General features: G+C 44.4%; 1 protein-coding gene across 1 annotated transcript; it reads right to left on the reverse strand.

Moving 5' to 3' along the window:
- Positions 1 to 26,598: 26,598 nt before the first annotated feature.
- On the reverse strand, positions 26,599 to 238,679 carry CFAP20DC (CFAP20 domain containing). The gene is made up of 15 exons (XM_056864469.1): positions 238,612 to 238,679; positions 236,439 to 236,528; positions 234,132 to 234,225; positions 218,869 to 218,941; positions 182,488 to 182,602; positions 167,334 to 167,490; positions 158,908 to 159,048; positions 142,287 to 142,426; positions 140,537 to 140,717; positions 123,698 to 124,020; positions 112,562 to 112,957; positions 99,795 to 99,998; positions 84,040 to 84,101; positions 49,869 to 49,960; positions 26,599 to 26,708 (listed from the first exon to the last, which is right to left on the reverse strand). Exons 1-15 carry the CDS (start codon positions 238,630 to 238,632, stop codon positions 26,599 to 26,601), a joined length of 2,199 nt encoding a protein of 732 aa, XP_056720447.1. The 5' UTR covers positions 238,633 to 238,679.
- Between the last annotated feature and the right edge of the window lie 49,679 nt (positions 238,680 to 288,358).

Raw genomic sequence — 288,358 nt, forward strand, 5'->3', positions numbered from 1 at the left:
TGTTTTTGCACCTGCTATTGTCTAAAGGAAGGCCCCAAATACTCGATTGACCCCCAGTGGAACAATGATAATTCTCCACCACCTTCTCTTACCTGAATCCCCACATCCTTGACTCCCCCTCCCGACCTTTTAATGCCTTTTCTTTCTCCCTTTTGACTAATCAAAATAATTCATCCAGTTTGTTTTGTTCGTGACAGGTCTTTCATTATTTATACCACCAGCCAGTTATTGATATCAGTAATTTTATCATGGCCGCAAACAAATGGGCATGGCAGGCGTTGCAGAAGGTCACCAACCCATGACTTAACTCCAGGCAAAGAAATGAGTCAATTAACTAGGACTTGTGTTTTGTTTTGGAGAGGGTGCTGATCAGAGGTCATTTCTATGGTCATCATGAGGTTTGGGAGGCTGATATCTCGATGCCCTTTTCAGCGGCCACAGTCACCTCCCTGAATCACCACCTTTATCTCCGGCAACAAAGATCACCTATGAAGTATGTGGAAGCTTGTAAATATTTTATTCTTTTGCGACTAATAAATATCACAAAGTTTGCAATGTTGTTATAAGTTTGTACTTGGCATCGGGAAGTGAACGAAAGGCCGTGAAGTTCAAGTTTTCTCACTGGTAGGAAATAGGCTGTACCGATATAACTTTCCAAGGTTCTTTTCAGATTACAGGGGTGGGGAAGAGGCTTTGGAGAACCGTTGATGTGTAGAGGAAATGGCATGAGGCTAGATAACTAGAGGTAGGGTTGCCAACCTCCAGGCGATAGCTGGAGATCTCCTGGTATTATAACTGATCTCCAGGCGACAGAGATCAGTTTGCCTGGAGAAAATGGCCGCTTTGGAAGGTGGACTCTATGGCATTATACTCCATTGATGTCCCTCCCCTCCCTAAACCCTGCCCTTTTCAGGCTCCACCCCCAAAATCTTTAGGTATTTCTCAACCCAGAGCAGGCACCCCTACTAGGAGACCTGATTCCAATGTATAGTGCTTTTTTGCTCTTTAGGCTGGAGGAAGGCTTCCAACATTGGCAGTGGCATGGTAGCATACAGGCCAATATTCACTCACTCACTCACTCACTCACTAACCCACTCTCAGGGGGTATGAATGGCCAGTCCATTGGTGGTGGAAAGTGCTGTTAAATTGCAGCTGGCTGACGGCGACCCTGTAAAGTTTTCAAGGTAGGAGAAAAACAGAGGTGGTTGGGCATTGCCTGCTTTTGTATAGCAACCCTGGAATTCTTTGTTGGTCTCTCGTCCAAGTCCTAACCAGGGCTGACCCTGTTTAGCTTCCAAGATCTGCTGAGAGAAGATATGCCTGAGCCATTCAGGTCAAGGCAGCCAGTCTGTTACGCTGTACATGTTTGTCGTGGTAGAACCATCTGTTCTTCAGTTACTTTCCCCCTCTTTCCTATTAGCTCTTAGCAGTCTAATTTCCTTTCTGACAGGAACATCGCACTGAATTGATGTTTTCTACAAAATACCCACAGGAGCCTCTGGCTAATTTAGAGACCAACATCCTGTACCTATAAGAAGCATTATTTGCTTTTGTTGTCGTTTGCGCTGATCTACACTGCATTTTCAGCTGTCCACTTCCCCACTTCTGGCCTTCTGAACCGCTGCTCAGTCTACATTGTATGGAATCAGAAAATTTTGCTACTGTGCTATGTAACTCATTTGGAAACAGTTATGTGAAGAGAGCCAGCGTGGTGTAGTAGTTAAGAGCAGTGGTTTGAAGTGGAGGAGTCTGATCTGGAGAACCGGGTTTGATTCCCCGCTCCTCCACATGAGCAGCAGAGGCTAATCTGGTGAACTGGATTGGTTTCCCCACTCCTCCACATGAAGCCAGCTGGGTGACCTTGGGTTAGTCACAGCTCTCTTAGAGCTCCTCTCAGCCCCACCTACCTCACAGGGTGTCGGTTGTGGGGAGGGGAAGGTGATTGTAAGCCAGTTTGAGTCTCCCGTAAGTGGTAGAGAAAGTCAACATATAAAAAACAACTACTACTCCTCCTTCCTTCTTCTCCTTCTTCTTCTTGTGGTGGCTGGTGGTCTCCTGCTATTGCAACTGATCTCCAGGTGACAGAGATCAATTCACCTGGAGAAAATGGCTGCTTTGGAAGACAGACTCTATGGTATTATGTCCCATTCAAGACCCTCCCTTCACCAAACCCCGCCCTCCTCAGGCTCCACCTTCAAAATCTGCAGGTATTTCCCAACCTGGAGTTGGCAACCCTAACTTCTCAACTCCTGTGCTCTTGTAATGTAGGACTGCTAGCATGAAGAATGGCTTGAAACAACTTCAGTATGGAAACCAACTAAAAACCTTGTACAGCAATCTCTAAGCCTGGTTTCAGAACTAAGTAAGGTCATGGAAGGAGAATTTCACAAAGTACCAAATCCTTATAACTCTAAAATGTAAGGGAACATCTCTTCATTGTAAATTCTATCACTACTCTCCTTGGTGTCCCAACTATGGATCCATCTTGACCCTCAAGCTAAGCAGCTTGGCTGGGCTTCCCTATTTGAGGTTGGCTTCATCAGGTATCTGCTGTTGTCCATGCCCCATCTTGAGGCTAGGCTAATGATTTGCCTGCTCATGGCAGGCAAACACCTGCCTCCACCCTCCAGTGGTTGCACTCAAGCAGTGAAGCAGTGGGAGGAAAAAAAAGTGTGTCTGTGGGTGGGGGGAACAATGGTGCAGATGCTGTGGTATCACTTCTGGGTCATCACCTGGAAGTGAAGTTACAGTTTCTACGATGCTCTAGGATTTCCCTCAATCTCTGTGAACTTTACCATAAGCAATGGAGGAATTTTGAGAGTGTTGTTGGGGGGGGCTGTGACATCACTTCTGGTGATTATCTAGAAGATATATCACTGCATCACTTTGGCAATTGGCTGCTTTGGTAATTGGACTTTCTGGCATTGAAGTCCCTCCCCTTTCCAAACCCCGCCCTCCTCAGGCTCCACCCCTAAAATCTCCAGGTATTTCCCAACCCAGAGCTGGCAATCCTATTGCCAACCCATGCATAGGGTTTCCAACCTCCAGGTACTAGCTGGAGATCTCCTGCTATTAGAACTGATCTCCAGCCAATAGAAATCAGCTCACCTGGAGAAAATGGCCGCCTTGGCAATTGGACTCTATGGTATTGAAGTCTCTCCCCTCCCCAAACCCTGCCCTCCTCAGGCTCTGCCCAAAAAAACCTCCCGCCGGTGGCAAAGAGGGACATGGAAACCCTTCCCATGCATGACCTGTCCTGGCTATTTTTTTCCCTTAATGGTTTCTGATGTCTCTCATTGAGCAAAAGTAGTAATGAGAAGGAGCAGCAGTTGCTGTTCATTCCCCTCTGTATCTGGTTGCAAAGGAAGGAACAAATGAGGTGGAAGAGGCGGGCCCATTGATGAAGCGAGTCCTAGTGAGGGCTTCTAGCCCAAGGGCCTTGCCAAGCCAGCACTGGAAGACTCCCCCAGACAGTAATGTCTATCCTGCTGCCTGATCCCCAAGGTTGATACTGGGGCCCCTAAAGCACGCTATTGCCTTTGAAATAAAGGGGTTTATGCACTGGAAAGTTCAGTCTAAATGGTTTCCCAGCTGTAATGGACTGAGACTGTGGGGTTCCTAGTATGGGACTGAGCCCAGGAGATTTGGTGTTTACATTACGAAGCTTTCTTGATGTATGTTGTGCTCTGCTCGAATAACACAATGTGCCCCAATTAAGCTGAAATGTAACAGTGGAAACATTTTCACACTGTTAAAGTTAACGGCCCGTTGCTTAAGTAGAAGAAGCCCATTTACGGTCGATTTTAGCATTTTATTTCCTTTTCAGAGCTATAGTGAAGGAGCCTCCAAAGCTGGGCTCGAGATGCCCCAAAGTGATATCTTTGAAAAGGTGGTTCTGGGACAGAAGGTCAGGAGGGCCCTACAGTCCTGTTAATTCTAAAACTGTGGCACTCCATGGCCGGGGGGGGGGGTGGTGAGATGCTCAAGGGCTCCTCGGGGGGTCCAGAAAAAATTCCATGGCAGTTTTCCCTTCTCGCCATGCCTGCAGTTCCTCAGAGGCAGACACAGATGTGTATGGCCAAAGCTACTGGCCTGGGCAAAGGCTAGGGTTGCCAACCTCCAGGTGGTGGCTGGAGATCTCCTGCTATTACAACTGATCTTCAGGTGAGAGAGATCGGTTCCCCTGGAGAAAATGGCTGCTTTGGAGGGTGGGTTTTATGGCAGTATAACCCACTGAAGTCCTTCCCGCCTTCCTGAGGCTCCCCCCTCCCCCCAAATCTCCAGGTATTTATCAACCCTGAGCTGGCAACCTTAGCAAAGGCTCATGATGGCACCCTGAAGTTCACAAAGAGCAGAACACCAATGGATAACAATGCCAGGTAGGTAACTGAGTTATTCCGTAGCAGCAAAATCACACAGGAGCTCGGTAGATTCTTAAAGACTCTATGCCCTCTTTGTTGTCTTTCTAGGGCAAATGGCTGTTTGCTTTGTGAAACAGGATGTTGGATTAGAAGGATCATTGGCCTCATTCAGTGGGGAACCTCTTATGTTCCTAGAATTATGGAGCAGAGATCCAGCAATGGCTACAAACAAGATGATGATAGTGAACATGCACACCCATAGGCAATGACATGTATCCTAACATAGAATGGAAGAAGCTCCGCCATCTCCAGCCTAAGTAGCCTTCCTCCAATTTAAGAGGTTTGTCTTCTGACAGAAGACACACTTAAGAGTCAGGAAGTCTCATTAGTCTTAAGGAAGGCTTAAGAGTGGAACAGAGTGGAGTGGTAGGGTAAAGGTAAAGGTCCCCTGTGCAAGCACCGGGTCATTCCTGGCCCATGCGGTGACGTCACATCCCAACGTTTCCTAGGCAGACTTTGTTTATGGGGTGGTTTGCCACTGCCTTCCCCAGTCGTCTTCCCTTTACCCCCAGCAAGCTGGGTACTCATTTGACCGACCTCGGAAGGATGGAAGGCTGAGTCAACCTTGAACCGGCTACCTGAAACCAACTTCCATTGGGATCGAACTCAGGTCGTGAGCAGAGCTTGGACTGCAGTACTGCAACTTACCACTCTGCGCCACCGGGCTCTTAGTGGTAGGGTACATGCTTGCAAATATCTGAATACCAGGAGGCAACTTTAGCAGGAGGCCTTGGTCTCTATGTCCTGTCTGTCTCCTCCCAGCTGCAGAGATTCCTGGCAAGAACATTTAGGGGTAGCTGGACAGCTACACTTTTTGTTCTGTCCTTGTCACCTATATGTCTAGTTTGTTGTAACTGTGTCACTGTTGGCTATTTGTATTTTGTACACAATATATGTTACACCTTTGCATAATTCTTGTGAGCCGAGTACTATTATTTGATACAGCTTGTCTATTTAGTATTGTTGCTTATCTTTTTGCTAAAACTCCAGGTACTAGCTGGAGATCTCCTGCTATTACAACTGACCTCCAGCCGATAGAGATCAGTTCACTTGGAGAAAATGGCTGCGTTGGCAATTGGACTCTATGGCATTGAAGTCCCTCCCCAAACCCCATCCTCCTCAGGCTCTGCCCCAAAAACCTCCCGCCAGTGGCGAAGAGGGACCTGGCAACCTTACCACCACCAGGAGGTTTTTGGGGTGGAGCCTGAGGAGATCGGGGTTTGGGGATAGAAGGGACTTCAATGCCATAGAGTCTAATCGCCAAAGTGGCCATTTTCTCCAGGTGAACTGATCTCTACCGGCTGGAGATCAGTTGTAATAGCAGGAGATCTCCAGCTCTAGAACCCTAATTGTAGCAATGACCCACAAGCTGAATCCTGGTCTCACAAACTAACCATAGCTACCGTAACCCATGGCTCTATTGGAATATACAATGTAAGAGGTGCCAAAGAAGAAACTCCTGAGGGGGCAGCAAAAGTGAAATCCACTCAGACAGGCATTTGGGTGCTACCCTTCTTAATTCCACTAAATACATTTCTTGTTTGGCCCCAGATTGCAACTCCCAGGCTTGCTTCCTGATTCTTCTCTCTCTCTTACTTCCTGACAACAATGTAGCCAGAACATTTAACCTTCTCTCTGTCAAGTAGTGTAACTTCCCTAAAATAAAAGTTTCTTATGTTCTCTTTAACCAGCTCCAGTACATCCCTTTATGAACAAAAATCTCATCTCTGCCAATAGGTTCTGTTATGTCAGAACTAAACCCATTTGGTTTGCCATGGCTTAAATGTGTCAATTTGACCTATCTTCCTTGAGTTTGCCTAATCCACAAAAGCAATTTCACCATATGCTGTGGTTTTGAATTCCAACGGTTAATTCCGTATCGCATGAAGCAGGCCTTCATTTGTTTTTCTGTCCCGAATCCGGTCAACTCCATTAAGAAAAAAAAAAAAACCCCAACCCAAACAAGCTACTGCAGTGACAGCATTAAGGAGCTTAAAAAACAACAAAACCAGTAGCGGGAATAACTGCATTTATATAGGCAGCTAATTGGTTTTGTACTGGCCAAAGGCCCTAGCAAATAAAATAGTACAAATGTACAGAGTCTGGATTTTGAAAGCAAACTGCATATCTGTGCAGAAACAGGATTGTGATGGATGAAACATCAACAGGAAATTAGCTACAGCCAGTCTGCTGTCCAATGTATGTATTGGATTCATTTCCCCTGCTTTCTCTCATTTGTACCTTCCGGTCCTTCCTGAACAGTTCGGTATTCTCTTCTCTGCAGGTCCTCCACCTGCTCATATTTACCACAATATGCTATTTTGGCATCCCTTCCCTAGTAAACACGGCCCCACGTTCTACCCTCTGGGCAGGCCTTGGTAACATTTCTAGCATGGTCCTTCTTCAGACTTTCGCTCCCTCCCCAGTTTCGAGAGGTTAATGGTGCCATCTTAAGCAGTTGCACCCTTCTAAGCCCATGGGCTATTGTTATTCTTAGGTAGGGTTGCCAACCTCCAGGTACTGCTGAAGAAAACAGCACTATGACCTTAATGAAAGATACACCTGTAGGATATAAGAATGACTCAAAGGTGCTGAATGCTAAACATTTACTTATAAAGACAAAAATGAGCACATAAGCAACCTATCTATCTACCTAACAACGTGTCACGAATATAAAAATATACAAAACATACATACTTTTTCACTGAATGAGTAATTAAATTTTGGATGAAGTGATGGTCACTAGCAGATGTGACTGTCGTTAGCCTAGATGGCTTTTAAAGGGGATAAGCTAGTTTCCTGGAGGAGAGGTCCATCAACGGCTACTAACCATGGGGAATAAAGGGAACCGCCATATAAAGAGGCAAACCTCTGAATATCAATGCTAGGAAGCAACATCAGGTGAAGGTCTTGGCATCTTTGGTCTGTATGTAGGCTCCCCAGAACAAGTGGTTGGCCACTGTGGAAAACAGGATGCTGGACTATATGAACTACTGGTCTGATCCAGCAGGGCTTCTCTTATGTTCCTGTGATGCTTAGTTTAGAAGAAGAGTTGGTTTTCATACGTTGCTTTTTCTTGACCATTAAGGAGTCTCAAAGTGTCTTATAATCACAATCCCTTCCTCTCCCCACAATAGGGTTGCCAACCTCCAAGTACTAGCTGGAGAACTCCTGCTATTACAACAGATCTCCAGCCGATAGAGATCGGTGCACCTGGAGAAAATGGCCGCTTTGGCAGTAGGACTCTATGGCATTAAAGTCCCTCCCCTTCCCAAACCCCGCCCTCAAAATCTCCCGCCGGTGGCAAAGAGAGACCTGGCAACTGTACCCCACAACAGGAACCTGGTGAGGTAGGTGCAGCTGAGAGAATTCTGAGAGAACTGTGACTAGCCCAAGGTCACCCAGCAGGCTGCATGTGGAGGAGTGGGGAATCAAACCCAGTTCTCCTGATAAGAATCCGCCACTCTTAACCACTTCACCACACTGGTTTAGGGGGTGCTTCTTTCCTCCTTTGCCTCTGCTCTTCCCTCTTTGTCCAAAGTATTTATAAAAGTACGTGCGCACTTATATTCTTCCTGGTAAGTACTTTCTGCACACATTCTATGTGGTCTCAATGAAATCCTCACGTGACAAAGGCTAAGTGCCTTGAGTAGCTCTGCATGTTGCAGGGCATCTTCTCCTCCACACAAGGGTTACAGACTATCACGTAAATCCTTCATTCGTGCTTTATGGACCGTCCTGCTTCAGTATAAATATTTAGTACCCATTGGTCTTGTGTGGGCACTGAGCCATCTACTACAAACTCTTTCTATAAACATTTCATAAGTCTGTTATTTCTACATTAGAGTGCGAGGAAAAAGAAAACAGCAGCTTCTTCTGTGGTAGTACCCAGCTGATTTGATTTAATGGGTTGTTTTTAAAAGAAATGTATATACCACCTTTCTGCCTCAGTAGGCATTAAAGGCAGCTTACGATGTATAAAACTGAAATGATATAAGCACAACTTTAATAACAGCAATAAAAAACTACACTTTGTGAAAACAACAGCACCAGATCAACCAACCAGCGTGAGATCCAGCATGGTGTAGTGGTTAAGAGCGGTGGACCGAGTTTGGAGAACCAAGTTTGATTCCCCACTCCTCCACATGAGCGGTGGACTCTAATCTGGTGAACCGGTTTGGTTTCCCCACTCCTACACACGAAGCCTGCTGGGTGACCTTGGGCTAGTCACAGTTCTCTCTGAACTCTCTCAGCCTCACCTACCTCACAAAGTGCCTGTTGTGGGGAGAGGAAGGGAAGGAGATTGTAAGCCGGTTTGAGTCTCCCTTAAGTGGTAGAGAAAGTCGGCATATAAAAACCAACTCTTATCATTATTATTATTTCTTTATTCGTGTGTATCCTGCTTTACTCCCCATGGGAACCCAAAGTGGCTTAGAATATAATAAAAAACAAGAAAAATACAAGAAAAGCAAAAAGACAAAAAAAAGGCATCAAAAACGGAGCAGGTTATCTTGTTTTTCTCTTCCTCTTCTGGCAGACTATTCTCTCCACTCTCGGCTGACAGCCTAAGGGGAAGAGCTCTTTGCCTCAGACCCTGGGCATGCCCAGGTTTTTAGTGCCTGGAGCAGGGAAGAATCAAATTCAGCTAGATGTTCTTCAGATGTTCATCCATCCATCCATCCATCTGTGTGTGTGTGTGTGTGTGTGTGTGTGTGTGTGTGTGTGTTAAGCGCCATCAAGTAGCTTCCGACTCATGGTGACCCTATAAATCAATGTCCTCCAGAACGTCCTATCTTTAACAGCCTTGCTCAGGTCTTGTAAATTGAGGGCTGTGGCTTCCTTTATTGAGTCAATCCGTCTCTTGTTGGGTCTTCCTCTTTTCCTGCTGCCTTCAACTTTTCCTAGCATGATTATCTTTTCCAGTGACTCTTGTCTTCTCATAATGTGACCAAAATACAATAGCCTCAGTTCAGTCATTTTAGCTTCTAGGGTCAGTTCCGGCTTGATTTGTTGTTGTTTTGGCAGTCCATGGTATCCATAACACTCTCTTCCAACACCACATTTCAAAGGAATCTACTTTCTTCCTATCAGCTTTCTTCATTGTCCAGCTTTCACACCCATACATACACACACACACACACATACCTTTTAACCATCCAAGGTGCAATAAACAAGACTGACTTCATGGTGCTTGAAAGATGACAAATACGTTGTCTGGTGAATATCCTTTGGAAGGGAATTCCATGAATCAGGCACAGTCACAATGTGGTTGTATTAGAACAATGGCCTCAAAATGGCTTTAAGCAAATGCTTTCCATGTTGACTTGTCTACGGTGGAAAGACTGCCCTGTGTGCTGCGCATGATTCTAGGGCATATTCTAGGGCACATAGTTCACAGGAGAACTGTTGAGTCTATCATTCTCCATAATTCAGGCAGCAGGAGCTGCAGAGCACTTGTTTGCAGTGGCACATTGTATGAGAGAACTGCCTGTGGCATCTTTGAGGGATGCTTGCCTGCCATTATTGTTATTGTCATTGAGGAAGCCCGAGGAGCTTCTGAGGAGCCCCAGGGTTCCCTTCCTTTTGTTGGAGGAAGAGCCCCTGAAGTTGGAGGAAGGATCCTTAGGATGAAGGAAGCTTTGTTTGGTGGCATGGCAGGATACTGGCCAGTGGGTTTACAGACCTGCACAATTGACTATATCCCAAATCATAAGGAGTTACCTAGTCTCCTGGTTCTGAAACATGTTACATATTTCTGTGTATATTAGGAGGCCGGCTCTAGCAAATGTAAGAAAATTGTGGGTTGAAAATATTGCAGGGAAACAAAATATTGCCATTACAGGCATGTTTGTTTGTTAAGTGAACTAGGCAAATCTATTTATGTATGTCTACCTGGGGTGGAGCTCCCATTTATAAACATGTAGAATTTTTCCATTGCACAGAGAACATGAAGTCATTGCTCCAGTGTTTCCCAGGGTTTTGACACTGGAGGCAGTTTTCCAGCTTGGTGTAGTGGATAAGAGTGGTGGTTTGGAGCGGTGGACTCTGATCTGGAGAACCGGGTTTGATTCCCCACTCCTCCACATGAAGCCAGCTGGGTGACCTTGGGCTAGTCACACTCTCTCAGCCCCACCTACCTCGCAGGGTGCCTGTCGTGGGGAGGGGGAGGGAGGGTGACTGTAAGACAGCTTGATTCTCCTTAAAAGGTAGAGAAAGTCGTCATATAAAAACCAACTCTTCTTCTTCTTCCTCCCCTCTGCTCCCCAATGGTTCGAGGAGGACATAGAGCCATGAGCATCCAACAGTGTGGCCTCATCTGTCACAGCATGCTTCAGCTCTTCTCGTGGAACTTTCAGGGGTCCCTGAAGCAGAGACTGAGAATGTTGGCGTTTGGTTTCTTATTACAGGGGGATGCAAATGCTCTTTCCCTGGGTTAATCCAGCCACTACAAACAGATCATATTTCCCATCCCCAGGCTTTAAACCATAATTTGTTGTAGCTCAGGAAATGCAGTTGCCCCTCCCACCCCCCTGAATTAGCATCATGGAGGATTAGTTTGTGTTTTATACGGAAGTAGGACAGAAGCCCACACCACAGGGGCTGGTGGCTGTATCATATCGCTTTCGACTCCGCGGAAAAAAAGTCTCCCCAGGCTCCGAGCCGTGATTACTCGCTGCCAGCATAAATGCACAAAACGCTTTGCTTTTTTCCTCCTTGTTTTTGTCTTGCACATTGGGTGGTATAACTGTAGCCATGAATAAATGACCCGTAGTAAGGATTTTGCCTCTAATGCCATGGAAGCAGATTGCTTAATAAATATACTAGGTTTGTAAAAGCTACTTCTGCTTTCAAAAACAGACAGGTTTTTCTTTTGCTCACTCTCGCTCTCATTCATGCTAACTGCAAAATGTGAACCTCCTTGTTTGCTTGTGTTTGCATGGGCACAATAGTTGGAGTTGTGAATGGAATTGTGGCCCTAATTTTGTAGTATTTCCCAAGAGGCAGAGTCTGTGCAAGGTGATTCTACCATGACTGTTGTACATGGAGTATATTGCACAGTATGAATGCAATTTTATATTAGCAATGAATGAAAGCATGTGTTACATAGGGTTGCCAACCTCCAGGTACTACTGGAAAATCTCAGGCACTTATGGCAAAAAGCAAACGCAATCGTGCGTATATCCAAACTGTATGCTATGCACAAGCATAAGCACAAACAGTAAAGTAAACAAGCATTAAGTCAATTATACAGTCACAAATATCAAAAATGAACTTCGTATGGTCCTATAATAGTTTGCAACTATAGTCCATGAGACTCAAGGTCCTTGAAGCAAGATGAAGAAAGCCAAAAGACTCAACAGGTCCTTGCAGCTGGATGGTGAAAGCCAAAATAGGTCTCCGGTAAGCCCCTATTTCGCATTCGCTTTGTCATCATTGGCATTCCACTTTATAATCCTTCAGAACATATGTTCCGTAAAAACGTAAGTGCTCATGAGTGTCTAGAGAAAATTCCACGGAGTTACAAAGCACAAAATAAACAGTATCATAAAGCAATATCATAAGGCAAAGTTACATACCCCAAACGTAGGCATATAGCCTTCCTTAGCAGGCGGATGGCGAGATTGCGTCGTCTAAACATACTAACCACCACCCCTATTTTAAAGGGAACCTGCAGAATTATTCACAGCTGAATCCGTCTGCTAATTAACAATGGGTGCAGAGGAGAATTATTTTTAAAGTGTACATGCACATGACAAAAAGAGTTGTTCTACATTCAAGGAGAATAATTACATTACAACTCCATGAAAAATTACATTACAGCTCCATGATATTATAAGAAAAAGTCTATACTAATAAAATTACAGAGAATTACAGAAAACTGGATAAATCAAAGCTTGTATTTAATCCATTTGGGGTTAATGTGTTAAGTAAATAAATCTACTTTCTTGCTGAGATAACAATTTATCAATATTTTGCTGGTGATAAGGTTTGCCCTGGTATTGCCAGACCAACTCTTTTTGTCATATGTATGTACACTTTAAAAATAATTCTCCTCTGCACCCATCCAGCTGCAAGGACCTGTTGAGTCTTTTGGCTTTCTTCATCTTGCTTCAAGGACCTTGAGTCTCATGGACTATCGTTGCAAACTATTATAGGACTGTACGAGGTTCATTTTTGATACTTGTGACTGTATAATTGACTTAATGCTTGTTTACTTTACTGTTTGTGCTTATGCTTGTGCATAGAGTACGGTTTGGATATACGCACGATTGCGTTTGCTTTTTGCCATAAGTGCCTGAGATTTTCCAGTAGCTACGTTTTGGGCACTCGTTGCTGTTTTGATTGCCGAAACCTCCAGGTACTAGCTGGAGATCTTCTGCTATTACAACTATCTCCAGCCGAAATAGATCAATTCACCTGGAGAAAATGGCCACTTTGGCCATTGGACTCTATGGCATTGAAGTCCCGCCCCTCCCCAAACCCTGCCCTCCTCAGGCTCCACCTCCTGCTGGTGGTGAAGAGGGACCTGGCAATCCTAGTGTTACAGCATGATTTACCAGATCAGGACCAAATGCTGTTCCCTCCAGTCCAGATGTAGATCCTTCATTTCCGCTGGTTTCCCCATAAGTCCACACTGCTGCCGGGGACAGGAGATGACAGCAACACAGCCTGTACATTGACATGACTTGCTTCTCAGAGGGTCCCAGAAGCAGAGGTACAAATGTACCCAGCTGACTTACACCAAGTCATGTCTTTGATTCCCCACTCCTCCACATGAGAGGTGGACTCTAATCTGGTGAACTGGCTTGGTTTCCCCACTTCTACACATAAAGCCAGCTGGGTAACCTTGGGCCAGTCACAGCTCTCTTAGAGCTCTCAGCCTCACCTAGAAGAAGAGTTGTTTTTTATATGCTGACTTTCTCTACCACTTAAGGAACAATCAAACCGGTATCTAATCACCTTCTCTTCCCCTTCCCCTTGTCTAGGAGTGGGGAAATAAATCCAGTTCACCAGATTAGCATCTGCTGCTCATGTGAAGGAGTGGGAAATCAAACCCGGTTCTCCAGATCAGACTCCACTGCTCCAAACCACTGCTCTTAACCACTACAGCATGCTCACAAGGTGTCTGCTGTGGGGAAAGGAAGGGAAGGAGATTATAAACTGGTTTGATTCTCCTTAAAAGATAGAGAAAACCTTCTTCTTCTTCTTCTTCTTCTTCTTCCATTGAACCACAGCTGGACATCTACCATGCCATTCTCCCAGTTTTGTGTTGCATCCGGATGCAACTGTAAATGCATTCGATAACCGTCCATCGATTCCTTGAATGCCTCCAGAGAAGAGCCTTCTACAGACTGTTTCAACGATTTGGTGGATTAAAAAAATAAAAAATAAAAAATAATAATAAGGGTATTATGATATCGAGATTCTGGGATGCGATGGCAGCCCAAGCTCCTGTTCTCTTAAAATCTACTCAGCTTTCACAGAAAAAAAAACCAGACCGGGCAGGGGGGCTCAGAGGGGGTTTATGCCACTTCCAAAGCCTTTGCTACATTTGATATGTTTAGACCTGTTAGAGAGCCAGAAGCAGGGAGCCCAAAACACCTTGGCTTCTGCTATTCACACAGCTAACAAGCAGGTTAAACTGGCAACGAGACACCACAGGCACCTTAGCACTTTCGCTCGCTGGGTTGTTGAAATGCAAAAAGCATCGATACTGTGGGGGGTACTGATTTGAAATAGCTTTTTTAGCACTACCAAAAAAGTGACTCTGGAAGATGCTGCTTCTGTGAAATACCAAGGGGAAGTGGAAATTAGCAGCAATGGCCTGTTGCCAAAAGAAAGACCCTTGAACACATAAAGTCCTGTTGTTGTTTTTAAAAAGACAACACAGACGCCTGCGATGCAATATGACAGCAAGAGAAAAGGTGTTCTTTTTGCGTTTTGTGTGGCCACTGGTGTTTTTCTGGGACTGTGAAGATCTCAGTTCAGCAGATGCTTGTAAACATTATGGCAACAGTTATATGCTAAAGGTTCAGAAAAGAACAGGGATGAAAAGAATCATAGAATCATAGAGTTGGAAAGGGCCATAAAATCCATGTAGTCCAACCCCCTGCTCAATGCAGGATCAGCCTAAAGCATCCCTGACAAGTGTTTGTCCAGCCACTGCCTGAAGACTGCCAGTGAAGGGGAGTTCACCACCACCCTAGGCCAGGGGTCGGCAAACTCATTAGTCAAAAGAGCCAAATATCAACAGTACAACGATTGAGATTTCTTTTGAGAGCCAAATTTCTTAAACTATATAGGTAGGTACACTGTTTATTAACTTAATAAACTGTAATTAAAGTTTTAAGTCTTAATTAAACTATAGGTACACTGAATAAAACTTGATATCATACTTAATAGTGATCTTATTTATTGATAAAAATTAAATTGTAAGTCCCTGACATTTCCCCCTCCTCGTCTGGAGTCCTCATCTGGAGGCCTGGTCTACCGCCATAAAAGCCTATTGGTAGACCTGGCCTCCGGCTGAGTCCCATTGGGAGGCCAGGTCTACCCATTGGCTTTCTTGGCAGTAGACCTGGCCTCCGGAGGCCCATAGAAGCCAATTGGTAGACCTGGCCTCTGAAGGGGGACTTTTTCCCCATCCTCAGAGTCCAGGTCTACCGCCAAGAAAGCCAGTGGGTAGACATGGCCTCCCAATGGGACTCAGCCGGAGGCCAGGTCTACCAAAGGAAGCCTGCCCCGCCCAACAGCTGATAGGCAGGGGGGCAGGAACCACCAAGCCACCCGCCCAGCAATCGCGTGGCTAGAGGGGAGGGGAGGCTTTAGCCTCCCAACCATTGAGGGCAAGGGAAAGGGGGACCCGGCCATTCTCCATGGTGGTGGGGGGGGAGAGACAGCGCACCCGCTCGCCCGCTCTCTCTCTCTCCCTCAGGCGCGCTGGCTCCGCAGCCCGGCTGCCGGCGCAAACGGGCGCAAGAGCAGGGGCTCCAAACCAAGTTCAGAGAGCCGCACTCAACGGGCCAAAGAGCGGCATGCGGCTCTGGAGCCGCAGTTTTGAGACCCCTGCCCTAGGCAGTCAATTCCACTGTTGAACTACTCCCACTATACAAAATTTCCCCCTAATATACAGATGGTACCTTTCTGCCTGTTATACCCATTATTGTGAGTCCTATCCTCTACTGCTAACAGGAACAGCTCTCTGCCCTCCTCTGTGACAGCCCTTCCAATACTTAAAGAGAGCAATCATGTCCCCCCTCGACCTCCTCTTCCGCAGACTAAACATTCCCAAGTTTAGAACTTGGCATGTTATGATGAAAAATCTTGCTGCCCTAATGTAATATTTTGGCAATCAAAGATCTCGGAATTTTAACATTTCATGCTAGAAGTTCTGCTTGTTGCTAGAAATTGAAAGACTACCCTCATAGAAGGGAACATGTTCTAATGTCTGGCAATTTAGTAATGGGAATACGACGGGGACCTCAAGTTGGATTTGAGTCCTGACTGCATCCCTGAGTATCCAGAGTTCTAGTCCTCAATTTGCTAAGACCACTCACTAGCTACTTTCTTGGAGCAGGGAGCATTCAATAATTCTAAGTTTGCCCCCAAATGTCCATCAAAGCCCTATATATTTTTCTAACATTTGTTTGCAGACCTCATCTGTAGCAGTAACCAAGTTTCTTCTTGTTCTGATGTTGACCTTCCAGTGTTTCTTTTGTTCTGTATCAGAAAGATATTGCAAGCAGAGTTGTTAAGAGAAATTCTCTTAATTCCTCTCTAGCCAATTTCCCCCTGAAACAATTTGTTTCTTTTCCTCTTTTTAGGAAACTGAGTTCAGTTTCTAATCAATTCTGTTTTGATGAAAGAAAAATTCAAAGAGAGGAGGGGCAGAGGAAGGGACATAGTAGAGAAAACACTTGAAATAGTTGGACAGAGCAGCACAAAAGAATAAAACAGCTTAAAATGGCATGAACCTGACAGCAGTAAAACTATAACTGGACTAAACAGGACCATCCTTATCACAGTAACATCTTTGTAAGGCAGTTTGCTTCAGTGGTTTTAGAACAGGGGTGGGGAACCTTTTTTCTGCCAAGGGCCATTTGGATATTTATACCATCATTCGTGGGCCATAAAAAAATTATCAACTTAAAAATTAGCTGACCAATACGTTTCTCCATGGCCCAGGTGGGAAAGGGTTTACAGTTTCTTGGCAGCTCCATAGCAGTTTCCTAGAACAGTTTCCTAGCAGCTCCAAAGCTAACGACGCTTCTGCAAGGAGGGGAAAAGGTTCCTTTTCTCGGCAAAACAAACTCACATCCGCCTTGAATAGAGGCTATTCCTGTCTGCGGGAGGGGGGACGGATCGTCAGTCTTAGATCCTTCTGAGTTAGAGATCTGCCAGGACCCACAAAGGGTCAGACCACATGATTTTGCAGGCCTTAAATGCCCCCCGGGCCTGACGTTCCCTACCCCTGATTTAGAAGGTTATAACTAGGGTTGCCAACCTCCAGGTAATAGCAGAAGATCTGCTATTACAACTGATCTCCAGCCGATAGAGATCAGTCCCCCTGGAGAAAATGGCCGCTTTGGCAATGGAACACTATGGCATTTAAGTCCCTCCCCTCCCCAACCCCGCCCTCCTCAGGCTCCGCCTCAAAAATCTCCCGCCAATAGCAAAGAGGGACCTGGCAAACCTAGTTATAACTCTGCTTAGGATGGTGGCGCTGTGAAGCAGCCAAATAATACATGTAGACAGCTCTAAAAGTCTAGAGACCAGCCCCCAAACCATCAATCAACAAAAGCCCGAGGACATTTTTAAAAAGCTTTAATCTGGTGCTGAACAGGTATCCTACTTGGTTTCACTACCAGATGTCAGTTTATTTGTTGTGAATTCTAATTATTCAAAGATAGTTGCTCTCGATGTGCTCTTATTAGTAGACATCTTCCACTGGAGAGCTCGTCCACGTTGTTTTATAGGAATTCATTAAGTCTTCATTTCTGACTCCATCTCGTATTGGATTTGAATGTTTTGATAATGGAGAAATTGCTTTGTTTGAACTGAGGCAGGAGTTTTAGGTGCTGATTGTCAGGCATTGCCTACTTCCCAGAATTAAGGGGCTTTGGAAATAGTTTGATGTCGTTCAGAGAGGAAAATCACACCCCCCCTTGTTACTTGCTGCACACTCCAATTGACAAACAGGAGCTCTTGCAACAACAAATTTGAATTTGAAGATTCCCAGTCGTCGTTGAGCATTAAAATGTTTTGAGACTTTCTCACTTCCAGTCAGTGGGCCGTGCTGGTACGGTTTGCAGATTCTCACAGCCACTGGTGAAACTCCCAGTATCACAAGAACTATATCCTTCTCCATTAGAAGGTGTTGAGAAATTTTCATGTGTTGTAACAGCGTGACACATAATCCTCTTAACTCCACATGAGACTGCTGAGCGAAGAGATGAAACAAGAAACGAGAGCAAATTAGTCCAAAGTCTAGTTTGTGTAGAAGTTTAAGAAGGAGGCAAGGGAGAAGTTTAAGAAGGAGGCAAGGGGGAGGAGTTGGTGTTTATATGCCAACTTTCTCTACCGTTTAAGGAGAATCAAACTGGCTTACAATCTCCTTCCCTTCCTTTCCCCATAACTGACACCTTGTGAGGTAGGTGGGGCTGAGAGAGTTCGGAGAGAGCTGTGACTGGCCCAAGGTCACCCAGCAGGCTTCATGTTTAGGAGTGGGGGAACCAACCCTGTTCACCAGATTAGAGTCCACTGCTCTTAACCACTACACCACACCGGCTCTCCTATAATTGCCCCCCCCCCAAGAAAACTGATTGGCCTTCTCTCAGTCATGGATAATGGCTCTTGGAGTGGCAGGAATGTGGTTATCACTATCAATTGATAACTTCAGTCATTACCTGAATGAACCCGCTTAGACACACTTCTTCCTTGGGGAAACTGCCTCTTGCCCAGCAACCATACATTAAGCTTGCATCAGGAGATCTGACTCTTGGAGAGGTTCACGGATGACAGTATTTGAGGACCCTGCCTTGAGGTAAATAGATTTATGCACAATGTTGCAGAGAAGTCAGGACGAGTGGCACAAGCATTTGGGGAATGAGTGGAGGATTGTTTCAATTAGGCAAACCACCTGCATCAGTGTTCAGGCAGGGAAGGAGAGCAGACAAATGCACAGCTCTGCAATGGGACTGAATCGAAGTCCTTCTGACTATGGGGTGGGGCAGGAACGAAGCTGTTTGGATGCCTGCTGGTTGCAGGGAGGTTTGCCGACTCGTGCCGTTTGAAACGTTTCGCCGAGCCTATCATTCCTGACATACGAGGAATATGCAAAATGAACCCAAAGCCTTGATTGATGACCTTCTGTCGAGATCTGCTGACTTCAGGCAGCACTTTCCCGAGCTCGTTCGAATTCCTGCTGCTCCGCAGCACATCCGCGGTGCATTAATGAGGCCTTATGAAAATGGATTGCATTTCAAAACTCCAGTGTGATTACGGGCCTGGCTTTCTGGAAGCCCAGCCAGGGCCTTTTCACAGTTCCATTGTGGTGAACAGAATACTAATAGTTGGTTCTTGTAGGTTATCCGGGCTGTGTAACCGTGGTCTTGGAATTTTCTTTCCTGACGTTTCGCCAGCAACTGTGGCAGGCATCTTCAGAGTAGTAACACTGAATACTAATAGTGCTTAATATTTATGTAGTGCCATGCCTCAAGTCCTTAGCAGCAACTAGACCTCTTTAGAAGGCCATTTTGAGCATGTGGTCAAAGGTGGGGACCCAAGACTTCTGTATTCCCAGAGTGGCCGCCTGCCAGGTTAGGGTTGCCAGGTCTCTCTTCGCCACTGGAGTCCAATTGCCAAAGAGGCCATTTTCTACCAAGGATGCTGTTTACACTACATGTCAGTATCTTTATAAGGCTACACACTATATTACCTATAGTATATTACAGATAGACCACGATGGGTAGCTGTGTCAGTCTGTCGCAACAGAAAAGAGCACGAGTCCAGTAACACCTTAAAGGTTAACAAAATATCTGGCATGGTATGAGTCACAACTCACTACTTCAGATACAGCTAGAATGTGAGCCCATCTATCCTACTACCCCTTTGCATATCATTCCTAATCCAATCACGCCTGCTAATGTCATTTACTTGCTTTTGACATTTACATTACCATTGTGTGTCCTGATTCACTCTTCTGTACTTTAGGATAGATGGACTCACATTCTAGCTATGTCTGAAGAAGTGAGCTGTGGCTCACGAAAGCTGATACTCTGCCAGAAATTTTGTTAAGTCTTTAAGGTTCTACTGGACTTGTGCACTTTTATATGACAGATGGCAATGATGATAGTCTGAACACATGAAGAAGCCTTCTGTAGTCAGACCATTGGTCTACTGAGGTCAGCACTGTCTACTCACACTGGCAGCAGTCCTCCAGGGACTCAGGTAGAGCTCTTTCACACCACCTGCTACCTTTTATTTAGAGGTGCTGGGGATTGACCCTGGGGCCTTCTGCGTGCAAAGCAGATGCTCTACCACTCAACTATAGCCCCTCACCAAAGATTGTGTGTGTTAAGTGCCGTCAACTCGCTTCCGACTCATGGAGACCCTATGAATCACTGTCCTCCAAAAGGTCCTGTCTTTAACAGCCTTTTTCAGGTCTTGCAAATTGAGGGCCCTGACTTCCTTTTTTTTTTTTGGTATTTTTATTGATTTTTAGAATTATCTGGGGATACAGGAAAGGAAAAAGGGTAAGGGAGGTGTAAAGAAAATACGTTTGTTAACCCCTAACATAGTTTGCTTAGTCATCATTTTTTAACATATTGTATTTAATCACCAAAATCATTTTCATAACATTTAAAAGAATCTATTACTGTTTTCTAATCTTAATAAATTCCTTAAAAAAAGAAAGAAAAAAAAAGATTGATTGTTTATCTTTATTCAAGTTTTGGATATGTGGTTGAAGTACTTCTGTTAGATATTCTCGGTTTTTTGATAGGTTATATATAATCATAAGCTTTATTTTCATAATAAAGGATTTTTTAATTATTTTTTAGTTTTAATATATTCATAGAAAATTTGCCATTTGTCTTTGTTTGATTTTTGAGTGTCTGACTGTAGTAGCTCTGTTAGATGTGCCATTGTTATAAATTCATATGCTTTGTCGATCCAAAGTTTGATTTTCGGTATTTTTTTTACTTCCTTTATTGAGTCAATCCATCTCTTGTTGGGTCTTTCTCTTTTCCTGCTGTCTTCAACTTTTCCTAGCATGACCGTCTTTTCAAGTGACTCTTGTCTTCTCATAATGTGACCAAAGTACGACAGCCTCAGTTTAGTCATTTTAGCTTCTAGGGTCAGTTCCGGCTTGTTTTGATCTAGAGCCCACTGATTTGTCTTTTTGGCAGTCCACGGAATCCGTAACACTCTCCTCCAACACCAACACCAAAGATTATGGCTTGCTTATTGCCACCAGGGGAATTCATGGCTGCTCTCTGAATTGTGATCTCATCGTTCACCTTCTTAACCACTCCTGACAGTGTAAAAAACAAAACAAGCCCTTTATTTTCTCCTTCCTAGGATCAAAATGGTATAAATACCCTCCCCCCAAAATTGCTAGCCAAAAGATTGTAACTCGCTGGTCCAGGAATTAAGTTGCACATTTCTGGAGCACTTGCTCTTTTCAGCATAAAATGCTGACACTGATACATTGGCGAGAGAAAAGAATCAATATCCTGCTTCACCTTGGTAATGCTTTACACTTCGAGACTCACTGAGTGACGATGATGAAGAAGAATGCTGACAAGGGACGGCAGGCTGCATCGTGGGGTCTTGTTTGCTGGTTTGCTCTCTCTTGGGAGAACAGCAGTAAAGAGGAGAGCAGGAAAACATGGCATGGGTCGACTCACAAGTTGTGTTTTCCCAAGGCCAGCGTGGTGTAGTGGTTAAGAGCAGTGGACTCTGATCTGGAGAACCGGGTTTGATTCCCTACTCCTCCACATAAGCAACAGATGTTAATCTGGCGAACCAGGTCGGTTTCCCCACTCCCTCACATGAAGCCAGCTGGATGACCTTGGGCTAGTCACAATTCTCTTAGAGCTCTCTCAGCCTCACCTACCTCACAGGGAGGGGAAGGGAATGGAAGGTGATTGTAAGCCGGTCTGATTCTTCCTTAAGTGGTAGAGAAAGTCGGCATATAAAAATTGACTCTTCTTCAAGGCATGACATGCGATCCCAGACTTCATCCCTTTCCTCCAGAACTTTATCTTGGCCCCTCAACACAGATGGGAACTCTGGTTCTTTGCTCTGGTATGATCCAGACATGGTAGGCAGGTAAGGGGCTACTTAATAATGCCAAGCTGGGGGCCCTAGAGAAATTGCAAGAAGGGGAGACAACACCCTGCAGAATCTCTCCCTCCAGAATTATTCTAAACTTAAAGTGGCAGTTTACCTCGCCTCATTTCTTTGTCTGACACTCAGCTGCTCTGGAGTACCCATGGTCCCAGAGCATATTCTAATCAGGCTGTTTTTTTTGGGTTACCTCTTTTCCTCCTTGTTTACAAGGCTATCTTTTTTGCATACTTGGGAAGCCCCCTGAGAATGCAGAGACTCTGATCTTCTGTGGGTGGTGCTACTGTGCAGTTTTTGTTATTTACACTATTGCCAGCCTGTTCAGTGATAATAAGAATTCTATACTAAATCAGGGATTGAGGAGTCACCCTGCTCTGGACAGGGTTAAAGCATAAGAACATAATAAAAGCCATGCTGCATCAGACCAAGGCCCATCAAGTCCAGCAGTCTGTTCACACAGTGGCCAACCAGGTGCCTCTAGGAAGCCCACAAACAAGACAACTGCAGTAGCATCCTGCCTGTGTTCCACAGCATCTAGTATAATAGGCGTGCTCCTCTAAGACTGGAGATAATAGGTATTCATCATGACTAGTATCCATTTTGACTAGTAGCCATGGATAGCCCTCTTCTCCATGAACATGTCCACTCCCCTCTTAAAGCCTTCCAAGTTGGCAGCCATCACCACCTGGGAGTTCCACAACTTAACTATGTTGTACCCTTTTGAAGAAGCAGCTCACATTTTGGGGGATACTATGGATAGTAACCTACCTGCTTTTCCACTTGCCCTATTTCCCCTCCTCACTACAGTTCTGTCACATGGATTTTTGTCCATGTGAGCCCCTTGATCCCTAGCATACCATCTTTGAGAGTCAAGTGGCCGCCCCTCCTCCCTCTTGTACTTTTGGAAATGCTGGTAGGATTCAACCCTATTGGACCTGCATTCACAACTGGAGGCTCAGATTTATGCTGAGCCACATCACACCTCGGGCCAGCTATGGGTGGTTAGGCAGCTGTGGCCTTTCCTTGAGAAAGGTGATTTGGTCACAGTTATCCATGCTCTAATCACAATCAAGCTAGGGATGAGTAGGGAGATGGAGCATGGTCCTCTCACCAGGAGACAATTCGTTCAGGCTGGCGTTTCTAAGGCCTGATGGTGGGGGTTCTTTAGGCCAGCTGACCGTGTGCTCACGAGGCAGGTCTGGGACTGCATCCTAGGCGGCACCTTTGAACACCATGGTTCAGTCCACAAGACTTATGGCACAAACCTGCTCACTGGCTCTAGAGAACTCTGGTTCAAGATCTATGCCAACCTACAGGACCTTTGGTTTGATGCAATGGGGCTTTTCTGAGGATCACCTGAACATGCTGAGAGGACCCTCAAAAGACTGGTTGGGCAGGAAGACCTGGATACACAATCTGCATGTGGAATGAATTTTCCGTCCATGCACAGCAACTTACAGCACCCACACAACGGCAGATCTTTTGTTCAGTGTCAGTCTAAATGTATGGCTAGTACTTGACAATGTGTCTGAGATTGTATTTCAAATGAATCATATTTGTTATTTTCTTGAAATGATTATTTAAAAAGTGTCAAACATCCTCTGGAGCAAAATGCTGTAATTTTTCAAAAGCCTGATTAGTTAAAAACAAAGCCATTAAAAAAAAAAGCCGAACAAATTTAAATTGAGAGACAAAGTATATAGTTTACCTTCTCAATGACCCATTCTAATACTTCTATTAATAGTTCTCCTCTGCCCGTAATCCAACATACAACTCAGTTTTTTTTCAGGTAAATAATTTCTATGAAAAATCTATAATCCTCTGTTTTGAAAACCACAAGTTGGAATCGCCAAATATTTATGTACATCAGAGTTTGTGGTTACCACTTTAGTATCAAACATTGCTTGACAAAATAAATTGTTCATCTAAACCAGTGGTTCCCAAACTTTTCGGGCCACCGCCCCCTTGGTTCCACAAACTCAACCCCAGCGCCCCCCACCTTATCCAACAACATAGTTGAAGGGGCCCACCTCTACCACCCCCTGCTGCCCCTTGCCTCTTAGTGCCCCCCAGGTAATCCCACTGCCCCTCAGGGGGTGGTATTGCCCACTTTGGGAACCACTGATCTAAACAAAAGCCCACCATCACTATTGGCATTCTAATTCCTTCAAGGTATTCTTACATAGCCCTGACCTGGTTGGCCCAGGCTAGCCTGATCTCATCAGATCTCAGAAGCTAAGCAGGGTCAGCCCTGGTTAGTATTTGGATGGGAGACCTCCAAGGAAGTCCAGGGTTGCTTTGCAGAGGAAGGCACTGGCAAACCACCTCTGTTAGTCTCTTGCCATGAAAACCCCAAAAGGGGTCGCCATAAGTCGGCTGCTACTTGACGGCACTTTACACACACACATTCTTACATAGGGACTTCATTACAATTCTGTTTTCTCTTGTCTCCAAAACACATTATTGACTCCTCCAGGTATATCTGCGTATGACTTTTATTAATTCCCTTTTTTTCTTCTCGTCCCTTTTTATTGTCTGTGACCTTGTGTTTTCTATGACAAAACTGTCAGGTGACCCGCTTGCATTTCTGCTTCCGAGAAGTATCCTCAAAGTGGAGGAAGCAGGCAGAGCAAAATCTCAAGGATATTGTCACAAACCACCAGTTCCAGGATGTTTGTGCCCGCAAAGGCTGTGTCAGAATCCCCCTTGTCATTTTTCATATGCCACATGCTAACTGAGCCATGGAGCACAGTGACCAAACACAGCTGGCGTGACATCCTGTAAGTGACACTGTCACTGCGTTTGACGCTTTGTCAGATGAGATCTCCTGTTCGGCAACAGCGTCGGCCCTTGCCGCATTTGGAAAATTGGCAGTAGGTAAGTCTCTATGTGTTGTGACAGATGCAGTCTGTTCACATATTGTAGCCAAAAGAAGCTTTGAGCACAAAGGTCCCATTTGTGGAAAATCTGGCATGTTGAATGTCAGCTCAGCGGAGTACAGGCTCTCAGAATTTGGAAATGCCCAAACTCAGACCTTAACCTTACCCTCTTTAGTTACTAGATGAGTTACCTTTTATATTCCAAGCCTCAAGACGCACACAAGTTTGAAGTTATCTTTTGACTCCTCCGTATTTTTCTCTAACATCCAAATAACTGCCAAATTGTTCCTTGGTGGATTCTCCAAGATCTGATTCTTCCTCCTTCTGCCACCTGTTAAAATCCTTGCCATGCTCAAGTTCCTTCTAGCAATCTCCTGGCTGCATTTTTCCTTTCACATATGAAGCTGAGTTATACTGAATCACATCATGGGTCCATCTAACCCAGTGTTGTCTATTCTGACTGGCAACTTCTCTCTAGGGCATCAAGCAGAGAAAGGGTCTTTCCCAACAACCCTAACTGAGATCCTTTAATCAGAGATTCCAGGGGTAGTCTTTTAGCATGTTGTTACAGAAGGGCCAAACCCGATGTGATGCTGGGAGATTGTGAATTGAATTTCTAGAATCTTTCCTCCTTTAAACACCATGAGTGCAGGGCACAGATTTGGACTGAGACCAGTGCAGAGAGGGAGGTTTGTCCCCCCTCTGTACATTTCTCTGCAGAGCTTGTATTTGCCTTATTGGGGCAAACAGGGACATGCCTGTATCATTATTTGTATGGGTCCTCAATGGGGCAAACAAGAGCGCTGTGTGGGGATTTCAGGCCAGAGAACAGCAAAAAACACATCACCATTCTAATCTAAACTGGCCACCACCTGCTTACTATTTAAAATGAGGGGAATCTGCTGGAATTTCCATTCAATGAATTCCCAGCATCGCATCTGGTTTGGCCTATGACATTTATATGTGACTCTGGCTAGTGGGAACCCATGCTCTTTCTGGCAGAGCTACAGTACAAATGTGGATATTACCCACATTTATTCAGAGCCAGCGTGGTGAAGTGGTTTAAGAGTGGTGGTTTGGAGCGGTGGACTCTGATCTGGAGAACCGGGTTTGATTCCCCACTCCTCCTCCACATGAGCGACGGAGGCTAATCTGGTAGACTGGATTTGTTTCCCCACTCCTACATATGAAGCCAGCTGGGTGACCTTGCGCTAGTCACACTCTCTCAGTCTCACCTACCTTTCAGAGTGTCTGTTGTGGGGGGGGGGAAGGGAAGGTGATTGTAAGCCCATTTGATCCTTCTTTAAGTGGTAGAGAAAGTCAGCATATAAAAACCAACTCTTCTTCTTCTGTTACATGTGTGATGTGGTGCAAATGCACATCAGAAATATGCATTAGCCAGGAGATGTCTAAATGACTTTAGAATAAAAGGGCCATGTATGCCTACTATTGAGGATTGTGGGAGGTTGTTGTTTTTTAAAAAAAAGAAAAGAATGGCACTACTATTTGAGATCTAAAAAAAAGAAAAGGAAACATTTTATCCAATAACAAAGAGACAAAAGATAGTTCAAGAACACTTTCCTTTAAAAATCACATTGTATTTTCCAAAGCGCAAAGATGCAATACATCTACTTAAATTACCCAAGATGAAAGAACGAAGAAATGGGAAAAAAATTCATCATACCATCATTCAGAAATTAACCTCACAAGATGTTTCTGTATTTTATATCATGTCGGCTGGCCAACCAAAGTTTCTTAAGCAATTCTATTCAAATAGCACAAATCTATGGAAACAAGATTCTCTATTACTTACAAACGTTTTGTATTGTCTGATGGTAGTAAATGACATAGAGTTCTGGACTGCAGAATAGAAAAGAAAATGTGACAAAGCCTGAGAGTTGGAACAGAACCGATCCGGGGTTGATGTTCCATAGCCTGGGCAACGACTATGCCAATTCATAGTATTTCCCAGTTTCAGGATCAAAATAGCAGTTTAAGCATGGGTCATACAAAAGAGTCAGAAGTTCATCTTCCTCAGCCACCAAATCGTCTTCACCTAAGAGGAAATGAAGTGTCCATTAATTTTCATTTGTATTTGACAGAGTAGATGACATTAATTTATTTTTTAAATGCAAGACCTTCCACGTTTCACTTTCATTTGGTAGCCTGTCAAGAATATCCATTCCAGGAGGAGAAGGAGGGGAGGGGAATAAAGTTTATGGATTCATACTGGTTAATTCGCAATGATCTCCTTCACAGTTTGTTGAAAAATCATGCTTCTGGAATACTCCAAACGAGGAGAGCTGCCTTGTGGTATTAAACTCAAATTCCATCTAGCCTAGGGTTGCTGACCTCCAGGTGGAGCCTGGAGTTCTCCTGGAATCACAACTGATTTCCAGACTACGTACATTGGTTCCCTTGGGGGGAAAGACAGATTTGGAGGTTGGACTCTATGGTATCACAGCCCTGCTGAGATCTTCCCCTCATCAAACTCCACCCTCCCCAGACACCGCCCCCAAATCGCCAGGATTTTCCCAAGGTGGAGTTGGCAACCCTAATCTAGCCTAGTATCTTGTCTCCAATAGCGGTCAGTAGATGTTTCTGGGAAGCCCACAAGCAGGGAAGAGAGCAGCCCTTCCCTGGGTTTGTCTCCCATGTTCAGAGGTATATAGCATCTCCACATAAGATCCCATTCTTAGCTATCGTAGCTAAGAGGTAACATGTCATCCATCACTTAATAAGTCAAAAATACACTGTATATGATGACTATCAACTTTATTATCTCTGAAGAACCAGTGATATATCAAATCAATCTTTATTGGTTATAATCACAGATCAGTCAAGATTGACACCCAGCGAGAGACACTACCACATCTACACCTGTGCGATCTGAGACACCTGAGTTCAGCTCCCCACCCCCTCCATGAAACTTGCTGGGGGACCTTGGGCCGGTCTATCCTAACCTATCTCTCAGGATCGCTGACAGTGGATGGGAGAACAAAGCTGTGCTGTCCTGAGCAACTTGGAGGAAGAGCAGGACAAAAATGTACTATATAGATTTCCTGTGGGCAAGACTTTGGTAATAATCTCATTAACAAAAGCTATGTATATGGTCTGCCTAACTACATCCATCACATTGTGTGTTTGTGTGTGTGTGTGTGCAGTCAACACATTTACACACACAGAACTCCAACAGTACACATACATAAACACATGAAGCTGCCTTATGCTGAATCAGACCCTTGGTCCATCACAGTCAGTACTGTCTATTCAGGCTGGCAGTGGCTCTCCAGGGTCTCAGGCGGAGGTCCATATACACATCCATAAGGCAGCTCCAGTTAAAGGGACTTGCCTAGTCCCTTTAACTGGAGATGCCTTGGATTGAACCTGGGATTTTCTGCATGCCAAGCAGATGCTCTACAAACTGAGCCACAGCCCCTCCCCAGTAGCTTGTGATGAAGAATGTTTGCCTAAAAAGGAGAAAAACAGTCCACTGAAAAAGTCGTATCTGGATTATGTCAATAGATCCAGTAGTTTGGAAGTCACCTGACTGCTCTCTGGCTACTAAAATGGCATCAGTTTGGACATCTAAGCATGGTCTCAAGACAGTAGGGTGTTGCTAGCGCCCATCTGTCAATGGCAGGACAGTTTTTGGCTCTCCTGCTGTACTGCAGTGCTGAGTGAATGTTCACTCACAACAACCTGAAATTTAACAAATCCCTTTTTGAAAACCATGTGATAATCAATACGACCCAGCAGTTCTCTAGTCTAAGCATATCAGCTATGTTTCTGCTTTTGTAGTGAGGGTTTTTCATGTTCTAATGCTTATTTAATTTCTTGGATTTTTAAAAATCCTTTCCTAACTTGAATGCTCAGGTTGATTTAACAACAGTTTAAGAGCCAATTGTATAAAAATAAATTCTCCAGAACAAGGCCCTGGAACTATTGTGATAAGTATCCTTTAAAACCCCACAAACTAAAAAGTACCTATGTGTGTGTGTTAAGTGCCATCAAGTCGCTTCTGACTCATGAATCAATGTCCTCCAAAATCAATGTCCTCCAAAAAGTCCTGTCTTTGACAGCCTTGCTCAGGTCTTGCAAATTAAGGGCTGTGGTTTCCTTTATTGAGTCCATCCATCTCCATCTCTTGTTGGGTCTTCCTCTTTTCCTGCTGCCATCAACTTTTCCTAGCATGACTGTCTTTTCTGATGACTCTTGTCTTCTCCCAATGTGACCAAAGTACAACAGCATCAGTTTAGTCATTTTAGCTTCTAAGGTCAGTTCAGGCTTGATTTGATCTAGAACCCACTGATTTTGTTTCTTTGGCAGTCCAGGGTATCCATAACACTGCTCCAACACCACATTTCAAAGGAATCTTTCTTCCTGTCTGTTTTCTTTATTGTCCAGCTTTCACACCCATGATGGCATGAATTAACTTGATCTAGGTTGCATGTTTACCCCCAGCCAAATTCACCTCCCTGTTTACCTGATCTTGCCTATAGCTCCCCCAAATTTTGATTAGAATATAATCAGGAAAAATATAACAATATGGAACCTGCTAACAAAACAACTAAACAAACTGATTGTTGGTTAATATATTGGAGGCAACATAGCAGTCTGTGAAACCACTAAATTATGAAATAAATGTTCAAGAAATGTAATTGAAAATTACTTCCACGTATGCAATTATTTTCATGTAATTCTTTTTTCCCCTCTTGACATCACAGTGGTAATTGCTGAAAAACATTACCATAGTTTAACAGACCAATTATAAAGCCAACATAATGCAAACAGAGAGTGCTGCTGGGTGGGCCAGCAACATTCCCCTGATTTGATACCTGAGGGCTGTTATCTATCCCTCGCCTGCTCTCCTTGATATCCACTGGAAGCTCACAAACTGGTTCTGGTCACCGTAGCCGGTATCCAGAGACTTCAAAGAACTTCTGTATGCAATCTAGGGCCTACCATCTTTCCCCCTGATTGCACGTCAGCAGAGGTTTGGGAGTAGTTTGTAAGGTCTCATGGGTAGCTTATGCAGGGGAGTTTTAGCTGAGGTTTGTTGCTTGCTGGCCCCACACTTTCCTGTTGGAAATCTATGCACCAGCAGTCTCTAAGCTCCAATCAAGTCCCCGCCCCTTTCAATGCTGCTTTGTAATTGGCTTACTTGTAGTGTTCACTGTAGGAGAAAACTCCCCTCCCCCAAAACCAAGTGCCACATAAAAAAGCATTTTAAGAACAAGAACAACAACAACCCAGAGCAGTCTGAAGGGGGAGGGGAGAGAAATCCAAGCCTCTGTTTTAAAAAGCCTTTCTTCGGCTCAGAGGAAGCAGGAAGAGCTCAGAGGAAGCAGGAAGTATTTGAATCCCCGCCTTTGGACTTGCTGCTTTGTAATTGGCTGTGAGCAAAACTAAGCTTACATGTTCCGAACTTTGCCTTATGCATGGAGATTTCACCTGGGCTGAGTAGGGTTGCCAGGTCCCTCTTTGCCACTGGCGGGAGGTTTTTGGGTGGAGCCTGAGGAGGGCTGGATTTGGGAAGGGACTTCAATGCCATAGAGTTCAATTGCTAAAGCGGACATTTCTCCAGGTGAACTGATCTCTATCGGCTGGAGATCAGTTATAACAGCAGGAGATCTCCAGCTAGTTCCTAGAGGTTGGCTACCGTAAGCATTGGTCACTGGAAATGACAGGGAAGGGGAATGGAAGGGAGATTAGTTAGTTTGGTGGAACAGATGGAGAGGCTTTGGTGGCCCATAAACAAAGATCCCAATAATTACTCACAAGATGAGATAAAGGTTTACCTCCTCATCCACTGTGCTGCCAACAACAGCCAACCAAATGGCAACTACAAGCAGGGCACGAAGAGTTCTTACCTTGCTGTTTACCTCCAGCACCTGATTTTCAGAAGGGCGTTGAAGAATTCATTTAGGTACCATGGCTCAGAAACACTGATCAGACCTATCCCCCATGACATTGTCAAATCTACTTTAAAAGTTGCCTAATTAATGGCCAAGAGAGCTTGTGGCAGAGAATTCCTCTACTCTGTGTAGATGCACCTTTGCCTGTTCAGTTGTGTATTCTGAATCTGCACCTAGAGCAGGCCTGCAAAATGGAGACCCACCAAGCCAAATGGTGACCCATCAAGCCAGGGGCTCAGTGAATTTGCTCCTTGCTTGATTAAGGTCTAAAACACATGGTCACTTAGCCCAGTTCCAGCCCCGTTCCAGCCCCGTTCCCTCCCAGTTTCACCCAGGATCAAATCTTCACAAACGGACGGTACCTTATTTACTCTTCTTTCAGCCCTGTATCGAAGCGAAATGAACCCGCCTTTTCCCATTCCTCTTCTGGGAGAAACAGAAACAGGGGGAAACACAGATGATTTGCATCTCTCACAGCCAATCACGAAGCAGTGTTTGAAGCGGCAGGGATTCAACTGTTTCCTGCCTGCTGCTACTTCTGAGCTTTTTCTGAGAAAAAAAAGTCTTTTTTAAAACGAGGCTTGGATCCCCCCCTTCTTTCAGGTAGCTCAGTTTTTTGTTTTTTAGTTTTTAGCTTTTAAAATTACAAGGGGGGGGGGAAAGCCTCCATTAGTCAATTCGAAAGGACCAATCACCAGAAGCTGCGGTAGGAGGGAGAGGGCTTACTCAGCTGGAACCCGCATTTTCTGTTTACATGGATCCATTTGCACACAGTTTAGTCCCTGCTCATTCCAGGTAATGCGGGTTCATTTGATCCTGGGTGGAACGGGGCTGGAACTGGGCTGGAACTGGGCTAAGTGACCATGCGTTTTAGGCCTTCGACTACAAAAGCAGAGGTGTTAGCACCCTTTGTCACCACCTTAAATGGTTGAAGGTTACATTTAGTTTGATGGATCACAAGTTGCACACACTTGATCTATGGGGTTGCATGTATTACTGAGGAACGGGAAACCAGGGAAATATTCTGCAACAAAGTGAATCAAAATGATTATGGAAACAGGTGATGGTCACATTAACTATTCTCCTTGCATCAATCAAAGATTATGCAGGGAGAGGAAACACACGAGCGGCTATAAATTACTCTTCCTTCAGTTGAGGATGGCACAGCACCCCACATCTTATGGCCCATTAACCCTCTGTCAATTTTACATAGAATCATAGAGTTGGAAGGGCCGTCTAGTTCAACCTACAGGCCAGTGCTGGAAGCCCAAAGCTAGAGCATCCCTCACAGGCTGCTGTCTAGCTTTCCATTTGAAGACTCTGTGGTGGATGGACCATTCCTTATCAATCACGGTGCAAAATGAGTCATCTAATGAAGCAGAAAACCATCTATTTCTTAGAGAGATGGAAAATTTTTGGCGGCAGCTGGTGCCTTGGTGCTTTATACTAGTAAGGTAATTGACAAGATCTCTATGACACGGGGATCACAGCTCTAGTGGCAGATAGAGAGCAGTAACATATGGAGTAGAAAAGAGTAGGAGTCCAGTAGCACCTTAAAGACTTAACAAAATTTCTGGCAAGGTATGAGCTTTTGTGAGCCACAGCTCACTCAGATACAACGAGAATGTGATCCCATCTATGCTTAAGGAGAGAAGAGTGAACCAGACACACAATGGCAAAGTAAATGTCAAAAGCAAGTAAATGACATTAGCAGGCATGATTAGATTAGGTGTGATATGCAGAGGGGTAGTAGGCATGGAGAAATCAGCATTGGTAATGAGACAGGAATCCCAGATCTCTATTAAATCCTGGAGAATGCACAGTCTTGAGCTTCATTATTAGTTGTAATTCAGCAGTCTCTCTTTCTAATCTCTCTTTGAAATACCTTTGTAAGAGAACTGCTACTCTTAAATCAGCAACTGAATGTCCTGGAAGGTTAAAATGTCCCCCCACTGGTTTCTGAACTTTGTGGTTTCTGATGTCAGTAACAAATGGAGATGGTCAATGGTAATACGGCCACTAAAAGTTGTAAAACACACTAGGCAGAACTCACTCAAATTCGGAAATAGGTTAAATACCCTTTCCCCCAACTTCCTGCCGCTGCAGGAAGGCCCAGGGGATTGGTGAGCCTCTGGCTACATAAGTCATAAATATAGGAATGAAGCTGGCATGATTTGTGTTATTCCCTCTCGTTTGTATTCAACCATCTTGTACGTTTGCACATCTGATGTTTTATGATTCATGACTACTTCCTGGCTAGGTTCCTTCCCCCACTCCCTTGGCTGAAGTAGAGAGGACTCCCAAGGAGATGCTATCTGCCTGCTTTGGTTGCTGACATGTTTGTGAACTCTTCTAAAAAAAAGAAGAAAGAAACCCAGCTCTAAGTTTAACAGTGTGAAACTATGCACATGTTGCTAATTGACCACCCTCCTTCTCTCTTTTCTGGTAACGGTCCCAAGATACACATAGACGAGGGACTGAGAAGCAGTTGGCGAGAATCTTGATCCTCTTCTAGCAACGTTCAGCATTTCTTGAGCCCATCTCATTTAAAAAATAAAGGCAGAGAGCTATGAGCCTATTTCTCAAGAAATCCTTTTTTAAGAACTAAAAGTAAGGTACATGATGGATAATAACCTGATGGCAAATAATAATTCACAGTTGAATGCAGGCCGTATTCCACATTTCATCTGAAGTGCTTCCCTCTTTCTCGGAGTGACAGTACAAAGTAACTACTCTGTATGCTCTGCTGGCTCAAAATAATGGCCTGTTATGCCAACAGCAGCAGCTTCACAATGTTAAGGATCTATTTACAGCACGCAAGAAAATTCACTAACTGGAAGGCATGGATTGCGCACAAATACTCCTGATCCCGCACTCTAGTGTGACTTTTCCTTTCAGAAAAGAATTTCATGCTTTGCTCCCCAGCTAGGTTCTTTTTTTTAACATTCAGAAAAAGCAACAAAAACCTCTCCCAACTAACTTCAAGGTGGCAACGGCTGGATTGTTGAATGACACGATTTGACCTAAAAGTCCAAAAACTGAACAGCCAGAGCCCATGCTTGGATCTAGCAAAATCAGTCTGCACTGCAGGTGTGTGTGTACATGGGTGTGTGCATTCTTTCATTTTTGCTTGGTTTGATATATTATAAAAAGTCAAATAAGAGATAAACAAATAAGGCATTTCCTGGAGTGTTACCTATTCAGACTGCAAGTGGTAGCTGAATGTTTAACAATCCCTCCCCCAATAAAAAACTCCATGCATACAGAAAAGGAGTCTGTTAAGCACGAAGGGTTCAACCCAGCCTTCTCCCCAATATGCGGTTGTCCTGAATGCCGAGAATATTTATATTTTTGTTTTGTGGGGAGCATGAAACGTGTTGCCCCTCTTACCTACACCCTGAAACGGTAGCAGCCAGGAAAGTTTTACCACTTGATTCTGCTGAATGCATAAGCAGGGCCCTGGACTCATTAGGTGGCCCTTGGCAATTCATTGCTGTTCAGATTCACTTCAACATCAGTCACAAGGAAACAAAGACAAGTTGTGAGTAGAGCTGTTGAAAAACAAATTCGGTATAATTCGGATTCGGGTTTAAATGGCCTCCCCGCCCCCCCAACAAGAAATCCTGAATTCCCTTATACCGGTATAGGTAGGAATTCAGCTTTAAATCCGGGATTCCCAAAAAAATCCCAAAAAATTCTGCCATTTAAAGCCATTAAAGCACTTTCGCATGGAGCCGGCTCCTATTCATTCTTATGCCATAACTTTGGCACCCCTAACCCAATCTTCACCAAACTTGGGGGTTCTTGCAAGGAGAGTCCCTTCTAGCTACCCTGAAATTTTGGAACCTCTACCTGCAAAAATGCCCTGCAGGAGCCACGGAAAGATGTTGCTAAAAAAGCCAAATATTCAGGAATGGCAAATTTGGCTTTGCCAACCTCCTGGATTTTGCTGATTCGGTAAACCCAAACCAGAAATTTACTGAATTTGCATTTATTCGGTATTTTTCCACTTCGGTTTTTACCAAATCAACAGCCCTAGTTGTGAGGCAGTTGTAGAGATGAGAACTGTACAGCATTCTGCACTTCTTTAAAAAACTGCTATATATGGGGAAAGATTAGTGGGTATGTTGATTCTGGAAGGACATGGTGACCAGCGTGGTGTAGAATCCAGTGTGGTGTAGTGGCTAAGAGGGGTAGTTTGGAGCAGTGGACTCTGATCTGGAGAACCGGGTTTGATTCCCCACTCCTCCACATGAGCGGCGGACGCTAATCTGGTGAACAGGATTTGTTTCTCTATTACTACACACGAAGCCAGCTAGTGTCCTTGGGCAAGTTACAGCTCTGTTAGAGCTCTCTCAGCGCCACCTACCTCACAGGGGGTCTGATGTGGGGAGGGAAGGTGATTGTAAGCCAGTTTGAGTCTCCCTTAAGTGGTACAGAAAGTCAGCGTATAAAAACTAACTCTTCTTCTTCTTCTTTGATGTCTGTTTTTTTTTTTACAACAGCTGTAAGGTCCTTTAGAAGCAAGGCTACATGGGGTTTTGTAAGCAAATCTGAGTTATTGACTGGTACTGTTGCTTAGTATAGGCTTAGCCCTTTGTCACATAATCTGTGCTTAATGACAGCAATTTTGAGTTTCTGGACGCTATTCTGCTTAGCCAACCTGAACTCAGTCTTGTAAGCGTGATATTTTAAAAATAAGCATGATGGACACTGTGGAACTATGGCTTGTGACGTGGAAACCTTTCCTTGTTTAGGGAAGCAGTTCCCACTTATCTGTCCTTGATGTGCAACTTGGGGTGAATTCATGTTTATTACTGCAACTCCGACAAGGAAAACAGAACACCACCAGAATATCACGGAAAAATAAGTCTCTGCCATCAGCTTTCTAACCTTCACCAGCCAACCTAACTTTGAATTATCTCTTTGATTCTCCAAAGGGTCTGCTCGGTCAGTATTATAGCTCACCGCCTATAATTCTAAGCACTGAGACTGGAATCTGTACCAGAATGTTGCTTTCAGGACAAATAACAGCCCCTAACCTGGATAAACCAGGCTAGCCTAATCTCATCAGATCCCGGAAGCTAAGCAGGGTCGGTCCTGGTTAGTACTAGGATGGGAGACCACCCAGAAAGTCCAGGGTTGCTACTCAGACACAGGTAACGGCGAACCACCTCTGTTCGACTCTTCCCTTGAAAACTCTAGGGGGTCTCTATAAGTCATCTGCAACTTGACAGTGGAAAAAAAGGCCATTTGTCATGAGTCAGCCTGCTGAGGCTTCCTTGGAGGAAGAGGACCTGGAAGCAGCAGACAGTGGAAGAGAGGAACCACAGTAGGTAGAACGGGCACGGATGGATGAATGTTCCCCATGCCTACAAGCATCCAGGGCAGGGGACTCACCTGCATCTGACAGCAGCCCTCCACAGCCTCTAGATTGGGGGAGGAGGCATGGGGATGCTTAACCCCTCCCCCTGTGCCACAGTCCCCATCTGCTTTGGGCTCCTGCGAGTCCCAGTTTTAGAAGAAAAAAAATGCCGGGAGCTCTGCTCACAGATGTATCAGTATCTTGTCTATTCAAGCCTTTTCCTCACATGTCAGAAACTTGATAATCGTGCATTTAGAACAGCCTTTCCGTTTTTCACACCAATCGTGTGTGAAAGGCTGAAAGGTGCTTTATGAGGTTTCATAACCTGCCATTCCTCATACTAAAAGCCAAAGGTGGCTGAAAACTCAGTCTGAGTTGGGAAGACAAAAGGCGCCCGTGGCACGGCAACCGGAGTACAAATACGACTAGTGGTGGTGCTGGGCCTACAAGATCACACCACGTTCCTGCCCAAAAGGTGACTACACTGCCTCTTCTACTGGAAGTTCTAAATGGAACCACCTGAGGCGGAGTGTGTACCTGAATGACACATGCCCGGGAAGAACAGCAGGGGTTGCCCATTAGCTTTATACCCCATTGGCTAGAGCCCAGCATCACTTGACTGACCAACAGAATTCTGGACTCAATGCAAGGCATTTCTTCTCGAGCGGGCTTGTCCAAACTGCAGTCCCCGGGCCACATGCGGTCCAGGACAGCTATGAATGTGGCCCCCAACACAAAATCGTAAACTTACTTAAAACATTATGAATTAGCTATCATTAGTGTTAGTGTATTTTATATGTGGCCCAAGACAATTCTTTTTCCAATGTAGCCCAGGGAAGCCAAAAGATTGGACACCCCTGTTCTAGAGGAAAGGAAATAGGACAAACACGACAATCTCGATGAACATTTTTTTTAAAAAAAGGAAGATATACTCAGTTTTGTCTGACTGTGCCATCCCTGAAAACCCACGGATCCACTGGTTAAGTAAAGATATATTCTTGTGGGAGCAAACGCTTAAGAAAAAAACAGGGACCTATAAAATGGAGGGAGGAAAAAGCACCCCTACATGCATTAGCTATGAGTTATGCCTGAAATAAAGGATAGCATAGATATCTTTTATTAGGATGAACAACAAAATTGATTTCTCTTTGTTTTAGGATATCATTAGAGATGCATATAAAACTTGACAAGGGTACTCTGCACCAGTAGTAAATAACCACAGGTTTTCTTGGCTGATAACTTGATTTTTGTTATCTTCAAGCTTTTGTGTCAGTGATTTAGGAGGCAGCAATCTCCCGTGGCTGACAACTGCTTTTTGTATTGTAGTTTCCACTCTGACTGTAATCCACAAAACAAGGATGCTAGAGATCTTCGGCTGGCAGTGCCACAAGGCATGAGCCTACAGGATGCTTCATTGAGGAGTAAATGACACTTGGGGGATAACCTGACCCCAATCCCACAAACTGACACAAGAGGAGCAGGCAGTCACATTTAGCAGTGAAAGAATACTAGAAGGAACACTTTCTTGACACAGAGATGATTTATCTCTAGGGAATGTATAACCTGGCTTTCACCTAGCTTAAAATCCAAGGAACACATGTGAACATACATGAAGCTGCCTTCTACTGAATCAGACCTTTGGTCCATCAAAGTCCAAGGATGCATTTTGAAGGGGGGGTGAAGCTGTTGTAGTATTGTTCTGTATGATTAGTTGCATAGTCTTTGTCTAACCTGTAACTTGTGGTGGCAGGAATGGGAAGGAAGATGGATATCCTGAAGACATGTTGGGTTTTTTTTTTTGAAAGGGTAAGCAGGAAAATCAAATAGGGGGGGTATATGTGGAAGACTTGGGGAGAGGCCATGGCTCAGTGGTAGAGCATCTTCTTGGCATGCAGAAGGTCCCAGGTTCAATCCCCGGCATCTCCAGTTAAAGGGAACAGGCAAGAAGGTGATGAGAAAGACCTCTACCTGAGACCCTGAAGAGCCACTGCCAGTCTGAGTAGACAATACTGACTTTGATGGACCAAGGGTCTGATTCAGGATAAGGCGGCTTCATGTGTTCGAAGTCAGTATCATCTACTTAGACCAGCAACGGCTCTCCAGGGTCTCAGGCAGAGGTCTTTCACATCACCTACCTGGTCCCTTTAATTGGAGATGCCAGGGATTGAACCTGGGACCTTCTGCATGCCAAGCAGATGCTCTACCACTGAGCCACGCCCCCTCCCCAAACTGCACAATAAGTTCTGCATGCTCAGGAGGGCTCATGTTCCTTAAGCAGAAACCTCCCAGGTCAGATCCTAGACTGCTTTAGGGGTCGAGTGACATTTTAGGAGCATACCAGAATTTGTTGTGGAAGGGGGGTTCCAATGGTCAAAGGAGCAAAGTCAACAATCTCATTGAGTATTTTGGATGCTGGCTTTGGAAATTTGCCTGAACAGACTTGTGGATCAGGATGGCCATTAAAATAAAACACTGGCTCAGTTCCACCGGAGCACTTCCGCAGACAGAAGGATTTCTGAACGTTAAGTGTGACTTCCTTGCCTCTTACAGAAGCCCAAGCTGTCCCCTGAAGCCCTGCCGATTTTGACCACGAAGCACGACTCACTGCAATCCTATGCAGAGTTGATCTAAATGCATTGCAATCAGCAGACTGAGCCTGATATAACTCCACAGAGGATTGCACTGCCCATCTTCTCGGGCAAATAAACAGAAGCACTCCTCTCTTTCATTAATATTTCTAGCCAAGCTTTACACCCCACTGTCTTACTGGCAACCCCCATATCAAGTGGCTATGGGTTTCCCAATACATTTATGTGTTGCTTGTTCCCTCATTTCAAACTAGATGCTCCATACTGCAAACATCTTACAGTGAAAATCTTTTTTTTAAGTACATATAATTAACCCATTCAAAGTTTCCAAATCAGTCTGAAATGCCTTATTATTCTGAAGGCAGGTGCTTTGAATAGTGTTTTGTAGGTCGATTACTTTCTAAAGTCCAACACCTTGCCAGCATGGTGTAGTAGTTAAGAGTGTAGGGGCTGTGGCTCAGTGGTAGAGCCTCTGCTTGGTCCCAGGTTCAATCCACGGCATCTCCAGTTAAAGGGACTAGGCAAGTAGGTGATGCGAAAGATCTCTGCCTGAGACCCAGGAGAGCCGCTGCCAGTCTGAATAGACAATACTGACTTTGATGGACCAAGGGTCTGATTCAGTATAAGGTAGCTTCATGTGTTCATATGTGTATGTGAGTGGTGGTTTGGAGCAATGGACTCTAATCTGGGGTTTGATTCCCCACTCCTCCACATGAGTGGCGGATGCTAATCTGGTGAACCAGGTTGGTTTTCCCACTCCTCCACATGAAGCCAGCTGGGTGACCTTGGGCTAGTCACAGCTCTCTTGGAGCTTTCTCAGCCTCACCTACCTCACAGGGTGTCTGTTGTGGGGAGTGGGAAGGGAAGGTGATTGTAAGCCAGTCTGATTCTTCCCTAAGTGGTAGAGAAAGTCGGCATATAAAAACCTACTCTTCTTCTTTGCTTCATGGGAATTGTAGCAGGGCTACAGCAACTACTAGGTTTTCTATATTAACAATTTTCTCAGGTCCCAACCAGAAATATATATCTAACGTGGCTTTTCACTTGAAGATTACAATCCCATTCTCTTTGGAGTGTTTAGGGCCCTTAACATAAAGTATTGTCAGATTCTTCAAAGCAAGGTCCTGTCCTGACAGCCAGATTCTATTCCCCTGTCATACGCAATTACAAATTTACACGCCCATGAAACGATTCCCAATTTGAGGGGCACTGTCTGCATTAAACAATAAATCACTGCGATGGCTTCATTCCGGAGGGTAGCTAAAGTACAAAGCCGAGATATATGATATCACGCTGAATCCTCCGCAAGTGGAGGAAAAAGGTAAGAGCCCCTTGTAATCCAGACGCGCAGCAGAAAGCAAGACCAGGGAGCTTGGAGAAAGTGTACTAGGATTGTTCATCTGAATATTGTTGGCTCACCCCGATATTCCTATCATGATTGCTTGCTTAAACGACAAGATTTTTCTCCCAATATTAGCAGCCCGGTCCTACGGGTGCCTTGCTGCACCTTTGGCTCCAGCGCAAGCTGGCCACCATTTTATTCTTTGGCTGGTTTAAGTTTTTTTTTAAATATATATTTTTATTGCATTGGAGGTCATTTTACATCTCCATACCTTTATAATTACAATTTACACTTTCCTTCTTCCAATACAAATTTCCCCCTTCCCCCCCCTTTTCCTCCCCCCACGGACCAATCCATAATATCATATTTTCATATTTTCAGCCATGAGCATAGCCTTTTTAGTTTTACTAAAGTCTCTTCGTTGGCTTCTCCTTTTTTCACCCAATTAATGTATGGGTTCCACTTAGTCTTCAATTCCATTTCTTCTGTTTCTCCCGTTGTCTGTTGTTTTAAGTATCCCAATACATCTGTTTGCACATATTTGAACACATAATTATTCCACCTGTCCATAGTCCACTTTGTTTTATCTTTCCATCCAAAAGCTATAACTGCGTGAGCAGCTAATATCATCGCTTTAAACATCTCTTGTTCACTCTTTTCTACCTTCTCACACCCCATTATTCCCATAAACATCAGGTCTACAGTTACTTGAAGTCTAATCTTAAACAATTCTCTAATTTTACTAAGTATTTTGTTCCAAAATTCTATTACCCTTGGGCACTCCCACCACAAATGTGAGAACCACCCCTCTTTTGCGTTACAATGCCAACAGTTCGGTCTCATTCCTTTGATCATATGTGCTATTTGGGCCGGTGTTCTGTACCATTTCAGCATTATTTTCCTTTCCAACTCTTTATATCTATCTATCTTCAACATTTTAATACCCTTCATCATTTTATTCACCATTTGTGTTGATATTGTAGTTTCTTTTGCCATTTTGCCTGTATTATTCTAATCATGAATTCTTTATCTCTTATCATTTCTGTATATTTTCCCTGCTAATCCTTTTCTAATATATGCTTCACTCTTTATTAACTCTTCCAATTCATTGTCCTCTCTTTTCATACATTCTCCCCATCTTCCTTGTTTTACTGCTTCATATACTGTATATACTCGGATATAAGCCGACCCGAGTATAAGCCGACCCCCCAAATTTGAGGCCAGAAAAGGGAATTTCTTATTGACCCGCGTATAAGCCGAGGGTCAATAAGAAATTCCCTTTACAGGCTATGCTGCGCTCTAAAATGGCGGCCGCCATTTTAGAGCGCAGGGCCCCTGCCCCAGGTCGCCCTCCCGCCGGCCTCCCGGGCCCTCCCGACCCACCCCAACCCACCCCGACCCCAGTGCCATCCAAGGGGGGGAGGGGGAAGAGCCCCTGAACCCCCTACTTACTGGGAGACGCGGCAAATCGGCGGCGGCGGCGGTGCGGCCTTCCTGGGCCGGCAGGAGGCCCCTCCAGGCCCCTGCCGGCCGGAGGAAGGCGCCTGGGCGCATGGGTGGCGGCGGCGCGGCCGGCAGGGATCTCCTGCCGGCCCCTCCAGGCCCCTGCCGGCAGGAGGAAGGCGCCCGGGCTCCTGAGAGCCGGCGGAGCGGCCCGCAGGGACCTTCTGCTGGCCCAGGAAGGTCCCTGCCAGCTAAAAGAACGCGCCCGGGCGCTTGGGCGGCGGCGGCGCGGGCGGCAGGGGCCTCCTGCTGGCCCCTCCAGGCCCCTGCCGGCCAGAGGAAGGCTCCCGGGCGCGGCGGCGATGGCGGTAAGTTCCCTCCTCCCTCCCTCCTTCCCCCTCCCCTCCCCTACCGTATTGACCCTCGTATAAGCCGAGTTCGGCTTTTTCAGCCCTTTTTTTGGGCTGAAAAACTCGGCTTATACGCGAGTATATACGGTAGTCCCCTCAGTCCCAGCCAATGTCTTTGGCTCACTTCATCTAATACTCTCTGAAAAGATTTCAAATTTCCTTGGTGATCTAATATGTCCTTCACTCTATAATAACCCTTATTTTTCATTTTTATCCCTAAGTTACCATCTATGACCCTTTCTTTCACGCAGACTATTGGGGTCCATCTTGATTGTTTGTTCATCCACTTCATTTTCCATTTCTTCCAGACACTCAATACTTCCCGTCTTGGGCCCTTGGTTAATTGTAAAGCTTTATTTATATTTTCTGTAAATATCCCATATTTCCCCATATCTTGATTTAATTCATTCTCTACTCTTATCCATTTCATATTTTCAGCTTCCTCAATCTCCATCAATGCTTTTAAATGAAATGCTTCATAATACTGATGTAATTGTGGGAGACCCCATCCCAATTCCTCCTGAGGCGCATAAATAATTTTCTTCATTACTCTTGCCTTCATTCCTTCATATACCCATTTCCTGATAGCTTCATCCCACGCACCCACTTGCCGTGAAGCTAGTTCCACCGGGAGAGTCTGAAACAAGTACATCATTTTTGATATTATAAACGTTTTGGCTGCCCTAATTTTATTTAATATACTCAAGCTTTTATTCTTCCATTCCTCCATCTTCTTACTCATCTTTTTCCATATCTCCTTATAATTAATATTTACCATTCTTTCTATATTCTTTGGTAATTGTACTCCCATGTATTTAATCTTTTTAACGCCTGTTTTCATTCCTGTATATTTCCTGGCCCCCTCTTTTTCCTTTTTCGTTCCATTGAACCACATAATTTCTGTTTTTTTATGTTTACTCCCAGCCCTGAAATATTCTTGAAATCTTGCAAAATAATTATTAGCTCTTTAAGACCTGCCAATGGTTGTTCCATTATCAATAATACATCATCTGCGAACAGATTAATTTTCACCTCCTCTTTTCCAATCTTATATCCCTGTATTCTTACACTGTTACGAATTCTATCAGCCAAAGGTTCCATTGCCAATGCAAACAGCATAGGTGACAATGGTCACCCTTGTTTGACCCCTCTTTGTATAGGGATCTCTTCCGAGTGCCCCTCATTTACCCTAATTATTGCTTTCCCTCCTCTATAGATTTCTTATATTGCTCTGAAAAAAGGACCTCTGAATCCCATCTTTCCCATTACCTGTATTAAATAATCATGGTTTAATGTATCGAATGCTTTGTAAATATCCAATTTTACTATTGCAAAGTTCCTCCTGTCCGTATGAGTCAGTATATTAATTACATTTCTAATAGTGTGCCCTATATACCTTCCTTTGACAAATCCATACTGGTCTTCTTTAATCAAATTTGGCAAAATCTTTTCCAAGCGGTTCACTAATACTTTTGCAAATATTTTGTAGTCCTGATTCATTAAACTAATTGGCCGATAAGAGCCTAACTCTAATGGTCTTTCAGGTCTTTTAGTATAGTGACTATCTCTGTGCTTTTCCAAGATTCAGGGGTATTTCCCCCTTTCCATATATTATTACATAAATTGCATCGCTCAGGAGCAATTAGTTCTTTCATTTCTTTATAAAATTCAGCTGTGTATCCGTCAAGTCCTGGCGATTTTCCATTCTTCAAACCTATTACATCTAATATTTCCTGTGTTGTAATTTCTTCATTTAACCCTTCATTCTCTTCCTCCTTCAATCTTTTGTTTACTATTTCCCCAAATTCTGCTCCCTCCTCTGCTTTATATAAATTTTGATAAAATTTAGCAAAAGCCTCTCTTATTTTTTTATTTACATATACCTGTTTCTTTCCCTCTCCTATAATACTTCCCACATTATGCCTTTCTTTTCTTTTCTTCAGATAGTTTGCTAATCTTTTCATTGTGTTTACATTGTTTCTATGAAACTCATTTTTAATTAGGGTATCCCTCTTCCATAAAAATAGTTCATCCTGTTCATCCATCCTTTTCTGCATCTCTCTAATTTTTTCCTGGATGCTACTATCATATCTCTTTTGTAACTCCTGTTGCAATTCATTAATTTCTTTCAAACTTTGGTTCCTATTTTTGTTTATCGCCTTTCTACGTCTAATTTCTTTAGATATACAAATGCCACTCATAGTTGCTTTGAAAGCATCCCAAACAACTTGCTCCTTAGCCGTATTTTTGTTCTCCTTAAAATTTTTTTATATCTTTCTTCATATCCATTCTATCTATCTCCTTCCTTAATATATTATTTTAAATCTCCACATTTTTCTTTTCTGCTCTTCCCCTATTTTAACCTCCATTGTAATTGGTGCATGGTCAGACACCCAAATTATTCCCGTTTCTGCCTTTATTACTTCTAGCTCGCCCATGTCCTTAACCAGAACATAATCTATTTGGGTTAATTTTTTATGCCTTTTAGAGAAGTACCGTATTTTTCGCACTATAAGACGCACTTTTTCCTCCTCAAAAGTGAGGGGAAATGTCAGTGCGTCTTATGGTGCGAATGCAGCGCCGCCCGCCCCGGGAGCCGGCTGGGACGACGCCAGCTGCAGCTGGAAGGCCCTTCCCAGCCACCCAGCACAGGGCAGAGAAGTTTAACCTCCCCCCCCGCTTCCCGGTCCCGAGGCTCAGCTGCTGGGCGGATCCTCGGAACGGGAAGCGCGGGGGGGGTGTGTGTGTGTCTTTAAACTGCTCTGTGCTGCCTGCCCAAGCAGCGCAGAGCAGTTTAACCTCCCCTGCTTCCTGGTCCGAGGCTCAGCTGAGCCTTGGGACCGGGAAGTGGGGGGGGGGGTGCGGAGGAGCAGTTTAAAGACCCACCGCCCCTCCTGATCGGGCTTGCCTGACTGGTCCCGATCGGGCTTGCAGCCTGGAAAGGGAGGCTGGAGCCTTCGCCCAAGCCCCGCTGTGCGCACGCTCTGATCTCTCAGCGCGTGCACACAGTGGGGCTTTGAAGGCTTCAGCCTCCCTTTCCAGGCTGCAAACCTGACTGGTCCCAATCCGGCTTGCAGTCTGGAAAGGGAGACTGGAGACTTCCCCCAAACCCTGCTGTGCGCACGCTCTGATCTCTCAGCGCATGCACACAGTGGGGCTTTGAAGGCTTCAGCCTCCCTTTCCAGGCTGCAAGCCTGACTGGTCCCAATCCGGCTTGCAGTCTGGAAAGGGAGACTGGAGACTTCCCCCAAGCCCCGCTGTGCGCACGCTCTGATCTCTCAGCGCGTGCTCACAGTGGGGCTTTGAAGGCTTCAGCCTCCCTTTCCAGGCTGCAAGCCTGACTGGTCCCAATCCGGCTTGCAGTCTGGAAAGGGAGGCTGGAGCCTTCCCCCAAGCCCTGCTGTGCGCAAGCTCTGATCTCTCAGAGCATGCACACAGTGGGGCTTTGAAGGCTTCAGCCTCCCTTTCCAGGCTGCAAGCCGGATTGGGACCAGTCAGGCTTGCAGCCTGGAAAGGGAGGCTGGAGCCTTCCCCCAAGCCCCGCTGTGCGCATGCTCTGATCTCTCAGCGCGTGCACACAGTGGGGCTTTGAAGGCTTCAGCCTCCCTTTCCACGCTGCAAGCCTGACTGGTCCCAATCGGGCTTACAGCCTGGAAAGGGAGGCTGGAGCCTTCCTCCTAGCCCTGCTGTGCGCACGCTCCACAGAGCAGGACTAGGAAACTGGAAGTGGAGTGCAGTAATCCCTCCACCCAGCCCTGGCCATAATAACCTCTAAGCTGTTGGTCGGGAAGCGCGGTGTGTGTGTGTGCGGACGTTAAACTGCTCTGCGCTGCCTGGGCAGGCAGCGCAGAGCAGTTTAAACCACCACCGCCCCCCTTCCCGGGACTCCCGGGAAGGGGGGCGGTGGGGAAAGAGAAGGAAAAAGGATGAAAAAGAAGATAAATATATTTTCTTAAAGACGCAGCGGGTCTTTAAAAAATATATATTTTTCTTCTTTTTCCTCCTTTAAAAACTAGGTGCGTCTTATGGTCAGGTGCGTCTTATAGAGCGAAAAATACGGTATGTGGGCTGACAGTCCCCCCCCCCCCAACCACTTTGAAAACATCCTGTATTTTCCAATTATTTAAATTTATTTTATTACATTGATGTAGGTCCAGATTAAAGTCTCCTGCTAAGATTAAGTGTCCTTCTTGGAATTTCTGTAGTTTTCTAAAAATTCCTTCAATAAATTTTCTCTGTCCTTTATTTGGTGCATATATATTTACTATTGTAAACTTTTCTCTATTCATTTTAAATTTTAAGAATACATATCTACCTTCCCTATCAATTATCTGCTCCATTATCTCTATACTCATACTATCATGAGTTAGTATTGTCACTCCTCCGGATTTCCTTGTCCCCCTTGCCTCCACTGTGATCTGCCATCTGGGTATATTTAACAAAGGTTTTGCATCCTTTTTATCTTTATGTGTTTCCTGGATACATAATATGTTTATCCCTTGTTTCTGTAGTATATTTTTCAATCTATACCTTTTTACATTTGAAGTCAAGCCATTTACATTCAAAGAAAGTAACTTAATCGACTCTACCATTCCTTATTAGTTTTAAAATTAAGGTATGCCCATGGCCCCTCCCTCCTTTGTTGGTCCTCCCCCTTCCCCTCTCCCTCCCTCCCTCCTGCCCCTTCCCCCCTCCCCACCCCCCTTCCCTCAGAAGATGTTGAAAATACCAGGGTTTTTCACCCCTTCCCATCTTCTTTCTCAATGGAGATCTGCGTTCCCCCCTTATGCCCCCCCTTAACAACATTTTACCATTCTTGTTAAGCCCCGTGTAATTGCCTGTCAAAAGGTCAACAATTAGTTTCACTTAAACAGTTTAATATCTTCCTTATTCTTCTTCTTTATTCTTCTTCGGCTTATCTCTGTTTGCACTCCATAGTTCCAATTTATTTATTTGGCTCTTTTTTCCAAACATACTTGTACTTCAAGCCGTTGTTTTGCCTTGTCTTGGTCTCTTGGCTCTGCTTTGAGTCTGTCTGGGTGCTGGTTCCTCCTCCTTCTCCTCTTCTTCATCTTCTTCCTCCTCACTCTGTAGTTCCATCAATTCCCTGGACTCCTGTTCCAAGTTGCCTGCATTTATGCCAAACTTCTCCAGCATTTTTAAAGCCTCTGTTGGGTTCTTTGCTCGGTGCAGGACTCCATCTTTATACACCAGAATCACTGCTGGATAGGCCCAGGACAGCATTATTCCGTTATCAAACAGCTTTTGGGCATATGGTTTCATTACTGCTCTCAGCTGCAATGTCTCCATTGAAAAGTCCTGTCGAACTACAATTTTATTCTCTTTGAATTTCAGGTCTTTGATTTTTCTCAAGGCTTTATACACATACTCCTGCATTTTTTCCCTGGCAAAGGCAACTATTACTTCATGCGGGTTTGCTCCCACTGGGGGGCGTGGTCTCAATGCCCTGTGAATTCTTTCCAAATCGTTAGGCTGAATTTGCACCCCCAGACCCTGGAGCCAAGTTATGAACGTTTCTTCCAATTCCTTTGCATTCACATTTTCAGTAAAGCCCTGAAAACGAAGATTTCTTTGTTTCTGTCTGTCGTTTAAAGCAGCCAGCCTACTTGTTAGTTCCGCTATTTTCTTCTTGTTGGTCTTTGATCTTCTCTCATTCGCTTTGACTGTCTCTTTAAACTTTAGCAGTTCAGTGTTTGTTTTTTTAACTTCAGCGTATAAATCATTATAATCCTTTTTTAAGTTTTTCTCCAGGCCCGCAATAGTTGACATTATATCTTTAATGTCCTTTTTGGTGGCCATTTTTCTTACTCCTCCTCCCCCTCTTCTGCTGATAAGCCGAAAAAAACCACTCACAGTCCAAGCAACAGGTCACTCACCATAAATTTTCTTCCCAGTGATGTTGAGCTTTTCTTACAACAATTAGTTGTCTTTCCAATCAAACTTTCACCATTTAAGGGCTATTTATTTGCTTTCTCCTCGGAGGGGGTAGAGAAGGGCTGCTAAATTCCTTCCCGCATGCGCAGTTCTCCCTGGCTGGTTTAAGCTACTTCTTCATTTTCTGGAGGCAACATGGCATTTATACAAAGTATGCAAGTGTGTCATAGGTAGGTCAACCTCCAGGTGGTGGTTGAAGCTCTCCCGCTATTACAACTGATTTCCAGTTGATAGAGATCAGTTTACCAGGAGAAAATGGCCGTTGTGGCCATTGGATTCTACGCCATTGAAGTCCCTCCCCTCTCCAAACACCACCCTCTTCTAGCTCCGCCCCCAAAATCTCCAGGCATTTCCCAACCCGAAGCTAGCAACCCTAGTCGTAGGCAGGGATCTGGGTTGCCAGTTTGAAAGCATCGATAGCTTTAAAAGAGCACCTGCCAAATATGTGGTGGATATAGATGTACTCCTGGTATCTGTTATCTCAGATAGCTGAATGGAAGCTTCCTGTTCAGAAGCAGTATACCCTTGAATACCTGGGAACAAATCACAGAGGAATCCTGTTTCCTTAACGCCTTGCTTGTGAGTTTCTGTGGGCATGTGGTTGGTCACTGTTTAAAAAAGCATGATGAAACAGATGGCTCTGTGGTTCCATCTAGCAAAGGAATGCTGATTTTAGGGCTTCAGGTGGCCACGCTGCCTCTGTAATTCATATCTATCTTGTGCAGGGCCTTGTTCACACCATCTTGTCAACACTCAGCACAGCTGTCTTTCCCTGAGTTACTGTACCATACCAACATTCTTGGTGTTCTGCAGCAGCATAACTCCCAAGATTGGTCTTGTTCCTGATCCTGTCCACTGCTGGCCTACCAGATTGTATGGTCAGGCTGCTGGGCCATGTTCAGACACATGCAAATGTTTCCCTCTCCCCTGTGAAGCACTGGTTCTGTTGGGTGTATTGGAACTATTGGTGGATTCTCCAGGGGCATCTGAAATCGGTCAGCTTTGACACTGTATTGCAGTGAAGATCATTCTGGTCCCAACCGGTAGGTTACACAGCTGGCAATCCCTGTAAGCATGGGGGTGGAGGCACAGTTGCCTTAGAAATCACTTCCGGTTTTGAAACCATAGAGATTTTTGAAATTCCTAGGAAGTCATGATGTCACTTCCTGTTCTGATTTCCAGGTGCTGTACCCCCCATTTCCCCCTCTGCTACTCCACTGATTGAGGGTGGGGGCCAGCGAGCATCACTGGGAGGTCTGCTGCCATTACCAAGTAAATGGTAATCCTACTAAGAGGCTACATTCTTGCTGGGACAATGGAACATCACTAATCTTGGCATGACTTCAGCACTGCAGGAATTAATTTGAGCCAGGGACCACTAGGGCTTGGCCCCTGTTTGCTCTGATCCTGAACCTATATTCTTGTCAGTGGAAACATCATACATTTCAGTTGCCTGTTTTGGGTTGTAAAGACAGTGTTCTGTAGAGGTTAGAGGGTCGGACAAGGATCTGGGAGACCCAGTTTTGAATCCCCACACTGCTATGGAAGCTTGCTAGGTGACCTTGGGCCAGTCATATCCTCTTGGCCTAACACACATCACAACGTCGTTGTTGTGAGGATAAAATGGAGGACAGAAGAATGACGTAAGCCTCTTTGGGTCCCCATGGGGGAGAAAGGGTGGGGCATAAATTAAGTAAAGGCATACATTAATAAACCTACCTCATCAATAAGGCGTCCACAGTTGTGAGGGGTTGTTTCACAACCCAGAAAGACATGGTAACAGGAGCACCAACAATGACAAGGAAGAGAGGCGAGTGGCGGGGAGCCAAAGCCCAAACAGCTGGGGGCGGGGGGAATGGTCCGGGAGCCAATATGGGAGTGAAGGCAGGACAAAAAATGCATGGGGGGTGGACTAGCAGGAACGGGGGGGGGGGGGAATGCTTTGGAAAGACAGAAATTGCGAGAAAGAGGAAGGGCCTGGGAGTTTCTGTCCCCTGAATACTTGTGATGTTACAGTCATGAAATGACTGAAGAGAAGTGCCAATCCCTGGACAGTGAATATGCAGGCCATCCAAAACAAATAGATACAGGTTTCAGGAACAGCCCCTTTCGTTTATTTATTGATTTGTTTAAAACCTCTGTATCCCACTGTTCTACCCAACTAGGACTGTGATTTCCACACATGCTGTTCTTACCTTGAGGGGTCAAATTCGCAGTCATGTCAGCATGTCCCTCCAGTTGTTGGCTTGGAGGAATTATAGGAGGGCTGAACACGTTTAGCCAGTCCCTGAGGGAAAAAAAGACACAATTTAAGTAATCGAAGTTCTGGAAAAAAATGTGGCTTTTGAAACAGAAAATACAGTTTGGTCTCACAAGTGGCTGCTAAACATCCAACAACAATGGCATCTTTCTCATTGACTCCAGGTTCAAATCTGGCAGGGGGGAAACAAGATGTGTGTGTGTGTGTGAAGTGCCTTCAAGTCGCAGCCGACTTATGGCGACCCCTTTTGGGGTTTTCATGGCGAGAGACTAATAGAGGTGGTTTGCCAGGGCCTTCCTCTGCACAGCAACCCTGGTCTTCCTTGGTGGTCTCCCATCCAAATACTAACCAGGGCTGACCCTGCTTAGCTTCTGAGATCTGACGAGATCAGGCTAGCCTGGGCCATCCAGGTAAGGGAGAAACAAGATAGACTGACAAAACTGAGCGTGAGAGAGAGACAGAGACACACTGAGAGAACAGACGTATGAGAGAAAAGCAGACAAATACGGGGAGACATTCTTGCAAAATGGCTTCAGTGGTCTCAAAGCACTCCATAACATCCCACTTTCTGTCTGCTTCACTTTCACAATTGGCCGAGGACAGCGCCTTTTATAGTCACCGCTTTTTACCCAATGTGACTAGGAAGCTGAAGTCTTGTCGAGTGAGGCGCTTTAACCATCAGTGGGATCTGTCAGACACAAGTCCTTGAGTACTTGTTCAGCATTTTTATTCTGTCTAGTATCAGAGGAGCATGCCTATTATTTTGGGTGCGGTGGAACACAGGCAGGATAATGGTGCTGCAGTCGTCTTGTTTGTGGGCTTCATAGAGGCACCTGGTTGGCCGCTGTGTGAACAGACTGCTGGACTTGATGGGCCTTGGTCTGATCCAGCAGGGCCTTTCTTAGGTTCTTATGTTCTTATTTAGGAGGATGACAGCTATCCCAAGGTGAGACACACAAGCACACATTTACAGGTGATTTCCGGACCATGACAATACAATGCACGACCTCCTCTTCAAATGGGACTACAATGTGACAACTTGTTTATATCGTAACAGTGAACCAACAGGGGAGAGAGAGGAATGTAATTCATGCCATATCGGTGGGTACCAAGCAGAAGCTCTTTTGAGATGGATCAGAAACTCTACATTTCTAAGCCCCAGAAAAAGCCTAGATTTGAAGCTGTAGATTAGAGGCTGCCATTCTGTTTAAAAGTTTTTCTTCACAGCAATGAGGACTAGAAACTCATTTTTTAAAAGAATACAATCAGACTTGTCTCTGGAAAGCAAAGTACAATTCACCGCAAAAACAGGATGACGTAGAAAACTAGCACCCCTGCCTGAGGATCACCCTTTCAGTAAAACCGCCTGACAAGAAAAACTCACATTCTAAAGCAACGTCTGGCCCAGTCCATCTAGAAATGCAATTCTGAGAAAATGCTTCTTTGACAAAATGCTCGCCTCTGAAAATAATTTAATACTGACATTGCTGCAATACAGTCTGGTGCAACACTATTTAGAGCTGATCCTGCAAAGTTTAGGGGCCAGAGAGTTTCAGAATTTAATCATGGAACATCAGTAAAGAACCAGATCTTTAATTAACAACAACAACAATACCAATATTTTAAAAACCCACTAATGGTCCTTGTGAGCTGATTCCTTTTGTTGGCATGAAAAAGTGACAGGAAACTCCCCCTCCCCACAAATCTAACCTCCAGAACTGGATTGTTTTAAATATATGAACTACGTTACACGGCTAGAGCAGGCAATTCTTATTTCAGAGAAACAAAAGTAGTATGAAAGAGGCGTCATTGTCTGGGGGGGGTGTCCATTGGAAGCGCCTTTGTCTCTAGTGAAATGCTTTTTGGGTTTTGTGCTCCTTCAAAAAGACACAAAAACCTTTCTGACTCAATGTGATAGTGGATTAAAGAAATACTATCTTCAGTCCTGTTTAAAACTGTCTTCAGCTAAAAACTGTGAATGAAAGAAGAGCAAGCGCATGAGTTTGCATGCCCCCCATATAGCAAACAGGCAATTTAGATTGATGATACAGTCCCTGGATCCACTTCTGCATTAGACAAGGAGAGCTGCCAAACGCTTAAGTGCTTGCTACACGTTTATTGACAGTCATCTGGGTGTTTTTTTTAAAATCCTTATTTATTTATCCACACTTCTCTAGTAGTCAGGCAGCCCGATCCTAAAACCTGTGATCTCAGAACATCACTAAAGCCCACAGGATGCCAGAGGAGCAAGTTGGTATCCCATGCCCCCTAGTTCAGAGAAAAGATATTTTAAGAAAGAGCCAACCCCAAGAAACTGAGAGGATTGCACAGGTCTCCGTATGGTTACTGCTGTAACCATACTGCCGACACCCACCAGTCACAGACAAGCATACAGACAATACCATGTCAAAATATTGTCGAAGGCTTTCACGGTCAGAGTTCATTGGTTCTTGTAGGTTATCCAGGCTGTGTAACCGTGGTCTTGGAATTTTCTTTCCTGACGTTTAGCCAGCAGCTGTGGCAGGCATCTTCAGAGTAGTAACACTGAAGGACAGTGTCTCTCAGTGTCAAGTGTGTGGCACACTTGACACTGAGAGACACTGTCCTTCAGTGTTACTACTCTGAAGATGCCTGCCACAGCTGCTGGCTAAACGTCAGGAAAGAAAATTCCAAGACCACGGTTACACAGCCCGGATAACCTACAAGAACCAATACCATGTCAATTGCATATGGAAACAGCCACTCAAAACACATTAATGTCACCACATTGTTCTCCATCAGTCTGTGTATCTATCACACTTTTCTCCCCACTGGTGACCCAAAGCAGCTTAACTGACCCCCCCTCCACCAAATAAAATCAAACGGAAAAATAAGCAACAAAAATAAAACTCGGTACGACTCCTTCCTACCCTCCTTGAACTATCTCATGGACTGGCCATCCCACCTGGGAATGATATACTGAGAACAAGAGAAGAATGCAAATGCTTTAGGGAATGGGAATTGGGGTTGAGTTGCAAGAAGTGAAAATTCACCTCCTGGTGACATCTATATGTTCTTGTAATAGCATTGTTTTCAAAGAAAGAATCACAAAACATCCTCTTCCAGGAAAAGGCTGCAGAGGCAGTGTTTTACTCAAGTAAATCACAAGGTCTGGGGATAAGTCCTATAATTAAGAAGGGGTTTGGGTTGGATAATCCATGTACGTTTTACTTTTCTCCTTGCTTGACTGGATCTACTTTTTTGGAATCTATTCTGCAGGATTTAAAGAAATGTTCATACACAGCATATCACACTGCTTTATGCTCATGGTCTATCTAGTCCAGTGATGATCATTCTGACTGGTAGCATCTCTCACAGCTCCAAACAGACAGAGGCTCTCTCAGCCCTACAATAACCATCAAGTATACTTGGAGATAACAGGGTTAGAATTTTAGATCTTCTGCATGCAAAGCATGAGCTCCACCATCTAGCTATGGCTCCTTCTTCTTAACCAGCTTGATGTAGTGGTTAAGGACGGTGGTTTGAAGTGGTGGACTCTGATCTGGAGAACCGGGTTTGATTCCCCACTCCTCCACATGAGCGGCAGAGGCTATTCTGGTGAACTGGATTTGTTTCCCCACTCTTACACATGAAGCCAGCTCTCCCAGCCCCACCTACCTCACAGGGGGTCTGTTGTAGGGAGGGGAGGGGAAGGTGATTGTAAGCCGGTTTGATTCTTCTTTAAGTGGTAGAGAAAGTCAGCATATAAAAATCAACTCTTCTCCTTCTCCTTATGGCAAAAGATGTGTCACATTCTCCGTTAGGTAGATTTCCCAGGGCTCCCTGGCCTGGAAAGTTCATTGGCCCTATATCCTTTACAGGGCCTGCAAGATACAGAACTTATTCTGGTGCTGGGAAAGCTATGCTGTTTCCAGATAAGATCAGTTCCCCAAAGAAAATCTTGGCAGGCATCGAGGAATGTTGTGACAGATAAAACCTGCCTTTGGCTTTCCATCTCTCCGTTAGCTCTTCTGCTGCTGGTGCACACGATGCCGCTTCCATATCATCTGCTGCTGGTGTGTACACACAATCTGGGGTGAATCGAGGGACAAACACCTGCTCCTTCTCAGCCAAGACAAAGGGAAAACAAACCCTCTAATTTTCTGCCTTGTCAAACAGAACTGCCGATGCAGAAATCCCACACAGTTCCACGGTGGATTTGGGGAGAGATGTTTATTGGATTTTCCATAATTTGAATGTGGACTAAAATAAATACGAACATGCTTTTTCTCCACTACTACACCCAGACCCACAGCTAAACTGACAATCAACTGTGAAGATTAGAACTAGCTGTACGCATGCAGAGGCAATTTCTGCCGTAAAACGACAGTGTACAGATAAGTGACCAACTGCTTAGAAAAACACTGCAGGATGATTGGGTCCCTACAATTAGGGATAATGTAAGAAAATAAAAATGAGTTTTTACAAATGTCTCCTGGAATCTATGACCGCCTGCTAGATCCCACATTTTGTGCTTCAGCAGCAGCGCTTCAGTTCTTCTTTAACTGTGGGTCTCCAATCCCTGCTTGTTGATGTACTGGCTCCATTCACACACTGCAAAGTTCTTTAATTTGGGGCACTGTTTGAAGGAATGGAGTTCCGACACAATTGGGTGACAGTATCTGTCCTATGGTTTGACTTTAGTGAGGGGTCAGATCTGTGTCTGAGGACTAGGCTTTTCAGGCTTAAGGAAGTCTGAAGAAAAGATGGTTACAATGGGAAATGGCACCTGCAGCAGAATGTCAGAGATCTAACATACTTGAACATGCCCCCTCAATCCCTCCCAAGTGGTGAAAGACTAAAAGGTAGGGCTGCTAGGTCCCCTCTCTCCTCCGGCGGGAGGCTACGGGGCTGCGGTCTTGATTGCGGCCCTTTATCACTCAAATTAAGAGGAAAAGGCCCCTTGCAAGGCGGCACGTCTGGTTGTAAACCAGAAGTGCAGTGCGCGTGGTGTGTGTGCGCGTGCACGTTTGCCCGCCAAACCTCAGGTGGTCGGCGGGCAGAGGGGCAAAATGCCGGGGGTTTGCCCACCACCACTGGGCACCTGGCAAACCTACTAAAAGGACAATCCTAAGCAGAGTTATACCCTTCTAAGCACACTGGCCTCAACAGACTTAGAAGGGTATAACTCTCTTATTACACTTTACACTTTAAGACAATACATGCTGGTGACCAGCACAGACCACAAAAGTCATTTATGCATGGGTACTTTCTCTCACGTTTACCCCCGGTCTGTCTTGATTGTTCCTTGGAGTTATGCATGAGTTTTCCGGCCATTAGAGGTGACCTTGCTGCCAGCCCTCACAAATCCCAGGACTTCCCGTCCCTCTGTTAACCCGATTCTTCCTTCTCTCCTGAGCTCAACCTAGGTGAAATCCCCATGCATAAGGCAAAGCGTGCAAGCTTGGTTTTTCTCATAGCCAATTACAACGCAGCGTGTAAAGAGGTGGGGATTCAAATGCTTCCTGGAAACTCTTTCTGAGCAGAAGAAAATATTTTTAAACCTGAGGATTTGATTCCCCCCCTTTCAGATTGCTCCGTTTTTTGTTTTTTTGTTCATAAAATGCTTTTTTATGCAGCAATTGGGTTTTGGGGGAGGGATTTTCTCTCACAGTAAGCCAGTTACAAAGTAGCATTTAAAGGGGCGGGGACTTGATTGGAGCTTGGAGGCTACTGGTGCAGATTCCCAACAGGAAAGTGTGGGTCCAGCGAACAACGAACCTCAGGTAAAACTCCCATACATAAATGACCAAAAATAAAGGAGACTGCCGGAACAGACAGGTGGACATTGGAGGGATTGCACATCTGACTCTCTTTGAAAGGCTCACAGTATGAACTACCTACTAGGGGCAGGAGGGTTGTTTGAGGAGCAAGTTTTAAAATTTATCACAGAAAAATAAATATCCCTCCTCCTCTCCAAATCCTTGTCTACCATCCAAACAGTAAAAGCCTGGCAGTACCAGGAGGTTTGAGGACAGAGCAGGTTCTGGGTCTTCTCCCGGAAACAGTGTTGCTGTGACGCCATTTTTCTTTCCACTGCCTCACTGAGTGGTGATGGACAGGAGGGGGAGAGGTGTTTCTACCATAGTGGGCAACCTAGCCACCCTATACACAAAGGAGACCCCGTTCCCCTACCTGCATTTGATTGAAAAATTCCCCTTATTTCATTCATCTCTCCCATTAATATTTTTTTTAAGTCTCATACTTTTTGTATGCAGACAGGCCTTCTTGTTTTAAATTTAGTTTTAGTACAGCACAGTACGATTTTAAACCAGATTTTAAACCGTATTTTTAACTAGATCTTGATGATACCAGCTGGGGCCATTCCTTGCCCATAAAAAACAAAAGCAAAACACTAGCAAAACAAAACAAAAAACTAGCAAAATCGTAACAATTTTTTAATGTATCAAATCCACATTTTTTAAAATCTAGAGAAGGTGATGCTGGCCAATTCTAAACTATTGTTCTTTTCTTTTTAAAAGAATATCATAGATCAGGGGTGCCAAATACAAGACTCGTGAGCCCAATCCAGCCCTTTGAGAGCTCTTATCTGGCCCACAAACCAGACAAGGCAGCCACCCCCCCCAACTCTTGATCTGGGCTGACAAGGCATGGCCAGGCCTGACCAAGTGACATTTTCATCATTTCCCTCATAACAATTGAGTTCAACACCCCTGTCTTAGATAAATGGTATGGCATTGGCCAAAGGCTGCCAACAAAGCAAGATGCAACTTGAAAACCTTTTTATCGGAAGTGCAAGAACACAAACTTTTATTATAAAAAAAGGTACCTATTTATTTTAAACCTTTTAAAATGCTGCAAAGGCAGTACACAATAAAAAGTGAATATTAAAAACAATCAACTAAATCAACAATATTAAAAACAATAAAAACTGTGCATACAGCATTAAAACGGGATAGCACACTAAAACAATCCAGAAGGCGAGGACATAAAAAACAGCAACAAAAAACATAGCTTTCATTAAAGGCCTGGGAAAAGAAAAAACTTCTTCAAATGGCACTTGAAAGTCAAAAAAGTAGGGGCCACACACAAGGAGGAAGTTCCACAAATGGACGCACAGATTTTTTTAAAAAGAGCTAACAGATACACATTTGACAGCCTTCTCACTAGGAAGCGAGAAGGTTAGAAACCAGAAACAAGCAGTCCAGTTTCTGGATGCAATTTTACTTCTCATGGCCTTCAATTCGATCAAGGTTTTTAAATGGCTGGCTCATACACGTGACACTTGAGAGTAAGAAATTCTAAATAATAGTGTGGTCGAATAAACAAAATGTATCATCATGCATAGTTTGGCATCTACCATATTTGTGGAAAGGAAATCCTATTATCTCACTTACAAGTATGTAAAGATATGTCCTAAGATAAGGGGTGAAAACGCATGGTCGCGTTATCCTCCTTTATTCCCTGTTTCAGCCAGGATTCAGCCAGGATTGAACGCACATTCATACGGCGAAACACATGCGTTCGATCCTGGCTGAATCCTGGCTGAAACAGGGAATAAAGGAGGCTAAAGCGCCCTTGCCTTTTCGCCCAAGGTCATTCAACAGATGACAGATTTCTGATGTAGTCCTCAAGTGATGTACCTGCTACGTACCCCTACTTCAAAGGCTTATGGCAGAACTCACCAAGAATTTTTCCTGAAAGAAACCCCACTGAAACTAATGGGATGCGCACAAAACAATGCACATGATGGCACTGTGCACAGTGCATCTTTCAATATCCCATCAGGAAGGACACATTTCAAGACTGGAGTGCCAATGTGGCGTAGTGGTTAAGAGCGTTGGGCTAGTATCTGGGCAACCTCGATTCGAATCCTCGCTTGTGCCATGAAAGCTTAATGGGCTAGTTACACTCTTTCAGCCTAACCTACCTCACAGGGTTGTTATGGGGATAAAATGGAGGGGAGGAGAAAGATGTAAGCCACTTTTGGGGTCCCCGCTGGGGAAAAAGGCAGGGTACAAATGAATAAAGTAAATGAGTAAAAACAAACCAATCCCACACAAAATGCATCTTCAAACACACAACTTCCACCCAATACGCTTTTAAAAGAAAGGACTAAAGAAGCCTCTCTCTCCAAAGCTGGTTAACAAAACCACATCTGTGCTGAGATCCTGTCTGCCGAGTTTCGGCCAAGATTTACAGGCAACAGGCAAACCTTTTAAAAAGTCAGTTTATAATGGAAACACTGACAGATGCTATTTTCTAGCAGCCAAGGCGAGCGTTAGGCACAGTTAGGCATGCTGCCTCTCAGGTTGCAACAGCTTTGCAGCAACTGCTTCAGGAAGTGTGAGATAGCGAAAAGGAGGGGTGCACATATCTTTTAAAAATGTATGATCTTTTTTTTTTTTTTTCTAGAATCACCCCGTCTCGGTGGAAATTAAAGAACTCAGCACAGCGGTACCTGAGACATCAGACTACAGCGCGATGTGGAGTGTGATCTATCTTATTTAATTCCTCGGCCAGCATCAAATGTAACAAAATTCCTATGTGGAAAGTACTTTCACATACGAACCAGCATACAGCCTATGGGAGCAGAGTCACCGCCTGGGAGACTCTACAGGTGGGTTGCGCTGGACCATTGAAAATACTTTGCTCAGGCAGACATCTTTAAACAGGAGATAAAACTATCTCGTCAAAACAGCAGGGGGGGAAAAACTAATCAAGGATTTTGCTTAATTAGACATACTCTCATTAGGTTATCAGAGCCTCAAGCTGAATCAATACAATCAACATGCAAGGAGCTATCTATGGGGTTCCTGATAACAAAAAACTTAAATTCGGTGTCTATTTGACATTGGGATTGACATTGCCTAAAGAGCAGGGAGAGCAGTTTTACATGGAGTAAATGTCATGAGCACCGAAGGCTACCTTGACTGTTAGTCAACCTCAAGTGGAGGAACACAGGGCTCAAAGCCAAATGTAGGTTCTTCCTACATGATCCTTTTCTGGACAGCAGTGCAGACCGTTGATACAATGTCGGAAACATCTGTGCATGTCAGACAGACTCACTGTGTTTATTTATTTTAGGATCTATATTCCACTGTATCCTGGCCGAAAACAGGCTCAGAGCAGCTGGGAGATTCCAAGATCCCATAGCCCTACCAGTAGAGTCCATAGGTGCTGGTTCACTTAGGGCTATCTATTATCAAAATACAGTTTCAAGCAGATTTTGAAAACATATATTTTGAGTGGGTGGGGGCAAGTGCCGCCCCCCGGTCCTGGTTTCAATGGGCTTTGGCCAACTTTCCATTCTCTCGGTTCCAACGGTATAAAATACACTTTGAAGTAGTTTACAAAATAACAACATAATAATTACAAAATGAAGTTAAAATGCTAGGTCACGTATCATGAAAACATCCCCCCTTGCCTATGACTGTCACCTTCCCTCACTTGAGATCCTGTTCCCTTTCTCCTCTGCCTTTAGTAAGCTACACTCCACCTTTAGAGGGTTTCCAGTCATCATGAAAAATGGTACAGATAGAGAGAAAAGTACAAGACTATTAACAGTTCATATCATGAAAGATGCTCAAACCTTAACATTCAACAGACTTTTGGTATCTCCCACCCCCACCCCCACACAACAGTTCCAAGAGAGAAATTGTGTGTCTGGACGGAAACTCTTTGGAAATTAAATCAAAAGAGTTTCTGTCTAGACATTAGGAAGGATTTTCTAACAGTTCGAGCGGTTCCTTGGTGGAACAGGCTTCCTCTGGAGGTGGTAAGCTCTCCTTCCCTGGAGGTTTTTAAGAAGAGGTTAGATGGCCATCTGTCAGCAATGCTGATTCTATGACCTTAAGCAGATCATGAGAGGGAGGGCATCTTGGTCATCTTCTGGGCATGGAGTAGGGGTCACTGGGGGTGTGGGGGGGGAGATAGTTGTGAATTTTCTGCATTGTGCAGGGGGTTGGACTAGATGACCCTGGTGGTCAATTCCAACTCTATGATTCTATTATTCTATTCTGTGTGTGTGTGTGTGTGTGTGTTTTACTAAGTCACAGGATATAGGTCTTCCAAACAGCTTGACGATAGGCAGACTTATGGGCATGGGAGATCAGATACACAGTGATTGCATTCCACAGTCACCAGAACATTAATTGATTCTGGAGCAACCTATCATACAAGGTTAATATACATAATAGAATCTGTAGTGTCAAGTTCAACATTTATATGCAACTGTTAAGACATGATAAAGAACTATGAAGCTGTGCACCTGCTTGTATATTCTAATTACAGTACATTAACATTGATCAACTTGCTACCGTATATAAATCAATACAAGGTGACCTCACTGTTAAAAACAGCGTTTTAAAGGGAGCTTTGGGGCATATGAAAAATGAACATTTAAAGTTGTCTCTCTCTTTAAAAAACAAACAAAAACCAAGCAACCGTCTTTGCTTTGGTAACAGCCTTCATAAGGTGTAATATGTTTATGGGACTGTGTTTCACCTTCTTTTTTGTGAGCACAGGAAGAGTGTTAAAATCAGCTACTTAGGGTACAATCCATTTCCTATTGGATTCAGTGGAAATCTTATTGATCTTAAAAATCATTCTGTCTGTCTGTCTGTCCGTCCAACTGACTGACAGTCCTTGGATTAATTATTAAGTTGAGTTTTCTTCTACAATATTCTCTTACATCAAATATGACATAAAACAAAGGCAAACTGAATAGTGCTTTATAATAAGTTCCTAATTCAGGTAGCCATGTAATTGCACTTGGCCCCAGGTCAAAACAAACAGAAAGGAGCTCTATCCTGGCTAATAAATAGTCAACTAGGAAATTGAAAATATTAAAAATGCATTGCCTACCTGCATGAAAATTAGTACATTTCACACAAACAAATCCGGGAAAGAGGGGCAACGAAACAACTTGAATATATTTTGCAGCGCTTTTAAAATGCAGTGGAAGTTCATACTTTTTGTTGTTTAAAAAGACACAAAAATATTTTAAGGTCAAAACAGGCAACGTGTTGATGATTTAAAAATGTAAGGCGAGAGCGGCATTATATTACTCTTCTAGAGTGTTATTGTAGTGTTAAAATATCATTAAATCAGCACAAACCAACACTTATCATTTCCTGCACATTTTTCACAGTAAGCTGCATTCTGACTATGAGTAATCTGTTAATCTGTTCTTTGCCTCACAATCCGTCAAAGTGACAGATTCATTCCATCCCTAATACATAATATCTTCATTTACTGTTTGTGTGCCTTACTGGAAACTTTTCTCTTTTTGCTAGTGCTGAGATTTAGAAAATCACAAGCAAATACACACAGTGCCATGGTCCTTTCTCATGCCTCTTTCCACACGTCTTCAGGAAGCCCAGCCAACTGAATTTCAAGAGCTCTTAATTTAAACAAAGACTTCCTAACAACGCTGAGTGTATTTAATTGCTTGAAACCACAATCATCCACCCACTTAGCTCTTAAATCCTTTTGATTTCAGAAGGGCTGCTCTGTAGTTTTGAAGGGGTTTGATGAATACAATATGAATGACTAAAGAGGCCACACAATATTTTGTATAGAAAAATTTAAGGGTGGACATATATAACATTCCTGATTGTGACCTAATGATCATGAACACTGAGTGATGAGCTGCGCATGAGAAACAGCCATCACAGATGACGATTTCATATTAGCCAACTACAATGCTTAACTCAATTAGGGGCAAAGGCTTTAAATCATTTTAATTGGCAGATTAATCAAATAAGTCTTTTATTGTTTAATCAGTGGGAAGCCATTTTTGTAGGGCTGCACGCAAAGGGAGGACTTCTTGAAATTTCCAGGTCTTTTTTTGATTCTGGCATGTTTGAATAACAGAGAGTAACCAACGGGTTGAAATTAAATCAAGAGTTTCTGTCTAGACATTAGGAAGGATTTTCTGACAGAGCGGTTCCTCAGTGGAACAGGCTTCCTCGGGAGGTGGTAAGCTCTCCTTCCCTGGAGGTTTTTAAGAAGAGGTTAGATGGCCATCTGTCAGCAATGCTGATTCTGTGACCTTAGGCAGCTCATGAGAGGGAGGGCATCTTGACCACCTTCTGGGCATGGAGTAGGGGTCACTGGGGGAGTGGGGGGGAGGTAGTTGTGAATTTCCTGCATTGTTCAGGGGGTTGGACTAGATGACCCTGGTGGTCCCTTCCAACTCAATGATTCTATAAAACTGAAAATGTTGAGGTTGGGAAGGCTGCCTAGGCAAGAGGAATATCTTAATCTTGGGAAAGTGTTTCCAGTACTCTCCTCCCTGGGGTGGGGGAAGGTGATGAATCATACTGTGGTCCTTAGAGCTCAATGGTCAGCCCTCAAAAACACATTGCTACTTGGAAACAGCAAAGTGAAATGCAGGTTGCAGATCTCTAATGTCAATGGTGCAATCCTAAACATAGTTACACCCATCTAAATCCACTGACATCAAAGGATTTAGAAGGGAGTAACTTGGCTTAGGTCCGCACTGTGGATGCTCGACGAACTCTGCACTCTGGGTTATTTGGAGCCTCTACTTCAGGCAACAGGAGCAAACATTGCAATCCAAAATGGAAGAGCTATTTCACAAGCCTGTGGATAATAAGCCCTGCCCATGGTGATGTAATGCCGTCAGTGTGGTATGGACATATGAAGCTGTCTTGAACCAGGTCAGAGCATTGTCCTGACTTGTGTGTGTGTGTAAAGTGCCGTCAAGTCGCAGCCGACTTATGGCGACCCCTTTTGGGGGTTTTCATGGCAAGAGACTAACAGAGGTGGTTTGCCAGTGCCTTCCTCTGCACAGCAACCCTGGTATTCCCTTGGTGGTCTCCCATCCAAATACTAACCAGGGCTGACCCTGCTTAGCTTCTGAGATCTGACGAGATCAGGTTACCCTGGGCCATCCTGTCTTACTCCGTATTATATACTAGCTCTGCCTCTCCCAGCAAACTGTGCTCTTTCACGACATTTGGTGCCTGAGATTCTCTAAGTGGAGATGCCAGGGACTGAACCTGAGATATTCTCTATGAAAAGCACCAAGTCCCCATAAGCAGAAGAAGACCTTTTCTGCATGCTGGAGTTACTCTTGATTTTCTTGGGGGGGGGGGTCAATCCAAAAGCACTGGAATCAGTTTGGGCAGGGTTCTTCCGCATGCCTGCCCTCCCTGTGCATTTTTACAGTTGCGGAGTCAGTTTATTGTCTTCTGTACATGACTTAAATAATGAGGATTTTCAAGAGAGGGTGCTGTTGTCATTGGTGTTATTAGCGGTATTTTAGGGCTGTTTTTAAAAACCGACACAACGCTGTAGTGTCCTCTAAGTGGAGATGCTAGAGATTTGGAAGGCGTGTGAGCTACCACTGAGCCAGAGGTTCTCTCCAACTTTATAAACCCAAATGTGGGCTTATTAGGATGCTGTCTCAATATAACTCTCTGCCTTGCCATCCCCTTTTGATAAGAGAGGAACAGTGGAATGCTAAGGAGAGTTGCACCCTTCTAAGTCCATTGAAGTCAGTGGGTTTAGAAAGGTGTAACAGCCCTTAGGATCACACAGGAAGCGTAGCTTATTTTTTTTTCAAGGGTTGAATGCTTTTTTTTAAACTGGGTTATTAAAAATAGACATATATCCCTTTTCACTTTTCCAGTGGTTTGGCATGGCAAGACAGAGAAAGAGTGAGAATGAATGAGTATATTGCTATTTGGCTACGTAAGAAAGAATTCCTTCTCTGCATGAATGCAAAATTCTCATTGTGCTGTGCTCAGTAGTTACTAGGGACATACCTACACTATTGGTTCAGAGGACACTGGGGGGTGGGGGGTGGCAAGGGCCTAACAGCCGAAGAAGAGTTGGTTTTTATAAGCCGACTTTCTCTACCACTTAAAGAAAAATCAAACCGGCTTACAATCCCCTTCCCTTCCCCTCCCCACAACAGGCACCCTGTGAGGTAGGTGGGGCTGAGAGAGCTGTGACTAGCCCAAGGCCACCCATATGGCTTTGTGTGTAGGAGTGGGGAAACCAACCCGGTTCACCAGATTAGCCTCCGCCGCTCATGTGGAGGAGTGGGGAATCAAACCCGGTTCTCCAGATTAGAATCCACCGCTCCAAACCACAGCTCTTAACCACTACACCATAGCATCCTCAGCATGCTACAATTCCCAGGACTTTTTCGGGGTGGGGTGGGGGAGGGAGCATGATAAAAGTGATACAAGTGCACCCTAGGTCTCCAACTCAGCAAGAACTGCACAAGTGACTCTTCTGCACTGCCTGTTACAAAAGAAGGCACCCTCTTGCCTCCTAGAGCACTGTCTGCCTCAACACACCACACTCATTTAGCAGGCTTTGGACTGTGGCCTATAAATGTAATATAACATAGTTCCCCAATCTCTGCTTTACGACAACAGTACTGCGGCACTAGTTTAGCGACATTATAAATGGTGCCAGTGAAGGAAAAAGCAACCCAATGTTTTATTACCTAATTTAACTACAACACAAACCCCTCCATCCTGTCCTTTTTTTCCTGCTAACTTTGATTCATGTGTTTATCAGCCTATTAGCTATATAAAAATTGCATTAAGGAACTTACACGAGGGAAAGCAGATACTCGGCAGGATCCCTGCATATCCTCGTTTCATCTCAGTCAAACAGGCGATAATGAAGCATATCTGTTATGAGCTGTCAGGGCTTGGATTTGCTTGTCTGCTGCTTGGAATGCCCACGCATTTAACAAAGTGTCAATTAGCTGTTTTCTCTTTTTTTTAAAAAAAATGAAAAGCCAAAAAAAGTGATGCGCAAGTAAACCATTCATTTCAGGAATTATGTTTTAATGCTTCACCAATTCATAAAACACCTGAAGCTGACTTCTAATAACCAGCCACCTCAGGTTTAATAACGCATGCTTTGTCTCGTGTGGCTCACACCCAAAAGCCTTCTGCCGTCCTGTGACTATAGATCGGCACCTGTTTGTTCTTAATGGATGACTAGAGAATGAGGGGCTTTAGAAAACAAAACAAAAAATTAATGGACAATGGAGTCAATAGAACAATATCTTAAATGTTAGCATAATCAGATCAGCGGAAGGACATACCGTTAGCCTGAGAAAGGTTTCCCTCTTCGGTACAGCTATGGTCATTTTTTAAACCACCCACGGAAGAAGTTGAGGAATCGTTTTAATTATGCAGCATGGATACTGTTTTGATAACGGTACATCACACGAAGAAGCTCGCTGGTATTACATTATGATAGATGAGCGGTTTTCAGACTGTATTCCAGGGAATACTCAATGAGAGTATCAGTAATGGAGAACAAAGTTTACATAAGCTAAGACTTAGTACAAGACTCCCCTACGGTAAGACTTTACAGGGGAAGACTGGCAATTTCAGGGTAACCTGACTATCGTTACAGATCTTGTCACTAAATTATCCAGAATAAGCTTCTAATGACCTCTGGGCTCCCTGGAACACTGTCTAACACCATTTACGGGAAGGGGTCAGTCGGGATAGAGCCTTCTTCCTCAAGAAATTCATCTCAGTACTTCTCCTCTGAGTCCAGATTCCCTTTCACTTAAATCTCTCTCTCTCTCCGTATATAGATATATTAGGTGTTCTTTGGAGAGCTGGTGCTAGTTCCCTTTTTAGCGTGTAATTCTCATTTTCATACACAAAATCTATTTTCACTGGAATCTAGCACAATTTTCTTTTATTTTAAAACATGGCATGAGCAACATGGGGTTGCTGGCTGAGAGTCCAGTGGCTGGTAATGTTACAGAAGAGGGCAGGGGAAACCATTTCATCTTGGGAAGGGTGGACGTTTGTGGAGATGAACCGCAGTTAAGAACATAAGAAAAGCCCTGATGGATCAGACCAAGGCCCATCAAGTCCAGCAGTCTGTTCACACAGTGGCCAACCAGGTGCCTCTAGGAAGCCCACAAACAAGACGACTGCCGCAGCATTGTCCTGACTGTGTTCCACGGCACTTAATATGTTCGGCATGCTCCTCTGATCCTGGAGAGAATAGGTATGCATCATGACTAGTATCCATTTTGACTAGTAAATAGTATAACCCTCTCCTCCATGAACATGCCCACTCCCCTCTTAAAGCCTTCCAAGTTGGCAGCTGTCACCACATCCTGGGGCAGGGAGTCCCACAATTTAACTATGTGTTGTGTGAAGAAATACTCCCTTTTATCAGTTTTGAACCTCTCACCCTCCAGCTTCAGAGCTGATTAAGAAAGCTCCACTGGGAAAATCCCACTACTCCCAGATCAACATGTTTTCACATCCTGTGGGGAAAATAACAAATCCCTCTGGTGTAACACCTGAATTCTGGCTGATGCATTCTGTTTGTCTCCAGCAACCAGGACTTCAAACCTAGATGGGCCAGGACCTTCAACGCTCTTGGAGAGGGGATTGAAAAGGAGCTGTTTTCCCTTTGTGTATGTCTGTGTAGGCCAACTAAAAAGTATTATCTGTGCGTACACCCATTTGCCAGGTAACTGTAGTTTTCCAAGTCAGGTTAGAAATCTTTGTTTTTCTTTCATAGAGCCTGCACCCTCATTTCTGTGGCCTGTATACTTTCTGGAGATGTTGATAGTGGAATAAAGACATAAAGGTAAAAAAAAGGGTAAAGGTAGTCCGCTGTGCAAGCACCAGGTCATTACTGACCCATGGGGTGATGTTACATCCCAATGTTTACTAGGAATACTATGATTACGGGGTGGTTTGCCGTTGCCTTCCCCACTCATCTACACTTTACCCCAGAAAGCCAGGTATTCATTTTACCAACCTTGGAAAGATGGAAGGCTGAGTCAACCTTGAGCCGCCTACCTGAAACCGACTTCTGTTGAGTTTGAACTCAGGTCGTGAGCAGAACTTTTGACTGCAATTCTGCAGCTTACCACTCTGCGCCATGGGCTCCTAAGACATAAAGAGGCTGCCTCAATTCATACCTGTGAGCCCTGCGGTGCCCACATTACCTATCAGCTCTGTTTGATGGCCCACCTAGCAAAATGGTGAGAGAGGGGTGAGTTTCCAGGAGCTGGTGCTGGCTACCAAAGAGGAGCCCCCTAAAATTCTGAAGCGAGTTGAGAGCAGTGAGGGATCTCCCCAGGGAAGGCCAGATCTCCCCAGGACGAAACAAACCCTCCCTTGGGGCAGGGTTGTACCTCACTCACATGCTTGCTGGCTGGTTTTACAAGCCAGAAAAAAGACTAACCTGCCAGGTGTCAGGGTAGGAAATATCGCAACAACTCCACAGTGTACATGGAACGGCTGTCAAATATTCCATGAAATGGAATCTTTGTATATTAGCTCTTCCCCCTCCCTTCATTTTATATCAGATCATGTTGAATTTGAACCACAGAAAGTACACATTCAAAATCTGTTTTCATAAGTGAGGCTAAAGCGTCTTTGTGTCTAACTCCTTTAAACTTGTAAATTAATAATATGGCATGCAACACGGGAAATACCAATTCTTAAAAATCAGGCTGGCTTTGTGATTCAAATGACCTGAGTGGTGAATAGGACAAATGTACAGTAATCAGCTGATGATGGGTTTTTTTGTGTTTTTTTGGCATAAAATAACAGTATTTGTGTTGCTGTCCACAGGACATGGTCTCTCCCACACTAGAATATGACAAGCAAAAGGCATGAAAACGTTAATATTTGAAAATACATAAATGTTGGAGATGGAGAGGAAAATGTGAAAACTTTTTTAAATGGCCCTTGAAGAAGGAGCTTACATAAGAACATAAGAAAGGCCATGCTGGATCAGGCCCAAGTCCATCAACCAGGTGCCTCGAGGAAGCCCACAAACAAGATGACTGCAGCAGCATTATACTACCTGTGTCCCACAGCACCTAATATATTTGGCATACTCCTCTGATCCTGGAGAGAATAGGTATGCATCATAACCAGTATGCATTTTTACTAGTAGCCATGAATAGCCCTCTTCTCCATGAACATGCCCACTCCCCTCTTAAAGTCTTCCAAGTTGGCAGCCATCACCACATCCTGGGGCAGGAAGTTCCACAATTTAACTATTTAAGCTTAGGGTGTAGTAAAGCTGCATGATGCAGCTGGCAAAAGCTGAATGAGCCACCTAACACTGGAGGGACCAACAAGAAGTCCTTGTACCCTGGGTAGGTTCACCATGAATACTTTCAATTAGATGTATGCTGGGAGTTCTGTGATTGGAACTCAATTCCTAGGCATGCTCTGTGAGCAGAGAGCCACAGTGACAAAGAGTCCATAAAGAGAAGCTGCCTAGCAAGTTAAGCATCTGGGTGAGGTGCAGGTAAGTGTCAGTTTTTATATTTAATATAATATGGTTTAAGTTAAAGGCTGTGCAATCTAAAAGGCAAAGGGTGAGAAAAGAGGAGACGACTGAGAGGGGATATGATAACCATGTTCAAGTACTTGAAGGGCTGTCATATAGAGGAGGGTGCCGAGTTGTTTTCTGTTGCTCAAGAAGGTCGGACCAGAACCAACGGGTTGAAATTAAATCAAAAGAGTTTCCGTCTAGACATTAGGAAGAATTTTCTAACAGTTAGAGCGGTTCCTCAGTGGAACAGGCTTCCTCGGGAGGAGATAAGCTCTCCTTCCCTGGAGGTTTTTAAGAAGAGGTTAGATGGCCATCTGTCAGCAGTGCTGATTCTGGGATCTTAGGCAGATGATGAGAGGAAGGGCATCTTGGCCATCTTCTGGTCACTAGGGGTGTGGAGGGGGAAGGTAGTTGTGAATTTCCCGCATTGTGCAGGGGGTTGGACTTGATGGCCCTGGTGGTCCCTTCCAACTCTATGATTCTATGATTCTAAAAATCCTGTAACAACTTACATCTTATTAGCATTGCTGCAGTTATTATGGCAACATAAAGCTGGGTTTTAAGGGTTGTAAATGGTTGTAAATCAACAGGGTTATTAGAGGTTAGGGCAGAGTAGATCACTGTGCCCTTCAGGCATGCTCTCCACCCACCCACCTGAAATTAATATCCATTGTTCAGGTTGGTGAATAGGTGACTCACAAGCTCTGCTTTAATAGGTAGGCCCCATCAAGTTGATTGGCTAAAGTAGAACAGAGAAGTGAAAATGGGGGAGTTAGAGTGCTTGGTTTTATGGGAAATCATAGATATAGGGAGCATTACAGAAACCTGGGAGAAAGGTCATCCCTGGATACAGGGAATGGCGTATTGGAGGAGGCATTGCTATGTACATGAAGGAGGCCATAGGATCTAATAAACTAGAAACCATAAAAAGGGCAGAGTTGTCCACAGAATCCTTGTGGGTGATAATACCGGGCCCCAAAGGTAATTTAGTACTGGGGATGTTCTATCGGCCCCCTGACCAAAAGGCTCATGGTGATCTAGAGAAGGAGAATGAAATCAGGGAATTATCCAAAGGTGACAAAGTTGTAATAATGGGAGACTTTAACTACCCTCATATTGAGTGAATAAATGCATGCTCCAGTCAAGCCAAGGAAATGTACAGGCATCTTCAATGACTGTGCCCTTGAATAGATGGTCATGGACTCAACCAGAGGGGAGGTGACCCTGGATTTAATACTCAGCAGTGCTGCCAGAGACTTACTGTGGGATGTGGATGTGGTTGAACCAAGTGGCAACAGTGACCACAATGGCATCAAATTTAATTTATATGTATGTGGGGAAATGCCTGGGAAATCTCATACAAATGAGAAACCTGCTAAAAAGGACGTTGAAAGGAACAGGTAGGAGGGTTAAATCTCTGGGAAAGGCTTGTGGAGTTACTTCCTCAATACTAAAGGCTCAGCTAGATTGTATACCACAGCACAGGACAGGAAAGGTAGAATAAACAGAGATCATTGACATGACTAACAGGGAAGGTGAAGGAAGCTATTAGAGAGGAAAAGGCTTCCTCCAGAAACTGGAAGGCTTGTCCAAATGAGGCAAACAAAAGCAAACACAAACTTGCACAAAGGAAATGCAAGCAAACAGAGATGCAAAAAAAAAAAGGGATTTTGAAGGACATATCATTAAACACATCAAGACCAACAATAAGAAATTCTTTAAGTACATTAGGAGCAGGAAACCAGCTAGGGAAGCAGTTGGACCATTGGATGACAATGGGAGAAAAGGAACACTAAGGGAGGATAAAGCGCTTGCTGAGAAGCTAAATGAATTGTTTTCATCTGTCTTCATTGTTGAAGCTATAGGGTAGATACCTGACCCTGAACAGATGTTCTGTGGAGGGGAAAATGAGGAGCTAGGGCAAATAGTGGTAACAAGGCAGGAAGTTTTAGAACATACAGACAAACTAACAAGTCACCAGGACCAGATGGTATTCATCCTGGAGTTCTTCAAGAACTCAAATGGGAAATTGTTGAACTTCTAACAATGATATAACATGTCCCTAAGATCAGTCTCCATACCAGAGGACTGGAGAATGGATAATGTAACACCAATTTATAACAAGGGTTCCGTGGGGACCCATAAAATTACAGGCCAGTTAGTTTAAGTCTGCTTCAGGTAAATTAATGGAAAGCATTATTAAAGATAGAACTGTCAAGCATATAGAAGGACAAGCCCTGCTGAGCAAAAAGCAACATGGCTTCTGCCAAGGTAGGTTCTGTCTCACTAACCTTTTAGAGTTTTTTGAAAGTGTTCATAAGCATGTGGACAGGAATGAGCCTGTGGACACTGTGTATTTGGATTTCCAAAAGGCTTTTGACAAAGTCCTCCACCAAAGACTGCTAAGCAAACTTCATAGTCATGGGATAAGAGGACAAGTCCTCTTGTGGATTGAGAGCTGGCTGAAAAATAGGAAGCAGAGAGTAGGAATCAATGGTCAGTTCTCACAATAGAGGGATGTGAGCAGGGGGGTCCCTCGGGGAATCTGTGTTGGGACCGGTGCTTTTCAAACTGTTATACAAATCTATGGTGAGACCACACTTGGAATACCGTGTACAGTTCTTGTTACCTCTCTCATAATTCTAGAATGCTGCTGAAAGTGAAGGGTGAGAGATTCAAAACAGTTAAAAGGAATTATTTCTTCACACAATACCTAGTTAAATTGTGGTACTCCCTGCCCCGGGATGTTGTGATGGCTCCCAAACGGGAAGGATTTAAGAGGGGAGTGGACATGTTAGGGCTATCCATAGCTACTAGTTCCGAGTATGAAACTTGCAGCATGCATCCAAGCAAAATCCTCACAGTGGACCCAGACAGCACACAATGACTTGGTAACATGCTATTAAGGTGCTTCATCATAACATCAAGTTATGAGAGACTGAGGCACAATTTACCCGACCAATCTATACTCTTTTTACACTACTTTAACTGTTATGACTTCTCCCATGGAATCCAGGGAATTATCGTTGCTCTGTTAGAGGTACACGTTGCCCTCACAGTATAATCCCCAAGGCTTCCTGGGAGAAAGAAATTATTGTTCAAGCAGTTTTAAGATGGTAGTGTGGACATGGTTTGTGGATGTGCAGTCTCTCAGATGCAGGTTCTCAATTTTTTAAAGCGGGATCCACTTCTCAACTGACTGCACTGTTTTGGACACATTTGCAAAGCAAATTCTTGTTATTTTCCGCCTCCCCGACATAAAATCTAGGAATGAGCATTGGGCTGAATTTTATAGCCATTTTGCACATTTGGCAAACCCAAATCTGTCATCAGTCCTCCCAGACCTTCCTTTCCCACCTCACCTTGTCCCTTCTCACCCTCCAACCTGGCCTCACGACACACCTTTGAGAGAAATGTGACTCGCTTTTGGGTCCCGGGTCACAGTTTGAGAACCACTACTTGAAGGCATCATCTTTCCCCCTTGCCATACAAATTGCTGAGAAGATGAAGTATCCAAACCTTTAGACAGTTTGATCCACTATCTTCTTTATTCTCTTATTTCCTTTGATGCATTAGCCGGGCTGACAAATATGGTGGAATAGAACTAATTCAGATTAACGACTACGAAGGGCCATTGCAAATTACTGGATTCTGTGAATTAGCGAACAAGCCCAATATAAAAGCAGAGTACATTTTGTGATACATTATCACTGCTCACTTATTTTGGCATTTGCAGGATAGTTCTATGATACTTCATAACGTTGCGCGGTCTGTTGTGTATGATTAATGAAGTTGTATGACCTCACTCATTTAATGAATCATAAGAATTAATATGCCTTTTTGGTATAGTTGAATTCAATTTTTTAAAATGTGCACTTTCAACCTTGAGCTATTTCGCTATTAAATCTTCACAGCAAAGATTTAAACCTTTGCAGCTTTTTTGCGTGGTTAATTTCTAATTTCAGTATGCAGGTAAGGATTGGAGGGACTACAAATAAAGACATATATGGATAGGAATAATAAAATCAATTTTTTACAGCATTTTACAGTAAGGAAATCTATTTATTTTATTTTTATGCTTGGCATGCAGAAGGTCCCAAGTTCAATCCCCGGCATCTCCAGTTAAAGGGACTAGGCAAGTAGGTAATATGAAAGACCTCTGCCTGAGAACCTGGAGAACCGCTGCCGGTCTGAGTAGATACTGACTTTGATGGAGTCTGATTCAGTACAAGGCAGCTTCATGGGTTCATGTGAGAAGAAGAAGAGTTGGTTTTTATATGCCGACTTTCTCTACCACTTAAGGGAGACTCAAACCGGCTTACAAGCACCTTCCCTTCCCTTCCCCTCAATAGACACCCTGTGAGGTAGGTGAGGCTGAGAGAGTGTGACTTGCCCAAGGTCACCCAGCTGGCTTCATGTGTAGGAGTGGGGAAACAAATCCAGTTCACTAGATTAGTGTTGACCGCTCATGTGTAGGACTGGGGAATCAAACCTGGTTCTCCAGATCAGAGTCCACAATATCTCAGTGGACCTCAGTTTGGAGGCATCTCTCAATAACAAAGTGAGTGTCCACAAGGGACTGGCCTATTTGGTCTTCTGGACATGACAGAAATAAGTACTTGAAAAGAGAGACAGTCCATGTAACATTTAACAGAATGTAGGGCAGACATGGGGCCAAGGAGGATCACGTGTGGTGGTGTTGCACCTGGGAAGTACAGACATCTGCTACAAATTTCAAACAGTGTGATTAGTGCAAATACTGAACGCACGTATGATGAGGTTTTCAAACATCCTTCCCATACCTTGTAGTGTTTAACATGCTTTGCCCCTGGGCTCTCATAATCATTCTTGATATTAATATAGCAGGCACTCTGAGACTAACGTTTTTACAGTGTAATCCTATGCAGAATTATTCCCACTGATTCTCCTATTGGATTAAAAGATGTAGGTAAAACCAAATGGCCCAGCATCCTTTCTTTCTTCCAGAGTGGTCAGCCACAAAGCCCTGCTGTCACCTCCCCACCCCCTCAGCAAATGGTATTCAGCTCCATGTTGCTTCTAAACATGGAAGTTTCATTTAGACATCATGGCTAGCAGCCATTGGTAGACTTACCCTCCATGGATTTTTCTAATCTTTCAAAAAACCCAGCTAAACTAGAGGCTGTCATTACTTTAAAAAAGGTAAAGGTAGTCCCCTGTGCAAGCACTGGGTCATTCCTGACCCATGGGGTGACGTCACATCCCGACGTTTACTAGGCAGACTATATTTACGGGGTGGTTTGCCAGTGCCCTCCTCAGTCATCTACACTTTACCCCCAGCAAGCTGGGTACTCATTACATTGGTTAGCAGTAAATTCGTTTAATTAATTAATGTGTGAACATGGATCTCCTTTAGCTCACCCAGGTTCCATTTTGGAAGGCGTCTACTGTGCATTGTGGGTACTGCAAATTAAGATGTCGGTGACCAGAAGGCTAGAGGATGCCAACATCCTTGACCCTGATGTACTCAGGTGTCAAAACAGACTTAAGGAGAATGTCATCCATCCCTTGAACTAACATCCAGAACATTTTCTGCCTGCTTGCTGGATATTGGCTTGTTTACCGCATTTACACCCTGCCTTTCTTCAATGGAACGCAAAGCAGCAAATTGTACTCAGTGAGGTCTAGTCAATACCTGTAAGGAAATCAACCAGGAGCCACCTGTGTTTGCTGCCCTGAGTACCAATGAAGAAAGGAGAAGTACAAATAAAAACAGTGGCGGTCTGAAACTGTCTTCACCATGGCTCAATTAAAACAAGCCCACGTTCGGGTGACAGCCATTCATGCCACAGTCAAGGGTCTCGGGCATGCTACTCTTAATTGAAGCCAGAAAAAGGAATTTGCAGACATGCTTGCCCTGACAGGCCCTAGGGAGATTTGGGCATCCCTATTAACTGTAATGGAGTCAACCGACCAGGGCTAGACTTATTTTACCTCATACTACTTGGTTTTGCCCATTGGCACATAAGTGATAAATTCTGCAACCAGGGAAACAATTAAAATAATTGCCTGCGTAATTGGCTATTGATGCCGGTTGCGAGAAGCTTCTACTCAGATTTCGTATTGAATTACACTTCAGCACAAAAGGAAGGCGTGCTTGTACATTGCACGTCCACCCCCTTTCTTCCCAATTATAACTGGTCTCTTTTCTCCCAACAGCCGGAATCTAAACCTAGTCTCCTAGGTGGGTTGGTGCGTCACCTCTCCCATTAGCTTATCTGTAAGGAGTGGGTGGGAAAATTATATGAAGGCAGCATAAGACTGTCAATGTAAGGTTGGACTGATTTACTGTACTGTGGGCAAAGCAAGTATTCCTCAAGGCCAGAATGTGCCTATTAACTAATTCATATCATCTGTTCACATTGCACATCAAAAGACAATGGACGCAGCCAAATCTCGACACCAGTACATTGAGCGACATTGCTGGAAACAATTTCATCCGTTTTCAAAAAAAGCTAAGAGAAGCCGGTTTGGATTAATGTGCTGAAAAGCAGTCCTTCACAATCACATTTTGGATATCAGTCTAATTCCATCCCTTAATGCCTAAAACTGTTCACATGAATGCCTGCTTGTCAAGGGTTTTGTGCTCGGATGTTTTATGTACTCTGCCCCAGCTATGCACTGACAGGTCCCAGTCTTTTTCGAAACAGCAAGGTATGTCTTTATTATCCCTATTTTACCTCAGAAGAAATGTAAGCAAGCAAATAAATGGGACTATGGAAAGACAGACAAATTAGAATTTGGATGAAAATATCCAGCACTACAAACTTGAATTAGAAATTTATTTACTGACTTTATACTCCACTTTTGTGTTCCTATCAGGTCTCACCAGGAGGCTTACAATCACTACAACATCAGAGCCCCAGTGTAAGTTGTGAGCAAGTTGATAGCATACCCACAAGCGACGAAGTAGCAGCGTAAGCCTAGTTTTCTGGTTATTGCGTTCCTTAAGCCATGCAACACTCTTGGTATTTTTCCAGAGATCAGGGAGTTGGATGCTTACGTTGGGATGAAATATAAAGGGAGAAAAAGGAGGAGCTGAGCAGATGAAAATGAACTCTGGAAGGTTTTATTTACGTTAGTTATAGTCCACCTGTCTGGTACATAAATAAGAGGGCAGGGAGAGAAATAGCTATTCATTTTGTACCTAAAAGGTGCCATGTGGGATGGTTTCAGGATTGGGAACAAGTTCCTTGGCTGTGTTGCCTGCAGTTCTTCAGCAGAAAACCTGGAGGGAGAACCTGGAGGCTTAACCCCATTTTGGTTATAACTATCTTTTGTCAAGGTCTTTGAAATCAACAGGTTACTTAAAATTTTTTACTTTGGTTTGTAATTCAGGAGTCCCTTTGACATTGATAAGCAAAGGAGAGATGCAGAACTAATGGAGCCTGAACAGACAAAGGTCACACTATCTCGAATTATGACACAGAGGTAACAGCCCTTTCCAACAGAAAGAATTCAAACTGCAGTGCCAGCTGAGCACTTATCAAATACCTTCCATTCCTATTTAGGTATGTCATCATATAGATTTTTCCCTTTTAAGTTCTGCTGGGTTTTAGTGCTTTGCTTGTATCTGGTCTTTTTCATTTGTTTGAACCAATTATGCACCTTGCCAGATAAGAACATTTACCAACTTTCTAGAGACTACAGCCAACATAACAGTATTTCCCTCCACTCCTTGGACTGGTAGTTTCTCTTTGTGTGTGTGTGTGTGTGCTGTCATGTTACAGCTGACTAACGCAACCCCATAGGGTTTTCAAGGCAAGAGACTTCGGAGGTGGTTTGCCATTGCCTGCTTCTGCATGGACTGAGAGAGTTCTGAGAGAACTGTGACTGGCCCAAGGTCGCCCTGCAGGCTTCATGTGGAGGAGTGGGGAATCGAACCCGGTTCTCCAGATTAGAGTCATAAGAACATAAGAAAGGCCATGCTGGATCAGACCAAGGCCCATCAAGCCCAGCAGTCTGTTCACACAATGGTCAACCAGGTGCCTCTAGGAAGCCCACAAACAAGACGACTGCAGCAGCATTATCCTGCCTGTGTTCCACAGCACATCATATAATAGGCATGCTCCTCTCATCCTGGAGATAATAGTTATGCATCATGACTAGTATCCATTTTTACTAGTAGCCCTCTCTGCCATTCTTAATCATTACACCATGCTGGCTGTCAAACCATGTGGAGAGATTCCCCCCCCCCCCCAAGTTTAAAATTCCACTTGTTTCTTCTTTTACCTACTGATTACTACTTCAGGGGTTGGTGGGACCAACGCTTACTCCCTGATCCAGAATATTCTTATCCATAATGTACTCAAAAACCCAGCCTCAAATAAAAATTCAAGTAGGCATTTAACTATTAACATCTGTTCCCACAAATAATCAAGTATTTCTGCATATGACTGTATACAGATTTATAGGCCCCATTTGACTAAAAATGTGATAATTTACTTTACGTGGGCAATTATTGAGGTAAGATGATTATCCTTTGACAGAAAGCCCAAAAATGAAATATTGATGTCTCGTCTTAACTTCTTTTATGTAGTTACTTTAAAAAAAAAAAACACACACACACACAGCTATTTGATTTTTGGATGCCTGAACTTCAGCTGGTGACTTAGGAAGCGCCTGGAATGACACTGACTCAATTTTGGGACATCTGGCGGGAAGTAGGCAGAGCCAAGGTTTATAAAAATGCTTTCCTAAATAGAAAGTGACAGAACATTTACTTTGTTTTCATAAACACTTTCTGAAAATGCTGAATTTACTTCTCTTCCCAAATGTTAACCATGTCTTAAAATTTCAAGGAAGGGCACTGGCCCAAACATCCAGGACCAACCATGGTCTCAGCCTGGTGTGTATTTATGACTACCCAAGTGACTTCTAGGAGCCCCGTGGCGCAAAGGGGTAAGCTGCAGTACTGCAGTCAAAAGCTCTGCTCATGACCTGAGTTCGATCCCGACAGAAGTAAGTTTCAGGTAGCCGGCTCCAGGTTGACTCAGCCTTCCATCCTTCCGAGGTCGGTAAAATGAGTACCCAGCTTGCTGGGGAAGGCACTGGCAAACCACCCCGCAAACAAAGTCTGCCTAGTAAATGTCGGGATGTGATGTCACCCCATGGGTCAGGAATGAACTGGTGCTTGCACAGGAAACTTTACCTTTTAGTGACTTCTACCAGTCATAACTGAGCCTGGAAGGGGGGCGGTGGGTCTTTAAACGGCTCCGCGCCGCGCCAGGGCTGGCAGCACGGAGCAGTTTAAGCATCCCTCCCCCCCTTCCAGGGACTCCCTGGAAGGGGGGCGGTGGGTCTTTAAACTGCTCCGCGCCGCCCAGGCTGGCAGTGCGGAGAAGTTTAAGCATCCCTCCCCCCCTTCCAGGGACTCCCTGGAAGCAGGGCGGGGGGGGGTCTTTAAACTGCTCCGCGCTACATGGGTTGGCAGCGCGGAGCAGTTTAAGCATTCCTCCCCCCCTTCCAGGGACTCCCTGGAAGCTGGGCGGGGGAGGGTCTTTAAACTGCTCTGCACTGCCCAGGCTGGCAGCGTGGAGCAGTTTAAGCATCCCTCCCCCCTTCCAGGGAGTCCCTGGAAGCAGGGCGGGGGGGGGGGGTCTTTAAATTGCTCCGCACCGCCCGGGCTGGCAGTGCGGAGCAGTTTAAGCACCCCTCCCAGGGACTCCCTGGAAGGGGGGCGGTGGGTCTTTAAAGTGCTCCGCGCTGCCTGCCCAGGCAGAACGGAGCACTTTAAACTGCTCCGCCGGCTGGGTCCCGAAGCTCAGCTGTTGGGCGGGACCCCGCCCCCGCCCAACAGCTGAGCATCAGAACCAGGCAGTGGAGCAGTTTAACCCCCCCCCAAGTGCTCCACACTGAGCACTTTAAACTTCTCCGCTGCCTGGTCCCAACGCTCAGTTGTTGGGTGAGACCCCGCCCAACAGCTGAGTGTCGGGACCCAGGCAGCGGAACAGTTTAAATCCCCCCCACACCGCCCAGCTTCCCAGGAGTCCCGGGAAGCCGGGCGGGTGTGTGTGTTAAGCATCCCTCCCCCCTTCCAGGGACTCCTGGGAAGGGGGTGGGGGGGGTTAAACTGCTCCCCCCAGGCGGTGTGGGTTTAAACAAACGGGCGGTGTGGGTTTAAACTGCTCCCTCCTTTAAAGACCCCCCTGCCCAGTTTTCCGGCAAACCGGGCGGGGGGTCTTTACACCAAATTTGTTCGGGAATGCCGAATTTACCGCCGCATTCGGCATTCCCGAACAAGGGGGGGGTTGGAATTCAGCCGAACCAGTCCCAAGTCGGGCCAGGTTCGGCCGAATCCGAACCGGCCCAAATTTTTTTTTTCAACAGCCCTAGTCTAGATCAAGGGAAGTAATACTACCACTGTATTCTGCACTGGTCAGACCTCACTTGGAATACTGTGTCCAGTTTTGGGCTCCACAATTTAAGAAGGATGTTGACAAGCTCCGTGTCCAGAGGAGAACAACAAGAATGGTCAAAGGTCTGGAATCCATGCCCTATGAGGAGAGACTTAAGGAGCTGGGTTTGTTTAGTCTGGAGAAGAGAAGGTTAAGGGGTGACATGATAGCCATGTTTAAATATTTGAAGGGATGCCATGTTAATGAGGGAATTAGCTTGTTCTCTGTTGCTTCAGAGACTAGGACACAGAGTAATGGATTTAAACTAAGAGAAAAACGATTCCACCTAAACATTAGGAAGAACTTTCTGACAGTGAGGGTGGTTCGACGGTGGAATGCCCTGCCTCGGGGTGTGTGTGGAGTCCCCATATTTGGAGGTCTTTAAGCAGAGGTTGGATGGCCATCTGTCGGGAGCGCTTTGATTGTGGGATCCTGCATGGCAGGGGGTTGAACTGGATGGCCCTTGAGGTCTCTTCCAACCTTGTGTGATGTTGTGATTTTTATGAACCCCCCCCCACGGAAATATGAAATGGTTTACCTAAACAAACCTTTTTTTGTATGTTTCACTATAATGGAATTATCGTAATACATCCTGCTGATCCATACAAATCACAATCATTTTCTAAATATAATCTTACCCTGTTTTTCTGTATGAGGTTTTGTTTCTAGGGTTTATTTCCCAAACGTTCAGAATCAGATTTCAATCTCTTCTTTACAGGAATAAATCTGGTAAATGGATTTGAAAGACTACTTCTGGATCACAGACTTGAAGAACAAACATTTCCTCTCGCATTCTCTTGCACACCAACATGCCTCCAAGAGCAGCAGCTCAGAGCTCTATTTTAAAGAGACTAACAATGTGGAACAAGCCATTTCAGGCTCTATATTACCTCTTTACTATATACATCTCCAGTTTTTATATCATGATGTAATCTGACCTCATAATTGTGTCAGACTCTATATTTACAGCCCAGTAACACCATTCAAGCCGTTCACAAGGGCCACTGAATTTATGGTGGAAGGAGCATGTCAGGTACTTTACAGACTGGCTGTGCATCCCAGAAATAATAATAATAATAATAAAAATCAATACTATAAAGTAGGGTGGAACACAATGTTTGCTTTTTTACAGTCTCCCTCCCTTCATTTTTTTGGGTATGAACATACATGTGAGCCTTCAAAATAGTTATAAATCGAGTGTTTTGGAGTATCGCCAATTTGGTCCAGTGACTTCAAGGGGAATAAATGAACTTCACTCCACAAACTGGGATGAAGATTGTGCCCTAGGTAGTGGAATAAATAAAATAGTTATGATATGATGGATAAAGGGCCTGGGAGGTAGAGACTTTTTGGGCTCTATTCAACCCCCGCCCACACACACACCCTGATACTGTTGCTCTTTGGCAGATCATTAACTTTAGCCACCTTGAAGCCCCTCTTTGGATCAAAAGAAGGGATATAAATTTTGTAAATAAAACAAATAGATTTAAGGATTGTTTCCCTTCTGCAAAATGCAGATGGTTGACCAATGTCAGCAAGAGTGAGGAGTATTCAAGACCAACCCCATACACTGGCCAGAGGACGAATGAGGGCTGGGAGCTCCTTCCCCTTCCCTCCCTGCAATAATTCTATCAGAGTTGACTGTTGTCTTGTGGAAGGGCGACAGAGAGGAATACTTGTGACCCGCTATAACTACCATTAGATAGGGATTGTAGAACTAACTATGCCTTTAATTGGTTTACTTAACATTAGGGTTGCCAACCTCCAGTTACTAGTTGGCAATCTCCTGCTAATACAACTGATCTCCAGCCGATAAAGATTGGTTCGCCTGGAGAAAATGGTTGCTTTGGCAATTGGACTCTATGGCATTGAAGTCCCTCCCCAAACCCTGCCTTCCTCAGGCTCCACCCCTAAAACATCCCGCTGGTTGCCAAGATGGACCTGGCAACCCTACTTACCGCCACTTCCAGTTTCCTAGTCCAGCCATTTTTCCAGGGCAGGAATAAGCAGCAGTGTTAGTATCCGCAAACAGTGTGGGTGGAGCTGGGCTCTAGTCATCTAGAGTCACCTATGTTCCTGCCTGGGTTTAGTCTTATACACAACTCTAAGCACAACAATTTTAATTAACATGTTTTTTAAAATCATAATCTACAATTGCTATGCCTTGGGTAAACACATGCACAGATTATCTTGTATATTCTAAAGTTCAGCAGATTTGAGCAAAAATGGATCAATGGATGGGATCAATTCCAGGCCTTATCAGTGAGACAAAGGATACTGTCTAAAACCAACCTAAGTAAATGCCAGGGAATGAGTGATCTATCCTAAAAGATAAAGATCGATGGAAAATATAACGGAAAGCCATCAAAAGACAAGTAAGAGCAAGAGAGTTACTCGAAAAAAGTCATTAAGAAGCACATAACCATCCCTACCAAAAGATGGATCTGGGCCAATATTAATATCCCCGGAATTATCACTAGGAATGAGTATGCTTATCTGAGACCTAAAATCTTACCCAGCCCCTTAAAGTTTATAACAAAAAGAATGCACAGACACACAAAGCCCAGTGGTAGAGCACATGCTTTGCACGCAGAAGGTCCCAGGTTCCATTCCCAGCACCTCCAGTTAAAAGGATTAGTTTGTAAATGACCTGAAAGGCATTGCCAGGTAGAGTAGATAACACTGATTTGATAGACCAATGCCTCACTCAAAATAAAGCATGTTTCATGTGACCAATACAGCACATCACTGCTCTCCCATTTACCGAATACAGTTATTGTGCCAGCGATTACACATCTCCAGGAAGGACAGAGAGGAGAAAAGGGCATTTTCATAAATGACTCTTAAGTTGATTTTATGTCCTCTGTGTGTGCGTGAAGTGCCATCAAGTCACTTCCGACTCATGGTGACCCTATGAATCAACAGCCTCCAAAACGTCCTATCGTTAACAGCCTTGCTCAGGTCTTGCAAACTGAGGGCCGTAGCTTCCATTACAGTCGATTCCTTTATAAAGTCAATTCCTAGCATGATAGCCTTTTTCGAGTGACTCTTGTCTTCTCATAATGTGGCCAAAGTACGATAGCCTCAGTTTAGTCATTTTAAATTGAGGCTATCGTACTTTGGCCACGTTATGAGAAGACAAGAGTCACTCAAAAAGGATATCATGCAAGGGAAAGTTGAAGGCAGCAGGAAAGGCAGAGGAAGACTCAACAAGAGATTGATCGACTCTATTGCAGTTCAACTGTCTAGAGTGAAAATTAAATTTAAAAACGTCTTTCTCCCATTTTCTGTCCCTTATTATCACTGTTCACACAAACAGAGAGCGGCGTCAATGTCATTCTTGTCTTGCAGATGGTCCTACCTATCCCTGGGACCTCTGCTAATGTTTCAATGTCTTCTGCACCTGTCACCTATTCTAGTCTGACCTGTTACATCCACACCAGCACATTCTGCTGCGGTAGGCTGCGCTCCATGGCAATCTGACACTCTGTCTCCATGTTCTTTTCCCTCAGGATATCCCTGCATTCACTGTGGGAAGGCAGCCGTGTACTTCCGGTCTGGCATGTGCGCTGGCAGGAGGGGTTGAAGTGCCCTCCCCATGTATACTGTAGTACACCGGTTCCCAAACTGTGCTCTACAGAGCACTTGGTGGTCCACGAAACCTCTAGTGCTCCGTGAAGAGACTGGAAAGAAAAAATACTACTGTCGTTCGGTTTGGAATATAGGTGCTAGGTGAAAATCAGTGCTCCGTGACAAATTTCTCTCCTGGAAAGTGTTCCATGACTCAAAAAGTTTGGGAACCGCTGCTGTAGTAGATTTCATGTGTCGAGACCTTCTGCATTCTGTTTGAGTGGAGATGCTCCTTCCTTTCCACCACATTTGCAAACTCTCAGCATGCTTCCTTGATCTCCCCCCCCCCCCGCCCGCCCCAGGCTCAGTGCATTTCAAATTGCTACAGGGAAGCCCTTGAAAACCTCTCTTGAGTCCTACAATGAGAAGATCAGTATGAGGGGGACAAACTTCCCTGAAAGACAGTTTGTTCCCTATTACTGATTTGTCTCAGTAATGGGTACTTGCAGGAGTCTGGGTTATGTTTTAGGTGTACTCTCAGTTCAGACAGGCAATAAGGTGGGCCAATATTGTGCATGAACTCACTGTGCCTCTGGAACACCCTCCAGAGTGTTGTTCAAACACTGTTCCCTGTGGCAATGCCCCTTGAAGGTAAAAAAGCTTGAAAACACTGCTTTAGACTAAATAGACTCAATTTAGGTCTGAGCTGAAAGTTCTCTTGTGAGTTTTTGGGAGGTAGACTGGGGGTGGAACTTCTCAGGAAAGCCCCTTCTCTCCCAGTTTAGTTTTTTCCTCTGCCTCTCGGTGATCGTGGTGTCAGTTGCGACCACACACCCTGCAACTGCCTGGCATTTCATTGTTGTCCTGAAAAAGCCAGAGTGATGCCAGGGAGTACTGCCCACGTTCACATTTTGCAGGCATGGCATAATCACGATGCCCAAATGGTGAGATCAATGCTTCTTGCCTTTACTCAAGCATTGCAAGGGAATGGAAAAGACGGAAAATATATGAGAAATGGGATAAACCCTTTACCCTTGTTTGTAGGGCCTCTTTGAAAACCTGCTGGGAAGCTCCATCTTTGCACCTCGAGAGCACAGCAGTGAAGGGAAAGGGGGCAGAGGGAGAGTTCAACTTAAACCTAACCATTTATCCCAGATTTTCACTGTATGACTAGCTTCCCAGAATTTTAAATGATTGTTATAGCTGTAAACCACACATACACACTCTCCTACCATGCATTTTGTGTGTGTGTGTGTGTGTGTTAAATGCTGTCAAGTCGCTTCCGACTCATGGCGACCCTATGAATCAAAGTCCTCCAAAATGTCCTATCTTTGACAGCCTTGCTCAGACCTTGCAAATTGAGGGCTGTGGCTACATGGATATTTACAGCTACAAAATTGCAAGCGTATATGGTCAGGGTAGGGGTGAAGGGCATTCCTTTCTTAGGGGAGGGGCTGTGGCTCAGTGGTAGAGCATCTGCTTGGCATGCAGAAGGTCCCAGGTTCAACCCCCAGCATCTCCAGTTAAAGGGACTAGGCAGGTAGGTGATGTGAACCACCCCTGCCTGAGACCCTGGAGAGCTGCTGCTGGTCTGAGTAGCCAATACTGACTTTGATGGACCAAAGGTCTGATTCAGTAGAAGGCAGCTTCGTGTGTGCCCAACAGCTGAAAATAAGATATAAGTCTACCCGTTAAAAGTCACATTCGTTGGTCTGTTAGAACATTCTAAGAACATCGGTGTTGCCCATTCTTTAAACAGCAGCTTACCGTGGGTTGGAGTGAGAGAGAGGGTTCATCTCTTTCTGATAGTGACACCCTTGATTGATTGGCTGTGGAAGACAGGAGCAGAAGGAGTGAGAAAGTTACTTTGCCAAACTTCTTTCATTATGTCAAAATCTGAATAGAAGCATTATTTTTATCTGTACGGTGGCATCAAGGCACATTAGAGATTTGTCTCGGCAAATAACGGGAAACCCTTGCTCCCGGGAGCTTTTGCTGTCTGAATTGCCAGCAGTGGGGTAGGCAACTGTGTGAGACTGACCAGGGCTGCTCTTCCAAAGCCAGAAAATGTGGCAGGTTGTTTTTCTATGCATGACAGGGAAATAATACCATGCCGGCTTGATGGATGGGGCAAAGGTTTAACTATAATCATTTGGGGGAAAGAAGCACCAGTGGTAACTTCTTGCATTTTTTCTCACTTTCCATTACACATATATCACCCCCACCCTACCTCACCCAGAACTTGAACAGACCTTCCAGGGGCTTTTCTAAATAGCAGCCATGGAGGAGGGCTTAGACCAGGACTGTGGGGCAGGGGGGCTTAACCCTTTCACCTAGATCATTTACCGAAAACCAGTCGGCTCCTTCTGCTGCTTTTTTCTTGGGCGGGGGGGGGGGGGGAGTACACGCATACTTGCACCATAGGGGAGGGGATGTGGCTCAGTGGTAGAGCATCTGCTTGGCATGCAGAAGGCCCCAGGTTCAATCCCCGGCATCTCCAGTTAAAGCAACTAGGTGAGTAGGTGATGTGAAAGGCCTCTACCTGAGACCCTGGAGAGCCACTGCCGGTCTAGTAGACAATACTGACTTTGATGGACCGAGGGTCTGATTCAGTATAAGGCAGCTTCATATGTGTTCATTCATGTTCATATGGGTCTAGGAAAATGGAGCAGGAGCTATGTTAACTCCCTCCCCCAGAACTCTGTATCCAAGCCAAAGTGCTCCTACCCTTTTAAAAAAACCCCCACAGAAGATCTCAATGTCATCTCTGGTTCGGAGCCTCACACACTTAATATCCCCATGCAGATTCCAATGTCTTCAGCAGTGGACTGAATGCACAGGAATGGGGCATATAATTGAATATAGTCGTCTGATGCCTATTTTTAAATATTCGCAATTTTAGAAAAATGCCCTCCAACAGATTTAGAAATTAGGCAATTTTTATTTTATTTCAGGACTATTTATATGTCACGAAAGAAATTACTGCCGCCTGACAGCGAAACAAGAGTAATATGCAGTTCTCAAAGCCATTATATTCTTTTTTGGACTGACAGTTTGGAGCTGCTGCTAAACAATTTATATTTCAAAATTTCTCCCTGACAGCCTAGTTATTACAGTTCAATTCTTGGTAAACTATCACTGGCTATAAAATACAGTTTTAGTACATCATTTTTTAATGCTTGCATGTGAGCATCTGTTCACACATTTGCCTGCCTTTTTGGCTATACAGATTCGGGATTTTTACAGATCAAAGGAGATCCCCCCCCTTCCAACACAATGAAAGGTACAGATTGTTGAGACATCTCCTAATAGTCATATATCAGACTAAGGATTCCAAACCAAAAAGCGGGTTCAAAATTCCAAGTCCAAGGGAACAAGTTCAATGTAAAAAAAAAAAAAAGCTAATTGCATGCATAAACCAGAGTATTTTACTACTCAAGCACGTATGGAACAAAACCAACAGCAAAAATAAAGACAGGCAAAGAAACAGCCTTGTGGTGGTGCTGTTGCCACAGATTTGACCAAGGGACAAAGAGGTTATATAAAATCAGCCAATATTTAGGGTGGGGGAAAACATTGCTTTCTGGGGAGGAGCTGCCCATAATCTATACGGGGGAAAAAATTAGCAGAGATTTGATGAGCAAGTAACACTGGGAAGAAATATGATTAGTTTGAAAGAGAAAAGATTTGTTATCGTCTCACACAGGAGATGAACACACAAAATACAGTTTTCTCTAAATCACCAAGGCAAGGGAAACTTTATTTTCCCCCCATTTTTGTGTGTGTTCAATTTTTTGAACACAAGAATTAGAACAATAGTAGTTATTCAAAAGGAGAAATGATGCTGGGGCGTGTCTTAACTCTGCTTATCAACCCGATTTTTACAACAAGACACCATTTTAGCAGCCCCAAAGTTGTAAGTGATAAAACACTTCTGCAAGTCAAGTGGCAAAATGGGTAAAAATGTGCCTTTACTGATAGCAAAGTCAGTAGCTCAGAAAATAACCAAAAAATCTGCCGCGCTTCCATTCTAGAGGAAAAATATTTTGTATTTTACATGTAATGAGAGGCCTTCAGATGTTTGCTGCTAGATGAAGAGGAGGACTCTGAATTCTTAGATAGTTTCTAGGCTTGTGGTGTCAAGAAAATTAGGAAGTGTTGACAGTGTGATAAATTTACTGCATTTTCATGAATTTTTTTGGGGTCAGTCTGTATAGTTGAATAGGTTTGGTTTACTGATTTTGAACATCAGGAATTAGGAAAATCAAGCCTCATAATCGCTTACAACTAATGGGCAAGAAAGGGCTTGTACCCTTTCAACTTGTGAGGAATCATTTTCTCATGGGAAGGGTTGGAAATGTCAGAACACAGATGCAACATTTTATCACATGGGTTGGACATGTAAGAAAGTACGAAAATACTGGATAGTGATGCATGATGAAATGCAAAAGAGATTAAAACTTAAGTTTGTGATGGATCCGGAAAATATGCTACTAAACATCTTACCAAGTAATTATATTATAGTGAATGAGGGCGGCAAAAGTAACGTATGCAACAAAACGGAAGGCAGAGAAATATCCAGATCTGAATGAATAGATGAATAAGTTAACTGAATATGCAATTACGGCAAAATTAATATCCTTTATACATAATATACCAATTTCAGAATTTCAGGGGAAAGGGAATGTCTTTTTTAATTATATAGCTGAAAATTAAGAATCAAATTAAGTCAAAACTGAAGAAGAAAGATTTAGGTAATACATGTTTCACAACAAATATATTACAGGTTGAGTATCCCTTATCTGGACTGCTTGAAACCAGAAGTGGTCCGTATTTGGGATCTTTCTGTATATTGGAATATTTTGGAACTTTTGCATACACATAATGAGATATATCTTGGGGATGGGGACCCAAATTCATTTATGTTTTATATACACTTTATACCCATAGCCTGAATGTAATTTTATACAATATTTTTAATAATTTTGTGTACATTGAACCATCAGAAAGCAAAGGTGTCGCTATCTCACCAGAATACCTGTATCAGCTGTTAAACAAGAGCAACAACAAAAAACAAACTAACAATGGCAGGCTTTCAGTCTCCACCTACGATGCAGAGTACGCTGTGTTATATTTTTCTAGGTGAGAGGAAACATTGAAAGCAGGCAGCACGGATCTGCCTGAATGCCGGCTCAAAGGGTCCGGTTTTTGTATCAGTCTGGATAAGGGATAGCCGGATAAGGGATACTCTACCTATATTAGATATGAAGATATATTGGGAAGATAGAGTAATGTAACTAAAAAAAAAAGCGAACTACTTAAACGTAAATTTCAAAAGTAAGCTCCATATAAACTGTATGAATATGATTGTTTATGTCTTACATTTATATGTTTTAAAATATTGTCGAAGGCTTTCACGGTCAGAGTTCATTGGTTCTTGTAGGTTATCCGGGCTGTGTAACCGTGGTCTTGGAATTTTCTTTCCTGACGTTTCGCCAGCAACTGTGGCAGGCATCTTCAGAGTAGTAACACTGAAGGACAGTGTCTCTCAGTGTCAAGGGTGTAGGAAGAGTAATATATAGTCAGAAAGGGGTTGGGTTTGAGCTGAGTATTGTCCTGCAAAAGTATTGTCCTGTAAGTATCAAGATAATGTGCTAATGAGGGTATGGTATGTTAATATGGAACCATTGTATCCTGAAGTGATCTGTTAATGTGTGTAATCCAAAGCTAATCTGTATGGCTATTGTTGAATGTTGTCTTTGTCTGGAGGTTTTTCAGGGCAGGAAGCCAAGCCTTATTCATTCTTAAACTCTCCTCTTTTCTGTTAAAGTTGTGCTGATGTTTATGAATTTCAATGGCTTCTCTGTGCAATCTGACAAAATAGTTGGTAGAATTGTCCAGTCTTTCAGTGTCTTGGAATAAGACCCTGTGTCCTGTTTGTGTCAGTCCATGTTCAGCCACTGCTGATTTCTCAGGTTGGCCAAGTCTGCAGTATCTTTCATGTTCTTTTATCCTTGTTTGTATGCTGCGTTTTGTGGTCCCGATGTAAACTTCTCCACAGCTGCAAGGTATACGATATACTCCTGCAGAGGTGAGGGGGTCTCTTTTGTCTTTTGCTGATTGTAGCATTTGTTGTATTTTCTTGGTGGGTTTAAACACTGTTTGTAGGTTATGTTTTTTCAAAAGTTTCTCCATCCTATCAGTGACTCCTTTAATAAATGGCAAGAATACCTTTCCTATGGGAGACTGTTTTTCTTGAGTTTTCTGATTTTTGTTTGGTTTAATGGCCCTTCTGATTTCATTCTTGGAGTAGCCGTTTGCTAGCAGTGCGTGATTTAGATGATTAGTTTCTTCCTTGAGAAACTGTGGTTCACAGATCCGTCTTGCACGGTCCATTAATGTTTTGATTATTCCTCTTTTCTGTCGGGGGTGGTGGTTGGAGTTTTTGTGTAAGTAGCGATCTGTGTGAGTTGGTTTCCGGTAGACCTTGTGACCTAACTGAAGGTTTGTTTTACGGATGACAAGGGTATCAAGAAATGGGAGTTTACCCTCAATTTCCTTTTCCATGGTAAACTGAATGTTTGGATGGATATTATTAAGATGGTTTAGAAAGTCCATTAATTTTTCTTCACCATGGCTCCAAATGGTAAATGTATCATCTACGAACCTGAACCAGACTGTAGGTTTGTAAGGTGCTGATTCTAATGCAGTCTTTTCAAAATATTCCATGTAAAAGTTTGCTATTACTGGACTGAGTGGACTTCCCATAGCTACTCCATCAATCTGTTCATAAAATTCTTGATCCCATAGGAAATAACTTGTTGTCAAACAATGGTGAAATAAGGCTGTTATATCTTCTGGAAAAATCTGGTTAATCAATGAGATTGTGTCTTTTACTGGAACCTTGGTAAAGAGGGATACAACATCAAAACTGATTAATATATCCTTTGGATTGAGTCTTAACGGACTGATTTTGTTGATGAAGTGAGTTGAATCTTTGATGTAAGAAGTGGTTTTTCCAATGTGGTCCTGTAGGAGGGTGGTCAAATATTTAGCTAATTCATATGTTGGGGAACCAATGGCACTCACGATGGGTCGGAGTGGAACGGAATCCTTATGAATTTTAGGTAGTCCATATAATCGTGGTGGTTGTGCTTCTGTCTTGCATAGTTTTCTGTGTGTGTCGGGATGAAGAGTGGAATTCTTGATCAGAATGCTAGTTTTCCTGGTAATTTTGCAAGTTGGATCTCGTTTTAGTTTTTTGTATGTGGCAGGGTCCAGAAGTTCCTCAATCTTCTTTTTGTATTCTTCTGTTTTCATGATCACTGTGGCATTGCCTTTGTCAGCTGGTAGAATAATGATTTCTGGATCTGCATTGAGGGTCTTGATGGCGTTTCTCTCCTTGCGTGTTATATTGCTAGCAGGGGGCTTTGCTTTTCGTAGAATTCTTGCTGTCTCTCCTCTTATTTCCTCAGCATCTTCTTCAGGTAGATTACGAATGGATCAGCAAAAGACAAAAGAGACCCCCTCACCTCTGCAGGAGTATATCGTATACCTTGCAGCTGTGGAGAAGTTTACATCGGGACCACAAAACGCAGCATACAAACAAGGATAAAAGAACATGAAAGATACTGCAGACTTGGCCAACCTGAGAAATCAGCAGTGGCTGAACATGGACTGACACAAACAGGACACAGGGTCTTATTCCAAGACACTGAAAGACTGGACAATTCTACCAACTATTTTGTCAGATTGCACAGAGAAGCCATTGAAATTCATAAACATCAGCACAACTTTAACAGAAAAGAGGAGAGTTTAAGAATGAATAAGGCTTGGCTTCCTGCCCTGAAAAACCTCCAGACAAAGACAACATTCAACAATAGCCATACAGATTAGCTTTGGATTACACACATTAACGGATACAATGGTTCCATATTAACATACCATACCCTCATTAGCACATTATCTTGATACTTACAGGACAATACTTTTGCAGGACAATACTCAGCTCAAACCCAACCCCTTTCTGACTATATATTACTCTTCCTACACCCTTGACACTGAGAGACACTGTCCTTCAGTGTTACTACTCTGAAGATGCCTGCCACAGTTGCTGGCGAAACGTCAGGAAAGAAAATTCCAAGACCACGGTTACACAGCCCGGATAACCTACAAGAACCAATTTATATGTTTTGTTTGTGTGTTGAAATAAAAAATAATTTTTTTTCTAAAAAGGAATAATTTTTTCAACGTTTAAAATTCACAGGAAGGGCTGCTACTTTGGCTCCGAGTTTTCCCTGCTATGATACAGCTAAGGAGTTCTGTATATGGAAACAAACTTTTATGCACCTATCTATCGGCCTCAACGCACTGCATTTCCACACTGCCCCCTTTGTTATCCTTTATCTTTCCAAAGCTGATTTCTCTTTTTTTTTTTTAAACAAAGCTAGCCAGGTGGTTACAATTAAAAAATTTTTCTTGTGAACTGACTAGTGCAACTGATTCATCTCTTGCATAAGTGTGGGCTGGCGAGGTGGCAGAGGACAGGGTATAATCCCACCTTCCCATGTTGTAGCCTTTGTCTGCCCTGCTCTTCCTTGCCTTGTCCGCTCCTTTGCAAACAATTATACTATTGTGTGCCAAAGAGCTGCTCGATGCACGTGCTCCTACGAATGATAAAAACACCGCCCCTTTGTGGAGAAGCAACAACAAGAGGAGGTGGGAAGGACTGAGTCTGTGAGTCCACAGGAGGACTATCACCTGATGTTCTTTTGCCTCCCTTGTTCCAGCCCAGCAACAGAATACAATAGATTAGAACAGAATAGAAATGTTATTTATACCCTGCCTTCCCCCGGCAGGACTGGGCTCGAGGAGACTAATACCACATACATACACAATAATACAAACATTTTAAATACAGTTATAACAACGCTAAATCAGTACTTTTCCTATGGATGGGACCATAACCTCTATTTTACTATAGGGAGAGATGGTTCTGCAAGGCGACTGTGGCCCAACCGTCTAGGATCAGTGGTTCCCAAAGTGGGCAGTACCACCCCCTGGGGGGTGGTTGGATTACCTAGGGGGGCAGCAGTGGGGTGCTAGAGGTGGGCCCCTTCAACTGTGTTGTTTGATGGGGTAGGGGGCGCTGGGGTTGAGTTTGTGGAACCAAGGGGGCAGTGGCCTGAAAGGTTTGAGAACCACGGGTCTAGATTCATAAACTCAAGGGGGGAAAGGAGGGGGGAGGGAGGCCAGCTTAAAGATGAAGCCCTGTCGCTGTCCTCAGCCATACAGGACTCTAGCAGCTACACCATAGTTGCAGCTGCTCACCCACGGGCTGTCCTGACTGCCATCCTTCCCTTCCTTATGACCTGCTTGTGGATAGAACAGCAAGGACCGACAGCCTTAAACCTGTTGGGATGGGTCCATGGCTCAGGGGCAGAGCATGTCTGCTTTGCACGCACAGGGGCCCAAGCCCCAGCATCTCCAGCTAAAAGGATCAGTTGGTAGGTGATGTGGAAGACTTCTCCCCTGAGGCTTTGGAGAGCTACTGATAGTCAGGGTAGACAAGGGGCAGGAGACCCTCAGCACGTGTGCTCAAGCAGCACGCAAGACCATTTGGTTTGGCACTAGGGTTGCCAGCCTCCAGGTGGTAGCTGGAGATGTCCCACTATTACAACTGATCTCCAGGCAACAGAGATCAGTTCCCCTGGAGAAAATGGCCACTTTGGCAAATGGACTCTGTGGCAATGAAGTCCCTCCCCTCTCCAAACCACGCCCTCCTCAGACTCCACCCCCAAAATTTCCAGGTATTTCCCAACCTGGAGCTGGCAACCCTACTTTGCACTCATCTGATCAGTGAGCAGAGGAAGTTAGTATTACTCAGCTGTCATGGACAAGTTTAGGCTAATAGATGCTCAGAACTCTTGCAGATGCTGGAGCCAAATGGTTTCCTGGGGGGTTTCCTGCTGATGCGTCTGGCAGTTGTGTTGAGGAGTTGGCCTCTGAAATCAGGCCACGTGCAGTAGACACAATTATTCTCCCATATACTTATCCCTGTTTAGCCACCAGTTCTCTGAAGTGGCATGGAATCCTGTGACCTATTTGGGTCACAGGGTAAAATGCTCCCTTCGCATTAATTGAAAGATATCCACATGAACATGGCAAAGAGACACCTCGGGAGCATTCACTGTGATTATAGTTAATATGGAGACTGCCAGAGGAAACTGAGGGTGTGGATAAGATACTTGGAGATATGAGCCCTACCACTTCCCTTCTGCATACCTTGTGGCTTATAAAAGCTGGAAGAAGGGGGTTGACTCAATGGACGGATTTGATTATAAACAGCTCATTGAGGGAAGTCTCAGTGTCTATGGCCTTAAAAGAGAAGGCTGGACCTAGACAGAACATGTGATGAGGGATGGGATTTGCATCACAGAACATGTGATGAGGGAACATGTGATGAGGGAAGGGATTTGCAGCCTAGAATTGGCATTGGGGTAGTGCACAAACACCTGGTTTCTTTAAATGAAACAAAATCCTCTGGGCCAGATGAATTGCACCCAAGGGTACTCAGAGAACTTGCAGATGTAGTTTCGAAACCTCTGTCCATTATTTTTGAAAAGTCTTGACAAACCGATGAGGTGCCAGAAGATTGGAGGTGGGCAAATGTTGTCCCCATCTTCAAGAAGTGGAAAACAGAGGATCCAGGTAACTACCGTCCCATCAGCTTGACTTCGATACCAGGAAAAGTGTTCGAACAAATAATCAAACAGTCCGTCCTTGAGCATTTAGAAAGGATGGATCTGATCACTAAGAGCCAGCATGGGTTTCTCAAGAATAAGTCATGTCAGACTAATCTTATCTCCTTTTTTTGAGAAAGTTACTACCTTGCTGGATCAGGGGAATGCTGTAGACATAGTTTATCTAGATTTCAGTAAGGCTTTTGATAAGGTTCCACATAGTATTCTAGTTGACAAATTGGGAAAATGTGGGTTAGATCCTATTATTGTTAGGTGGATCTGCAACTGGTTGACAGATCGTACCCAAAGAGTGCTAGTTAATGGTTCCTCATCCACTTGGAGAGAAGTGACTAGTGGAGTTCCTCAGGGATCTGTGCTGGGCCCTGTGTTGTTCAACATCTTTATAAATGATTTGGATGAAGGAATAGAGGGGATGCTTATTAAATATGCAGATTATACTAAATTGGGAAGGGTAGCAAATACGGTAGAAGACAGAGCCAAGATGCAGGAGCATCTTGACAGGCTGGAGAAATGGGCTAGAACTAATAAAATGCACTTCAACAAAGACAAATGTAAAGTTCAGCATTTAGGTAGGAAAAATCAAATGCATCATTATAGGATGGGGGGACTTGTTTGAGCAGTAGTGTGTGTGAAAAGGATCTTGGGGTCTTAGTAGACCAAACACTGAGCATGAGTCAGCAGTGTGATGCTGTAACTAAAAAGGCAAATGCAGTCTTGGGCTGCATCAACAGAAGTATAGTGTCCAGATCACACGAAGTGATGGTATCGCTTTACTCTGCTCTGGTTAGACCTCAACTAGAGTACTGTGTTCAGTTTTGGGCACTACAATTTAAGAAAGATGTAGACAAGCTGGAACGTGTCCAGAGAAGGGCAACAAAGATGGTGAGGGGTCTGGAGACCAAGTCGTATGAGGAAAGGTTGAAGGAGCTGGGTATTAGGGCTGTTGATTCGGTTCGGCCCGAACTGAAAAACAGCCGAATTTCCCCTGATTCGGTGGTTTTTAGTTCGGGACGAACCGAACTCAAAAATGGCGGGCAACCGGGAGCCGAATTCAGCGAGTTCGGGAGTTCATGAATAAATCCAGCCAATTCGGGGCGTCAGTAAGCAGCATAACCGTCAGTAAGCAGCATTCTCCTCCCCCAGCCAATCGGTGGCCAAGCTGGGTCTTCTTCTGGCCAATCAGTCAGGATTGAGTACTGGAGGAATCAGCTGATGTGCGGCCTGGCCGGGGAGAGAGAGAGAGAGGGAAATCCTCGTGTGTGTGTGTGTGTGTGGGGAGGGTGCTTGTGCACATTTGCTCCTTTCTGTGGCTGCAGGGGGCATATTTTTGGGGGTACAGACCCCAAACTTTCAGCAGAGATTCAGACAAGCCTTCTTAAGAGACCAACCAAGTTTTGTAAACATTGGGTCAGGGGGTCCTGAGATATGGGCTCCCCCCTTTTTTCTTTCCATGACTGCAGGGGGTGCATTTTTGGGGGTACAGACCCCAAACTTTCAGTGGAGCTTCAGATGAGCCTTCTTAAGATACCCCCAAGTTTTGTAAACATTGGGTCAGGGGGTCTCGAGATATGGGCTCTACCCCTTTTCCCTCCCCCCCTTTTCCATTTCCGTGGCTGCAGGGGGCACTTTTTTGGGGATACAGCCCCCAAACTTTCAGCATAGCTTCAGACAATCCTTCTTAAGATACCACCCAAGTTTTGTAAAGATGGGTTCAGTGGGGGCAGAAATATCGGCTCCCCCCTTTTCTCTTTCCGTGGCTGCAGGGGCCGCATTTTTTGGGGTGCAGATCCCAAACTTTGAGCGGAGCTTCAGACAAACCTTCTTAAGAGACCACCCAAGTTTTGTAAACATTGGGTCAGGGCCCCCCGAGATATGGGCTTTCCCCTTTCCCCTTTTCCCTATTGGGATGAATGGATCAGTATGCATCTCCAGAGCAAAATGTCCCGTGCCTAAATGGAATCGTCTTGGATTACCGAGTCCTCCCCAGCCCCTCCTAATGGAACAGAAGACAGCCTCAGTAAGACCCCTTTGGGGGCTTTAATCTATAATTTTTCTCCTGTGTGTGTGTGTGGGGGGGAAGCAGAGTCTGTGTGTGTGTGTGGAGGGAGCAGTTTCTGTAGGTGGGGGGGCTTTTGCCGGTTCTGCCTGGGGTGTGTGTTCCCCCTCGAGTCTCTCTCTCCCTGGTTTGAGGGGGGGTTTCAGTTGTGTGTCTTCAGGTTTTCCCTCATTCATAAGAGCGGTTAGGTCTATTTGGATGCTTGCTCAAAACTTGTTTTCAAATGGTGACTTAAAGAATGTATTTGGAGTCCCATGCAAAAGGGGAAATTCCACCCCTCCTGCTCATTATGCATAGCTAGCTGCCTCTGTCTCTTTCCATGGTTTGCAAACTCCCAGGTGTCAGGTGTTGCTTTGCACAGTTGCAAAGGTGTTGCTTACAAGGTTGTGTTGCTTTTCAGTCGTGTTGCAATGCTTTGCAAACTTCTCAGCTGTTTGTCGGGGCTGGGAGCTTTGTGATTGGGCGGCAAGCTCTGCTCAGAGGTGCACATTAAGGGTGGGGGAGACCCCTTTCGGGGCCCATATCTCAGCCCCCCCTGACCCAATCTTTACAAAACTTGGGGGGTCTTTCAAGAAGCGTCCTTTGAAGCTCCGCTGAAAGTTTGGGACCTCTACCCCCCAAAATGCCCCCCCAGAGCCACGGAAAGGCATGGTTGTGTTTTTAATGGCTTTATTCGGCCGATTTTTCCCCCCGAACTTTGAATTCCCGCCGAATTGCACGGACCCGAAGCGGGGGAATTTGGACTTCGGCATATCCCGAATCTAAACGGGCCGAATTCAGCCGAATCCGAACTATACCGAATTTTTTTTAATTCAACAGCCCTACTGGGTATGTTTAGCCTGAAGAGGAGAAGACTGAGAGGGGATATGATAACCATGTTCAAGTACTTGAAGGGCTGTCATATAGAGGAGGGTGCCGAGTTGTTTTCTGTTGCTCAAGAAGGTCGGTCCAGAACCAACGGGTTGAAATTAAACCAAAAGAGTTTCCGTCTAGACATTAGGAAGGATTTTCTAATAGTTAGAGTGGTTCCTCAGTGGAACAGGCTTCCTCGGGAGGTGGTAAGCTCTCCTTCCCTGGAGGTTTTTAAGAAGAGGTTAGATGGCCATCTGTCAGCAATGCTGATTCTATGACCTTAGGCAGATGATGAGAGGGAGGCCATCTTGGCCATCTTCTGGTCACTAGGGTGTGGAGGGGGGGAGGTAGTTGTGAATTTCCTGCATTGTGCAGGGGGTTGGACTTGATGGCCCTGGTGGTCCCTTCCAACTCTATGATTCTATGATTCTAGACAGCTGTTAAAAGAACTGTCCCTAGGTGTTTCAGCTATAAATAACAAATGAACTGAATACAATCTGCTATTTTCAAGGAAAAGGCCAAAACTGCAAGTATTCACAGGTATGATTATCGTCACCATTTTCAGTCTAGATTAGGACTTGGTCAAAGATCTAGATGCGCTGGATCGCCCTGATAAATTATCCATGCCAGTTGACTGACAAGGGAATGTCTTAGGAGGTTGGTCCTCCTAAATTGGTCTGTGGCCTTCGACAGTATCTACGGTGTATCTTTCTGGGCTCGCTGGCCAAAATGGGCTTAGGAGGTACAGCGTTACCATGGCTTCAATCTTTCATGGAGGGGAGTTCCAAAATTGTATTCCTGGGCAACTCTATCCTGTCTCCCGTGATGTTTAACACCTACATGACCTGCTTGGAGATCTGCAGCATACTGCTATCAATATGCTGGTTGTTATTTATTATGTATTTAATTCATTTATGCCCAACCTTTCTCCCTGATGGGAACCCAGAACAGCTTACATCATAACCCTCCATTTTATCCTCACAACACCCTGTAAGGCAGGTTAGTCTGAGAGTGTGTGACTGGCCCAAGGTGACCCAGCAAGCTTCCATGCCAGGGTGAGGGCGGTACTAAACCAGTGTCCGGAGAATAAATTGAAAATCCAGACTATATGAAAATGACATTGGTTGAGAACAAAGCTTACATGGGACTCGTTCTGAATGAGTTTATACCCCCTTCCCAGAATAATCAGGGGCACAGTCGGGAGGTGCTTCTGGACACCTCTTTGGTGTTTGGATAAACACGTGAAGAAGGCTGCTAGGATTGCCTTTGGCTGATTCAACATCCATGGCTATTCCTGGAGAAAGTTAACTGAACCACATGCATGCAAACCTGTGTAACACCTGGATTAGATAACTTTAGTGTGCTCTGTAATAGGCTGCCCCGGAATCTGATTCAGGAACTGCAGCTGGTACAGGATGTTGCTAATAGTTTACAGAATCAGCACTGCTGACAGATGGCCATCTAGCCTCTCGGCCAGAGTCTCTTTTAATTGCTTTCTATTTCATATTTAGCCTTTTTTTGGTTTGGAGTGGTGGAGTCTGATCTGGAGAACCGGGTTTGATTCCTCACTCCTTTACATGAGCGGTGGAGGCTAATCTGGTGAACTGGATTAGTTTCCCCACTCCTATACACGAAACCAGCTGGGTGAGCCTGGGCTAGTCACACTCTCTCAGATCCACCTACCTCAAAGGGTGTCTGTTGTGGGGAGGGGAAGGTAAGGTGATTGTAAACCGGTTTGATTCTTCCTTAAGTGGTAGAGAAAGTTGGCATATAAAAACCAACTCTTCTTCTTCTTTGGCCACATAAAGTAAGCTAATCAGATACTGTAATGAATCTGAAGTTGAGATTCCAGTGTAAGCGCTTTTCACCAGCTCTGTGAATTTAGTCGGGGGAACTTGTGAGTCAGTCTTCTGTAAAGACTGGTCCTCCACTGGCATTTATACTGGCTTCTTAGGAAAAGACACCAACGTTGGAGTCAAGCTCCTGGAGGAACCTTTTTCATTATTTCCACTGAACAAAAAGGTGAAGCATGCTGGGAAGGACAGCTTAAGGAAGCTTGCCGTTCAGCTTTGCTTTCTGCAGCGGCCTTGCGAACAAGCAAAGAATTTCAATTGCTGGTGGTGTCAACCTGACATTGCATAAAACTTAACTTTCTTTCCTTCTTTCTAAACTTAAAATGAAACAACTTGAAAAACCCAGCATCTCAATCACAGGGCATAAAGGCAGCCAACCCACTGAATGATTACTTGGCTTTTACATGGCTGATTCGTTTGGCTGAATGTTAATAAATTTGATGTCATGTTAAGAATTTGGAAGGGTGGGGGGAAACCATCTCCTAATTAAAATGATTTCCATACAGGCCTAGAGAGAAGGGACTACTAAATACTCATGAATAGTGATGGGTGAACTCCCCTTGGCTCAGTTCAATTTATATTCAGTTGTTGTGATCCTTGCTTGTAAAGCACTGAAAAGAACCTCAAGTATTCTCCAGTGCTCGCAATGGAAGGCTGCTAATAGTGAGAGTTAAACTGTAATAATTCCCCAATCCCTCCCAGATCCCCCACCACTGTGAACTCCCTTCCTTGTTATCCTTTGCCTTCCTCCCAAAAAATATACATGGCAGCAGGACAGGGCCAGCAAGGTTTCCTCTCTCCTTCTCTCCCACAGGGTGCCTACAGTAGTGTAACAGCAGTGGCCTAAGGGCAGGGAGCCCAGGGGTGGGAAGAGAAAGACCTTACTGACACTCCTGCCCTACCACCAGTTAGGTCTGAGAGAAGTCAAGAGAAGGGGGCACAGGGGAAGGGTTGAACAGTCGGAAACATCATTATATGTAGGGTTGCTAGCTCTGGGTTGGGAAATACCTGGAGGTTTTGGGGGGCGGAGCCTGAGGAGGGCAGGGATTGGGGAGGGGCTTCAATGCCATAGATTCCACCTTCTAAAGCGGCCGTTTTCTCCAGGGGAACTGATCTCTGTCAGCTGGAGATCAGCTGTAATAGCAGATCTCCTGAAGACTGGCAACCCTAATTATATGAAACACTACTTCACAGATAATAAAACCGGCACTTGTTAGGGTTGCTAGAACATCTTATATTTTATTAAATAAAACACAAAATGGGCCCGAGTCAACCATGAAAATACTGGCTGAAGTGAAGTTCATGTTATTTTGCTTCCCAGTTTCCCAAAACTGTAGTTTGACTTGTTGGACCCAGTAGAGTCTAAAAACTTTTCTACACCTCCCACTGCCATTATTACTAATATTTATTTGGGTACAGTCCACTCTGTCTCTAACACCAAAAGAATGTCTAGTTCACTGATCATTATGTTTTTAAATTATTGATCAGTGATCATTAATATATCCATTCACATGGTAGTTTACAGAGTAAAATAACTGAAAGACAAATGTCTGCTCCAAGAGTTTACCTTGTGAATTTAGATTTAGGGGGGCGGGGAGGTTCACTATCTTTTCAAAAACCCTGTGATATAGATCACTATTATTTCCAAGGAGCTGACAAAATAATTTGCCAAAAGGTCACCTGCAAGACCAAAGATAGCAGGGTACACAATTAACTGGCATGCATCCTGAATCTGTGATTAAATCTTCATTTCCTTAATTATCATAGGTTAGACGAAGAGTTGGTTTTTATATGCCGACTTTCTCTAACACGTAAGGAAGAATCAAACCGGCTTACAATCACCTTTCTTTCCCCTCCCTAAAAACCAACTACTACTTCTTCTATAAACATTGAGCTAAAAATATGGCAGCCTATACAAAACGTTAAATGAGGCTCAGGACATCTGGGGATTCCACTGGGAAACTATTTCACCAATATGCAAGTCACATTCAGGCTTACCGCCGGGAGACAAGAGTTCCAAGTTGTCGTGTCGTCACTGCTTGTGCTGATGCTGATGTTACAGTTGTCAATTTGAGAGGCGCTCAGCCCGTGAGAAGGCCCACTATTTTCCAGCTCTTCATTCTGCTGCCTCTTCATACTAGCCAACATCTGCAGTTCAGAAGCGCTCGTGCTATCCGGCTGGTAGTTCCTCCAGTTGTATTCCTAAGAATAATACCGATATGAAAACATGGGAATGGTACAAGATAGAATGGTATGGAGAGTATATGAATGCAACAGATCCCCAAAGCACTACTTAAGAAGACTAATATAGAAAACAAGCCACCATGTTTCTTACAAGGCGAGGGGAATGAATGCACACTCCCGCTTCAACCAGGGATAGGAATTACTTCTTTACCTTCTTAGAAAGTGGAATAAACACCAAATACAGCAATGACCTGCAGCTTATATAACGTCCACTTAGTTAATTTGCTCTTTGTTCTGTAATTTTTTAAAAAATCCCTTCAGTAAACTTCCATTATTCTGTACAAAAGAGGTACAAAAGAAGAAGGGAGAGGAAATTTCATACTTACTCTCAGAATTGTGTTCCCTTCTTGGAAGAGAATGATACTACGCAGAGGACTCAGGGCCTAGCGGTACAGTACATGAAGCAAGACTGGGAAAGACCTCTGACTGAGGCATTAGAAAGTCCGATACAAACATTAAGAGCAATCCTAAACAGGGCTAGAGGCTTCTGCTTTCAATGGCCTTGGAAGGGTTTAACGACTTAGGATAGCATTGACAGTAAAGAATACTGGGCTATGTGGACCACTGGTCTGACTCAGTACGGCAGCTTTATATGTTCACATACAAAACAGGGGGGAAACCTTGTTTTTTAAAAAATTTCCATCTAATACAATATAAAAGAAGATAACAGCTTGGATCCTGACTAGTTTTCTGTGGGTGCAAGAGGGAGTGATTTTTACTGATGCACTCCCTCCTGTGGGAGACATCTGATTCCTGAAGAGTAGCATTTGGGGGAGAGGCATTTTGGGCAGCTATGGACGGCGAGAATTGGTGAAAATTGCCCCCCCCCCAGCATTTGTGCAAATCTAAGCAGGATCCAACCCAGCATTCCCCAAACAATGTCCTTTTCTTGGGTCGGCATATAAAGTTGATAAATCATGTTGCTTATATCACAGATTTTGTAAGTATTAGTTAAAGGAAAGATTGAGTGTGTAAAGCGCTGTCAGGTTGTAGCGTATAGCTACCCCTGGTGAAGTTCTCAAGGCAAGTGATTAAGCAGAGGTGGTTTGCCATTGCTTTCCTCTGCAGAGTCTTCCCTGGAGGTCTCCCTTCTGAGTATTGCCCCTGCTTAGCTTCCAAGATCTGATGAGGTGGGGCTATACCATGCTGCTTTCCCTCTCAAAGGTCTTCAAATAATCATTCTCTTGGTTGCCCTTTAGAGATTTAGGATTCAGTGTTCAAAAATATGGATATCTTTTTTTTGGGGGGTGGGGGGAATAATCATCAGGTCATCCAGAACATTCATGATGAAATGTGTTTATTGTTCCACTGACTTGTACCCATTTTTTCAATGTTTAAACTGCCACATACGAAGGTAATTCCCAGCATTGCTATAACCTCTTCAATAGTACTGATCTAATTTAACCCTAATTTAAGAAATTGCTAATGGTGTCTAATGCAAAATGAAATATGAACCCAAAATCATTTCTGCACAAGTTTATATAAGGAGAGAATTCGGGAGAGCTTGCCCAGATATATGTTTCATATTTCTTCTCTGACAGTTATTCCCAAATCTATTTAAGCTTTCAATATCTTTTAGACAAAAAAAATATCAAGCCACATAAAGAGAGAAACTGACATCTCGGAAAGGAAGTTGTTCCCCCCACCCCAGTTTATTATAAAGTCCATAAATAAAACACATGCTAGAACACAACCTCAAAACAAACTAACCTTCAACGTTGTTAGGAGGCATTGATGAGAGAGAACAGAATGTCAGAAAATTAATGCCTACTTTACATCCTATAAAGAAGCTCGGGGACCGGATTCAGGTGAGTAGCTATGTTAAGTCTGAGGTAGTAGAACAAAATTCAGTAGCACTTTGAAGACGAACAAAAATTTCCAGGACGTAAGCTTTCATGAGTCAACGTTCACTTTATCATGGGCTTGCTGCATAATTCATGCAAATATATATAAAACCGCTCAAACACTCCCCTTTTAAATAAAAAAAAACAGCTTTGGAGAAGAAGAAGAGTTGGTTTTTATATGCTGACTTTCTCTACCACTTAAGGGAGACTCAAACCGTCTTACAATTACCTTCCCTTCCCCACGACAGACACCTTGTGAGGTAGGTGGGGCTGAGGGAGCTCTAAGAGCTGTAACTGGCCCAAGGTCACCCCACTGGCTTCGTGTGTAGGAGTGGGGAAACCAACCCAGTTCACCAGATTAGCCTCCGCCGCTCATGTGGAGGAGTGGGGAATCAAACCCAGCTCTCCATTCAGAGTCCACCGCTCCGAACCACCGCTCTTAACCACTACATCACACTGGAATGTGGAATGGAGAAGTATTGGGGGGGGGGGCTGATGCTTAACCATTCCCTATTTTCATCTCCTGCCAAATCACTCTCCAGCTGATGCTGGACTGCACAGAATTCGAAACCTGTGCGAAATAAATCAGCTGGGAGGTGGGGTTATTTAGAGTGGGGAAGTGGTAGATGGGAAAACAGTTAAACATCCTCTGTGCTCTCTCCTCTTGCTTCTCCACTTCAAATCCCTGCCTACCAAAGCCACTTTCTTTTTAAATAAAGTACATTAGAGCTATCTTCTTCATGACTGCATGTCACATGCACTTTGATCCTTATTGTTGAATACGTTTTCATGTCACTTCATTTCTGTTTGGCGCTGTTTGGAAAACAAGCAGCGCAAATGCATGGTGTATTTGTGAATGATATTTCTAAAACTTCTCCCTTTAAAAGTTGCAAATTCCCTTCCTGGGCAGTGTAGTCACCGGCTTGGATCCCTCAGAAGCAGCACTGCGCTGAAGTGACAGGGGGAAAGTGAAGAAAAACAGGCTCAATGGGCTGAAATCTTTCCATCTATGGGAATGCTGTTGGATCCAAGCCAATATATCAAAGCCCAGGAGATACATACAAATACACTGAAGACTGAAGAAAAGGCTGACCCTTCCTACTTTGCTCCCATGCTGAGAAAAAGGCACTTACTGCTCCGTATCTTCCTATTTCATTCTGAACACAGCCTCAGAGTGTGGATCAAAAAATCAGCACAATAGGGACAGGGACAGATAAGAATGATGTTTCTACAAATGTGGCGGGTTCCCCAGTTTTGTAGAAAATTCTGAAACTTCAAAAAAATGGTGAGTTAAAAACCCCAAACTGAGGAAAATGAATGGCAACAGAAATCTTACAAAGCTAGGTCATGAGATCTTGGCCACTATTTTGAGGGTTGTTAGGCCGCCCCATGTAGCACCATCAAGCAGCTGACTGGAGGAGGCTTGGAGATGAAAGTTTCCATTCTTTCACCTCTAAGACCGCCCCCCCCCCATCAACTAGCCAGAATGTAGAGCTGGCTATCTCATCAGCTCCCATCCCACAGGGAGAGACAGTGGGGAAGAGAAGGGGAAGAAATGGGGGCTACAAGAGGAGATGGTATTATCTCTATCTCATTGCTTCCCACAGGTCCACCCTCAGGGATTAGAGAGTGGAGCTTGGTGGGGCAATCCCAGCAGGCATTCTTTAAACCCTGAGGATTGTTACAAAGGTGGCCGTGGTCCCCCATTTGCAGCCATCCTTGGGCAAGCTGAATCAATCCACAGCATTTTGTTGCAGGTGCCAATTTATTCCAATATACTGAATAAAGCAGTATAAGAACATAAGAATATAAGGAAGGCTATGCTGGATTAGACCAAGGCCCATCAAGTCCAGCAGTCTGTTCACACAGTGGCCAACCAGGTGCTTCTAGGAAGCCCACAAACAAGACAACTCCCCTCGTAAAGCCTTCCAAATTGGCAGCCATCATCACATCCTAGGGCAGGGAGTTCTATAATTTAACTACGTATGAATGGTTATGCCTTCTAAAAAAGCTTTCTAGTAAGCATTTCGGACTAGGTGGAACAGAGACACTGACAGTGTCCTTTTACTGGTGTTTTCTGCAAAATGCATGGAATTTCCTCTAACTTAACACCTAATGGTGCAACAGAACAACCCAGCTGGAGCTCCAGTTTGGAGAAAGACCAGCTGAATTTGCTCTAAATAAATGAATAAGAATCCTACATACAACTGCAGGCACATAAAACCTATGAAAAAAGCATCCTGGGAGCACAGCAGTTTCTATTCACCCTAATCCAGAACTCCCAAAAGCTTTTATGCGCAGAGAGCTCATGCGAGCAAGGGCTGCCCTCTTCACTTCGCTGTCGGATAGTGCTTTGCGAAGATGTTTGCGGGCGGAGCAGCTGAGGCTGAAATGAATGAAGCAGCCCATGCTCGAACAGAGTTTTCCATTGTACGAGAAAGCCTCCGCCCTTCTATGTTGGAACGAAGTTACATTGGTACAAAACAAAGCCCGATGGAGGTGCATTCTACAGTTAGCGGTTTGTCTTGAATACCCTCGGTTGAACACAAGTCTCACGAGGGAGTGAGAAATCCGTTCCCTTCCAGAAGCTCTGGCCCCCACACAGCCATTGCAATAATAATGCCAAACTGTGGAATGATGGAAGGCCAAATTACATTTTCCACCCAGAACATCATGGCTTATTAGTGCTGATAACCAGTTGTTACTTCCTGGCAGCTCGATCTCGAAAAAAGGCTTTTAAAATAAACTTTCTGCCCCCTCAGCTGCTTGAACAACAACCACTCAATCAGTGGGCTGTGGCACATGCCAGGGTTCTTTTTATAATTCTCATTTATGACTTGGATTTCAGTAGTACGCATAATATTCTAGAAAGCTACTACACAGTCAGAAAGGCAAAATTTCCAAGCCTCTCTTTGGGTACCCCTTGAAAAACATGTGTTTAATTTCGAGGGGATTGGCGATGTAATTTTTTTGGAGGTGGGTGTATAAACCATTCCTCAGTTTTTACTGACATGTCTTTGACAGCACAAATAAGCCAGGTCCATTTACACAACTTGACTAGCAATTATGTACATTCTTTCCATACACTGCCCCATTCCTTCTTCAGTTCAACCAAGCTCACCACCCCACACTTGAGCTGGACTATTGCAGCCTTTGATTCATACATGTTTACAGCTGATAATTAGTGTTCTTTTATACTGCAAAAGGAGTAGGAAGAAAGAATGAGCGGGATGGGGGGAGAGAGGCACAGATGGAACATAGAAATTAAATTTTCACGTTCTGTAAGAGTCCAAAAGTTAGCTCCTACTGTGAGCCTCTTTGAACATAAATAGCAACGGGCACTCAAGACTTCAATCATAATATTGAAGTTTAAACAATGGCGTGAATACAATACTTAGTAAAGGGGGGAAATATACGCCTGCTGAAGGTTGGCCAAGGTTGAGTCTAGTGTGATTTGAAGTGGCCAAGAACGGAAAGGAACATTGGCTCATAAGAAAAAGAAGTGGCGTCAGTAGCATCTGACACATCTAACATTGTATAGCTTGAAGCACTGTGCTAATAACTTTTGGACACTTTCCAAAATATGGCATAGGCCATACCTTTATATTAGATTGGTTTCAGAATTCCTGTTCTATGATCTAGATCTGAATGAAATCATACTGTTGCTTTTTCTTGACACACAGCAATGAATTCGATCTATTCAAAGTTCAGTTTTGTCCAACACAGCAATCAAATTGCTTTGCATATTTATTGCATTCCAACCATCTTTATAATTACATCAATTTCAAAGCTTTTCTCTCCCCCGCCCCAAAATTTTAGACTGGCCGACAGTCAATTTTTTCAGCCTGTGAGACTAGCTAGATTTTTACTGGCCAAACTTATTAGCCCCCACCACTGAGGAACCTACTGACACCACTTTTAGTGGTGTCTGCCTTCCGTGTTAGTTTCATTTGTGTTTATGAGGTGGCTGCTCCAGAGTTAGCTTGAAGAATTTCGTTTTGGTCATTGTAACCCAGAATCTAAATTTACAGTGCTGGGTTTCACATCCATACTGTCCATTTGAAAGTGTGCTGAAAGCACAATAGGTCTTTTGGGTTGTGCACAAACTAAACAGTCTTTCACTTAATTTGAAGGAACTAGGTGCGTTTGGTTGCTGCTTGTTGAACTGGATTTCATAGGTGGATAGGGGTACAGACAGATTTTTGGAGCATGGGAGTAGACTTGCTATTGGTATCTTTCAGCTTTGGTTCTGGGAAATATGATTGCTCCCTGCTTTTTCCTATATAGGGCTGGAATTTTGAGGTACAACTTTTTATGGGCACTGAAGCCCTCCAAACAAGGACAATTGTCTCAGAAGTGATGATGCAGAAGCCAGAGAAAATATGATAGTTTGTTTATAGATTTTTAACTGGCTAGCATTCTCAGACAAATTTGCTGAGGAATCAGGTCAGCAGAAACTTGTTGTTCCTCACCTACTTTGTGAACCCAGATGTCCAACTTATGTTACAGGCATCCACTGGGCTGGCCGCTATGCTGCCTCCTCCGGTTGGGGTACTTCTTTGGGCCTGGACCACCAGCTGCACATCAGATGGACTGGTTGCCACAGCATGCTTTGGGAGTCTATTGGACCTACAGTGATGGACAACATCGCATGGTATGGCCCTCCTGATGCCATCATGATTCAACTCGGAGAGAACAACCTGTCTGGCCATGAGGGGATTGACCTCTCACTGTCCATGGTGGCTGACATTTGGGAGCTCCACTCTAGGCTGCCAGGCACCCAACTTTTCTAGTCTCAGCTCCTGGAGCAGCAAGTTTGGCGTAATACTGATGCTCCCACGAGGGTCGACTTTGCCAAGAACAGGGTGCTTATCTTATCTTATTTAAAAATTTGTAGCCCGCCCTCCCCAGCAAGCTGGCTCAGGGTGTGTGCAAGACTGTGGGACGTTTTGTGGAATTGATGGTGTGATGATTGGTCACCCACACATTTCTTTCTGGCAAGATGTGCTGTATGGACCAGACAGCATTCACTTGTCCTGCTGGGGTCAGGACCTGTTGCTTCATGGAATGTGTGACTCTCGTCTTCGTTGGTCGCAGCAGAAGGAGCATTGGTGGGAGCTGGGCAAAGGTGCCCTGCTGTTTGGCAGTTTGGGGCATTGGGCCAGATCAATTTATGGGGAAGATGTGCCTGCGTGCCTACCTTCCCCCTTTTCGGGACCCCTATAAGGGGTCTTTGGGTCGAGTACTACCACGGATACCCAGCTCAGGGGCTGTCGTGTGTATCCATTCCCTGGTACCAGGTAGAGGTGTATGGTTCGCCACTCCAGTCTGCCCCCCAACACTCGAGTTGGGGATAATTTCATCAGCCGACGGTGGTTGCCCGATGCCTGGATCCGTGCCCTATGCTTCACCAATGCTCCATCTGCTGTAATCAATAAAGCTGTGACCTTTTGTTACCCGCTTTCTGTGTAACTGTATTCATTGCCTTCCCCTATTTCCAGTCCAGTGCCAACTCCTGCCCTTAGGACCCCAAACAGGCTGTAGTCAAAGACCAACTGCAACTCTGATACACTCATACATGACAAGAAGATACATGTTTTATCTAGATTCCCCTTGGGTTCTGGGGGCAATCCATCTTCAGGAACAGGGTGGACTGGCTCCTAGAACTAGTGCAATAATACTGAGAATATCGCCCACCTACCTGCTCCTTGATCATTCTTTCCTGAATTGAAAATGCAGTGTGGTTGATGGTTTATGACCATATGCTTTTGGTGATTTTCATATAGGGATTTCCAAAAATGTAATTCAAATTGAAGATCACGTTTATTTTCAAAGGGATTTTTGATGTAAAAACTAATTCTGCATGGCTCCCAAGGTTTTTCTAAATGCAACACTTCAATTGGCAATTAAAAGCTTATCTTGTCTTTCTGTATATCCTCTCCTTATGATAAGAAGCATTTTTATTAAGCTCTTTAACATTTGCTGGATTGACAAAACCTGTTAGAAAAGACACCCCCCCCCCCCAGTTTAGAGATGCACGTAATGACATTTGCATTCTCTTAGGTTCAAATGATTTATTCGGAATTGTTTGAATTTAGTTATACGTGCGGAAAAGTTTAATTACCAGCTATCTTCTTGCTTGCAATATTACCCAGAGGGATGCACTTCTTTCTTAATTAAAAATATTTGAACTTAATAATAGAGAACTCTATTAAAACATGAATAAAACATTGCAAGTGTGCAGGCCCTTAAAGTTTACTAAAGAGTTAGCAAATCAATTTCATTAAGAGTTGCTTGAGTATATTACCAATCATGTACATGAAGGGATTAGTAGAGCCTTCTTCACTCAAAATTCCTCCTCCAAAAGTCCTCTGACATGAAACCCTTTGCGAAAGGTAGTATCTGCAGACTTTTTCTCGTTCTCAGAAAGGAGGAACTTGGAGGAGGGCTTCTAACAGGCTTGCAGACAGCAACTCGCCTGGTTGTCTCCAGGTGAGCAACGAGGGAGGTTTCTATCAATTTAGTTTTCTTTTATATTTGGATTTATTTCTTGCTGCTATTCAATCCTGCCGTTTTTATTGTTAATGTGATTTTATATGGAATTATAATGGGTTTTGCTTTCCCCTTGGGCCGAAAAGACAGCATTAAAGTACAATAGAATAAATACATCAGCAGAGCCATCCACAGCAGAGTTACACCCTTCTAAGCCCACTGACTTTGCTTAGAGTTACACTGTAGTTGGACTGGTTCTTTCTCCTCCCTCTCTTTTTTAAAAAGAAAACAAAACAAAAAAAGTTTTTTAATTTTGTTAATGGGTTTTGGGGTACAGAGATAAAAAGGGGAATTGGGGAAGGGGTTCTTTCTCCCTTTGACCTATCAGCTAAGTGACCTATTGGCTAGCAACTTCTGTGGACTGATCAGCATGCCTGAGTTATGAGGTATCTCCTTACGCAGAATGTGATGCAAAGACCATGGCTGTACCAGTGATCGTGCCTGATAAGGGCCAGATATTACCTATGCCAGTTCTTCCCATAGTTTTTACATACCTCTTACCCTTGCAACATTGCATTCCTAAACTGAGGTCCTCTGAAATCAGAGAATCAAAAACCCATTCCTCCCTTTCAACTAGGGCTGTTGAAAAAAAATTGGTAAAGTTTGGCTTTGGCAAAATTTGGGCCGTGCCGAAGTCCGAACTCCCCCGCTTCGAATCTGCGAACTTCGGCGCGAGATCCGGAGTTCGGGGGAAAATTCGCCCCCCCCGCGGGCCTTCATGGGGCTTCCATGAAGGCGCATGGGGGGGGGGGGAACAGATCTGTTTAAAGGGGCCCCCGCGCGCCTTCATGGAAGCCCCGTGAAGGCGCGCGCGGGGGGGGGCGAACCCCGAATATGCCGAATTTATTCGCCGAACACCCCGAAGTCGGCGAATTTGGCTCCCCCGTTTCCCGCCTTTTTTTGAGTTCAATTCGTCCTGAACTAAAAACCGCCGAATCGGGGGAAATTTGGCTGTTTTTCGGTTCGGGATGAACCGAATCGACAGCCCTACTTTCAACTACACTGGTGAAATTGCGGTCCACACTTCAGTAAACCTTAGGTTTTGCTTGCTTTTAGGCCTCTTAAGATCATAAGAAAGGCCAAGGTCCATCAAGTCCAGCAGTCTGTTCACACAGTGGCCAACCAGGAGTCTCTAGGAAGCCCACAAACAAGATGACTGCAGCAGCACCATCCTGCCTGTGTTCCAAAGCACCCAATACAATAAGCATGCTCCTCTGATCCTGGAGAGGATAGGTATGCATCATGACTAATATCCATTTTTACTAGTAGCCATGAATAACCCTCTCCTCCATGAACATGTCCACTTGCCCCTTAAAGACTTCCAAGTTGGCAGCCATCACATCCTGGGGCAGAGAGTTCCACAATTTAACTATGGCTGTGTCAAGAAATACTTCCTTTTATCTGTTTTGAATCACCCTCCAGCTTCAGCTTGCTTTCAAGATGTGCAACCTTATTTCTCACAACTTCCTAGGACTGCTACCCTGCTCATAGCTTAACAAATACAGCTCTTAAAAGAAGGGTGAATGTCCAAAACCTGCCAGAACACAGAAAACATTTTCCAGTCTCTCAGCCACACTGACTGATGCCCAAACCCCAGACCACTCCATTTGTCCCACTAGATTAATCAATCTGAAATTAACTGACAGCCACTGTCTCTGAATTACTGAACCAGAATAGGAGCTCCACACCACCTATAAAAGTTTTTCAAGAAGTAACACCCACCTTTCAACCACCCTTTAATTTCCTACATAACACCTACAAGTACCAACATAACCTAGAGACTTTTTCAAGTACCTTCTCCTCGAGTATTTTTTATTTAAATTCGTACAGAAGTTGACACTGAAACTTGTCTTCTGATCCTGGAATGCAATTCAGTATGTGGGGTTTTAACACAGGGAGTCCTGAGAACTCTATACCTTAGAGCAGGGGTGTCAAACATAAGGCCCGCGGGCTGGATCCGGCCCCTTGAGAGCTCTTATCCAGCCAGCGAGCCAGCCAAAGCAGCCACCACCACCCCACTCTTGATTTGGCCTGGCAAGGCATGGCCCATCCCGACCAAGAGACATTTATGACATATCCGGCCCTGGTAACAATTGAGTTCGACACCACTGCCTTAGAGACTTCCATGTTGCTCTAAAGTCACATGGGACAGGAGAGGAGGAGATTATTATAGACCTAAAGATGGTGGCACAGAGTGGTAAGCTGCAGTACTGCAGTCCAAGCTCTGACCACGACCTGAGTTCAATCCCGACGGAAGTTGGTTTCAGGTAGCCGGCTCAAGGTTGACTCAACCTTCCATCCTTCCGAGGTCGGTCAAATGAGTACCCAGCTTGCTGGGGGCAAAGGAAAGATGACTGGGGAAGGCCCTGGCAAACCACCCAGTAAACAAAATTCTGCCTAGTAAACGTCAGGATGTGACGTCACCCCATGGGTCAGGAATGACCTGGTGCTTGCATAAGGGACCTTTACCTTTTAAAGGCAGTATTGGCAAGGACAAATCACAAAGCAGAATATTCCTTTGGGGTACCCAGTCATCTAAAACCCTAACAATGCCTGACGCCTTGTCTTGCATTAAGAAATACAACCCACAAGAAATGGATCAGAAAGTCGGGAGGTAACCAAACGGTACGGTCCACGCAACAAAACATTTAACTGCCCAAAAAGTGTCATAAGAATCTGACAGCTCAACGTGGCTACCCCTAGGACATGCATCTATTGTATGACTGTATACATTTTCTAACATATAACTTCAGAGGGGGGGGGAATCTTAACTGATAAGTAAGGTTCAGCAGTGTCATTTTATTTGCAGTGGACTAATTTGTGCTTAAATAACTAACTGTTGCCGTAATGAGAACACGCCAGGGGTCCGGGGAGAGAAAAAAAACGCACATAAGGGAGAGGAGTCAGTTTGATGGACATGAGTACAGTCCCCAAAATAGCCCAGGGGCTTGGGACATGACACCGCCTTACTGTTAGCCTTCAATCATCCCATTTATTATTTTTCTGGATGGCTGCAGCAACCCTATGAAGCACAGAGACTAATGATCTTATGGTTTCGCCTGCAGACTGCTATTGAAAGCCTGTCAATTTTCTTTCTCCGGCATTTCAGAGCTCCAACTTGAACCTGCGTTTGGCAATGTACAGACTTCAAAAGTTTGTCGGCAGGATTATGATCAAACTTGTCCTCTTTCAGCTTGGATATCTGAGCCATCACCATTTAGAACAAAGCTACTAATTCATAACATGGTTTTCAAGGAGACCCATTCTGGCATCAAATGGGAAATTCATGGAATAGAAAAGTACAACTAATTAAAAAAACACACCATAAGAACACCGATGTACTATCTATGCCAGCACAATGCCCTCTGTACATGCTCAAGGCAAGCTGTGGTCCATTGCAAGCAAACTAGCAAGAGGACTGGCATGTATGTAGGTTACCAGCATCTTGTTTTTCATTTCAGTCCTTTCTCTCTCTCCTCCCCTTGTTGTATAGAGAATGAAACAGAAAACACATTTGTAAACTGGTAGATATTTTCCATCAAGGATAATGGGCTATTGAGTATGTTGCCCATTCTATAATATTCCAAAAATAAATAAATACAAACTGTATTTAGCACTACAGGCCACATAAGAAAAAAAGCATGAGTAAGAACCTGTACTAATGTTCATCTATTCATCCTAAGCATGCAGTGGATCAGAAGGTCGTCTGGTCTAACCCCGGTGAAGCTCATCTCATCTATATTGTCCGCATGCTAATTCACAACCCAAGCCACAAACTGCATTACCGAAAGATCACAGCAGAGCAAGCAGCAGCAACTGGCTCAAGCAAGTGAGCCAAGCTATGTACTGAAGAAGGCAGCAAATATCCTCACTGAATTATTAATCCCTTTAATATGGAGGGGAGAAAAACTCCTTCATGACCAAGGCTTGGATCCTAAGCAATGTTAGTGGAGTCACATTAGTGGAAGGCAATCCCATCTTCTATGGACCAGCCTTGCCTTTCCCTGAAACACTTTGGACTGGCCATTATCCCATCCGGTGGCCATACAGACACATACAACCTCCTTTACTCAAACAAGATAACTTGATAACCTTAATATTCCACACACCCTGCAAACCACTTACATGATTTTGCACTTCCAGATTCGAATTGTCACTCGAGATCTCTTTGAGGGACTTTCTACTTATGGAAGTTCTTAACGGACTGCTTGAAATACATGTATCAGATGTTCCTTTGCAGGACTTAGGTATGCTTCTAGTTGGACACAAGCAGGGAGTAGGCAAAAAGCTTCTTTGACCGTCATCTGCCTTTTCGGACATCACCACCAAACTTTCTGTTCTTGGTGGTAAGTCTTCTTCGCTGCTGTGCTTGGAGTACCCTTTATTTGCCCAGTGTTCAGGGCTTGCTGATGTCCTTTTCAGTGGAATTTCTTTAGTAATTACTGGTTCTGACGACCTGGATATGAAGTGTCTTGTCTGAAGAGGCGACGCTTCTTGCACAAATTCATGGTAGCTATCATCCTACGAATTAGAGGAAGAATATTCAATAAAAGGTGACCTTAAGGACCAACTCCCACCCACCAGCACCGTAAATTCTTCAGCCTCTATGAAAATGTTTAAAGTACAGGTTCGCGTGTCTTTCGATTTTGTGAGCCTAACATCAAATCTTCAAAGATTCTGAGCATCTTCATATCTGATCAAATGGAGGCGCAGAGTTAATGGGCATCAAATGTTCCTGGTATCAAGGAGCACACGTTACAGCCAGGATTTGCTTACAAGTTCATTTGTTCTGGGATACAAACCCCTTTTCTGTTGCAGGGTGTTTGTGCTGAAAGATTTCCCCTGAATGTGAAGCATTCTAACAGAGAAGGACAGTGTCTCCTGACAATCATGAACTATTCATTAATTAATAGGTAAGTAACGAGAACAAAAGCACCACAGCAAAGAGCTTTATCTGTTTCCTGAGGCAATTTGTATTCCAGACTCCCAAGTAAGGATGGCACCACTTATCTTTATTTTTTAATCTGAAAAGCAAACATCTGGGAACCAAAGGGGAAGTGGTGGCATTATTTATTTAAAGTCCTCTGTTGCTGTACATCTACATGGCACTTTACAAACAGATTAGTCGTAAATATAGAATACACAGGGGGAAAAGTAAACACTACAGCTTGGAAATATATTGAGACGTTTTGGGTTCCAAGGTTGTCTTTGATCTCCTTTGATCCTAACAAAAAAGAAATGTGAATGGATAATGCTCCCCTTCAACAAAACACTCTTTCAACAAAAGGTTGCTTTCCATCAGTTTCCCAACCTCTCTGTAGTTTAGCCCAGTGATCCCTGCCATGGCACCCATTGATGTATTTTTGGGTGCCCCCTTGCTTGTTGAGTCATTGGGTCCTGAATGGAGAGAAGAAAACAGGAGCTCTGGAGGCTTCCTACCAGCTAAATTACGAAGTGCTGAGGATGTTCCAGGCAGGTATACAACATCTTTGCCCCTTTGGTTTGGTGACTGTGGCTTCTACGGATGCTTTTGGTAGTCACAGGTGAATGTTATATAGTGGGATTTTCACTAAAAAGGCAAGAAGGCATGGTGCTCATAGGAGATTGTATGGCCAAGTCCTATGGCTAGGTAAACTGTAGGAACATTCTTGTCATATAATAATGCTTGGACACAATTGCAGGACCCACAGTCTTAGGTACTTTTGTTCTCAAATTTGGGGGTTGAGGCATTATTCAAGTGATTCGTCTTGACACCCCTGTCCTTGGAAATTGAAACCAAACCGAGACTCTTCACAAAGCAGAGAGCTAATTCCAGCTTTCTTCTTTTGTTCTTGATGCAGGAGGTGCATCAGAAAAGTCCAGGGGGTTTCACCTTTTTGTCCACTCATGGTTGGTAGAATCGGATCTGCTGAGGGTGTTCACAGTGACATTGGCTTGCCCTGCAATATGAATAGCATGTAGAGCAGGGGTGGAGAACATCAGGACTGGGAGCCGTTTAAGGGCCACAAAATCATTTGGTCTGGTCCTTTGTGGGTCCTGGCAGATCTCTAGCTCAGAAGGATCTAAGACTGGTGATCCGCCCCCTCCCTCGGACAGGAATAGCCTCTATTCAAGGCGGATGTGAGTTTGTTTTGCCAAGAAAAGGAACCTTTTCCCCCGCTTGCAGAAGAGTTGTTAGCTATGGAGCTGCTAGGACTGCCCAAGAAACTGTGTTAACTCTTTCCCACCGGGGCCATGGACAAATGTATTCCCTCTGTACTACAAGAGGGCTGGGGGTGGAAGTGGCGACAATGGAGGGGATAAAGGGGGCAGGGCCAGAATGTGTGTGTGTGTGGGAGTTTTTAGCCAGTGTGTCCTCATTTCATCCCTGCAGGAGGAGATAGCAGGAGCCAGCTGAAGAATCCGGCCCTGACCATGCAGAGCAGGAGCAACTCTGGCGTACGGCTGGACGGCTACGCCCTGCTGGTGCAACAGACCATCCTGTGCCACCAGGTGGGCGAGCGCGCCACTGGTTAGATGCCTGCCTGCTTGTCTGTGCCGGGGGGGGGGTCATCTGGGGCAGCTGCATGCTTGGGGCTTGGTCAGCTAATTTAAAGAGAATTAGTACCTCCCCCCATTATTAATGTAAAATTTAGAGGTGGCATTGTCAGTAGCTGTTTGGATAGCTTTTTCCCGAACAAGGCCTCAAAGGAAACCAGGGCATTTTTAACCACACGTAACTCCAACAGATTAATGTGTGGTGTGCGTTCCCAGGGAGACTACCTCCCACTCACAGAGAATGAGAGGCAATGGGCACCCCATCCTGAGAGGAAAGCATCAGTGGTAGGTAACCTAAATATCATGAGGCTGGATGCCAAAGGGTGATCCCTGAAGCAAGTTGACCAACAGTTTCCACTAATTACTCATTGTGTAAAGAACTATTTCCTTTCATCTCTTCTGAAACTATTTCCCAATGATTTAATTGGGTATCCTGACTTGTTATTATTGTTAGGGAAAAAAAACTCCCTCAATCCACTTTGTCTACCCCATGCAAAATTTTATAAACTATCATGTTTCCACGTGGCCATCTTTTTTCTAGACTGAAAACTCTCGGACTTTCCTGAATTTCCTCATAGGAAAAGTGTTCCAACCCCCTAATCATCTTGGTTGCCCTCCTTTGTATTTTCTCCAGTTCTGCTATGTCCTTTTTGAGATACAGCAACCCAAACTGCACACAGGGTTTCAAATGAGGCAGCACCATAGCTTTATGTAAGGGCATTACAAAATTGGCCGTATTATTTCCAACCCCCTTCCTAATAAATCCTAGAATGGAACAATTCCTTTTTCACTGCTGCCACACAAAGGAACAACATTTTAATTGAGCTTCCTATAACAACCCCAAGATCTCTTTCAGTCCCAATCTCAGCCAGTTCAGACCTCATCAGAGACATTTAAATGCAGGATTTTTTGTTCCAGTATGCATCATGCAGTATTACACTAACCCGTGCTAAACTTCATTTGCCGTGTGGTTGCCCATTCACTCAATTGGAGAGATCCTCCTGTAACTCTTCATAATCCATCTTGGTTTTCACCATCCTGAATAATTTGGTATCATCCACAAACTTGGCTACTACACTTCTCAGTTCCAATTCCAAATAATCAATGAACAAATACCGATCCTCATGGGACCCCACCTCTCATTCCCCTCCACTGCAAAAACTGTCCATTTATTCTTACTATCCGATTTCTGCCATCTAACCAACTTCTAACACCTGAGAGGATCATATCCCATGATTGCTAAACTTACTCAGGAGTCTTTGGTAAGGTGCCTTCTCAAAAGCCTTTTGGAAGTCCAAGAATATGATATCTACGGGATTGCCTTTATCCACATACTTGTTAGCAGCCCAGATGTCCCAACGGTGGGGTGAGTCAGTAAAATCTGTAACTTATATTAATACTGACGATACAGAACTAACTGTGTTGGTAGATATAACGAGGTTTAAGGAGTAAATATTTCATATACGATCTCATTTCACTTTCGTTACTGCATGAGTAAAGATCGACTTTCCGGATTTATAAAATCACAAGAACGGCACTGGCTCCAATCATTTTTGGGAGTTAAAGCAGAAAATGCAAACAGAATCTCTCAAACAATACATTCTTAGTATTTGTCATCCTTGAATGACGCCCAACCTGCCGTCTGAAGCAGCCTCCTCACTGCTTTGTATGGGGATGGTGCAGAACTTTAGGATCCCCCCTCCTTGAAAACAATGGAAAATTGAAATGTATGCAATCCTGAATTACTTGTTAAAGGTAATCTTTTTTTAAAAAAAACACACACACACAGTAAATATTTAATAGAATTACTAAACAGTCGTAATCATCCACGTTGGGGTGAACAAAAAGGGCATTCATTTATTTAGATTCATAAATAAATAACAAGATCGTTCTGAGACTCTGGTGCATCTGTAGTGTGAGGGATTTCCATGACTGGCAAGGGGAGAAACCTCTGAGCATGCTGAGAATGTAACAGTTTGCATTATTGGCGCTTAGAAATACCACATAGATCTTAACATTATCACGGAGAACAGACAGAATACATTCTACTGAAGAGGGAAAGTTCAGAAATTAAAAATTTTATTGATGAAAAAAGTTCATTGCACATTTTAAACCCTCGTGTCTTTCCATAACAGGCTTTAAAAACCTCTGAATCTACCCCTCTCTCTGTGACCTTCACATCCCTCTATGAGGGATGCACTTATCATGGAAAATAGTATTTCTTCATTCCTCTCAGTAATTATTTCATTAAGCTCCATACCCACATTATCTGTCGACACACACAACTTTCATTTACTGTTCAGCTTCAAATCGTATGCTGTGAATTAATACTAATATAATTAGGCTAATATAAATTGGCAGATTGCTAAAAAAATATATTTCAATACCACACTTTAACTGACCTCTACCCTGTGTCTTCACACTGTACAGTTACATACATTTCAATTTCTCTATAACTTTGGTGTTTCAAATAATTTCTGCCCCCCAAACTACTCAATCATGCAACAGGGCCAAGAACTTCAATATAGTATGTCTGATTAACTGTAGCATGGCATATGTACACTGAAGAGGCTGATTTCCCCAAGGAGATGGCTCTTCTATTGCTGCACCGCATTCCTTGAAAGAACATGCAGATGGATATTTAGACAATAATTTGTGAATGCAGAAAACTGATGGTTCTTGCCGAGTTGTAATTTCAAAAAAGATCATTCTTGAGAAGTACCTATTTCGGAGCAGATGGGACTTAGTCCTTTTGTATCCAGATCTTTAATGCTGACAAGCCAGAGTTAACCTGCTTCGTAAAGAGAATGTGGCCGTATTCATTTAAACGCGAATGAGAAGAGGGCATGGAGAACTTTGTAGATTAGGCAGCAATGCTCTACACAGCCCCATGAGCTTAAGTCCTAGAGATTTCAATTACATTTATGCAGTAACTACAGCCTAGGAGTGCAGTGAAAATGCAGGCTTTATCAAGCAACTCCCTCTGCCAGCAAAATGTCCATAGAATCATAGAGTTGGAAGGGGCCATACAAGCCATCTAGTCCAACCCCCTGCTCAATGCATGATCAGCCTAGAGCATCCTAGACAAGTGTTTGTCCAGCCTCTGCCAGTGAGGGGGAGCTCACCACCTCCCTAGGTAGCTGATTCCACTGTAGAACAACTCTTACTGTAAAAAAAATTCCCCTATCCAACTGGTACCTCTGCACCTACAATTTAAACCCGTTATTGCGAGTCCTATTCTCTGCTGCCAACAGGAACAGCTCCCTGCCCTCCCCTATGTGGCAGCCCTTCAAATACTTAAAGAGAGCAATCATGTCATATCTGGCTCCTTTGAATTTGAGGATGGGGAACAGGCCAGGGAGAAAAAAAGCTATCCTGATTGCTCAAGACTAGCAAGCAAAGCCTCATCTAAAGTTTTTTTATAGAGATCAGGAAGTATCACCTGATCCTCTCTGGCCTCCTGATATATAGAGGTGTCGTTGGTCAACCTGTACTCTCTACCTAGCTGGGTGGTGATGTATAGGCTAAATGAACCACTCTTATTCTCACCCAAATGTCCTTAAGGTCACCAATTCAAGATCTCCTGCAGGATTGGGTCCTAATAAAAACAAACATTTGGGATGGATCATCACTGCCACTACCACACCTACGTGATAGAATAATCCATTATACTGCTCAATTGCCCTTGTGCTAGTCCAGCAGTTTACATTTGTGCTATTCTGATGGTGGGCTGCCATTATAGGCACATGGATCATGGTGGCACTGTGCAAAGCTGTTACAGAGAACAGCAAGGAAAAACTGGAAGGGGCTCAGGTCTGAAGCAAACCAAAGGATTTTGGCCTGAATTAAGCAATCTAAATCAGCAAATGCTGGTCTGCACTCATTTGATTACACTGCTATTAAAAGTGGCATACACCACACCATGACAGATCTGTTCCCAATGCAGTAGGATGGACCTGTAGTTGTCTGTTTATTAAATATGTAAATGTCTTGGATACAGGCCAGCAGAAGTAGCCGTGAATCTAGTGGAGCCGCCAAAGAGAGATTCAGAGCATTTAGGTCTTCACAACAATATGAAATAGTCATTCTTTTCCAACATGAGATGCTGGGCAGAGACTGGATCAGCACCGAGTCTGACTCCCACAAGCAACACAAGAAGGATAGAGTTATGGAATGACATGGTTCTGTTCCATTCCAGCTGTGCTTTGTTCTCTGGCTACTGTATGAGTCCTCTTCCAATATATTTCCATAACGTTTCATGCATTGTCTATATTCAGTAGTGTTTGGTCCTTTCTTCTGTGGTGCCCAATGAGACTGGGGGGAAATGGGGATGACGTCGAGTGTGCAATTCCACGATCCTGTGATTGCTGGATTAAAGAACACTGAACACTGGTGGTAGCACATTGACCAAAAAAGCAAAACATCCAGAACACTATTGAAAGTTCCACAGAATTCCATAGCTTCCAGTCTTAAAAGCCATCTGTTGGAGGGGGGCAATCAAAATCCAGCATGAAATTAAACAGAAGAGGATGTTGTGATCGTCTGTAGTTCATGTGAGAGTATCACTGTCTGTTGGACCATGATCCTTGAACATACAAGCCCCAAAGTACTAGCCATCCTATGGCTGAGGTGTCTGTGGATAAGCTGTTTATCTTCAGAGGTTGAAAGGACACGTTGGTCATTCTGAGGATGCAGCCTGAGCCAACAAAAAGCCACGCAATTGTAGTGGTTTCGGAGGTCAATGGTGAACAGAAGTGAATGCTTTCAGGAACCACCATCGGAGGAAATGCTTTCTCAGCCCAGTATTAACACCTAAAAGCTTCTGGAACAAAAAAAAGCTGGCTGTTTTGAGCTGCTATAAGATGTGGAATATTATGTGGAATATTATCTTTTCCATTCTTGTATCCCGCAAACTCTTTCCAGCTGGTTCCAAGAGCCTATGAACTTGCTGTCCTTATTTATTGATAGCTATAATCTAATTATTTACTTCACAGTGCTGGCCTTTAAATCTTCTCACTATTACTGTCTGCACTGTGTTACAATTGTTCCTATAATTGTTTCCCATTCTTGTCAAGTCTTCTGAAAAATCTTGTGTCAGCTCCACAGGTTGTTCTTGTTCCTTATTGCCTACTATGCCTTGCCTGACTCATACCCATGTACCATGTAGGATGACTGATTATCCACCAGACTTTGCATCCAATCTCAGATTTGCTTTTACCACTTACTTGGGTCTATAACTCTCTCCACTGTGCAGAAGTCACCTTCCCTGATGAATCCATAAAGTATCTTTTCACAGCTCCAGCTTTTCAGAATTTGTCACAATGTAAGAAGGATTAGCAGTTTCCTACTCCCAAACCAAAAAGACAGATCTGAACACAAATAAAACGTCAAATTGAATGCACAATAAATAATGCAAATTAATCATGCTAATTGCCGTTTTGGAGGGAACATGCTAGCAAGAACGAGCTTGTAAGAAGAAAGGAAGTAAAGCGGGAAGAGGTGGGGGAAAGGAGAAGCAAGGCAAGAGATAAGTAACTCACCAGTGGACAGAAATGCCATCCCATAAACAAGGGAAGGACCAATGAGGGTCATTGTTGAAGCAGACTGTAACTTTATGTCAATGAGAAAGGAAACAAGGAATGCTCCAAGGACAGTGGTAAGTGAACCTATGAATTAGATCTCTCTTGTCTCCTACACCAGGGAGATATGCTGTAGTACAGAGGCAACCAGGAGGTGCTTGAACACTGTTCCAATGGAGGGAACATATAAACATGAATATGGAAGGTATGCAAAGGAGTTGAAGGTGTTACAGAGGTTTATACAGTCCATGAGCTAGCCTACTAGGAGCATGTCTGGGAATCTCCCCATGCCTTGGCAGCAAGACATTGTACAATCCTTAAACTTGTCTTGTCCCTAGTTTAGGTAGCTCCCTGTCCCGGGTGAGTTAAAACTCTGCGCAGACCTCCCCAGCCGACACCCCAGTCCATTTAGTTTCAGTCAGAGCAGGAAGTGGAGCCCTTTGCACAGCAGTGACTAGTGTACAGCATCTGGATTGAAGAATTTTTGCACTCGTTCTCACGCAAGAAGCCTGGTTAGTGCTGGACACTGACCAGGGGAGAAGTGAAAGACCTACACACAGACCCTTACGATCTGAGCTGGTGCACAACTTCTCAGGAAGCTGACGCTTGACTTGCAATGCATTCAGCCATCATCTGAGATGGAGAAATTCATATTCCAAACCAAGTCATTATGACCCTCAGTGACATCACTAGTGTAAATGCATACCCATTCAGACTTACTTTTATGTAGGAAATTAAATGCCAAATGGGAAAGAATGACAAATCTTTACAACAAGTAAACTCTTTGTTATGACACGGTCCTTAATACGGGTTTCCTGCTTTACTTTCAATCAGTGACTGGGATTATTTTTTCAGGAGTATTAACTAATTGTTAATGGGTGGAGAGTCTCAAAACAGACGCCATCTGGTAGCAATGACCAAGATTGTTCAGGGTTCATTATCTCAACTTTAATTGGTTTAACCCTGAAATCTTGAGACCATAATAAAAATAATGAGACCTGAGAGGTCTAAGGTGAAAAAATGAACAAGAGAAAGCTTTTTTCCGCCTCTATTGGTTCTATTTAGGAACCACAATGCAATTTCCTCATGGAAACAGAGAAACATTTAAAAAAAGAAGTTTCATTTTTCTGGCTGTAATGTAACTCTACTATATTTCTAAGGCAATGGAAAGAGATTTAAATGATAAGAAATTTCTTTCATAAATAAAAAGGAAGGCGCTTGGAATGATAATAAAGGCAGAGGCACTTAGCGGTTACTGTAACAACCTGATGCAACGGTTGATTGACACGACAATATTCAAGAATTTTTATAATTACAGCAGCAGCTAATGTTTTCAGTTAAATTATTGGTTGTTACTTAATCGTTTTAGAGCTCAGCATTTTTTTCCAAGTTGTAAGAGATTAAAAAAACCCTAATCACATTCAGGCAGGTGCCACCCATGTTATTTTTAAGGGATGAAAGTTTAGACTAACTAGCTTCTTTTGAAAACTATATCTTTTTGGAGAGCATCCCTGACGAGAAAACAAATCACGAACTCCACACGTTTCTGTGCTGGTCCATTTCATATGTAAAATACAATTCAGACTCAAAATAGCAGGCAAGAATTAGGCGAAATTAGGCACCTCGTTAAAGGTCTAAAACAGGGCCGTGCCAATTGACAAGCAAACAAATGAAAGAGGTGAAACCCAAAGGGGCCGAAATCTTTTATACGTGCAGAGCTGTGGACAGTTTATTCCAAGCCTCTGCTCAATCCACTCTTTTTAAAAGACTCCCGCGGTGTTAATAACTTTTTGTTCTTTGGTATTGCACAAGACTTGCAACCTTTTAAATAGGCAAATACTAGAAGGTCTGAAAAGGGGGTGGCCGTTCAAGGGAGGTGCTCGCCAACAGTCTACAATGCATTTTTTGTATGCATTCACTCACAAAATTAGTACTGAGACATTTGGCAGCTGTATTAAGTAGGCCACCCAGCAGTCCATGTTAGGCACAATCCTTTGTACCGTTTTTATTGGTGTGAGCAAATCCTGGGCACGTTCCTGTTTGAAAAGGCCCAGATAGCAACAATGCTGTGCAGATGCACAAACTTTTAAGCAGCAGTAGATGGAACTTGCTTCCAAGGTTGTTTGGCTGAAGAACGAGTTTTTCTTACTTGTATATTTCTATATGGATTGTCACAGCCCGGATAGCGGCCACTGACTCCAGTGTTATAGTGTCCAGGATGCTGGACTACATGGACCATTGGTCTGATCCAGTAGGCCTGTTCTTATGTAAAAAGGAAGAACTATTACTCCAGAAGAGTTTATTTTTATATGCAGATCTCCTCTATCTTTTAAGGAGAATCAAACCAGCTTATAGTCTCCTTCCCCTCCCCTCCCCACAGCAGACACCATGTAAGGTAGGAGAGGCTGAGAGAGCTCGAACAGAACTGTGACCAACCCAAGGTCATCCAGCTGGCTTCATGTGCAGGAGTGAGGAAACCATCCCGGTTCACCAGATCAGATTCCGCTGCTCATGTAGAGGAGTGGGGAATCAAACCCAGTTCTTCAGATCAGAGTCCACCGCTCTTAACCACTACGCCACGCTGGCTCTCTCCAGCTGTCATTCCTGCAGGGCCTAACCACAGCAAGTTCTGATGGGCATCAACCTGAGCAACCAGACCTACCTAAGGCCAGTGACTCCTCTTACTGAAATAAATCCTCAGTATATCAACTGCCCTTTGCTTAAATTCTTCTCTCGTGACGAACGGCAGCTGGTGCCTCTCATCTCTACAGCGGTAGTGTTCAAAGCTCTGCTTTGTGACCCGCCCACTCTAACTCTTCTTACCTGCCCCATACCCACCACCTCTCACCCAAGGCCTTCATTAAATATTTCTACCTTAACACAGATGGTGTGAAAGTGACATGTCCATTTCCGACAATGCAAGTGTAAAGAGTAAGTCTGACTATACTCTGAGGAGCGGACTGTTATCCACCTACACAAGCTGCCCCGTGAGACCGGAACGCGGCTCCAGTGCCACAGAACCCCCCCTCCCACCCCAATCTTGCAGGGAAATGGTAGAAGGACGCGCCAATGAGCAGCGGGGTATTCTACAGCTGCAATGGCCGCCTTCGTAATGGCCGCCTTCGTGACAACGGTGGCGACTTACCTCTTTGCTGCTCTCGCTCCCGTAAAAGTCGTCTTCCATTTGGGCTCCTCGCCAGGTGCTGCTGCTGCTCTCTTCTTTTAAGTCCACAGAAAAGCTACAGCTTTCAGACGACAGGTTCAAGGGCTTCCCGTGAGGCGCTGATCTCGGCTTTGAGGAAAAGGTGAAAATGTCCTCGGGTCGGTCTTCTGATGTTTGCTGGCTTTCGTCTGCTTGGTCATCACTCAGGGCTGAGGTTAAAAAGCCACAAGATGCTTCAGAAGCCACTAGTGACTGATTGCCGGAATCCAGTTGAGAACTCCCCTTGTTAGGAAATATCCATTCATCTGCAACTAAGAAAAGTTCAATACAGTCAGGATGATAACCTTTTCCCCAATCAAACATATTAACGAAATATCAAGTGCTGCAAAAAGAATGTGAGGAGACTGTCAAAAGCGCCAAATAAACCACCCTTTTAGTAGTCAAAAAGGGCAAGAGTCCAGTAGCATCTTAAAGACTAACAAAAATATTTTCTGGTAGGGTATGAGCTTTCGTGAGCCACAGCTCACTTCTTCAGATATCTGGTATCTGAAGAAGTGAGCTGTGGCTCACGAAAGCTCATACCCTACCAGAAAATATTTTTGTTAGTCTTTAAGGTGCTACTGGACTCTTGCCCTTTTTGACTACTGCAAACAGACTAACACGGCTACCCACTGTGAATCACCCATTTAGTGTTATCAAGATATATTAGGATTCGTGTATCTATGTAGAAAGAATCCACTCAATAGAAGTCTTTTTCTATATACACCAAGGTACATATTATATACTTATATTAAGATATACACTATATCAGGATAGAGTACATCTATGGGTAGTCTTGTCTGGAGAAATGACACACAAATGAAAATAAATAGAATCATAGAATCATAGAGTTGGAAGGGACCACCAGGGCCATCAAGTCCAACCCCCTGCACAATGCAGGAAATTCACAACTACCTCCCCACTCCACACCCCTAGTGACCAGAAGATGGCCAAGATGCCCTCCCTCTCATCATCTGCCTAAGGTCACAGAATCAGCATTGCTGACAGATGGCCATCTAACCTCTTCTTAAAAACCTCCAGGGAAGGAGAGCTTACCACCTCCCGAGGAAGTCTGTTTCACTGAGGAACCATTCTGTTAGAAAATTCTTCCTAATGTCTAGACGGAAACTCTTTTGATTTAATTTCAACCTGTTGGTTCTGGTCCGACCAAATAGCTACCTTATGCCAGCTCAGACTGGCTGCCTGAGATCTTTTAAAATGGGGATTCCTGGGAATGATTGTGGGATCTTCTGTATGCAAGCCATGTGTTTTGCCGCTGACCTATTCCATCTCTCCCCCAGCCCCCAGTAATGTCTCTGTTCTAGCCTGTCTTCAGGATTGCAAATTTTTCACCTTCTCTCCTGAAACATTCCTGGCTAAATTATATTAGTAGGGTTGTTAACCACTTAAATTTGACCAACTTAACAAAGTGGCTGATTAAAATACATAAACTTTTCAGTACAGATGATATTCTAGGGGAATGTTAAGTACAACTTCCCTTTCATAGCCTGTTAATTTGGTTATCCTCTAGCCCTACAGAGCTATGATTTAAAATAATATAAGAACATATTTTTTCACTAGCATAATGATCACCATTGTGTTGGTAAAGCGGGCTTGATAAGATTACTTGCATATTGTGAGGACCCTGAGGGAAAGGTGAAGAGTATCTACCCTACTTTATGGATAGAAAGGCATTGAATCCTCTGAGTTTTTCATTGGTGTTGTGAGGTGGATTATTTTACTTGACATTGTGCTTTTTATGGACCTTACAATTGTAAAGCACCATCAACTGTTTGGGGGAGAAATGAGGGAGATACATTTTTCATAAGTAAGCAGCCCTTGCCAGTGAGGGCCATTAGGAAGAATTGTAGGCATTAGGAAGAATTTTCTATCAGTTAGAGCGGTTCCTCAGTGGAACAGGTTTCCTCGGGAGGTGGTGAGCTCTCCTTCCCTGGAGTTTTTTAAGCAGAGGCTAGATGTCCATCTGTCAGCAATGCTGATTCTATTACCTTAGACAGATCATGAGACCTTAGGAAGATCATGGCCATCTTCTGGGCATGGAGTAGGGGTCATTGGGTGTGTGTGGGGGAAGTAGTTGTGAATTTCCTGCATTGTGCAGGGGGTTGGACTAGATGACCCTGGTGGTCCCTTCCAACCCTATGATTCTATGATTCCTAGTGTCAGGGGGTAGGATGAGAGGGCTTTGTGCTCACTGCAACATTGTGTCAAAAATGCACATTTTTATTTCCTCCTAAGAATAAACAGTAGCCATTTGCTTATATAACACACTCAGACATACCAAGGGGGTGAGGGTTAAGTTTATTACTAGCCCTGATGACTCCCAATAACCAAAAAGAATCAAGCCTCCTCCTATCTGCCTAGCTCTGACTCGTCATCAGCACAGCCCCATAATATATTGTTTCTTGGTCAGGCTGGAATGGAATGTGATGGGGAACGTGGGTGAATTTCAATGAATGAGATTTCTCACTACATCACTACGAAGTCTTCAAAGAGGACTTTAATTCTCAAAACATGTCAGCTTCTGCTTCCAGTCCCCCCTGTCTGATTTATATTTGAATCTCCAAACTACAGCTCTGCACCGAAAAAGGCGCAACATGAAAAAATGCACGAATATATCCCGTTTCATCAGGTTCCCTGGTGAGCAGGCAGCGCTAATCTTCTTGTTTTAAAACAAACATAAAGCCACTGAAATGGATTTAAAGATTGACTGTGCCAGATAAACACGGAAGGGGCTTACATTTTTTTTTCACCCTTGCAATGTTAAATTATACTTTACTGTTCGAAATTACATTAGGAAAAAAAGTGTCATTGTGATTGATTAAAGGGGATCTCAAATAATACCTAGGGAAAAGGAGAACTGTTCAAGTATGCATCACTCCCTTATCTTCATTAGATGTAGCATCGTGTGGCTTGGCCGCTAGAGCTTGGAACTCCCTAGCTCCATAAACCAATATTACCACCAGCAACATACACATAGAAAAGAAGTCTCAGCAATAAAGCGCTAAAGCAGAGACTGGATTGTAAGAGCAACATGGGTGTATGAGCAACTGGCTGAGAGCACATATTCAGCCAGTGCTTCGCCAACTGCACTGGCTCCAGGTAGAGCACTGGATCAGGTTCAAGGTGTTGGTTTTAACCTTTAAAGCCCTTAGCAGTCTGGGACCACTGTATCTGCAGGACTATCTCTCCCAGTATGCCCCTCCCCACCCCCCGGACAGTGCTACGCTTGGCTAATACCAACTTACTGGTTGTCCCTGCCTGAGAAGTATCTGGCTGTCCTCAACCAGGGCCAGGGCTTTTTTGGCCCTGGTGCTACTCTCTCTCTCTCTCTCTGAGACCAGGGCCCTGCGGGACTTGATGCAGTTCTGCAGGGCCTGCAAGACCAAGATTATAACATGGAGTTAAGTGTTTCTGCATGTTACGACGGTAAGTTCAAAGCTGACATGTTTTTAGTGGAAGCTATTGTAGGCCGGGCCTATGGTTGAGGGCAACAATGGTTTTCATCATAGCTGGCCTCCCTGCCTTTTCCCCTTTGCTGCTCATTCTATCAGATCTTCCAAATAGGGGACCATGACTGCTTTCCCAGGCCAGCTGCGGCCCTGTGTGCTGGTAAATAAGAGCCACTTGACTTTAAATTAGGGACTGCGGTTTTAGCCTGGGATTAACTTCTGTATATTTTATTGCTTTTTGTGGTTTTTATCTTATGTAAGCCGCCCTGAGCCTGGCTTTCGCTGGGAGAGAGGGCAGGATACAAATCTATAAATAAACAAATAAATAAATAAATGACACATAGCCTGCCCTTAATGGTAAGGGGTGAAAAAGCTAAAAAGGATTAAATTGTCAGGAAAGAACTACATGTCACAGGAAATATGATGGCTGCCACTAAAAACATGTCAGCTCTGAACTTACCCTCGTAACATGCGGATACACTAAATTCCATGTTATAATCTGGAGCATCTGTAACATCTGTAGTGAGATAAGAATCCAATACCCCTATTCAGCCCCAGAGGGTCCATTGTTCTGAATCTGTGAATGAACCAAGTAACCTCCCCTTGAGGCTTCTCTGTTTGAGGACTGCCTCTCTTAGGTCAGCAATGGAATGTCCTGGAAGATTAAAATGTTCTTCCACTGTTTTTTTTAGTGTGTGTGTGTAAAGTACCGTCAAGTCACAGCCGACCCATTTTGGGGGGTTTTCATGCCAAGAGACTAACAGAGGTGGTTTGCCAGTGCCTTCCTCTGCACAGCAACCCTGGTATTCCTTGGTTGTCTCCCATCCGAATACTAACCAGGGCTGACCCTGCTTAGCTTCTGAGATCTGATGAGATCAGGCTAGCCTGGGCCCTCCAGGTCAGGTTTTTTACTGTGATTTTTTATGTCAGATTTTTGCCCATTTATTCTTTTGCATAGGGACTGACCTGTTTGTTCGATGTAGGAATGGAAGGGAATTATTGACACTTGATGGCATATATAACATTGAAAGATGAACAAAAGAATGAACCCGAGAGGGTACAGCTGCTGTCGTTAGGTCCAGTGATTGTGTTGTCAGAGTGACTGTGGGGACAAGATTCTTATCTCACAACAGAAACTAATTTTCTACCCCTAAGCATTTCTCTCCTGCTCTAATCAAGCTGATTACATTTTGCATTGTACCTCTGCATCCCGGCTCCTTTCTTTGCAACACCCCTGCCACCTTCAGACTGGGATATAAGGACTCAGGAATCTCCATTCCTACTTGTATCAGCACTCGAGTCTAGCTTTTCTATATCTCCTGTAATGTCCACCTTTACCATCTAAAATTTAAAATTTACTCATGCAGGATCAATGAGTCTTCCCCCCCCCCTCTCTCTCTCATCATATTTAAATCCCACACTTCCCCCATAGAAGCTCAGGGCGGTATATATAATTCTCTGTGAAATGCATTTGCAAAACACATTTGATATCTGATAGTGATAACTCAGGGTTTTTTTCAATGCTGTTGAATGGTCATCTCATAGAATCATAGTGTTGGAAGGGACCACCAGGGTCATCTAGTCCAACCCACTGCACAATGCAGGAAATTAACAACTACCTCCCCCCACATCCCCAGTGACCCCAACCCTCCCCCCGCCATGCAGGATCCCACAATCATGTGCCCATCTCATATGGACACAGCAGGGTTGAGAATTTGCTCTTTTCCATGTACACCCACTCCCCTCTTGTACACTTAGCAACATACAGTCTCTTCTATCCAACATCAAGAACAGCAAATGGGTAGGAAAGAAGGGATTATGTTAGCTCCCTTTTTAGGTAGGTACTTTGGCAGAAGCAGACATACTCTATGGTATTACAAAGTGGAAGAAGAAGATAGCATAGAAACCTGTGGAATTATATTTCACACCTATTACACAATTCAACATTTCCTGTGACCTGTAGCCAATGTAGCATTGATACCTGTTTACAAGTAAATGAGACGAGTATTTAGACCAAACTAAATCCTATTATCTCTCAACCACAAATTATACTGGAATTCTTGCATTTAAAAAAAAATCAAATGTTTCCATTGTTATGAATAATTTGGTGTATCTTCTTAGGAAAAATATGTAAATTACTGTGTAATCACAGTATTGCAGCAAACAAGATAAATACAAGAATGATCACCTAAATGTCTAATTAGTTTCTCTGCACAGTCAGATTTATACTGGAGCCTCTAATTGCAGCCTAACATTTTAATGAAGGTTTCAACATGGTATAAATAAGACTAACAAACGATAAACAATATTCATTCATTCTATTTCTTCCCTTGCCCCAAAACAATTTCCTCTTTGTAATGGTATTGCACACCTGCTAGGGGAAGATATGTTTATGGGCTCTCTGCCACATACCTGAGGAATTTCAGTTCAAAATTGGGAACGACCTAACACAAGGCAGTAAGGATCATCTTTGCATTATCGGTCAATCCAAGATGAAAATCCTAACTAAAGCAAATAGTGTCTGGCATAGCCCGGAATGGATTAAAAGAGACCGTGAGGTTCTGGGTAAAATGTGAAGGACATGGGAGCATAGATTGCGATTTCGTCACTTATTCCTTTCAAAGGCCATGGCTTAGGAGAGCCAGTGTGGTATAGTGGTTAAGAGGGGTGGACTCTAATCTGGAGAACCAGGTTTGATTTCCCGCTCTTCCACATGCAGCCTGCTAGGAGATCATGGGCCACTCACAGTTCTCTCAGAACTCTCTCAGCCTCACCTACCTAACAAGGGGCCTATTGTGGAGGGAAGGGAAGGTGATTGTAAGCTGCTTTGAGACACCTTTCGGTAGAGAAAAGTGGGGTATAAAAACCAACTCTTCTTCTTCTAGGAAAAGAGAGAAGAATACTGGAAATAAATGACTAACTACGCAGACGGTGTCGTCAGGAAAGGTTTGGTTTGTTGGACCATGGCCTATGCTTCCAAGATGAAGCTCTTCTTTCGGGAAATAGTTTACACCTCACGAGGGCAGGAATTTTTTTTTTTGGCAAGGACCTTGCAAACCTGATAATGAGGGCTTTAAACTAAATCTTGTGGAGGAGGGAGTCAAAATCCAAAAGCTAGTATGATGCCAATTACTGGAGATAATACTAAAGATGTGTGGGGAGGGGAACATCACTTTTCAGGTAAGAACAGAAATGAAGCACTCAAGAGTACATAAATCATGGATTCTGATGTCTACACTAATGCATAGAGTATGGGAAACAAACACGAGGAACTTGAAGTCTTAATACAGGAAGTGGACAGACCTAAAAGGCATTACTGAAACTTGGTGGGATGAGACTCACAATTGGAATATCAGGATTGAGTGGTACAACTTGTTTAAAAGGAATAGACAAATGAGGAAGAGGGAGGAGTAGCATTAAATGTCAAGCATGTATACACTTGTGAAAGAGCCTTGGCTACTTACCGTGAAGGCTTCTTCTGCTCAGAGGGATAAAGGGCATCTTTATGATGGGTGTTTCCTTTTCCTCTTAGCTCGGGAGGCAGGATTTAATATTTAAATTTTTTCCTGGCTTCTCAGGGTAAACGCCCCCTATTGCCAGTTCTAAAACTTTCCAAGCCTTAGAATATTAGTAGGAAGAAAACTAAGAAATATGTTAAACTTTACGAAATTGTAATTTGAACTACACACACTGTGAACTTCAACAATAACCTTGAAATATAATTATAACTGAACAATTGATGGACGTCTGGGAGGGCAAGATGCCCTTCGTCCCTCTGAGCAGAAGAAGCCTTCACAGTAAGTAGCCAAGGCTCTTTCTCGGCTCAGAGGGACAAAGGGCATCTTTATGATGGGACATATAAGAGCAGTCCCCGCCCTGGGAGGGTTAGACGTCCTGTAATATGCTCTGTAGCACTCTTCTTCCGAAAGCGGCGTCGGATGAAGAGTAGAGGTTTAATTTGTAGTGTCTAACAAATGTAGACACAGACGACCAAGTGGCCGCCTTGCAAATTTCTTCTATAGAAGCTTGTCTATCAAAGGCAGCGAAAGTGGCTGCACTTCGGACTGAATGGGCCGTTATCCCTCCAGGAATGGGTAGTTTGCTTTCCTTGTATGCTGTCTTTATGCATAAAGAAATGGTGCGGCTAATTGATGCCCTTGACATGGGCTTACCCTTTTTTGGTTGAGAGATGTTGATAAAAAGTGATTCAGATTTTCTGATGCTTTCTGTTCTGGTCATGTATATGTGAAGTGCTCTACGAGCGTCTAACAAATGCCAAGTCTTCTCTAACGGTGTCTTAGGGTTAGGGCAGAATGATGGAAGGATTATGTCTTGTTCCCTGTGGAACTTTGTATTACACTTGGGAATGAAGGAGTGGTCGTGGCGTAGGACTACCTTGTCCTTGTGAAAGGTAATGAGACCTGGTCGTATCGAGAGGGCTCCTATTTCAGATACCCTGCGCGCTGTGGTTACTGCTGTCAGAAATAGGACTTTCATTCTTAACCACTTTAACCCAACCTGTGTGAGCGGTTCGAATGGAGGCTTCGTAAATGCGGTGAGAACCGTATGTAGGCTCCAAGTGGGAAACCTGTGTCTTGTAGGAGGTGCGGTTATAGATAAACCCCTAAGGAATGATTTTATGTGAGGATGCCTGGTTATTCTGTAGCCTGCTACTCGTGGCGCTATTGTGGCTATTGAAGCTAGCTGCCTTTTTAAGGTGGCCGTGGCTAGACCGATCCTGTGCCCTTCCTGTAAGAAGGAAAGGATGCCAAATGTTCGTGGTTTGAGTGGGTTGATGTTTTTGCGTCTGCACCATCTGGTGAATGCCTTCCATGTTGAGTTATAGACTCTCTGTGTTGAAGGTCTGTGAGCGGCCTGGATGGTATTAATTATATCCTCTGTGTACCCTAATCTATGCAACCTGTCCCTTTCAATTCCCATACAGTCATTTTGTACCATCCTGGATCTGGATGACAAACTGGGCCCTGAGTTAGGAGGTCTGGTCTGATGGGTAGTTTCCAGATGTTGTTGTTTGACATCTGAATTAAGGTGGAAAACCATGGACGTCTGGGCCAGTACGGTGCCACGAACAATACATGTGCCTTCAGTGCCCTTATCCTCCTTAGTACTCTTGGTATGAGTGGAAGGGGTGGAAATGCATATAGCATCCCCTTGGGCCAGGGAGCCGTTAGAGCGTCCGTTTGTTCCGCTCCTATCTGTATGTACCTGGAGTAGTAACGGGGAAGTTGATGATTCGTAGTGTTTGCAAATAGGTCCACTACTGGTGTTCCGAATTTTTGTGTGATGCAGTGGAAGATGCCTGGATGAAGAGACCATTCTGCCTCGCTGATCGTCTCCCTGCTGAGCCAATCTGCCTGTACATTGATTGTTCCTTTTATGTGTTCTGCGCGTAGTGACGCTAGATTGGACTCTACCCACCTGAGTATCGGAAGTACTTCCCTGTGTAGTGTTAACGATCTGGACCCCCCTTGTTTGTTTAAGTGTGCCTTTGCGGCCACATTGTCTGTCCTGATCAATATGTCTTTCCCTTGTATTTGTTGCTTGAAGCTGTGTAAGGCCTTGTAAATCGCTCTGATCTCCAGAGCGTTTATATGGAGTTTCTGTTCCTGTGGGGTCCATGTTCCTTGGGCTATGTGATTGTGAAGTGTCGCCCCCCATCTGGTTGTGCACGCATCTGTGTATATCTGATGTGGAATTGGGTAAATAAACTGAAGGCCCTTTGACAGATTGCTTGGGTCCGACCACCATTGCAAGCTGTTTTTGGCATCCTTGGTAAGTAGGATGTTGAAGTCCCTTTTCTTTTGTATGTCTCTTTGATACGGCCTGAGGAGCCGTTGCAGAGGTCTGGCATGCAATCTTGCCCATTGGATAGTGGGTATGCATGCTACCATGTGTCCCTGTAATTTGGCAAGGGATATGAGTTTGGACGATCTGGCGGCATATGTCTTTCTGGCTAGTGATGAAATGAGAACGATTTTTTCTCTTGTGAGAAATAGTTTGTTTTGTTGTGTGTCTATTTCTACTCCTAAGTGTGTCAGTCTTTGAGATGGAGTTACCTTGCTCTTTCTGTAATTTATCAGGAATCCGTGTGATGACAGATTTTCTATTACCAGTTTTGTGTGTTGTATGCTTTGCTGTCGTGAGTCTGCACAAATCAATATGTCGTCTAAGTAGGGGTGTATTCTTATGCCCTGTTTGCGCAGTTCCGCCACTAGAGCCACTAGGACTTTGGTGAATACCCTTGGAGCAGATGTTAATCCGAAGGGGAGGGCCCTGAACTGGTAATGAATTCCTTGATAAAGGAATCTTAGGAAGCGACGGTGTTGAGGGTGTATGAGAATATGTAAGTATGCCTCTGTGAGGTCTATGGATGTTAGAAAATCCATAGGTTGTAATGCCTCTGTTACTGTTTTTAATGTCTCCATCCGGAAACGTCTCAAAGGGATGAATCTGTTCAGAAACTTCAAATCTAGAATGGCTCTCCATCCTCCATCTCTCTTGGGAACTGTGAAGAATACTGAATAGATTCCCGATGAGCATTCCGATGGAGGCACTGTCTCTATGGCCTTGATATCTATCAAGTGTTGTATAGCTTCTGATGTTCTCTGAAGCTTGTCCTTGTTCCTGGAGACTGGTGAAGTTACTAGTCTGTTTGATGGAATGTGAGCAAATTCTATTTTGTATCCCTGAATAATTATGTTCATGACCCACTGGTCTGGACGGGAGGATGACCATTGTGGTTGAAAATGATTTAGCCTTCCTCCCACCGGCTGTAGTGTGGCGTCACTGTTTAGTTTGGCGACTGGGCTTACTCCCTTTGTCGCTCTGATAGGGTGTGAACTTTGGACCTCTATTAAACCTTCCTCCTCTCCGAAAGGAGCTACGGTTCTGGTTCCATTGTCCACGGCGTTGGTCAGATCTGAACCTTTGTAGTGTGTGGTAAGAGCGAAATGTCTGGTTTTTGTATTCCTTTTGAAGAGTTTTTGGTAATGCCTTCTTCTTATCCTTAGTTTCGACTAAAATGGGATCTAATTTGTCTCCGAACAGCCTTTTTCCCTGGTAAGGGAAACCCATTAAAACCAATTTTGATCGGTAGGTCGCTTGCCATGGGCGGAGCCAAAGCGCCCTCCTAGCTGCCGCTGTGGTGGCCATGGCTCTAGCTGCGTAGGTCATAGTGTCTAGTGTTGAGTCGGCCAGAAAGGAAACTGCCCTTAATAGTCTAGACACGCCCTCTGTGGCCTGCTTCTCCTCTTGGGGAATGAGCTGTAACAATTTTCTGGCCCAAATTATTGCTGCTCTAGAGACCAATGCCGATGTCACTGACGCCTTAATAGCTAATGCAGATGCTTCGTGTGACTTTTTGCATGCTAGTTCTGCCTTTCTGTCAGCAGGGTCCCTAATCAGTATCTGATCTTCCTCAGCTACTAGGTCTGCTGTGTGAAGTGCAGTGACTGGTGCTTCCACCGGGGGGACTTTCAGTATGTCTGATGTGGCTTGATCTACGTTGTAGAACTTTCTAGATGTTATAGGCCACTGCTTTGAAGTCATTGGTTTTTCCCATTCTGACTTCATGAGGGACAGGAAATAGTCTGGTACCGGTATCACTCTGTCAGGAGTGTCATGCATGTGAAAGAACTCTTTTGTTCCCTTTTTGCTCTGAAAATTCTGAGTGTCAGTGTCATCTGAAAGATCAAGTGCAGCTAGTGTCTTTGATAATAATAGAGGAAATTCCTCTGCACAAAAAACCCTTGATTGTTTAGGGTGCTCAATTATATCTTCCCCATCGGAACTGAATTCACCTTCTTCCCTTTCACTATCATTGTCACCTGAATATATAGATTGATCTCCTTCATCCCCTTGCATGGTCTGATGCACAGAACCGTCTTTAGGGGTAGTTTTGGTGGGCCATTTTCCCTCCCCTTGTGGAAAACCAGAAACATTGGCTGTTGTGGGTTGGTTCAGGGGGGGGGGCATGCTGTAATAGCCTTGGGCTTGCACACCCTGAGCTGGGTAACTTTGCATAGCAATGGGCTGTACTGCTCTTAAGCCTTCAGTGAAGGCGTCTTTAATCAGGGAAGAGAGCTCTGCCTTTAAGAAGGCTAGACCTTCGTGTTGCAGAGGGGGGGGGGGATCCTACCGGTAGATGGAGTCTCCGCTGCCGTTTGTTGTCCTTGATTTAGAGGCGAGCCGCCTAAGGACGAACTGGCATGAGGCAAAGGCGAGCTGCCAGCCTCCTGGTCCCGTTCCCTGGATAGTTGCAGGGAGTGGGCGTCGGGTGCCAGAGGGGGCTGCTGCTCCGCGTCCAAGGCTTGTGTTCCCGAAGGTAAAGGCGAGCCGCCAAATTCCTGGCCCCGCACCCGAAGGGATGTGGAGGAGGAAGCGGACGATGCCGCTGAACTCCTCGCGCTGTCCGCCGCTGTAATCTTTCCTGCGCGGGCTGTTTCGATGAGGCGTTTGACGCGCTTGTTACCGGTCGAGCCGACCTTTTTGCGCTTGCCACTGCCGCCGCCTGCATCGCTTTTTCTTTTTTCTTTTGCCTTCAAGTCAATTTGCTGACTTGTGGAAGGCTGGATTACCTCGGATGGATGAGGTGTAGCCTTGAGGAGGCTAGGATCCTTATCGGCTGTGGCGATGTAATTATCTCCCTGCCGATCCGCCATTTTGTTTTGGCGGGAAAGGATCTCTGTTCTTTTAAAAATTATTTTCTATGTCCTTACAAAGGAATAGTTAAGATTAGAATATAAGATAATAGTATAAGTAGAATTAGAATTAGATATAGTTAGTGAAAATAGAGTAAGGCTCGATAATTCTATCCTTAATAGCAGAGAGCTGCAAAGGCTGCTCTCCCGATCAAGGCAGGAAATAGAACTGGCAATAGGGGGCGTTTACCCTGAGAAGCCAGGAAAAAATTTAAATATTAAATCCTGCCTCCCGAGCTAAGAGGAAAAGTAAACACCCATCATAAAGATGCCCTTTGTCCCTCTGAGCCGAGAAAAAATAATGATCTGAGCATGGAAGCTCAGCTGAGAGTCTCTGGGTAAAAATAAAAAGAGTAAGAAATAATAGTGATATTATGTTGGGGGTTTGTTATAGACCACCAAGCCAGGCAGAGGATTTGGATGATACATTACTAGACCTGATTACAAAATTTTCAAAGAGATAGGACATGGTGATCATGGGAGATTTCAATTACCATGGCAATTATCCTGTTGGAAGTCAAACTCCACTAAAAATGAAATGTCTAATAAATTCCTGACTTGTCTTGCTGACAACTTCATTTTCCAGAAATTGGAGTTGGAAACCAGGGGGTCTGCTATCTTGGACTTTATTCTCACCAACAGGGAAGAACTGGCTGATGGGGTGAAAGAAGTGGGCACCCTGGGTAGCAGACCATGTAATTTTGGAATTTAAGATCTTGAGGAAGGGAAACGCTGTAGGTTGAACTTTAAAAAAGCTAATTTTAACAAACTCAGTGTTTTCTGGGTAGAATCCTATGATCAGGAAAGGGGAGTTAAGAGGGGTGGGAGTTTCTTAAAAGCAAGATATTCCAATGAGAAGGAAAAATGGGAGGAGCCTAAAGAAGCCAGTGTGGCTCCATAAAAAACTTTCTAAAGATCCGAGAATTAAAAAACACACATTTAAGAAATAGAAGGAGGGCTATTTAACCAAGGATGAATATAAACAAATAGCCAATGCCTGCAGAGAGAGAGTTAGAAAAGCTAAAGCTCAGTATGAGCTTAGGCTAACGAGAAATGCTAAACAAACCAAAAAAGGGTTCTTCGATTATGTTGAGAGCAGGAAAAATAACAAATAAGTTGTAGGCCCACTGCGGGGAGAGGAAAGTGGAATTTTAACAGGTGAAGAGAGGGCAGAACTGCTCAATTATCTTGATCTTGATCGCCAGCATCACATCCTTACACTTAAGAATCTTTTCTAGCTCCTTCAGGGCTGCCCTTCCCTGTCTCAATCTCCTGATTTCTTGGTTGCAGTCTCCCTTTTGGTTGATGATGAAGCCAAGGAATAAAAAATCTTGAACAATTTCAATTTCTTCATCATCAGCCTTCCTCTTCTTCTTCTAATTTTCCAGTAGTCATTACTTTTGTCTTCTTGATGTTCAGCTGTAATCATTTCAAGTCTTCCCTATTTTCTGCCAGTATTGGAGTGTAATCTGCATTTCAAACTGTTCATGCTCATATTCCTTCCACCAATTTTCACTCCACCTTCATCTAAATCTAATCCTGCTTTCCTTATGATATCCCGGTAGATGGAAGAGATGGGGAGATAATATATAAACTTGATGCTAGACTACACTTGTTTGTCAACTGTCAGGAAGTCGAATGTAGCCTAAAAACTGTAGTGAAATCTCTTATGGGCAGAGGTTAAACTGGTACTCTTGGGGACTTTAAAGTTACGTTCTTATCAGTTTGATAGTAGAAGACTTTTAATATACGAGGGTCAGAAAGGCAAGAAGAACTTGTCACCAGAGGGGAAATCAGTGGTGGTCAACACTGCTTATTCCTATTGCCTATTGTTGAGCTTCCTACTGCAGGTGCCTTAGCTGAGTTGTCTTTCTAAGACTGGCAAGATTGCCTAGGAGCTAACTATGAGGTGGTAGAGGCTTGATAGGGTAAGTACAGTAGAGCAACTGTTCATTAAGTAGCTGTCTCAGTGTCCACAAGACAAACTGCATAGCAAGCTAACCATTTTGGCTTTTTTATTTTTTTAAAGAAACCTGCTCCACAGAGACACAGTATGTAATAGTATGAAAGGCAGACAATAGAAACTGTGACAAGTAAAAAAAAGTTTCAGTATTCTTGATGATTGGGTTCTTTTGGTGCTTAAATTTAATAAGGGCTTACAAGAATAATTTATTTTTAGCTCTCTCTCTCTTTAATCATGAAAGCATGGGAGTTCTTTACTTATATGCACTGCTCTGGTAGTCTTTGTTTAATCCTGCAAATCTTTATCAATGCTCTGAAGCAAATTCCGTTGCAGGGTGTTTGATTTCCATAATCCCTGCAGTGCAGACATTTTATATTTTATGTGAATTACTTTAGAATCCTTTGAAACACAGAGATTTATTCTCTTACTTTGGAAGAGCAGAGATGTTAAAGAACATAAAATTGGTGCCACGCAATTGACGATTTTTGTGTCCTTTTGGTCATCATTTTTTGAAATACTCTTCTGCGACAATTCTCAATTGCAGATGGAAAAGGCTGTGGTTGCACAGTGAAGAGATAATTACAATGACCAATTCTCAGGCTGCAAGTAAGCACACTTCTTTGGAAATAATTTGTACAGAAAGTAATGGGACTGGTGCTTCTGAAGTTTGCAACACTGGTTTTAAATGACATTTATTCTTTAGCAGTAGAAAAGAGCAAGAGTCCAGCAGCACTTTAAAGACTAACAAAATTAGCAGGGCGTTTACTTGCTTTTGACATTTACACTGCCATTGTGTGTCTAAATTCACTCTTCTCTACTTAAGGATAGATGGAATCACATTCTAGCTGTATCTGAAGAAGTGAGCTGGGGCTTATGAAAGCTCATACCCTGCCAGAAATTTTGTTAAGTCTTCAGGGTGCTATGGGACTCTCGCTCTTTTCTACTGCTATTGACAGACTAACACGGCTACCCGTTGTGGCTTATTCTTTAAGTTGACTCATACGTGCATGTTTATTACTTTATAGTTGCAACATCCAAGGGTGACTTGCATCACAGATCTAAAGGTACCTCCAGATCATGAGACCTCCAATGCAATGCTTCTTGAAGGAGTCGGTTCACCCAATTCAGCTGCCGATGGTCAAGCGCACAGCAAGGGATACAAAGAAACCAGGAGACTTCCATGAACATGAGAACCAGCCTTAGAGTGCCGTTCTTGAGTATCAACATAGAGTTCCCAAACATCTTAAAAAGCCACTGCGGTACAATGAATAGCGTTGTATTCCAAGCAGTGAAGCACACTGGGTGACCTTAGCCCCATCACTGTCTCTCAGTCTCTCTCACACAAGGTTTTTTATGAGGATGAAAATGGGATCACTCCCTATATGTTGCCCTGAGCTTCTTGGAGCAAGGGCAGGACAGAGCTGGGAAAGGTTAATGAAACTAGCAGCACTTTCTCCTCCATTACTAAACAAGTGTAATCAACTTGTAACGCTTCCAATAATTAAGATAGCAAGAAAGAATGTTCTATTTTCAATGCATGAAATCAAGGGGAACCCTGGCATACAAAAATGGAAGGATAAATGCAGTAAGAACTATTCATCCTGCCATTTCCTTCCCCAACTGACTGTAGGGGAATCGCAGGAGGAGGCTTATTATGCAATCAAATCACTCTCAATCTTGCTAGTGATGGGACCGCAGTTGTTTACAACAATTATACTTGTTTACAACAAGTATACAACAATCAGACAAAATGTGTCCCACACCAGTACACTTCCCATCCAGACGAATCAACATGAGCAAACTGTCACGATAAAATGGCTTTGCTAAAGTTACACAGACTTCCAGGATGTGCATCAGAACAAGGAGATTTTTAAAAATTATTTCATTCAGTTTATATCCTGCCCTCCCCCAACACAAGTCAAGCACAGGGCAGCTTCCAACAATGAATGCATGTTATGTCTTCAGAAGGAACAACTATTGATTAATACCACCGATAACTAACAATGATAATGATAACAAACATGTTAAAGATCACGAATCCTTCCTGCAGCCATGCATTGCTACTAAAGGTTAATCTTCATAACCTTTTCATCATGAGCACCCATCAGTGGCTACTAGCCATCGTGACAAAAAGGAACTTCAAGTTCAGAGGAAGTAGAAGAAGAGTTGGTTTTTATATGCCGACTTTCTCTACCACTTAAGGGAGACTCAAACCAGCTTACAATCACCTTCCCTTCCGCTCCCCACAACAGACACCCTGTGAGGTAGGTGGGGCTGAGAGAGCTCTATGAGCTGTGACTAGCCCAAGGTCACTCAGCTGGCTTCATGTGGAGGAGTGGGACAACCAACCCGGTTCACCAGATTAGCCTCCATCGCTCATGTGGAGGAGTGGGGAACCAAACCTGGTTCTCCAGATCTGAGTCTACTGCTCCAAACCACCACTCTTAACCACTACACAACACTGGCTCTCTCTGGATACCAGTTCCAGAAGGCAACATCAAGAGAAGGTCTCGGCCTCTATGCGATGTTGTTGGCTCTCCGTAGTAACTGGTTGGCCACTCTGAGAGACAGAATGCTGGACTAGATAGTCCACTGGTCTGATCCAGCAGGGCTCTTCTTATGTTCTTACCCTTCTCCAGTAAAGTCTGAGTTGTATGACGAATATTCTCTTTGTTTCCTTGAACCACAGCCTCATCAGATGGTGAGGGAGATTGATCAAACCTGCCAGGGTCTTTCACTGGATCCTTTCCCTTTTCCAAAGCTGAGTGTTGGCATGACCTGTTGGTTCTGATGGTCCCAGATTTTGTTACCTATTAAGGGGGGGGGGGAGAGAGAATCCCAGTCATTCTTCACTGAAAGTAAAACCGTAATTGCTAAATCAATTGAAAATTTTAAAAAGCATGAGAAAAATGTTTAAAATAGTAATAACTATCAAATGGATATTAAATGAGAGACAGGGATGAGTTCTTTTTAGAAGCTTGTAGAAATAACATATCATCTGGCATTTGGACATTTTATAATAATTTAGAAAGCATATAACACATTGTGAATTTAGAGAATTGCACTTTAAATATACCAACCTACTTCTGTGCTGGATGAGACTCAACTATTTCTGTTAAAAAATAAATGCCACATTTTCTTCTATTCTTCTTTGCATCTATAAGTCATTATTGCTTGGCTGTTCTTTTTAAATTATTATTAGGCAAACAAATTTCAATACATCACAAAAACAAAGTAAGTCCCTGGGCAAAATCTCTGCAAATCCATAATTTAGTTATTATTATTTTTTTTTAAATGTATATGCCACCTTTCCAGAGAGCTGCTAAAGGTGGTTCATAACTAAAACGATAAAACCAAACCAAACAAGCCATTAAAAGTATTTATTTAGTTAAGATTTATTTCCTTTTCCATCACAAGAGTTCTAGGGATGTTACTAATCTAGGCATGCAGCTATCTGAACCAAACGCTCACAGTGTTAAGTACACAGTTTCTCCTTATTGTCTCACTTCTGCTCTTACAATACAGGTTGAGTGTCCCTTATCTGGACATCTGATATCCGGACTAATCCAAAAACTGGACCTTTTGGGCTGGCATACAGGCTTTACTCACAGGCCCTCAGTAGTGCCATGGATGGTTCAACGTACCCAAAATTAATAAAAAATATTGTTTAAAATTACATTCAGGCTATGTGTATAAAGTATATATAAAACATAAATGAATTTAGTGTTTAGACTTGGGTCCCATCTCCAAGATATCTCATTATGTTTCTGCAAAAATTCCAAAATACTCCAAAATATGGAAAGATCCAAAATACGGACCCTTCTGGTCCCAAGCAGTCTGGATAAGAGATACTCAGCCTGTATATGCATCCCCTTTGTCCCTAAACCTGATGCTCTTTCAATGCAGCTGATAAAAATGCGTATATTAAAATGTCCATGGTACTAACCAAATAAATCCCAGAATCACCTTCTGCCTCCCTCTACCGATTTTGGCAATTCCATCACTCAACCCGTTCTATCACTCATTCCATTCCAATGGATGAACTAGTGGGGTATAACGGTTCAAGTGTAAGATTAGGGCGAGTGAGACTCCAGTTCAAATCCACACATTGCCACTCTTTCAGCCTGGCCTACTTCACAGGGGTTTTTGTTAAGATAAAATGGAGGAGGGTGAAGCCAGGTATGCTGCCCTGTGTTCCTTGGAGATTTTCAGCATGTCTAGAACATGCACCTCAACTCAGTACTAGCATCTGATACATACAGGTTCCATTGCCTAACTCAAATAATCTCCAGTTCTACTATCATTTAACTTAATTTCTTTTTCTCGTTAATATAAAGGCTCAAAATTTGTTCTTAGGGCAATTAAGTTTGTATTCCTACCTCCCCAGATGCCCTTGCGCTGCACCTTCGGCCTGAAGGTGGAGGTGGGCCAAGGACTTTAGATCCAAATGCAATGTGAGACACATCTTGATTTTTAGTGTTCCGGGCAGTCGTTGATCCTCTGTTCATTATATGATCTACTGAAGAGTGAGATAAACAATTTGAAATATCGTCCAGTGGATTTCAGTCAGACCGAATTACCAGACTGCCACCACTTCCCTTCAACTGCATTTCCCTTCACCTCTGGTAGTAAGACCCACATTTCAAATGATATGACAACACTATTTAGATCCTTATGTCATACTTTTCTTCCCAATCTCTCCCCATCACCATGCTGTGAGAAGGGAGTGAGAACGTGGCAGTGAGCATTTAGCATTTGGCTAAATGTTTCTAGTGGGTCAGTTTCCAATAAAAAGAACAATCATCATCACCATAAAACAATCCTTTATTATTTATAAATAATTAGTAGTAACAGAAAAAAACCACAAATTATAAAACTGGCCAGCACCAAAATTGCAGGGAGACAGGTGGTTTGGTCATTCAGGTCATTGTTTGATTGAATCAGAGTCAAAACATCAATATATCTATTTCTCAACATGGCCAAACTTCTGGAATTCAACAAATCCAGATTGAATCCATAAACTGACAAGATAGATCTTCCTCCAAACTTGAAAAAAGTCCCAGGTTTGTAGAAAAAAACTGAAATCATAAAAGCAAAACAAAACTGGGGCCTTAAACCCTGCCCCAAATAACAGAAGCGACACCTTTACGAAATGAATGCTCTCTGCAGTAGCCATGTGGGGGTTGCTAGGTAACTACAACAGTATTGCCAGCCTTCAAGTCTTGCTTTTTGTCAGTAAAAGGTGGGAGGGGGCAGAGCCCATTCCAATGCTGTTTTGGCCTTTGAGGGTGAACTCAAAGGAACTGGACCTGGCGGCAACCAACAGATGATGATCCCATATAATTTCCATAACTTACCTGGGCCCAGCTACTTGATACTTTACAACAACAGTCAAACTATGAAAGTCAGTGTGTTGCAGTGGAGTTTCAGGCTAGGATCTGGGAGAACCAGATTTGAATCACCATTCTGCCATGGAAGCTCACTGGATAACATTGGGCCAGTCACACATTCTCAGCCTAAGTTATCTCACAGGATTGTTACAAGGATAAAACCGAGGAGAGGAGAGTGATGTAAGTTGCCGGGTGCTCACTGTGGAGAAAGGCGGGGTATAAATGAAGTAAATAATATAGCTGATGGGGACAGATAAAAGATAGGCTGGTGGGTGGGAAGGAGAGAAGAAAGCAGGGAAAGGTTGTCAGGACGAGGGAAATGGGAAATAGCATGGAGAGGAGGATAAAGGGGAAAGTGAGGTGCAGGTTCCCCACAGCACAACAGGGCTATAAGAAGATGCCAGGGGAGAAGATGCCAGGGGAGGGAAGGAAGGGAAACTGACAATAGGTTGGCTGGTGGGTGGGAAGGAAAGGAAGCAGGAAAAGAGGGAGAAGCTATAGGGACTTTCAGGGAAGGGAAAGAGGAACTAGTGGGGGAGGGAGGAATGAGATGCCCCCAGCGAGTCCTTAGATCCGGTGTGTGACATTCCTTCTTTTCCATTTGAGTTTGTTTCAACTCCATGAGATTCTTAAAACATTGTCGGTTGTGTTTGTCATATGGTAATTATGAGTATTGCATACTCTATACCCTTTGCCTTGCGACTGCATTTTGCACCACCGCTTTGTTTTGTTTCTTCATCAATGTCATTTCTTCTGCTTTAAAGGTCATGTTAGCTTTATTTTTCTAAGTGCAATTAGTTAACCTTTTTATACCCCATAAATGATTTGAATGTCACCCATTCCAACTTTTAAACTATTTATATTGTAGCAGAGGCTCCAAAATTGAACAGTTCACATTTATCAGGCATAAATTCAAGGTTAGATTCTAACCCTCCAGGTCCTGGTGAATCCCCAGCAGAACTCCGTTCAAGGAATCAGAGGGCTTTACTTAATACCAGGCCCTCTAAATTTAAAAATTATCCCTCTCAAGGGGTTAGCACAATTGCGTTAGTTGCAGAATATTTTGAAGACTGTAAGAATGGAAAAACTTTTTACATTTTGAGGTGGGTTAAATATAGTACTTATAAAAAGCATCTAGAGTTGGTGCATTCTGATTCATCTCTTATAAGCAACAAACAATGCATTTTGAATTGACCATGTCTGGCTGTTACCAATTACTATGTTACAGCTGCATAATCAATCATAATTATGTATTTAATTGTAGAAAGAAAAGAAATATCAGATAAACCATTTTGAAGAACTTCTTGAAGATGCTTTTGTTGTCTTGCTGACTGATTAATTATCTATTGATCAATTATTTCAGTAAATGCACTCACAAGAAATGGAGATACTGAACTCTGGCTCTAAAATAGTTTCCATTCATTTTATCTAGCAGAAGCAAGTTGGCCATAAGTTTTTCTCAGGAACAGGAACTGAGCTACACTGGCCCCTCAGCACCTCCCTCTTATACTTCAGGAATAAGGTCATTGATGTACTGAAAGAAAACCAATGAGATGTATGTTACTGGTCAATGGGAGAAATGATAAATAATCTGACAGCCAACAAAATGTAGTGGTCTGAGTGAAGGATGCTCGAACTCCTGCCAGTTCAGCTCAATTCTCATTTGCCAGCAGTGATCAGACAGCCAATTAATTGACTGGCTGTTTGCAACCTGTTAGTCTGTGTATATACAGGACCAGACTACTTGCAGTCATCAGCAACAGACTCTCAGCTAAGGGATCAGTTTTGAAGCTGGCTTCTGATCTCCTGCTGGGGAAATTTTGTTCTGCACCCAGCAAAGTTTGATTGTTTGTTTGAAGGGACGGCATCAGACGCCAACTCCCAACTAATCAGCTGGAAGTCAGGTTCTTCTGATCTCCCAGACTTGCTGAGATGCAGCAAATTTGGGGAAGGGAAGACCAAAAGCCCACTTGATCTCCCTTCTTTCTTGCCAAGCTGTCAGCTCGGGCTGCAGTAAAAAAAGAGAGAACATTTATTTATTTATTTAATTCAATTTATATCCTGCCCTCCCCCAGCTACACTGGGCTCAGGGGCAATGCACACATCAAAAACATTGCTTCTGTTCTTGCCCAGCCTGGAGGGGAGGGAAGAGAAGCAGCTCTTTGTTCTCCTCCTTCTGCAACTTCACTGTGTAGCTATTCTGTTGACGGGGGAAGTGAATAAAAGCTCAGTTCCTAGCCAATTCCACCATCAGCTGAGAGTCAACTTCTGGCCAACAGGCATCTGCAACTTGTTTGGCAGCTGTTTGAGTTGCTCATTGCAATTTGTACAAATCTCTGATCAGCTCACATTCTGATTGTGCTGAACAGGTTCTTTGAGAAATTAGCAGCCTTTCTACTTAGAGTACCAGAATAGGATCTGGGAAACCTGGGGTCAAATCCCTATCCTGTCATGGAAGTTTGCTGGGTAACATTGAGCAAGTCATTTTCGCTCAGCCTTATGTATCTACCTCTGAGGGATGTTGCTGTAAGGACAAAATGGAGGGAAGATCAATGTTGTAAACTGCTTTGAGAATAACAGCCCATTCCTGAGGGGGAGGGATGGGCCAGTGGCTGGAGGCAGCACAGATGCGCTTCCTCCAAAGGAGGTTTCCCCGCCCCCCACTGTAGCTGAAACCTTGCCCTTACCTGAAAAACCCGTGCAACCGCTCCATTGGGTTGCACGGGGATACACCACCTCAAAAGGTGGTGTATCTCCAGGTAAAGGTAAAGGCAATGGGGGCATTCCTGGGCAGAAAGGGCTTGGGGGGGGCCCTAAAGGCAGCTCCTCCCTTTGGCGGGAACGCCCCAGGAACACTCCCAAGAGGATAGCGCACAGAAGTGCGCCATCTGAACGCCAGTGCAAGGCTGTGCCAGCCCCCCTTAGTGGCGCTGCCATGGCAGTGCCGGGAGAATAGTGTGCACACACCCCTGCTGGCGTCCGTGCCACCCAGGGTGGTGTAAGTGGCACGGGCGCTGGTGCAGGGGGCTCAGACACCGAAGCAACCCCTCCCTGGCCACCTAAGAACTTTCCCCCTTTTGGCTCAGGAATGGGCAGTAAGTATCTAAATCAGTCCAATCAATCAAAATTGAATAATCTCTTAGCTTCTTATTGGTTAGCGAGTAATAGAGGCAGGCTGGGCTACTATTATCAAGCCCATTTGTTTCCAGACATTTCTGCATGTGGTAAAAGTGAATTACTTTTGCACTCTTGCCCATACAAGAGATTTACAAATTCTAAGGAATGATGGAACAGCTCCCATAGGCTGGGTGTTCTGGTTCATTTTCATATCAATTGATTCAATTTTCAGACTACTTTGTGATGTTCTCTGCCCCATATCAATTTTTAAAAATCCATGAACATTCTCCATTCATAATCACATTAATTGGCTGCAATTAATTGGCCACATCAACACATACAAGTAATCTGTTACACTGAACAACTATGTGTAGTTAAAAGCAGGCTGAAAATAATTTAGGCTTTTGATTGGTATTAGAACAACAACATGAAAAAATAAAGTTTAATATATAAACAGAGAAGTTTCTAATTAAGTCTAAGCTTCAACTTATCAAAGTGTTGATTTCCATGAAGGTCTGATTTTGGGACTTTGATAGGAAAGGAACAGCGGTAGAACTCATCTCTTATTCATAATGCAAGGTAAAAATAAAGATTACAATAAACTGTGAAGCTCAAGGCATTTCGTTTTCTCTAGTTAACAAAAATGATCTTGGCATAGGTCAAGGATGAAACCACTAATTATTTTACTACTTTACCAAGGGCTACATACCTTTTGTAGTTGGATGGTAAAACCTGAAGGCACACTGTCTAATTGCCTCTTTAAAAAAATAAACAGTAATTTTTCCTTTACCAGTCACAAGTCTCATTACTGAAAGCATTTAGCTAGTGTTTCTGCTTCCACTGTAATATTTGTGAAATTATTGTACATATTTCTTTTTGGGTTTTGTAATAAAATGATTATATTTATAGCTTTCTTTCAGCTAGCTGCCTTGAGTTTGGGAAATGGGAAATAAAAATTTAGGCAGTTAAGTAAAATTTCGTTTTATATTTGTCTCCTCCAATAGTCGTGTTTCTAGGCTCCCCTTTACTATGTAAGGGGAGTAAGAACAATCAACAGAAAGCTTTAAAAACTGGCTTTACAGTCTCTTAAGCAACAGGGATTGTTTTTGTTTTAAATCCCAACATTATTTCCCTGCGTAATTAGCACTGACTTTCAGGTAAATTACATGAAAGCAGACTTCATCGTAGACATTCGCTTGGTAGACTGCGATGATTAAAATTAACATCCAGGTGGCCAAGCAGAGAAACTTGGAAACTGCAAACTGGGAAAGATTTTTTCCCCTTTGCCTTCTGGGCTACTGATACTTCACTAATGATTAATACTTAATTAAATACTTTTGCTGTTTTGTCAGAATGAATGGAGACAAGAATCCTGAAATGTGAGGTGCTGAAAAAAGCAAAAGATTGGGATTCCAAATATCATCCTTCTGTAAAATGGATAAAATAGCAGGCACTGTTGACACAAAAATGGGGTCCTGATTCAATGGGATGTCATCTTTGTTTTGTCGATACATTTTGGACACATTTAGTACCAAGTATCACACATGATTGGGAAGGGCAGCCATGAAGGAGCTAGAAAAGATTCACCAAGATCAAGTTAATTCATGCCATTATATTCCATATTACTATGTATAGGTGTGTAAACTGGACAATGAAGAAAGCTGATAGGAAGAAAGTAGATTCCTCTGAAATGTGGTGTTGGACGTGAGTGTTACGGATACCCTGGGCTGCCAAAAACACAAATCAGTGGGTTATAGATCAAATCAAGCCTGAACTGACCCTAGAAGCTAAAATAACTAAACTGAGGCTATCGTATTTTGGCCACATTATGAGAAGACAAGAGTAACTGGAAAAGACAGTCATGCTAGGAAAAGTTGAGGGCAGCAGGAAAAGAGGAAGACCCAACAATAGATGGATTGACTCAATAAAGGAAGCCACAGCCTTCAATTTGCAAGATCTGAGCAAGGCTGTCAAAGATAGGACGTTATAAAGGACTTTGATTCATAGGGTCGCCATGAGTCGGAAGCAACTTGACGGCACTTAACACACACACACACCACACAACCAAAAACCTCCTGGCTTTGGACACATTAAGTGCAAAACTTATTCTTGGGTGAAAGAAGTGATAGAAGATCAGAGGCATCTAACTGCCTAGCTGCTAGCAGAGAACATAAGAAAGGCCATGCTGGATCAGACCAAGGCCCATCGAGTCCAGCAGTCTGTTCACACAGTGGCCAACCAGGTGCCTCCAGGAAGCCCACAAACAAGAGGGCTGCAGCAGCATTGTCCTGCCTGTGTTCCATAGCACCTAACAGAATAGGCATGCTCCTCTGATCCTGGAGAGAATATGAGATCATGGCTGTGCTCACCAATGCCAGACTTCTTGCAGCCCTCAGATATGGTATGATATCAGGGCCTCAGAATTAGCAGCAACACTGCTTGAATAACAGAAAGTTCCCAAATGAATTCTTCCTGCTTCCTCCAGGCGAGATTGGATCAGGTGTGATATGCAGAGGGGTAGTAACCCCTCTGCATATCACACCTGATCCAATCTCGCCTGCTAATGTCATTTACCTGGTGTTGCTATTGCCATTTGCCATTGGGTGTCTGAATTCACTCTTCTCTCCTTAAGGACAGATGGACTCACATTCTAGCTGTATCTGAAGAAGTGAGCTGTGGCTCACGAAAGCTCATTACACTCAGCTCTGGCTGAGTGATGAGGTTTGGAAATACACAAGGTAAGCTGAAGCAGAAATCACAGTTAGCAGAGTGAGAGCCACACAGTGGAATTAGCGCCATCTGATTAAGGACTAGATAACTGTTTATTGAGGAACTTCATAATAGATAGTAAAGGGTAGAGACAGAGAGAGTCTCCTAACTACCTAACTAGATGAGAGAGCACAGACAGAACTTCCAAGAAGAAGCAGGATACTGCCCTAAGAATATCAGTCTGGAGACAGACAAAAGGTGGCACTTGAAAGTATGGAAGGTTCCTAACCTTACTGTCCTATCTAACGGCCCACTTGCTGCCTCCTGCAGGGTTTTCTTCTCATTCTTTCTTTGAGCGAATTGCCAATTCCAACAGTCACAACAGTACAAGGTTCTGCCCGGAACAAGCAGGAAGCAATTTAGCAAGTGCACAAAAGGAGGACAACTGAGCTGTACAAAGCACTTCCAGCAATACTTACCGTATGGCTACTTTCCACACAAGCACATAAAAGCACATGCTGATTCAGGGCTGATGTACTCTGTTCCTTTTTGTGTAGTTGAGTAGTCCCCGTCAACCCAGGGTACACATTCATGTGGACAACCATTGTCTCAACTGGCAGATCATGAATACAATCTCCAGCATGAGGACCAGCCAAGCCAGCACCCTCGCCATATGTATCAAAGAACTGACTGACAAGCCAAAATAACGTCTGAGAGGACTAGGGTGTACTTTTACAGATCAAATCAATAACTGAAACAATGAACTCCCCATACAAATGTGTGTGCTTAGTCTTAGAAGCAAGAAGGGGAGGGGGGGAAATCTACCAGTATTGCTGTTGTGGAAACTAAAGCACTCAGGCAAAGAGAGTGCTAATTTTTAAGTAAATTACCAGTTTTGATTTGTGCTTAGTGGACCACTACGTCTTAGCATTAGCAAGTTGAACTGCTCAATTTAAGCAACCAGACCTGATTCTGTGTTCAATTAAACCAAGGTCCCATTAAGGAGAAAAAAATTACTTCCTACAGCTCTACATTGACTAACAGTCAGTACTTAATCTGGGCTGGGAATTGAAGGAATTACCAGGGTAAAATTTTAGTCAAATTACACGCGTAATAATTAACTGGATGCAGGCTGGTTTTATTAATTTTGCTGAAAGCATTCAAAACACCAAATTGTTCTTCAACAGCATATAATTATATCTGTAATTCAAGAAAATTAGTTGTACACAATGATTTAGGAATTGCAGCCCAATGAGCGTGAGTGTTTTGCATGAGGGGAAAACCTGTTTGGAAAAGAAGCCTCTGTATGTGTGTGTGCGTGTGTACAAAAGTAAGAGAAATGCCCCTTGCCAGGTACAGGTAGAGCATCTCTTATCCAGACATCTCATATCAGGACTGATCCAAAAACTGGACCCTTTGAGCCAGCATGCAGGCAAATCTGTGCTGCCTGCTTTCAATGTTTCCTCTCACCTACAAAAAATAAAATACAGTGTACACTGCATTGTAGGTGGAAAGCCTGCTGTTGTCTGTTTGTTGTTTTTTGTTGCTCTTGTTTAACAGCTGATGCAGGTATTCTGAGATAGTTACACCTTTGCTTTCTGGTGGCTCAAAGTACACAAAATTATTTAAAATACTGTTTAAAATTACATTCAGGCGATACGTATAAAGTGTATATAAAGCTTAAATGAAATTTGGGTCCAATCCCCAAGATATCTCATTGTGTATATGCAAAAATTACAAAATGTTCCAATATACGGAAAGATCCGAAATACGGACCACTTCTGGTCCCAAGCAGTCTGGATAAGGGATACGCAACCTGTATTTGTCCTTACAGTATGTGGCCTTACAAAGGACAGATAGGAGCCTTGTGGTCCAATTTGCTCCTCTGTAATTTTAGCTACAGCAAGAAAGGTAAGTGGGATGGCAAGAGCAGAGTAGTCACTCAAGGGGCAATAGTTACAAGCAAGCAAATGTGCATTTGCTTTTGTATCCCTCTGCAGTCCCGTACTTGAGAAACTGACCAAAGGCTTTAACTGGAGACAGACGAACAGGGTACTTGTGACAAGAATAGATTTTTTTAAATCCCCCCCAACACAATATAAAACATACAACAAAAAAACACGCAAACTACACCACACAACAATTCTTCCTATCAATATCAGTCTTGGACAAGTTACTGTTTGCAAATAGCTGGAATGGATATGAACCTTCAAGCCTAGACTAATATAAAACCATTAAATACTTGCAAAGCATAATATTAGGTAATTAACACCCTATTATCCCACTATTTGCATGTGTGTGTGTATGTGTGTATATACACACACACACACTGATATCAAACATTTACTTAATAATATTTAGCACGGAAATAATAAAGGAAAGAGTAAAAGTAAAAAAATTCTTTCATATGTCATAACCTTGTTTAGTTATCCCAGGAACAGATTGTTTTTACTCTCTGCAGTATGTTATCAATGTTGCAAGTCCACCAAGGACCAACTGATGAAAACCAAGTCAAAATTTTGCTTTGGCCATTTCTTGTACAGGCATGCAATCCCTCATGGCAGCCATGGGCAGGACTGATTTGTATATATTTACCTCATGAACGCGGCATTGAGTCATGACTTGCACATGTGAACAGATCGACAACTGCCAACAGCACTTCTATGCCAACTGTTTTCAGTTTTATCTGTACACAGATTTACCTGCCTGACACAACAGAAACAGAGTGACATGTGTGCAGGTATGAACAAGAATTCAGAGCCCCTGGCTTGGACCTAATATCCTTACAGCGCAGGCCTAAGTATAGTTATACCCACATAAGCCCACTGACTTCAGTGGACATAGAGGACTATAACTCTGCTTAGGACTGCACTGTGGAAATTCTTCAGAACTTTGACCATTTGTCTAGTGAAAAGGTTCTTGCTACCAATTGAGAGGCTCTTGATTGTACCTCCATTGTCCTGGTTCCATCATGACACCTACAATACCCAGGATTTTGCCGTACTACTAGTTTTTTTTTATTTTTTGCAAATGTCATGGTTTGGACGTCAGTATCTTACCTTCTGGTACATGCACACTCCCAAACATGGGGTTGCATAGAGGCACAATGGAAAACGATTTTACATTGGGCATATCCATGTTATTCAGATGTTTCTATTTTCATAGGTATATGAAAAAGGAAGGTGCTGTATAGCACATCAGCTCAAAAAATATGACTTAAAAGTAGTATACCACCAGATAAACAAAGACTGGATTTTGAACAGATGTGTTTGGGATAATCTCTTTTTTTGCCTCCTCCGCCCACCATATCCATCAGTAACCCTTTCCAAATGCTGCCTGTAGGGTATAGGGGACCCCTAGGAATACCAGTAGGTGAGAGAAATCAGCACACTCACCACCCACCACTGGAAGTACCCTTGCAGCAATGGAAATCTCATAATATGTTAAGTGGTGGTGTGCATTCAACTAGGGAAGAGCTATCTATCAAAGCACTATAACCCCATGGTTTCAATATTTGCAGCGCCAACATTTTTATGCAATAACACCACCATGCAACAGACCACGGGTTAAGTTCAGGTGAATATCTTCTTTGTGCTACTAGTCATTCTTCCAAGAACATGGTCTCAGTCACTATTGTGGCTCCAACAGGTGCAACAAGGGCTTATTTTTAAAACTGGGGAATTGAACAGTCAAAAAGACACTACAAGTACAATCAGTTTGCTTAAGCTTAAATGTAACTGCCTTATGACTTTGAATTCTCTAACACCACGCAGGCTTAAATGCATTAAGAAGGTGGTAGACAGATGGTAGAAAAGGTACAGTCAGAAGTGTGCTCATTTTCATTTATGGCGGAGCTGTAAAACCTAGTTTCAATGTGATCATCATATCCCGGAGGACCCTTATTTAATACTCTGGAAAATTTTCACCTGCCTGCGGGTGTAAGACAGATATTCATTTTTAGCCTGTCTGGGCTAATAAGTGGCCTGTTAATTTCATACCTTCTGAGACTTCTGGTTAGCTAACGTTTAATATTAATGGGGGGGAATTGCCTCAGCCCCTATTAAAGTGTAGGTAAGAGCAAGCCAGAGGCATTTGTGAGAGTTTGAGTCCGATTTGCTGATTATAAAGGTAAAGCCAGATGCACATGTTGCAAAGCCACCTAATAGTGTTTTAGTGTTTATTGACCGTATCCACATAATATATACTTAAATTATGTCCTTTTCTTATCCCTCTTTTTTCCTAAGCTGAAGAGTTCCTTGCAAGCAGAATTTATATTCACTCCGTCTATAGCGGCACTGAAATTACTTCAGATTCAATCATGACAATCCAAAACAATCTGATTTTCAAGTCTGCTACCCAATTACGTTCCATCTGTAATCAACACAATCAAGATCATACATCATCTTGGGCTCCCAGCCAAAGTCAATGACTGGACCACAGAAAATTCCCAGAAGGGAAGAATGCCTGATGAATGCTGCTTCAATAATACAGTGTGTATTGATGGGGCACAGTAGTCTACAGTTCCCGTTGATGATGATGAAGATGATGAAGAAAAAGAGTTGGTTTTTATACCCTGCCTTTCTCTACCTTTAAAGAGTCTCAAAGCAGCTTACAATCACCTTCCCTTCCTCTCCCCACAACACACACCATGTGAGGTAGGTGAGGCTGAGAGAATTTTGAGAGAACTGTGACTGGCCCAAGGTCACCCAGCAGGCTTCATGTGGAGGAGTAAGGAATCAATCCTAGTTCTCCAGATTAGAGTCCACCATTCATGTGGAGGAGTGGGGACTCAAATATGGTTCTCCAGATTAGAGTCCACTACTCTTAACCACTACACCACGCTGGCTCTCACATGTAGAAATATGTCACATGCCAAGAGCTGTGCGAGGGAGCACCTAGCTAGCTGTGACATGCTGCTTCAGACAGGTTTCCTGGAATGGGCACTAAAGACATGGCCTCTTGGGCTAGAGTTGCACAATAGCACTGGTGCTGGGTGAAGGGTTCCCTGTGCTGGGCTGGAGGCAAGACATCTTCCTTTTTGTCCTACAAGAGGCTCGAGCCTGCTGAAGAAGGCTAATAGTATCCAAAAGAACCGTCAACGGACTATGTCTCTGACCTCCAAATCCTATGCTGTTTTATTTTCCTGGCAGTCTAGCTGGAGGAGGAGAAGGAGAAGAGTTGGTTTTTATGCCGACTTTTTTCTCTGCCACTTAAGGAAGAATCAAACCGGATTACAATAACCTTTCCTTCCACTATGCAGAACAGACACCCTGTGAGGTAGCTGAGACTAAGACTAAGAGAGCTGTGACTAGCCCAAGGTCACCAAGCTGGCTTCATGTGGAGGAGTGGTGAAACCAACCTGGTTCACCAGATTAGCCTCCGCCACTCATGCGGAGGAGTGGGGAATCAAACCCAGTTCTCCAGATCAAAGTCCACCACTCCAAACCACTGCTCTTAACCACTACACCACACTGGCACTCTAGTGGAACCAGCATCCCTATAGCCATTGTCTGCTTTACACAGGAATCTTGGGCACCCACAAAAACAGCCCACTGCTTATAAGATACCAATTCTGTGCAGTCCTCTAACAAAGCTTTGCAGTGCTTGGCTTATCCTCAGCGGCATTTGGGACTTACTCCTGTAGCGTAAAGGCTCACTGATGGCACAATCATGTCAGCTCTAGAAGGGTGAAAGTCCTGGCCGTACCATGATTACATCCAGCCACAGCTATGCTGACTCTGTCCACAGGCAACTCTCCTGTCACTTGTCTTCCATGTTCCTTTATCTGACATTGCAGTTCAGACCTTCAAGCATGCAACATGTGGCACAGGGGAGGGGCTGTGGCTCAGTGGTAGAGCCTCTGCTTGGCCTGCAGAAGGTCCCAGGTTCAATTCCTGGCATCTCCAGTTAATGGGACTAGACAAGTAGGTGATGTCAAAGACCTCTGCCTGAGACCCTGGAGAGCCGCTACCGGTCTGAGTGGACAATCCTGACTTTGATGGACCTTGACAGTCTGATTCAGTATAAGGCAGCTTCGCGTGTTCATGTGTTCACAGTGATGTCCACTGGGCCCTGCAGTTTCCTTGGTTGCCCAGCAAGGAGACACAGTTCAGCCTCAGATCAAATACATGTCTTCTGATCAGCAAAAGAGGCATGCCCTGGGAGAAGCCTGGAGAGCTTGTTGCCTTGGAATTTGTACAGACGGACCTTGTGTAGGTGCTGTGAACTCTATCGGGCAGACAGCCTTCGCCTGTCAGAAGGGAACTGTTGGCTTGAAGATGGACGTGCTGGAACACCCTGGTTTTGCTTTGGTGGTGTTTTACTTTGGAAAGGGACTGTGCCTTTAAGGCATGATTCCCTGATGCAACAGCCATCACAAAAGAGCTACAGTACTGCAGCATTTACAACTCTGCTGCATGGCTCTCATCATCTTGGCTAATCTACAATTGTTAGATCTCGGAATTTAATCAGCATAGTCCTTCCTTCAGTGTGCTTTAAAAGAAGAAGAGTTGGTTTGTATATGCCGACTTGCCCTGCCACTTAAGGGAGAATCAAACCGGCTTACCATCACCTTCCCTTCCCCTCCCCACAACAGACACCCTGTGAGGTTGGTGGGGCTGAGAGAGTGTGACTAGCCCAAGGTCACCCAGCTGGCTTCGTGTATAGGAGTGGGGAAACTAATCCAGTTCACCAGATTAGCCTCCACCGCTCATGTAGAGGCTTCAGATTAGACTCTACCACTCCAAATCACCGCTCTTATCCACTATACCACTTATCCAAACATCTGATTACTTTCAGTAGGTTAGATATCATCTAAGATACGAGGGTTGATGATACTTTACTGTGTTATTGTATACGGGTTTATGAAACACACACTAGCCCATAGGAGTCCTGTGTTTTTGAGCTTCATGGGCTCAAAGTAATGCATATCCACTTAATGAAGGACAGATTCGACTTGAATGATCAGAAAGGTAGTTTTCACCTCATGCATAAAAAAAATTAATAGTGCCATTAAGAGTTCTCAATGAATCCACCCCAATGCACTCCTGCCCCTCCTCCAACCCCTCTTGCATTTTATGTCGTGCATCATAGTGTCCTTGAACTTTAAAATAAGACACTGAAATTCTTGGGTGTAGTCTTGAATTTTTATTTAAACATATAATTACATGCCGTGTAAAATTAGAAAGTAGAACAGGATGTCATACAAAGGATGAAATAAAAATAAAAAATAATTATACCCCTAAGTGCTTATCCAAAATTAAATGAACTCTATTATCTTTTTTTGTTTTCATTATATTAGGCATTAGAATAGTGACACAGTGTTCTAAATTAAATTACTCACCTTTCTTATTTTGTTGCAATCCACATTAATAAAGATTGTTTCTCATTATGGAATTTAATAGGGGAAGGGTTTGTTCTTTTGGAGAAAGACATTAACATATTAAGTGTCTCTCTTCTAAAAAAATGACAGCTTTGCAAGCATGTCTTTCTTTAAATGGAACGTTTTAGCAGAAATTTGGTACTGCTTAGAATCTACATAACTGAGAGATCATGCCTTTCCCAAGGATACATCCACATGATGTGCAACTCATATAGTCCATGGGCTACAAATGACTTCATTGGTTCCCTACTTCTCCTCCATTAATCCCAGCCCCAAACTGAGTTATGCTGACAGCATATAGGGAGTTCCAAGATATTTTTCTTGTCCACCATCAACAACTGCTTTTTCATAGCAAAATCCCTAGACAGATGACAAGCTCTGCTCTGGGAAGGAACTGTGTCAGTGTCCCAAATTGCCATCTATAAGCACAATCTAGGTAATAGGGTATCACAATCCCTCTTGTGTACAAGGGGGGGGGGGAGAGGGAGAGAGGGAGAGAGAGAGAGGGAGAGAGAGAGGGGGAGAGGGGGAGAGGGGGAGAGGGAGAGAGAGGGAGAGAGAGGGAGAGAGAGGGAGAGAGGGAGAGAGGGGGAGAGGGAGAGAGGGAGAGAGGGGGAGAGAGAGAGAGAGAGAGAGAGAGAGAGAGAGAGAGAGAGAGAGAGAGAGAGAGAGTTTTAATTTTTCTCCTTCTTAGTCCCCTTTACTTATTTCACCTCCTAAGAAATGAGACACCAGAGGCTTTTTCAAGTTAACAAGCAAGTAACAGAGATTTATTAAACACTGTAGAAGGGATGGATTTGGAGGAAAAACTGTATGTAGGAGTAGCATAGACCCAGAGCTATTTTATAAGTTTCACTTAGAAGGCATAGATCCTAGATGGCTTAGTTGATACAGAATTACAGTTCTTAAATTCAGTTCACAAGTTCAGTTCCCAGAACTTTTTATAGATGTTTCTATATAGACCCTGCTGCCTAGCTAACAGTGACGGTGGAGACCATTCAATCTCTCTTCCCCAGAGAAACACAGAAGCATGGAGATTTCTCCTCAAATCTCTCTTCCACTTCTCACTATAGATCTGCCCCACTCTTGCGGAAGTAATCCCTGAACAACATCCTGTATTTGGAATATCTCCTTCCCAGAGCCTATTCCCTTCCAGTGACCTGAGAAAGGGCCCTTTTCCTCCCAATCTCTGCCTGTCACTCCACAGGATTTGATTCACACCAGCTTAGGCAACTCTCAACCCTCAGGTTCCCAGAGTCAAACAGCTACTGATCATGCAACTACTGATCACGCAGGTTACCAAAACCAGAATCCTTTCCTTTCTTGAGAAGTGAGAGTGAGCTCCTTAGCTCCGCCCACTCTCCTTCTCTGAGCTTCTCTTAAAGATTAACCCTTTGTTTGTCACATAAGCGCTTTGGAGGAAGAGGCTACGCATATAAGGGCTGTCCTTTCCCTCATTATGGGGAAGGCAAAATCTTCTCACTCATTTCGGGGATGACCCCAGTCACAAGGAAGTCCCTGTATAAGTACATGCAAACACATATACAGGGAAGTCCCTGCAATACACAAGGCCTTCCCTCCAAACATCTCCTATCATAATACAAGCATGTTGATGATCATATGTGCCATTGGTGTTTCACATCAGCCTCTCACTTTACAGTATTGTTGATCTGTTGCCGACAAGGCGACAGCCTGACATATCTGCAGATAAAGGAGCCGTTCGTTGTGGCAGCTGCCTACTCCCCGTAACTGTTAGGTTTGCCCCCCCCTTTCTCAGCAACAAGTTGGATCTTATGAAATGGAGTAAGTGCTCCATTATCAGATGGAGTAAATTCATGCAATGGACCTTTCCTCCCTTCCGTTTCTGTAGCCCCTGCACAGCTCTTCCTGAGGTTCAGGGGATTACTGGAAACAAAGCAGACAAGCTGCCCAGGAGAAAACAGCAAGGAGGAAGTGTGATCAAAAATCGCCTCACACGCTTCCTGTACCAATTTGCCACTTCTTTCCAACAGTCAAGAGAAAGGGAAGTCGTTGATAACTCCTGATGCATGCTTTCTTCCCACGACCCCATTTGTAACTGTCTTCCAACAACAGAGAAACAGCGGCAACAGAGGACTGATTCTGTGCATTACGTCAAGAAGAACTTTCTCCCCGATGGGGACCCAAAATGGGCTTACATCATTCACCTCTCCTTCGTTTTATCCTCACAACAACCCTGTGGGGTAGGTTAGTTTGCGTATGTGTAAATGGCCTAAGGTCATCCTGCAAGTCTCCATGGCAGAGTGGGGATCTGAGCCTGCATCTCCCAGATCTTAGCCTGACACTCTAACCACTATACAACACTGCCTTTTATCAGGAGACCATAATATCTTCACAAGCACAGATTTATATCTTATAGTTTACCTGGTTCTGTTGAGGTGAAGGGCCAACTGCCACACTTTTGATCCGACGGGCGCAGCTTATTCATGTTCAGCAACTGTGTGATTTGTGGCACATCTGAATTTAACTGGCAGGCTCGAGGAATTGTATCTGTTGGCCCATCAACTGTGAATGAGAGACAGCAGTACAAGCTTGAGTAAAAAGGCAAAGATTTATCTTTTCTACAATGGCCAGAAACAATGTGGCCTACAAGCTAACTGCCTGCATCTCACAGGTGCTCTCTCTCAACCGAATGCATGCACAAAAACACATACCATGAAATTCATGTTCATGTTTTTCAAAGCTCTTAGCCCCCATGATTACAAAATATAAATGAAAAAAGGAACCAAACAGGTGGCACATGTTATATCAAAGTCTCAAAAACCAGACAGCAAATAAAACTAAGCCAAGCATCATTTATCTAATTTTGAACTCAGTCCCTGAACGGCTCAAAAAATTCAGAGAGTGGGGCCAAGTACAGATACGTAGTTTTTTTTTTTTTTTTTTACAGACCTGGGGGACTGTCCCCCATATCTGCAGAAAAATACATAACAAAAACAATTAAAATGCAAGGTTTGGTAGAAAAGACTGGGTTCTCAGGCTGCTACATCACAAGAACTTGGCTGCCGTTTTAAAGGAGGAGCAGCCGCTTGCCACATGAACCAGGAAGGAGGAGAAATGGCTGTGGGAGGAGGAGAATGAACTGCCCCCTTCCCCCCCTTCCACTGCTATCACAAGCCAGGCAGGTGAGTCAAGCAGGACAGTGTCAGCCACTGCCACTCTGTGGCTCAGTGGTAGAGCCTCTGCTTGGCATGCAGAAGGTCCCAGGTTCAATCTCCGGCATCTCCAGTTAAAGGGACTAGGCAGGTAGGTGATGTGAAAGACCTCTGCCTGAGACCCTGGAGAGCAGCTGCCAGTCTGAGTAGACAATACTGACTTTGATGGACCAAGGATCTGATTCAGTAGAAGGCAGCTTAATGCGTTCATGAGTTCACTCCCCTCCACTGTTGCCCCAAGTTGGGTACACAGGTGAGCCATGGAGGAGAGGGAGACACCATCACCCCACCCCTCCAACTGGTGTGAGTGAGGAAGAAGAGAAGGAGGAGCCCAGTCCAGCAAGTGAGCAAGCTGAGGGTCAGGGCAGGATGGGATTCCCCAATCACAAATCCCACAGTTACCCAGCTTGTCTATTATGTTTCCAAAATGTATGATTTTTAGTTCAATGCCATGATTCTTCCAAGGGTAAGATTCATTATTTTAAAATCACGAGCTAGCGATACTAGGGCGATCTTCGTAACCTCATACGGACCCAGAAAAATACCCCCCCCCCTTCACGGGATCAGACAAATGGTTCATCAGAAGGTCTTAGTTTCCAAGAAACATACCAGTTTCCAGCATTCTAGAAACAGCCTTCTGAGGTTGAGTAATGCCACAAGGACCCAAGCTTGGTGTTTCATTGCTTCTTTGTATGAAAAAAAACTATTACCATGACCACCCTTGAAATCAGTATGACTCATCTCAGTCAAATGATGCTCCTCTGGCAAAGATCTTAGCAAACACCTTACCCATTCAGCAGCATGCTAAAAAGAGTGCACGATGTGTGTGTGTGGAGGGGACGACGACTGGTAGGTCCAAGGTAAAGAATCCCGGAGTAAGGGGAGTAAACAAATGCCAGAGGCAGGCTATAGCTGAACTACTTGTTCCAGTAAGCTGGCCATCTGTGACACAGGTTTTCAAGGGAGTGGTGAGTGGAAAGGCTCTTTCTTTAGAGGGGGGTGGACAAGATGATAATCTGACTCCTTCTGGCCTCGTCAGTACACAACTGTAATCACATGCACTTATATCTTCTGTAGGAAGCATAATTGCAGATGGATGATTCCTGTTAACAGTAACTGACTGTTAAAGTAATCTGCATGTGAGGGATGAGAATTAATTAGATTTCAGGGAGGAGGGGCTTTGTAATTAAAATATACTCAACAGTTAATTGCTCTCACAATTTAGATCAGGGAGATTTCTCTAAAGCAACAGTGTGCATTGGATTCTGCTTCTAAGTTGCTATACTTAAAGAGAACTCTATAGAATTTGAAACTTTGGCCCAATTCTTATGTTGCCCAAACAACAGCATGGTGTAGTGGTTTGGAGCAGTGGACTCTAATCTGGAGTTTGACTCCTCGCTCCTCCACATGAGTGGTGGACTCTAATCTGGTGAACCGGGTTGGTTCCCCCACTCAAGCCTGCTGGGTGACCTTGGGCTAGTCACAGTTCTCTCTGAACTCTCTCAGAACTCTCTCAGCCCCGCCTACCTCATAAGGCGTTTGTTGTGGGAAGGCAATTGTAAACTTCCTTAAAGGTAGAGAAAATCGGGGTATAAAAACCAACTCTTCTTCATCAATAGCCCACATCACAGGTTCTTCCCACACAAGCATCAACCCAAAGCCGTCATGGGAGGGAGCTGGAGTAATGGATCCTCTCACATGGCCCAGGGTGCCTCATGTTACCGGGGTGTGTGGCACTGTAGCAATTTCCCACGCCATCGTGTTGATGTGACTTCCGGGTCCTTTTCATTTACAAATTTCAACTAAACGAAGCGCTCTAATTGTGGGTTGTATTGTCTTTAACGTATATTGGGGGGGGGGCTTGCTCTGATACTGCAAAACCAGGTACCCATAAATGCATTCCATGTTATTTGACAGATGGAGTTCCCAGGGTTATGCTGATATCAATAAGAGAGAAGAAAACCACTGCATAGAAGAAAACTCAGTTGGACGACAAATGTGGAGCCAGAAAAAACAACAACCCCAAAACCAACTCCCAACTGGAGAATGAGGGAGAGAGGTTGGGTAGTTGCACGGCTGGGTACCCAGACATATTTTGTGTGTGTATTAGAAGGCCATATCAGCTTCCTGGTTTAATAAGAAATGAAAAGGCTGAGACAAAATGTGAAGACGCAGCTCAGCCTCCAGAGAAATATCCAAAGAGCTTTGCAGAGAGAAATCTACTTATCCACCTCATACCCAATTCCATGGATCTCCCCCTAAAGGCTCAGCTTCACTGCTCTAATCCAGATTAAAGCGAATAGAATGTTTCCAACTTCAACGAAAGATGATTAGCCTGCATTGTTTCACAAATGTGACCAATTTCTGTTGGCTTCTTTTATAAAATTGTCCACCGGTAGCTGCTTTTCCTTGTACTTCCATTTCTGAACAGATACTCAGAAAGTCTCAGGACTGGGTCCTTGGTAAGAACTATTACGTTATGCAAAGTTTGTGGGTCTCTCGTTTTGCATCAGTGTACGCATTAGGGTTTTCCTAGCATAGCAAAATAATTTGAAAGAACCTCTCCATCACCTCATGCCCTGCCAAATGTTTCTACCCTAGTAATATGGGCCCAGCTCAATGGGAAAGGCTGTAGTGCAATCCCCATTGAAATATTAGCAGAAGGGGGTTCCTTGTAGATTGTGTTCTTTGCCTAATCAAGTCAAATAACTCCACAGCTCCTGCCGGGACTATGCTCATTTACTACAGACATGAAAGGAAGAAAAGCAAGTCGCTCTGCTCCAGTATGTATGCAACATCTAACTCAAAGGAAAATGTAAAATTTGGAAATAAACATTTAAGAATTTGTAATATGATGTTTGATAGGTTAACAAAGCCTACATTTCAGGAATTTGCGAAACTTTTCACTAGACTATTCCTATCATTAGTGGATGAAAAGAAAACCGAGTAACCCCCAGCCAGATAAGTTGCTGCAACCTGTTATTAACATCTCCCCCAAAAATGTCAATACATTCAGCTTCCTATGTTACCTGCTAATTAGTTCAGCATCTCAACACTAGCATTAGAAAAGAGCTGGAGTCCAGTAGCATCTTAAAGACTAACAAAATTTCTGGCAGGGTACTAACTAGCATGTTAGGTACTAACTAGCTTTTTAGTACCTCATTTAAAGCAGTGGTCTTCAACTCACAGGCCAGGGCCGTAGGTGGACTGCAGGCCCCCCACCTGTGTCCGCTGCTAGACTGCCTGTAAGAGCACCAGACTCCTTTTTGGAGAATGCCAGCGTGGTGTAGTGGTTAAGAGCGGTGGACTCTGATCCGGTGAACTGGGTTGGTTTCCCCACTCCTCCACATGCAGCCAGCTGGGTGACCTTGGGCCAGTCACAGTTCTCTCTGAACTCTCTCAGCCCCACCTATCTCACAGGGTGTCTGTTGTGGGGAGGGACAGGGAAGGCAATTGTAAGCCGGTTTGATACTTCCTTAAGTGGTAGAGAAAGTTGGCATATGAAAACCAACTCCTCTTCTTCTTCTTTATATATACATTACATTACAATGTATCACCTGGTACCCAGTTTGTGCTTCCTGGGTCTCCTGGTCTGCTGCTACTAGTCCTAGTTTTAACACTGGTGAGGTCATAACTCTGGCTCCTCCTCTTCCTGTCACATGAACACAGCCTTAAACTGAATCAGACCATTGGTCCACCAAAGACAAAACTGTCTACTTGGACCGGCAGCAACTCTCCAGCAACTCAGGTAGAGGTCTTTCACATCATCTACCATCTGATCCTTTTAGTTGGAGATGCTGGGGATTGAACCTGGGACCATCCGCATGCAAAGCAGGTGCTCTGCCACTGAGCCAAAGCCCCTACTCATGTGTTATATATTTACAACTCTGTGGGTCCTATGCTGCTTCCTGAGAGCTAAAGGTGGATCCTGGGTCTGGAAACACTGAAATACACAGATTTAAGCTATCTCTGCGCAAAGCATTTGTATTTATTTTTAAAGCCTAGAAGGAGTTAAAAGTTAAACCTTTCTAGTGAGATTTCTGCAGGCATATTAAATGGCCTACCAACTTTACACACTAATAAAAAAGAGGAAGGAAGGGAAATGTATGTAAAAAGGAAAATGTATCTACACCACTTTGGCTTCTTTGGAGAAAGGATAATTCAACTGCTAACTGTCACTGTTATTAATCTCTGCTATGAACATCTTATCAACTAATGCTGTACTGTCTTCTAATGTATTAAAAGTGTGTATGGTCTCTTTTCGCTTGTTTCTAGATGTAGCAGTTCCAAATGTATTAAAAACAGGGATTCCCTTTCAATCTTGGGCTGCATCAACAGAAGTATAGTGTCCAGATCACATGAAGTGATGGTATCAGTTTACTCTGCTCTGGTCAGACCTCACCTAGAGCACTGTGTTCAGTTTTGGGCACCACAATTTAGGAAGGATGTAGACAAGCTGGAACGTGTCCAGAGGAGGGCAACTAAGATGGTGAGGGGTCTGGAGACCAAGTCCTATGAGGAAAGGTTGAAGGAGCTGGGTATGTTTAGCCTGAAGAGGAGAAGACTGAGAGGGGATATGATAACCATCTTCAAGTACTAGGAGGGCTGTCATATAGAGGATGATTCTATGACCTTAGGCAGATGATGAGAGGGAGGGCATCTTGGCCATCTTCTGGGCATGGAGTAGGGGTCACTGGGGGTGTGGGGGGGAGGTAGTTGTGAATTTCCTGTGCTGTGCAGGGGGTTGGGCTAGATGACCCTGGTGATCCCTTCCAACTCTATGAATCTATAATTCTGCAAGGATAGACAGCTTGACAGAATACCTCATATGACCTTCCTTGCATCCCATGGATGGGGCCCTGCTCCACGTGCTTTGGCTGTGTAAAGTTCAGCTGGCTACTGCACGAAGCAGGGTTTTTAACTGATGAGGGGTGTTGTCTTGTTCCTTCCTCAAGCAGTGATGTAAAACCTCTCCCTTCTGGAACCTTACATTCTGTAAAACTGATAACCTGATGCTGCTTAACTGTATGCCTTCTAGATTATTGACCTGTTTTAATTTTGTGGCATTTTTAGCATGTCCTCTTTTAATTTCATGCACGTGTCCTTGAGCTGTGAAGAGGCAGGATAGAGCTTTTTTTTTTTTTTTAATAAGTGACATTTTGAGAAGTTTGTGATACAAAAATATGAACCATGCAAAACAGGTATTAGGATCTCAGAAAGTTACTGAGCGTGGTTAATGGGAAGAGACACTCCTCACAACCACAACTGAATAACCTGTTCGTAATCTTCTATGCATTTTATTTTTATGTTTTTTTTGCTATTTGTAGCCCGCTCTCCCCAGCCTCAGGGCGGGTAACATAATTTAAAAATACATCAACAATATTAAAACAATAAGATTAAAAGTTAATTTCTGAATTTAAAACAACAAAATCCTAATTTAAAATAAATGCCCCAAATCTCAGATGGCCCCTAAATTCCAATCAATCATATTGACCGAGATAGGCGGGAGGCCACCCCCTCAGTTGATACAGTGTATAGCCTGGAAAGGAGGAAGGGAGGCCAGCAGATCTAATACCCGCAGCAGCCCTCAACTATCTGTCTGGCAGATGCGGAACTCTTTAAGGTCCCCCAGGGTCCTGGCTCTCGTCGGGGAGAGCCGCACACTCTTAGGGCCAGGGACTACCAGTAGATTATTATCAGATGACAGTAGAGATCTTCAGGGGGTGTACCAGGAGAGGCTGTCCCAAGATACAAATGTAAGGCTTTCAATTTTCTCTCCATCTTAACAAAGGTATTGCATTTTCTAATCCTATATTCTGTACAGTACACACATACAGGAAGACTCCGCCATCCTGTCAAAGTAGAAAGCAATGCCAATTCTCTTTTGCCTTCAGCTGGTGCATCCTCCTGTTCAGCTGTCACCCTCGCGAAAGCCATTCAATAAACATTTCAATATGACAGACTTCCTTCCAGACTGACACATAACAAATCAACTACTTAATGGATGGGGAAAGGCTGCCTGCGCAGATGGCACAGCTCTGCTAAACAAAATGCTGGTCCTTGAAAGCCAAAGGCTTACACATTCAAATCACCTGGACAGAATAAGCACAAAATTAAAATACCATCTCCAAGGTGCCTTTCTTTAAAAAACAACAACAACAACGACCGCAATGATACACTGGGATCAAAATTGCAGGACTTTAGCCCAGGGCTGAGAAAACACATTCTACTGAAACCAAGACACATTTGCTCACTAGGAAGAGTGCCCAAAACTGACCACCTGCTTCAAAGAAGAATGCAACTGCAAGCAATCGATACCCAAAAGACTGCACTCTTTCACTGTTGGCCATTGGCAAGCGAGTTCCTCTCTGAGGTCAAGTGGGGCCCTGCTCCGCTCCACACCCGAGCAGCTAAGGAAAAAAACAAAGCATTTGGAGAGGATCACTGCCATTTGCCTTCTTCAACAGCTCAGCCACTGTCATCCTTTTGCAGTGAAACAATCTCCTCTCACTCAAAAAATGCCTGCATATTTGAACGTCTTCACTGTGAAGCAAGAGCACAAATGCAGGAAACAGCTCTGTAAAATTTTTGACAGATGATCTACAAATTGGTGGCACAATGGGACTAGGTTCAAGGAGAAGTTTACAGGAAGTGTGAGTCGGAAGGAAAAGCAACCTAAATACTCTCCTATAAGAGGTACAAAGACCCACTTTTCAGTCTCCCACAGGGGAACCTCTGCACTATAGACCCAGAAGAAGAGAGAAACCACAAAGAGCTCCCGATGACTAAAGTGAAAGAGCAGCAGCAATTGAACAGAAGGCCAAAAAGGATGCACACAGACTCAGAGGTTAGGCAAATTAGCAGGCTGGTGGAACAACTCACATTACAAAGCAAAACCTCTGAAATGAATTGCTACCTGCCAGCAGCCTCTTATTACTTCCTTCTGCACAGGAGCTGGGAGTCTGAAAGATGGAAATTGAGAAGGGCAAGGGGGGAAAGGGGAGGTAGTCCAGAATCTGCAGGGCAGATTTGAGGGGGAAGACATGATCCCCCTTGCTTAAAATACAACACAGCATTCAAACAGTAGTATGTGGTGGAGGAACAACAGAACTTTTACTAATACTATGTGAAACGCCGGAGGGAGAGTTAATGTCCAGTTCTAAAATGGAGAAAAATAAAGGTTAGATTTCATGTGGCTCATCTGAGCAGTTCCAAGTCTTTAGAAGACACCTTGAGGAAATGACACTCTTAGCAGAAGAGCCAGCTGATAATTAAATAACAAGCTCTCTTTCAAATTGGTTAATGAAATACTTACCTGAAGGTAGCTGGCCAGAAGATTATTAGCAGTTTTGTATGCTAATTTAAAGATGGACCCTTTTCCACAATATAGTTTTAATGAAGGTGGTGCTTTATGAAAACGTTAAGTGCCTGCCTATATTGTAACCACATTGAGCTAATGTCATTTGCCGCTTACGAGCAAGTGATGTGCGTGACCTGTGCTCACATTAATTGCCATGAAATCAAATAAACTCTCCAATGATTCATCACAGAAGCTTGACAGACATGCATAGAAATGTACTGGGGAACATGAACAGTAACAGTGCAGGTTTCAGGGCACCCAGCTTTCCAACGCACCATCTTCGTCAGCGGCGTCCAGCGGCTTCGACTTCAGCGTGAAGATCTTCCTCAGCTTACAGTTAGCTGAGACAATGATGCCATCCAGGGACTGGAAAACAGCTCCTTTGAATATCTCACTGGTGAACGCTACCAGGTCAATGCATAGATTGCACCACTGAGGAAAAAGCCAAACAGGATTAGTGATACCTCTGCGCAAGCTACTGAACTTGGCAGGCCAATTTCCCAGTTATTTATGAAACGTAATTGTACTGCAATCCTCAGAGCTGCCACTAGGAGAATACGCTGACAATACACAGACAAACGCAAACAGTGTGTACTGGAGCAATATTATTGATCTAACTCAGTGGTTCCCAACCTTTTTTTGACCAGGGACCACTACAACTTTTTTGTTCGGTGCAGGGACCCCAAGGTTCAAAATAAAAATTCCGAGAATTTGAAAATAAACTTTAATCATAACTGTTAGTTAAACATTAAACTTAGAATAATATTTGAATATATATTTTTATAATAGAGAACTTTTAATTGAAAATATTAATTTATTATGGGTTTATAACTTTGTTCTGCGGACCTTAATTTAGTTCTCGCGGACCCCTGGGGGTCCACGGACCCCCGGTTGGGAACCAGTGATCTAACTGAAACTCTTTTGGCTTTCACTGGGGGAAAAAAACCCAAACAGTTGTGGTCATGATATTCTATTAGAGTGAATTCTCTTCATCACAGCCCCCGGATGGAAGGTGCCCAGAGCAGAACCCAGAGTGGTGTAGTGGTTAAGAGCGGTGGTTTGGAGCGGTGGAGTCTGATCTGGAGAACCGGGTTTGATTCCCCTCTCCTCCACATGAGTGGCAGACGCTAATCTGGTAAACCGGGTTGGTTTCACCACTCCTCCACATGAAGCCAGCTGGGAGACCTTGGGCTAGTCACAGCTCTCTTCGAAGCTCTCTCAGCCCCACCTACCTCACAGGGTGTCTGTTGTGGGGAGGGGAAGGGAAGGTGATGATAAGCCGGTTTGATTCTTCCTTAAGTGGTAGAGAAAGTCAGCATATAAAAACCAACTCCTCCTCTTCTTCAGCCCACTCAATACAAATCCCATGGTTCTTCTATCTGAAATTTATGCGCATTTGTACACACGTATACACACACACAGTCACACCCCTACATCTCTTCAGTGCCAGCAAAAGACCACAGACACCAGATTTCAATTTCTTTTTTAGTCCCATGGGCACGCACTATTGTGAAACACATAGTGTAAAAGCACACCCAATTATTCACTAAGGTGCTTCACTGTCTGCCAAGCACAGTGAAATGGGGGGAGGGGATTTTGGGGCCTGTGAGCACATATTTCTGCAGTTCAGGGATCGACTGAAAAAGCACACTGAGGTTTTCGGTATGATTCCCAAACTTGCTATAGACAGATTCACTAATGTGAAATATTTTAAATATCTCATTAAAGATAAAGGTCCCCTGTGCAAGCACCGGGTCATTCCTGACCCATGGGGTGATGTCACATCCTGACATTTACTAGGCAGACTTTGTTTACGAGGTGGTTTGCCAGTGCCTTCCCCAGTCATCTTCCCTTTACCCCCTTTACCCCAGCATTGGGAGAACATATACATTGACTTTTGTAATACTATACTAAAGATGCATTCTAGTAGAGTATCCAGCTGCATCTCATTAGAGACTCTTAACTGAAGATCTTTGTGCACTTTTCCTATGGTCCTTGAATCACTGAAACATATACTGATGGACTTAAATCATAGTGGAATAATACAAGAAACGCCCATGGAATGGAGCAAAAATGGGACAGATCTGGTTGGCCACTGTGTGAACAGACTGCTGGACTTGATGGGCCTTGGTCTGATCTAGCGTGGCTTTTCTAATGTTCTAAAACCCACTCAAGCATTCGGAATTTCACTTCAGACAAACTCTAACTGCCAGCAACAAAGGTTGGGATAAGCAACTATACCAGGAATAGGAACCTATACTACTCACAAGTGCAAATCTATCAACATTCTGGACAGAAAATGACCTAGATTAGGCCTGTCGGCTTTGTGGCCCATTAGCCAAGTAATATGCTTGATAAAGTCTTCTCTATTTGCGCCCCAAGCAAGCAGCAAAAAAACAGGTGCTTATCAAGCCAGTCACAGTACACGGCTGGTGGGTAGCATGCAATCTGCGAAGCTGCATTCTTGACAGGTCTGCCACAGGTGATATAGAAGACAAGGCTATTAAAAAAACCCAACACAACTATATTTCAGCACTGGCAGACATTGGTCTGAATAATTCAGAACACTTTGCAATAGAGATGTATTGGGAGAGGAGCCACTGAGTATCATAACTGCACTGAGGGCTTTGCCCTGCGACTACTTCAGCCTGTATAGTGTATCTTGTATAGGGCAGAAAGCCTTAGTTATATCCATGTTTTGTTGGATAGCAACCCCGATGAAAGAAGCCATGCGAGTGGTCTGTACTTGACCCAGCCTAAACTTTTGACAAGCGTTTCATATTTAAAATCAATAGTTGTTACTTGCAACCTAATTGTCTTCAATGCTCGTGGGTACAATGATTGATCATGAACTGACAAAAGGCCATGTGTATCACACATGAACACACGAAGCTGCCTTATACTGAATCAGACCATCAAGGTCCATCAAAGTCAGGATTGTCCACTCAGACCGGCAGTGGCTCTCCACGGTCTCAGGCAGAGGTCTTTCACATCACCTACCTGGCTAGACCCTTTAACTGGAGATGCCGGGGATTGAACCTGGGACCTTCTGCATGCCAAGCAGAGGCTCTACCACTGAGCCACAGCCCCTCCCTGCTTACCTTCTACATGGTCCTGCACTCCTCTTTTATTTTTTCCTCCTGTGCATCTGACCCTTCTGCTTACTCTCCACGCCCCCCTGAAGCCCTCAGCTAATCTACTGTTAACTCACAGTGAGCCTATATAAGCAAGGAAGCTGAGCCCCTCAGACTACCATCAACTTAGTTCCTCTGAAGCCTTCGCCCAGGCAGCTTAGGGTATTATTTGCTTATTTCTTAAAATGTTTATGCTTCCTCTTCAATCATCAGGCTCCCAAGACAGCGGAAAAACATTATAAAAATGAATGCTCATTTAAAATAATTAAAATCAACCAATTATCAACATAAAACTGTAACCAATGAAAATACCATTCTATGCCTTAGAACCTGAATTCTGCAGTCCGCAAGAACCTTATTTGAGATTAAAGCCGGCAATTACAAGGGTGCACGGCAGATATTTAAACGACTTCTGCGCATGTTGTTGAATGGTGCTTTCAGTTTTATAGAGGCAGGGAACGCTTATGCTTACAAGAGTACAGAGGTATAAAATACACCCCTCCCCCAGGCGGCAGTGGTTGGGAAGGGTTGCCCACCTCTGTCTGTTGAGTAATGTCCTCCGATAAAAGCGGCTTTTCTGGCAAGCAGCCAAGTCGTGCCTGCTTGTCAAGGGCTGTAGCTCTTGGGAATACTGACATAACAACCTCAACGATCGCACGAGGCCTGGAAGTTATGTGGGGCTGCAAGCAGCTTGCTCAGACAGGTGCTGCTTGTGTGTGTTAAGTGCCGTCAAGTCGCTTCCGACTCATGGCGACCCTATGAATGAAAGTCCTCCAAAATGTGCTATCTTTGACAGCCTTGACCAGATCTTGCAAATTGAGGGCTGTGGCTTCCTTTATTGAGTCAGTCCATCTCTTGTTGGGTCTTCCTCTTTTCCTGCTGCCCTCAACTTTTCCTAGCATGACTGTCTTTTCCAGTGACTCTTGTCGTCTCATGACATGACCAAAATACGATTGCCTCAGTTTAGTCATTTTAGCTTCTAGGGTCAGTTCAGGCTTAATTTGATCTATAACCCACTGATTTGTTTTTTTTGGCAGTCCACGGAATCCGTAACACTCTCCTCCAACACCACATTTCAAAGGAATCTATTTTCTTCCTATCAGCTTTCTTCACTGTCCAGTTTTCACACCCATACATAGTAATAGGAAAAACGATGGCATGAATTAATCTAGTCTTGGTGGACACATCCTTACACTTCAAAATATTTTCTAGCTCCTTCATGGCTGCCCTTCCTAGTCTCAATCTCCTTCTGATTTCTTGGCTGCAGCCTCCCTTTTGGTTGATGGTGGAGCCAAGGAATAGAAAGTCTTCAACAATTTCAATTTCCTCATCGTCAACCTTAAAGTTGTGTAATTCTCCTGTAGTCATTACTTTTTGTTTTCTTGATGTTCAGCTGTAGTCCTGCTTTGGCACTTTCTCTTTTAACTTTCAGCAGTAGTCGTTTCAAATCTTCACTATTTTCTGCCAATAATGTAGTGTCATCGGCATATCTCAAATTATTAATGTTCCTCCCTCCAATTTTCACTCCCCCTTCATCTAAATCTAATCCAGCTTTCCTAATTATATGTTCTGCATATAGATTGAAGAGACAGGGAGATAAAATACATCCTTGTCTGACTCCTTTGCCAATTGGAAACCATTCTGTTTCTCCATATTCTGTTCTAACTGGGCCTTTTGTCCAGACTACAGGTTGCGCATCAAAACGATCAGATGTAGAGGCACACCCATTTCCTGTAAAACCAGCCATAGCTTTTTGTGATCCACACAGTCAAAAGCTTTGCTGTAATCTATGAAACACAAGCTGATTTTCTTCTGAAATTTTCTTGTATGCTCCAGTAACCAGCGTATATTTGCAATATGATCTCTAGTGCCTCTTCCTTTTCTGAAACCAGCTTGAACATCAGGCATTTCTCGTTCCATATATGGTAACAGCCTTTGCTGTAAGATTTTGAGCATCACTTTGCTTGCGTGAGAAATTAATGCGATGGTCTGATAGTTGCTGCACTCTTTGATGTCTCCTTTCTTGGGAATTGGAATGTAAAGGGTTTGTTTCCAGTCTGTGGGCCATTGTTTTGATTTCCATATCTGTTGGCATATTCTTGTCAAGATTTTGATGGACTCCGTTTCTGTGGCTTGGAATAGCTCTATTGATATCCCATCTGCTCCTGGTGATTTGTTTCTCCCGATTGCTTTCAGTGCAGCTTTCACTTCCCTTTCTAAAACTGTAGGTTCTTTTTCAAAAGATTCTTCTTGGAAAGAATCTGTTATCCTTTCATCTCTTCTGTACAGTTCTTCAGTGTATTGTTCCCACTTTTTCTTTTTTTTTGTCCTGTTTAGTTAATGTATTTCCATGCTGATCATTCAGCATGCCTAACTGTGGTTTAAATTTCCCTTTGATTTCTTGGATCTTGTGGAACAGATCTCTTGTTCTTCCTTTTTTGTTGGTTTTCTCTTCTATTTCTTTACATTGGTTATTATAATAGGTCTCTATGTCTCTACGTGCAAGTCGCTGGAACGTTGCACTTTTGATTCTGTTTCTGTCACCTTCTACTTTTGCTTCTCGTCTATCTTTGGCAATTTTAAGAGTTTCCTCAGACATCCATCGATGTTTTTCATTTCTTTTGGCTACAGGAATAGTCTTTGCACATTCTTCCTTGATAATATCTCTCGTTTCCACCCATAGTTCTTCAGGTTTACATTCACTTGAACTCAGTAATGCAAATCTGTTCCTTACATGGTCTTTAAACTCTTCAGGAATATTGCTTAGATTGTATTTTGGTGCTATGAATGTTTTGGTGTTTTTCTTAAGCTTTACCTTGATTTTTGACATTAACAATTCATGATCTGTACCGCAGTCGGCTCCTGGTCTTGTTTTGGCCGAGAGAATAGAGCTTCTCCATCTTCTGGTTCCAATTATGTAATCTATTTGATTTCTATACTGGCCGTCTGGTGATGTCCATGTATACAATCGTCTATTTGGTTGCCTGAAACATGTGTTTGCAATGAACAGATTGTTGTCTTCACAGAATTCTACGAGGCGTTCTCCTGCTTCATTCCGTGCTCCTAGCCCAAATCTGCCAACAACATTTGATTCTGCTTTGTTACCTACTTTTGCGTTCCAATCACATATCTTGTTTAGGTGTGTGATCTATTCCTGAACACTGGCATAAAAACTTTCAATTTCTCCCTCATCAGCATCTGTAGTTGGGGCATAAACTTGAATGATGCTTATGTTGATAGGCTTTCCCTGAAGTCTGACTGATATTATTCGGTCAGACTTTGCATTATAGCTCCTGACTGCCTTTGCTACATCTTGCCTCACTATTAAAGCAACTCCGTTTCTTCTAAATATTGTCGAAGGCTTTCACAGTCAGAGTTCATTGGTTCTTGTAGGTTATCCGGGCTGTGTAACCGTGGTCTTGGAATTTTCTTTCCTGACGTTTCGCCAGCAACTGTGGCAGGCATCTTCAGAGTAGTAACACTAAAGAACAGTGTCTCTCAGTGTCAAGGGTGTAGGAAGAGTAATATATAGTCAGAAAGGGGTTGGGTTTGAGCTGAGTATTGTCCTGCAAAAGTAATGTGCTAATCATTGTCCTGTAAGTATCAAGATAATGTGCTAATGAGGGTATGGTATGTTAATATGGAACCATCCGTTTCTTCTCTTTTTGTCATTCCCTGAATAAAACACTTTGTAATTTTCTGATTGAAAATGTCCTGATCCAGTCCACTTTAATTCACTTACTCTCAGGACTGAAATGTCCAAACATTCTATTTCTTGTTTAACAATTTCAAGCTCACCCTGATTCATGCTTCTCACACTCCATGTTCCTATTATATGTGTCAAACAGCTTCGGGCTTTCCTTTTGCTTACCATGTTAATATCTGAGGGTGGGCTGGAGGTGTGAAAGGGAAACAGCGCTTTGATTTTTGTCTCCACTAAGAAGAACAGGAGCAGAGGAGGAAAAAAACTGGACAGCTTGTAAAACTCCTTCCCTTCCAGTCCTGAGCCCAGGAGGAGGAAGAAGAAGAGTTGGTTTTTCTATCCTGCTTTTCTCTACCTTTAAGGAGGCTCAGAGTAGCTTACAATCGCCTTCCCTTTCCCTCCCCACAACAGACACCTTGGGAAGCAGATGGGGCTGAGAGTAGCCCAAGGTCACCCAGCAAGCTTCACGTGGAGGAGTGGGGAAACAAACCCGGCTCACCAGAATAGAGTCTGCTGCTCCTAACCACTATACCAGGCTGGCAGGCAGCAAAGGCTCATGCACTTACAGGGCCGCCCGGAGGCCAACAAAAGGATATGCCTTTCCATAAGGCAAGGATAGCTGTGTTATCTGTGCAGTATTATAAAATGCATGGGTGGAGAGACATTCCAGTCCTACAGAATTCCAGGCAAAACTATCAGCATAGTTTGGATACTAGCAGGCATGGGGAGAGGACCAGGACTGTGTACATATTGCAATTCTATGGAGAAACTGAAAAGGGACAGAATTTGGTACAGGGCACCAGATATAGCATTTTGAGAATCTTAAGCTTTTTTTTAAAAAAAAAAGCCTACTTCTAGCCTTTTGGGACATGACCACAGACCAAAGTACATGCATAATCTGGTAAAATTTCCAAAGCCATAAAATTTCCAGTTGTTTGGAGGGTTCTGGTGCCTTTGTAACTCTTTGTGAGGAACAGATATCATCCATAATAAAGCATATATGAAAATTGCTTCATTTATCTGTTTTATACAGGCTGCACAATCAAGCATTTCTTGGCACAGAATCCGGATTTCCTTGTGATTTTTTCATTTGCCCCCTGTAATGCAGAGTACACATTGTAGTAACAAGATGAAATGTACCTTAGAATAACACAGGCTTGTTAGTGAGATTATGAAAGAAGGGGCAATAAAAATCCGGAAGTACATCCAGGAGGGGAAGGAGACAAATATGGTCTGGAAACAGGCTGGGAACTGAATAGACTCTGAGGCTCATTGCCTCAGCTGTCAGAGGAGCCAAGATGGATATGTTTTAATCTCCTGTCAAGGGACCCCAGAATAACTCTTCTCCAAACTTTGGAGGTGACTGGCCAAAAGCAGGCTTGGAGGGAAATTTTGGACCTGCCCATCCCAAACTTAATTAGGTTAACAGAGATCCAACCAGGCTGCAGAAGAATTGCTAGACTGGTCACTCTGGTCCGGAGTTTTGTGTCAGGACACTGATATCGATGGCAAGCCTAGCAAGGCTGTGCCAGGATCCTCCGTCATGGACTCATTCCAGGCAGAGGAATGTGAAGGTTTTTCTGTGGTAAATATAGAATTGGCATCGCATCATTTAGTTATTTTGCCGAGTGTTTTGCCTCTAGTGATCTATCTTCTCATTGTTTCCCAATTACCTGTGTTTTAGTAGGATTTACGCTTTGTTATTGAAGACCTATTCTCTAAAGGATATGATGTGCAAACTGATTGCTCAGAGGCTCACGTAGCCCAGCCGGTTCCCCCCCACAAACAGGATTCAGCCAGGTGCTGCAGGGACAGCGCCAGCTGCGCAACCAAGAAGAGAAGGCGGGCTAAACATCTTATGCTGTCATTTTTTCCTCTCTCTAACATACACACACCCAATCCTCCTGAGGTCTAAGAGTGCGGGTGGGGTGGGGGGCAACAGAAGGGGGGAAGGGTTTCTCTTGGTGGTGGCAACTAGTACTGAAACATTAAAGTTCCAGACCAGACGTGTTGGGGAAAACATTTTTTTAGATGTTTGGGTTATATTTAAAAGAACATAAGAGCATAAGAAAGGCCACGCTGGACTAGACCCATTAAGTCCAGCAGTCTGTTCACACGGTGGCCAACCAGGTGCCTCTAGGAAGCCCACAAACAAGATGACTGCAGCAGCATTGTCCTGCCTGTGTTCCAAAGCCATCTGATATAATAGGCATGCTCCTCTGATCCTGGAGAGAATAGGTATGCAACATGACTAGTGCCCATTTTGACTAGTAGCCATGAATATGTCAGATAGGATTTCTGGCAACACGGGCTAGACAATATGATCCTTCCGTGCACTCCCCCCCTCCCTCCTGTTTTGCACACGAACCACTAGCTCTGGTCAGAGATCTACACTTGTATGGAGACCCGCCCGTGTAAATCTTCCATCAGATACCGGGTCTCGCTCACAATGCCAGGAACTCCACCAGCCTCACCTCTGATTGCCCTTAAGTACCCGGTACTTGACCCACTGAAGTCGTTACCAGGAGAAAGAAATCTATTGTTTCCCTTGTATTGCTGTAACCATTGTGTCCGTTCTATAAATGAAGCAAATTCCCAATGATCTGCATTCTAACCTTCTTCGTCTTGCTGAAACCACTGACTTCCAGAATAAAATCTTTGAATCACTGCTCTGTCTGGATTTGAGTTTCTATTGCCTGAGACGCCGTGGGTTTACTGAAACGTTGACAGAATAGCCCTCTCCTCCATGAACATGTCCACTCCCCTCTTAAAGCCTTCCAAGTTGGCAGCCATCTCCACATCCTGGGGCAGGGAGTTCCACAATTTAACTATGCGTTAAATATACCATACTCTCTTGGGCAGCCCTGATGCAGGAAGGCAGAGGGACCAAGAGGGAGGTTTACGACACACAAAGTACTGGCAACAGTTTCAGAGTGAAAGCCCAGGTGCAATGGAGGCTGAAGGGGGAAATCCTGGCAATGGGTGCATCCCACTCAAATCATATTCAAAGATGATGGAGCAATGGCCGTAAAGTACCTAGAAGGAGCTAAGATGATGAATCAGCAAATTAATCAGAACCAGACAACAAGCAAGTTGTGGTTGAACTAGTGAGTGTCGTGAAAGATCTGTGAAAACATGGGCAAAATAAAAAGTATGCAGTCGAATTTCAGAGGCAAGGCCTCTACTTGAAGTCTGCTAGTCATCTCTTCTCAATTTTTTTTTGTCTTTCAGTCTGTGCTTACATAAAAATGACAACGAGTAGCTGATGTCAGCTTAAGATGCCAGTTGAGCTTTCTATATCAGCCTTTTAGTCCACAACTCAGGACAAGACTTGTGTCACAAAGCCATGATATCTCTATAGCTCTGAACTGAAAAGCCACATATGCAAACCAATCCAGTACCGAAACAAGGACAAAGAATCCACCTCTCATATCCCCTGTGATGGAAATGGTTTGAAGCACACTTGTCGTACTAAATGTGGTACCACAAATGCATGCTTGATGTCCCTCTTTATAAAGGATGAAAGCCAATCATTGGGCTGATCTGGGTAGAAGAAGAAGAAGAGTTAGGATTGTTACAGTAAAGGTAAATGGTAAAACCAATGCTGTTCATCCCCCGTGTTTATGTCTTTACTCTAAAATGTCTTCAGATTAACTCTTACTCTATGGCCATTTATGCATGGGAGGTTTTCCCTTGGATTTGCCACTCTCTAGATGCACATTTGTCCCATCTAAATTCTCAAAACTCAACAATAAGTCCCCATTTAGAGTTCTGAGAATTTGGATGGGGAAAATGTGCATCTTGGATTTGCATCTAGAGAGCGGCAAATCCAAGGCAAAACCTCCCATGCATAAATGGCCTGTGTCCCATTGTGATGCCTGAGATCAAAATGGGAGCATCTTCTTACCAATAACAGCCACGGGTTAGGTTTGGACAAGAAGAGGAGAGGAATTCTCAGTAAATGATCTACAGTTGTGGGACTGACAACCAAAAACAGACTCTCTTCTGGCAACCTGTTAAATATATTAATGGGGTTCCAGTTTGACCCTTAGACGCTGTGCAAAGCACTAAATTACCACTGGGGAATAATCTGTGGGAATGATCTATGATTTGATCCACAAATCAGAAGGAGAAAATGCACACCTTAATATCGCTAAACTCACCTCTAAGCTCACTACTAATATTCCTAAACTCACCATAATTTGCTGCATAGCATAAGCTATTTCCAAAAATAGTTCTATGGGAAAACCTGAAAATGTTAGCCTCACTCCATCTGGCTTCAAACAGCAGAACCATTTGAAACAGAGTCAAATTACACTTGGCAAACACCATTAAACATAAAGAATAAAAGCACAAGAGAAATACTGTATACACTGAACCCAAGAAATGCCAACAGTGTGACAATGGAAAATGTTAATATTTACATGAGAACTGAAAGTTAAAGGGGAAGCAACCATTACTCTTATTAACCGTCAAGTTATTAAATTAATTAAAATAATAATGTATTCCATTAAATGTTACTTTACTAACATCAAGAAGAATATCGGACTTGCCACCTCTGCAGAGCTGCCAACCATTGCTGAGTACTAAGTACTCTGGGTGCACAATTTGACTCAGGCAACACATGCAAGATTATTTCCAACCAATTTATAACTTGTTTCATGTCAGAGAATCCCTTCCTAAAATTCCTTGAGTCTTCATAGATATTGGAAATGGATACATTTGTACGTAAATAAGCAACTAAAACCTAAGTGGTTCCAGTGATGTACTAAAACAGTTTATTCGGAAACATGGGTGGCGTCAATTTGACTCTTGTAAATCATGTTACTGTTAGATATTTGAACTGCATTTATATTTATATGTTCATGAATTTGGTTTTAATGGATGCTAGCTGCTCTGAGCCCAGCTTCGGCCGGGATAGAGAGCAAGATACAAGTGCAATAAGTAAAATAAATAAGGGGAGGTAAAAACGTCAAAATAGGATTGGGTACAGGGAATGGAGGCAGCAGGCCAGAGAGCTAGATGCCCTGGGAGTAGGGTTGCCAGGTCCCTCTTTGCCACCGGTGGGATGTTTTTGGGGTGGAGCCTGAGGAGGGCGGGGTTTTGTGAGGGGAGGGACTTCAATGCCATATAGTCCAATTGCCAAAGCAGCCATTTTCTCCAGGTGAACTGATCTCTGTCTGCTGGAGATTAGTTGTAATAACGGGAGATCTTCAGCTAGTACCTGGAGATTAGCAACCCTACTTGGAAGGGGCCACGGGTCAGCGGCAGAGCAGATGCTTTGCACACGGCAGGTCCTGGGTCCAAAGACACGCAGCTCTGTTTAAAAAAGGACAAAGCAAGGCCTCTGCTTGAAGTCTGCTAGTCAGAGTTTACTATGCTCAAGCAGAACTCTGGAGAATCGGCAGAAAAATCCCTTATTAAATCAGTACTCTGACTTAGATGAATCAGTAGTTTGACTCCATTTAAGGCAGCTGCAGATATCCATATGACAACAATGTCGGTTAGTCTCAAATCTGTCCCTGGGGTCAACTCAAGTCTGGCCTGAGGAACATAAGAATGATTAGATCTACCTTTTAGCAAACAAAAACTATCTAACATTTTAAAGATTCCCGCTGTTGCACTAGACCGGAATAGGTGATTCAGTATCTATGAAATGATTTCATCTCTAAATTGAGCCTTCCAACTATGTGGCTTAATTTAATTTATGATACATTAAGGAATGCTTTAATCTTGAAACATTGGCGTTAACTCAACACTGTAACCACCTAAACAAAAACGAGGAAAAATAATTTATTGCAATGATCTTGATTTAACCACCACTTTAGTGGTATGGCTGTCTGATGCAAATTAATTTTTTAAAGCCACACTTGCCAGAAAGCAGGAAATTAAAATGAAGTTTTAACATTAATATAACTGCTGTCTAACAACTTGTAAGAAAGCCCTAGAAAACTTTGTCTCTTTGATAAAGCTCCGGTAGTAACATGATAGTACTCTGCCAGTCTGAGTAGACGATACTGACTTCGATGGACCATGGGTCTGATTCAGTATCAAGCAGCTTCATGTGTTCATGGCCTGAAATTCCAGGACTATTTTCGTAGCTTTATCCTGGAAGATTCTTATTTTAACATGAAGTCAATGGCCACTGGCCCCAAACCAATTTTAGTCATGCTGGAAAAAGATACTGCACTTTACTAGGAGCATGATTGGGGGGGGGGGGGGAATGAGCATTCTAATTAGAAATATTGTCGAAGGCTTTCACGGTCAGAGTTCATTGGTTCTTGTAGGTTATCCGGGCTGTGTAACCGTGGTCTTGGAATTTTCTTTCCTGACGTTTCGCCAGCAACTGTGGCAGGCATCTTCAGAGTAGTAACACTGAAGGACAGAGACACTGTCCTTCAGTGTTACTACTCTGAAGATGCCTGCCACAGTTGCTGGCGAAACGTCAGGAAAGAAAATTCCAAGACCACGGTTACACAGCCCGGATAACCTACAAGAACCAATTCTAATTAGAGTTCTAATGCAGAAAGCCAAACAAGTCCCCACTAAAAACACAAAATGCAGGCAGAAATGTGTATCAGATGCCTACAAATGTTTGATCTGAATGCAAGGAAAGGCTGCTGTGTATGCAGATGCCTCTTTTTGGACTCGTGGATATGACTCTTTATAATGGGTACACCATTTATAAGAGCACCCACAGTCTCACCTGGAACCTCTTATGAACTATAGAAGTAATATTATTTTGCATTTTAATATGCAGAGCTAATGTACTTTGTATATCACTCGTATGAACACGGTGAATGCCACAGCTGAAAGATATTCTCTAAGGTATTTTAATTCCATCCATGAAAATCTTCAACACTTCCAAACAATCTTGAGAACTCTGGTATCCTTACATTTCTTTCCAGATACATCCCCCCCACACACCCACACTGAGGGTAATTCCACTACTCTGAATCAAGTGGGACGATCTCCGAACAGAGGCTCACCTGTTGCCAAGACTGCAATATTTTAGGTGCCAGGAGAAAATTCCTGTTTTTTCCCCCAGAGCCTTGGTATAATTGTTCATTTATGAGAATTTTTACAGTTAAAATCCCTCATCTCTATTGATTGTTACTATATATGGTTCTATTTTCATGGGGCATTTTTATCAGTGTGTTTATTTTCCTGCTGAACTCTTAACTTCTTATTTGGCAGACTGCTTTTATGGCTTGTGTTTTGATTTTCCACCAGTCCTATGGTTGAGGCCAGCTGCGGTTCCTTTGTCCATCAATGCTGGCCTCCCTACCCTGCCCTACCCCTTCTTGAAATCATTACTGTATGGGGGGATTGAATATAAATATGGCAGGCTTTATTGTGGCAGATACATCCCAAATTATGTGCGCCATCTGACATATGTTACATGCTATCTATTTATTGAGTTATGGGGAAGATTTTAATCATGTTTTTATCCATGTTATTGTGTTTTATGGTACGGTGAGCCCATCTTTCTGCTGGGGAGGGCAGGATATAAGTTTAATAAAACAAAGAAATAAAATAAATTTTACGTTTATCTGCCAATACTGCTTTTAATCCATTCTGCACTTGTCTTACAATCCTGGCTCCCTTGTATGGGTTTATCATTTTTATGGCAACCTTAGGCCAGTTGTACATGTACAGTGAAGGGTGTAAATAGTTTCAATAAGTTAAGCAAAAGTGATGCGACATCCCACCTCTTCATAAGATATGAAGAGGTTACATTCCTGTAGGAAGGATGGGTTCATACTACTCTTCGTCCCTAGGACAGCATGGGATGGCACAGCCAAGAAGAATGGAAGAGTCCTTGGCAAGAACGTGTGCTGTTATCATTCAGTTCCTCCAAGTGCTGCCCATATTTAGAGCACATGAACAACAGGCAGAAAATACTGAGACTGACGGAAAAGGAAGAGGAAGAAGAGGACGAAGAGGAACAAGAAGAATAGGTTTTTATATGCTGACTGTCTCTACCACTTAAGGAAGAATCAAACCAGTTTACAATCTCCTTCCTTTCTCCTCCCTACAACAGATATCTTGTGAGGTAGGTGAAGCTGAGGGACCTCTAAGAGAACTGTGACTAGCCCAAGGTCATCCAGCAGGCTTCATGTAGAGGAGTGGGGAAACCAATCTGGTCTTCAAGATTAGCATCCACTGCTCATGTGGAGGTGTGGGGAAACCAACCTGGTTCTCCAGATTAGTGTCCGCAGCTCACGTGGAGGAATGGGGACTCAAACCTGGTTCTCCAGATTAGAGTCCTAACCACCGCTCTTAACCACTACATCACGGTAAAGATCTCTCTACCACAATACAGCTCACTCACACACACGCACACATAAGTATTCCAGATCACCACTCTGAAACAGCCAGAAAGTTGACTACTAATATTCTCTCTCAAATTCAAAGTTAGTGGCTACAAGACTGAATATATGAAATCACTTTACATGTTAATTTTATTGCAATGCTCCACACTCTTCAGTAGATTTCCAAAGGGCCTTAAAGAAAAGTGTTATAACAAAAAAAGAAAAAGAAAAGGTAACTATACATCGATATTTTAAGCAAGGAAGGAAAGATACCTACAATTTTGCGCTTGATCATAAAGAGAGGAATTTTTGCATGTAGCGGAGTTACAGACAATTCCTTGTGGACTGTTGATAAATACAATCTTCTTTTAATGTTTCCTAAATCAGTTATCCTGTAAAATAGAAAGGAAAGAGCGGGGAGGAATAGAGATAGATCTCCATCAATTCAATAACCACTATCTTTGGGCAACCTCAGAAAATTCTCATTCATAAGCAGAACCTTTATATCAAGGACAGCAAATGGAGAATTTAAGTATTACCCCATTTTTACAAGATAAGTAATGAGATTTCTCTCTCAAATTCAAAGTTAGTGGCTACAAGACTGAATATATAAAATCACTTTACATGCTAATTTTATTGCAATGCTCTGCTCTCTTCAGTAGATTTCCATAGCACTTCAACCTAAGAAAGAATTCAATTTGTATGAACTGAGAAGCCACTAGCCTTTAATAATCATGCTTCTTTCAGCCCCTTAAGCTTGTGTTATCTTGGGACACTGTCAACCCGCTAAATAGGAAACCATTATAGGCTTTCTTTGTCTAGAAATGCACCTGCCATTTCATATGGGCCCTTTGTCCGCTCAAAGGTAGGCACAAAACTTTGAATGTCAGCTTCACTTCCTGAGCACATATCTCCAAACCTGAATTAATAACACACAAGTTTATTGCTAACTATTCAGGTTGTTCCTCAGGTGACACACCAAGGACACTGGATTTGAGAACTGCTAATAGATTTAGACCACAGCCATGATCAGCTTTGGTTCTGACTAATAAAGAGGCTCTTACGTATACTCCACTTTCTTGTGGTTTCCAAGAATGTTCAAACTGGCTTAATTTCTCTCTAGATTTCTCCCAATAGAAAAAGGCTTACTACCATGAAAAATTGTATTTCTAGACCTGGAAACTGATTTGGCTGCTGTTTTATTGATCTATTTCAAGCACACCGATAATAACTACTGCTCACTTTCCTCTCTTTGAGGAGAAACTGTGAATATGTTTTTAACAAACAATGTCAAACTTGCACTTAAAAAAGCGTGGGGTGCCTCCAGTTATATCAGAAGCAATTTTCTTCTAACAGGAGATCTGACTTGGGACCAAGGGAACGTGTGCGTGAATTTACTCCTTCCATTAAAATGAATGGGAAGCTGTTGCAAGCAGGGAATCTGTGCAGGCACTATTCTGTTCCTCTTCCCTCCCCCCAATTATTTTTTAAAAAATTGGATTGGGACAAATTATTACACTATACTTTCAATGAACAGTATGAGTTTCCAGGTTCTTTACTGGTCTGACAGAAACTGTCCAACTGGCATATTCCTGGAGTATTGCTTGGGCTCCTGATAACCTTTCATAAGTAGACTTGTTCACTCACTAAATTAACTGTCCATTTGTAGATCCTTGGTTCTGAAAGATGGGATAGGATCCATTTGTAGATCCTTGGTTCTGAAAGATGGGATAAATAAATAAATCCCAGCCAGCTATCTAGCTAGCTACAGTTATACATTTCAAACCATGACTGTGTTAGATATTTAAAATATTATTATATTTATGGAATTAAGAGGATCAATCCTCTAAGTGCGTCCATTTATTTACCTACTTCATTTATACCGTTTTTATTTATACCGCCTACAGCGTTTGGGAGACTTCCCGTTTTATCTTTATGTGCCAGTGTTTACTAATTGTTATGTATGTTATTTTACTCATTACAGACTTATGTGTCATAAAGGATAATTAATTCATTTCTGATGACAGCGACAGTAAGTCCCATGCAGCCTGTTGTAAATAAGTTATTTGTCATTTTTGTGTGATAACTATACTAGTTATACTTCTGTTTGTTGTTGAATTTCAAGGTTACAGTCCAAAGAAGGATATTGAGACAGGGTACTAGCCGGCAACTCTGTCACTGTTGTGGTTTTGTGTTATATTATAAACACTTTTGCTTTTTGTGTTTGCTCATTATTTGTATACATGTTTTGTGTACATGTTTTGTAATTTATTTGAACCTTTGTTGTTACTACTATTTTGTAAAACTTTGGAGTAGCTACAAGTTATTAGATAAACGCCTTGTAACCACTGGTGCTTTGCACATTTTTTTTTGTCTTAAAACAATACAAATCAGTATGTAAACCATACCAATTTTTTTTAAAAAAGATCTGGCAAGCCTACTTAAGAAAATACCAATGTTAACATTGAACTAAAAATACCATCAACACCACAGTAATAATTAAACAAACAAAAAAATAAACCCACAAACAACCAACTGATCATGAAGTATATGATTAATACATTACTTTCTTTTAGATCAGTGCAAGAAGAAGAAGAGTTGGTTTTTATATGCCGACTTTCTCTAACAGTTAAGGGAGACTCAAACCGGCTTACAATCACCTTCTCTTCCCCTCTCCACAACAGACACCAAGTGAGGTAGGTGAGGCTGAGAGAGCTCTAACAGAGCTGTGACTTGCCCAAAGTCACCCAGCTGGTTTTGTGTGTAGGAGTGGGGAAACAAATACAGTTCACCAGATTAGCCTCCGCCACTCATGTGGAGGAGAGGGGAATCAAACCCGGTTCTCTAGATCAGATTCCACCGCTCCAAACTACCGCTCTTAACCACTACGCCACACTGGCTGTCATATGGATATGCATATACATCCTCTGGTTTTTTTCTTTTAATTTCTTAATTGCTAGCTGATCCTTGTAAGGGAATCCCCTTCCTCAGCCTGACTTCTAGGGAGAGGGGGAGAGATCTGTAAGAAAACCTATATGACATCTTGCAAACTAAGGCTTTGGTCATTTTATGAGAAGATGAGTCATTGAAAAAAACAATAATGCTAGGAAAAGTGGAAGGCAGCAGGAAAAGAGGAATAACCAACATGATATGGATTGACTCTACAAAGGAAGGCATGGCCCACAGTCTGCAAGGACTGAGCATGGCTAACAATAAGGTTAGCAATAAGACATTTTGGATATTCATTCAGAGGGTCACCATAAGCCGGAAGCGACTTGATGGCACTTAACCCACGCACACAAACACAGTGTTATATGATGCAAGTTTACTGATCTGCTGAGGTCAGTGGGACCTAACCCCAAATAAATGTGCAGAGGGTTGTAACCTTAAGGAACCAGTAATTCAGTTTAAGAAGCACACTGAACCAAGAGTTAATGAGCACTACTTAGAACACTCCTTAAACCTTTAGAACACTGAATCAAGGCTGTTACCTATGATGGTATGGACCCTTTTAATTAAGTGGGCATGAATTTTTCTTGCCAAATAGAATGAATGGTGCTTGGTGGAAAATTCATCCTTAATATTTTTTGCAGCGAAAAAAGCATGACCCCTACTTTAAACTTTTCACAACACAAAACTGCTACACAGCTCTTAGCACATCAGGAAACATTTGAAAAGCTCTACAGGAGTTAATGTATTTTTATTATGTTTATGCTGGAGTCTTCATATCTAAGGGGTCAGGCATGTGATAGAAAAATAATGAGACTCCGTTGAAAAAGAATGAGCCAGTCAACAGGAAAAATCAACCTCATTTATAATAATACTCTTCTGATCAGCAGGTGCATAACTCTTCCAGCTATGGTCATTAGCTACATTCATTTCACACTTAACATCTACATTTGCAAAACATTTTGCACCAAAATTACTTTTCAGTACAATTTTCAATTCAATGTTCAATTCTATTCCAAAGCTTCAGCTCTGATTGACTATTTTCCTCATGATAGCTACTGCAGCAAGAACAAGAGTTTAAAATGGCAGCATCTACCCAGGAGTACAGACACAGTCATTGATTCAGATTACCTATTCACTTTGCTTTTATATGTATGACAATTTGCAGCACTTCTAAGCTTAAAGTGAACTCAGACTTCAAAAAGTACCAACATCAGGCAGTGAACTGATAATTTATTGGTCTTCCATGTTCTTCAGAACTACTTCTCTTCCATTGTAAAATATGCAGCATGCACACTGACCATAATGCAGAGGATCATCTTTTGCTAATATTGCTGAGCACTCGCGTGAAGCTCTGAAAGCCTGCTGAATCACATTTTTATGCACAGCAAAGAGCAGGAAAAGACAAGAATACAAACAGGGGGCTCTGGAAATCGTATGCTTCCAGTTGACTCTGGCCCAGCCAGGGCCAAGCAAGGTGAGGCAGGTGGGAGCCAACATTATTATTGGAGAAGCAAGTTAATGCGGCTGCAAAAAAGGCTGTCTTCCAACTCAGGCTGGCTCGAAACTAGACTACTGCAATGCAGTGTACATTGGTCTACTCTCAAAATCAATTCAGAAATTCCAGTTGGTGCAGAATGCCACAGCTCGGCTATTATCGGAAGCCAGATCGAGCAGGCACATTACTCACATCCTGCAGGCACTTCTCTGGCTGCCCATCAGTTACCGGGCTCAATTTAAGGTATCAGCGATCATACAAAGCCCTCAATGGTCTTGGACTCTCATCTCTGTGAGATCACCTCCCTACACGCTCTACCACGAAAGCTTCGCTCATTGAAGTGGGATCTTCTATGGATGCTAACCCATAGATGGGAAAAATCAACAACTGCCTGCACATGTGCCTTTTCCATTGTGACCCCCCCACATTATGGAATGGCCTGCCTGAGGAGATCAGGAAGGCTCCGGGCTTCCTGCAAATAATGCAAAACTGGAGAATTCAAGATGGCTTTTCTACTTAGGCAAAAGGGTCGCATTGTACTGAATGTTTCACAAATTTACTTGGAAAAATTATTAGGGACTGTGGTCTATATTGCAGTGTATAGGTTGCTAAAACTAGGATCCTACTATGTAATTTTTACATCACTGGCAGCACAATCCTGGGAGGGTGGGGGGTTGCACCAGGGATGACACAGTCACGGCACAACCATGCTAATAAGCTTCTGCACCGTGGCCAGCAAGCTGAAAAGGAAAGTCTCCCAATCCCCCTGGAACTGCTGCATGCAGTTTCATTGGCTACGCCACCATTTTTGTCAGCGTAATTTTGTGCCAGCAACAGTAGGCGTTCCCAGGGCAAAAGGGCTCAGGGTGCTGACTAATGCCAGCCCCTCCCTGGAAACACCCCCTCTGGAACCGTCCCAAGTGGCTCAGCGCCAACGTAAATGCCCCTTTAGCCAGTGCAAGAGTCATTTACGCTGGCACCGGGGACACACTGCCTCCTAATCGTTTTTGCCCCCCCTTAGGATTGCACCATTAATATGTCATGTTAATACTTATGCTTTGCTTCAGTTCTGCTTTTAGACTTCTGGTCGTTTCTGCAACTCTAATTCCTGCTGCATTGTTCATTGATTGTCCCATATTCTCAATTGTATTTACTCACTGTGTTGTAATACGCCTTGAGTCCAAGTGAGAAAAGCATTACAAATCCTTTTTAAAAAAAAACGTTTGGTTATTACCATTATCTTTAGAAGAGGTTCTTCCCTTACAGTGCTTTGAAAAATCTCCTTTCTGGTCACTGCCACCATCTGGACTCACCTCTCTCTCTATATATCCATTTCTCTTCCCCCTCTATTCAAAACTGCTCCCAAGACTAGGGGTGTGCACCAATTTTTTCAGTGTTTTTTGGGTTTGGATTTATCAAACTCAGAAATTTTCGAAAAATTTGGGGAACACGTATTTTTTTTTAAAAAACGGGTTAATAATCCCGAAAAATACCCCCCCCCAATATTTCAGATCCGTCCTGCTGGCCTTCTCTGAGGTACGGAGAAGGCCGGGGTGGGGGGATCTGAAAGCAATTCACCCTACATTGCTTCTCCAAAGCCCGGAGAAATGGGGGGGGGGAGAATTTCCACCCTGTCAGCCTTTTCTGGGGTTTCAGATTCCCCCCCCCCCCCGGCCTTCTCCAGACCCAGAGAAGGGCGACAGGGATAGAGGGTGGGGTAGAAATCAAAGAATAAATACACTTCTGTCCGAGGCCAATAAGTAAGGGGGGAGGGAAGGGGGGGGGAGAAACGGCGGCAGGCACAAGGTGGCTTGAATAACGCCCAAAAAATTACAGCATTATTCGGGATCCACTTTGTCAGCTCCCTTTATGGACACCTTTTTTTCCTACTAGTAAACCCCCCCACCAAAATACTAAAAAAGTATTTGGGGGAGGGGAAATTTCGGTATATCGATATGCACAACCCCTATCCAGGACTCCCTTCTTATACACATAACCACTGCCCATCCAATTTCCCATATATTAACACTCCCACCGATACAGATTATTTTGGGTATCCTTGGCGGCCTGTGTTCTACCCCTTTGGCACCCCAAGTGTTTTATTCCCTTTGAAAAAGTATCACACTGATTCCTTTTTAAGCCTATACATATTCAGAAAACAATGCAAAATCTTCTGTGTTAGCAAAGTATTGTAGCGAAATTTTATCAACGAGACCGTTTTTAGTCTACTTTTAGTCTACCATTTAGTCTTCCTTTAAGGATAGCCTAGGGTGTGGGTGTGTGTTTTTAAGAAGCTATTATGGTAATGGGTGTTAATATGTTGCATTGCTGAAATGATATCCTCTACTTTGGTAAACCACTTTGAACATTTTGATAAAACAAATTATAAATTAAATAAGCTCAATTAGTGCTCTCAATGCAGATGCAGAACTTTCGTGCAAGCAGACTTCCTCACGAACTACAGTGGCTAGGACAGTTCTCAGTGCTTAAGGGGATGCATACATACAGTTGCCAGGATCACTCAATGTTGATAGTAATGCCTCTGCACACAAAGGAACTCCATGTGTACGACTGAGATCCTGTGATTAGAAAGAGCCTCTACATCAAGCTGACTGCCTACATATCAGACCTTGTAGGTTTTCTAGTGGTCAAGGGGATAACATCCTTCACTCAGAATATCAACTCACTTTATTTACTTCATTTATGCCCTGCTTTCTCCCCAGCAGGCACCCAAAGCAACTTATATCATTCTCCTCTCATTCTTTTAGCCTCACAACAACACGGTGGTTTAGATTAGGTGAGAATGTGTGACAATGTCCCAAGGTCACTCAGCAAGCTTCCATGACAGAGTGGGGATTTGAACCTGGGTCTCTCAGATCCTAGTCCAGCTCTCTAAGAAGAAGAGTTGGTTTTTATATGCTGACTTTCCCCACCACTTAAGGAAAATTCAAACCGGCTTACAATCACCTTCCCCTCCCCTCCCACAACAGACACCCTGTGAGATAGGTGGGGCTGAGAGAGCTCTAAGAGAGCTGTGACTAGCCCAAGGTCACCCAGCTGGCTTCGTGTGTCGGAGTGGGGAAACAAATCCAGTTCACCAGATTAGCCTCCGTCACTCATGTGGAGGAGAGGGGAATCAAACCTGGTTCTCTAGATCAGACTCCACCGCTCCAAACCACAGCTCTTAAACACTACTCTTAACCACACTGGCTCTCAATACTGGTTCTCAATAACATCTAATAGTAAAATCCTACTGTTAACAATTTTTCCTTCTTCCCTGCAGCATTCTGTAAACTCTTGTTCTTCTTTTCTTTCTCCATAACAAATCAAACTATAACATTCATTCAGATTTCTGAAAGGGGAAAATAACCCACCCCACTTCCTTTAAATGTATGCTAACTGTGTGACACATTCTCCAGAATTAACCAATTCAATCCAGCTACAGAAACTGTGTTTTCTCTGAAAAGTTCTAAAACCCATTTTATTGTTTAAAGCAATCTACAGTATGATTAAGAACAGTCAACTTTTGCTAATACATCACAATATATCTAAATGTCAACTTGATCCCAACAATGGGCCACCTAGGGATCGGAGGCGAGTGTTTCTGCAAACCTGTGGGAACTTGAAGAACAATCTGAAAACAGGGACAAAATGTGTGTGGGGGGGAGGAGGTAAAAACACTCCCAAGTAAAAAAATGGATGACATTTTGGATTGCCGTAGCAACTAGGATGTGGCTCCCAAACGGAATTAAGGAGGCCAGTAGGGTATGGGAAGAGGGAGAGGACACAGGGTCTGCATGGGGATGGACAAGAAGACTGAGGGTCTTTCAGGCCCAAGCCAACTCTTTCAGCTGGCTGGCAGGGTTTTCAGGTGTGGCTTGGCGCTGAAAGCATGTCCTGTGTCCAACCTAGCCTTGATCAGTTGGCCATCATGAACTTCAGGAAATGCCCTGGAGGTCTTCTGAAGGGTGGCTTGTAATCACAATGGAATTTTGGATTACTCTAACATTATTTAAGGGCCTAGATTACTGAAAATCCAAGAATATGAAAAAAATACTGTGACTCTAATACAACTCTGCTTCTGAAACTTCCATATAAATCATCACATTACATTTTCTTTGGGTTTAAGCTATTTACTAGGTCCAGGTTTATGGAATGATGATTTGCTTAGCCAAGTTGGGGGTATCTGTGCCAGATGATTTAGGAAAATGTAATTCTGAGAAATAGCTTTTAATTTGTTCAGTATAGGCAAGGTCCTATAATGAGTATAAATGGGCACAGTGTTCAACGAATGAATCTCTTCCAGAACCCAGCTTATTTATAACCAAGAATGTGACTATTTATGCTTCTAATTAATTTTGCTGGCTTCTCTTCTTCAGTCTTTTGGCGGCTATCCATTCCATTTTGTTCTTATTTCCATAAGGTTACCTGCTTGAGAAGGGCAATCTGTCTCTTCAAGATTTGTAAGAGTGACACAGCCTCGAAGTTTAGTTACTAGTCATATTCTTCTTGTGTTAGTAAAGTAGTAAGCAACTCCATTGGCTTTTGTGAAGGAGTTAAAGAAATTATGCCAGTGACATGGTCCCCACAGAGGTGATGTACAACTCTTGGGGAGGGACTCAGAAATTTGGGAGACATTTGGGACTGTAGTCAGTCTCTTCTCCCCACCCTTAATGGTTTCAGACAGCCAGAAGAGGAGAATAGTTTTATACTACTCCCCCTGCCCTGAGGGGAGTAAATCCCAGCCCTTAAATGTGGTACACAGCAAACAGGAATCAAACCTAATATTAAAGCAATGGTTGATGGCCATTCCACAAACGGGACCCAATGGATTCATGTTTGAGATCTGTATATCATATACATATATCTTCAATACACCTAAATGAATACAACTACCTTTTCTGCGCTCCTGTTTTTGATGTACTAAATTTTCACTTGTTATGAGCTTGTTTCCCAACTTCAGCACCAAGGAGATCAATATGGAATCTCTTACATGCATATGGGTACTGCTAACATAATTCTGGATCTATTGCTTGACCAGCATAGTGAAGAGTTCCTTTCATTTTGGAATGTGTGAGAACTTTCTTTGCTGATCAGCAGCTTCTCTCATAGGATAGTCATCTTAAACACAATTTAGCATTTTTGTAATTATTTTAACTTATGTTTTAATTATATTATATTGTATTATATATACACACACACACACACACACACACACTAACTGCTGGAAGCTGCCCTGCGCCCAACTTGGCTGGGAAAGGGCATGGTATAAATAAAATGAAATAAATAAAATAAAGACCAAGATACAGAACATATGTCAAGAATATCTGAAAAGTTAATGAGAACACTTTGCAACTGCTTCTCTATTCAGGAGCTTCTTCATTACCCAAAAACAAATGTGCGTTTAATTGGGTACAGAAGTGGCATTTACTGTTTGTTTCCACACACAAAGACTTCCAGAAGCTGAGTGGGCTTTGGGTTGTAGGCCGCTGTTCTAAGCATGCAATTACAATTTTCACCCTTTCCAAATGGCGATTGCTGGTGTAATTACATGTCCAAATCGAGTTCACACATTTGCAAATATCGTTTACTGTGATTTCTTTTTTCCAGCCCTCTTTTTTGCAGATCTTCATGTTCCACCCCCTACGCACCAAAGCGCTGACAAACAGTCTTGATTGCAGTTTTGTTTTCATGTCACTTTGGTGTTAAAATGACAGAGGGGAGCACAGCAGAAATAAAACCCGCACCAATGAGGTAGCCGATAATTGCAAATACATTAGCTCATTAATGGTCTGCCATAAGCTCTCTCTCTCTCTCTCTCAGCATTCCATTACTAGTTAACCCTTTCCTTTCCTAACTTTGCTATTGTCTTATCCAAGGTACTGGACTCTCGCTTTGCCCAAGTGTGGTTGACCTTTAATTCCAAGATTTCTTGTCAGGGACACTCTCATTTCTATGCTAGAAAAAGAATCCCACACCGTGACAAAGAAAATGTTAAACAGCAGTAATAACATGCCTTACTGCTTAGAAAAGAAGGAGCACAATCTTAAACTATTAAGATTACTGTTGTAAATCTGCAAATGTCCTTGTGGCTGTTTTCATTATTATTTAATCTGATTATGTATTTCCAGTTGTTTTAATTAACCATGGGAGGTCTCATTCTTTTTACTGGAATTATGCAATTCTAAATTAATAAATTATATCAACTGTTTTTATGCCTTGTGTCAATTGTGTTTCCAGCCACAATCCTAATCTGCCTCTTTGTGAACTGCCTACTTAGAACTTTTACACAACTGATCCCAAAAATATTTCCTGCCATCTGTGGGATTTCATCCTGCATTTCCTAACATGATAGGTAGGAAAACTGCCACTGAATCCTGACCCAAAGAGGTTTGTTCAGGGGATAATACCTCTGAAGAGGAACTCCTTTTACAGACTTTCCAATTAGAGCTGTTATGCATAGGGAACATACCAAGGAAAGAACTACCACTTCTAATTTTCTTTACCCGGAAGATTTTCTAGCACAGAAGTGGGAGGAGGAGAGAGAAGTATGGATAAAGTCTTTGTGTTGGTAAGATGAAAAGTGCTCAAAAGACCTGGCAAAGTGCGTTAGTTGATTCCTTTGTACCTGGCCTCAAGTAACAACTCTTTCACTTTCTTGTTTGTTGGAAGGCTGTACTGTAATATTATTTGTTGAACAATGGGGGAAAGGGACACTTAATATCTAACCTTTCGTGTTTCAATCTCCTTTTCTTTTGTTGCTTTTAAGAGGTATTTTCTTTCTCTTCCGTTCTGAAAACTTAACTTACCACCTATGCTATTTTACCATGGCAACTGGTAAAAATCACTACCTTTTGCCCAAATTTTAGCCTAATTAGAGAGTTCTTTCCAAGAGGCCATTAAAAGGTTTTATTTTTTAGATGCACAATGTAACATTCTCTCTCCTGCTCCACAAGTTAGCAAAAGGACCCTGCTGACAACAAGAACAAAACAAGCAACAAGATTTTTCTAAGGAGCTCGAATGCTGCAATGTTGCTACTCAAGCCAAGTTGTTGAACAGGACTCTAGGATCCAGTTCCCCATTTCAAATATATGCAGTAACAGAATAATGACAGTTATCCTATAGATTTCATAATGTATGTTAAGAACCAGTACTTACGGAAGAGAAGTTCTGATCACTTTAACAGGATAGGTAAAGGTAAAGGTAGTCCCCTGTGCAAGCACCGCCGGGTCATTCCTGACCCATGGGGTGACGTCACATCCTGACGTTTCCTAGGCAGACTTTGTTTTACGGGGTGGTTTGCCAGTGCCTTCCCCAGTCTTCTTCCCTTTACCCCCAGCAAGCTGGGCACACATTTTACTGACCTCGGAAGGATGGAAGGCTGAGTCGACCTTGAGCCGGCTACCTGAAGCTGACTTCAGTCGGGATCGAACTCAGGTCGTGAGCAGAGCTTGGACTGCAGTACTGCAGCTTACCACTCTGCGCCACGGGGCTCCTTAACAGGATAGGTCTTCAATAAACAGCTACAAATTGCCCTCTATTAAGCACATGTACATGGGCCACTTTTCAGGGATCTCCTACACTATTTGCTCTTCACAGTTGTTTACTTTCCTGCCATTCCAAGGCTTGGGGTCACTTTCCAAAAGTGTAAAAAAAGTAAAAGCCCACCACACTCCCCCTCAGCGGTGTGCTTTTGTTCCCTCCCTCTGTCTGCAGGTGTACCTGGCCAGAGGCTTCCGGAAGCAGGGAGAGGAGCTTGTGAGGGTCTCTGTCTATGTGTCTCTGCTTCCCATCACCTGCTTTGTTATCAGTGAACTCGTAAAAGCAGTTCACACCTTCTGGTCTCAGGCGCCAGGCCTGATTGCCCCTAGTATCTTCCCCCCCGCTGTTCTTCCTGTCAGTACTCCCTCAGGCCGATGCGGCCTTGGAAGTGTGATAGCTTCACCAGACTTCCTGGGACTCGTCTGATGTTTTGTATTATGCCAAGCTTGTAACTTCCCATAACAATAAGTGTGAACCCCAGTGCCCCAGTGCCCTGGAGTCAATATATTCTGTAAACCCGAATAGCCCCTCACTTGCAACTTTCTACCTGTGCCTGTCTCATCTCCTGATGTCTTCAATAAATCCTTTGTTTCTTTATCAACGTCTGAACATTTGATTTGGAGAAGTAAACTCAGAGAGAGGGGATCTCTCACATTAAGTTGCAAGTCTTTGCCTCTCGGACTGCTGCTGTACCTTTTGGGACAGAATGCAAGGCGACGAGGAAAACACCCCTACTACCCCTGACGCACCGAATGAACCGGTGGTGCCGGAGAAACCGGACCCCAAGGAGGAGGGTGCCAAGCCAAAGAAGCCTAGGGATCCCATCCCCGACCAAGGCCGGGACGGACGTCCCCGAGGACTTTTTAACAATTGGCTGGACTCCCCCAAGGGTTGGTCTCTCTCCCGAACCGCGGCGAAGGATCGCCGATTGGCCTTCCCCAGCACGGGACTCGAAGGGGACCCGGCACGCAAGGAGGCCCTGATGGAGGAAGAACGCAAGCAGTGGCAGGAGGATCGCCAAGCTATGCAGGAGCAGATGGAGACCATGCAGCGTGTGATGGGTGAGATGGCAGCGGCCCTGGACGCGCTGAAAGTGCAACCGCCCGCCGGCAATCTCCCGGACGGAGCACCGACAGCCCCTCCCGCGCCTCCTAGCCTCCCGTCCCGTCGGGACCTGAAAGTCACGTATGACGGTTCGGGGGACCAGTTGACCTTTTTCATGGTCCAAGTGGACATTTTTATGCGAGAACAAGGCCGAACCTTCACTTCCGAGGAGTCCCGGGTGCAGTACGTGGCTTCCTTACTGCAAGGGGAGGCGGCCGCCTGGATGGTGTTGCAGTATGAACTCCGCTCGCCGGTGCTGCGAACCCTGGACGAGTTTATGGTAGCACTCCGAAACCGCTTTGAGGACCCGACTCTGGGAGAGCGGGCTAAAGCCTCCCTGATGCAACTGCGCCAAGGGACCAAGTCGGTGGCGCAGTATGCAAGTGAGTTCCAGTCACTGGCCAGCCGAATCCTGGACTGGAGTGAGGCCACTTTGGTACAGTGTTTCAGGGAGGGCCTCAACCCGGACCTCCAACATTGGGCCTTCATGCAAGGGAACCCCCCGGATGTGGAAGGTTGGGTTCGCCACGCTGCCGACATCGAGAATCGCAAACAACTTTTGACCTTGTCCAAACAACGCATTGGACGAGACCCGAGACCCCGGAGCGACCGGGGCCGAGACTTCCGACTGGGGGGCAGCGGGGGTCCCTCGGCCGCTGAACGCCGCAAGCGTTTTGAGACCGGTGTCTGCCTGACCTGCGGAGGTAAGGGACACTTTGCGTCACCATGCCCCTCTCGTTCGGGCCGTCCCAACCCCCCACGCCAAGCCCCGACTGAACCACAGAAGGCGGCTGCCGAGGACCAGCCCCGCCGCAGGAGCGGACCACCGGGCCGACGTTCCGGCGCACCCTCCGCTCTCCATGCGCGCCCCCAGGACGGAGCCTCCACTTCTACTGGCCCAACGGGGTCCCGGATTACAAGTACCACTTTTGATTCGGACGGGTCCCCGACCGCCACCACTCCTTCCCCCTCTTCCAGCGAGGAGGAGGAGTGGGAACAGCCGGCAAAAAACGCCGTCGGTCTGCTGTAGAGGGGGCTCCGCAGCAGACCGCCCCTGTTGTTGTGCAAGGAGCTCCACCGATGGTAAGCGCCCAAGAGGACAATGTATATGTGCGTGTTCACCTTTCCCTACCAAAAGGGGGTCCCAGTTTAGAATTCCACGCTTTGGTTGACTCGGGGTGTGCCCGCACCATGATTAGTGAGGACACAGCCAAGAAACTGGGAGTCCGGCGCAAGTGGCTTCCGGGACCCCTCCGCTTTTCCCAAATGGACGGGAGTGATTTTAAACGGGGCCCGGTGACCCACAGAACTGCAGCCGTGATTATGTCCGTGGGGGAACATTGGGAACGCTTGTATTTTACCATCGCCCCTATAGTAACCCCGGTGGTATTATGGATGAACTGGCTACGGGGACACAACCCGTCCATCGACTGGGTTGAACGGGTGCTCTCGTTTCCCGAAAACCCCTGTAGATTACATGACAAGGAACGGGTTGTCCGGTCTCCGGCCGCCGCTGTGGTAGGGTCCCCCCCCCAGCCACCGTTCCTCAACTGCCCACTGAATACTCGCAGTTTGCGGACGTCTTTGATGTTAGGGAATGTGACGAACTACCCCCCCACAGAGAGACGGACTGCGCCATCGAAATTGTGGGGGAAGGCAAACTGTCTAAAGGGAAGGTCTACCCCATGAGCCCTAGTGAAAAGGCGGTGTTACGGGACTATCTGGATGCCAACTTGGCGAGGGGTTTCATACGCCCTTCCAAGGCTCCTTATTCGGCCCCAGCCTTCTTTGTGAAGAAAAAGACGGGAGATTTAAGACTGTGCATTGACTTTCGTAGGCTAAACGCCGTCACCCAGTCTAACGCTTACCCTCTCCCTCTTATTCCCGACCTTCTAGCACAATTAAAGGAGGGCCGAATCTTCACCAAACTGGACTTAGTGGAAGCATACCACCGCATTCGCATTAAAGAAGGAGACGAACCCAAAACAGCCTTTTCCAGCTGTTTTGGAATGTTTGAATACCTAGTCATGCCTTTCGGACTTTCGGGGGCTCCCAGTGTGTTTACGCAATTAATTAATGAGGTTTTACATGATTTGCTGTTTCGGGGGGTGGTGGTATTTCTCGATGACATCCTTATTTACTCTGAAACCATGGAAGAACATGTGCGCCTAGTGCGAGAAGTGCTCCAGCGGCTGCGGGAGCACAAACTATATGCTAAGGTGTCCAAATGTGAGTTCCACCAACCTTCCATTACATTTCTTGGGTACGTGATTTCCCACCAAGGGTTAGAAATGGACCCCGCAAAGGTCCAGGCGGTGTGGGATTGGGAACCCCCCACTACCCGCCGCCAGCTTCAGCAATTTTTGGGATTCGCTAACTTTTACCGAAACTTCATTCCCAACTTTGCCCAAGTTGCGCTTCCCCTCACTGCCCTGTTGCGTACCAAGGACAAGGGGGCTAGCGCCGCGCTTCCCTCAGCCCGTTTGCAATGGTCCCCCCAGTGCCAGCAAGCTTTTGAACGTTTAAAGCTGCTTTTTTCATCCGAACCCGTTTTGGCCCACCCGGATTGCACCAAGCCTTTTGTGGTGCAAGTGGATGCCTCGGATGTGGCCATGGGCGGGGCCCTATTGCAGAGGGATGAAGGGGGGCGGTTGAGACCATGCGCCTACTTCTCCAAGAAGTTTTCCCAGTCCGAAATCAACTGGGCTATTTGGGAGAAGGAGGCGGCGGCGGTCAAACATGCCCTCACCATATGGAGGCACTTTTTAGAAGGTGCCGAGCTGCCGTTTGAAGTGTGTACCGATCACAAGAATCTCGAGGCTCTCAAGGGAGCTAGAAAGCTCAACGCCAAACAAATTCGGTGGGCCCAATTCTTCGCAAAATTCCGGTTCACCCTCAAGCATGTCCCTGGCAAAGAGAATGCCCTAGCCGACGCTTTGTCACGACTTCCCCAGTATCGCAACGATTTCGATCGCCCAGTCGACTCCCTGTTCACTCCCGAGCAGCGAGGGGAGGTTCCTAGCTTAGCCGTCACTACCGGGTCCCAGGCCCAACAACCTGACACCCCCCCTACGCTCAAAGGTATCCCGGAAGCCTTCCAACAGCGACTCCGGGACGCCTCCTTACAGGAGGAGGAGCACCATCTCCTCCCCACGGGCTTGGAACGAACCAACACCTGGTGGGTGCAAGGGGGAAAACTATATGTCCCATCCTCCCTTCGTAAAGAAGTATTGGGACTTGTACATGGTGCCAGGTTGGCGGGTCATTTTGGTTTCATAAAAACTCTTCACCTGGTACGGAGGCAGTTTTGGTGGCCCGGTATGAGATCCGATGTAGAGCTGTACGTGCGCAGCTGCCCCACTTGCGCCACAGCTAAAAGACGGATGGGAAAACCCCCAGGGCTTCTCAAACCACTTGAGAACCCCTCCCGTCCCTGGGAAGTCATCGCCATGGATTTTATCACCGACCTACCTCCAAGTCGGGGAAAGACGGTTCTCTGGGTAATCACGGACCTCTTTTCCAAACAGGTCCATTTCGTTCCATGTGCAGGTCTTCCTTCAGCCCAGGGCTTGGCTAAACTGTTCGTCACACACGTCCTCAGGCTACACTCGATCCCGAGGAAGGTCCTCTCCGACCGGGGGGTCCAGTTTGTTGCCAAATTTTGGCGAGCCTTCCTAAAGCTAATGGGGGTGGAGGAACAGGGCCTTTCTTCCGCCTATCACCCCCAGACGGATGGTCAAACTGAACGAGTAAACGCGGTGGTAGAATGTTATTTGCGTTGCTATGTAAATTTCCACCAGGACGACTGGGTCGACCTGCTGCCATTTGCCGAATATGCGTACAACAATGCGCCTCATTCCTCTACCGGCTTTAGTCCCTTCCAAGTAATATACGGGACGGAATTCGGTCCTTTCGGTTCCGCTCCCGTCACGCCAGAGCTCCAGTCCACCCCTGATCTTCAGGAGTGGATTCAGGTAGTCAAATCTACCTGGCCATGGCTGCTCAAGAATCTTGAGAGGGCAAAAAGCAAGTACAAGGAACAGGCAGACAAACACCGGTCTCCGGGATGGGAACTTAAGGTGGGAGAGCAAGTCTATCTGTCCACTAAAAACCTCCGCTCTCTGCGTCCCTGCAAAAAATTGAGCGACCGTTATGTGGGACCTTTCCCCATTACCAGAGTGATCAATGAGGTTACCGTGGAACTGGAACTCCCAAAGACCCTCAAGGGGGTCCATCCAGTCTTTCATATAAGCCTCCTCAAACCTTATGTGCCAGCTCCCCAGTTCCACCCCCCTCCCGCACACGAGATTCCTACCGTGGTAGGGGGGGATACCCATTTGGAAATATCCAAGGTTTTAGATTCCAAATGGAAAAAAGGGAAACTGTTTTACTTTGTTCGTTGGAAAAACCTTGGGTCCGCTCACGACGAGTGGGTGGCCGCACCCCACATGGCGGCCCCTCGCTTGATCCGAGAATTCCACCTCGCTTATCCCGATAAGCCTCGCCCTCTCGAGGACCCTGGAGGGGGGCCTTAAGGGGGGCAGAATGTGAGGGTCTCTGTCTATGTGTCTCTGCTTCCCATCACCTGCTTTGTTATCAGTGAACTCGTAAAAGCAGTTCACACCTTCTGGTCTCAGGCGCCAGGCCTGATTGCCCCTAGTATCTTCCCCCCCGCTGTTCTTCCTGTCAGTACTCCCTCAGGCCGATGCGGCCTTGGAAGTGTGATAGCTTCACCAGACTTCCTGGGACTCGTCTGATGTTTTGTATTATGCCAAGCTTGTAACTTCCCATAACAATAAGTGTGAACCCCAGTGCCCCAGTGCCCTGGAGTCAATATATTCTGTAAACCCGAATAGCCTCTCACTTGCAACTTTCTACCTGTGCCTGTCTCATCTCCTGATGTCTTCAATAAATCCTTTGTTTCTTTATCAACGTCTGAACATTTGATTTGGAGAAGTAAACTCAGAGAGAGGGGATCTCTCACAGAGCTTTTATTGGGGAGCATCTTGCTAACTGCACACCAGCTCTGCTGTGTATCCTCCCCTCCTTTCTGTTTGCTGGTGTAAGGGATGGACGTGGCCAGAGGCATGATCCCTTAGCTCACAGTCTGTGTCTTTAAATGAACCAGTCACTCCATCCAGAGACAGGCTGAGAATGAAATACAGTTTGTTGTTTTCTTTCTTTCTTTATACATATTTTGTCGTTTTCTTGTTATAAACCATTTTGGGGTCCCTTCGGGGAGGAAAGAGGGATGTAAACATTCCAGCGAAACAAAGTACAATAATAAAAAAGTAGCAATAAACACTAATATCATTAAATAAAGTAGAATCAACAGCAGCAGCAACAGATGGCCTCAGTGCCTCCAGCTTTTCAAGGTGCTGCGTCTTCACTGGAAAACGGCAAGAAGAGAATATTTTTTTCAATCACATTGGGGATGGGGAGAACACAGCTTCACAGCAACTGTGGCAAAAGCCTCATTCCCTCCCTCAGATATCCTCACCTTATGCATACAAATCAGGAACTGCCCAGGGAATAGAAACAGCGGCTGGGCTTATAAAAAGAAAGAAAGAGGCTGGAGTGTCCAAGGCTCTTAAAAGAGGTAAAGGTATGAGCCGGCTCCTTGGATTGAGCCCCGAGGCTAACTGGTAGCCAGCGTTTTTGTAGTCTGAATATGTTCCCACCTCTCAACATTTACCAACAAGCAGGCAGCAGCATTCTGTATAAGTCAAAGGTTTCAAGCCAATTTCAACTGCGAAAACACATTACAGGGCTCGGTCCTAGAGATTTTAAGTGTAGCAAAATCACTCTTCTCTTGAAAAGGGCATAGCAGCTTATCCAGCAAATGAAGCTGGTAAAAGGTGTTTCTGGCCACTGCTAACACTGGCCTACCGTTGAGTAAACTGGGATCCAGAAACATCCATCAGATCCTCATCTGACCAGACAGGAAAACCACCCCCACATATATCACAGGAAGGACCAGGCACTACAGAGTTTTGAGATGCCTTACTAAGTAACGTAGCGTCATCTTCTAGCTTACATTGGCCTTCGTACTGCTCACACTCCAGTACATGGAACTGCAATACCAACATCAAACAATTTTTTAAACATTTGTAAGCTGACTTTCCATAAAAAGGGTTCACAGGATAACTTTAAAGCCCAAAAAATATTAAAGTTACTCATTAACAATCAAAAATATTTAACACTAGAAAACTAGATCAATAACAGATCCAAAGAGTCTATCAGTAAACTTTGAAACCATCCTGCGACTGCTAAAAGACTGTCTGCACGATTGACTCCATAGAATCATAGAGTTGGAAGGGACCACCAGGGTCATCTAGTCCAACCCCTGCACAATGCAAGAAATTCACAACTACCTCCTCCACACACACCCAGTGACCCCTACTCCATGCCCAGAAGATGGCCAAGATGCCCTCCCTCTCATGGACTGCCTAAGTTCATAGAATCAGTATACGACTGAATGTAATTTCCTAAACAGTGATCAGGCTGCACAATACCATACTTCTCTTTCAACTGACTCCAAAGCCTCAGGGCCATTCCTGAAAGGCCCCAACCTCCCTTAACGATGATACCTTGAGAATAGCCTTAGCCACTGAATTTAATTGATGGGATGAGGAGCACAGATGGGGTGTGCTGTGCATACCTGCCAACTGATGCAGGTTCTCTCTTCCATGTCACATACCTGCATTTTGGAAACTCCTTTTCCTCTTTCTAGGCTAAACTAAGAGCAGGTGATACCCTACAGACATACCAGCAGTCACTAGAACTAGAATAGTGAAATTATTCTTAATTTACCAATACCACTAAAAGTGCAACAACTTTAACACATTCAAACAGGAAAGCCTGAAATGGAGCCAAATTAGAAAAATTGAAGTTTGCAGAAGTTCAACAAATTCCATCCAAGTAATAGAGATAGGCAAAGAGAAAGCATTAATCTTCTTTAAAAGTGCACTCTAGTGGAAGAAAGCCTGATTTTTCAGCTACTGCTGTTAATTCAGCAATAAATTATAGCACACTTGCCAAGCAAGACAACCTACATGTGTTCATCTGGCACATTCTCTTTATAGTTACTTAAACGAAAGGGGATATTAAGAGATTTTCCATGCAGCCCTGAAGGGGGGCAAAGTTCGATAGGAGCCGGTGTGACCCCACGTCAGCGCCAGTGCACAGGGCACAAAGTGGACACTGGCGCGGGGGCAAACAAGCTGGCGCCAGGGAGCCACGGAGCTGCAGCAGTTTCTGCCGCCATCACTGTCATGCCGGTAGGAAAATCCCAGAAAGGAAAGCTCACGCCAGTATGGGGGGTGTTCCCGGGGCGTTCCCAGGGGTGGAGCCGAAGTTAGCTTCCAGACTCCTTTTGCCCCGGGAACAGCCCTTCACGCTGCAGCATTGCTACGCCATCAAAATAGGTGGCGTAGCCTTGCTAAACCCTATGGGGGATTTTTGGCTGTTTTTTATTTTATTTTATTTTTACATCTCTTTTGCGGTCGGGAAGCTGCTGCCTCACTGCTCTCTCTTCAGGAATGGGCTACTCATTTCACGAGTATTTGCAAATGGCTGTTTTAAACCTTCTTCAAAACAAGCTTTTTGAAATACTTCAAAACCAATTCAAGGATTCTGTATTTTATTCCTACACTGGGGGGGGGAGGGGAATCAAATGTATCTTGGTCCAATACTCTACCCATCATACCAGGCAAGTTTACTTTCAGAATTAAAATTTTGATTCATGACTCTATGCAAGAGAGGGAAAGGTAAAATTGAGCCTGAGTCTGGCACCCGGGATCGTTTAGCTTCCCCTCTCCTCCACATGAAGCCAGCTGGGTGACCTTGGGCTAGTCACAGCTCTCTCAGAGCTCTCTCAGCCCCACCAACCTCAAAGGGTGTCTGTTGTGGGGAGGGGAAGGGAAGGTGATTGTAAGCCGGTTTGATACTTCCTTAAGTGGTAGAGAAAGTCAGCATATAAAAACCAACTCTTCTTCTCCACTTAATTCTCCAAGAACCTTGTGAAGGTAGGTTAGGTTGAAAGATTGTGATGGGCCCAAGGTCACCTGGCAGGCTTCCATGGTTGAGTGGGGGATTCAAACCTTGTCATCCCAGTTCTTACTCCTACATTCTAACCATTACAAAACACCAGCCCATCCCCTTTTTTCCCTTGTGATTGACACAAGGCACAGCTCAGCAGCAAGATGCCTCAAAAACTTTGTTTTAACACTGTGATCTGCATAGCTTTTTTTAAAAAGATCCCAAAAGTCCACATTCTTAATGTTGAATTGTATCTGGAAACATGTGACCGTCACCCAAACAGCAGTACGTCTAATACCGTCTAATACTAATTGAATTGCTTGCCAGAAAGCAATGCAAGTAAACTCCAAGACCAAGAAATAAAATCTTTATTGAAGGTGAGTTATAGAAATACCTATTTCAGAAGCTCTTGAAACAAAAAAATCCAATGCACCAATCCAATCCAATCGTTTCAAGAACCTCATCAGTAACCAAAAAAAATCTCTAATGCTTGCAAGCTGCAAGAAAAAGTAAGGCCCCTCCCAATCCAATGATGCGTATATGGAGCCCTGCCTTTCACCAAAAGCTAAAATCCGACTAAATCATCTATCTGGTAGAGAACTGCATTTGAAGGGAGGAGTGCAAACCCCTCTTCCTTAACACCTAGGTTTTTAACCCTGAGAGAAGGACTACCTGTATACAGCTGATGGAGCTGAGAGAACAGTTTGCACAGCATATCACTGCATGCACTGTTGCACTCTGCCTTAGTACAGAGAGAGCCAGCGTGGTGTGGTGGTTAAGAGCGGCGGACACTAATCTGGAGAACTGGGTTTGATTCCCCACTCCTCCACATGAAGCCTGCTGGGTGAATTGGGCTAGTTACAGTTCTCTCAGAACTGTAACAGCCCCACCTATTTCACAAGGTGTCTGCTGTGGGGAGAGGAAGGGAAAAAGAGTGTAAGCCAGTTCGATTCTCCTTAAAAGGTAGAGAAAATTGGCATATAAAAACCAACTCTTCTTTTATATCATATGGAAAACTGCTTCCATGCACTTATGCCCCTTACCTGGATTGGGACGTGCACTTGCTCAACCCAATTTATTCAAGCCTCTATTCTTGATTATGGGTTTGATACAATCTGTATGGTTTGCTATGGTCTGGACTGGGAAGATCTGCTCAGGAATGAAGCACTTTGGGTGACTCCTGACCTAGAAACTAGGGACTTAAATTTCACACCTACAAACTTTTGTTTGGTTTTTATTTTTATGAATGAGAGTTTTGGGACCACTTAACCTTCTAGTCCTCAATGAGGGCAACGCTTGGACTCAGGGTGCCACCCAGCATTCACTTGGCCTATTATGAGGGGATTATAGGCTTGAAGGAACCACATAGTATGTTTGATGTCAACAACTGAGAAACCGGTTTATTTCAGCGGTATGTGCATCTTGAAAAGTCACTGGAAAAGACAATCATGCTAGGAAAAGTTGAGGGCAGCAGGAAAAGAGGAAGACCCAACAAGAGATGGATGGACTCAATAAAGGAAGCCACAGCCTTCAATTTGCAAGATCTGAACAAGGCTGTCAAAGATAGGACATTTTGGAGGACTTTCATTCATAGGGTCACCATGAGTCGGAAGCGACTTGACGGCACTTAACACACACACATGTGCATCTTGATTGTTTCTTTGTTTTCCTTGTCTCCCACCCTCTCATTGCTGGAGAGAGAGCTGAGGCCAGAGAACACGTAACAGTTACAAAGCAGGTTTCTTATTTGACTCATTCAGGCTTTGAACACGGGACAGAAAGGCTTTTAACTGTCATTGGCAGGAACAACACCCAAACCCTATCTAATTCCAAAATACCCGAAGTCCCTAATAGACTCCCTGCCTAACCAGCCCACCTCCCAATCCTCCTCCCTTTAAAATACTCCCCCCCCCAAACCCCATTCTGTCCATTGGCCAGAGTTACGGCCACAGTTATACTGCCAAACTCCACTTTTTTTCCTTTTCAATATTCCAGTCTGCTATTTGAAAGGTACTGGCTGGAGGGCCGAACCTGAAAATGTCCAACACAGTGACCTTACACAGGTCTCTGTGAGCTGAACCCCCCTCATGGAACAGCTGTGAGCATAAAATGGGATACATCCTGTTGTCCCTACCCTTACAGCCCCACTGAGGAAGGGTCTGATATGAATATGACAGATACATTTTCACTTTTCCAGTGTCGGGTTTCCCAACTTGCAGTTTTCAGACAGAACGGAGGTAAAAATTTATGGCTACATGAAAACTACCCCAGATTGCCCCCCCCCCCCAAATATACCATTTGATTACATTTGCAGCCTCTTCAGACCTGGCATCCTCCTTTGACTTCAAAATGCATTGGGACACTCCTTTTATTTTTTTATTATTATGCATTGTTTCTTTAGCTTGCAGATTGCTTTTCTGACCACTCCCCCCCCACTTTATTTAACAAAGCATAAATACAAAAACAACAACCTGAGAAAATACTGGTCACTGATTTCAGCTCCTCCGATGAGGGCAAGACCCAGATACACGACCCATCAGCTGAAGACCAACAGCCTAGATGTCCTTTGGGTTCCCTGCCAACTCAATTGTATCACTGTTTACATTTCCATCTCAGTCAGATAATATTCCGCTAGGCAGCCTAACCCTATCCTCAACTACTGACAGCCTGTTTAGATTAAAAGTCTTTTACAGTAGCTTACAGGCAACAGATCTGAGAACTGCATGAAGACCAGTAAGCTAGCAGTACAGCCCTGGGCTGGCAGATGGCTGTTCATTTGGAAATTAACAGCCTAGACTAATGGCACTGCATTTCAAGTAGGGAGCTTGCTTGCCCACTTCCAAAAAGATCTTTGCCACATTACTTACAATCTCAGAGTTGATCTTCAAATTAAATCAAATCCAGCCATAAAACCAAATATAAAGACGATAAAGGCTATCAATATAATACTTTGCAGGCACACCCGCAACACTGTTTGCAATAACATTTGTTAGAATTGTCTAAGTGTTAGTTTCTAACTCTTACAAGTTGGAAAGAAAACTGTGACTACACCATATGCTCAAGTCACAGTCTCTGTGGTTGAAAAATGACCCACTATCTCTTGTAGGGAAAGCAGGCAACTGTGCATTGAGAAAAAAAAGGAGAAGCCCTACTGGTATGTACTACGACTGATTTTTGTTACCAAAGCATTTGCATGATTTATTTGTTAACCTCTGTGTAGTTGCCAGAGCACCCTTTAACAGAAATAGTTCCCCAGTTTTCTCCACAACACCAGAACATGGAAGTCAAGATCAAGGCAGATGAAAGGATGATTAGCATCAAGGGTCAACAAACACGAACCCTTCCCATTTCGTCAACCACCAAACTCCCGAAGCCCCTGCATTTGCATTTACCCCACAGCTAGGACAAACCATTCAAAAAAAAAAAAAAATCAGCTGCTGGTTCACTTTCATGCAGATATATTGCCTAATACTATGCTGTGGACAAAAGCCGAGTGAAACAATTAGGGATTTTACATGCAAGATGGCTATGGCCACAATGACCAACTACCTCTCTATTACCTGTGTGGAAGGCAAACCTGTATAAGTTATACATTCCATTGCTGCTGCTGGGCTTCTGCTTCTGGAATGTCTGAAAATGCTCCCCTGAACCAAGGCATTTTAAATATTTTCCAGCCAGATCAATGCACTGATAACAAGATGTGTCGATATGGAACACCATTACCAAAACTCAATGAGGCATTTCTATGCATTCTTGCAGGACCCCTGTGCACTTGCCAACTTTCACCTACCATAGACAACAACAAAGCTCCACAACATAGTCAATAAGCCCTAATCTAGATCAAACAGCCAAGCAAGTTCCCAGCTTCTATTTTCATGAAAATCATAGACAGAATATCTCATGTAAGCATTTTGTGTATTCTTTATTTGTGATGGGAATCTTGCATGACCGGCGGCTGGTAGCAGCAAATTAGAAGACTTAAGCTCAGCTACTGTGGGGAAATGATGGATGGCCCAGAAGAATTCCTTGTTGGTGGATCCAATCAGGCACATAACAGAATGTAAAAAGGGGAAGCCACTTCACAACACACTTCCATCTGTGTGCAGGGGGGTGGGGACTTTGGTTTTATCTGCAAGAGGGGAAAAAAGACCCATAAAAACATGAGCCATTATTTTTAAAAAATTGCCAAGGACTTTTTGTACAATGCTAATCTGAATACAAAGTGGGTAATGGCATGATTGGGATATTATCATCATTATGCCATTGATAACAGGGAGATAAAGGAAGCTTTTTTGTACCACCCCAAAGTGTTACTTAATAGCACATATTAATGCTGCTTAGGCCTTACTAGAGCACTGCATGCCTGACAGAATGGATGAGGAATCCTTGAAAACCAGCATTTTTGCCTACAATAAGATATGCACTACAGTGAAAATATGATTTAAAAGGCTAGCTGCGCCATATCTAGCTCAAGGAGATTGATTAAAAACTGCCTTGCTGAACGAGAACATAGATGTGAATCAAATGGGACTGAGCCACTGCAGAAATGGGTGCTTCAAAATGCCTCTTGCAATCAATGATGTCCTTACAATGTGACAATTTACGGCACATATGAACAGGAGTCTCAGTCAAAATGGAAGTACTAGCTGACAGAGAGAGAGATGTCGTTTATGCATGGGTACTTTCACTCTCGTTCACACACACACCCCTTGTCTATGGTTTCCAACTGCCAGGTAGTAGCAGGATATCTCCTGCTAATTCAACTGACCTCTAGCTGATAGAGATCAGATCACCTGGAGAAAAATGGCCACTTTGGCAATTGAACTCTATGACATTGAAGTCCCTCCCCTCCCCAACCCCCCCCTCTTCAGGCTCCGCCCCCAAAATCTCCCGCCGGTTGAGAAGAGGGACCTGGCAACCCTACCCTTGTCTGTCTCAGTTGTTCCTTGGAGTTATGCATGAGTTTTCCCTCCATTAGAGGTGACCTTGCTGCCAGCCCTCACAAATCCCAGGACTTCCTGTTCCTCTAATAACCCGATTCTTCCCTCTACCCTGAGCTCAGCCCACTTGAAATCCCCATGCATAAGGCAAAGTGCGGGACATAGAAGCTTGGTTCTCTCACAGCAAGCATATAGCCAATTACAAAGCAGCGTCTCTCTCTCTCTCTCTCGCGCACACACACACACACACACACACACACACACACACACACACATATGTCAAGGGGTGGGATTCAAATGCTTCCTGCTTCCTCTGAGTTCTTTCTGAGCAGAAGGCTTTTAAAAACAAGGCTTGGGTTTCTCCCCCACCCCCCACTTCCTTTCAAATAGCTCCATTTTTGTTCTTAAAATGCTCTTAACATGCTTTTTTATGCAGCAATTGGGTTTTATGGGGGAGGAACTTTTCTCTCACTTCAGCCAATTATAAAACAGCATTTCAAGGGGCGGGGATTCAAAAGCTTCCTGATTAGAGCTTGGAGACTGCTGGTGCATAGACTCCCAACAGGAAAGTGTGGGTCCAGCGAGCAACGAACCTCAGGTAAAACTCCCATGCATAAACGATCAGAGAGAGAAGTGAACTTCATCTGCCTCACCAACACTGAGCCCTCTTCAGTGAATGCCCACCCTGCTTTCAAGATACATAGCCCTCTTGGGTCATGATATACCGTTGCAGAAATGGGAAAGGTTATGGACGAAGGATCTGAAACTTTTTTCCTCACAATTATTAAGGGAGAATGTATACAAAATGATGTATAAATGGTATTTAACACCAAAGAAATTAGCAAAATCCTTTCCTTCTATGTCACTAAACTGTTGGAAATGTAATAAAGAAGTAAGATCCTTTCATCATGTTTGGTGGACTTGTGAAAAAGCCAAGAAATTTTGGGAGATGATATATCAAGAACTAAGAGGGATTTTACAACAAAATATTTCTAAAACACCTGAAACGATGCTTCTAAGCATGATACCGGATACAATCTTTACTTGTCGAACATTTTTGATATATGCCACTACAGCTGCACGTTTGACATTTGCAGCTAAATGGAAGACTGACGAGATACCGACAAAAAAAGACTGGAAAAATAAGATGCTGGAATTGACAGAAATGGCAAAACTTACGGCGTTGATAAATCAGATGGATAATGTACAATTTATGGGGGAATGGGAGGCGTGGAGACTTTACTGTGAGAAGCAATTTTTAACGGGACCGCTGAAAGGATACTCTTTTATTTAATCCCTTTGATAACTTTGGATTATGAATTTATCAATATTAAGATTAAGATTAATAATTAGATGAGATAAGTCTGTTAATTGTAAAGAGTTAACAGGATAAGGATTAGAGTTGTTAGCAAAAGTATATAAAAATCAACTTAGGATGGAAGAGCGTGAGGGGGGAGTCGTTTTATATTTTAATTATTATAATCATTTACATTTTATTATCTTGTTTGATTTTAAACAACTGATGTTTTATATACATGTTAAAGTAAAAAAAAAAATTATTAAAAAAAAGATACATAGCCCTCTTCCCAAAAATACAACATCTGTACACGCCTTTAGACATTACAGAAGAATGTTTTCTACTGTAACAATGACTAGGCAGTGGAAGATATTACTTAGGTTAGGCATGGACTCTCATTCTCAAAGACCTGATTATTAAAGGAATTCCTAGAAAGCACCATTCAGACTACATGGAACGTTAGTATGTTTGAATGCTCTGCTGTGAAAGGACTGTGTGTGAATTAAAAGAGCGCAGCAGAAAAAGGGCTAGACCGAACCTATCTCCTTGACAGACGGCTTGTCCACACGGAGCAAACTCTGTTTTGTTCTACTGTGGTCTGTTATTCCTACTCTATGCGTCTTGTTTTTGACCTTTTCTTGTCCCCTCCCCAATGTTTGTTGTAAGCCTTTTTGGACCGCTGTGAAAAGGTGGCACATAAAGATTATAAACCAACTTATTTCTTTATTTCATTTATAGACTGCCTTTCTCACAGAGATTTGAGGTGGATAACAGATACCCTTACAAACAACCTTTATTTGTTTTAAATATTTATACCCTGCCTTTCTCACACTATGTTTTTGAAACACAGGGTTTTTGTTTTTTTTAAAAAAATACAACAATAAAAAAAAAAGGGAACACAAAGTCCTTAGAAAGCACAATAAGGAGGGGAGATCTTCAGTGCTGGTTCAGAAGTCAGCTTACTTTCCGGTAGCAAGCAATGGTAGCTTAATCCAGGTGCCCACAGCTGTACTACACCCATCTCTCCCTTGCCTATGGTATAACAGTCAGGTCTTAATGACACTGGACTGTGGGGAAGATACTAAGGCAGCTCAAACAGGGCCACAGACAAGAAACCTTGGGCTAGCTGTAAGCTTTTCAATGCACCAGCAAAAGGAAAAGGGCAAATGCTCAACAGATCTTTCCCAGCTGACCCAGATTCCTAAATTTCTTCCCAAGTCCAAATTTACTTCAGTCTGCTAAATATATAAATTGGGTGGAAGAAAATCCTGGGTGAGAATCTATTAATGCTATTATTGTAATAGCTCACAAGTTCTTGCTCAGCTCGAAGACTCGGTACAATCCGCTAAGAGCTACCTGGAACAAGCTTCACTAAAATGAATGGGGGGGGGTTGAGTTGGCTGTGCCATGTTGCTCCCATCATATAAGCCGGAGATAAACAGGGAAACTTAAATAGCAAGTCATATAACCATACAACTCCATGCGAAGAGAGAGTCAGAAAGAGAGAGACAGAATGAAAGAGATTCATTAGTTATCTGAACATCAGGAAGCCCCAAGGCTGGAAGGCAAACTGTTCTGTAATATTTTCGATGTCTTGAAGGAGTTCTAGAACACACCAATTAATCAGAGCTGACTTTTTAATTTCTTATGACATATTGTAATAAATAAGAATATTAAAGGGAGTATAATCCATCTGGTGTGCAGAGGTCATGATTTAATTAGGATTTATATATATCAGAAATTAAAATGGGAGCACAAGAAATGCCTGAAAGTAACAGAAAACTTTGATTACATCCTTACTTCTATTAATAATGGCTTATTTCCGCTCCTACTTCCACCCGAATGTCTTGATAACGTAATTATCCCGGAGCAAAGCAGAAACCAGACATGGTTTGTTTATTTCAATTTCCCGCTTGCCCTACTGCTAAAGTTCAAGACAGGTTTAAAAAGCTCTCATGTAAACAGCCAGTTAAAACCAGATTATCAGCTTGATCCTCCACGGAGGTAAACTGAACCCTTGTTCAAGTCCCAGGCCCCAAGCCCCAGCCCCTCCATTGGTGGCACTGCTGAGCCAGCTCTCAAATCCATGCTCTCGGAGTCTCAGGCAAAACATACGAAAGGGTTTCCACAGATTGGATTGGAATAGAGAAGGGGGTGAATCCATTAACATATTCACATGGGATGCAAACAGCTTCCAGAGAAGCCATGTCTCAAAAGCATGGATGATTTCTAGCAGCAAAAAGGGCTAGTGGGACTGGCGGGGCAGAGCTGGACCTACTTACGTAGCAAATAAGGCCAGGTAAACTGCTCTGGCACCAGCTTCTCCTCGCACCAAAGGAAGCCACACTTCTATCATTGTGCAGACTGTGCAAAACAGAACTGTTCAGGAGGGCATTTTAATAAAGGGATTTGAACTGTAATATAACGGAACACCTTAGGATGTCATTTCTATAAGGGATATATTGTTGTCTATTGCAATGTTTGGGCAGGGAAGGCAGCAGATCAGGTATAGCCTGATCTCATCAGATCTTGGAAGCTAAGCAGATCTTGGTTAATATTTAGATGGGAGACCACCAAGGAATACCAGGGTTGCTACGCGGAGGAAAGCACTGGCAAACCACCTCTGTTAGTCTCTTACACTGAAAACCCCATAAGGTTTGACAGTACTTTATACACACATTGCAGTGTTTATTGTATGTATCAACTCTTTTTACTACACTATCCTCTACCTTTGTAAACCCGCCTTCTTCATTATGGTATGTCATGCCTCATACTGTTTTTGTTGCCTTAAGACAATTTTTTTATTTGCACTGTTTTTCGTTGCTGTCTGATTTAATTGCTTTTTATATTTTATTTATTTTATATTTTATTTATATTCACATTTATAGTCCACCCTCATTCCCGGTCCAACCGGGCTCAATTTTGTAATCTGCCTCAAGTCTCAGTGAGAAAGGAAGGCTACAAATGAAAGGCTCGGCAAATAAAACACAGTGTTTAATCCAGGCACAGAAATGCAGCCCAAATTCAAAACTATTTCTATATATATTTTTATTACTCCCTTCCTCCATGTATCTAACAGCAGCGAAACAGTTCTCTTCTCTTCCAGTTTATCCTAACAACCGTGTTCAGGTAGGTTAAGCTGAGAGTCACTGATTAGTCCAAAATCTCCCAGCAAGCTTTATGGCCAGTGGGAGGTCTGAACCCAGCCATAACACTCTAACCACTGTATCATATTGGCTCTAAAAAAAAGTTAAGACTGTCACACGTCTCCAGACAATCAAATGAAATGTATAAAATCTAGCAGATATTCAAACAAAGCTACCACAACCAGTCTATCCTTGGTTACAATAGGCAAGCATAAATTTAAAAAGCCACGCATTTCTCAAATATACGGAGGCTTAAACTTTGGTAAACTTCCATGTGAAGTGAATTCAAGAGCTGAATAGCAGCCAACAGACTGCACACTGTCAGGGACATCTCTCTCCCCCAGAAGAGAGCGCTGCCAGAAGAGCTGCCCAGGTTCGCCTAAAGTGATGCTGTAGCTAAAAAGGCAAATGCGGTCTTGGGCTGCATCAATAGAAGTATAGTGTCCAGATCACGTGAAGTGATGGTATTGCTTTACTCTGCTCTGGTTAGACCTCAACTAGAGTACTGTGTTCAGTTTTGGGCACCACAATTTAAGAAAGATGTAGACAAGCTGGAACATGTCCAGAGGAGGGCAACAAGGATGGTGAGGGGTCTGGAGACCAAGTCCTATGAGAAAAGGTTGAAGGAGCTGGGTATGTTTAGCCTGAAGAGGAGAAGACTGAGAGGGGATATGATAACCATCTTCAAGTACTTGAAAGGTTGTCATAGAGAGGATGGTGCCGAGTTGTTTTCTGTTGCCCCAGGAGGTTGGACCAGAACCAACGGGTTGAAATTAAATCAAAACAGTTTCCGTCTTGACATTAGGAAGAATTTTCTAAGTTAGAGCAGTTCCTCAGTGGAAGAGGCTTCCTCGGGAGGTGGTAAGCTCTCCTTCCCTGGAGGTTTTTAAGTAGAGGCTAGATGGCCATCTGTCAGCAATGCTGATTCTGTGACCTTAGGCAGATGATGAGAGGGAAGGCATCTTGGCCGTCTTCTGGTCACTGGGTGTGTGTGTGCGGGGGAGGTAGTTGTGAATTTCCTGCATTGTGCAGGGGGTTGGACTAGATGGTTCCTTCCAACTCTATGATTCTATGATTCTAAGTGAAGTTACTTATACTTTGCTGGAGGTAAGTCGCTTTAACATAAGGGAAGGAGAAACAGGTTGCCTACCCTGGAAAAGAAAAACCATTTTCCACCTGAATGTTTTCCCCCCTACTATATATTTGCAAAATTTATATCCCACCTTTCTGCCCTATCACAGCCAACAAGGCGGCTTTCTAGTGAGAAGCCCTTTCAGGTGTCATCTAGCAAATAAGGTACTGAGAAAAACCATCTGACCACATCTGATTTGCAAATGTGAGGTTCCCCTGCGACACAAGTGGAGAAATAAGTGCCTTTGAAAAAAATATGATGTCCCCCATGGACTCTCCCATGGATTCATAACAACAACTATGTTGTTATGAGCCTGCCTTGTGCCGGGAAAGGGTGGGATAGAAATCAAATCAAATAAATAAATAGTAATGGGAAACAGATCTGGAGCCAATTTATTTATTTTATTTATTTATTTTATTACATTTTTACCCCACCCTCCCCAACCCAAAGGTCAGCCTCAGAGTGGCTTACACATTCCAAAACATAATAAAAACAATAAAACATTAAAAAATACAATTTAAAATAGCCCAAATCAATCCAGTAAATAGGACAATGCCCCCCAAATAGCCATTCTGCAGGCAGTAGATGAATCTGATCATCCCCAAGATGGTATAAGCGGAGGTGATGCTCAAGCTGGTGAATTTCGTACAGGAGGAAAAATAGAAAGGGAATGCAACAAAGAAAATAGAGATGGAAAATTAACATAACTAATCACAAGAAACATTTCCTGTCAGAGCAAACAGTCTCAAGGCAACAGAATGACTGGCTGCATTCACATAAGCAGACTTGTTCACCCCCACAAGCACTAGTCCAAAGCAGTAAGAAATGTACTATTGTAGCTACCACTTACTGCCGCACTACAATGGAGATGAAACATCAAGAGGAAGCCTCAGAGTGTCAGTCCCCTCTATATTTAAACATACAGAAGGAATTTAACCCACAGAAATCTCATAAAGGAGTTGAGTGTGGGGAAACTGACATTAAACATTACTTTCATAAGTTCTACACTTAACATCTTTTTATCAAGGGATAATGATTCAACATTAAGCTGTCTGCTCCCACAGACAAGACTCTCAGAACACTCAAGGAGAGACCAGTGCCAGCGTGACTCTGTGTTTAAGCTATACAAATAAAAAAATTAAGAAGATAGGCCATGATTATAAGCTGCAGCTAGATCCTTGACCTTTAGAGCATGACGAAAAAGGTCCAACTCACCCCATCCTGCTTGCATTTGGAAATGATTTAAAGCACTTAAAACCTGATAATGTGACATGCATTTTAACCAAGTACTTCATTAAGTACCCGGCGCTGAATCTTGTAAGAATGACTACAAAGCTTTGGCAAAGTCTTTCATGGCAAAGCTGGCAACTTACTTTCCCATTGGACACAACAGATGGGATTAGCATCTGGTCCTTCTTCAGCAGAGAGAGCCCAAGAGATAATGCCCAGCTAGGAGCAAATTGTACTAATTCCCCAGAAAGCTATCAAAGCATCTTTGGTTCCAGAGATCCTGGTAGGCACAACTACGGAGACATTTTGAATTAAAGCCAGATCAACTGTTTGGAAGGCAGCCCAGAAAGCAGGTCTTTCCGAAGGAAGACCAAGTGCGGGGTTACCCATTTGTGCATATTCTCAAGTCATCTTCATTTTAAAATAGAATCAGCAATCGCTCCCAAAACAGATGAGTGTGAACTATTTAAAATTAGATTACCCGAGAGAAGAATACAGGTGATGATCCAACAGTTCATTTAGCAGATGGTAAAACTAACATCAATGCACAAGGCTAGTGGCTGATTCCAAACTTGCTATCTTCGAGGAATTTTCTTTCCCAGCACTTCTCTATCAATTAATAGGATGATGATCTGAGTGGTCATAGTCTCATGGTACACTGCAAAAATCTATTGCGTTTAGTAAAATCTCACAAACATCACTTTTGTAAGGGGCAAGTTGCTAATTTCCACCTGGTTTTCAAATATTTTCACACAAGTACACAATGGTGCAGCTATGCATGAGGACCCAGGATGAGCTTCTAACAAGCAGTTGTGGAAGCAGAAGGCCACTAGGAATTTTAAAGCACTTCTGCAAACACAAATGGTATTACCATAAGCTCGAAAAATCAAGTAACCTGCACTTCACAAATTCCTTAGAAGATAGGCTAGTCAGGGAGAGTGGGACTTCACTTGCTCAGTCTTCTAAGACATTTTTTTACTAAGCTGGTAAGAAAGGTTTGCAACGAAGACTTTGTCTTCGTGCTATTGTAACAGTCTAGCTGTAACAGATTATAGTAGCTGCCGTTAATAAGCATGACAAAAACTAGAAGATGTGGGTGTCAAAGAGCTCCAACCAGTCTCCACCAGTTGGGACTGCTTTGGTTTGGTCAAAAGTTTCCCCAAAAGACAAGCCATTAAACTCTGGGTCTCCACCCCAAGTTTAATCAGTAGCTGCCACCAACTCTGGACCAAAAGTTAAGCCTCCAGGCACAGGGTCCAGAGTAACCCCTGCCAAGCTTCAAATTCAGTGTGACACTTTTCCTGCCAGGCTGAGACCTAGCCAGGACTGTTCACACTTCCCAAAACTGTCTTATGTTTTTGGTAGGTGGTTTTTACACTCACACAAGGCACTTAGAATTTAGGCTTGGAATCCCAAAATCAAAAGACACAATACATTTAAAGGCTAACAATTTATTTATAAGATTTATGCTGGTTTACAGGAAAGAAAAAGGGTTTCATGAAGTGATAGGCAATAAAATAATAAGCCATTTAGCATAGCTAACTAATACATTCAAAAGCCTCTTTGGTTCAAAAAGGATTGGCAAAGGTTTCTTGCATCAGGTTTATAGTTACCAACTTTCCAAAGATGCTTTCAGCATTCAAGAGTTTCACAAGGTTGTCCAAAGGTTTCTCCAAGCAGGTCAGCTTGACCAGAGTTTCCCCCTCAAGGGCCAAAATCAAATGGGTTCTGATGCCGCCAGCACAGATCTCCTGCTGTACCTCAAAGCGTGCATAGTTTGCTTAGGGCTGGTTTGTCCTTGTATCTGTTTTCTCAAAGGGATGAGCTCATAGAAGCCAATTGAGAAAACGAAAGCAATTAGCTGGTAATTAATCGCTTGGTCAGAATGCTGACTCATTCAGAGATGTTCAGGTGATGAAGCCTGCAGAACCCACGGTACCTGGACATCGTCATGATGGCTGACCGATTAGTTACTATGGCAATGCACGGCCTTGCATTCCAGAAAGGGGAGAGAAGGCTTTAACGAGCACCAGCTGGGGCTTACCTTACTCCCTCCACAGAAGCAGTTTTCAAAAGGAAACTATTTTACTGTTCACAATATCACAAAAATCATAGGCCTCCAGGCCTGAACCAAGGAAATCATGAACCCCAAGAAACTGAGGGACCTCAGCTTCTTGACAGTGGGAATTATAAAGTTGTAAGACCTTCTGAAAAGACCACAGTTCACACGTCTGGTGCTTTTAATTTAACGAACGATGAAATTAATGTTTTCCTATCAGTACTGTCCTTAAGAAAGGGAACATAGTGCATAGAAGTTAGAAATTGTTCCAGCCCAATCCACTTCAGAAAAGACATGGGTATGTGACTGAGGGCAGGACAACAAAGGTTCCTACCGACAATTTGCAAGAACTCAGAATCACATTTTTACTCACCATGCTGTGGCAAACTGCTGCCCAGAAGTTGCATGAACCTATTTGTTACCTTTCCCTTGTGGAGAATTTCGGCATATATGAATAAGGAATTCATTATTTATGTGTGCCAGCATATCACACAGGGTTGCCAACAGACCTGGAGAAAAACGTCCTGTTCCTTTAAAAGAGGCTTAACGTGTAGAAATGGGCAGCTGAAGCTTTTTATGGCATGAAGCTTGCCTGGTAAACAACCTCTAGTGATGGCGCAGAACATTTTCTTCCCCAGGCTGCTGGCACCCCTAAATCAGAACACGACTTGTTTAATGAACACAAAATCTTTTTTCACACTGTGTGTAAATCCAAGGAAAAATCATGTCAACACTGTGCATGCTGAATGTTACACACACAAATACAATCACACAAGCAAAAATCTGTACACACATACAGTACTTCTCCCTCTATATACATGTACACTATATATACCACTCCATCAATGTGCTTGCTGCTGCCAACAGGTGAATTTTTTTGTTTCATTTGGCATTCCCTCAGTGACTCCTCCTTCATGACCAATGTTTTAATTGCTATTTTCATGTTTTGTGTGTATTTAAACTCTGCTTTTAATTGTTTTTATTATAAGTGTTTTTTGGGGGGTGTTGGTTTTCAGTGGTTTTACAATGCGGTTTTTATCATGTAAATTGTTAGCCATCTTGGTGGCCCTTGAGAGGGCAGAAAGAGGGGATATAAATTTTGTAAATAAATGAATAATGAAGCACTACAGCTGCATTGAGCCCAAATTTCCCTGTGAACCTTGCCTAGAGCTCATATCTGTCCTGGGCTCACTAGATTATTATATCCGACTTATCTATGGAGCCTGATTTTAGAGGTCTATCCCCAAACCCCAAAATCAACTAAATAAAACTAATGATGTTCTAACATACAAGAATAATTAATACAAGCAAGAACTTCAGCAATAATAAAAGAGCTCTGTTCTTTTGAAATGACAAAATTAACTATTTTGTGTTTTACACATTTCAGTTTTTTCTTGCTGAACAGAAACGAATCTCATGTGCTAGTGACTTTTCAAATTACACAAGATAATCAAGTTATTGCCATATATTTTCACCATTAAAACATACTTAAGTAATATTACACAGAATTTGCTTGCCAATGTTCAGGGGAAAACATTTTTTTTAAAAGGATCTGAAAAATACCGATCAAATTAGCTTAATTACTCCAAGTCAACTTGATAAGTCACTGCTCTTTAATGCAAAAGCTGCCACTTACAATTAATAGCAAATTGGTACTGGTTAAATTGATCAAGTATCTACAGTGCCTGGAAACATGATAGGAAGTTCTGTATTATCTTACAGCAATTCAGTAGAGAAGTCTTGCCCCAACGGCACATAAATCTGAAGTACGAGAAACTGCTGGATCAGTCCAACTAGAAAGAGACAAAGAAATGCATTGAGAATTCATCGCTAATAAACAAGTATTTAGAATTTAATATCTATAGATAGATGACTGCAGTATTTCCCATGGTTCATACAACATATGAAAAGAGGGAGGAAAAACAACAGAAGGAAACCAAATCAAACCAAACAGTTATAAAAAGTGGTACTCTTCCAAACACCCAATTGGGGGCTCAGGTGGAAGCCTTAGAAGAAAAAGAGAGAGAAAAGAATCCAATTATTTTATTTACAGTTTTTCATTATGTTGACAGCACACACAAAAACAGTATATTCTTCAAGGACACATAAAAATCAATCTAAAGATTCACAGGCATGTTCCTGCAAAAGCACATAGTAATTGCTCACACAAATGACAAATTTAAATTTTATCTGAACCACTTAAGCAATTCATCACACAACAGAACCCAGATTAGGACAGCTATGGCCAATTGAGGGTTTGATCTAATCTGGATGTTTAAAACACAAATGGCAGTTCAGGGAATCAGAGACCAAATCTTTTGCAAAATCAGCGTTCCATGAAGACAAGCCACAGCGGTTTCGAGGAATCATGGCAACAAAAAGTATTTTAGGTAGGATGCTGGACCAAAATAAGCTTGCATCCCCACCATCCTGGGATGGCCAATTTAAGAAGATTACAGACTGATCATTCACAAAAGTCATCCTTATAACTTCCAAGTGACTACTGATGTTATGCCTCTAAACCCCATATAATTTCTTGGATTACCCTAAATTTGCACACTCCATTTTTTAAGCAGCAAAAATCTTTCTGTTGTGCTCCCGTTTCCAACATTCTCTTTTTGACCTGTGGCCTCCCCCATTCTAATAATCTAGCCTGTGTTCTTTCATTTCCTTACTTGCCTAGACACTGGTTCCCAGGTCCTGGCAACCTCAAAGTTTTGGATAGGAGGATTGCAGGCTCTAACATTCCTTGAGCTTGATCCTGTCTCACTTATCATGCATAGCTCCAATGGTTCAGTGGAGAACCTCAGTTTAAACCAGTTTACAGATCCAAGGGGCTGTGATAGAACATATTAAAATATGCCAATGGCTGGAAATTTTTCCAGGAAAAAAGTCCTTCAAAATAGCTAAAGGATGGAGCTTATGAACTGTGAGTGCAAGCTCATGGAAGCAGATCATCTTCTCTGCCTTCCCTTTCTCTCATCAATACCCTAGTATCACAAAATCATAGAGTTGGAAGGGGCCATATAGGCTATCTAGTTGTAAGGAAACGGGTTGCCAATCTCCTGGACTGGTCATGGCAACCCAAACAGATGCGTGCCACCACTGTTCCATACGCGCACCAAGCCCCAAATGCAATGGGAAAGGCTCCCTCAACAGCCAGTGAAACTGACAAGGAGGAAACACAGACGGAGTAGCCTCTCGGAGAGAACCAGAGGAAATCCATCTTCTCTAACCCAGTCTCCAGTAAGCTGTCATTCTGCGAGACATGTCCAGGCATGCACGCAGTCCTTCCCCCCCCCCCATCGCCTCCTTCATCAGCATGACTGATAGCCCATCAGAAGACATCCTGATACCAACGATGAGTCGTTCCTCCGGCAATGCAAAATGACGCGCCCTGGAGGCAGATACTAGCGGCTTTGTGTACGATGGTTAATCCCATCTGCCAGAAACTCCTGATTCTCCTGGAATTGCGCAAATCAATAGAAATAGGATAGTTTATGCAAATTGACCATTGCCTCACCCCGGGAGCTGACCATTAGGGTCTTTGTCACCTTTTGTCACATGGAAACCACGAAGGGGTAATCCAATCACCCCGCCCCCAGAGAACAGTATATCTGGGATCCATACTATCCATACCCGGAACCTTAGGTCTTCCCCTCCATACTTGCTGTCACTCTGTCAGATGGGGCAGCCATGCTCGAACACGCAGGGGACCCCCCTGCCCCCTTTTTATTCCTCTTAGCCTACGAAACTCAGGACAACTCCGCTCCAAGACAGGTGAAGTATTTCCCATCATCATAAGCCTGCCACATTGGCAAAAGTCTCTTCCTACCACCTTTTGCTCCTAGACTCTTTGTATGTTTGTCTTGCCACACTGAATGCTTGAATTACATAAACTTTCTTAATTTGGAATCCCTTGCCTCTGTCATTATTCTAGGGCTGTGTTGGTGAACCTAAGGCACGCGTGCCGGACTTGGCATGCGGAGCTCTCTCTGTGGGCACACGCCCTCCGCCCAGCTGGGCGGCCGGGGCTTTGTAACATGGGGGAGGTTGGGGGGGCAGCAGGGCCAGGCACCCGGGGGGACGGGGGGGCCGTCCCGCATTTGTGCTCCGTCATCGGCACCAGGTGCCCAGCTCTCACGCCCCTGGGCCCCTCTGGGGAAAGCGGGACCGCCGCCCGCAAAGCAGGCACGGCCATCTGGCCCTCGGGGGGGATCCCAAGCTGCCGCCGCCCACCACCCCCCGGCCTGAGCTGGGCGGGACGGCGCCTGCCCCGCACCCCAGGCCAGACGGCCCTTCCGCGGGGCCGCAGCAGCTGTGCGCCGGGGGGGGGGGGGCGGCAGCCGGCAAAGCCCAGCCAGCAAACCAGGAGGAAAAGGATGGGCCGGCCGCCCCCTCTCTCTCTCTTCCATGCAACTTCTCATCCCCACCCCCCGCGCTCGCTGCTCCTGGCCTCGCCGGGCTTCTGCACTCGAGTGCTCAGCTGACCCGGAGCCAGGGGCAGACCCAACTTCGCCCAGCCGCGGTTGCAGAAAGAGCCGCCCCGGAACGTGTGAGCGGAGCTCGGGAGGCGGCGGCTCCTTCCCCCGTCCCGAAAAGCTGGTGAGTTGTCATGTCAGCTGTGACTTGACAGCTGTTCAAAGCTGTTCAAAGCCCCCCCTTCCCTGGACTGCCTGCCGCCCAGCTGGACTGCCCCCCCTGCCCCCCCTGGACTGCCCGCGGCCCAGTTCAAAGTCCCCCCCTTCCCTGGATTGCCCACCACCCAGCTCAAAGCCCCCCCTTCCCTGGACTTCACGCCGCCCAGCTGGACTGCCGCCCTGCCCCCCTTTCCTGGACTGCCCGCCACCCAGTTCAAAGTCCCCCTGTGAGGGTCTCTGTCTTTGTGTCTCTGCTTTCCATCACCTGCTGTGTTATCAGTGAACTCGTAAAAGCAGTTCACACCTTCTGGTCTCAGGCGCCAGGCCTGATGGCCCATGTATCTTCCCCCCCCCCGCTGTTCTTCCTGCCAGTACTCCCTCAGGCCGATGCGGCCTTGGAAGTGTGATAGCCGCCCAGACTTCCTGGGATCTGTCTGATGTTTTGTATTATGCCAAGCTTGTAACTTCCCATAACAATAAGTGTGAACCCCAGTGCCCCAGTGCCCTGGAGTCAATATATTCTGTAAACCCGTATAGCCCCTCACTTGCAACTTTCTACCTGTGCCTGTCTCATCTCCTGAAGGCTTCAATAAATCGATTGTTTCTGTATCAACGTCTGAGCAACTGATTTGGAGAAGCAAACTCAGAGAGGGGGATCTCTCACATTAAGTTGCAAGTCCTTGCCTCTCGGACTGCAGCTGTACCGCTTTGGACAGAATGTCAGCCGACGAGGACACCACCCCTAACCCCGATGTCCCCAAGGAACCGGACGAGCCGGAGAAGCCGGACCCTAAAGAGGAGGGAGCCAAGCCAAAGAAACCGAAGGGTCGCGCCCCCGACCAAGATCGGGACGGACGTCCCCGGGGGCTCACTTATTGGCTGGACTCTCCCAAGGGCTGGTCGCTCTCGCGGACTGCGGCGAAGGATCGCCGGTTGGCCTTCCCCAGCACGGGACTCGAAGGGGACCCGGCCCGCAAAGAGGCCCTCATGGAGGAAGAACGAAAACAGTGGCAGGAAGACCGCCGGGCTATGCAGGAGCAGATGGAGATCATGCAACGCGTAATGGGTGAGATGGCCACGACCCTAGATGCGCTGAAATTGCAACCTCCAGCCGGTGCTCCCCCAGACGGGGCGCCAGTAGTTCCGCCCGCAACCCCTGCCCCCCCGGCCCGTCGGGACCTGAAAGTCACGTATGACGGGTCGGGAGACCAGTTGACCTTTTTTATGGTCCAAGTAGACATTTTTATGCGGGAACAAGGCCGAACCTTCGTTTCTGAGGAGTCCCGGGTGCAGTACGTGGCTTCCTTACTGCAAGGGGAGGCGGCTGCCTGGATGGTGTTGCAGTATGAACTCCGCTCGCCGGTGCTGCGAACCCTGGACGAGTTCATGGTAGCACTCCGAAACCGTTTTGAGGACCCGACTCTAGGTGAGCGGGCTAAAGCCTCCCTGATGCAACTGCGCCAAGGGACTAAGTCGGTGGCGCAGTATGCAAGTGAGTTCCAGTCACTGGCTAGCCGAATTCTGGACTGGAGTGAGGCTACCTTGGTACAATGTTTCAGGGAGGGTCTCAACCCAGACCTCCAACATTGGGCCTTCATGCAAGGGAACCCCCCGGATGTGGAAGGTTGGGTTCGCCATGCTGCTGACATCGAGAATCGCAAACAGCTCCTGAACTTGTCCAAGCAACGGATTGGGCGAGACCCCAGGCCCCGGGGTGACCGTGGCCGGGAACTCCGGCAAGGGGGTGGCGGGGTCCTCTCGGCCGCGGAACGCCGCAAGCGGTTCGAGGCCGGCGTCTGCCTGATCTGCGGGGGAAAGGGTCACTTTGCATCGCAATGCCCCTCTCGCTCAGGCCGTCCGACCCCTCCCCGCCAAACCCAGGCCGAGCCGACGAAACCGGCCGCCGACAGCCAGCCTCGCCGCAGAAGTGGACCACTGAGCCGGCGCTCCGGCGCACCCTCCGCTCTCCACGCACGTCCCCAGGATGGGGCATCCGACTCTACGGTCCCATCGGGGTCCCGGATTACAAATACCGTCTTTGATTCGGACGGCTCCCCGGAGGCCACTACCCCGTCCCCCTCTTCCAGCGAGGAGGAAGAGTGGGAACAGCCGGCAAAAAACGCCGTCGGTCTGCTGTAGAGGGGGCTCCGCAGCAGACCGTCCCTATCGTTGTGCAAGGAGCTCCACCGATGGTAAGCGCCCAAGAGGACAATGTATTTGTGCGTGTCCATCTGTCCCTACCCAAAGGGGGCCCCCCGTTAGAGGTCCCCGCGTTGGTCGACTCGGGGTGTGCCCGCACCATGATAAATGAGGAAACTGCCAAGAAGTTGGGTGTCCGGCGCAAGCGGCTTCCGGGACCCCTCCGTTTTTCCCAAATGGACGGGAGTGACTTTAAACGGGGCCCGGTGACCCACAGAACTGCAGCCGTGATTATGTCCGTGGGGGAACATTGGGAACGGTTGTATTTCACTATCGCCCCTATTGTAACCCCTGTGGTGTTAGGGATGAACTGGTTAAGGGGGCACAATCCCTCCATTGATTGGGTTAAACGGGTGCTTTCCTTCCCCGAAAACCCCTGTGGGTTGCATGACAAGGAACGGGTACTCAGGACTCCAGCCGCCGCACTGGTAGGGTCCCCCGCCCCAGTCTCTCCTCAATTACCCTCTGAGTACTCGCAATTTACTGATGTTTTTGATGTTAGAGAGTGCGACGAACTGCCTCCCCACAGAGAAACGGACTGTGCCATCGAGATTGTAGGGGAAGGCAAACTGTCTAAGGGAAAGGTTTACCCCATGAGCCCTAGTGAAAAGACAGTGTTGCGAGACTATCTGGATGTCAATCTGGCGAGGGGTTTCATACGCCCCTCCAAGGCTCCTTATTCAGCCCCAGCTTTCTTTGTAAAGAAAAAGACGGGAGATTTAAGACTGTGTATTGACTTTCGCAGACTGAACGCAGTCACCCAGTCTAATGCTTACCCCCTCCCTCTTATTCCTGACCTTCTAGCACAATTAAAGGAGGGCCGAATCTTCACCAAACTGGACTTGGTAGAAGCCTACCACCGCATTCGCATCAAAGAAGGAGACGAACCCAAAACGGCCTTTTCCAGTTGTTTTGGGATGTTTGAGTACCTAGTCATGCCGTTCGGACTTTCGGGGGCTCCGAGTGTCTTTATGCAATTAATTAATGAGGTTTTGCATGATTTGCTGTTTCGGGGGGTGGTGGTATTTCTCGATGACATCCTTATTTACTCTGAAACCATGGAAGACCATGTGCGCCTAGTGCGAGAGGTGCTCCAGCGGCTGCGGGAGCACAAACTGTATGCTAAGGTGTCCAAATGTGAATTCCACCAACCCTCCATTACGTTTCTGGGGTATGTGATCTCCCACCAAGGGTTGGAAATGGACCCCGCCAAGGTCCAGGCAGTGCGGGACTGGGAACCCCCCACTACCCGCCGCCAACTTCAGCAGTTTTTGGGGTTTGCCAATTTTTACCGGAACTTCATTCCTAACTTTGCCCAAGTTGCGCTTCCCCTCACTGCCCTGTTGCGTACCAAGGACAAGGGGGCTAGCGCCGCGCTTCCCTCAGCCCGTTTGCAATGGTCCCCCCAGTGCCAGCTAGCTTTTGAACGTTTGAAGCTACTTTTTTCATCCGAACCCGTTTTGGCTCACCCAGATTGCACCAAGCCTTTTGTGGTGCAAGTGGATGCCTCGGATGTAGCCATGGGCGGGGCCCTATTGCAGAGGGATGAGGGGGGACGGTTGAGACCATGCGCCTACTTCTCCAAGAAGTTTTCCCAGTCTGAAATCAACTGGGCCATTTGGGAGAAGGAGGCAGCAGCGGTCAAACATGCCCTTACCATATGGCGACACTTCTTGGAAGGGGCCGAACTGCCATTCGAAGTGTGTACCGATCACAAGAATCTTGAGGCCCTCAAGGGGGCTAGAAAACTCAATGCCAAACAGGTTCGGTGGGCCCAATTTTTCGCTAAGTTCCGGTTCACTCTCAGACATGTCCCTGGCAAAGAAAATGCCCTAGCCGACGCTTTGTCACGACTTCCCCAGTATCGCAACGATTTCGATCGCCCAGTCGACTCCCTGTTCACTCCCGAGCAGCGAGGGGAAGTTCCTAGCTTAGCCGTCACCACCCGGTCCCAAGCCCGACCACCGGAGACCCCCCCTACACTCAAAGGCATCCCGGAAGCCTTCCAACAGCGACTCCGGGACGCCTCCTTGCAGGAGGAGGAGCATCATCTCCTCCCCACTGGTCTGGAACGTACCAACACTTGGTGGGTGCAAGGGGGGAAACTGTACGTCCCCTCCTCTCTTCGCAAGGAAGTATTGGGACTTGTACATGGTGCCAGGCTAGCGGGTCATTTTGGTTTCATAAAAACGCTTCACCTGGTTCGAAGACAATTCTGGTGGCCCGGTATGAGATCTGATGTAGAGTTGTATGTGCGCAGCTGCCCCACCTGCGCCACAGCCAAGAAACGGATGGGAAAACCCCCAGGGCTTCTCAAACCGCTTGAGAGCCCCTCCCGTCCCTGGGAAGTCATCGCCATGGATTTTATCACCGACCTACCTCCGAGTCGGGGAAAAACGGTTCTTTGGGTTATCACAGACCTCTTTTCCAAACAGGTTCACTTCGTTCCATGTGCAGGCCTTCCTTCAGCCCAGGGCTTAGCTAGACTGTTCATCACACACGTCCTCAGGCTACACTCGATCCCGAGGAAGGTCCTCTCCGACCGGGGGGTCCAGTTTGTTGCCAAATTCTGGCGGGCCTTCCTAAAGTTAATGGGAGTGGAAGAGCAGGGCCTTTCTTCCGCCTATCACCCCCAAACGGATGGTCAAACAGAACGAGTAAATGCGGTGGTAGAATGTTATTTGCGTTGCTATGTAAATTTCCACCAGGACGACTGGGTCGACCTGCTGCCATTTGCCGAATATGCGTATAACAATGCGCCTCATTCCTCTACCGGCTTTAGTCCCTTCCAAGTTATATACGGGACGGATTTCGGCCCTTTCGGTTCTGCCCCCGTCTCGCCAGAGCTCCAGTCTACCCCTGACCTTCAGGAGTGGATTCAGGTGGTTAAATCCACCTGGCCATGGTTGCTCAAAAATCTGGAAAGGGCAAAAAGCAAGTACAAGGAACAAGCAGACAAACACCGGTCTCCGGGATGGGAACTCAAGGTGGGGGAGCAAGTCTATCTGTCCACCAAAAACCTCCGCTCTCTTCGCCCCTGCAAAAAACTGAGCGACCGTTATGTGGGACCTTTCCCCATTACCAGAGTAATCAACGAGGTTACTGTGGAACTGGACCTCCCAAAAACTCTGAAAGGAGTCCATCCAGTCTTTCATATAAGCCTCCTCAAACCCTATGTGGCAGCCCCCCAGTTCCACCCCCCTCCCGCACACGAGATTCCTACCGTAGTAGGAGGGGACACCCATTTGGAAATATCCAAGGTTTTAGACTCCAAATGGAAGAAAGGGAAACTGTTTTACTTTGTTCGCTGGAAAAACCTTGGCTCCGCTCATGACGAATGGGTGGCCGCACCCCACATGGCGGCTCCTCGCTTAGTCCGGGAATTCCACCTTGCTTATCCCGATAAGCCTCGTCCTCTCGGGGACCCCGGGGGGGGGCCTTAAGGGGGGCAGAATGTGAGGGTCTCTGTCTTTGTGTCTCTGCTTTCCATCACCTGCTGTGTTATCAGTGAACTCGTAAAAGCAGTTCACACCTTCTGGTCTCAGGCGCCAGGCCTGATGGCCCATGTATCTTCCCCCCCCCCGCTGTTCTTCCTGCCAGTACTCCCTCAGGCCGATGCGGCCTTGGAAGTGTGATAGCCGCCCAGACTTCCTGGGATCTGTCTGATGTTTTGTATTATGCCAAGCTTGTAACTTCCCATAACAATAAGTGTGAACCCCAGTGCCCCAGTGCCCTGGAGTCAATATATTCTGTAAACCCGTATAGCCCCTCACTTGCAACTTTCTACCTGTGCCTGTCTCATCTCCTGAAGGCTTCAATAAATCGATTGTTTCTGTATCAACGTCTGAGCAACTGATTTGGAGAAGCAAACTCAGAGAGGGGGATCTCTCACACCCCCCTTCCCTGGACTGCCCGCCACCCAGCTCAAAGCCCTCCCTTTCCTGGACTGCCCCCTGCCCCCCCTGGACTGCCCCCCTTCCCTGGACTGCCCGCCACCCAGCTCAAAGCCCCCCCCCTTCCCTGGACTGCCCGCCGTTCAGCTGGACTGTCCCCCCTGGACTGCCCCCCTTCCCTAGACTGCCCACAGCCCAGTTCAAATCCCCCCCCCTTCCCTGGACTGCCCACTGCCCAGCTGGGCGTGTTGGCACTTTGCGATAAATAAGTGGGTTTTGGGTTGCAGTTTGGGCACTCGGTCTCTAAAAGGTTCGCCATCACTGTTTTAGGGTCACAGATTCCGGCTGTGGTATACATTGGTTGCAATCCCGCTATATAAATATTGTAATTGCCATAGGCGTGCTAATTCCCCAATCAAAGCGCATTTTGGCTAACATAGTCTAACCTCCTGAACAACGCAGGACCAGCCTAGAGCATCCCTGACAAGTATTTGACCAGCTGCTGCTTAAAAACTGCCAATGAGGGGGAGCTCACCACCTCCCTGGGTAGCTGATTCCACTACTGAAAAACTCTTACTTTAAAAATCTTTTCCCTAATATGCAGCCAGTACCTTTCCACCCGTTATTGCGAGTCTTATCCTCTGCTGCCAACAGGAACAGCTCCCTGCCCTCCTCTAAGTGACAGCCCTTAAAATACTTAAAGAGAGCAATCATGTCCCCCCTCAACCTTCTCCAGACTAAACATTTCCAACTCCCTCAGCCTTTCCTCATAGGGCTTGGTCTCCAGGCCCCTGATCATCCTCATCGCTCTCCTGAATCCTTAAACCCTGAACCCTCCCCCTCCAAAGGCACAGAAGCATTGACAAAATGCCATGGGACCCTGAGGATCAGGTGAAATTGGGGCAATTTTGCTCAATTCCCCCTCCTTGATGCAGCCCCCGGGCCCCATGGCATTTTGTCTATGACATTCCACCAGCCTCCAGCACCAGCCGTGGGGTGGGGTATCACAGGACCTGCTGGGAGAATGTAGGAAGATGGTGAAGATCCATGTCTGTACAAGGACATGCAAGGATAGGATACATCTCCAGGTTATGCTGATAAAGGTACAAAGCCTGATCCAACACATGTTCTCTCAGACATGTGTCCAACTGAGATCATTGGGGTCCAGCTCTTGGTAAGTAAGCTTAGGAGTGCAACTTGACAGCAGTAAATAAATACATAAATAAATAAGTAAGTAAGCTTAGGAGTGCAACTTGACAGCAGTAAATAAATACATAAATAAATAAGACTGTGGCCAACTTAAGTCGTGCCAAGTTGCCTGAGCAGTGAATGGAGCCAAGGACCACCCCATATGTTCCATACAACTTTAATGAACTTTCTCCAATACATTTATACAAGTATTACAGCTTATTTTTATACTTTTGTTTTAAATATGCAAGAATGAGTGCACAAGATAAAGATAAAATAATAAAAGTCAGAATGTATCTACAATTCATGGCAAATCAAGGGAAATGGTAATTCAAATTAAGCAGCTTCTAACACAGCAACTGCAATGAGGCCTTAGTAATTAAGAGTCCTCAAATTAAGCCAACACACTTTAACCCTGCAAACAATTCAAAGTTCCATTTCTCATAAAAGATGCATTAAATATTTAGAGATCAGAAAATTATGTCACAGAAATTTAAAATTAATCAATGCCATCAGCATTAGTGCTGTAGCACACTTTAAAATGCATCATTTCTCATATTGGCAATGTTTGGAAAGTTGATTTGTAATTAAAAAGACTGCCTAAGAAATACTGGAACATTCCCTTTAGCCAAACACATCATATAGTAATCAAACAACAAGGCTGATAAATATAAATGCAAAATATATTTTTGAGTGACATCCAGCTTTTCCAAGATTTTCAGCTGAGAGCTTTGTTTAAAGTAACTCTGTGTCCCCACTGAAGGTTGAGAAGGAATGGGGAACCAGCACACAGCCCTAAGACAATTCCACAGAACCATCATTATAATTGTAAGTTCAGCATGATTTCCCCCCTCTTACAAAACAAAACCAGAAGTGCAAGGGTTAAAATGTGAGAGGAAGAGGAGGGGCACAGATCACAATTTTAACCTTCACATTTTGGGGGCTGTAAACTTGGAAATAGACTTGAACATTTCTGGGTTTAAATATGTTTCTGCAAAAAATTCAGGGAACAGCTATGTGTGATTGCTTCCACATGAAGCATTTATTCTGGAGCAGGCAGTATCTGTCTACTCCTTGTGGGAAATATAGACACTCTCAACCCTTTGTTTCAGACCTGATCTGTGGTAGGTGTCCCTCCCCCCCCCCACTTAAAACCCAAATCCAGTGGAAAGTAATGAAGAATCACTTTGGCTGCAAAGGGAAAAGCAACAATTAAGCTCCTCCCCCAATGAATTTATTTACTTCCAAGTATATACAGTACTATGATTTTGCCATAGTGCTACATTAACTGCTGTTTGGAGCCACTCTTTCAATTCTACTTGCATATGCAAAAGAATTGCAGTGTAGAAGCAACTCGTGTTTGTCAAGCAGCCCCAGTGGCTGCGCATCTAGTGTTTCATGGAACGCTCATACAAATCATATTTATCGTATGAAAATGCAATATGCATACACCAACTTTCCCTCATCAGCTCACAGTACATTTCTTCAGTGCTGAAAAATTGCTTATTCTTCCCCTAAAAAGATAAGGATCTTGTACTCCATTTTTACATTCAAAGGCCTCCACTGATTTGGGGGCCAAAGAAAATAAAAGCTACCTTTGTATTTGGACTGATGTCTTTTCAGCTGAAATAAAAAGAGACAAATATAAAGCTGTGCAGTCTGCAGTGCCTTAGAGGCAGACTGACAACGCCATCATGGCAGAAATGGGGGGCAAATCCTTCTCGCTTGAGAGAATGGCAGTTAGCATTTGGCTGCCTTCCAGGTTATCCCTCCAATTATTATCCCTCCAACTGTTATCCAAAATATAGCCAACGTTCCTAAATTATGTTAAATAGCTCATTTTCTAAATCTTTGTTTTTAAAAAAGATAGCTGCGCACTAGAAATTGTAAACACAAGCTGCGAAACTGTTTTTAAAAGAACATTCTGAATACAGGAAAATGACATTATTTATCGAAGACTATTTCCTTATGAGGCATTGCTGTAACTCACTGCTACAACCACATTTGTTACTGTGACTCCCATGGAAAATATTTAGTGGCACAATAAGCAGCTGTGATATGACTAACAGATAGGATCATACTTCTTCCGTCTCAATTCCCAAAATTCCCATCCCGCCTTCTAATCTCAGGCGACAGAGAAATACACTGTTGATGCTCAACATTAGCCTTCATTTCAGGACATGCCTTAGCCACATTTTCACAGCTGTCATCAGGGTTTCATTTGTAAAAAGAAAGGTACTAGAGGCAACCAGGTTTGTCTGGTTCTCCCCTGGCCTGCCTCCCAACTCTAGATATTGGGGAAGGCTGACTCAACTAACTTCATGGGCAAAGGCAAATTAATCTGTACTTGTTCAGAGGTATTTTCTTCTTTAGACACAGAAAACCAGAATTCTAGATTGTCCATTAACAAGAAACCAAGATCACTTACAAACCCGGGCTTGGCACCGGCATCTCAAACAGGTCCCAGAGTCAAATTCTAGTGAAGCATTCTATACTACAAGCAAAGAAACTGTCTGTTTTGTTCATTCACCTGCAACCCTTTGCATGTAGCTGGGTTAAATTAGTGTGGAATTGCTGGAATGGTTCTAGCTATGATAATGGCCTGCACAATAAACATAACTAGATGGTATTTTATGTACTCTGGATGGGGAATTTCCTGTCCATCCTAAAGGTCATTCTCCATCTTGCTATTCTTCCTCCTCCCCGTTAAAAAAAATTAAACCATGATGTTGCACCCTCTGTATAAGAGACAGGAAATGCCCAGTGAGAGGAAACAACAGTTCACATTGGAATTTATTTATTTATTCTCAGAGTTAAAAGGAACAATGAGGGCCATCCAGTCCAATCCCCTGCCAACACAACAACTACAATTCCCCTGACAAGTAGGTATCCCAATCACCGCTTAAAAGCCTCCCACAACGAAAAACCCACCACCTTACGAGGGAGACTGTTCCAATGTCAAACAAACCTCACAATCAGGAAATTCTTCTTCAAGTTTAGATGAAACCTCCTTTGCTGTAGTTTATACCTATTGGTCCAGATCCGGTCATCCAACATGACTGAAAACAATCACCCCTTCCTCTGCAGGGCATCCCTTTAGGTTCTGGAAGGTGGCAATTCTATCACCTCGCAAGTGCCTCCTCTCCAAGGTAGAGTTTACCAACTCCTTTAGCCTCTACTTATGGGACATGGTCTCCAAACCTGTCACCAGCTTCTTTGCCCCACTCTGGACTCATTCCAGCTTATCAACATCTTTCCTAAACCATGATGCCCAACACTGAACTGAAATTGAAATTGATTATTCTAAATGCACCTGTCCAGAGATATCTCTTGTCATTTTCAGCTGGGCAATTAGACTCGGTTGGCTCAGGAAGGGAAGTACCATATTTACTCAACAAATATACATATTGGTGTATGAGTGTAAGAAACTAACATCACTACAATATAAGCATTTTCCTTGAGGGAACATGTCTAGGCTATAAACAACAAATGAATACCATCAATCAATCTGTTGTGCCCCAGGAGGGCATTTGGCGAAGGCTGATCCTTGGCAGCCCTTTTGTAGAAATCAAGCTGTGATACAATAACTGAAATTTTCTGAGAGCGAAAAAAAGAGACATGAACAGCTTTCATCAAAATGGATCAGAATAATGCTTTGTTAACCTTCACAGCTGGCCTCTGTGATTTGTCAAAATTCAGATCTTGCCTGTCATTCTGTTAAACTTGGCAACCGGGTAAGAAAACATTTGGCTCTCTAGAAGGCAAGCACTTTGTAAAGGGCAGTATTTTGCTTCAGGGCTTTTCATTTCAAGAGCCACACGGATGTCTGATGTATTCCTTACAGTTTAATTACATTCTTATATATGTTTCCTCCAAGGAATTCAGGGAGGCGCATATGATCCACCGTCCTTCCCATTTCGTCCTCTTATCTCCTGTGAGGAAGGCTGGCTGAGAGCGAGCTTCATGATTGAGTAAGAATGGGACCTGGGTCTCCACAGTCCAACTCCAACACTCTGTTCAATATGCCAGCCTAGTTCAGAACAACTGCAGGCCAAAGGGTCAAGAGCGCTTAACGAAATGGGGAAGACTCTCATCCAGTTATGATGGTTCTGTGGGTCATTATTTTCTTGCCAGTGCATTACGATTCTCTTAAACTGGGAGAAGGGACACATGTACACATGAAGCTGCCTTCTACTGTATCAGACCCTTGGTCCATCAAAGTCAGTATTGTCTACTCAGACCGGCAGAGGCTCTCCAGGGTCTCAGGCAAGGGTATTTCACATCACCTATTTGCCTAGTCCCTTGAACTGGAGATGCCGTGGATTGAACCTGGGACCTTCTGAATGCCAAGCAGTTGCTCTACCACTGAGCCACAGCCCCTCCCTTCAGACTCTGGGACCTCTCTCCTCCCAGTGTGGGGAAAGGAGAACAAAGGGCAGAGCAGCCACACTCCTCCCACCTCTCCCCCAATTCATTTCCAGCTGTCTTTGGCATGGCAGTGATAGTGTAAGTTTAGAAGGGAGTCCTGCTTCAAAAAGGTTTCAGAACCACAATACTGCTGAAGTTGGAGGAGCTATATGAATAGCTATAGGAGAAGCTATAGGAGAAGCTTCCTTCCTTGTAAAGCAGAAGGGAATATTGCTGGTTTTTCCGTACATTCATTAGGAAAAGGAGCCAATAAGGACACATCTATTGTCGGCCAAGCAGTTAAGTGTTCTTCATCTGGCCTCACCAGGCAAAAGATCAGAGGAAATGGAAGCAGCCTTTACTTAGAAAGTTTATATGCAAATAAAACACTAGGGCAAATATAATGGCACTATTTTTTTCCTCTGCTACTGGAAGAACCTATCTTGAGACAAGATAAACTTTTATGTTTGTGGCACAGTTCCAGTTTAACAATCAAAGCATAACCATGGTTGCAATTCCTGCTACTGGAAGAGCCTATCTTGAGACAAGATAAAACTTTTATGTTTGTGGCACAGTGCCAGTTTAACAATCAAAGCATAACCATGTTTGCAATTCCTATTCTACAATTACATACTATGTATACATGTAATACTTACGGGTTTGCTTCATTTCCTTAGGAAGCTGCATCTTGTTGGTTTGACTGCTTCCTTCCAGAACGAATACGAAGCCTTTCACTTCCTTATCGAACTCCTATGATCGGCACAATGGACCAAACAAAGAGCATATCATCATCACCACAAACAAGGCACCTAATGGTATTCAACAAAAGCCCTACTTCGCTGCAGATACATGAGTTTTGTAAGGCAATCAGCTTTGCACAGGCAAGCAACAGCGGAAAGGGGAGGCAACTTCTGTTAAAGATATGAGAACAGAGCGTTTGGTTTAGATCAAGGAGTGGCATCATGTTTTATCAGCTGCTTTCTTCTGAGAGCTGCCTGGCCCAACTGGTAAAGGCGGAGGGGGGTCAAATGTAAAGTAAATGCTACAGCCTTGCCCTCTCAGTAACTCTGAAAATGCAGATTTTAGCCACATATGGTGGAACTGCACTACAACCAAACTTTACTGGTGAAAAGTCATGGCAACTGGAAAGGAGATCCCAGGATACCATCTCCCGTTTCATCAAAAATGTTGGTTGCTTGTCCTGCTCTGGTTCCTTCAACAGCAGCCTGACATGCAGAAATTTCCTGAGCACTTGAGCACCACACCAGGCTAGCCTGGCCTATTCTACATGGCTATGCTAACATGAATGATGTGACTGCCAACATGAAATATGTGAAGTTCTCTAAGCATTTTTGGGGAAGCAATTTTATACTAAATGTTGTTATTAATAATAACTTGCCCCCTTAGTAGCCAATTACCATGCTGAGAGGAGGGAGAATTCAGAAAGTCAGAATGACCTACAGGGCTATTGCTAGGATGTTAACATTCGCCAAGGAGGAGAGGAGAAACAAAGTGCACTTCAAAACTGAGCCCATCTTCTGACGCTAATGTACTCTACTAAAAGCATGGCTGCAATCAAAAGCTTTCCGGAAAAGATTTTCTCTCAAAACAAGGGGGGGGGGGGAAATTAACTGTTTGACTTAAGACAAATCCATCCTTTCAGAAATATAATTTCCACCCAACTGAAAAGCGATCAGATTCAGAGAAGAATATCTTTTTATTATTGTGCGTGTGTGTGGAGGGTAGGGTTTCCAGGTCCCTCTTCACCACCAGTGGGAGGTTTTGGGGGCAGAGCCTGAGGAGGTTTGGGGAGGGGAGGGACTTCAATGCCATAGAGTCCAACTGCCAAAGTGGCCATTTTCTCCAGGTGAATTGAGCTCTATCAGCTGGAGATCAATTGTAATAGCAGATCTCCAGCTAGTACCTGGAGGTTGGCAACTCTAATAGAGGAGGGAAATAATCTAGAAATAAACAGCCTATTCCGGTGGGGGGGGGGCGCGCGACACCTCTTAGGAGGCAGCGTGACCCTGCCACCAGTGTAAGTGTGTGTAATTGTATGATAGGCTTCCTATCCCGTTTCGGCCCTGGCCGCTGCTGGCGGGAATGGCGTTGCTGCGCCTGCTTTTGAGCAGGCGCAGCCTCGCTGTTTTCAATGGGGCTTTTAGCCCTGTTGAAAACAAAAAAAGCCTTGAAAAGCCTTTTTTCTTTCCCACGGCATGCGCGAGTCTGCTTAGGCGCCGCTGCGCCTCTTCCCAGCTGACTCCCGCACGCCGTCAGCTCAGGAATGGGCTGACAGGCATTGCCTGGAATATCATGGCAAGACTTTATGAGAAACAAAACAGAAGTAGGAAAACACAGCAGAACGAGAAAAGACAAAGATCACAGCTGTGTCCAGAAGTCAGTGAAGCCAGTTAAAGAAGAAAAAAGTGCCATGTGAGGAATAAGCCCAAGTGACTAGCAGTGCTGTCCCAAGCAGGTCTACTCAGTATCCTACTCAGGTCTATTCAGTGGGCCTTACTCCCAGGAAAGGAGACAGCACTGTAAAGGAAGTCAACCTTTCCCAGTTTTGAGAATCGTGTCGGCATCGGTAGGTGAGATTCCTGGTTGTAGCACCAGCTGTCACTGACTTAAAAAATATACACACCGTACAGACGTGGGAGCGGCACGAGATCGACTGGCCCTGGGCTTGACCCAATGGCAATCGGAAAAACAAAGCTATTCTAAGCTTCCTTGTATTGTATTAGAAATTCCTAGCTGTAAAACTATAGCTGTAACAAATCTCATTGGCAAGTAGGCATGAAGTGCTAACTCATGTGGTCATTTATTCTGTCATGGTAATAGAAGTGAATGTGACAACTTTTCAACAGGCAGGTCAAAGCCCTCATTACTTTCTAATTTTAAGCTTCATGTACATTTGATATGGTTTATATTCCAAGGTCTTCCAATTCCCCCATAAAACATACTTTTCCAATTACTGATGGACTGCCAAAAATCTTCCATTTTGCTCCAGGATTCTTGCCTTGAGCACTGAAGATTTCAACAAATGGGCCACCCTGCAATAAAACAGATAAAGACCCATCCAACTCCAGTATGTCAGCATAATAGTGCACTCATTCTCTCTCTCATCAAAACTTATAGTACTTTGATCACCAAGTGTATCATTTGAAATGCTTTCCCAACACAATCACCAAGAGGTAAATACAAGCTTTTTCACCATCAGCATCCCACTTTTAATGCTAATTTCTCAAGAAGAAGAGTTGGTTTTTATATGCTGACTTTCTCTACCACTTAAGGAAGAATCAAACCAGATTACAATCACCTTCCCTTCTCCTCCCCAGAACAGACACCCTGTGAGGTAGGTGGGGCTGAGTGTGACTAGCCCAAGGTGACCCAGCTGGCTTTGTGTGTAGGAGTGGGGAAACAAATCCAGCTCACCAGATTAGCCTCCGCTGCTCATGTGGAGGAGTGGGGAATCAAACCCAGTTCTCCAGATTAGAGTCTACCGCTCCAAACCACCGCTCTTAAACACTACACCATGCTGGCTCTCAATACCCCCATAACAACACTCATTTAATCCATATTTTAAATACAGGTTGAGTATCCCTTATCTGGACTGCTTGGGACCAGAAGTGGTCCATATTTTGGTCCTTTCCATGTATTGGAACATTTTGGAATTTTTGCATATACATAGTGAGATATCTCGGGAATGGAACCCACATTCGTTTATGTTTTATATACAATTTGTTCACATAGCCTGAATGTGATTTTAAACAATATTTTAAATAATTTTGTGTACATTGAACCATCAGAAAGCAAAGGTTTAACTATCTCACCAGCATACCTGTATCAGCTGTTAAACAAGAGCAACAACAAACAAACAACAAGCTAACAAATGGCAAGCCTGGAGAGGAGGGGCCTGGATTTCCACCTTCTGGAAGAGCATTTAAGGTCTCAGTACGTCCTCAGCCTTTGGTGGAACAACTACCATGCTATAATGTTGTTGGTTCCAGCAATCGCCAAGACCTTTGGACCTTAGCCTCAAGCAGGACAGCACTGAAGCATCTGACTAGCAGATCACTGTATATACACTGCTAATTTGTCATATTTTGATGAATTTTTGTTAGTTGCCGTGAGGGCCACATACGGTGGAAGGGAGGGATTAAAGAAAATTATTCTGAATGAATAAATAAATAACTGTTCATGTATGGAATGTGGTGTCAAGCATTCAGCTCCACACACACACACATGCCAGGTCACTGTCAGAGACTGTGAATTACTTTTTGGTGCCCAAATACAGAGCAACATGAGAGACTTCTCCCCCTCCCTTATGTCTTCTGTGAATTCCAGAGAACTCAGAAGAGAGGTAGAGTTGAGGGTGACCAGAAATAACTGCTAGTTACCATGGCCAGCCAAAATTTGTGGACCCACACCTCCCGCCTTAGGGTAAAGGTAGTCCCCTGATCGAGCACCGGGTCATCACTGACCCATGGGGTGGCCCAAAATATCAGAAAGCAGAAACAAAATGTTTGCTCTTACAGCAAAAACAAAAAGAATATCAGCAAATCAGTGTTTAGCATTTTGGTATCTCACAGCCAAGGCCTAGCTCTTATGTGGATAGACAAATCTGCCCAATGGGGACAGGCCACAAATTAAGATTCAGGAGGGAGCCCTGGTCCTTTCAGAGAAATCTGACTGGGAAGTTTTTTAAAAAATGGTAAGAGCTTAAACATATGCAAAGATCATGAACAGTAGCCAGTTTGAGAGCATTTGAGATTGCCGAAGCAATACAACATAGTGCCCGAACATTTGTAATAATGAACATAAGGAACCAAGGAGCCAATTCATTAATGGCAGGAAAAAGGACACTCCGTTGGAGGGGAAGAAGAGACTGGCGGAAAAGGAAAACTGGGGGGAGTGGGAGAAAGACAACTCATGATGGAAAGAAGCTGTAGCCAGCTTGGGGGGGCACTGCAGCAAGGGGAGGACAGAATCTCCCCTCCCACAGGCGTCCTTGTAGGTCCTCCTTTGCATTAACAACTCCCTTGCTGAGTGTTCGCAGGCTAACTTTTCCAACGTTTCTTTACTTTTCTTGTCATTTTACCAAAGACGCCTGAGCTAGTAACCTTTTTACATTACCTGATATTCATTTTTGAACATCCTGGCCAATATTCCACAGCAGGAAATGTGATTTCTGTACCTCAGAAAGCACTAGAAATTTAAAAGAAAAGTTTTTGTCATTACATGAGAGTCCACAAAAAGCTTCTCTACAAATCAAGCAAGAGTGTGTTTTAAGTACTGATTATCTCTACTCCAAAACAGAGTTTGAAGCTGACAGAAGAATGCTTTATGCTGGACCATATTTCTAGTGTCGGCTGTGATTGCTAGCCTATAAAGCTCCCTCTGCTTCCAGGACAAGCCCCCAATCTCAGGCATTACTCAATTCTGGCAGTGATTTAGAAATATAATGAATTAACTGGTACTGTAACTGATCCAAGAGTCTAATTGAATCCACAGATACATAAATATTAATTCCAAAAGAAATCAAGTAAAAGAAGATGTGACTATGCACAATACAAAACCACGTTGATAAAAGTCACTTGAATACAGCTTAGCTACAAGTACTCTAAATTTGTTATATATCAATCTGCTCCAAATCTTTCTCTGTGAAGATTTTGAATATTCACTAGCATCTTCTATTTGTCATCCATAAATAATTTCAGCTATAAAATCTGCATCTGAGTACAGTAACACCCTTAGAGTGCCGCCCTCAAATGAGTTACATTCTTCTAAGACCACTGAAGTCTACAGCCATTGAGGATGCTTAAGATGGTACTGTCAGACGGCTGGAATCCACAGAGAGGAGGAGGGACTGTAGGCTTGGAGGAAAGGATGAAAGAGAAAGGGATGAAAGAGAACGAGAGACTAAGAGAAGGGAGGAGGAAACAAGGGAGGAGTGAATGGGATGGCTGCTCTTTGCTTGTATTTACTTTAAATGTGAGGCTTTTCATGGGAGTTCTCTCATGCATTAAGGGGCTTGCTGAAGAGTACACAAAATGTAGCCTAAAGCATTGTGATGTGTGAAACTGAAATTTTTCCGCTACACTACCAACAACTTCCAAGAATAATTTTAATCAGTCTTAATCTCTTTTTCCTTTATATTTAGTTGTATCAAGAGTAAATTTATAACAAACCGCTACTGCAATCACAGCACTTAGCAACTGGCTCCTTTGCAGAAAGCACCTTCAAGAATATTCACATTTATTATATTTGGGAGCTAGTACCAAGCTTCACAAAGCAAGATATCTCTAAAAGTATGTACTCTGTGATCATCAATGTACCTAACATCCATCTGTGGATACGTAAATCAAGGGAATGGAGGCATGAAAAAAGACAGTTCTTTCTACAAACCTGAGCAATGTCCGAGGTTTGCAGAAAGTTCTGAAATCTCAAATAAATAAAGCACACCAGGGGTTAAAGTCCCACAAAAATAACAGGAGCAGTCATTGGAGCCATAAGAAACAAATGCCACTGCTAGTATTGCCAGTTGAAACCTTGGTTTCCATCAGTAAAAGGCAGGAGGAGGGGGCAGGGCCATTTCCAGGGCTGTTCTGGTATTTAAAGTAGGACTTATTGGGACCAGGCCTGGCAGTAACCCCCAGGTGAATTGCTACCAACCAACTTGCATGACTCACCCAGATGTGGCTGTTCAACCACAGCCACCCAACAAAAAGCCAGTGTGGGTATAAGGGTTAGAGCTTCAGACTAGGGTTTGGGAGACCCAGGTTCAAATCCCTGCCCTGCCATTAAAGCTTACTGCATGACCTTGGGCCAGTAACACACACTCAGCTTAATCTACCTCACAGGGTTGTTGCGGACAAAATGGAGAACAATTTAAGCTGCTTTGGGTTCCCATCGTGGAGACAGGTGGAGTATAAATTAAATAAATTTTTAAAAGCTGCAAACAGGGGAAGAGATAAAGGGTAGGTTGGTAGGTATGAAGCAGTGAAGGAAGCAGGGAAAGGGGGGATATGTGGGTTGCCAGGAGGAGGAGACGAGCAATAGTGTAGGGAAGGGATATGGGGGGAAATGAGGAGCCCTACTCAAATCCTAGCAGGTTTCCCTCCACGCAGCTGGGTCCAGTCCAGTGGCCAGCACTGCATAACTCAGCTGGACTTATCCCAGGGAGAGGATACCAGTGGTAGGGAAGGAGGGGATGAAGACTGGGGGTGGGGGGAGATAATGGTAGGTTGGCTGGTAGGTGGGTGGGAAGGAGAGGAGGCAGAAACAGGGGAGAGGCTATGGGGGTTTTTAGGAAAGGGAAGAGGAAATACTGGGAGATGGGAAAATGAGATGCCCCCCACAAGTCCTTTCAGGTCCCTGCTTGTAATGTCTAATGTATACTGTTATGTTCCTGATTCAGTAGTGTTTATTAAGAGGACGTTGAAGCATACCCCCACTCCATCTGTTACCTAAATTAGACTGTAGTTTTTTAAAAGTTTAAGTGCATTTATTTAAGAAGCAAATGCATTATCTAGTAATTACTTTAAATTACTTAACTAAATTGATACTGTGAATTAGCTATTGTAGAAATTTGAACAGTACAGTAAAATGCCTTTGTACTATAAATAATGGTGTAGCACTACCTGAAATTTAAAATTAAGACACTCCTGTTGTCATTAGTGAAGAAAAATAAACATGTTTCATAGCCATCACTGCCACTTTTAAGGGCACAGCTCTTTCTTAAGAGGATTATTCCCACCTATTATCACACAGATGCAGGACATACAGCTGCAAGACCAGCAACAGCTGGATAAACCCTTGGGTGGGACACTCAGATGGTCACAGGGCCCTCCGACAAGGCTGTTAGCTCCTATACAGGCCCGCCTTTTTTTGCTTTTTGCTTTTGGTTGCCTATAGGAAGGACCTGCTGTGTAGACAGCTGTGTGCCATGCCTCTTGCCTCTTTTTTTTTATATGTATGCTGATGAAAGCATGAAGACAGCAAGGCAAAGCTACACAGTGATGGAAAGGATGCCTCATATCTCTGTCCCTTGGTTGGTTCCTCACTGTGGTGCTTGGCTTGTGATTCCTACCCCCAGGTCCTCTAGTCCACTATCATGGTCCTGGCCTTGACACTCGTGAGGTCACAGCTCTGGTTCCCTCTCTTCTTACCATGTGGATTTGATGTAATTACATGGCAGGAGGTCATAAGACATCTAGATAGGACCCAAGACTTGAACAGTTGAAGGTCACTGATTTATACAGCTGCATTCCTGCAAGCAACAAAAGAGTGTCCTGGACATAGAGGTACCTGCTTTTTCCATGAATACTTCCATGAATACTTCCCACATTCTGAATCATGTGCTATAGTACCGTATATACTCGCGTATAAGCCGACCCGCGTATAAGCCGAGGTGCCTAATTTTACACCCCCAGGCCGCAGAGAAGGCGTGGGGGGCGGCGGGGGAGGGCGGCGGGGCCTGCCTGAGTGCAGGCAGGCCCCGCCGCCCCCCCCCCCCCGCGCCTTCTCTGCGGCCTGGGAGAGGCCAGCAGGGCCTGCCTGACTGCAGGCAGGCCCCGCCCCCCCCGCCGCCCCCCGCACGCCTTCTCTGCGGCCTGGGAGAGGCCAGCAGGGCCTGCCTGAGTGCAGGCAGGCCCCGTCGCCCCCCCCCCGCCGCCCCCCCGCGCCTTCTCTGCTGCCTGGGAGAGGCCAGCAGGGCCTGCCTGCGCCCCCCAGGCCGCAGAGAAGGCGCAGGGGCGGCGGCGGGGGGGGCGGCGTGGCCTGCCTGCACTCAGACAGGCCCTGCTGGCCTCTCCCAGGCCGCAGAGAAGACGTGCGGGATGGCGGCGGCAGCGGCAAGTTCCCCCTCTCTCCCCCCTCCCCCTCCCCTCGCCTACCGTATTGACCCGCGTATAAGCCGAGTTGGCTTTTTTCAGCCCTTTTTTTGGGCTGAAAAACTCGGCTTATACGCGAGTATATACGGTACCCAACAAAAAAGGTGAAAATCTGGTGACCCCAAATATACTCAACGGTCCATTTGCTACTTTTAGCATTTCTCAGGCTTAGTCCAAACAAGCCTTACTAAAAACCCAACCATAATAGAACTTTCACAAGAGATATTAAGAATGTCTTTTCGTTTGGGATGCACTGGCTTTGAATGCTGCTAAGGTAGGGGGTATAGATTTTAATTTATTTTACAGACCCAGGAATGACAAAAAAGCATTCAAGCAGTATTTGCTGAAGTACTAACTGCTTTTACAGATCCCAATGACGACCTTACACTGATCTTATGCTAGTGCTAAAGTGCCATTTAAGAAAAAAAGTTTGAAATGTTTCCTAAAGGGTAACAGCTCTTCCTGCATCACTATGACCCCTTGACTGTATTATTTCAGATAAGAGATTTGGATACTATCAAGTCTCCAGACACAAGCATCACTTATGAGGGAAGAGGCCCATCTTCCCTTCTGGAAGCCCAGAAGCCAGTACTAGTTAAAGGAGGGAGAAAGAAAATGGGCTTAGACTGGAGTAACTCTCCTTAGGAATGCACTTCAGTGAGCAGACAGGCTAGTAAAAATATCTGTGGATGAGTAACTTGTATATACTTATTTACAGTACAGATGTACTGCTCAATATTGAGGGGTGCATTTTCCAGATGCTTTTCAGGGTTAATTTGGCATTTGTTTTCATTTAAAGCTCTCACCTTCTAGCACCTTTCACACACAAGCATACTGCACCTAGAAGAGCAAATTTTATTTCCTTCCCAACCTGCAACATGAATACGGCCAACTGATTATCTAAATCATTTATCAGATAACAATCCACAGTTTTTCATGCACCGCAAACCTCACAACCATTTACAACCAAGAGGCCGTGTTTTTAATTTATTAACAGGGAGACTTATGTTATTTTGTTCTCCTGCAGTGCTCTGCAAAGATGATGATTTTTACTTTGCTTCGGTATTGAAACATTGGTAGTCATGGAAGGATGTATTAATGTTTTTTATTGGCCATCTATTATGTTAACTTGTGTTTTGAAGGAATATATGGCATTGTGATGGACTCACTTTTAAATATTCAGTATGTAAAATTCATTTGTCTCAAAGATGCTACAACCCTTTGTGTGTGATTAACTGCTGTCTCTGTTGCCTCGGCTTCTCATAAATCAACACAATCTTAAAGCGTGTGAGACTGAGTTTATATCTACATCTACACTGAAGTGTGAGGTGTAGCTGGACCCCCAAAGTGAACTGTTTGGAGAAATGTACGCTGAAGTTCCTGCTTTCTGGCACCACAGAGGCAGCAACACTTAAACAGGCTGGACGACAACATAAATTCATTATTTGGGGCAAGGTAGGTGACACAGGTTTGACAAGAAAGCTGTTTTCTTCTGGCAAAGAGCCTACTTCTTTCGTTTCATTGGTAAAAGGAATTAAGTAGCGATGTATCAAATCAGAAAAGGCTACAAGCTCAGGTTCACTCTCTGGCATTTCCAGTTAAAAAGGCTTCAGATAACTGGGAAGTACAGGACTCCTCCCAGAGATCGTAGAGAATCACTGCCAAATGTACAGTGATCTGGAAAGGAATTTTTTTCCATTTACGAAGATTGTTTCCTAAAATTAGCACCAATGAATGCCAGTACAATATCGTGCAAGCTTGGCAGTTTCTCAAATAGGAATTACTGCTGTTCAGGTGATAATCTATAGGAACTGGGTGAGAGATAATACATATATGTTTTATTGATTCATAAATGGGTAGGTGGGGGATAAAACAAACACATACTATGGAGGTAAGCATGTGATTTTGGAGGTTTGGACTGTACAAAACCTTCATCTTGAGTTTTAAATAGTTTTTCTCTCTCTTAGCAGACAAAAGGCAGGGGGAGGGAGTCAAGCCTCACCTAGCCAGGCCTTAGAAATACTAATACTGAGCTGAAGTCAATGCTCTGGCTATAAGCTGATACCTTGCAGGGAAGAGGAGTTTGGGAGATCTTAGATCAGTGATGGCGAACCTTTTAGAGACCAAGTGCCCAAACTGCAACCCAAAACCCACTTATTTATCGCCGAGTGCCAATGCGGCAATTTTACCTGAATACTGAGGTTTTAGTTTAGAACAGGGGTGGGGAACCTTTTTTCTGCCAAGGGCCATTTGCATATTTATAACATCGTTCGGGGGCCATACCGGGCGTAGATCTCCTGGTGTGTGTGTGTGGGGGGAAGCTAGGGTTGCCAGGTCCTCTTCACCACTGGCGGGAGGTTTTGGGGGTGAAGCCTGAGGAGGGCGGGGTTTGGGGAGGAAGACTGCACAGCCATAGAGCCCAATGGCCAAAGTGGCCATTTTCTCCAGGGGAACTGATCTCTATTGGCTGGGAGATCAGTTGTAATAGCAGGAGATCTCCAGCCACCACCTGGTGGTTGGCAACCTTAGGGGAGGCTATGCAGAGAAGGCTTGGAGGGTGCCTCAGCTCCCCAGGTCTTCCCCCTCCTCCCAGGTGGGAAGGCAGCCAGCGGTGGGCCCAGGCAACCAAGGTGCCAGGGGGGCGCAGCTTGCGCCTGCGGTCGATCTGCAGGGAAGGAAGGAAGGAAGGAAGGAAGGAAGGAAGGAAGGAAGGAAGGAAGGAAAGAAAGAAAGAAAGAAAGAAAGAAAGAAAGAAAGAGAGAAAGAGAGAGAAGAGAGAAAGAGAGAAAGAGAGAAAGAGAGAAAGAGAGAGAGGAGAGAGAGAGAGAGAGAGAGAAAGAGAGAAAGAGGAGAAAGAGAGAGAAAGAGAGAGAGAAAGAGAGAGAAGAGAGAAAGAGAGAAAGAGAGAAAGAGAGAAAGAGAGAAAGAGAGAAAGAGAAGGAAGGACAGAAAGAAGGAAGGAAGCAGGGAAAGAAGGAAGGAAAGAAGGAAAGGAAGGAAGGAAAGAAGGAAAGGAAGGAAGGAAAGAAGGAAAGGAAGGAAGGAAAGAAGGAAAGGAAGGAAGGGAAGGACAGAAAGAAGGAAAGAAAGGGGAAGAAGGAAGGAAGGAAAGAAGCAAGGAAAGAAGGAAGGAAGGAAAGAATGAAGGACAGAGAGAAGGAATGAAGGACAGAAAGAAGGAAGGAATGAAGGACAGAAAGAAGGAAAGGAGGAAGGAAGGGAAGAAAGGAGGACAGAAAGAAGGAAGGAAGGACAGAAAGAAGTAAGGAAAGAAGGAAGGAAGGAAAGAATGAAGGACAGAAAGAAGGCAGAAAGGAAGCATGGAAAGGAGAGAGAGAGAGAAAGAAAGAAAGAAAAGGAGAGAGAAAAAGAGGGGGGGAAAGAGACAGAAAAAGAGGAGAGAAAGAATAGGAGAGTGACAGAAAAAGGAAGAAAAGAGAGAAAAGCCTTCACACACACAGCCGGCTCCCTGCGACCGGGCTTCAGCCTTCCCACCTCTCCCCCCCCCACCCCCAAGTCCACAAAAGTCCTCCACCTGATCGGCTCCCACGCGGATGCTCCGGCCCCGGGAGGGAGCGATTGGCTTTTTCCTCTTCTTCCCCCCTCCCTCCCTCCCTCCCTCCCTCCGCCCGCGGCGGCCGAGAGAGGTTTCAACCCCTGTGCCGCGCGGCGTGCAGGGACGCTTCGCCTTCTGGCTTGGGGGAAGCGTCTTCCTCCCTCCCGCCTCCCGCCTCCTCTTGCCGATGGCGAGAGGGGATTTAAAGGGGCCGCAGCATTCCTGCACGCTGCGGCTTCAGAGAGGGCCGTGCTGCGCTGCGTTTCTCTGGCAGCTGCAGCGGAGCCCAGTCTGGGCCAGGAGCCTTCTTACTCCTCCTCCCAGAGGCTCCAGGGGCTGCTTGGGCGCAAGTCCCGCCACCGCAGCACGCCCCCCCCCCCACCGGCTGCTCCCGCTCCCCGGCTCCGCTTCACAGGCCGCTCGGCTGGGCTGCGCGCTGGGCAGAACCGGGGCGGCAGCGGCGGCGGCTCCTCTTGGCCGAGCGGGGGAGGCGCTGCAGGTGGCGGCCCGGCCTTCAGGGGCCTTTTGCAGCGGGCGGGCCCTGAGGGCGACCGCTGCCGGCTCGCCCGCTGTCCCCGCCCCTGTTCTGAAGCGCCTCCCAGTCCGACCTCGGCGTGAGGAGCCAATCAAAGCCGGGGCCAGGCAAAGCCGCGCCTCAACCCCTCGCCTCCAGCCTGGGAAGGGAAGGGGAAGGAAGGCTGCTTCCCCGGGGGGTGAGTGGAGGCGGCCGGGCGCGTGCCGGCAGAGAGGGCTACGCGTGCCAGAGTCGGCACGCGTGCCATAGGTTCGCCAACACGGTCTTAGATAGATGGTATCTTCCTGAAGACTTCAAAAAAAAAGCTTCTTTGATGCACAGGGTGTGTGCAAACAGAGATAATAAAACTCCTTGGCACAGACGGTAGGATCTTTTTGGCTGATTCCATCTAGGCAGAAGATGCTCTTTTACCTGGGCTCCTGCTAAAGGCAGATATTGGCATGTGGAGATCTACAGGTCCTGAACGAAGTCACTAAGGTAATGGGAAGCTTTTAAAACACTGTAACCTCTAGGTCAGTGATGGCGAACCTTTTAGAGACTGAGTGCCCAAGCTGCAACCCAAAACCCTCTTATATATCGCAAAGTGCCAACACGGCAATTTAACCTGAAGAATCCCCCTGAAGGAACCATGCAAAATAACAGTGGCGGGTTAGCTATGCACATGCTAATGCTATGCAAACAGGAACAAAGGAGCAGGCGAGTGGGAGGGGTGGAATTTCTCCTTTTGCTTCAAGACCGTGAATAGGCAGTTTTAAATTCGCATTTTAAAAAAGAGCTTTTAGTGAACATCAAAACTGACCATGCATAAATGGCCAGGGTATCTGTTGTGGGGAGGGGAAGGTGATTGAAAGCCGGTTTGATTCTTCCTTAAGTGGTAGAGAAAGTCGGCATATAAAAACCAACTCTTCTTCAAAGTGAAACTTGATATTTGTAACTGAACCATCAGGAAAAGAGGTAAATGATTGGGGGAGAGACACCTGGCAACCCTAAGGCAAATATATGAAGCAAAACCTGCTCTATATTCAGAGGGTTCCGTCTGAAAAAAAAACTCTGCAGGGGGGCTTATTGTTGAGTTCTGAGGATCTGGATGGGGAAAATGTGCATCTGAATGGCAAATCCAATGCAAAACCTCCCATTCATAAATGGCCAATAACCCCCCATGCAGAGTTTTGAATCAAACATTGCTTTCCCCACCCCCACCCCCACCCCCGAGCCCCAACCTCCTCCTCGCCGCCTGCCTTGGCGCTGCCGGCCCTCGAGCGCGCATTCAAAACCCGGCCGCGCTGTGAGGGGAGGGGGAGGGTGGCGCTTTACCTCACACACCACCTCTCTTGTGTGTGTGTGTGTGGGGGGAATAAACCAGAAATGGGGCGGTGAGGAGAGGCTTCGTGGTCGACTTTTGGTGGGGGTGGAGCCTCCTCTGCCGGCACGCGGGTAAGTGGCTCGGGACGGGACCGAAAGTCCAGACGGGCGAGGCAGCGACGGATGGAAGAGGTGGAGAGAGAGCAAGCCCGCTTCCCGAGGGACGGGGCGAGGAACCGGCAAGCCAGCAGCCAGGAAAAGACGGAGCGCAGAGACGCGGCGGCGCGCTGCCGCACCCCAGCTGTAGCCCCGCCGCCCGGTCGCGCCTGCGCCAGTCAGAGGACTTGGCTGGGGGCGTGGGGAGGAGGGCAGGATGTCCCGCCCCCAAGACCTTATTAGGGCTGAAACATCCTGCCCTCCTCCCCACGCCCCCAGCCAAGTCCTCTGACTGGCGCAGGCGCGACCGGGCGGCGGGGCTACAGCTGGGGTGCGGCAGCGCGCCGCCGCGTCTCTGCGCTCCGTCTTCTGTCGGCTTGCCGGTTCCTCGCCCCGTCCCTCGGGAAGCGGGCTTGCTCTCTCTCCACCTCTTCCATCCGTCGCTGCCTCGCCCGTCTGGACTTTCGGTCCCGTCCCGAGCCACTTACCCGCGTGCCGGCAGAGAGGGCTACGCGTGCCAGGTCGGGCACGAGTGCCATAGGTTCGCCAACACGGCTCTAGGTTAAAAAGTTTGCCTTAAGAACAGCTGGGTATGTATTTATTTATTTAATTTATACCTCGCACCCTCTCCCCACAGGGGACTCAGGGCAGTTTACTACATTTAAAATACAATAAATACAAACAAAATGCAAATAAAAGCATAAATAGAACAATAAAACCAATTAAAATCAATTTCATAAATTCATTGTATGGTAAAATTAAGGAGCAAGCCTACTTAGGTCTACTTAGAAGTTCCATTATATTCAATGGAGCTTACCCCAGGGAAATGCTCTCAGGATTGCAGTGCCTATATGTCAATAATTTTCAGTGCCTTCATTTCCCCCCCTTAATTTCGTTATTTACATTATAGTCCATCCTTTCTCACAGGAACTCAAACGAAACAGTGCACAGGAAGCAAGTTATGTGGTCTTACATTTTTAGAAGAAGAGTTGGTTTTTATATGCCAACTTTCTTTACCACTTAAGGCAGAATCAAACCGGCTTACAATCACCTTCCCTTCCCTTCCCCACCACAGACACCCTGCGAGGTAGGTGGGGCTGAGAGAGTGTGGCTACCCAAGGTCACCCAGCTGGCTTCATGTGGAGGAGTGGGGAAACAAATCCAGTTCACCAGACTAGAATCCGCCGCTCATGTGGAAGAGTAGGGAATCAAACCCGGTTCTCCAGATCAGACTTCACCGGTCCAAACCACCGCTCTTAACTACTACATCATGCTGGCTCTTTTACAAGAATTATTTCCAATAAAATTTCCCCATAAAGCTGTAAATGACATTTAAAACCACAAGTAATTTGTCTCCCAATCAAATATTGCAGTTAAAGTAAATGCCAGTATTGAAACATAAAATTAACACAGAATATTTAACAATTTATTTACTAAGAAAGCAACTCTCGGCAGGTCTACTCAGAATCCTACTGAGGTGTATTCAATGGCGCTTACTCCCAAGAAGGTTTTCTAAGGACTACACAGTAAATGAAAATAAAAATAAACATGATAAATATTACCGTATATACTCGAGTATAAGCCGAATTTTTCAGCCCAAAAAAAGGGCTGAAAAAGCCGAACTCGGCTTATACGCGGGTCAATACGGTAGAGGGAGGAGGGAGGGGGGAACTTATCGCTGCCGCCTCTCCCCGGCCAGGAGCAGCCTCCAAAGGCCCCCTGCGGCAGCAGGGAGGCCGCGCCGCCGCCCCCGCCACCTTTTCCCGGCCGGGAACGTCCTCCAAAGGCCCCCTGCGACCGCAGGGAGGCCGCGCCGCCGCCCCCGCCGGGCCCGCACCACTTCCCGCCGCCAGGAGCCCAGAAGGTAAGCCTGCGGGGGAGAGGGGTTATAAGCTGACCCTCGGCTTATACACGGGGGCCTAATTTTTCCCCATTTTGGGGGAAAAATTAGGGCACCTTGGCTTATACGCGGGTCGGCTTATACACGGGTATATACGGTACTCTGTTTAGGGGATTGGCTAATTTTCCAGAAAGTTTTCCCAGTCTAGAATATCCACATCACTATTGGAGTAGAGGGCTAAAGAGACCAACATTCTGTCTTAGAAAGGAAACTTTGTATATTCAAATGTATGAAGCAATCCCAAAATATATTAGGGAGCAAATCACGCTGAACTCTGAATGCATGTGGTTAGAAAGAACTTTGGGGTTTTTAGACCCCTAAAAACTAATGTACTTTTTAAACAGACAACCTCTGGGTGACTCCAGAATTAACAGCAATATTAGCTGTCTCTGACAAGAGGCCTCAGCAAGCCTACTAAGAAGTCCCATTATACTCAATGATCCTTACTACTAGGGAAGTATTCTTAGGATTTCAACCATTGTGCCAGAAGCAAATCAGGCTGAGGTCAGCTCAGCTTTTTGACTACCGTATATACTCGCGTATAGGCCGAGTTTTTCAGCCCAAAAAAAGGGCTGAAAAATCCCAACTCGGCCTATACGCTGGTCAATACGGTAGGTGGGGGGAGGGGGGGAACTTACCGCCGCTGCCGCCTTCAGAGGGCCTTCCCCCGGGCCAGGAGCGGCCAGAGAAGCTTCCTGCACGCTGGGGGGGGGGCTCTTCCCCCTCCCCCCCTAGGGTGGCGCTGGGGTCAGGGTGGGTCTTTAGGGCCCAGGAGGCCGGGCGGGAGGGAGACCCGGGGGTTGTATAACCCGACCCTTATACGCAGGTGCCTAATTTTTCCCCATTTTTGGGGTGAAATTAGGCACCTTGGCTTATATGTGAGTATATACGGTAAATCAGGGAATTTTGAACCTTTTCCTTTGAGCCTCTTCTCCCAACCATCACATTGTTTCAGAGGATTAGGTGAGGAAAACCAAACACTCAATGGTCTGAGTCATTCTCTATCTTTCCTGCATCAAAATTTATCCCATCTATGGCAAGTGTAGACTTCTTCCAACCTGCTCTTAAGCAGTTGCAGATATTTTGTAAAAGTCAAAGATATGGACTGGAAGGGGTAATATCTGTGGTCTAAAGAATTGTTTCATTACTTGCCTTTTTTTTTTTTTTTTTTTAAGTAAAACCAAAAGCCCTGACCTGGATGGCCCAGGCTAGCCTGATCTCGTCAGATCTCAGAAGCTAAGCAGGGTCAGCCCTGGTTGGTATTTGGATGGGAGACCACCAAGGATTACCAGGGTTGCTGTGCAGAGGAAGGCACTGGCAAACCACCTCTGATAGTCTCTTGCCATGAAAACCCCAAGAGGGGTCGCCATAAGTCGGCTGCGACTTGAAGGCACTTTACACACATACAAAACCAAAAAGGAGCACTGGACACTTTAAAGACTAACAGATGTATTGTGGTGTACAATTTTGGGGACTGGAGCCCACTTCATCAGGTGCATGTGTCATCGTATATTGGCACATACACACACAAAATGACCAAAGAAAAACTTGTAAACAGTGGGGTCAAAAGACTACAAAATGCAAGAAGTATGGCCTAATGCAAGAGGCACAGTCCAACTTTAGGGCTGAAATAAGGAATATTTTGAAGATAGAATGGGACAATTTACTTGTGGGGAACTAAGCTGGTATGGAACGATTTATTCATGATTGCATATATCCAAGATTAATAGGCAATATCAATATATAGCGGAGGAAATAACAAATATACCAGGAAGGATAAAAGCAAATAGCTTTAAAAAAAATTAAATCAAAGCTTGCAATAAAAGTAATAAGAGATGCTGCAAGGATATGTTACAATCTGGTATTTCATGTCAGAATCTTTATGGAGCTGATAATCAAAACGTGAACAAACAGATTAATTGAACTATGAATCATAGCTGCAGCTGGGCATCTGCATTTCAGAAGATGAAAAGATCTTTCAGCAGGACATTGCTTTTAACACTCTGTTCCATTAATTAGTGATTCACTGTAGCATTGCAGCTGAGCTGAGACACCTTACTAAAAAGGTTTGTGCTTTTAGGGCAATAAAATAATGAGAATTTTGATCCTTGGATGAAAAGTGAGAGAATGGCCATTTTATAGCACCGAATAAACTTGTCATAAAACACCAATTTGAACAACATGCTAAAAACTGGAGGCATTTAAAACTCAAGGTGACACAGGTTTCGTCACAGAAAAATCCTATATTGTTTCTGGATTATGGGTGTTTTTCTCACTCTCACACACTCAATTTTTCAAAAAACGGGCATATCTGAGCAGTCTCAAAGTATCCTATAGTGTAATCCTATGCAGAGTTACACAATTCAAAGTCCACTGAAGTTAATGGGCTTAGACATAGAATCATAGAGTTGGAAGGGACCACCAGGGTCATCTAGTCCAACCCCCTGCACAATGCAGGAAATTCACAACTACCTCCCCCCCACACACCCAGTGCCCAGAAAATGACATGAGTAACTCTGTATAGGATTGCACTGTTGATTCATAGCTTGGGGGTGGCTCCTGGACCCAGGGCTGCTGCTGGATAAGCAGGTGGTAGCTGGGGTTAGGCGTGCTTGTTACTAGTTTTGATTGGTTAGCCAGCTGCAGCCTTTCCTGAGAAGAAAATATCTGGCCTCTGTGCTCCATGCCCAGGTTACATCTAGATTAGATTACTGCAGTGCACTCTAGGGGGGCTGCCCTTGAAAACTGTTCAGAAACTTCAATGGGTGCAGAATGCTGCGGCCCGAATGTTCAGTTGAGTGGGTCGTAGGGACCGTTTCACTCCAGTCTTGGCTGATCTGCACTGGCTCCCAATCTGGTTCTGAAGTAAAATGGATAGTAAAGCATTAACTGGAACCTGATTATGGGTTGGAAGAAAACTACACCCCCTGGACTGTTCTCTTTTCTTGCTTTCTGTTTAGCTGGATATAATCTCATTAGCCAGAAAACAGTGGCCCAGTCTTCCAATATATTGCTGCCAGTCCTTCTTTTCTAGAATAAATTCCTCAGTTTTTCATAAGAGGCCATGCTTTGTACCATCGTCACCCATCTTGTAGTCTCACTGTGGTAATGATGGATGTAAGGGCCATCTGGCTGCGACATCTATCACCCCATTGATCACCAGGGTTGATTCGGCTGATCTGGCTGGCTAGGTGGGTGACCCCTACCTCTATCACCGCTCCATGTGCGTCCCTCCCGAAGCTGCGCGCTCAGTGGAAGAGGACGACCATCCCAGATAGGAGTGTACTGTAATGAAGCAAATCTCTGTACGCACGTGAGTTGCGGAATGTAACTCAACTTCTTTATTGCAACTACATTCAGGCTAACACAGAAACTGAAAGCAAGAAAAGAGAACAGTCCAAGGGGTGGAGCTTTCCTCCAACCCATAAATAGGTTCCTGTTAACTCTTTACTATCCATTTTACTACAGGTTCCAGGCCCAATTCAAGGTGCTGGTGTTGACCTTTAAAGCCCAATGGAAACAGTGTAGCTGAAGGACCACCTAATCCCATTTGAACCTACCCAACTGCTAAGGGGGTCTTCCAAAGCCCTGATTCAGGTGCCCCCACCTTCTAATATTAGGACTAGGGTTGCCAGCTCCGGGCTGGGAAATACCTGGAGATTTTTGGGGTAGAGCCTGAGAAGGGTGGGGTTTGGAGAGGGGAAGGACTTCAATGCCATAGAATCCAACTGCCAAAGCGGCCATTTTCTCCAGGGAAACTGATCCCTGTCACCTGGAGATCGGTTTTAATAGCTGAAGATCTCCAGCCACCACCTGGAGGTTGGCAACCCTAATGAGGTCCTGAGAGAGGGCCTTCTTGGCTATAGCATCAAAACTATGGAACTTTTCCCTCAAGGATATTCAGCTGTTTCCTTCTGTCACTGTCTTCTTCTGCTTTGATATATATTTGGTTTTAATTGTGTTTATACATTGTTTTTATTATATATATTTCATAATGTTTTGTTTTAACTGTTAGCTGCTTTGGTGGGTTTCACTGGGCACACATGTTTATAAATAAATAAAATAATAATCCATTTAATAGATAAAAGCTTTAGTTGATTAACAGACGGGAGCCAATTTTAACTGGTAGGATGGCAAGTAAAGAGTACCGTTGCTTATTTCAGTGAGGCTGCTGCAGTATTTTACTATAATGGGGAATGTGTGGTAGGTTTCATTTAAATTATATTGTACTTCAGTATGCCAAAAAGGCCTCTATACTGAGGTTTTGGTAATAAGCTATTTTATTTACACTTTATTGATTATTTATATTCAGGCAGATGATTAGTTCAGTAAAATTCTTTACAATCAATCGATTGCCCTAATTTGAATATTTTTAAATACACTGCAGTTATTCTCTTCTGAGTTTTAATGATGTGAAAATTATATATGCAGTATTTAACCTGCACTATGGAAATAAATCTGAAAATGTGCATGTTTCATAGTGATATTTAGAGCCTTACAAATGCCCCATTTGGTATTATCACAACTTATAGCACAAACATAATACAAATAACAAATTATTATAGCTTTTCTGCCGTCGCTACCAATCCTCATAGAGAAAATAAAGTCATCTGTTACTCTTCTGTATTAACTTACTGCAAATACTCAAAAGATTACAAGTAAGCCATATATAAAAGACAAAACTGGCCACAATGGAGTCTTCTGCGTCTTAATATTTAGGAGGGGGGACTATCCTTCTATTCACACATTTATAGCAATCTTATCTCCATGAGAAGAGTTCCATGAAGCATCACGCAACACAGAACAGTCAACGCCTACTACCAGGAAAGTGTGCCTAGCTCGATGGCTACCTTTGGGCTGGTCACAACCTCTCAGCTTAGCATGTTTCACAATTAGATGTGAGTCCAGTGGCATCTTAGAAACCAACGATATTTGGGGGACTATAAACTTTTGAGAGTCAAAGCTCCCTTCGTCAGCTATCTGACAAAGGGAACTCTGACTCTTGAAAGCTTATACCCAAAAAAAAGGCTTGGTCTCTAAGGTGCTACTTAGACTCAAATCTAGCTGTTCTACTGCAGACCAACACGGCAACCCTCTGAAACATACCTCACAATGTTGTTCTTGTGAAGATAAAATGCAGGGCAGAAGAACAATGTGAGCCAATTTAGTCCATATTTGGAAGAAAAGCAGCACGAACATGGATGGTGGAAAATATTTCCTACTTTACAAAAGAAAGGGGGTTTAAGAACTTCCCTGAGCTATCAAACCCCATGTGGTGTGGTGGTTAGAGTGTTGGAGTAGGATCAAAGACATATAGGTTCGAAGTGCCACTGAAAGTGGTTGGCTGATTGTGGGCCTCAAGGTTAATGTGAGGATAAAATGCAGGAGAGAACAATGTAAGCCACTTGGGGAAAAGGAACGATATGGCATTTGTTATAAATTATGAGTACAGTGTATCAAAAAGGATGAGTGCTCTTGCTTTTCCTTCATTTGGGATTGCTGCTGCTCTTTTGGCAGAAGAAGAACTGCTCATTCAGTTTCTCCGTTAAATATCACAAGTGCATCGAGCTGTGGGGCTGGCAAGCACAGCAAGAGAGCACACGTCAAGTAAACATAAAATGTTACATGCAGTCAGAGCAACTACAAACCAGCCCCTCTTCGTTATTTACTCCAGGATTTGGGGAGGACTTGTAACCTGCCCTACAGCCGAGGCTCAGGCTCCCTAGCTTCCCAGGCCACTAGAGACCAGATGATGATGATGATGCCCTTGGTGCATTCAGCAACAATTAAACTGAATGACATTAGAGGGTCTTTGTTAAAATTGCTTCAGTTAACCTTTTGTTAGCAACAAACTAAGTGATTCGTGAATCTACCTTGAGCATCGATGCTTTTGATCCCAAATAAAATCCAAAAAACCTGAACTCCCCATCAAAAGCTGGTAACATCTAAGGATCAGGTTGCAGAAATACTGGACTTTAACAAAATTAGTTGACCTGCTAGAGTCAAAATCATGCCTCATGAAGTAGTGCTTTGTGGTATATTATAGACTAATGATCTTCACAGTCTTAACAGATGCATAATTTGGACAAATTTCTTCTGTAGGTTGAAGCTGGTATCATAACTTGTTTTTAGAGACAATCAACAAATAATTTACCAGACACAACTATGCCAATTTTCTAACCCCCACTAAAATTTTACAACTTTCACGTGTACTAAACTGTTTTAGACTACTTGCAATGTCTCCACTTAAGCACAACTATTCAGTACAGACATTGCTGATTATTGTTCAAATCTATAATTACGGATTTGTTGTTTGCTTTCAACCCATTCTCCAGACTGAAAAATTCACTGGAAAATAACATGCACAAGAAGTTCTTCAGGAGAAAAGTTAAACCACCACTTCTTGCATTGCTTCTCCCCTTGACCTGATATCAGTTGCAATTCTTGAAGATATGAGCTACAAGTGATGCTAAGGAGGAGGGCACAAGCGTTCAATGTGTATATTCAGTTCCTTGTTAATACTAAAGGGTACAGAATGAAACAGAAAGGCTGATTTGCGGTTCTAAAATTTCAGAAGTTCTGCTATTTTAAACTGCAGTTATGAAATTGTTTCAATTCCATTTTTATTTTGTGTACTTTACCACCTAAAGCCATACACTTATATCCAATAAAGCAATGACAACTTTACGCTGCAGAGATAGCACAGCAGAGATGAGGATGACAACTTTACAGCACATCATGAGGCCACAATGCAGAACAAGAGAATATGCAGCGCACAGAAGTGACATTTTAATATTGAAGCCCCATTGGTTTTTATTATGATGAAGCTGCATGAAGACACCAGCTCACAATGGAGGAAAAAAAATCCTTCTATCTGCAGTCACATTAAGTAATAACTAAGGCTGACATCTTAAGCACACTTTACTCAGAAGAAGGTTTTACTGAGATCAGTGAACGTACTTGCAAGTAAATAGACTTCAGATCAGGGCGTAAGGCCAACAAGTCAGAAGGTGTTTACTCCAAGTCTCTCCATGGGTCTATTACAAAATTAAGTGACTTCTACATAGCCGCCTGAATCTAAACAGAGTTAGGCACATGAAAACCCACTGAACTCTACAGGCCTAAAGAAAGTGAACCGTGTACGGGAGTGCCTGGCCAAAAGTCCCTCAGTGAGTACCATGGCCAAAACTTAAACCCAGGATTCCCAGTCCTACTTCTGTACTCTAAATACTATCAAGTGTGAGCTTAACACTTCAATCCTATGTATATTTACTTCCAACAAAGCATTAATAGGACTGGGCTGTAAAAGTATAATCTTCTTTGCATTTATTTAACTGGAAATAAAGCTGCCAGCTTTTTTTAGGGGGCCCTGCACTCCTGTGCCTTTAAAAGCAGTTTGATCCTCAGACATCAGCAAGCGGTCTACTGTGAAAAGCCTCCTGCTTTCCCCTCCAAGTCAGCTGGCAACCCTGCTTGGGACCAAACCTTACTGAAACCAACTAAATCCAGTTACTGGGATTTTTATCTGAACTTTGATCAAATCATGCTACAATACTATGCATGGGAGTAATTGAACACAATTGGATTTAACTGAAAATACTGTAAATATGGAATTGGGCCATAAAACTACAATCCTTCACATGTGAGATATTTAAATCCCACTGAAGCCAATGGGATTTTTATGCATCCTGATTGTACACAGAACTGCAGACTACATTAGCTGCTACTTCTTTGTAATCTGAGTCAAAGACAACAGCCCTATTCAACTGACCAAGTCTGTGGTCAACGAATTGGAGGAGAGGTCAGGATTGTACCCACTGGTTCATCCTCCCCACTTTGGTTCATTTGACCTTCTGCACACGGCCTACAAGCTATAAATACAATGTGTGCACAATCTGTACCCTGCAAAAATAAAGTATGCAGAGTTTACACATATAAAGCTGTTACGGGTGCCATCTCTGTGCAGCAGATCAGACAAATTCAGAGATCACGACCAGCGGGCAGGACTGTAACACTGCATGGGTACCAATAGTAGCAGAAAGGCGGGTATAAATATGTTCAAATTAAATAAATAGATGATCCTAGCCCCTTTCCATCATATGTTCACTGACAGAACAGAACTGAGAACAGAACTGGTACAGCTGAAAGACCTCTTCAACTTCAGAAGCTATCAGATCAGGTTCATGTACTTATTTTGGTCTTTTCCTCTCCATTTAACAATCCCAAGAAATGCAACTGCACAAAGATTGCATGAAATGCACCACAACAGTGTGCAGTTAAAAACAATGTCCAAAATCCCAATTTTTAAACACCACACATATGATGATTAACAGGGTACTACTATGCTGGTTGATGCAGAATCAAAACCTACTGTGTCCGATGGCGTTTACGCCTGTGTAGGTGCGTATAGGACTGCATAGTGTATTCTTCGGATTTAAGGCTTACACCATGCTTGCAAAGTCACACCTTTGTGGACACTGTTAATCAATCAAGAGAACTGAAACCATAGATGAGGTCCATCCTTTCACCATCTTGGATGGAAGAAGACACAATCCTACTGATGTTTACCTTTCAATAAGCCCCATTGACGATAGTAAGATTTACTTCTAAGTAGACAGGCACAGGATTGTCTGCCACAATACTGAGATAACCTTAGCAAAGTGCTGGTTTTAATCCCACCCTTCCTCCAGGCAGTTCAGGACAACATACCTGATCCCCATTTTATCTGCTCCTTTATTGAGAATATTACTTGATGGCACTTAACACACACACACCATTCTGCTACACAGCCCTTAAGGTTAGGCTGAGAGTTAGTGGCTGGCCTAAAGACATCCAGCAAATTTCGTTACAACAGTGGAGACCCACTACCCTATAAGAATATAAGAAAGGCCATACTTGTTCAGACCAAGGCCCATCAAGTCCAGCAGTCTGTTCACATAGTGGCCAACCAGGTGCCTTCAGGAAGCCCACAAGCAAGACGGCTGCAGCAGCACCATCCTGCCTGTGTTCCACACCACCTAAGATAACAGGCATGCTCCTCTGATCCTGGAGAGAATAAGGATGCATCATGACTAGTATCCATGGATAGCCCTATCCTCCATGAACATGTCCACTCCCCTCTCAAAGCCTTCCACGTTGGTATGCATCATGACTAGTAGCCATGACATATAGTACTTTGCCTGGATCCAATATACTACACCAAGCAGTATGGTAGGCAGAAATATATCAGGCAAAACTCCCCCACTGCCCAGCAATGCAACAAACAGGGGTCACACGCCAACTTCCCAAAATAAAGGTCTAGCAGCACCACTAACTTCTACCTGCCAGGCACTTATATTAAAAGTATAAAACTGCTGTCAAGGGTTTGGAGGACGACTTTTTTTTTGGGGGGGGGGAATAAGGTTGCAACTAATAGACGCCCAGTAGAAGGTAGTGTTGGAGGAGAGTGTTACGGATTCCGTGGACTGCCAAAAAAACAAATCTGTGGGTTATAGATCAAATCAAGCCTGAACTGACCCGAGAAGCTAAAATGACTAAACTGAGTCACTGGAAAAGACAGGCATGCTAGGAAAAATTGAGGACAGTAGGAAAAGAGGAAGACCCAACAAGAGATGGATGGACTCAGTAAAGGTTGAGGGCAGCAGGAAAAGAGGAAGACCCAACAAGAGATGGATTGACTCAGTAAAGGTTGAGGGCAGCAGGAAAAGAGGAAGACCCAACAAGAGATGGATTGACTCAATAAAGGTTGAGGGCAGCAGGAAAAGAGGAAGACCCAACAAGAGATGGATTGACTCAATAAAGGTTGAGGGCAGGAGGAAAAGAGCAAGACCCAACAAGAGATGGATGGACTCAATAAAGGTTGAGGGCAGCAGGAAAAGAGCAAGACCCAACAGGAGATGGATTGACTCAATAAAGGTTGAGGGCAGCAGGAAAAGAGAAGACCCAACAAGAGATGGATGGACTCAATAAAGGTTGAGGGCAGCAGGAAAAGAGGAAGACCCAACAAGAGATGGATTGACTCAGTAAAGGTTGAGGGCAGCAGGAAAAGAGGAAGACCCAACAAGAGATGGATTGACTCAATAAAGGTTGAGGGCAGCAGGAAAAGAGGAAGACCCAACAAGAGATGGATTGACTCAATAAAGGTTGAGGGCAGGAGGAAAAGAGCAAGACCCAACAAGAGATGGATGGACTCAATAAAGGTTGAGGGCAGCAGGAAAAGAGCAAGACCCAACAGGAGATGGATTGACTCAATAAAGGTTGAGGGCAGCAGGAAAAGAGAAGACCCAACAAGAGATGGATGGACTCAATAAAGGTTGAGGGCAGCAGGAAAAGAGGAAGACCCAACAAGAGATGGATGGACTCAATAAAGGTTGAGGGCAGCAGGAAAAGAGGAAGACCCAACAAGAGATGGATGGACTCAATAAAGGTTGAGGGCAGCAGGAAAAGAGGAAGACCCAACAAGAGATGGATGGACTCAATAACGGTTGAGGGCAGCAGGGAAAGAGGAAGACCCAGCAAGAGATGGACTGACTCAATAAAGGAAGCCACGGCCTTCAATTTGCAGGATCTGAGCAGGGCTGTCAAAGATAGGACATTTTAGAGGACTTTCATTCATAGGGTCACCATGAGTCGGAAGCGACTTGACGGCTCTTAACACACACACACACAGAGAAGGTAGCCGCTAAGCCAAGAAGAGGTGGTGGGGATTCACTCTAGCAATTGAGCCTCCCCCTCCAGCCTAAGCGTAGAGGGCGGAGAGGTGGCGGCCTATGAAGGGGACCCTTACCTGGGCACTTGTGTGAGGGGGGGGAGAAAGAGAGGAGGGAAGAAGAAGAGCGGGGCCACCCGCAGACCCTGGGCTTCTCCAGCCTCGCCCCCCCCCGCTTTCCTCCGCAGTGGACGCGGCGGGCAGGCCTTTGCGCCTGCGCCGCCGCCGCCGCCTAGGGCGAGGGCCACTCCGCGCCCGGCAGCGGCTCAAAATGGCTGGCGCGCGCAGGAGGAGGCCGCGGAGAGCGGGCAGGAAGACCCTCCCCCCCCCACCTCCGCGTCCCTCCCCTGTCTCAGGCGCTGGGTACGCGGCATCCGCCTCTCCCCGGTGCCCGACAAGGGAGGCTTCTTTTCCGTCGCGGAGGGACACCTGAGAAGGGGGCCGGAGTCCGTTTCCTCTCTCTCCAGCGAGACGCCGGCGGGCCTCCGAACGTCCTTTGGAAGCCACGTGCAGCGCTGAGTGTTTGGGTTGCTATGGCAACGGTGGCGGGAGGGCGGGGTTCCTTGGTAAGAGCTGGGGTTACCAACCGTCCCTTTCGCAGAGGCTTAGCGTGCGGCGTTGGGACGCTGAAGCTTTCCGTGGCATGGAGGTAAATAGCAATAAGCCTTTGGGGTTTTTTTTAATATTTTTTTTGTTTTTCTTCATTTAATATTTCCATAAAAACAATAAAATAATAAGAAACAAACAAATATTATTCTAATTTAACAATTAAATGACTTCCCCCTCTCCCTCTTCCGTCTAAAATTAAATTGTATAATCTTTGGCCAACGAGACTAATCCCAGTATTATTTTAATTTATCTATTCTTGTCTTATCCAACATTATGTAACCCTTACCTAATATACCTAATATAAAAATGAACACAAAATATGAATAAGGGATTGGATCAATGAATAGCCTTTAAATGGTCCCGTTAAAAAGTAATTCTCACAGTACGTTCTCCAAGCCTCCTGTTCCCCCCAAAATTGTTCATTATCATTCTGATTTATCAAAGCTGTAAGTTTCACCATCTCGGTCAATTCCAGCATCTTTTTTTATCCAGTCTTTTTTATCTGGTATCTCAACTGTCTTCCAGCAATAAGCCTTAGTTAAAGGGACAGGAACATAACAAAGGCCATATTGGATGAGACCAAGGCCCATCAAGTCCAGCAGTCTGTTCACACAGTGGCCAACCAGGCGCCTCCAGGAAGCCCCCAAACAAGGCGACTGCAGCAGCACCATCCTGCCTGTGCTCCACAGCACCCAAGATAATAGGCATGCTCCTCTGAGCATAGAAAACTCTATTTGAATAGAGTTCAATTTGAAAGTTCTATTTGAAAACTCTTTTGAATAGGAAATTGCATGAAAACCTACATAGATAATTATATTACATAAGAAAGGCCCTACTGGATCAGACCAAGGCCCATCGAGTCCAGCAGTCTGTTCACACAGTGGCCAACCAGGAGCCTCTAGGAAGCCCACAAACAAGGCGACTGCAGCAGCACCGTCCTGCCTGCGTTCCGCGTCTCTTTCTCCAGGCAGTTGGGAACAGAGAGCTGGCATTTTAAAAGTTTCCTCGCAGCTAGGAATTAGACAAGTGCGTGGAACGGTGGCTGTCGTGATGACTAAATGGGTTGCTTATTCGTAGGGTTGCCAACCTCCCGATGGCATCTGCCAATCTCCTGGTATTACAACTAGGGTTGCCAACCTCCAGGTACTAGCTGGAGATCTCCTGCTGTTACAACTGATCTCCAGCTGATAGGGATCAGTTCCCCCTAGAGAAAATGGCCGCTTTGGCAATTGGACTCTAAGGCATTGAAGTCCCTCTCCAAACCCTGCCCCCCTCAGGCTTCACCCCTAAAATCTCCAGGTATTTCCCAACCTGAAGCTGGCAACTCTAATTACAACTGATCTCCAGACAATAGAGATCAGTTTCCCTGGAGGAAATGGCTGCTTTGTTGGGTAAACTCTATGGTATTATTTCCCACAAAGGCCCCTCCCCAAACTCCAACCCCAAATCTCCATGTATTTCCCAAGCAGGAGCTGGCAGCCCTACACGACATTCATCTATGGAAATTCCATCGGTGTCTTTTAGACACACTGACTAAATGGAACCTCCATAGTCACAGGCAGAATATCTCAGTACTAATTATCTGGATGGTAACAACAAAGGGAGGCTCTGTGCCACTACTTGTAGGCCTGGAGCATCTAGTTGACCACTGTGAGAAATGGGATCATGGTAAAGGTGGTGTGGTGGTAGAAAATTTTGTATTCCTTTATTTTATTGGTAAAAAAAATAAATTTCTAAAGATTCATTCTTTCATAAAATTAATAGCAATGAATGGTTGCCACTGCTAGTACAATAGCAGGCAAGCTTAGCAGTTTCAGTTTATTTATTTCAAATATGTATATGCCCCCTTTTCTCCCAGGCATTCCAGGACCCAAGGTGGGTAACAACAATGTAAAAATAATGCAAAACGATTGAATAAAGTAAATATTAAAGGAATACTTTAGAGTGTAGTTAACATTTTCTTGGTGGTTATCACTAGGTCTTGTATGAACATACCAGTAACCTAAACAGATTACAGGGAAGGAAGGTGGCATGGTATAGCCTGATCTCGGCAGCTAAGCAGGGTCAGTACTTGGAAGGGAGACCACCAAGGCACACTCTGCAGAGGAAGGCAATGGCAAACCACTTCTGCTTCTCACTTGCCTTGAAAGCCCCTTTCTGGGGTCGCCATAAGTCGGCTCCGACTTGAAGGCCCTTTACACACACACAAACACATTATACCCTTCCAAATCCAATGGGTTTAGAAGAGTGCGACCATGTTTAAGATTGGACTGTGCATGAATGTTTTATTGATTGGTAACGTGGGAGGGATGATAAAACCACAAATGTGTATTGCAATCCAAATTTTAAAAATCAGGTTATGTTATGAAGTCGTGTGTTTGGACATGCCAGTCAAATCAAAAGCAAAGTGTGTTTGTTTATCTCATTTCCCCATGTTTCTCACATGGTGGATGGGAGACTGTAATCACCAATCAGATATAGAATTAGCGAGTAATGCTGCAGAGAGTGACAGCGAAACTGATTTGCTGCAATGACCTCTGTGTAACAGTGCCAAATTCTGTTGAAGCAGATGAGTAGACACAGTTCTTTGGGTGTGCCAGTTATGTCAACAGACTTCACTGCTATCATTTCCCCGCTTTAAACTTAAACAATGGAAGGGAAATAAGTATACACTCTATCGTCATTAAATTTTTATAGGATTTTGATAAAATCATTTCCACATAAAACTCTGAATTTGAATATAACAGTTAAAGCAAACATGGTCCATTTTTTTCTCATCAAAGATCCTAGCTCAAGTTTTTTGTCGCTATTGTGACATCAAATTTACATGGGTTCTTTTACAATGTTATTCAATTCATGTAAGTCAAAATAAATGTAATAAACCAAATCGGACAGCACTCTGTTTAGGGCACTGGAGAATTTTCTGATTCACATTTTTTCTGGGCAATTCATGTCACTGGATACTGGATCTGATGAACTATTTGAAATAATCCAGCAGGAATCTTCTCATTTAGTTATATATTGTTACTGAATTAGACTCAAAGGGGCTAACAAAACAAGTAACATGTTGCAGACAAATAAAACAACAATTATAAGCCCTTCCCTCCACACAAATTAAGTCTTCTCACTGGAGTGTATAAAGTGAACTATCTGTCAAGCCTAGAACAAAGAGCCTTTTCTACTCTTTCAGAGTCCTGACAGAGGAAATAGAGATTCAGATCAACAATGTTAGAGATGTATGGGTATGACCAGTTGAGAAATAATGACTATTATTAATTATAAGGACCCAGGATATAATCTGCTCATGTGGAGGAGTGGGGAATCAAGCCAGGTTCTCCAGATCAGAGTCCACCACTCCAAATCACTGTTCTTAACCACTACACCACACTGGCTCCACCTTGAGTTACATGGAAGGAATATGGAGAAGTTGTGTGTGTGTGTGTAAAGTGCTGTCAATTTACAGCCGACTTATGGTGACCCAATAGGGTTTTTAAGGCAAGCAATTAAGCAGAGGTGGTTTACCATTGCCTGCCTCTGCAAAGTCTTCCTCGGTGGTATCCCATCCAAGTATTGACCCTGCTTACCTTCTGAGATCTGACAAGATCAGGCTATACTATACCATTCCAAATCCCGGGAAATAATATAACAAATTATAATTAGCATGGTGTACAGGGTGTGAGTTTGTATGACATACGGATGAAAGGATGTGACATGGATGACTGTTGGGGAAAAACAGAACCATGAAACAACCCTCTTTCAGGTTTAGTCTGAAGCAAGTTACTCACGTGACCTTATTACTGGACCTAAGAATGCCAACTACACCATCAGTTGCTCCGGTGGGATATATTCTGTCATCTGTCAACAGTGGCCTTTTGTGATTTATGTTGAACAAACAGGTCAAGTAAATGGACATAAGCAGTGGCAGTATTCAGAAAGCAAAGGAAGAACATTTTGGTCTTCTAGAGCACTGTACACTCAACTGTCTAACAAACAGTCTTCCAAGGTCTCCCAAGGGAAATTGCTAAATTGGAATTCAGCAATACGTTTTGTAGCATCTAGTGGAGGTTCAGGAGGTCTGACAATTATATTAGTGCCTGTGTGTGCTAAATTGCTTAACATAACCAAATAATCCGTGTTACTGCCAGTTACAGCTGTTATGAATTATCACTTTGCTGCATAGTTTTCAGTTTTGCATAGGAAAGAATTCACTGAATCAAACGAAGTGCTACAATAAATTTGGTAGAGTTTAAGGTGCTATCAGAATCGTAAATGAGAGCAGTGTGATCTGTTATTGTTGTGACATGATTTGTCTGTTAAGATATATTTATACCCTGCTTTTCTCCCTGTTGGGGAACCAACACAGCTCAGCCGCTTCAGAAATAAACCTCAACCACTTTTCCTCTTGATAAGACAAAGTATTTGGATGGTGCCAAGTTGTTTCCTGTTGCTCCAGAAGGTCGGACTAGAACCAACGGGTTGAAATTAAAAGAGTTTCCATCTAGACATTAGGAAGAATTTTCTAACAGTTGGAGCGGTTCCTCAGGGGAACAGGATTCCTTGGGAGGCGGTAAGCTCTCCTTCCATGGAGGTTTTTAAGCAGAGGCTCTATGACTATCTGTCAGCAATGCTGATTCCATGACCTTAGGCGGTTCATGAGAGGGAGGGCATCTTGGCCATCTTCTGGGCATGGGGTAGGGGTCACTGGGGGTGTGGGGGGGGCGGTAGTTGTGAATTTCCTGCACTGTGCAGGGGGTTGGACTAGATGACCCTGGTGGCCCCAGCTCTATGATTCTATAATTTTTACAGCTCCTGTAAAATAGTTTTATCATGCTCAGTCTGTATTTTTCTAGAGATAGTTTGTCTGGTCTTTAATTTTCTGTAATATGCTTGGTATTGAAAGTTTTTTTTTTAAATCTGTTAGTGTGTATGTTGTTCAAGATCCCCTCGTGAGGCTGCATGCCAGACACATAGGGATCCTTGAGTGAAATCAATTTCACCCCATCTTTGGTGGAGGAGGAAAAGGAAATTAAGACAAAATGTAAACGTCTTTTCCCGCTACACTAAGGCTCTTCTGCTCCCTCCTCTATTCCATTTGTACAATTATCAAACTATCAATGCAGAATCAGGATTGGGAAGGGAATTGTTTGCATTCCTCTTCAGAAAATAAGTGTCTGAAGACAGACTATTACTCGAGAGAATTTCATCAATGAGTTGCTCCCTGACAATATGGATGCAATTATCATGCTGCCATTTCAAAAAGCAAACCGTTGTAAGGATTATTAGGAAATAGAATATGAAATAAGAGAAATATCATACTGCGTGTACATTAATCACTCCTCTGGGTGTCGACAGCACTGCTTTCTAAACGGATATTATAGCCCCAGTGGAGACCAATTGATATGAATGGTTTGAAAGCTTAAGGAGGAGAGCTGTAGAGGCACAAGGAAGGCAAAAGGGTTTCTGGGCAAGCAGGTGGCAGGAGGAGGAATTTGAGGTAGGTTTGCTTGGGTCAGATAAGGAGAGTAGCAGGGCAAGCCGGGAAATGCACAGCAGGGCAGGCATTGGGAGAAGACAGGGAGGCAAAGTCCTACCACATATCCTTCAGGACTGGAATACCCCATTCACATATGTAATTCTAGTGGCTTCCCTTGTAAATAGGGTTGCCAGGTCCCTCTTCGCCACTGGCGGGAGGTTTTTAGGGTGGAGCCTGAGGAGGGTGGGGTTTGGGGAGGGGAGGGATTTCAGTGCCATAGAGTCCAATGGCCAAAGCAGCTATTTTCTCCAGGTGAAGTGATCTCTATCGGCTGGAGATTGTTGTAATAGCAGGAGATCTCCAGCTACTACCTGAAGGTTGGTCAAATAAAACAGTAGTAGGCAAAAAAATGTGCAACAGCAAACAAGAAAGGCAAAAAACGTAGACAGCAAGGCTATCAATATATTAAGGTGCAACGAAAACAACAAGCAAGGCTAAGCAACCGAGGTTACAAAGCGAAGATAGGAAAAACAATGGGCAAATGCTAATAAATATACAAAAGTTCATGTAAGGCGTGTAGTTGCGTTCTGGTCAGTTTCAAGTTCTTCAGGCAACGGAGAGAAAGGTGGTAACGCGGCTCCGGAAGTATCCCAGTGCTTTCGCTACACGAGGTAGCTTCATCAGCCACTAGGCTTAATTGTACAGTTCCTAGGATAAATTTGAAGCTCCCAGTCGGGCTGCTATGAGAACTATTCTTACGTAAGAATATTTCTCAGAGCAGCCCGACTGGGAGCTCCAAATTTATCCTAGGAACTGTACAATTAAGCCCTTGTGGCTGATGAAGCTACCTCGTGTAGCGAAAGCGCTGGAATACTTCCGGAGCCGCGTTACCACCTTTCTCTCCATTGCCTGAAGAACTTGAAACTGACCAGAACGCAACTACACGCCTTACATGAACTTTTGTATATTTATTAGCATTTGCCCATTGTTTTTCCTATCTTCGCTTTGTAACCTCGGTTGCTTAGCCTTGCTTGTTGTTTTCGTTGCACCTTAATATATTGATAGCCTTGCTGTCTACGTTTTTTGCCTTTCTTGTTTGCTGTTGCACATTTTTTTGCCTACTACTGTTTTATTTGACCAATATCCTTTACAGTAGAGTGAGTTATTTGTATAACTACCTGGAGGTTGGCAACCCTACTTGTAAATCAAGAAAATCCAGAACCTTGTTGACTGCCTCCTACTGCTGTGCTGTCAGCGGTTCAGGAGGTATGAATGAAACCAGGTTCCGGTCTCCAGTTTCCTTTATAAAGTGAACGCACGTTGCCTCTTTCTTAGAAACAGATGGACCCACATACATATAGGAAGTTTGTGTATTTACTGTAACATGAATAGGGCTACAGCGTGACGTAGAGGTTAAAAGCAGCGGACTCTAATCTGGTGGACCGGGTTTGATTCCCCACTCCTCCATATGAAGCCTGATGGGTGACCTTGGGCTAGTCACAGTTCTCTCTGAACAGTCTCAGCCCCACCTACTTAGAATCATAGAATCATAGAGTTGGAAGGAACCATCTAGTCCAACCCCCTGCACAATGCAGGAAATTCACAACTACCTCCCTCCTCCACACCCCTAGTGACCAGAAGATGGCCAAGATGCCCTCCCTCTCATCATCTGCCTAAGGTCACAGAATCAGCATTGCTGACAGATGGCCATCTAACCTCTTCTTAAAAACCTCCAGGGAAGGAGAGCTTACCACCTCGCGAGGAAGCCTGTTCCACTGAGGAACCGCTCTAACTGTTAGAAAATTCTTCCTAATGTCTAGATGGAAACTCTTTTGATTTAATTTCAACCCGTTGGTTCTGGTCCTACCTTCTTGAGCAACAGAAAACAACTCGGCACCTTCCTCTATATGACAGCCCTTCAAGTACTTGAACATGGTTATCATATCACCTCTCAGTCTTCTCCTCTTCAGGCTAAACATACCCAGCTCCTTCAACCTTTCCTCATAGGACTTGGTCTCCAGACCCCTCACCATCTTTGTTGCCCTTCTCTGGACACGTTCCAGCTTGTCTACATCTTTCTTAAATTGTGGTGCCCAAAACTAAACACAGTACTCTAGTTGAGGTCTAACCAGAGCTGAGTAAAGCAATACCATCACTTCGCGTGATCTGGACACTATACTTCTGTTGATGCAGCCCAAGACTGCATTTGCCTTTTTAGTTACAGCATCACACTGCTGACTCATGTTCAGTGTTTGGTCTACTAAGACCCCAAGATCCTTTTCACACACACTACTGCTCAAACAAGTCTCCCCCATCCTATAATGATGCATTTGATTTTTCCTACCTAAATGCAGAACTTTACATTTGTCTTTGTTGAAGTGCATTTTATTAGTTCTAGCCCATTTCTCCAGCCTGTCAAGATCATCGTGCATCTTGGCTCTGTCTTCTACCGTATTTGCTACCCCTCCCAATTTAGTATCATCTGCAAATTTAATAAGCATCCCCTCTATTCCTTCATCCAAATCATTTATAAAGATGTTGAACAACACAGGGCCCAGAACAGATCCCGGAGGAACTCCACTAGTCACTTCTCTCCAAGTGGACTTCACAAGGTGTCTGTTCTGGGGAAAGGAAGGGAAGGAGAGTTTAAGCCGGTTTGATTCTCCTTAAAGGTAGAGAAAAGTGGAGTATAAAAATAAAAATTCCTTGAAGCTGTCCCTGGATTAAGAGGCTGAGATCTGCTTCTCACATCTTTCTTTTCATGTAAATACACAAAGCAGCTGCATCGTTTCACAATACAACCTGCCAGCCTCCCCGGCTCTTATTAGGGGGAAAGCCTGGCACCCTCCCTTCCTATGTAAAGAAAGCAGGAGCCCGCAGGCAAGGAGAGTCCCTTGCCACATCATAGTTGGGGGCTTGCAGCATTTTTTCCTTCTCCAGATCTGACTCAAAAAGTCATGTGGCCTGGAAAACGGGGAGAGCAGCCACCCCTGATAAAAAATTCTTGCCCATTAATGGAAAATAGGCCATGGCTTCACACAGCATTTTCCCTTCCGAGTATTTCATTACAGTATGTGACAGTAATGAGAACATCCAGGAAAACTGACAGAGCATCATGGTTTACTGCTCTGCTGGGGCAACCTGTGCTTAGGTTTAGCCGCTAAATTAAAAGCTCAGACGTTTTCCTGTGTCGCTGCTAAGCAGCTGTTACTGCGATCCTACTCCATTCAGACGCCCTATAATTACCGTATTTTTCGCTCTATAAGACGCACCTGACCATAAGACGCACCTAGTTTTTAAAGGAGGAAAAAGAAGAAAAATATATATTTTTTAAAGACCCGCTGCGTCTTTAAGAAAATATATTTATCTTCTTTTTCCTCCTTTTTCCTTCTCTTTCCCCACCGCCCCCGTTCCCGGGACTCCCGGGAAGGGGGGCGGTGGTGGTTTAAACTGCTCTGCGCTGCCTGCCCAGGCAGCGCAGAGCAGTTTAACGTCCGCACACACACACACCGCGCTTCCCGACCAACAGCTGAGAGGTTATTATGGCCAGGGCTGGGTGGAGGGATTACTGCACTCCACTTCCAGTTTCCTAGTCCTGCTCTGTGGAGCGTGCGCACAGCAGGGCTAGGAGGAAGGCTCCAGCCTCCCTTTCCAGGTTGTAAGCCCGATTGGGACCAGTCAGGCTTGCAGCGTGGAAAGGGAGGCTGAAGCCTTCAAAGCCCCACTGTGTGCACGCGCTGAGAGATCAGAGCATGCGCACAGCTTGGGGGAAGGCTCCAGCCTCCCTTTCCAGGCTGCAAGCCTGACTGGTCCCAATCCGGCTTGCAGCCTGGAAAGGGAGGCTGAAGCCTTCAAAGCCCCACTGTGTGCATGCTCTGAGAGATCAGAGCTTGCGCACAGCAGGGCTTGGGGGAAGGCTCCAGCCTCCCTTTCCAGACTGCAAGCCGGATTGGGACCAGTCAGGCTTGCAGCCTGGAAAGGGAGGCTGAAGCCTTCAAAGCCCCACTGTGTGCACGTGCTGAGAGATCAGAGCGTGCGCACAGCGGGGCTTGGGGGAAGTCTCCAGTCTCCCTTTCCAGACTGCAAGCCGGATTGGGACCAGTCAGGCTTGCAGCCTGGAAAGGGAGGCTGAAGCCTTCAGAGCCCCACTGTGTGCACGCGCTGAGAGATCAGAGCGTGCGCACAGCGGGGCTTGGGGGAAGTCTCCAGTCTCCCTTTCCAGACTGCAAGCCGGATTGGGACCAGTCAGGTTTGCAGCCTGGAAAGGGAGGCTGAAGCCTTCAAAGCCCCACTGTGTGCACGCGCTGAGAGATCAGAGCGTGCGCACAGCGGGGCTTGGGCGAAGGCTCCAGCCTCCCTTTCCAGGCTTCAAGCCCGATCGGGACCACTCAGGCAAGCCCGATCAGGAGGGGCGGTGGGTCTTTAAACTGCTCCTCCGCACCCCCCCCCCCCGCTTCCCGGTCCCAAGGCTCAGCTGAGCCTCGGACCAGGAAGCAGGGGAGGTTAAACTGCTCTGCGCTGCTTGGGCAGGCAGCACAGAGCAGTTTAAAGACACACCCCCCCCGCGCTTCCCGTTCCGAGGATCCGCCCAGCAGTTGAGCCTCGGGACCGGGAAGCGGGGGGGGGGGGGAGGTTAAACTTCTCTGCCCTGTGCTGGGTGGCTGGGAGGGGCCTTCCAGCTGCAGCTGGCGTCGTCCCAGCCGGCTCCCGGGGCGGGCGACGCTGCATTCGCACCATAAGACGCACTGACATTTCCCCTCACTTTTGAGGAGGAAAAAAGTGTGTCTTATAGTGCGAAAAATACGGTATGTGGAGGAACCTGCTGTTCTGTTACAGTTGTTTCATAAAAGATGTCCCTTTTCTTTACATTCCAATAGCGAGGAAACTTCTTAAGAAGTTGTCATGTGAGTTTTTATCGTTGGCTTGAATATTAAATGATAAAAAGAAGAGTTGGTTTATATACCCAGATTTTCTCTACCTTTAAGGAGACTCAAACTGGCTTACAATCACCTTCCCTTACTCTCCCCACAACATTGTGAGGTAGGTGGGGCTGAGAGTGCAGAGAGAAATGTGTCTAGCCCAAGGTCACCGAGCTGGCTTCATGTGGAGGAGTGGGGAAACAAGCCCGGTTCACCAGATTAGAGTACACCGCTCTTAACCACTACTCCACGCTGGCCCAAATGTTTAAAGGGGTTGTGATATATGCAATACAATCTCCCCCTCCCGATTGTCAACATTTACTTCAATTTTGCAGCTTGCCTTCAATATTTCTTTTTATTTTGAGTCAACTTGATTCTATATGGTTCTCTCCCCCTCACCCCGCATCCTGTGGGTTCAGAGTGACTGACAGCAATCTCATTAGCACTGTCCCGAATCGGTTCGCAATCTAATTGATAAATAATGATGCCTTGAGGATACAAAGGAGGGCAATGAGTCTGAGGAGATAAGGAAGGATAGAAATGTTCCAAATAAATAAATATGACCTTTTTCTTCGCTTAGTCAGGAACCAATATGAGTGGTCAGCATATCTAGGCTGTACACTGGGAGGGGATCCACTGACCCAGTCAGTTACTGTCCCTGTCTCCCACTGACGCCCTTGGTTGCAGCTCAGCTTTTGTTCAGAGCTTAAGCGTGCACACAAAACTCCCCAGTCGTCAGCCTCAGCAACAGCCACCAGAGCGCTTTCTTTCTCATTTGGCCTACCAGGTGGCAGCTGTGAGGGGGAAGAACAACAGCTACTACCAAAATCTGAGCCCTCTCCCTCAGGTAAGTAAGTGGTGGCTGACCGAGACTGATCAGTGGGCTCACTGATCCTGTGGTACTTTGGTGAGGTGTGTTTGGGGAGGGCTCCACATGGACTGCCCCTGACTTCCCCACCTATTTTGGCCCTTGGGGCAGAGGCCAGTCTCAGACACTAGTGGTTTCCCCGCCCCCCTTTCCCTAGCCTCGTTCCTTTATCAGCAGCACTATACTAAGAAGGGAAAAATAGCAAAGTCCAAGATCCAAGCCCAACATGTTGAAGCTGCAGATATTCCCCATGTATCTATTCATAAGGAGCCCCGTGGCGCAGAGTGTTAAGCTGCAGTACTGCAGTCCAAGCTCTGCTCATAATCTGAGCTCGATCCCGACGGAAGTTGGTTTCAGGTAGCCGGCTCAAGGTTGACTCAGCCTTCCATCCTTCCGAGGTCGGTAAAATGAGTACCCAGCTTGCTGGGGGTAAAGGGAAGATGACTGGGGAAGGCACTAACAAACCACCCCGTAAACATAGTCTGCCTAGGAAACGTCGGGATATGACATTACCCCATGGGTCAGGAATGACCCGGTGCTTGCACAGGGGACCTTTACCTTTATCTATTCATAACAGCTCACATATCCCAGTGCATTCAGACAGTACATTTTTTTCAAGGCAAAACAAACAATAAGCCATTTAATCCCCAGCAGCTGAGCATTTCACTCCATGCGATTGAGTTACTCTTGCATTTTCTTCCGTTTGTTCGGCTTTGCTCCCCCACCATCCCTTTAACTGCTGCCTAATACGGCGATGCTTAGTAGGTTGGCAGCGCTATATTTCCGAGGATCAGGCGGCCAATTAAAGGCAATGCTGCAGGGCCAGGAAACAAAAGGCATTCACCCCGGTTGACCCGTGACCCACAAAATCATGCTCCATCAGTGCTTGAGAGAAAGCAGAGCGAACAGGCAAGTGCTCGCACACTGTGACCCGCTCGGCTTTAATTGATGGGCTGTGCGAGCAAAGCTAGGAGAGGCGGAAATGATGACTCTGAGGGCCGCATTTGAAGGAACGAGTTCTGCGCCTTGAGCACTCCACACACCTGGTATCCACGAATGATTATCCTCAGAGGAGACACAGTTGTGCCGCAGGCCCACTTTGCCAGGCTGGGTCTGGTAATGCCAGCACCACTTCTTAGCATGGGCTGATTGACTGACTGGAGGTAAAGGAAGCCGGCTCTTCCCTAAAGGGTATGCTCGTGCCGAGCAATACTAATAGTCATAATAGTTGACATACAGAATAGACAGCCGCCAGCCCCCTGACCTGGAGATTGTGTTTGTTTCTTTCTGAGCTCCAGGGAAAGGAGGCGATTTGCTGGAGTGGTTTCTTCCGTTGCCTCGATGGCCCGGCTTCCTCGGCAGCAGGCTGGCTGCTCGCTCTGGTCTTCCGTCCCCTGCAGAGCAGAGGTTCTTCTCGCAACCACGAAAACGAACGGGCACCCTGCAGCTCCTGAAAGATTTGATTTTAGCGCAAGCTAGAGCCCATTTCATGGGGTGTATGAGGTGGATCCTCCTCATGTAGGCTTGGTAATTAGCCGCGTGTTCCAGGCTGAAGTGCCCCGCATATTTTTTTTTTATTTCTTCATGCTGAACCATGCTGAACCTTCATTCCAAACTTCACTGTGAAGCCGGCGCATACCTGCTTCGTATTTCTTAAGAGCCCCTTTAACGCGACTTTTTGTATTTGCTTCTCCCCCGCATCAAAGCATTCACTGAAGGAAGCATGCAGAATCACCACCGCAGCTTAGCTATGCAAATGACTATTGCTAATGGCTATGCAAACAAAGGAACGAAGGAGCAGGCGAGCGGGGTGGGGGGTGGGATTTGTTTGACTTTTTCCTCTTGCTTCAGGACCATGAATAGTCATTTTCAAGGTCGGATTTAAGAGAGGAGCAGAATCGACCCTGCATAAATGGCCTACACAGAGTTGGTCATGTTGTGAATTACTGTAGATATATTTGTACTGAGTGATAGAACAAAATAAAATTTCTTATTTTTATTGCCTATGTTTCAAAAACAATAATAAACATAACACCAACGCTAGAAGCATTATGTAAATCTGGCCTTTTCTTTTGTCATAGAAGGAAGGTTGGGAGAGTCCTAGAATATTCAGAGCAAACAAGAGTGTGGGGAATTGTGCTTGTTTTACAGTTCAACCTCTAAACACCCTTCTTAGTCCACTGAAGTCAATAGGGTCGCAAGTGAATAACTCTGCTTCGGAATACATCATTAGAGCATTGTTTTAAAATTTATTTCTTCTTCCTCTCTTTTTTTAATCTTTGGAAACTCTGTGGGTCAATTTAAAATAGTTACTGGGCCACTCTAAGCAAAGAGGAATGATTTATTCTCTGCTGTGATGTCACTTTAGTGTGTGTCTTTTTGCACTGGCCTGCCAAAAGTTGAGCACTGGGGTGAGGGACAGCGCTATTCTCTCCTCCAGTAATCACACTCTGGCATGATGAAGTTATCCAGGGTGGGAGAGAATCATTATAAAGAAAGGTGGTAAGGCAGAACAGGCCAGCCGCATCTCATGGTGCTACTGACTGTTTGCCTAGGTGCTGGATACAGATAGGGCATTTCACTGACCCTGACCTCCCTAGGTCAGGGAGGCATTTCACTGACCCTGACCCTCACCCCCTCCCTAGGTAGCTGATTCCACTGTTGAACAACTCTTATTGTAAAAAATGTTTTCCTAACATCCAGCCAGTGCCTTTCTGCCCGCAATTTAAACCCATTATTGCGAGTCCTATCCTCTGCTGCCAACAGGAACAGCTTCCTTCCCTCCTCTAAGTGGCAGCCCTTCCAATACTTAAAGAGAGTAATCATGTTCCCCCCTCAACCTCCTCTTCTCCAGGCTAAACATTTCCAACTCCCTCAGCCTTTCCTTGTAGGCCTTGGTCTCCAGGCTCCTGATCATCCTCGTCGCTCTCCTCTGCACCCGCTCCATTCTGTCCCCATCCTTTTTGAAGTGAGGCCTCCAGAATAGCTGCTCCTGCAAGTTCCTGGTGGGTCCTCACTTGTAAGATCTAATTCAGATGCTACCCCCATGGCAGGGAAGCTGATGTGTACAGATATCCATAATGTCTACCAATGTAGAACCGTGTGGGTTTTATGATATGCTTTCTTCCCATGCCAGCACCACCACTTCCTGGAGTCCAGCGATACTGGCATAGAAACAGGGCACCAAACTCGTGTTCCCCAGAGCAGCCAATCACAAGGAAATGACAACTGTGCTATGCTAGCTGAGTTCTTTTGTTTAATCAGTGAAAATGGGTTGGAATTTGTCCTGGCCCATGTGTTCAGATGGGGATGGCAGCCTGTTTGAAGCAGACCCAGAGTCTGGGCCCATTCTGGAGAAAGCATGAGACAGAGACTCTACAGCCAAGAGACTTCCCTGTGCTGTATTATGTTCAGCCCAAATGTCAAGAAGGTACAGAAAGTGGTGCAAGTAGCATTGAGTCTTTGCTGTACCAGAGGCTTTGGGGCGTACAAGGTTAAGGGAGCAATCCTAATCAGGTTTTACTTTTAATCAAGGGGTCTTTTAATACCATTTTAGTGTGCTTTTAATCTGAAAATATTATTTGAAGCTGCTCAGCGGTCTTGGTTTTTATGCTGTGGATGCTCTGTGGTGCTGGAATTAAACAGTGCATTTTAATTAACAGTGTTTTTTTTAAAAAATTATGTTTTATTTGTAAGCTGCCTCAGGCAGGTTCTCTGGAGTGGCAGCATAAACATTTGCTAAATGCATAAATAAATACTCAGAAGCAAGTCCCATTTTATTTGATGAGGCATAGTTCATAGTTTCAGGAGCGTGTTCTTCAGGTTGCAGCCGAGGCCTCCTGTTCCACCTTCCTAAAACTGGCCCAGAAGACAAATCACCACTTTCAAAAACCTGATCACCTGCAGGAAAATGGGGTAGTCTCTTCCTCTGGAATTCCTTTAGGTCTCTTCACATTAGATCTCTTTACATTAAATGGTAATGCTACACAGTATTGCCAGAATAACAGTGGTGGTTCCTAGGTAAAGCTCCTAGCCAGCGTGGTGTAGTGGTTAAGAGTGGTGGCTTGGAGCAGTGAACTCTGATCTGGAGAACCGGGTTTGATTCCCACTCCTCTTAGGGTTGCCAACTACCAGGTAGTAGCAGGAGATCTCCTGCTATTACAACTGATCTCCAGCCGCTAGAGATCAGATCACCTGGAGAAAAATGGCTGCTTTGGCAATTGAACTCTATGGCACTGAAGTCCCTCCCCTCCCCAAACCCCGCCCTCCTCAGGCCCAGCCCCAAAAATCTCCCGCCGGAGGCGAAGAGGGACCTGGCAACCCTAACTCCTCCACATGAGCGGCAGAGGCTAATCTGGTGAACTGGATTTGTTTTCCCACTCCTACACATGAAAAAAGCTGGGTGACCTTGAGCTACTCACACTCTCTCAGCCCCAACCAGTTTATTGTGTGTAACATTCACTGGATGTTGGTGGCGTTTTCCTTATTTGTTTATTCATGCCTTGAGATCTGGTTATTTCTTAGGAGTGTGATATGTTACTAGAAGTGAATGTATTTGTATATATGTGGAATGTATAATATATTTAACATTTGAGTTCCTAAGAGTCTTTATGATAGTAATGTAGAGGATTGATACTTTATTTGCATAGAATTCAGTTTGGCCACAGTGCTGTTGTTATTTTTGCATTGCCAAGGTTAGCACGAATTTTGCTTTTGTTTTTGATTACCTAAAGTACCTGGAGGTTGGCAGTTCTAGCCAGATGCCACCAATAGCCTGTGAACTTCTCAAAAGACAGCTCAGGGTCAAGGAAAAACAGAGTCCTACACAGCACTATCATTATTATGGCATGAGGCTAGTCAAATGGGTAACCTTAACAAACTTCCAAAACAAACTGAAAGGGGGACAAATGTGCCGATTCATCACAGGAGAACAGAACAGGTCTGTTAAAGCCAGGTCGCTTAGATAATGAATTTTGCTACCAGATTACAACCCACAGGGGGGAAAAAACCTGCTAGGTCGTAAGCTCCACATGTACTGAAGCAAAACCATGTGCAAATGAATAGGGTGTACAAATCCATCAAAGCAAGAGCTAGCTATAAACAACATCATCTGTACACTTCACCAAAGGTCAGTGCGCTGGCCCGGAGCCAAGGAATTAATGCGGTAGCAACACAAATAATGAAATGCAGATTGGAGCAAATCAGGATGTCATCTGGAGAACTCAGGCTTGGGGACCTGACAATGCTCAGACGAGGGATGTCCAGGAAGGACATGGAGAAGGAGGTGGAGAAGAAAGTACAGAAATCTTACGTGATCAAATGCTTGAAAAGCTAGTATAAAATAGCCTATACCTTTAAGTGAGCCAAGCATGCAAGAGTGTTGTATGAGGACCAACCTCTCCGATGAAAAAGAGATCTGCACTGGCAGAGTGCCTTACGCTGCCTTGCCAAATAGCAGGGGCCAGCTGGAGGTTGCAACCCAAATAAGGAATGGCAGGACATTTTTGAAATAGAAAAAAGAGAACCCACAGTACCTTTCTCGTTGAGAAACACTTCTCAATGATGAACAGAGCGTCTTTGGAAAGCAATCGTCATCCTCAGCACAGCCACTTGTAGCCAGAAAAAAAGCTATTATAGAGTTTAGAAGCAATTATATGATAGGAGGGGAAAGGATCCCTCCCAAATGTACAGTCCAGCGCATTGTTGGGTTTACAATTGAGACAAATGGTTTTTCAGGCCCCTAAAAGGCGCTCTAGAGATCTGGCAATTAGTTTCTGAAGCAAAACTGCCCTAAACTGACTGATTAGTGTGCAGAGGTCTCCCCTTCATCTGCATTCATAGAGGTCTCATTAGTTTGCTCCCAAGCTAAGGGAGGTTTACCTAAGGCCTTAGATGTCAAGGGGCAGAAGGGTGTCTAAAAGAGGAAGACCGAATATGAGATGGATTGACTGTATAAAGGAAGCCACGGCCCTCCATTTGCGAGACCTGAGCAAGGCTGTTAATAATAGGAAGTTTTGAATGACATTGATTCATAGGGTTGACAACCTCCAGGTGGTGGGTGGAGATCTCCCGCTATTACATCTGATCTCCAGGTGACAGGGCTCAGTTAACCTGGAGAAAATGGCTGCTTTGGAAGGTGGACTCTATGGCATTTTACCCCATTGAAGACCCTCCCAAACCCTGCCCTCCTCAGGTTCCACTTCCCCCCCCCCCAAAAAAAAACAACTCCAGGTATTAACCAACTCAGAGCTGGCAACCCTGTTGGTTCATAGGGTTGCCATGAGTTGGAAGCAACTTGATGACACTTAATACACACACACAAGGGTGTCTAGGGTAGGGAAGGTGGCATGGTATCGCTCAATCTCATCAAATATCAGAAACTAAGCAGGGTCAGTACTTGGATAGGAGACAATAGGAGCATGCCTATTATATTAGGTGCTGTGGAACACAGGCAGGATGCTGCTGCAGTCATCTTGTTTGTGGACTTCCTAGAGGCACCTGGTTGGCCACTGTGTGAACAGACTGCTAGACTTGATCAGCCTTGGTCTGATCAAGCATGGCTTTTCTTATGTTCGTATGACCACCGAGGAATGTTCTGCAAAGGAAGGCAATGGCAAACACCCTCTGCTTCTCACTTGTTTTGAAAGCCCTTTGCTGGGGTTGCCATAAATTGGTTGCAACTTGACAGCACTTATGTATGTCAGGGTACCTAAATCTGCATAGTGTTGTACAATACACAAGATGCAACTCCTGAAAAGATGCATAAAAGGAAGAAGAAGAGTTGGTACTAGCTGGAGATCTCCTGCTATTACAATTGATCTCCAGCTGATAGAGATCAGTTCACCTGGAGAAAATGGCTGTTTTGGCAATTGGACTCTATGGCATTGAAGTCCCTCCCCATCCCTGCCAAAACCCCACCCTCCTCAGGCTCCACCCCAAAAACCACCTGCTGGTGGTGAAGAGGGACCTGGCAACCCTACATCCGGCCAATCAGGAACAATGAGCAAGTTCTACAAGTTTGTGTGTGTGTGTGGGGGTATGATTTGGGGTTTCAGCCACCTCACCCAGGCTTGACTGGGAAATTTTGCTCTTCAGGGTTGTGAAATCAGTTTCCTCAAACATAAATTTCAAAAGTAATTTAAGGCGTCCTGATCTTGCAAATTCTTGTAAATTTTATGTAACTTCTAGCTTGGTTTTAAATTGCTTTAAAAGGTTGTGAACCTCTCTGAGCCTGGCTTTGGCCAGGAAAGGGTGACCTATAAATACAATAAATCAAATCAAATCAAACATTGGTTTTGAGAGCCAGTGTGGTGCAGTGGTTATAGGACTAGGATCTGGGAGACCCCATTTCTGATCCCTCCTCTGCTATGGAAGCTTGCTGGGAGACCATAGGGCAGTTACATACTCTTAGCCGAACCTACTTCACAGGGTTCTTATAAGGATAAAACGAAGGAGAGGAGAATGATGTTAATTGCTTTGGATCCCCATCGGGGAGAAAGGTGCGATGTAAATTATGTAAAGAAGTAAGTGATTTAAGTGGAAATTCCTAACACCAGAGAAAACCCCCTCTGCAGCAGAGGACAGCCTCTGCAATGGCTGAAGAAAAATACACAGAGAACAAAGACATAAGATCCAAGTCTATATTCCTAGCAACCTGACTCCTGAAATGCTGCTGTTCCAGTATTCAAGATGCCAGAGATGGTGGCCTCCCCATACCCATTTCACTCTAAAATACTTTTAAACAACTAGCCATTTATGAATCATAGAGTTGGAAGGGACCATCAGGGTCATCTAGTCCAACCCCCTGCACACTGCAGGAATTTCACAACTACCTCCCCCACACACCCCCAGCGACCCCTACTTCATGCCCAGAAGATGGCCAGGATGCCCTCCCTCTCATGAACTGCCTAAGGTCATAGAATCAGCATTGCTGACAGATGGCCATCTAGCCTCTGCTTAAAAACCTCCAGCAAAGGAGAGCTTACCACCTCCTGAGGAAGCCTGTTCCACTGAAGAACCGCTCTAACTGTTAGAAAATTCTTCCTAATGTCTAGATGGAAACTCTTTTGATTTAATTTTAACCCATTGGTTCTGGTCCGACCTTCTGGGGCAACAGAAAACAAAAGGTAGAAAGTCAGCAGGGGAGTAGGGGCTATCAATTGTATGATTATCTGCCCACTCAGAAACATGGTGGAATGGTGGGGAATCTAAGGGTTACAGTCATCCTTGGATATAAGCTGTGTAGGCAGGACAGGGAGGGATGGGTTGGGGGAGGTGTTCTGTTATATATCAAAGAGAGCATAGAAACAAATAAATTAGAAAACATCTGGCAAATTAACTCCCCAACAGAAGCAATATGGGTAAAAATACTGCGCCCTAATGGTTACTTTAAAAGGGGGGTGTACTGTTGTCCACCTGATCAAACTCTTGAGGCTGATCTTGAGATAGAGAAGTAGATAAGGAAGGTGACTAAAGCAGATAAGGTTATAATACTGGGAGACTTCAAGTGCCCTCACATTGACTGGGTAAACATGTGCTCCTGTAATGCTGCAGAAATGAGATTCCTAGACATCATAAATAACTCCACTGGAACAGCTGGTCACAGAGCCAATCAGAAGTGTAGTGATCTTGGCCTTGGTTTTGAGTGGGGCTCAAGACCTGGTGAGAGATGTAGAGGTGAGAGATGTAGAGGTTTAGAGGTTGTTGGGCCAACTGGGAACAGTGACCACATTGCAGCATTCATGTCAACGGAAAGTTTCCCTTAAACTCCAAAAATGTAACATTTGATTTCAAAAGAGGGAACTTTACAAAAATAAGGGGAACAGTTAAAAGGAAGCTGAAAGGGAAACCCAAGAGAGTCAAATCCCTTGAAGATGCTTGGAAGTAACGAAAGGCACTGCCAAGACTAAAAGAGTGACTGCATGGTTAACAACACAAGTCAAGGAAGCTATAAAAAGTAAAGAGGCTTCTTTTAAAAAATGGAAGATCTGTCCCAGTGAACTGAACCAAAGGGATCACATGCTCTGGCAAAAGAAATGTAAGTCAATAATTAGGCATGCAAAAAGAGAATTTGAGGAGCAGGTTGCTAGAAGCATCAAGACAATAACAACAACAACAACAAGAACAATAATAAATGTGGAATTCTCAGCCTCTACGCCCTGTGATTGACTCTCCCAAGGAACCGGCTGGCCACTGTGTGTGAAACAGGATGCTGGACTAGATGGACCCCTGGTCTGATCCAGCAGGGCTCTCATGTACCGTAAGTGATGCAAGAAAGGAAGGGGTAATGCTGCTTATGGGTTTATAGGGAGTTGGGGAGAAATGTTCAGATTCTATTACAATCCCTATGATTGCCAGAGGTCCGAATTTCAGAACGGTCTCAGAATAAAATCCTTTTTTCTCATTTTTTAAAAAAATATTAAGTTACTTGAGCCCATTCTGAATGGAGCCCAGGGGAATTCGGCATCACTACCTCAAATGGAAGATATAGTGGACACTCCTGCTCGTGAATCATACTGATAAACTGCATTGAGAGTATTGAGGGACAGAAGGGCTACATATATTGGCAAAGTGAATAATTATCATCAAGAAATAGCCTGTGTTGTTAGCTGATAAGTAATAACAAGACTGACAAGCAACTGTGAGGATGGAAAGGTGCTGGGCCCCCAGGGTTTTTCAGAGTCATTAGCATTGCATGTTACAAAAAAATGGGGGGGGGACCCTGGAGCTCTGACATTGTGAAAGGTTTAATCACTGTTTTATTCATTATCACTCTCATTTTACTATACTGACATTAATTAACAAGCCAAATGCAAGAGGATTCATTCCTCCTGACTCCTGCTCCACTGAAACCAAAACCAAAATGAAAGTTAGCATGAAGATGGAACAGGGCAGTCGTTTTCACGCCACTCCATGCTCTCAGCACACAAATGATGCTTAAATGTAACACGAGGATCTGAAATGTGATGGCAGGAAAGGTGAGCAAAGGAATAGGCATGTTCTGGACACACTGGAGGAACACAGAGCTCACACTGCAGGAAGTTCAACATTAAACATCGATACAGTTGCCAGGTCCTTCTTTGCCACCAGTGGGAAGTTTTTGGGGGGCGAGGCCTGAGGAGGGTGGGGTTTGGGGAGGGAAGGGACTTCAATGCCATTGAGCCCAATTGCCAAAGTGGCCATTTTTTCCAGGTGAACTGACCTCGATCGACTGGAGATCAGTCATAATAGCAGGAGATCTCCAGCTAGTACCTGGAAGTTGGCAACCCTAAACATCGAAAATCTGAAGGTTTTGTTTATTATTATTTTATTTAAACCCTGCTTTTATCCCCAATAGGGACCCAAAGTGGCTTACAAAGTGGTTTTGTGTGAGATCAATGACTTGTTGAAATCAAGGCTTCAAAAAGGTATGTTTGTGTCCACTTCTATTAGCCTTTCAGCCCCCAGCCTCTAAGCCTATGCCCAGTCAAGCAGGGGGTTTGTACTAGCTGTTAAAAGACTACCATGTGGACTGCACTGTAGAAGGGCCATTGCTCATTGGAAGAGCACATGCTTGGAGTGCAATGTGTCCCATGTTCTGCCCCTAACTGTCAGTCGCAAAGATCTCGTCTCAGACAGGAGGGCCTTTTAGGAAGACTTTTGCTTGAAACTGTAGAGAACTGTAGTGGCTTTTATAGGCTTCAGTCACAAGCAGGTGACGTTGCCAGCCCCTCTCCAACAAATGCTGGGAGCTTTTAGGGGAAGTGCCTAGGGACGGTGGAGTCTTGGGGGCTGATATCACTTCCCATATGCCCTTCTATGAATTCTCCTAGTCTCCTAGTCTCTATGGCCTTTGCCATAGAGACTGAGGGAATTCCTAAAGTTTTATCCAGACGTTATGTCACTTCCAAGTGGAGGAATAGCTGGCCATTATGGCACTACTGGGCAATGCTCTAGGAATTTCCCCAATCTTTATGGTCTTTGTCTAGAGCATCTGCATGGATGCCTACCCCTCATTCTAAAATTAGCAAGGGCACAGGGGAGGTTGGCCACTGCGATGAGGCAAATGGCAGCCCTACAAACAGGCAAGGGTGATATAGTCTGGACGGAAGTCTTCCATTCACTTCTGGTGATTGTTTTGATTTCCCTTGATGATTACTTGAGTCCTTTTATTGTCTTTTAAAAGGCAACTTCCCGGGAATTTGTGTACTTACACTCATGTCCCCATCCTTTGGACAGTTTGCTCCTTTTGTGCTCCTGAAGACACAAACAGCAGCACAAAAACTGGAGTGTGCATTGCTAAGATTCTTACTGAGGAACCCATGAGAAGTTCAAGAGCCCCAATCTTTCTGAGAACAGCATCTAAAAATAAGACCAGCTTAATAAGTACATGTTTCATTTATAGTTGATAGTTTTTTCTGGGGTGGTTTTTTTTTGAGAGAAAACAATGTGCCGGAACGCAATCCTTCTAATTTCTACTGCAACCCTGCTTGGAGCATGTTGCCTCTGATCTAATCAATATTTTCCCCTGTACAAGACTTTTCTGGGCTGCTGTTACAGCTGACATAGTTATGTTGTTAATTCACAGTGGGTCGCCGTAGTAGAAAAGGGCCAGAGTCCAGTAGCACCTTAAAGACTAACAAAAATATTTTCTGGTAGGGTAGGAGCTTTTGTGAGCCACAACTCACTTCTTCAGATAGTTATGTTGTGTAGTCCTTCAGCAGGTGCCTGCAGAAGTCAGACCAGATTAAGACATGCTGAGGCCCTCAGCTATGTCAGGTTTAACTGACTCCATAGCATGACCCTCACCCTCCCCTCGATAATTTAGGAATTTTAATTTCTTAACATTATTATCAAGAGGTTTCTCTAAACAGCTAAGTGCATGTATCCAGCTCTGGCAGAAATCTTTTAAATTCCCATTCTTCTGAACTTTAGGTTATTGCAGTCAAAGGTCAATATGACCATTTTGATGAAAATACAGCTAATGTTATGGTTTATAAAACTGTGGGAGGAGGAAATTGGTCTACACATTGTCCATTGTAGAAGGAGGAGGAAGGGGAGGAGGAGGGTTGGTTTTTATATGCCGACTTTCTCTACCTTTTTAAAAGAAGAATCAAACTAGCTTACAGTCTCCTTCCCTTTTTCTCCCCACAACAGACACCTTGTGAGGTAGGTGGGGCTGAGAGAGTTCAGAAAGAACTGTGACTAGCCCAAGGTCATCCAGCAGGCTCCTCCTGTGGAGGAGTGGGGAATCCAACCCAGTTAACCAGATTACAGTCTGCCACTCATGTGGAGGAGTGGGGAATCAAACCCACTTCTCCAGATTAGAGTGGGGAATCAAACCCACTTCTCCAGATTAGAGTCCACCGCTCTTAAGCACTACACCACACTAGCTCTCATGTATCTCACAGTTGATGCGCAGACTGACATTAAACATTATGGCAGACATGGAACTGCCACTGAAAACAGTAGTCCTGCATTTTTTCCCCTCTGCATCTCCCAGTTCATATTTAGAAATACACAACTTGTGACATAAGAGCATCATGCCGCAATGGTTGGAAGGTTAGCTGGAAGGCACAGAATGATGGAGCCTTGCTGAGAGGATCTGGGTCAGGTCAGTGCCTGGCTGGCAAACCTCCCGAGAAGGTCTGATATTACCTGCATCCTGACTCCCACTGGCCCTTCTTTGTAACACCTCTCTCATCATCTGACCAGGATATAAGAGCAGATCGATCTTCATTCTCATTTGTATCTGATGAAGTGAGCTTTAACTCATGGAAGCTTATACCTTGGGAAATGTTGTTGGTTTTTAAGGTGCTACTGGACTCTAATTTTGCTCTCCGGAGAATCCGATGTGTACTGCCTTTATTTCCATGATGTAAAAAAAAAAAAGCAGAATATATGTTTAAAAGTTTCCCTCAACCACTCTCTACTTCATCAGCTACCCCCTGGATGAAAATGGGAAATTCACAGCACGATGAAATCACATTACACCTCCAAGCTCTTAACTTGCTCTGAACCTGCTGTTCTCTCTCTGGCTCTCTTCTGGCCTCCTAAAACCAAAGACCAAAGCTAACCATACATACACCCATGCTTATCAGTACCTCTGATGATTTAATTATTACCTTGATTTGATTATTAGCTAAATTAATCATATTTATAAGCTGAAACTGTGTCAGTCGCCTTATACATTCTGGTAGGGGATAGTCGGCTGCTGCTTGTCTTTGAAACATCTTGTTTCAGTCCATTTTTTTTCAGCAGTGGAAGAACTACTCACACAAAGATTTACCTTCCCAAATCCTTTTTAACCTCATCAAGAGAAGACTTTCTCGGCATGTGGGTTCAGAAGATGAAATGTGGAGAAAATGGGCGCAACTTCCTTTCGAGTGGTATGTCTGAGGACAGAATTGATTCCCCCCCTTCCCCTCAGTTCCAGAGATCGCATTCCTTCACAGGCCTTCAAGCAAATGCATCCTTTCGCCACAGGCCTCCACGTAACAAAAAGGCTTGGATAACAGAGGGGCAAAGCTCCTACCAATTTATAATGGCCAACGGTTTTCTTCTGTAGAGTATTTTTTTTTACTTCAATGATATCCTGCCTGCGAAATGCATGTCAGGGAGTCAGCAGTGTCGTCTTTAAAGATGTGGAAAATGTATAATCAGTAGGGACGTGCGTAGACATTTTGAGTTCAGCTAATTTTATTTGCTATTTCTCCCCCTTTGTGTTCTTTAGTATCGTTATTTTGCATGTTAAGGGTGGTTATCGTATCCAAGTGATATTTGTACTGGTTTCAATGGGAAATACAATCTTGCCTTCCAATTCCCTAACTGGTATAAAGGTCTCAGATACTGTACCCCCAGCAAAGGGATCTTCCCGTCTAGATTTTGGGTACTTAGGAGAAAGGTTTCTTGTGTTACAGGCCCATCAAAGTTCTCCCTTGCTGAGTGAGCACATTCAGAGGTCTGTTGATATGGGTCCCCCCCCCCCCCATCCATCCGTCCTGAGCGAACCTAACAGTCTGCAGAGGGAAAGTGCGAAGGTGAGGGCCAGGTTTTAAACAGAGACAGCTATGGGCTAAATCTTGCACCATGCTTAAGCCAGCATGCTTAAGCCAAGTACAAGGTGAATGAGGTCAGGGGACTATTGGCAAAGGATAGGGTTAGGGTTAGCAGGTCCCTCTTTGCCACCGACGGGAGGTTTTTGGGGCGGAGCCTGAGGAGGGCAGGGTTTGAGAAGGAGATGAGCTGTAATTCCGGGGGATCCCTAGGTCCCACCTGGAGGCTGGCAGCCCTACTTACCCATTACAGATAATAACCATGAAGATAGTTTCAGAGGACAGCCATGCTGGTCTGCAATAGCAGAGCTAGATTTGAGTCCAGAAGCACCTTAGAGACCGACAAGATTTCAAGGTTTTCGGTGTACATTGCAAAGGTGCCATGCATTACATCCTGTCTCCCCTATTTGAAACACCCCTCCCACCTTCTGACTGGGAAATAAGGACTCGGGGATCTCCATTCCTACTTGTATCTGACAAAGGGATCTTTGCAAAAACCAGTGGCCTTCTCGATGGCATTGGCAAAGTGATCCAGTGCTTACTAGCATTGTTTGGTGATGACTTCATATCACACAGAGCTACATCAATTCACTAAGATACTAGGTAAGTTTTGATAATAGTAATAATTGCAATACACATACAATACAGTCAAACAAACAATATATATAGGGACAACGGTCCTCAAATCCTTCGAATGGAGATGAAAAGTCTCTGCTCAAATGCACCTAGCCAAAGGTCTATATGAAATACAGTTCAAGTTCACACGTCGGAAGGTAAACGGAGCTGGATGGAAGCAATCCTCTGTCCTTTCACACGCATAACAATATATCAGGCTCTGTAGCGCAGATGAGTTGTTATCTCGGAAAGATATCTCAGTGCAATGCAGAGTGTACCCCAAGAAGTGCACAGACAGCCTTCCCGGGTACTTGTGCTGTTTCAATTCATTTCATCATCAGTGTGCTCTTAAAGCTATAATCACAGATTCAAAAAACACTTAATTGTGTGTCAAGAGCTGCCGTCACAGTCAGTCCTGTAGCAAGTGGGCGTAGTAGCATACACCTATACTTATTTTGTACCACTTCTTGTAGTATAGAGGTGTTCTTTTATACACAACCTCCAGGTACTAGCTGGAGAACTCCTGCTATTACAACCGATATCCAGCCTATGGAGATCAGTTCACCTGGAGAAAATGGCCGCTTTGGCAATTGGATTCTATGGCATTGAAGTCCCTCCCCTCCCCAAACCCCACCCTTCTCAGGTTTCGCCCCAAAAGCTTCCCGCTGGTGGCAAAGAGGGACCTGGCAACCCTATCCTTGCTCCAAGTTTGAAAATTGATGGGAGATCTCTTCCCCCTTCCCATCAGAAAACTAAGAAGAGCTGCCTGTCTGGCCCTCATTATTGCTCTAATTATGAGCGTTTCAATTCAGTGCATTGCAGATTCATCTACTGAAAGAAGTAAGAAGAACAGAAATGCTTGGGACCTTGAGCAAGGCCCGGTCTTGACCTTTGCACGCTCCAGCAACCCCAGCTTTGAAATTGGGTTAAAAAGTCAGACCTTTGCGAACGCCACGCACCACCTCCGAGCGGCACGGACTGGGACGAGAACGAAATTGCCAAAGAAATGACAAAATGTGGAGGAATACGGTCCCAGCAGAAGTGTGGAAATTGGGGGTGGCAGCGGCAATTGCTTTTAATAAATTGTTTAAATGCATATTGTGTTGCTGGTACTTTGCTTCAAATGGCTGCTCGGCGGGCCCAATCCCGGAGAGGGTCCCTCCCTTTAAAATAAAAACCTTCCCCACAAACATGATGGATTTTTTTTTGGTTGCTTTTGTTTAAAGCAAGCTGGCCCGATTCCTTAATATATTATAATGGCCTGCAAATTCCTTATTGTACTGTATGCATCTGCTATGACCTTTTGTTCCTTCCT

This window comes from Euleptes europaea, chromosome 1 (genome assembly GCF_029931775.1).
Source record: "Euleptes europaea isolate rEulEur1 chromosome 1, rEulEur1.hap1, whole genome shotgun sequence".
Taxonomy (NCBI): domain Eukaryota; kingdom Metazoa; phylum Chordata; class Lepidosauria; order Squamata; family Sphaerodactylidae; genus Euleptes; species Euleptes europaea.

Bases quoted from the DNA above. Each gene is read 5' to 3' on its own strand.
- CFAP20DC (XM_056864469.1), bottom strand. From the start codon at position 238,632: ATGTTCAAAAATGAATATCAG. The intron at 182,603-218,868 runs GTAAGATAATAC...TCTATTTTACAG, and splicing joins GACTTCTCTACTGAATTGCT to GATAACTGATTTAGGAAACA. The intron at 159,049-167,333 runs GTGCGTTGGAAA...TCTCATTCACAG, and splicing joins GGACGCCGCTGACGAAGATG to TTGATGGGCCAACAGATACA.